Raw genomic sequence first — 288,358 nt, 5'->3', positions numbered from 1 at the left:
CATCACTCCTAAGTTTTAAGTCATCGCCTAAGATTGGGATTCTAGTGCAATACATGGGTGTTGAGGAGAATGTTCCCAAGAGGTCTAATATCCAAGTTGTTGAACAACATAAGTTTGCAAAATTTGCAAATGAAATCTCCTAAATTAAAAATTTGTGGGATAAATTCTTATATGTAGCAAACTAATCTATACAAAGAGGCAATCAATGTGTACTGCTATTTTTACCCATTATAATCAAGGACTGGTGGTATTTTTCTTATTAATCCTTTAACTTATCCAATGTACAATTACTCACTTTTAATTAAACTACAACACTAATTATACTTTTGTGCAATACTTTTACAAAAATTACTCCTGGCCCATTAGAAATACCCGGATGCATTCTAATTCTTTTCTATTTTCAAAAATATTTTGTGGAAGTATTTTGGAGTCATACCTGTCAGTTTTCAGGGCTTGCTCTTGTCTCTATGCTCGGGTGTCAATCCTGGCATTGCTTTAGGAGCTGTATGTAGTGCAGGGAATTGAACTGAAATCAGATTCATGCAAGGCAAACAGTAGACCCCTAATATCCAGGGTTTTATATTTTGACTACCTATTGAGTTACACAAGTAGGTTAATACAAATTATTTAAAATATTTGTCAGTGTTGAGTGTATTGAATAGTATGCATTAAATATTTTATATACATTATGTGGGCTAGAGTGATAGCACAACGGGTAGGACATTTGCCTTGCACGTGGTCAACCTGGGTTTGATTTCTCTGTCTCTCTCGGAGAGCCTGGCAAGCTACCGAGATTATCCCGCCTGCACAACAGAGCCTAGCAAGCTCCCCGTGGTGTATTAGATATACCAAAAACAGTAACAACAAATCTCACAATGGAGACGTTACTGGTGTCCGCTCGAGCAAATCGATGAATAATGGGATGACAGTGCTACAGTGCTATATGGATAATATAGTGGCATAAATATATAGACATAAAAGAAATCAGGTCTCTCATTTATATCCCACAATGTTGACTAAAGATGTAATTGGTAAGAAATTACCTGATAGAATGAAATAGTTTTTATAGTTATTTCTTTTCTTCAATAATTTACAGGATTATTGCTATATATTGTAAAATTTGCAATGTGTTGATAACAAAATGGTCACCTGGAAAATCTTTTTTTAACTTGGTGAAGAATGCATCTGTTCATGACATTCACATGGAAGCTTAAAGGAAATAATTGCATAGCTAGGTCAGTTAATTTTCTGAACTCTTACTTAGCTTTAGTATAATAAACCCAAAGCCAAAGGCTTTGAGATTCTGAATTTTTATATAAGATCATGAATTTTTTTATACATATACATCCCCTAGTCCAGGAAAATGTAGCTGGTGGAGAATTACTAAACCTTTTCCTGTGTCTGCCCATATTCAGTTATCAAAGTCAGGAAAACTAAATACAATCCAAACAATGCTGTGCAGTCTGGTTATTTGTGATTGGCTAATAATAGAAGATAGAATTAGTGAGGTGGGTGAGCCCCATGCCTGCCTGCCCAACAGAACCCCAGCAGCTGAAAAACTCCACACTCCATAATTACTGCCCTGCTCATGGCTGGACCCCACTGCTTTAACAAGTCTCATTCAGAAATTAATTTGTTGAAAAACTCAGGCATGTGGGTTTTGTGACTGAAATCTCAATCTTTCATGAGGTTGCAGATGGGCTACATTCAACCATCTCTTTGTACTTCCAGAAGCCCAGCAGTCACGCACATGCCCCAAAGTCACCAGTTAGTTAAGACTTTAACTCCAGCTGTATTACCACATTAAAAATATTTGTACACCCTAGTGCTCACAGGATTTCGGACACAATTTTTTGGCCATGTGATATCTCGAACTCTATAATATTGGTAAATCAGGAATAGCACAACAGATTTTATGGGATGTAATGTAGAAGGCAACCAATCTTGATTAACAAAATACAAACACAGAAGGCTTAACAACATCATAGTAATCTTTTATACAATGGTTTAACATGCTCCAGAGTGTGATACAATGTTTTTCACTAACTTTCTTCTAAGGACAGTTTTTTTTTTTTTCCCCTTTATTTTATTTTATTTTTTTTTTTAAAGTTGTAGATTTACAATTTTTTGTGCTTTGGTTTCAATTATACAATGATCAGATACCCATCCCTCCACCAGTGCCCATTTTCCACCACCATGGATAATATCCCTCCCACCCCCATCCCCCCATCCCCCCGTCTCTGTGGCAGGGCAATCCCCTGTGTTCTCTCTCTCCTTTTGGGTGTTGTGGTCTGCAAAAGAGGCATTGAGTGGCAAACATGTTCAGTCCATAGTCTACTTTCGACATGCATCTCCCCTCCTGGGAGGATCCTCCAAACATCCTTTATTTGGTGCTCCCTTCTCTATCTGAATAGCCCTTTCCTCTAGGATACCCGGCTGGCCTCTAAGTTATGGAGTAATCCTCCTGGTGCTGATCTCAGCTATTCTTGGGTATTAATCTCATACTTTGTTACTTTATATCCCCCAGATGAATGCAATCTTTCTATGTCTATCCCTCTCTTTCTGACTCATTTCGCTTAGCATGATACTTTCCATATTGTACCACTTGTATGTAAATTTCATGACTTCATCTTTTCTAAGAGCTACATAGTACTCCATTGTGTAGATGTACCAAAGTTTCTTTAACCAGTCATCTGTTCTTGGGCATTCAGGTTTCTTCCAGTTTCTGGCTATTGTAAAGAGGGCTGCAATGAACAAACAAGTGCAGATGTCACTTCGACTATACATTTTTGCCTCTCTGGGATATATTCCCAGGAGTGGTATTGCTGGGTCAAATGGGAGCTCAATTTCTAATTTTTTGAGAATCGTCCATACTGTTTTCCAGAAGGGCTGAACCAGTGGACATTCCCACCAACAGTGAAGGAGTGTCCCTTTCTCGCCACATCCACGCCAGCATCGGTTGCTTTTGTTCTTTTGAATGTGGGCCAGTCTCTGAGGTGTGAGATGGTATCTCATTGTGGTTTTGATCTGCATCTCCCTGATGATTAATGATGTAGAGCATTTTCTCATGTGCTTTTTTGCCATTCGGATTTCTTCTTTGAGAAAGTTTCTGTTCATTTCATTGCCCCATTTTTGGATGGGGTTGGATGTTTTCTTCTTGTGGAGTTTAACCAGTATTTTGTATATCCTGGATATCAACCCCTTGTCAGATGTGTATTCGGTGAATATCCTTTCCCATTCTATAGACTGTCTTTGTACTTTGGTCACTGTTTCTTTGGAGGTGCAGAAGCTTCTTAGTTTAAGATAGTCCCATTTATCTATCTCTGTTTTCACTTGCTCGGCCAGTGGCGTGGTATCTTTGAAGATACCATTAGCTTCAATGTCATGGAGGGTTTTGCCAACTTTATCTTCAATGTACCTTATGGTTTCTGGTCTGATGTTGAGGTCTTTAATCCATTTTGATCTTACTTTTGTACATGGTGTTAGGCAGAGTTCTGAGCCTATTTTTTTGCATGTAGCCGTCCAGTGATGCCAACACAATTTATTAAAGAGGCTTTCCTTACTCCACTTCACATTACTTGCACCTTTATCAAAGATTAGATGAGCATATGATTGAGGAGAGATGTCAGTGTATTCAACCCTGTTCCATTGGTCTGCAGTTCTGCCTTTGTTCCAGTACCATGCTGTTTTAATTATTACTGCTTTGTAGTACAGTTTGAAGTTCGGGAGGTTGATTCCTCCCATTTTCTTTTTCCCAAGAATTGCTTTAGCTATTCGTGGGGGCTTATTGTTCCATATAAATTTCAAGAGTGTTTGCTCCATTTCTTTGAAGAATGTCATGGGTATCCTTATAGGGATTGCATTGAATTTATACAATGCTTTCGGTAGTATTGCCATTTTGACAATGTTAAGTCTCCCGACCCATGAGCAGGGGATATCTTTCCATTTCCTCATGTCCTCTTTTATTTCCTGAAGTAGCGTTTTGTAGTTTTCTTTGTACAGGTCCTTTACTTCCTTAGTTAAGCTGATTCCTAGGTACTTGATTTTCTGGGGCACAATTGTGAATGGGATTGTTTTTTTCATGTTGCTTTCTTCTCTCTCACTGTTTGCGTATAGGAAAGCCCTGGACTTTTGGGTATTGATTTTATAACCTGCAACTTTACTATACGAGTCTATTGTTTCTAAGAGTTTTTTGGTGGAAGTTATTGGGTTCTCTAAGTAGAGTATCATATCATCTGCGAATAGTGAGAGCTTGATTTCTTCCTTTCCTACCTGAATGCCCTTAATATCTTTTTCCTGCCTAATCGCTATTGCAAGTACTTCCAGTACTATATTGAACAGCAGTGGAGAGAGTGGGCATCCCTGTCTCGTCCCTGATCTTAGAGGGAAGGCTCTCAGTTTTTCCCCATTGAGGATGATGCTTGCTGTAGGCTTGTGGTAGATGGCTTTAATTATGTTGAGGAAGGTCCCCTCTATACCCATTTTGGCTAGGGTTTTCATCATAAAGGGGTGCTGGATCTTATCAAATGCTTTCTCTGCATCTATTGATATGATCATATGCTTTTTATCTTTTCTTTTGTTGATATGATGGATTATGTTGATTGATTTCCGAATGTTGAACCATCCTTGCATCCCTGGGATGAATCCTACTTGGTCATGGTGTATGATCTTTTTGATGAGTAGTTGGATTCTATTTGCTAGTAGTTTGTTGAGGATCTTTGCATCTGTGTTCATCAGCGATATCGGCCTGTAATTCTCTTTCTTTGTGGTATCTCTGTCTGCTTTTGGTATCAGTGTGATATTTGCTTCGTAGAAACTGTTTGGAAGTGTTTTTGATATTTCAATTTCGTGGAAAAGCTTAAAGAGCATTGGGAGTAAGTCCGCTTTAAAGATTTGGAAGAATTCACTAGTGAATCCATCCGGGCCAGGACTTTTGTGCTTGGGGAGACTTTTTATTACCATTTCAATTTCCTTGATGGTGATAGGTCTGTTCAGGTATTCCAGGTCTTCTTGGTTCAGCCTTGGGAGTCTGTAGGAGTCTAGGAATTTATCCATTTCCTCGAGGTTTTGATGTTCCGTGGCATAAAGCTTCTCAAAGTACTCCCTGAGGATCCTCTGAATTTCTGTGGTTTCTGTTGTAATGACCCCCTTTTCATTTCTGATTCGGTTTATTAGGGTTTTCTCTCTCCCTTTCTTTGTGAGTTTTGCTAGAGGCTTATCGATCTTGTTAATTTTCTCAAAGAACCAGCTCTTGGTTTCATTGATCTTTCGGATTGTTTTTTGGGTTTCCATCTCGTTAATCTCTGCTCTGAGTTTTATTATTTCCTTTCTCCTGTTCGGGTTGTGCTCCTTTTTTTGGTCCTTCTCCAAGCTCTTAAGCTGTGAGGTTAGGTTACTTATGTGTGCTCGCTCCTCCTTCCTGAGGAATGCTTGTAGAGCTATAAACTTTCCTCTTAACACAGCCTTTGCTGTGTCCCATAAGTTTTGGTAACTCGTGTTCTCATTTTCATTCGTTTCTAGGAATCTTTTGATTTCCTCTTTGATTTCCTGTCTAATCCACTCGTTGTTCAATAGTGCACTGTTTAATTTCCAGGTGTTTGATTTAGTTTTCTGTTTTTGTGTGTGATTTACTTCTAATTTCAGCGCATTATGGTCTGAGAAGATTGTTGATACAATCTCTACCTTCTTAATTTTATGGAGGCATGTTTTGTGGCTCAGCATGTGGTCTATCTTGGAGAATGTTCCATGTACGCTTGAGAAGAATGTGTATTCAGCTTTTTGTGGATGAAGTGTCCTGTATATATCTACTAAGTCCCTTTCTTCCATTGTTTCCCTCAAATGAAGTATGTCCTTGCTAAGCTTGAGTCTGGTTGATCTATCAAGAGGTGACAAAGCAGTGTTGAAGTCTCCCACTAGTATTGTGTTGCTATTGATGTCTTTTTCCAAATCTATGAGTAGTTGTTTTAAGTACTTTGCTGGTCTCTCATTAGGTGCATATACATTTATTATTGTAAGTTCTTCCTGTTGTACAGATCCTCTGATCAATAAGTAATGGCCTTCACTGTCTCTTATGACCTTCCTCACTCTGAAATCAATGTGGTCTGATATAAGGATGGCTACCCCAGCTTTTTTATGGGAGCTGTTTGCCTGTAGGATTGTTTTCCAGCCTTTGACTCTGAGTCTGTGTTTGCTTTGACTATTGAGATGCGTTTCTTGCAGGCAGCAGAATGTTGGGTTCAATTTTCTAATCCATCCTGCCACTCTATGTCTTTTAATTGGTGCATTTAGCCCATTGACATTGAGAGAGATTATTGTTATGGGATTTTGTCCCATTGTTCTGTTAAAATTCGGTGTATTTGAGGGGCCTTTCTTGCCTTAAAGTAGCCCATTTAGTTGTTCTTGTAACCATGGTTTTGAGTCTATGAAGTTCCTGAGCTGTTGTTTGTCTGTGAAACTGTGTGTTGTTCCTTCTATTATGAATGAGAGTCTTGCTGGGAAAAGTATTTTGGGGGAGGCATTTATTTCATTGAGTTTTTTTACTATGTCCCACCACTGTTTTCGGGCCATGAGCGTTTCATCAGAAAAATCAGCTGTGAATTTTAAGGATGCTCCTTTGTAAGAGATTTCTTTCTTCGATCTTGCTGCTTTCAGAATTTTGTCTCTGTCTAAGGTTTTGGTCATTTTGATCAGAATGTGTCTTGGGGTATTTTTATTCGGATTTCTTCTAGCTGGTACCCTTCGGGCCTCCTGAATGTGGTCACAAGTTTTCTTCAGCTCTGGAAATGTTGTAGCAATGATGTCTTTGACAGTTTCTTCTTCATCAAGGTTTTCTTCCTGTCCCTCTGGGACTCCAATAATTCTTATGTTACCCCTCTTGGCTTCATCACGATCTTCTCTTGCCATCTGTTCCCGAATTGTGAGTCTCTTTTCCATTTTCTGCGCTTTTCGGGAGAGTCTCTGAACTTCATCCTCGAGCTCACTGATTCTGTTCTCAGCCGCTGTTACTCTGCTGCTGAGGCCTTCCACTGAGCTTTTCAATTCGCCTACGAGATTTTTCAGGTCTGACATTTCTGATTGCATTTTCCTCATTTCTGCCTTCAGATCCTCTTGTCTTCTATTGGCATTGGTTTCCATTGTTTCTTTTAATTCCCTAAGCATCCTAAGTAGCTCCCTTCTGAATTCCTTGTCAGAGAGGTTGTCTAACACTACAGTACTGTTGGTGTCATCTGGGCTAGACTCTTCAATATGAATGTTTGGTGGGCTTTTGCGTTGCTTTACCATTGTGAGAGGTGTGGTTTAGTCCTTCACGTTCAGTGTTACTATTCTGCTTGATATCCAGTGTGAGTTAAGATAGGCTTATGAGTTATTGGCAACTGTATTTCTAGTGGCTGAGCTAAAATAGAGAAGTTTCCATCTAAGAAGTTAGCTTATGGTTCCTATGGCATATGTAGTGGGAAAATATTTCGCGGCCGCGTTAGCGGCCGCGGCTCCGGAAAGAGTCCCTGGCACTGGGCGAGGAGTTGGAAATGTCTCCTGTTTGGAATTGGAGCCGTTCAGCTTTGTTGCCCAGAGCTGGGCCTCTGTGCCCGTCCCACGCGGATCAGGGGTTGAAAACCGGCTGTCTCGGGGCTGTTTCTAGCTGCGCGTGCCCAGAGAGGAACCCAGGCCCTTGGGGGCGGGCTGTACCTGTTGGAATTGGAGCCGTTCAGCTTTGTTGCCCAGAGCTGGGCCTCTGTGCCCGTCCCACGCGGATCAGGGGTTGAAAACCGGCTGTCTCGGGGCTGTTTCTAGCTGCGCGTGCCCAGAGAGGAACCCAGGCCCTTGGGGGCGGGCTGTACCTGTTGGAATTCAGGACAGTTTTTTTTATCATCCTTTTAGCATATAGGTAAAAAAGGTAAAGGCCCTCCCGTTGATCGTCGATTTGCTCGAGCGGGCCCAGTAACTGGAGACTTTGTTGTTACTGTGTCTGGCATATCGAATACTCTCGGTAGCTTGCCGGGCTCTCCGAGAGGGGCGGAGGAATCGAACTTGGGTCAGCCACGTTGGCCGCTTGTAAGGCGAACGCCCTATCGCTGTGCTATCCAAGCATAGCATATTATTTATAAAAAGCAATGTAAAATAAATTACTGAGGGTCTGCTTTGGGTAAGTCTCAAGGGGTGGTTGAGAAAGTTGGAAATAATGATGGTGGGAAGGGGCAATGTTGGTGGGATTAGTGTTGAAATATTGAATGTTTATAACCAAACTAATGATTTGATAAAGTTATTATTAAGGTAAAGGTAAGGTAAAGGCCCTCCCGTTGATTGTCGATTTGCTCGAGCGGGCCCAGTAACGTCTCCATTGGAGACTTTGTTGTTACTGTGTCTGGCATATCGAATACTCTCGGTAGCTTGCCGGGCTCTCCGAGAGGGGCGGAGGAATCGAACTCGGGTCGGCCATGTTGGCCGCGTGTAAGGCGAACGCCCTACCCGCTGTGCTATCGCTCCAGCCCTAAGTTATTATTAAAAATATAGAATTAAGTCATACAATAATTTGAATTCACAATCAAGAATTTATGGTCTTATCAGAACTGTAGAACCACCAGAGTTTACTGAGATGCATTACAGGTGACATTTTAGGGAATAATATATTTGGAACATGAGAGAACTAGGAATACATAGGTAGACTGATTGACAGTCACTATTAAAGTTCATTTAAAAATGGCTTATTTGTATAACTTATTATATATAATCCTGGATTAAAATATGTTATTATTATACTACAACAACTTTCCCTTTAAATTTCAATTTTAAATATTCTTTTATCACATACAATTATTTGAATGCATGGCTTCCTGAATGTCAAAACATACTCTCTTACTGTTAAGGAACAAGGAAAAACATGTTATAACAACATAATTACTCATTTTTAAAAAGAGCATGAGAGCAAAAGTGTGCCTCATTAATAACAGAACAGAGAAAAATCCCCTTGTGGTCTGATCTAAATTAAAACAACAACAAGAAGAATTTATCTATTAGAATAAATTAATTTTGTGCTGGCTATAGATCATCTAATTTATTTCCAGGATAAAAATGGATTTTTTACAATGCTCCCCTCAAATATTGGAAGTGCTGTTTTGAATTTATATTTAGTTTGAACCCAGGGTTTTTCGAATTTGACATTAGGAGGTCAGTGTTGTAAATCCAGTTCCAGTGGTAATCCATTTATATAATAATCACAAGAGTAAGTCACATGAACTCTAAACATCATATTAGCTATTTAGAAATAAAACACTATGGGATAAATTTTAATATTCCATATGACAGGGATAATTACTTATTTGGCTACTGTTTTGTTTGGGGGAAAGCACTAACATCTTGACCTAGCAGGAGTTAAATGAATGCACTTTTAGAACTTGAGGTAATATCAGTTTACAACACGATAATTGTAGGTATACAACTTTGTGAAAGAAAACAAAATGTAAACAACAACATAACTTAAGCCATATCGAATTTGTTAACTAATCAACCCTTAATGCCAAGCATACTGTTTGACACTTGGTTGTAAAAATTAATTAATTATAAATAACCGAAAAATGATTAATCTAGCACATTTTAAACAGTTAAATACAAGATAACATCTAATCTGTGGGGAAATAAAGTTGTATAATGGAATTAATTTTTTTAAAGCAAATTCTTCCTTTTACATCAGTAACCAAACTGAAATTACTGAGACAAATTAGCCACTGCATGGATTTAGTAGCAATCATATGTTATGCAGATGGGTCGCCATACCTGAGGAACACATACGAGATCTCTTGAAAGTAACAGGCTATCAGTTCCTATAGTAGATAGCTGTGAGTTCATCCCAGCAGTCCTGTTGAAAGACCTGGATTTGTTCTTGAGGACTGATGGATAATGGTAAATTCAGAGCTTAACAACTCCAATTCTTTTCTAAGATTACTTGTGTGAATATAAGATGGAATCCCTTGTAATATAGATAGGGTCTGGAAGAGTATTTGTTTCCTAACAAATCCAAAACTTAATATACAGGAAATTTAAAATATGTACTAGGCAATTTATTTATACGTTCACATCAACTGAAGAGAATTAAGTGGATATGACATCTACTTTGACGTGTTGTGAATGCAACATATTTGAAAGTTAAGAGACACTCAGCAGATAAATTGGCAGCTCTTCTGGTTATGGATTTACTTCACCATTAATAGACTTAGTTTACCACACCCTGGTAAATAAAATGATATTTCATATGGAAACAATAATAGTTTGATGGTGTGGGAATCCTTCACAAATGAAAGTGTAACTGCAAGAAAATAATGTGTATTAGGAAAAATACCCAACGACCTATGCTAAAATATAAATATTCATGATCATGATGATGGTCATGAACATAAGAATTTCATTAAGAATTTCAAATAAATTAGGAGCAGGAGCCAGAGTGATAGAGTGGATAGGGCCATTGCATTACACATGGGGTGCCAAATTCAATCCTTGGCAGCCTATATTATCTACTAAACACTGCCAAGGGTGATTTCTGAGTGAAGATCCAGGTGTAAGCCATGAGCACCACTGAACATGGCCCCCCAAAAAAACAAGTAAAAGAAAATTTTTGGAAAAGAATTAGAAAAAATAATAGTGGTAATAATAGTAGCAGTAGTTGTTGCAGTAGTTGTAGTAATAGTAGCAACTATTTCTGAACTTGTTATCTTCCCAATACTATTATGTTTCATGTGTAAACCATATGGTTGCCGGGAAGATGGTGACTACTATTATTTTTATTCTTTTTATATATTAAATGTATTAAACATGTATTAAGTATGTCAATGTTCATATAGGTATCAAGCAGAAGAGAGGAAATATAAAACCAGGCAGTCTGACTTTAAATTTTCGACTTTGTTTTAATTTTTTCCCAATAAGGTGAACTTCACACATAATTTTCTAAAATATAAAATATCTATAGTTTTGTATAGAAAACCCAACTCTTAAAGTTTATAGTTTTCTAAAGGTTTTATATCAGGGAACCACATTATTCTTAAAATTTTTCTTTTTTTTTCATAAAAATAGCAGTATAGTTGCTTAAACTACCATTTTATTCCTTGAGAACATTATTGGAAACATTGCTTTTGTAAAAAAGATCAGTATTTTCTTTTTTTCTGATAATATTTTATTGATTACTCCTAATTTCTGTAAGCTCCTATCAAGATTTCTCCTGGTTTAAGGATACTATATATGTTACGGTAAGTAATTTTATATTCTCAAAGAAGGTATTCTCAAAGCTGAAAAAATATTTCAATCTATATCTGAAAATAGAATATTCCTATTTGGGTAATTTTAAGGCTATTTGGAGGCTTCTATTGACAATTTTCCTATGCTTGGATATATAATGATTTAATAAATGTGAAATGAAGACATAAAAATAGCAGTAAATCCTTATCGTCTTTAATGACACAGTGACGAGGATGTTCAATGAGTTCAAAGAAATGATATCACAGGTAATAAGCAAAGGACAAGAAAGTGTGAGAGTTGAAATAAAAAACTTACCAACAGAAAATGAGCAAAGAATTGAGGAGCTCCAAGACAAGGAGAAAAGTAGAAGAAAATAGCAGAAAGTGGAAAATAGTCTGAAAGGTAATGAACAGTGTACTAGGGAACTATGGTATGAGTTCAAGAGGAATAGTACAAGAATAATTGGAGTCCCTGCAGGCAAATAAGAAGAAACAATAGCTGAAGAAATCATTGATAAGCACCTCTTAAAGTTGAGGATTAACAGGCACTGAGATCCAACAGACCTGAAGGGTCCCAGTGAAAGTAGAACCAATTAGGGAAACTCCAAGACAAATTATACTAAAACATGACAAAATCTAAAGATAGAAGTAGAATATTGAGAGCAATAGGATCCAAAAAGGAAACTTACATATAAGGGAAAACCCAGAAGATGTATAGCAGATCTATCCATTGAGACTCTAAAATCCAGATAAACAGGAAAGATAACAGTACAAAAACTCAATGAACTGAATGCCTCAATAGTGTTCTATTCATCTAGATTATCATTCAGATTTGGAAGAATTTTCAAGATCTTTATGGATAGGCAACAGCTCAGGGAATTGATAACTTTGAAAACAGTTTTGCAAGCATTAAAAGATTTCCTTTAAAGGACAGGAGAAATTTCCCATCATAGGGTATTGAATATGGCATTCACTAATGGTGTATATGATTGTCCTCTACTGGATTAAAACAAGTTAAAAGTATATAACAATTGGCCATCTTACAGCACACAGAGGCAAAGAAAACTGGCCGACGGGCTCCACAACTCCCGGAGAATTCTCCAATATTAGCCCCATATTGAGCCAATATCACCGGGAGGTCCCAGATGGGGTAGGTGCCGTCTCCCTGCCTTCTCCAGATGGAATCCTGGTGACCATGAGCCTCTACAAGCATGGCTCCAGTATGTGGGTACCAGGACTATTCTTCCGAACTGCATGAGGACGTCGGACAGAGCAGCTCCGCCCCAGTTTTCACTCAACCTGTGATCCCAGAAGTCACGCCCACAACCTACCCCCAGTGCCATCTTACAGCACACAGTGGCGAAGAAAACTGGCCGGTGGGCTCCACAACTCCCGGAGAATTCTCCAGGCCCCATACTGAGCTGATATCACAGGGAGGTCCCAGATGGGGTAGGTGCTGTCTCCCCGCCGTCTACAGATGGAATCCCAGCGACCATGAGCTTCTATAAGCATGGCTCCAGTATGCGGGTACCAGGACTATTGTTCCGAACAGCGCAGCTGCTTATGCAGCCAAACAACATTTCCTGATATGCAAAGTGAAGTGATCAATTGAAAGTAAGTGATCTAGCGTTTGTCCCTGAAAGACAGGCTTGAATGGTGGTGGGAAAATCTGATTATCTCTAATTATCTCTAATTATTTTCTTTAGACTGAGAGCTGTGTGCTCTGATATAGATATGACTGCCCCAGTTTTCTTCTGTTTACCTTTGGCTTGTGTGATTGTTTTCCATCCTTCTACTCCGAGCCTGTGTCAATCCTGTGGATTTATATATGTTTCTTGTTAAGTAACAAATGGGTGGATTTTGTTTTCTGAGTGGGTAGGGCATTTGTCTTGCACGCGGCTGACCTGGCAGACCTGAGTTTGATTCCTCTGCCCCTTTTGGAGAGCCTGGAAAGCTACCAAGAGTATCTCACCCACACGGCAAGCTATCCGTGACGTATTTGATATGCCAAACACAGTAACAACAAGTCTTACAATTGAGACGTTACTGGACCTGCTTGAGCAAACTGAAGAACAACAGGAGGACAGTGCAGTGCTACCGCCACCCTGTATCTTTTGATAGGAGATTTCATTCCACTGACATTTATGTAAATTGTTGATATAAAAAGACTTTATTGCCATTTTAGTGTCTGTGGTTGTTACTTCTACGATTGGCTGTTTAGTTAATATAAATGGTCTTTTAATATTTCATTAAGGGTTGATTTCGTTATAGTAAATGCTTCAGGCTATTGTTTGTCTGAGAATGTTTTCGTCCTTCCCTACCATCTAAATGTGAGTTTTGTAGTGTAGTGGACTCATTTCTTTTTCTTTCAGTGAGTACTTTGAATATGTCATTCTACTCTTTTCTCTTCTATACTGTTTCATTTGAGAGATCTTTTGTGATTTTTAGGTTGTTTCCCTGATGTTTAAGGTTTCTCTTCTCCCTAGAAGCTTGGAGAAGTTTGTTGTCTGTCTTTCTCTTTGCATTTTGCCATTTTGATTGCTATAAGTCTTGGCATTGTTCTGTTTGGGTTTATTTTGCTTGATGCTCTTTTAGCCTCTTGAATCTTTAAAGCAGCCTCCCTCAAGAGAGTGTGGAATTTCTCAGCTATGATCTCCCCCATCACTTGTTCTTCATCTTTCCCATTTTCCTATCCTTCTGGCAATCTTATAATTCCAAGACTGTTCCTCTTTTTTTTTTTCTATTTGCTTTTTTTTTTTATTTTTATTAGTGAAACACCACGAGGTTCAGTTGTAGACTTACAAATTTTTGTGCTTGGGTTTCAGTTATACAATGATCGAACACCCATCCCTTCACCAGTGCCCATTCTCTACCACCACTGATCCCAGTATCCCTCCCACCCCCACCCTCCCCTCCCACCCTGCCTCTGTGGCAGGGCATTCCCTCAAGCTAAGAGAAATGAGTCAGACAGACATAGAAAGATTGCATTCATCTGGGGAACATAAAGTAACAAAATAGAAGACTAACTGTGTAAACACACACAAAAAGGATGGGCAAAGGGACGGCAGCAGCCTATCTCTCCCACCTCCTGCGTTCCGTAGTCTCAGACCATTTCCCCACTCCAGGGAGGTCGATGGCGATGGTCAGGCGAAGGAAGGAAACGAGGGCTAGGCTGGTTGGTCTTAGTAGCAGTTTTTTATTTTTTTATTTTATTTTTTAATTTATTTATTGAAACACTGTGGGAAAGGTTACAAAGCTTTCAGGTTTAGGTCTCAGTCATGCAAATATCAAACACATTTCCATTTACCAATACTTATTTTTTACCATGAAGAAACCCAATAAAACCCCAGTCCCTGTGAGGCAGATGAATTCTAGTTAGCACCCTATCTGCTTTGATTAGATTCATTGTTTCAATAAAAGATTCACCACTATTATTTAGAGTTTACCCCCACCCCCCAAATCAGATATGCTGAAAAAGCATTGTGAAGTGATTTGCTTTCTACAGCTGGGTTCAAGAATTAAATGTTGGTTTTGGATTTCTGCTATTTTACTTATTGACCCTGGAAGTATTTCTACTGAAAGTCAGATAGTTAAGAAATTGGTTTCTGTGCTCTGGAGTCGTGGCCGTGCTGGAGAGCCACTCCTGGGGGGCAACTGGTGGCCTTGGTAGGGCGTGAAGGGCGGACCGAAACGCCACCCTTCCCATGAGGTTTTAGTCGCCCCACACCCGCGGCTCCTACCTGCTGTCCACAAGGCTCCCATGCGGCCGCCATCCTTCTGTCCAGAGAAGAGAGGGCGAATGGGGCAACACCCTTTCCTCTCTGGGCAGACTTGATGGCCTGGATTAACGCATAGTCCGTTCACTTTTCTGCTCCAAGCTTCTGGGTTCTCCATTAAGTCCTTGTGCTTCTGGGGCTGTGGCCATGCTAGAGAGCCGCTCGTGGGGGGGCAACTGGTGACCTCAGTAGGGCGTGAAAGACGGACCGGAATGCCCCCCTTCCCATGAGGTTTTAGTCGCCCCCACACCCCCGGCTCATAACTGCTGTCCACAAGGCTCCCATGTGGCCGCCATCCTTCTTTCCAGAGAAGAGAGGGCTAATGGGGCAACACCCTTTCCTCTCTGGGCAGACTTGATGGCCTGGATTAACGCATAGTCCGTTCACTTTTCTGCTCCAAGCTGCTGGGTTCTCCATTAAGTCCTTGTGCTTCTGGGGCTGTGGCCATGCTAGAGAGCCGCTCGTGGGGGGGCAACTGGTGACCTCAGTAGGGCGTGAAAGACGGACCGGAATGCCCCCCTTCCCATGAGGTTTTAGTCGCCCCCACACCCCCGGCTCATAACTGCTGTCCACAAGGCTCCCATGTGGCCGCCATCCTTCTTTCCAGAGAAGAGAGGGCGAATGGGGCAACACCCTTTCCCCTCTGGGCAGACATGATGGCCTGGATTAACGCATAGTCCGTTCACTTTTCTGCTCCAAGCTGCTGGGTTCTGCATTAAGTCCTTGTGTTTCTGGGGCTGTGGCCGTGCTCCAAACTTAACTCTGATTTTCAGGGAGAAATGTTGGGTGGTTTACTTCCCATTTATCACTTTGTATATAGAGAGATGTCTTACGCGGTCGCGGGGTTTTGAGGAAAAGTCCTAGTTCCCGCATACTCGAGCTGTGCTTGTAGAGGCTTCTGGTCACCGGGGTTCCATCTGGGGGAGGCGGGATGCGGTACCTACCCCATCTGAGACTTCCCGATGATCTCGGCTCTTTTTGGAACCTGTTTTTGTTTTTCCCTCTGGGAGCTGTGGATACCGCCCTCCATGTGGCCCTTCTCTTAGGCTGTATGCTGTAAAGATGGTGCTGGGGGATGGGCTGTGGGCATGACTTCCGGAATCAGAGGTTACCTGGGAGCTGTAGTCCCGGCAGATTTGAGGAAAAGTCCTAGTTCCTGCATACTCGAGCTGTGCTTGTAGAGGCTTCTGGTCACCGGGGATCCATCTGGGGGAGGCGGGATGTGGTACCTACCCCATCTGGGACTTCCCGATGATCTCGGCTCTTTTTGGAACCTGTTTTTTTTTTTTTTACTCCAGGAGCTGTGGATCCCGCCCTCCATGTGGCCCTTCTCTTTGGCTCTATCAGTAGCAGTTTTTTAGATAGAAGAAGTATATGTCATGGAGGCCCCGGGATCTCGGAAGCACATGCTCCCTGTTCTCTCAGCTTCTTTCCCTATTCTCTCAGACTTGTCTCTTCAGTTCTCTCAGCCCCATCTTTCCAGGTTCTCTAAAGCACGTGTTCCCCAGATTCTCTCAGCCTGTGTTCCCCATTCCCTCAGGCACGTGTTCCCCTGGAGAGCCCTGAAAATCTCCTTATATAGATCACAGTACCTCTAAAGGGTGCAATACAGTGATTTCATCAAAAGTAGTTACAGAAAGAACATTGAAGCAACATACATTGTTTCTTTACATCTGTAGGCCAGTAATCTTGGCCTCTGGAAAGAAGATACAAAACCAAGACTGAAACCTTTCACTAGCACTTTCACAAGCTATAAGCACTTGGATTTGCATCCCAAAGACCAGTTGGTTAGAGCTTGGAATCTACATCCCAAAGACAAGTATCTGAGCTTTGTATCCCAAAGACTAGCCTATCTGGAGCCTGGAATCTATATCCCAAAGATCAGGCCTGGCTAGCACCAGAGATTACTGAGAGAAAAGGGAAACTGCTTCTTACAATATACTGAAATTATTTACTGAAGGCAGTTGAAGGGAAGAAATGTTCAGTCTCGTCCAAACTAGTCAGGACACACTGGAAAAATGCTTCTAGGACAGATTCTCATTTAGCAGATCAACACACCAGAGAACAGAATTCCCTGGGTGTGTTTCTCCTCTCCTTGTCCAACCAACATATAAGCATAAGTAAATTAAGTAAAGTAAAGGCCCTCCCGTTGATCATCGATTTGCTCGAGCGGGCCCAGTAACGTCTCCATTGGAGACTTTGTTGTTACTGTGTTTGGCATATCGAATACGTCACGAGGAGCTTGCCAGGCTCTGCTGAACATATAAGCATACATAATATAAATTATTTTGTATGGACACAGTAAGAAATACTTTAAGCTTATAGAATTGCTCTCCTAGGGCCGTCTCGATCTCAGACTGCAGTGCTCAGGCCAGATATCTTTCCTATTCCTAGCAGGGTCCTAGTCTTGTCGTTACTTTTGGATCATAACAGCATTTGCCTATGATCAAACTCTTAACCTGTAGTTAAGAATTGTGGCACCTTGGCCTGGCCCAACTCGATGGCAGAGTAGCATATAACTTACCGGCTTGCCCTGGTTCCATCCAGTCCCTCGTCGGGACCCTGCTTTTGGGGGCGCTAGGAAGGAGGGCAACTGAGGCTTAAGTTGAGAAAGTAGATGCCCGGGAGTGAATAATATTCAAAGCCAATTAAATCCTAAATTACAAAGCATAATATTAATTGTCTTCCTGTATCTATACAAAAAGGACATTTTATTAAAGCAGACTATTCAAAAGACATAAGGAGAGGAGAAAGGCAATATTAACTTCCTGTACAAGTTCAGTGTCCAAGAAGGATGAGACCTTACAAATAAACAGATTCTGATTAGGGAAAAAGCTGATTAACTGGTTGAGGAAGAGAGCATAGAAGTGGTTACAGACAAACAAAGGAATGGGAACTCGGGAGTACTCTGATGGGTTTAACCTGAGAAACCTAAGCTCCTTGTACTCCAACAACTAACACCCAAGAATAGCCGAGAAGACTGTTCCTCTTGCTGTTATCCTTTTAGTACATTGCATTCTCTTCTGCTCTAGTGCTTCTCTTTTCTTTTTGCCAGTTCCCTATCAATTTTGGCTTGTATTTTGACTTCAAGTTCATCTATATGGGTCTCTAGCTATGCAACTCTGCTACTATGGCATGTGATCTTGTTCTTCAGTTTCTTCAGTTCACTTTGTATATAATATGTCATCGTTTGTATCAGTTCTTTGATTTTTTTCAAATTTCTCATCTAGTGATTACTTAATTTTATTGGTCAGTGTTTGCTTAATTTTGACTGCCCATGTACTGCGTGTTGATTTCAGGTCCACATCAACCAAGATTCAGAGTTTTAGTGGGCTTGAGAATTTGCTTAGGTTTCTATCTCTGTCTGACAAGGCAGTTGGGTTCCTTAGTTTCTCCATTGTTGAGTTTTATGTGAGTTAATGTTTGAAATTTAAATTCCCAGTTATTTATAGAACTTATATGTTCTGTTGTTTATCCCAGAGTAACTGGCAACATATCCACTGTTAAGATTATTTCCTTTACAATGTAGTGCTATTAGATAATGATATAGGGGCTTTGAGCTTGTCACTCCATTTAGTTGAATGAGATATATGACTATATAAGATCAGTGAAGTATATTTGTTGTATCCACTGGTTTTAAGATGAATTATATTCAGTAATAATCTCTGTGATATTTGGAGTTCAGAGAATCATAGCTGATGTCATATGGGGCAACTCCCTGATTTAGGGACTAGGGTTGACAAAAAAGGGTGCCATCAATGCCTGGGGTCTGAGCCTTTCCATCCAGAGCATGACTGTGGTGATTGGACTGGAATTTCTTTCTCTCTCTCTCTATTTTTTTTTCTTTTTGGGTCACACCTGGCGATGCACAGTGGTTACTCCTGACTTTGCACTCAGGAATTACTCCTGGCACTGCTCAGGGAACCATATGGAATGCTGGGAATAGAACCTGGTTCAGTTGCATGCAAGGCAAACACCCTACCCACTGTACTATCACTCCAGCCCCACGGACTGGAATTTCTTAATTATGAAATTTAGAACCATTTACTAAGGAAAGAAGGAAGAAGCATATAGTACCGATGGTGTGTATACCTTAAAGAACAAAAAGAAAATCATTCTTTTCTCTGGATGGGAATAAAGGGCTACTGATTTCTCCAGCCTTATTCTCACCTAATATCTTCAAGAGTGCTGTCACTAGATGACCTGGACTGATTTGCACTCTTCGTCATGTTATAAGTTGCTGTGAACTGGGTAAGGTTTGAGCATAAGTTCCAAACAGAGCCTGTTTCAGGCAGCATGATTGAATAGATCAAGTGTGTTTTCAGTGCTATACTACCTTTTCCCTTTTCCAATGCTTTCCTGGATATCTAAGAGAATTTATTTTAATTTTTCACTTCAGTATGTGGATTTGGCTGGTCGTTTCCCAGATGTAATTATCAAAAATTTTCTAGCTTATAGCTGTCATATAGGATGGAGCGATATCATAGCAGGTAGGGCATTGGCCTTACACACAGTCAACCCAGGTTCGATTCCTCCATTCCTCTTAGAAAGCCCAGTAATCTACAGAGAGTATCCCGCCCGCACCGCAGAGGCTGGCAAGCTCCCTGTGGTATATTCGATATGCCAAAACCAGTAACAAGTCTCACTATGGAGACGTGACTGGTACCCACTCGAGCAAGGGAGGACAGTGCTACAGTGCTTTTCACTTCACCATGTCACTTTTCACATCTGTATATAAGATTCATTCCTCTAGAGCACGTTTCCTCCTAAATATATTTAAGTAAAGATTGCTGATAGTCCATAATAGCTAATACAATAGACTTTCTAAAAGCTACACTTACATGAGTAAACTACTCTTTACTCATGGCACTGAGTCAAGAAGGCTTTCCAGTAACTATGGTAGAGCCAGTGAAAGAGAAACTTGAAGTCATCAATTCAATGGAAACAAATAGCAATAAAACACTAAGATCAAGCATTTAAAATTAAAGGTCATATAATTGGACCATTTTATAAAAATAAGATTTTCTCTGGCAGATAATATTTAAGTAGTTTTCTTTTTGGCATTTGAATATTAATATGAGTATTCCCAAATTAAACTCCATGTTTCTTAGTAGACATATCCAAATTTAAAAGTTGATTTTAGGGACCTGGGAAATATTACAGCTGGTAAGGCACTTGCACTGCATGTGATCAAGCTGAGTATGACTCACAACACTGCCAGAAATAATTCTCTGAGCACAAGGCTAAGAGCCCTGAGCACTGTTGGGCATGACCCCAAAGTCCCTCCCAAAAATCTTGATTTCAGGGTAATAGAGAGAAAGTTCAGTGGTGTGGAGCTTAATATAATGGGCATGCTGAGGCCCAGATTTAGTTCCTGGCATTGCAAGTTTCCCTGAACATTGCTGGGAGCAACTCCTGAGCACTGAGCCGGAGTATCCCCTGCGTACCACCATGTACTAGGCGAAGGTGTGGCCAAACACTTCCCTAAGTACATTTTATAAAATTTCTCATATTATTTAAGCTATGGTTTTACTACTGATCAATTCATTTTAATAGAGAAGAGACAATTTGGTGTTAGGAGATATGCTTTTCATTTATGTATTAATAATAACATGATGACTTACAACAAGTAGCTCCACTGGTTTGTCTTCTTGGCAACATAAACAAAAATTCTTTACTCTATTCCAAATATTATTTAATGATGAATGAAATTATAGGTAGTCTGTTATAAGGCAAGGACAGAAACAGTAGAGTACTTTTAGGGGATTACTATAGTAATAATTTGGAGAAGACATGATGACTTGACTAGGAGAGTAGAAAGGGAGACTGTAAAAATCACAGTTTTTGTATTTTCAAGGCGAAGTTGACAAGATTTTTCAATGAATTATAATGTGGGGTTGCATAGTAAGAGAGACCATATAAAATTTATTGGGGTAATTTTAATTAAAAATAATCCTATCAGGAAATAATGCATGCAAAATAATTAATTTTTCTCTTATAAGAAACTGAGTTTGTATCCAGAAAGATAAAAAATGTTTATTTGTTTGTTTGCTTGTGAGGCAGAGCCATATTAATACTCATTGATTTACATGCATGATACATATACACATATACATATAACTTATTGAGTTATCAATTGGATTTACAAGAATGAGAGCCTTATATATTTTAGTGGTGAAATGTTATTATACAATTCCCACCATCAACATGTTAATAGCCATCCACCATTGTTCATAGACCTGCTTTCCCATTAATTTCATCCTTTGCAACTTCACTTCTGTAGTCACGGTCTATGGGTGTAAAAAACTATGCACTATGAAGGTTGTTGTGTTCATGGGCTCTCTGGATGGCTCTATCTCACTGCCCAGTTCGGTGCTCCAAAGCCGCAGTGTGTGGCCTGGATTGGATCAGGCCAACTGTTGGCCAAGGGCAGGCAAAGGAAGGAAACAAGGGCCAGGGTTGGTCTTAGTTGCAGTTTATTCCAATCCTCTCTCCATTCACTCCTGTCTCTCCTCTGCCTCCCCCAGCCCACTCTTATACTCTCACTATGCCTTCCAGCATGAGGGGTTGGTGTTGTGTGAGTTCATTCATTGGGAGGCCCTTAAAGGACACCATGCAGTGATCCTATCAAAAGGAGTTTCAGAAAGAACATTGGGCAGCCAAACATACATTGTTTCTTTGCATCTGCAGGCCAGTAATTTTGGCCTCCAGAAAACCAAAGATACAAAACCAAAACTGAAATCTTCTTGGGCTACAGGCACTTGGGTTTGCATCCCAAAAACTAGTCTGCTAGAGCTTGGAATCTACATCACAAAGAGGAGTATCTGAACTTTGCATCCCAAAGATCAGGCCTGGCTAGCACCTGAGATCTGCATGCCAAAGACTAGCCAGGTATCTGTGAGAAAAGGAAAACTGCCTTTTACAATATACTGAAATTATTTACTGAAGGTCTGAAGTGATAGCACAGAGCATAGGGTATTTGCCTTGCACCCAGTCAACATGGCCGACTCGAGTTCAATTCCTCTCCCCCTTCCGGAGAACTCGGTAAGCTACCGAGAGTATCCTGCCCACACGGCAAAGCCTGGCAAGCTACCCGTGATGTATTCGATATGCCAAACCCAGTAACAAGTCTCACAATGTTACTGGGCCCACTCAAGCAAATGGATCAACAACGGGAGGACCGTGACCGTGATTTACTGATGGCAGTATGAAGGGGAAAAATATTCAGCCTCATCCAAACTAGGCAGGACACAAGAGAAAGTTTGCCCATTTTCATGGGTCCCCATGTTCCTGCCCCATTGTATAGCCTACATGGGCTCAACCTGAAAACTCAGTCCAGCCCCAACAGGTTGAGGTTACAATTACACATAGGTGTGGTCACAATAGGGGTAGAGTTCTTTTCCTTGGGAAAGCTGTTTCTAGGACAGATCTCATTTAGCAGATTGACCCACTCTAGAATGGAATCTCCTGGGTGTGTTTTTCCTCTCCTTGTCCAACACCTTACATGTGTAAGCATACATAATATAAATCATTTTGTATGGATACAGAAAGAAATACATTAAGCTTATAGAATTGCTCTCCTGGGGTCATCTTGATCTGAGACTACAGCGCTCAGGCCAGATTAGTCTTTCTTATCTATCCCTAGCAAGGCCATAGTCTCGTCGTTACTTTTGGATCATTACCAAGCTCTTAACTTATAGTTAGAATTGTGACGCATTGGCCAGGTCCATCTCGATGCTAGGGTAGCACATAGCTTACAGCTTGCCCTGGTTCCATCCAGTTCCTCATCGAGGTTCTAGGAAGTGAGGGCAACTGAGGCTGATGTTGAGAAAGCAGATGCCTGGGAATGAATAATATTCAAAGCCAATTAAATCCCACATTACAAAAGCATAATATTAATTTTCTTCTTGTGTCTATACAAAAGGATATTGATTTAAAATCAACTCTTCAGGGCTGAGTTATAGCACAGTGGGTAGGACATTTGCCTTGCACGCAGCCAACCCAGGTTCAATTCCCAGCATCCCATATAGTTCCCCGAGCACCACCAGGAGTAATTCCTGAGTGCAGAGCCAGGCGTAACCCCTGTGCATTGCTGGGTGTGACCCAAAAAGCAAAAAAAAAAAAACCCCAATAATAATAAACAAACAAAAAATAAGGTAAACTATTCAAAAGACATAAGGAGAGGAGAAAGGCAATATTAACTTACAATATAAGTTCAGTGTCCTAGAAAGATCTGATCTTACAAATTAACAGAAACAGGTTAGGGGAATAATCTGATTAACTGTTTAGGGAAGAGAGCATAGAGAAGTGGTTACAGATAAACAAAAGAATGGCAGTGACTCGGGAGCACTGGGATGGGTGTGACCCGATAAATCTAAGCACCTAGTTGTAAGGGAGAAAGGACAAAGCAATGTTATCCTACATAGGGGTTTGTTTTCATTGAACATTATCTCTTCTCTAACTTTTTTTAAACTTTCCTGTAAGTGACATCCTTTAGTATGTTTTAATGAAGTGAGATGGTTTTATTGAAAGAAACTTACTTAGAAAGATGTGGGTTTGGTCGGGGAAAAAAGAGGAAAGGGATATATGTTCAAGAGTGAATACAAGCTTAAAAGAGCAATCAAGCAAGCAGAGAGATACAAAGAGACAAGCAAGTGAGTTATGCGTTGAAGGGAGAATACAGGCTTGAAAAGCAAGCCAGGGTGTTTTTCTTTCTCCTTCTGACATTTTATTTAGCGTAAACCCTCTAGGTCTATCCTTATGCCAAAAGGCTAGTGTTTATCTTCTCTACATCTAAGTAGTATTTCACTGGATACATAAAACACATCTACTCTTCTGTTGGGCTGCTGGATTGTTTTTAGATATTGGCTATTAAAAATATCACTGCAATCAATTTTGAGATAATGTTTTTGTGTCTTGGAATAGCTCTAGAGGATTGGAATTGCTTTGAGTTTGCCTTTTTTTTTAATCTTAATAATTTTTCCATAGAGACTGAACCAGGTAACATCCCACCTACTGTGAATGAAGATACCTTTGTTTTCCACAGCCCAGCCAGCATTTATTCATTCTGGTCTTTTTGATATAGAACATTCTCACTGATTTGATGTTAGAGATCATTATCTTTTAGATTTGCATTTCCCTGATAATTAATGATGCTGAACTTTTTTTTTTTCATGTGCCTTTGTACATTTGTATGATGTTTTCTCAGACACAAAATTATTTTTCATTTATCTGTGTTCTTGTTTCTTAACAAAGTTGTTTTCTAAGATTAACAGCTAAACTCATTAGACTTCATGGAAATTTGAAATATTCTTAATCCAGAATAAGGATTCACTTCTGAAAATGTTTCATAAAATAATTTAAATTAGTTACATGATTTTTTTAGAAACAAAATGGTTTTTCCCCTCTTAGCTCTATGAATGTTCTATACTCAGTGACCTAGTAAATGTGCCTTTAAGGCTATTGGATTCTTGATGGCAAAATCAAGTAGATCTAATTCTTGCAGTTGTACTTCATTTTCTATAACATTTGTGTTGTTAAGCATTGTGTTATGGGGGAAATGTTTTTTTATCTTGACTTTTTATATATGTTCCAATTTCAATAATATTTCTATATTAAAAATAATTACTATTTACCTATGAGATGTTAAGTACTCTGCTAAAAAGAAAAGATTCAAGGAGAGGTGAGATTCTTGATTATTTTTATAAATATGCATTTTATTTTTGTGCATGATATAGTGTATTGGTAAAAGTGATATGGTTTTGGGGCTGGAGTGATAGCACAGCTGGTAGGGCATTTGCCTTGCATGCAGCCAACCCAGGTTCGATTCCCAGCATCTCATATGGTCCCCCAAGCACTGCCAGGAGTAATTCCTGAGTGCAGAGCCAGGAGTAATCCCTGAGCACCGCTGGGTGTGATCAAAAAAGCAAAGAAAAAAAAGTGAGATGGTTTTAATTGTTTAAAAACACATGTTTGGTTTGTCATGAAAACACAGAAGAAATAGTAAGACATCTGGATTTTATAAATCACCGTCACTGTCCTGTTGTTCATCGATTTTCTCAAGCAGGCCCAGTAATGTCTCCATCGTGAGACTTTATTGTTACTGTGTTTGGCATATTGAATATGTCACGGGTAGCTTGCCAGCCTTTGCCATGCGAGCAAGATACTCTCAGTAGCTTGCCAGGCTCTCCGAGAGTGGTGGAGGAATCGAACTCGGGTCGGCCATGCTGGCTGCTAGCAAGGCAAATGCCCTACCACTGTGCTAATAGTATTATTTATTTTTGTTTTTATTTTTTTTTATAAATTTATTTATTGAATCACCGTGAGAAGAGTTACAAAGCTTTCGGGTTTAAGTCTTGGTCATACAATGATGAAACACCTGTCCCTTCACAAGTGCACATTTTTCACCACCATAAACCCCAGTATCTCCCACATGCCAACCCCTCCCCCTACCTGTGTGGCAGATGATTTCCACATTACTCTCTCTCTACTTTGGTTACATTCAATATTTTGACACCAGACCCACCATTATTACTTGGGATTTTCCCCCAACACTCAGACCTGCGAAAAGGCAATTTTAGACAATTTGTTTTCTATTGCTGATTATGATTAGCATACAGTGTTGCATGGCCGCAATAGTGGCCATGCAATTTTGGAATTCTGAAATTTTAATAATTAAATCTAGACGGATTTCTGCCAAAAGATGCTGGGTTCCAAGTTTTGCTTGCATGTTTCTGGGATCACGGCCGTTAAGCAGCTTGAGGGATTGTTAGTGGGCGGCAACTCAGGGTCTCCTTGGGGTTGGGGAGGTCAAGGGCCAGCACCATCCCCATCCCATGAGGTCCCTCATGTTTCATCACTGCAGACCCATACCTGACTGTGCAATGAATGACCTCTGGAAGTTGGTGAGCCACCAGGAGGAATCGGTGGAGGGTTGGCACCTTTTCCCACTTGGGGTGGCCTGGCACCAGCAACCTAATGCAAAGTCCGGATGCATTTCTGCCAAAAGCCACTGGGTTCCGAGTTTCTCTTGTGTGTCTCTGAGATCATGGCCATTAAGCAGCTTGATAAGTAGCCAGAGGGACCATTCATGGGCAGTGATTCGGGCAATAGTATTATTTATTGAGGCTTACTATGTGCTAGTAAATTACTGTATATAATTTACTGTTAAATATTCTTGCAAAAACTTTATATGAGTTATCCAATTAATCATCACAACCACATAATACAATTTGTTTTTTTTTTTGTTTAGGGTACACACAGCTTTCCTCTTGTTCACTCCTGACAGTGCTCAGGGGTCCACATTTGCTTCCAGGAATCAAATTAGGGTCAACTATATACTAGGTAAGTGCATTACTCATTGTACTATCTCTCCAAACAGTACACAATACAATTTTATTAATAATATTTTATGAATGTAGAAGCTAAAACTCAGAGAGATAACAAAATTTCCCATTTCACTTAATGACAGACATGGGATTCAGTTTAGTCTAGAACTCTTGCTCTTCACCAGTATACTTTGTAGCAGCCATTTAACCTCAAAGCCAGGAAGATCCAATGGTACAATAAAGCAACTGTCAATTCTTTGATGCTCAGTAGGAGCACTGAGACGTATGATGTAAAACTTTTCCTCTTGAATCTCAATAGATTCTGTAACCATCTTTACCAAAAGAAGACTGAGTGGTGATATGCCAGTTTCCATACCTACATCAGGAAAAACTGATTTCCTCTTCCTCTCTCTTGAAATACTCTGCCTCAAAACCATGAGCTCTTTGTGACATTTTCTATTTACCCAGAGGTTGTCATACTATGGAATTTAAGAGTATATGCTTTGTTTGATTATCACAAGAAGATTTGGCTTTGATCCAGCTCAAATCACCAGTTGAATGAACGAAGTTATTTTACACCATCCAGAACAGTCTATCTATGTGATGAATATTTCTGAATGACCTTATTTGGGACGACTTTAGTTGAAGGAGAGGAACAGCTAAGTACAGATCGAGTGTTTGACTCAAAATATTGTTGCCAGGGTGTGACATGACTCACACCAGTGAATGTATATGGTTCCTCAGTTTCTGTGGGTAGCTTGTATTAAGTAGAAAGGGAAAGGCAGCAGACTTGAAAAGGGAATCTTCCACTTCTCAGCCTCCCCATCTTGCTCACCCAGGAAAGTGCCTGGGAAAATCTAGGGCTGATAAAAAGTCTTCTCTGAACACCTGCTCAGTACAGCCCTTATGTCTCCCCAGCCCCAGGAGGCAGTCATCAAGACACACCTGGGTTCACTTGTTCTGCCAGGCATGTGAAATTATCCCTGCCACCTGATTTCTTTGGCAGCTGTGTAACCCTGACTGGAAAGAAATTGCTCTTTGCAGTAAAGAGATGTCAGTCCTAAATCTCGCCAAAGTTTTCCAGATCTGTCGCCTTTCCCTTACAGAGAAGAGTTTCAGGAGAAGACTAATAGTGAAGTCAAACAAGTTTATTAATGAAATAAAGGAGAAAGAAAGATACTTGCTCAAAAGAGAACAAGGGCTTCTTCAGAGTGGAAAGCCCAGAGTTGCTTTTCCGGTAGGGTAAGTATAAATATTTTTCATAACTACCTTTGTCCCAAACTCTTTGCCCATATAGGAGTTAGTGGATTTTTTTTCTGGTGAAAAGTAAGTGGTTCAGTCCTGTGTTCTCAGAACATGCCTTGTCCCAATATTCCCCCCATGCCTCTCCTCCTAAGGATCCAGCCATTTCTTCTAGGGAGCTTAATGCTTGCACCTGGAATTGTGCATCTCAGGGGTTTTCCAAACTCAATGAGATGCATGTTCTGTGTCAGAGATCTTCATGGCACAAGGCTAGTTCAAGTTTCAATGTTTTACTACAGTATATATTACCAGCATACCTTCTATTTCCCTATTGGCAACAACATAATGAAATGTGATATAATGGTGCTTATTTTAAACTATAAAATAGTGACATAATTTAAGTACAATTTTTTGTAAAGTGATAGAACTCCCAGTGGATGATTCCACAACGAAATAGACCACATCATATTCAATCGACGGTTTTACCTGACTGATGTCGCTGTTGTCCCAAAATTTCGAACGGGATGTCAAAAGACTGCATGGCCACCCACCTACCAGATGGTCAGACTTCTTCGTCAAGATCATGAACAATCGGTTTGAGGCCCTTCATGTTCCCGGAGCGAACAGATGCCATTGGGCTACACTAGCACGCAACAGGGACAAATGAAGACGTTACTGGCGCCCGTTCGAGCAAATCGACGACTAACGGGAAGTTAAGTGATTAAGTGATTAAGTGATATATTAACAGCATACCCTCTATTTCCCTGTTGGCAACAACATAATGAAATGTGATATAATGGTGCTTATTTTAAACTGTAAAATATTGACATAATTTAAGTACAATTTTTTGTAAAGTGATAGAACTAAAGCACAAAAAGCAATTTAAGCAGACCAGATACAAATGGCAGTTACAAGATTATCACTTATTTGAAGGAAAAATAAACTATTCATGTAATATTAAATGTGGCTCATAGCATTCATTAAGTGCCTTAGTGAAGGTAATCTGTGTAATAGTAGTTTAGTAATTTACAATTGTGTGAGTGTTTGTGTATTGAAATTTGCTGGTGCCGAATAGTCCAAGAACACCTAATTTTCCAATATTCCTTGGAAATTTCCCTTTTCTTAGTGGTTAAATTTGCAGGAGACTTGGCAGGAAGAATCTAATTATTGAACCATTTTAGTCACCAGCATTTCACACTTAAGAGATCGAATTTCCACTTCCTTCCAATATTTGGCATATATTTCTTGGTGCATTATTCCCTTTCTACTTGTTTCTAGCTTTTGGAGAGAGCAAAGAGAATCAGGGAGTTGAGAAAAGTAAAGTATTTCCCTAAGTACAGAAGTCATTTTCAACAAAATATCAGTTTGAGCAGGTGGACTAAATTATGAAATGCAACATCCGACTATTTGGTGAGCATGTAAATCCCTAAAAGCCCATTGCAACTTGGAATATGAGTCATGAGGGCATACCTGGTTGGATAGCAATCATAATATTTTCCCCTCAAAAGAATCAAGAATACAGAGAATATAGATTTACACCCACTCTCAGAATATGCACTTAAAAAGACCCCAATACATATTAATGAACCACAAAATGTACTTTAAAATGTCAAGAGCCTAGTTTCAAAGTGCACAAAAATTAATTTGGAGTAAAATTCTGGAACTCCTAAATTTTAGAGGGAATATAAAAGTTCGAGTGATATATTTGGTGTCTGCTTGTATTGAAATTTCTAAAGTCCTGTTGTATTTACGAAATAGCTTTGACTTCTGGGAGAGAATTCACCCCTTCTTACCAAAAGGACAGCTACCCTGCTCCCTCTCTTTCTTTCTCCTCCCTTCCCTCTCTTCCTCCTTCCTTTCAAAAAGAATGAAAACCTTTTTGTTCTTTTGTCTCTGTCTCTCTCTGTATATTTCAATGACCTGTCTCAAAGGATGAAGATTCATACACTATATCAATCATTCACTTTTAACAAACTCAAAGGCACGTCTTTGCTGGAAGAGCTTTCATTCTTTGCCTAAGCTGAAATAAAGGGACGAATGTCACGTCACAGTGCTTTCTGTGATAAAAGTAAAGAAATATAACTGTTGTAGGCAGAGAGATGGGGTGGGAAGGGCACTGGTAATGTATACACTGGGAGATAAACATTGTCGGGAACCTAAATCAGTCCAAAGACATGAAGGTCTTTGAAAGACTGGATACATCCGAGGATACCCTGAATAGCTCTTAGAGGTAGAATTCTGAACATTGATCATGGGTTGATCCCCAGGAAGAAAAGGCTCCTTAGCTAGAACAAAGGCTACTCTAAGTATACCCAAAGAAGGTCATCAACAACTCCAAGTTCAACCTCTTGTCAACCACCCTAGCAACTAATTTTGTAAGGGTTGGCACTTTGATAAAACTGTATGTAAACTAACTTAGCAGGGGAAAGAGTGCTTTTTTTTGCTAGCATCCTTTTCTGTGATGTATACTTCCCTTAGTGTCTCATTTGTCCACATCTCTCCCTGAGGTGTGTGCACTTTTCCCCATTCTGGGAGAAATTGTCAGCATCCCTGCTTGTAATGTACAGTTGCTTTTACTCTTTGTGGAGCAGCCCCAAGTTCTCTCTTGAACAAGTATATCTCTGTCTCTCATTCTCCTTTGTTTCCCATATGGACTTGTTTTACTTCAACTTTCTGTCCTGAATTTTTTGGAGGGGAGGGGAGGGAAGATGACTAACCTGGAAGGCCTGGGTTACATTTAGGACCGATTTTGCTGCAATTATCAATTCCTCTTCGAGTCTGAGTTCCATGGCTCCTAGAGAAATCAGGGGGCAGGGATGATTTTTTCATACCACTGGTGGAACAAGTGGAACCTAGGTGAAATTTGTTGATAACATCATGGAGCTGATAAGTCATAAGGTGTATATAGTGGCAGGCACTTCTCTTGGCGACTAAGGTAAGAAAAGGGAAGCTGTTAGATGCTCTACTTAGGCCAGCTACCTCTCTTCTCTCTATTCTACATAAGCATCCTGAGGATCACTAAGTCTTTCTATGCTGGAAGTCACCACCACCACAAGCAAAATATCTAAAGCGCCAAGCAAAAATGGGCCCAAATGAACACAAAGTCGACTTTTGCTTAATTTTCCAGTCCAAGTAGTGGGGAAGGTCTAAGTGTCCTTTTCTTTAGAAAGAGAAAATTTTGTGGTGTTAGAGAGACAGTGCAAGGGCCTTGTATGAAGCTGACTGCAGTTTGATCCCTGGCATTTGTATGGTCCTCCAATGTTTAGTCTCCCGGTGACTAGAGAAGCCCCAACTGTGTCTAGGCAACTGAGGAAGGCCCCAGCAGCTCTGCCTCTTGCCTTATGGGTTCAGTGGTCTCAGGCCACTACCCCAGCCAGGGCCACCCGTGCCATGGGGCAGACAGAGCTGGGAACGAGGGCCACTCTGGTTGAATGATCAGCTGCCATTTGTTCTATTCTCCCAAGGTGCTTGTTCCAGTCTCTCTGAGCCCCCCATCTAGTCTCACACTGCCGCTCATTCCCCTCTCCTCCTGCCTCTTCCGCTCATCTCTTCGTGCTCCATCTTGCTGCCCTGCTTTCTCTGTCTCTTCTCTTCCAACTCTCCCATCTCTCTCCAACTCCCCACACTGGGGGTAGATGCTACACCCAGTCAGGTAGCAAAATTAACATAAGAAAGCCCTTCCTGACTGCCCATCAGGCCCAAGGGCTGGGAAACACATCTAGGGTGTGCCTCTTCTCCTTAGTCCAATAACTTAATTAACATCTTAATTCTACTTCTTAATATTAGTTATTTTTGAATGGACACAGTAAGAGATACACTGAGGCTTGTAGAGTAGCTCTCCTGGGAACATTTTGCCACAGACTCAGACTACAGTGATCAGGCCAGATTAATCTTTCCTAACACTAGCAGGGTCCGAATCTAGTTATTACTTTTTGGATCATGACAGAATTTGTCCATGGCCATGCTCTTAATTTATAGTTAAGCATTATGGCACTTTGGCCCGGCCCATTTTGATGCCAGGGTAGCATAAAGTTCACCACTTGCCCTGTGTCCATCCAGTCCCTCGTCGGGACCCTGCTTTTGGGGTGCTAGAAAGTAAGGGCGACTGAGGCTTAAGTTGAGAGAACAGATGTCCAGGAAGTAAATATAATTCAGAGTCAATGAACTCCCAAGTTACAAAAGCATAGCATTAACTGTCTTCTTGTGTCCATACAAAAAGGACATTGCTCTGAATTAACTATGCAAAGGACTTAAGGATAAGAGAAAAACAATATTTACAAGTTAACATAGCACAAAGAAAGAAGTTATAAGTAAACACAGAGGAATGGGAGCACTTCGATGGGAGCAACCCAATAAATGTAAGCTCCCTGCAGTAAGGTAAGCAAACCAATGTTATGCTACACTCCAACATGACAAGGAGTAATCTCACAGCCAAGAGTAAGCCCTGAGCACAGTTTGGTGTTGCCAAAAAATTTGTATCACTTGTCACTTGTCATCCCGTTGCTTATCAATTTGCTCGAGTGGGCACCAGTAATGTCTCCATGTGTCCCTGTTGCATGTTAGTGTAGCCAAATGGTGTCTGCTCACTCCAGGAACACAAAGAGCATCAAACTCTTCATTCAGGGTCTTGATGAAGAAGTCCGACCATCTTGAAGGAAGGTGGCCAGGCGTTCTTTTGACATCCTAGAGAATCTAGTCAGTAAAGGCTCTAGTCCAGTGGTTGTTTCCAAATCGCATTATGTATTCGGCCCATCTGATTTTCGACACCTTGGCAATAAGGAAGTGTCCCTGATCCTCAATCATCGATGGAGGTCGGAACTTTGGATTACTTCTCTCACTTGAGTGAAGCGTGATACTCCAAGCATAGCTCTTTCGATTCCTTTTTGAAAGACCCAAAAAGTGTTCTCATCCTATTTTCGTAGGGTCCAGGTCTCTGAGGCATGTGTTAGTGCAGGAAGAATGGCGGAGTCAAAGAGATGCGCCTGGAGCCGGAGGTTCTTCGTTTTCTTGACAACTTGTTCGATGCTCTTGAAGGCATTCCATGCTGCTCTCTTCCTCCTGTGCAATTCTGGCGCCAAGTCATTCGTCATATTGAGTTCTTGACCTAGGTACACATAACTGCTGCATGCGGAGATGTTTGTTCCATTGAGAGTGAATGGAACGTCAGGAACTAGTTTGTTTCTCATGAGCATTGCTTTTGTGAGATTCATCTGTAGTCCAACCTTTCCTCACTCATGGTTGAAGTCGGCCAGCATTAGTGCTGCTTGGTTTATGTTTGGTGTTATTAGAATGATGTCATAAGCAAATCGGAGGTGGTGTAGTTGCCGACCGTCTATCTTCACTACCATTCCTTCCAATTCAAGTCAACGCACAACGTTCTCCAGGGTGACACTGAAGAGTTTCAGTGAAATGGTATCACCCTGCCGAAGCCCTCTCTTTACGTCAATGATAATTTACTTGTAGTGCGGGGGGACCCGGTAACCACTCTCCGGCCCACGGAGGTGGCCCGAGAATTGATCTGATAGTGCAAGGAGGGACCAACCAAATGAACACGAGACACAAGAGACAGAGTACAGCTTAGAAACAGAGAGAAAAAGGGACAGGCTTTATTGAGGGATACAGTCTGTTTATATAGGGTCAGGGCAGCTCAGTCAGGAGCAGAAGCAGTATAACCATATATGGTAAGGTCAGCAACAGGAGCTTTACCTAACATTCAAGGTAGACATTTGTACATCAAAGGGTCTAATGGCAGTAGGTGCATCCTGAGCTTTACATTTGTATATCAGAGGGTTTTAGGACAGTAGGTGCATCCTGAGCTTTACATTTGTATATCAAAGGGCCTCATGGCAGTAGATGCATCCTGGAGGTTACTATAGATAAGGCCAGATAAGCTGTCAGCCTGATGTGTGGCTATAGATCAGGTATCTGCTGAGATCAGGAAGTCCTGGGAGACTGTCACCAATGTCTGTCCCAAGCAGTTCCTAACATGGGAACCATGGCCAGGGTCTATGAGAGGGGTCTTGGCTTCCCACATTGTAGAATGGTGAGATCCTGGTGGTGAATCCATAATACAGCTCGCAGAGGATCCCAATGTACTGAGTTTGAATGCCCTGGTTGGCTAGGGCTTCGAAGACCACTTCAGTCTCAACAGAATAAAAGGCCTTCTTTAAATCAATGAATGTTAGAAAGAGCGGCATCTTGAACTCCCAAGAAACCTTAATAAGCTTGGTCACCGTATGGATATGGTTGATCATGCTGAATCCTTTTTTGGAACCTGGCTTGCTTGCGTGGTTGTCCTGCATCTAGTGTTCTGCCAATCCTATTCAGGATGACTCGAGTGAACAACTTGTATACGATGGACAACAGGCAGATTGAGTGATAGTTGCTGATGTCATGGATGTCTCCCTTCTCGTACAACAGAATGGTCCTTTTGGTTTTCTATTGGGACAGAACCTTGCATTCAGACAGGTAGCGTGTGAAGAGCCAAGCCAGTGTATTGATGAGTACTGATGGCAGGTTCTTCAGGTGTTTAATTATGACCTTGTCTGGGCCAGGTGCTTTTTGCTTCTTTACCAATGAAATGGCGTGTTGGATTTCAGAAGAGAAAACACTGTGAACGACATATCCATCCTGCAGAATTTGGTATGTGGGCAGGTGGATGTGGCTATCAAAGAGATCCGAGTAGAAGTCATGGATAATCTTCTCCATTGCCCTTCTGGAAGATGTGATAGATCCATCAGGACGTCGGAGGGCAATCATCCTGATCTATAGTTGCAAAGGACATGCAGGCATTGTGAGTACTTTTCCTGGCTTCTGCCACATCGGTCAACACTGCTGCTCTTCTCTCTTTGAGGTCTTCATTTATAACTTCTCTGCATAGCTTTTCAAGCTCGGACATTACTTTGTGATTGCCTGAGGCTTGTGCCAAACCACGTTGGCGAATGAGCTTGAGAGTTTCCGAAGATAGGCATCTTTTTGTGGCTTTCTCACTCTTGGCATTCCTCACACAGTCATGGAGGTGCTGAACCAGTCAATGGTACTCCTCATCGATGTTGTCAATGACAGCATCTTTCTTTATTGCTGCAATAGTGCCAAAGAGCTCCTAGTGCCAAAAAAAAAAACCAAATTAAAAAAAGAAAAGGAAATATTTATATCCAAGAATAGAGATTTGGTAGTATGCGTATTTGATAATCTTACAGATCGTAAATGGCTGTAGTCAGTTTTTTTAACTTAACCTCCACCTCCACTTCAAGCTTATTTTTGTACATGTATATATCTAGGTCATAAAGCAGACAATGAACTATCTTTCTTTTTATTATTGCTTGTCAAGAAGAGATGTTCTTTTCTCTTAAATCTTCACATTCCTTTAATTACACTAAAATTCAATCCATCTTCTGGAGCTCATTGCTCTGTAACACCTTATAACATTTCTAACCCTTAGTTTTCTGTTTTCTTGTAAAATAGAAAAAATCAAAAATTAATATATGCATTGGAGGGATGAGCTGAATGAAAGAAGCAAAAATCTAGGACGGAGTCTGTACATAACATTTGTTGAGTAAAGTTTGTCTCTATTTCCTTTCATTGCTATCTCCTTTTGCTGTAGAAATTTGCTAGTCTTTCTTATCTATGTGTCCATCTCATAGTTAGAATGGGTCAACCACCACTCCAGCCTGGTTAAGGGACGGGTGCAGGAACATCGTATGATTCAAGTCCAGTCATGAACAACTCTGTAACTGTATAACTTATGGTGATTCAATGAAGAAATAATAAGTAAAAATAATTTTTTAGAAAAGAAAAATTCAAAAAATATTAAAAGAATGGCTCAACCAGGGCTGGAGAAATAGTATAGCTGGTAACACACCTTACAGGTGGCCAACCAGGGTTTGATCCCTGGATTCTGTGTGGTCCCCATAGCACTGCCAGGAGTTATTCTGAAATATAAAGACAGGAGTAACTCCAGAGCATCACCAGGTATGGCCCCATAACAAAAATAATGTAAACTACAAGAATGTACCAACCTGTAACACTATTTGAACTTTATATAACATAAACATAAGACATATGACCAGAGTCTGAGATGAACTTAGACTAGTTAATTTTGGAAAAGAAAAGTAGATATTAGATACATAGAAAACCAAATTAATGACCTTGGTTTTGTGATCACATTTTTATTAGTGTGAAGGAAAAGGTAGAATATCAGTGTTTTGAGTTTTGCTTGATGGTAGGGAAAAGTTTACCTTATTTCTTTATAAAGACATCCAGTTACTTGCATATTTTGCTTCCTTGGAGATTAATGTCAAATATTTCTGGAAAGAGAAATATAGCATCTTTGGTATGTACAGAGACTCTTTGAAAATGTCTTCAGGCCAAAGAAAAAGAAAAGAGAGTGCGACCAGGAATGGTCTTTCCTATGTCTAATTTTGTCCAAATCTTTAAAAATTCTTAAGGAAATTTTTGTCTTCAGAACAATTATTTCAGCACAACTAATATATGCTGCCAATATGTATGTGGGAAAGTTAAATGTACTGGCCATGCTAATGACTTTTGGATGCTTGTCCTAGGATATTTGGCATTCAGTGCTGGCTAAGCATCTGTCCTGCTATGAGGTTGCCAGTTCTTAAAATTTTTGTTTGTTTGGTTTTTGTTTTCAGCCCACACCTGGTCATTGCTCAGGGCTAACTCCTAGCTCTGCACTCAGCAATCACTTCTGGCAGGTTCAGGGACCATATGAAATGCCAGGGATTGAACCCAGGTTGGCTGCACTCAAGGCAAATACCCTACCACTTACTATTGTTCTGATCCTAAGGCTGCCAGTTTTATAGAAAAGTGCTTGGGGGCTGATTGAGGGAGGAAGGGAGGGAGAGAGGAAGAGGGAGGAAGGGAGAAAGGGAGAGAGAGAGGAAGAGGGAGGGAGGGAGAAAGGGAGAGAGAGAGGAAGAGGGAGGGAGGGAGAAAGGGAGAGAGAGGGAAATGGTAGGAGGGAGAAAGGGAGGGAGAGGGGAAGAGGGAGGGGGCAACAGAGTGGGAGAGAGGAAAGGAGGGAGGAGGGCAGGGCGGGAGGGAGAAGTAGAGAGAAAGAGAAGAAAGAGGAGGAAAGTGAGGGAGGAAGGGAGAAAGCTTTCAAAAGACCAGTCAGTAACCAAGTACCAAGATCCGCAAAGTCTAGGACTGTTTTTGAAGTGCAGTGGGAAGAGAATTATATTTGTGGTATTGGAGGAAATCAAATAAACTCCAGACATGTTGTCCAAACAGTCAGGATTTGTGATCTCTTTTTTTCATGCCCCCTCTTGATGCTATGTTGGGACAGAGAGAAAAGAGAAAAACATTTGCTTGTTTGCTAAAGGACACATGTGAGCACTTCACACTGCTTTAGTGAGAAGGTGAAAAAAATAACCTGAGGCTATTTTCTGAGCTCATTGGGATTCCAGATGGATTTAGAAACTAGTGTGATATGTTCCAGGAATATGTTAATATATAGATTTATAACTGTTTGTTGATATAGTCATCTTTGATCTTAGTATATAGTTTAATTTTCTGGCCCTTTTTTATATCCTATGCGTTGTAGTCCTTAATTATTATTGGTATGTTGTACACATTTCTTCATATGTACATTTTACATTTTTTTCTTTTATTCAACATGCATCTATTAAGCCTGGCAAGCTATCAAGAATATCCCACCTGCATGACAAAGCGTGGCAAGCTCCCTGTGATGTATTCAATATGCCAAAAACAGTAACAACAAGTTTCACAATGGAGACGTTACTGGTCCCACCCAAGCAAATCGATGAACAGTGGGAGGACAGTGCTACAGTGCTATAGTGCATCTATTAAGCATTTACTTTTTCCAATCTCCTATTTGCATGTCGAGGCTAAAGACCTAGTAGCAACACTCAAGGAACATACAGTCTAGTAATAGTTTAGTTATCCTCCCAGATACTCTAGCACAACAAACACGATTATATGTTTTAACTGGATATATGGTATGATTAAATCAGATTTTACTAGAGTAAATTTGATTTAATTCTGTCTGACAGAAATGTAGTTTTCTGTACTTTTTTGTTTATTTGTTTTGTGGTCACCACCTGGTAATGCTCAAGGGTCACTTTCAGCTTCTGCACTCAGGAATCACTCCAGGCTGTGCTCGGGGGAAAATGCAGTTTTCTAAGTTGACTCCCCAGTTGGCAAATATGATGCATGAGCAAATGCAAGCATCCTGAGATTACATAAAGTTTTATTGCTTGATGCAGCACATCTACAAACTTCAAATACATATGAATATAAAATGTATCTGTATCCTCTATCTATATATACACCATCTGTCAATATGTTTCCAACTATTATCTACTATCCTGTTGGTAGAAAATATTAACTAGATTTATAAACAAGATGTCCCCAAATGAACTTCAGCTTTACCAACATTTTTCTTCAGTTCATTATTCTTCTGTTTAAATGCTTTTATGCATACTTAACTTGTGTATACACATGCCTTACCTATTGTGTGAAATCTAAGAGAAACAAGACCCATTTTCCCAGTTAACTGCACTGTGAACTGAATTGTGTCGTTTCAAGAGAAGTATGGGTACTCACATAGGTACTGTAATTTCCTAGCCTATATCCACCAGTGACAAAATGACTAGTTTGTTACTATGGAATTCATAACCATCCTTTACAAAGTCTCCAAAGTATAATATAAAGAGCTAGAGTTTTAATTTATTGAGTTCCTGAACCTATCAAGACAACGTAGGTCAGTGCAATAATTTAGATTTTGTTATGTAAAGATAAAAATCTAGAGCAATCTGGGGATTCAGAAGAAATGTATTTTTAATAAAAATGATGTGTGTCACATAAGATAGACTATTTTGTATGCAACTGAAGTTTTCCACCAATTTTCCTACAAAAAACAATCCTGCCTGGTGGAGAGAAGATAACAGTGGTGGTAGGATTGGTGTTGGAATATTGACTGTAACAAATCATTGTGAACAACTTTGTAAAATAAATCATGGTGTTTAAGTAAAATCTCTGTATAGGGAAAATATTCCTGATACTGTTTGGAATAATAAATCTGATAGCTAAGAAACATTTCTTTCAAAAGTAGTTTACATAAACAGAATGAACTCTCTCATATGTTGTACTTAAAGATCCACAGCAAGGTAGCAACAAAGATCCAAAGGCATATAATAGGGGAGATTTACATACACAACTGGTTTGTGAGGCTGATGGGGAGGTGTGGGCTTGAGAGAGGGAGATGGTACACTGTTGATGGATGTGGTGTTGGAATTATGTCCTCGAGAAACCATTATTAATAGCATTGTAAGCTGAAACATTTTTTATTTTAAGTAAAGTAAAAGAAGCAGTATAGTTTTACCATTAATAAAGCCAATACCGCCTTAATATGTTTGATACCACTTATTTGTTTTTTTCTCAGGTGCCTGACTATATGGGTCATTTCAGTAATTTTGGAAAATTTTCAGAGTGCTTATTTTGAATTAATGAGCTTGAACAGTACTAATTTGTTATTTAGATACATCTTGCACACCTACATAGAGATAGTTCTTTGCAGAAATCTGTTCTTCTCCTCTAGTGAATTGCTCTTCTTTCAGTACTTTTTGCAGATGCCATGAAAGGAATGAACAAGTTAAGACTTGTTTGAAAACTAACATTTGGATTATAGATTAGATATGCAAGTATGCATGAATACACCAAAAGAATATTTCTAAGAAGTAATTATCTCTTTAATTAACATATTTTAATTTTTACTTACATAATAGACACATATATTAATATATATATCACTGGAGCGATAGCACAGCGGGTAGGGCGTCTGCCTTGCACGTAGCCAACATGGCTGACCCGAGTTCGATTCCTCCGCCCCTCTTGGAGAGCCCGGCAAGCTACCGAGAGTATTCGATATGCCAGACACAGTAACAACAAAAGTCTCCAATGGAGACGTTACTGGGCCCGCTCGAGCAAATCGACGATCAACGGGAGGGCCTTTACTTTACTTTACTTTATATTAATATATATATCTTTTGTAAAATAATTTTGTTCAGTTACCATACTAGAGAAATTTAACAATTGCTTAAACTGGTTTTGATTCCCAGGTAGCATTGCAAGAGACTTATAATTATGGATGTGAAAAACTATACTTAAATACACCTGCCAATACGTGTTTGTACATGCATATATCATATAAATTTTACTATATATAAACATTTAAACCCATTTATTAGATCTGTAAATAATAACCAAATATAAATTTTGAACATGAAATTAATATTAATGACAATTTATTGATAATATATTTCAGAATATTATCGTTTAGTATTATAAAAATTTTGAATGCAACTAAAATTTGTGGCTGGTACTGGCGGTCTTCGACTGCTGGGGCTCTGCTCGGGGTGGGGAGGGAAACTCAACCCGCCCCCCTCCAAGGGGCTCCGGTGAGGACAGCCAGGCATGGGAGCAGGAGATTCTGCAAATCTATTTAGACCACTCTCCACACGCATGAAGGTACCGGCAGAGGAACAAAGGCATGCGGGTCCCGGGGCTGAGATCTCCAAGCCTGCTTGGATCGGGGCTTAGCATTCTCCACCCAGATCCTCCATCCTCCAGTAGGTAGGGGTCACACCCACCAACTGCCCCTCCTCCCGCCCTCAGCACCGTGTAATCCCATCAACGGCCAAGACCCAGAGACTATAAAACCCAGCTCCCGGAAGAGAACAGTGCAGAATCTCCTGCCCCCATGCCTGGCTGTCCTCACCGGGACCCCTTGGAGGAAGGCGGGTTGAGGTTCCCTCCTCGCCCCCAGCAGAGTCCTGGCAGCCGAAGACCTCCAGAACCAGCCACAACCATGCTGAGACCACTCTCCACACGCATGAAGCTACCAGCAGAGGAACAAAGGCATGCGGGTCCCGGGGCTGAGATCTCCAAGCCTGCTCGGATCGGGGCAGAGCATACTTCACCCAGATCCTCCATCTTCCAGTAGGCAGGGGTCACACCCACCAACAGCCCTCCCTCCCCCCCCCCCCCCCCCGCACCGTGTAATCCCATCAAGGGCCCAGACCCAGAGACTATAAAACCCAGCTCCCGGAAGCTTATTATCTCATTCTTATTTGGACAACCTGGCAGGCTACTTAATGTAACCTGCCCACACGACAGAGCCTGGCAAACTCCCCTTGGTGTACCCAATATGACAAATACCAGTATCAATGATGGGTCTCATTCTCCTAACCCTGAAAGAGCCTTGAATACGGCACTTTTTAAAATCTCAGAGCTAGGGCGAAGGAGACGTTACTGGTGCCTGCTCGAGGCAATTGACGAAAAACAGGATGATCGCAATCATGAACTAAAATTTATACAAGTGTATAAATAGTTGTGTTCTGTTTTAACACCTTAGTACAGGAGTTAAAACACTTTCCTTGCATGTAGTCAACACCTGTTCATGCTCCAGAACTTTATATTCTGGGAGAGTTGCTGAGGGTGATCCCTGATCAGAGCCAGAAATAAGTACTTAGCATAGCTGGGTCCAGTCTACAAACAAAAACAAAATAATAATAACAACTTCATTATGAAACAAACCAAGTAAATTGCTTCTGTGAAGTAAAATTAAATAAAAGCAATAACAAAAATGATGCCAGTTAATCTGATATATAGATGTAGCAATTTAAGTCTTCAAGCATCACTGTATCACTGTCATCCTATTGTTCACCGATTGCCTCGGCAGGCCCCAGTAATGTCTCCTTTGTCCTAGCCCTGAGATTTTAAAAGTGACACATTTGAGACACTTTCAGGGTCAGGAGAATGAGACCCATCATTGTTACTTGTTTTTGGCATAATGAATACACCACGGGGAGTTAGCCAGACTCTGCCATGTGGGCAGGATACTTTTGGTAGCCTGCCAGGTTCTCCAGAGTAAGAACTAGATAATAAGACGTCCGGGAGCTGGGTTTTATAGCCTCTGGGTCTTGGCTGTTGATGGGATGTCACAGCAGGTACTGGGGGCAGTTGATGGGTGTAATGCCTACATACTGGAAGATGGGGGATCTGGGTGGAGGAGGCCCCAGTCCCAATCCGAGCAGGCTTGGAGATCTATGCCCCAAATTCTGCACACCTGGGTTCCTCTGCTGGTTCCTTCATGCATGAGGCTCGTCCAAACATGTGAATATTGGTCTTAAGCATGGCTGTGGCTGGAACCGGAGGTCTTCAGCTGCCGGGGCTCTGCTCAGGGTGTTGAGGAAAACTCAACCCACCCTCCTCCAAGGGGCCCCAGTGAGGACAGCCAGGCGCAAAGACAGGAGACTCTTAAGTCTTCAAGTCAGGGGAAAAAAGTATACTTCAATTTTAACTAAGCCTGTGGTTGTCGAAATCATTTTTAAAGTGATCATATCTGTTTAATCAACTTATGTAGTTGTGTAACGTGACTTGATTTGGAATGACTCAGTATCTGTCAGCCAACTAAAGAAGAAACTTATTTCTATCACAGAAGAATATTATTGTAACAATACCATATGGATCATCTCTCTAGGACACCTTAACCCCTAAATGAAAGTGAACCTAGCTTCACAATTAAGTTGTAATAACTTTGTGATGGTAGATTAGAGTCTACCGCTTATACTATAAAGTAAAAGTCATAATGACTGGACTCCAGAGAGAGCTGAAAGGACTAGAGTGCATGCTTTTTGCAATCCCTGAAACTATTTCATTCTCCCAGAACTGCAGTCAGATATGTTCCTAAAACAAAGTATTGTAATGACTACGTATATGCTTAAGTGTAGAGGATATTTCCGAATAAGTTGGCATTTCAGAATTCTTTTCACATTTCTGGAGGAAAGTTTTATTTTTTCCAATGTTATTGAACTATAACTTATATAATAAAATGTTAAGAAAATTTGAAGTATACAGCATAAAACTTGGCATATCTACATATGAAATAAGTATATAAATTTTGTTAGCCTCTATCATTTTATATAATTAAACATATTTTTAAGGAACACACAGAACATACAGGAATTAAAGCTTGTGCCTTGTATGTGGTCAACCATGTTTTAATCCCTGGTACCATGTATGGTTGCCAGATCAGAGGCATGAATATCCTCTTCACACTGTCAGGTTTGAGCTAAACTCCCTCAACCATGATATTAAAAAGTCAACATTTGTTTTACTGTGATGAGAACTTTTAGGAATTACTCTCTTAACTACTTTTTTTTTGTTTTTGTGCCACTCTCAACAGTGCTCAGGGTTTGCCCCTGGCAGGGTCAGGGGACCACATGGGTGGGGGGGGGGGGATGTCAGGGATTGTATTCAAGGCAAGTACCCAACCCAATGTACTAATTCTCTTATCCTTTTAGGCAACTTTCAAATATTACAAACAACATGGCCAACTAAAGAAATAATGTTGTATATTTATATCCTCAATACGTATCAATCTTCTAAGCAGAAATTTTGCCTATATCTGCCACACTCTGTTTCTTACAATCACAATTCTATCTCTTTGTGTTTGTTTTAAATTTGGTGCTCCTTTTGTTATTGAATTATCATGAAGTACAGAATTGTAAAGATATTTATGATTGAGTTTCAGGGGTATATTCCTGGGATTGGAATTGCTGGGTCATAAAGAAATGTGATTCCTAGCTCTTAAAGAATGTCCATTTTGTCTTCAAAGAAAGGCTGGACCCATTGACATTCCCACCAGCAGTGAATCAGGGTACCTTTCCCCCCAGTCCTTGTAAACACAGGTTATTGTTCTTTTTGATGCATGCCAGTCAAACTAACGTGAGTTGATATCTCACTGATGTTTAGTTTTCTATTTTGCTGATGGAGAGTGATATAAAGCATTTTTTCCATATGCCTTTGGTCATTTGTATTTCCTCTTTGAGAAAGTTTCTGTTTATTTCTTCTCCCCATTTTTGAGAGGGGTTGGATGATTTTCTCGAAAGTTGATACTAATTCATTATATTTGTATTGAATATTACCATTTATCAGATAAGTGATGGGCAACTCATTTCTCCTAGTCTCTGGAATTTCTTTGTATTTTGTTCATAATTTCCTTTCAGATCCAGAAGCTTTTTAATTTAATGTAGGTCTCATTTGTTTATTTTGCTTCTACATCCTTAGTAAATAGTATTTAATCCTGGTGAGTGATGCCTCTAGCTTCAATGCCATGGAGAGTTCTGTCCATATTCTCCTCTACATGATTTATGGATTCAGGTCCATTATTGAGATCTTTAATCCATTTTGATTTGATTTTGTGCATGGCATTAGAAAGATGTGGGAGTCCTCTCTCTCTCTCTCTCTCTCTCTCTCTCTCTCTCTCTCTCTCTCTCTCTCTCTGCATAGAACTGACCACTTGTCCCAAAACCACGTTGAAGAGACTTTCCTTGTTCCAATTCATAATTTTGGCTTCTTTATCAAAGGTTAAAAATCTTTTAATGCCAAGATAAGACCAAGAAGATCAGCTGAAGAACTCTACATCGGGACCCCTGGCCTAGAATGGAACGAAGAGTTATAGACTGTCTGATCTCATCATGTTGACCAAGACCATTCATGATAACTCACAGTTCCAGAAGACCTGTGTTGGACATGGGAATCTCCCAGAGGACAGTTCCACAATGAAATTGACCACATCATATTCAATCAACGGTTTTGCATGACTGATGTCACTGTTGTCCCAAAATTCCAAAGGGGATCAGACCGCCATCTCCTTCTGCAAAATTCTAATTCACAGAGCAGGGAGAAAGGGCTGCAATGTTTAAGAAGAGAAGTCCCAGAACGACCACCAACTAGGAGCTTTTTGGCACTATCGCTTCAACATGAGAAGATACCATCATTGACAACATTGACGAAGAATACGATCGAATGGATTGGCACCTCCATGATTGTGTGAGGAACACTGAGAGAAAGTCACAAAAAGACGCCTGTCTTCGAAAACTCTCGAGATCATTTCCAATGTGACTTGGTTTGAGCCTCAGGCAATCACAAGCGAACATCCAAGTTTGCAAATCAGTGCAGAGAAGGGATCAAGGAAGACCTCAAAGAGAAAAGAGCAGCAGTGCTGGCAGATGTGACAGAAGCTGGAAAAGCATTCGCAATGCCCGCCTGTCCTTTGCCAACTATAAGTCCAAGATGACTGCCCTCCAACGTTCTGATGGATCTATCACATCTTCCAGAAGGGCAATGGAGAAGATTATCCATGACTTCTACTAGGATCTCTTTGATAGCAACATCCACCTGTCCATATACCAAATTCCGCAGGATGGATATATCATTCTAAATGTTCTCCCTTCTGAAATATGACATGCCATTTCATTAGTAAAAAAGCAAACAACACGTGGCCCAGACAAGGTGAGAATTGAACACCTGAAGAATCTGTCATCAGTACTCATCAATACACTGACTTGGTTCTTCGCACGCAACCTGTCTGAATGCAAGGTTCTGTCACAATGGAAAACCAGCAGGACTGTTCTACAGTACAAGAAGGCGGACATCCACGACATTGGCAACTATCACCCGATTTGCTTGTTGTTCGTCATCTACAAGCTGTTCACTTGAATCTCCTGAATAGGATTGGCAGAATACTGGATGAAGGACAACTATGCGAGCAAACCAGGTTCTGAAAAGTATTCAGCACAATTGACCATATTCACACAATAACCAAGCTCACTAATTTTTCTCGGGAGTTCATGATGCCACACTGTCTAACGGTCTTTGATTTAAAGAAGGCCTCTGATTCTGTTGAGACTGAAGCGATCATCGAAGACCTAGCCAAAGAGGGTGTTCAAACTCAATACATCAGGATCCTCGGTGAGCTGTATTATGGATTCACTTCCAGACTCTCACCATTCTACAAGGAAGTGATCATCAACATAAAGAGATGGGTTCAGCAGGGTGATACCATTTCACCAAACTCTTCAGTGCCATACTCGAGAATGTCATGCAACAACTGGAATGGGAAGGAATGGGAGTGAAGATAGATGATCGGCAACTACACCACCTCCGATTTGCTGATGACATCGTTCTAATAACACCAAACATTAGCCAAGCAGCACAAATGCTGGCTGACTTCTACCGTGAGTGTGGAAATATCGGACTGCAGGTGAATCTCATGAAGACAATGTTTATGAGAAACAGACTCATTCATGACGTTATGTTTGCTCTCAAAGTAACATCTCCAAATGCAACAGTTATGTGTACCAAGCTTGAGAACTCAACATGATGCATGACCTGGTACCTGAGTTGCACAGGATGAAGAAAGTGGCTTGGAATGCCTTCAAGAGCATTGAAGAAATAGCTAAGAGGGTGTAGAACCTCTGGCTCCATGCACATCTACTCTACTCCACCATTCTTCCTCCATTAACATACACCTAGAGACCTGGGCCCTACGAAAACAGGATGAGAATGCTATTCGGGTCACTCAAAAAGTAATCGAAAGTGCTAAACTTGATGTATCATGCTTCACTCAAGTGAGCAAAAGAATTCGGAGTTCTGACCTCCATCGACAATCAAGAATCAGGGATGCTGACTCATTTGCCAAGGCATCGAAAATCAGATGAGCTGTATATGTAATGTGATTTGGAGATGACCCTGGACTAGAGCCATTACCAACTGGATTCCACAGGACGTCAAAAGATCTCGTGGCTGCTCATCTACTTGATGGTCAGACTTTTTTTGCCAAAACTCTGAATGATCGGTTTGAGGCTCTTTGTGTTCCTGGAGCTAGCAGAAGCCATTGGTCTACACTAGCACGTGACAGGGATAAATGGAGACGTTACTGGTGCCCGCTCAAGCAAATCGATGAGTAACAGGATGTCAAGTGATCAAGTGATCAAAGATTATTTTACTAATTTGGTCTTATACGAGGATCTGTGTTTTGATTTTCTATTGATCTGAAGGTTTGTCTTGGTTCATCCCCAACGCTGTGCCAGTCTTCTCCCTCCCCCAGGTCAGTTAGCCCATCAGAACTTGAACCCGGGACTTGTCTTTCTCCATGTAGATGCCCCAGGCATCCTCTAGAACCCTGGGACCCCCACCATCCCTGAGCTTCTTCCTGTTCTTTCTCAACTCTATGCCAGTCTTCTTCCTCCCCCAGGTTGTACTCCCCCTCACCCACCAGGTACCCATAGGGGGCATGGCCTCTTCAGAAGTGGGCGTGGTTTTATAGAAGTGGATATGGCCTAATTTTGGGAAGCCACAGGTAATCTGCTCATACCCAGCAATCTCAACTAACATCTCAGTCTCCATACCTCCACACCAACATGACGAAACAAGCAAATCCCCACCACGTGAGGAGGACAATGAAAAGAGTCCAGAAGCCTCAGTAGGTGCTACTCATCTAAGGGGCTTCTCTGAGAAAGAATTCAGATATGAACTAATCAAGATTTTCAATGAACTCAATGAAGCAGTGAGACAAATATCTAGTAAATTAAAGGACGACATGACAGAAACAATTGAGAAATTATGGGAAGAAATAAGAGCAGAAATTGGAAAGCTATGCACAGAAATGTCACGAATAAAAGATTCTGTAGATGAAATAAAAAAACTCAGTCTGTACCCTCAACAGTAAAATGGCCACAGCTGAAGACAGAATCAGTGAGCTGAAAGATCAGCTGCACCAAGCCAACAGGCAACAACAAGCAATGACAAGAGACCTCAAAATAGCTCTAGAGCGAATCAGAGTCCTAGGAGATGATTCCAAGAGGAACAACATTACATTCATTCATTAGAGTACCAGATGTTCAGGGAAACAATCCCAATGAAAAAGCCACAGTTAAACAAATCATTGCTGATAAATTCCCAGAGCTGGGCAATGCAGACATTCAGATTCATGGAGCCCGAAGGGTGCTAGCTAAAAGAGACCCTAACAAAAACACTCCAAGACATATCATAGTTAGAATGATGGATGCCACCGATAGAGACATAATACTGCAAGCAGCAAGGTCAAAGAAGGAAATCACATACAAAGGAGCACCCGTTAGATTCACAGCTGACCTATCAGAGGAAACCCTCCAAGCCCGAAGGCAATGGTGGGATATAGCAAAAAAAATCACTGAAATGAACGCTTCACCAAGAATACTCTAACCGGCTAAACTCTCACTCAAACTCGAAGGAACAGTACACTAGTTTCTGAAGGTTTGTCTTTAGCACCGCACCGTTTTAATCAATACCACTTTGTAATAGAGTTTAGTACAGTTTGAAACTGGAGAGAGTGATGCCTTCCATCTTATTTTTCCCAAGTATTGTTTTGTCTGGTGGAGGGGGGGTATTATTGCATATGAATTTCAGGTTTTGGTCTATTTCTTTGAAAACTGTTGTTGGTATTCTCATAAGGACTGTATTGACAAGGTTACTGACTCTTACAACCCATTCAATATAGTATTGGATGTACTTGTGATAGCATTCATCTTCTTTTTCTGATTAACTTTATTTAGTTAATGCCATCAAGCTTCATCCAAGTTGTTACAAATAGCAGGGATTCCTTGTTTTTAAGGCACAGGAGAATTCCATTTTTATGTATATAGATAGATAACATTTTTTTATCTATAAAATACCATTTTAATTTATTTTGTTGATGGGCACATAGATAGGAAACACCAGTTATTTCCGTGGCTGGCTGTCATGAATAATGCCTCAATGAACATGGAGATGCAGATATCTCTTCATAATAGTGCTGGGAGGCCCTAGAGAGAGAGTTCAACAAGTTGAATACATGCTTGCTGGCGATCTAAGTTGGATCCCTAGCACTGAATGGTCCCCCAAATACTCCTGGGAGTGATCCTCTAAGCATAGAGCAAAAATAAGCCCTTGAGCACTCCTGGGTCTGGCCCAAATACCAAACCAACCAAAGAAAAAACAAAACGCCACATATCTCACCTATGAATAAATATCCTTATGTGGAAATGCTCTATCATATATTAGTTCCATTTTTATTTACGCTAATTTTCTATTGAAGTGACATCAACTTACAAGAAAACAAACTTTCTAAGGTTTTAGGAGTACAATGTCACCATACCATATCCATCACCAAATTATCGGTATCATTTTATCCTGTTTATGAGATACCTTCATCCCATTTTACCTCCTGTGCTAATCCCAGTCCTATAATACAGATTCTAAATTTATTTGACATTGTCAATTTCTAACCTTATTTCTTTATATACCATTTTTGAGTATATAATCTTGTATCATCTACTAGTTCCATTTATGCTTGAGAAAAAAGTAAATCTTTCTTAAAAAATTATTATAACACCATAATTTTTGAAATTGTTTCAGGCATTAAACATTCCTACACCAATTTCACCACCAGTGTTCCCTCTGCCAATGTCACCAGTGTCCTACTCACCACTCCAGCCTGCTCCCTTGCAGGCACAAACTTACTTCTATTGTAAGTAACAAATGGAATTATCAAAATTTAGATCAATTAAAATTGATTTATAATAATTATTTTACTATACAGTGAAAATATATGGTAAATGTAACAGCCTTAGCGTCAGGCTGTTTTCACTCAGGCACCCCATAGGGGCGCAAATGAGAGCCCTCCCTGCCCCAAGGGACCCAACCCTGGCAGCCGACCTCCCCTACCCAACCGCTGCCACACTCCAAGCCACTTTCCAGACTGTGTGGCTGCTTTGTGGCCATGCTCCAGACTATAAAACACTTTCTACCAATTTTCCATAATTACCACACCATATTTGATGGGATTCAGGCAGTAGGCAACAAATAATAGAGAGAAATATATAAATATATGCCTCATGGAGAACCCGCCAAGCCACTGAGAGCATCTCGCTCACACAGGCAGAGTCTGGCAAGCCACCCGTGGTGTATTCGATATGCCAAAACCAGTAATGACTACAGGTCTCACTCCCCTGACCCAGAAAGAGCCTCCAATAGTTGGGAAAAGACAAGTAAGAAGAGGCTGCTAAAATCTCAGGGCTGGGAAGAATAGAGGCGTTACTGGTGCCTGCTTGAGTAAATCGGCGAACAACGGGATGACAGTGACAGTGATAATGACCATACAGTGATGTTACTAAAGTTATTGTTGAAGATTTACTGGGCTGGTTGATGCTAGTTGATCCTTCTGTATTATTGAGTTTATTATTAAGTTTGATGGTCTCTGGTATTATCGAGTTTGGTGGCCTCTGGTGTTATTGAATATGGTGGTCTATGATTCTGCTTGGCTGATAGAACTATGAAGCTCGGCTTTTCAGGAGATATAGCACTTGAACTATTTGGGGGCTTAGCAGTTTGATGAGGGTCAGTTGTGTATCTGGGCAGTTTCTATGTCAGATAGTATTGGATGTGACTAGGAGCTGCTGTGCCTCAGAGTGAAAGGGTAATCTTTCTGTCTCCATTCTGAGAAGGTCCCAGAGTTGTCATCCTAGACCAGTCTAAGTGTGATGATATTATGGCATCATATTCTTTATGAGATTAGTTATAGAGTTGGACTGTTTCTCTGCCAGAAGGACAGAGGTGCGAACAGGGACTGATGGGTTTTCCAATGACATAGTGGAGGGTTGGGGGGGGGGTCCTGAGGAATCTTCTCACTCCCATTCTGAGAAAAACCCAAAAATTTCAGTCCATAGACTGGTCCCATCTGGAAATATTCAGTGGCTCACCATTCTTTTTATTTTGAGATTAGTAGTGGAGATGGTCCATTTCTATGTTAGAGTTGTCTAGTGTTATACCTGAGTAGTGTTTCATTGTGTTTAAATATTTTTATGTTTTCATTTGATCACTTGATCACTTGACATCCCGTTACTCATCCATTTGCTCGAGCGGGCACTAGTAACATCTCCATTCGTATCTGTCACGTGCTAGTGTAGCCCAATGGCGTCTGCTCGCTCAAGGAACACAAACCTCAAACTGATCGTTCCAAGTCTTGATGAAGAAGTCTGACCATCTTGTAGGTAGGTGGCCACACAATCTTTTGGCATCCTGTGAAATCCAGTCAGTAATGGCTCTAGTCCAGCGGTCGTCTCCAAATCATATTACTTGTCCAGCCTATCTGATTTTCAATGCCTTGGCAAATGAGACAGCGTCCCTAATTCTTGATCGTCGATGAAGGGTGGAACTTTGGATTCTTTCTCTCACTTCAGTGAAGTGTGATCCTCCAAGCATAGCTCTTTCGATTATTCTTTGGTAGACCCGAATAACATTCTCATCCTGTTTTCATAGGGCCCAGGTCTCTGAGGCATATGTTAATGCAGGAAGAATGGTGGAGTAGAAGAGATGTGCCCAGAACCGGAGGTTCTTCATTCTCTTAGCTATTTCTTCAATGCTCTTGAAGGTGTTCCAAGCCACTCTCTTCCTCCTGCACAACTCAGGTGTCAGGTCATTCATCATGTTGAGTTCTCGACCTAGGTACACATAACTGTTGCATTCGGAGATGTTCATTCCGTTGAGAGCTAATGGAACATCAGGAATGAGACCGTTTCTCATAAACATGTTTTCACTAAATATTTTTATATTCTAGTCTTCTGTCATTGGACATCTGGTGGCCATCAGTGCTTATTCATGTCCTCTGTTCTCACTGATCACTATCGATGGTGTTATAGGGGACATATGGATGCCAAGGTTTGAAACCAGGCCTGCTACATGAAAGGCTCTGACCACTGTACTTTCTCTGGACCATTACCTTCCTTTTCATCCACTGTGCAATTTAATTTTTGTGAACCTCAGTGATTATTGAAAAATATGTACTGATGTAAGAAGGGTTTGCAGTTTAAAAAATGTTTTAATATCCTCTACGAAGTAAAAAATAGGACAGAGAACAAATAATCTCTTAGGAAGATTAAAGCAAAAATTTGCTTTTTTATGCTGATCTTTTGACCCTTTTGGTCTCTGTATTCCAGTCTTGCCTAATTGGTTAGCCATTTAACCTGCTTTCTGCTCTCCAATTTGTCAGACTCCCTTAATACAACACATTTATTGCTTGGGTGAATCTTTAATTTATCTAATGGAAAATATAATGCTAATACATCCTGACCAGTCACACCATTTCTCCAACCATTTTTCAAGTGGTAGAAACTAAAACATTCAACTGCATGTGTAAGATTAATCCATATACATAAAGATTATATGTCTTGGAATTATCAATGTAGACTGTGGGAATCTCATGTTTATAATGATTTTTAAAAGATTGATAAGAATATTAAAGTTGCAGCACCCTTCACAGGACCTTATAGTGATTATGATAATAAACACAAAAAACACACTGTATCATCTTTTGTATTTGTTCTGAATTCCAAATCTTTTATGTCTAGAATCAGAAATATTGTACGATGTTAGTCAACATCAATAAATGCATAAATGCACACATTGTGTGCATATGGGCAGCACACACATACACACACACACACACCACTTTGAATAGCCATTTCCTTCCCAATAAGTTGTGTAACTAAAAGCTGCTTCAATAATTAGAGCTAAAAGGTTAGTATCTTGTTCCATAAATATTAGTAGGCAAATGAAGGCATATTTTTTTTAATAAATCGCCTTATATTATTTAAGTGCTGTGTCCATTGGCTGACAATGTAGTTAGTTTTAACAAATGTAACTTTAAAACCATAATGATCAAGTGCAAGGTAGTTCATAGTTTTCTATTTTCATCAATTATTTAATGGAACTTCAGTCTTGGTAACAGAACAAATGAATGAAGTGCTCTTGAAACGGATGAGTTACAATATAACAAATCCTGTAGATCAGAGATGATGTTCCAAGAAGTCATTTCTGATATTAAGTAGTGATTTTTTATATTGAAAATTGAGGGAGAAAAGGAGCACAATGACTGGTCAAAGTAGAGCTTTCATCCATAACTTATGTCTATTGTCACCTAAATGGTCTATATATTACACTAACCTGTTACAAGCCCATGGCATCTAATGCAAAGAAGATGTCCTGCAAATAATTTATAGCCTATTCTACTGGTGATGAAGTGTCTTGCATGTACACTCTTTCGAACTTGCAGTTGAATCAGAGGCTTTCAGGATAGTTTCCATTTATTTAAGCCACTAATACAGGCCAATACTATTTTTGACTGAATTTCGTTGTCCCAACAGAACACTGGTTACTTAAAAAATTTGGCACCTTTTTTTTTGATTTTGCAATATTCCAACATTATTACTATATGTGTTAATCTTACTCTTTTTTTTAATCCGAAATTTAAATGTTAAAAAAATCTGATCTTCAAACACTTGTTCTTCCCCTTAAACACGTATCTTGCTTTCTGGTTTTCATGTCTCAGTGTTTCTTTGCTTGCTTATTTGCAAACTAGAGAAGCCTATATTGTCTCTTGAGCATATACTTCTTTTTTTCTCCTCTCACATCTATCTAAATAAGTTTTAATAAAAACTTTCTTGCTTAAAAAAAAACAACAAAATTGATGTGACCAATCCATCATGTTAAGATAGAAATTTCAGATTTGAAATACTGTGCAAAAATTATGTCTTTTTTATACAAAATAAACAATATCAGATATGCCTGCTTCCTATGAAATCTACATTATATTTCTGATAGAAATACGCAGGATAGCTTGGTTTTTAAAGTTTTATTATATTTTTATTTTTTAAATGAAAAATCATTTTTAAAGAGCCATGATTTATAAAATTTGTGATATTTGAATTTTAGGCATACAATACTTCAACACCAATACTTCCACCAGTGTTAACTTCCTCCACCAGTGTTCCCAGATTCCCTCCCATCCTAACCCCCACTCCCATCTGCCAACTTAACAAGCACATTATAAAGTTTCAGAGGTTGCCACTTAGATCTCATGTGTTTAGTTCTGTTGAATCTGTACTTTGTGTATATAGCTATGCCCCTCACTCATATCACCGGTATACCTAAAACCCTAATGCCTATTAATCCATTAGTTTTTGTTATCTTCTTTTCCCCTTGATTTCTTACCTTCTCTAACTCCCTTCTGAAAACAGAAATCAAGGATGATTTAAGCATCCACCTTTTACTACGATATATTTCTTAATCCAGATTCTATATTCCACAGAAAAGTGAGATCATCCTACACAGGACAGTTTTAAAGGAGAGTAAATTGGACATTCTCCTGTGATTTTCCAACTACTAAATATAAAGTAGTTGGGAAATCCTCTTAACTGCCTTATAACTCTTTTCAATTTGTAGCTTTACTGTCCAAAAAGTTTACCAAACATTCTGCAATCCAAATGTTTTAATTTATATTTTAAAAAAGCGACTTATTTTACCATAACTTGGTGATCCTGGAGATACTCCAGTAATAGCCAAGCTATATGGTAATTCTCAGGCCTGGTAGTTAAAGAGCCTACCAGGCTCACCATGGAGACCATCAGGTCTACACCCGGCAGTAAACAAGGTCCTATGTACTCTAAGGGGTTGAATTCAGGGCCTAATTCATGCAAGTGATACATTTCAGTCCCTTGATATATCTCCCTAATCCCATACTAATATTTTAATGTGGTTCACAAATTCACTTGCTGTTATAGAAAAAAATATTTTAAAAAAGGTATTATGGAGCTCTAGGACCCTGGGACGACAGCATCCCTGATCCTCTTCCCCTTTATCCCCAACACTGTGCCGGTCTTCTTTCCCTTCCAGGTCAGTTAACGTGCCAGTATTCGAACCTGGGACTTGGCTTTCTCCGTGCAAGCGCCCTAGGCGTCCTCTAGAACCCACGGACGACAGCATCCCTGAGCCTCTTCCCCTTCGTCCTCAGTGCTGTGCTGGTATTCTTCCCCTTCCAGGTCTATTAACCCGCAGGTATTAGAAACCAGGACTTGGCTTTCTCAGTGCAAGCACCCAGGCGTCCTCTAGGAACCTGGAACAACAGCATCCCTAAGCATCTACTCCTCTGTCCTCAATGCTGTGCCGGTCTTCTTCCTGTTCCAGGTAGTACCCCCCCCCCCCCCCACACACACACACACACACCAGGTACCCAGGAGTGTGTGGCCCTTTCAGAAGTGGGCGTGGCTTCTTAGAAATAAACGTGGCCTAATTTTAGGTGGGTGGACCCTCACGAGGCCGCAGGTAGTTTAGTCAAACCAAGAAATCTAGTGAAATCTCTCAGTCCACATACATCCACACAAAATGAAGAAACAACACAAATCCCCACCATGTAGGGAGGACGATGAAAAGAGTCCAGAAGCCTCAGTAGGTGCTACTCACCTAAAGGACCCCTATGAGAAAGAATTCAGATATGAACTAATGAAGATGTTCAATGAACTCAATGAAACAGTCAGACAGATTTCAAGTAACATGAGAGAAACAATCGAAAAATTATGGGAAATAATGAGAGCAGAAATTGGAAAACTACACACAGAAATGTCACGAATAAAAGGTTCTGTAGATGAAATAAAAAAAAAACCTCAGTCTGTTCCCTCAACAGTAGAATGACCACAGCTGAAGACAGAATCAGTGAGCTGAAAGATCAGCTGCAACAAGCCAATAGTCAACAACAAACAATGGCAAGAGACCTCAAAATAGCTCTAGAGCGAAGCGAGTTCTAGGAGATGATTCCAAGAGGAACAACATTACATTCATTGGAGTACCCGAAGGTCAGGGAAACAATCCCAATGAAAAAGCCACGGTTAAACAAATCATTGCTGAAAAATTCCCAGAGCTGGGCAGTGCAGACATTCAGATTCAAGGAGTCCGAAGGGTGCCAGCTAAAAGAGAACCTAACAAAAACACTCCAAGACATATCATAGTTAGAATGATGTATGCCGCTGATAGAGACACAATACTGCAAGCAGCAAGGTCAAAGAAGGAAATCACATACAAAGGAACACCCCTTAGATTCACAGCTGACCTATCAGAGTAAACCCTCCAAGCCCGAAGGCAATGGTGAGATATAGTGAAAAAAATCACTGAAATGAATGCTTCACCAAGAATACTCTATCCGGCTAAACCCTAACTGAAACTCAAAGAAACGATACACTACTTTCTAGATAAATAGCAGTTCAGGAACTTCATAGACTCAAAACAAACCTAAAAGAAGGGTTAAAGTGGCTACTATAAGACAAGACAATCCTTACAAGCACTACAGACCCCTACAGAAAGATGATACAAAACGCCATAACAATAATCTCTCTCAATGTCAATGGTGTAAATTCACCAATTAAGAGACACATAATGGCAAAATGAATTCAGAGACAGAACACAACATTCTGCTGCCTAGAAGAAACTCATCTGATCAGTCAGAGAAAACACAGACTCAAAGTTAAAGGATGGAAAACAATCCTGCAAGCAAACAGCTCACTAAAAAATCTGGGGTGGCCATACTAGTATCAGTCAACATCAATTTCAGGTCGAAAAGGATTAGAAGGGACAGCGAAGGCTATTTTCTATTCATCAAAGTTTACGTACAACAGGAAGAAATCACACTCTTAAATGTATATGCACCTAATGAGGGAACAGCTAACTATTTAAAACAACTGCTAACAGATTATAAGGAGGACATTGCTAGCAACACAATAGTAGCTGGAGACTTCAGCATCACCTTATCACCTCTGGATAGATCAACAAGAACAAAACTCAGCAAGGAAATATTAGCTTTGAAAGAAGGAATAGAGGAGAGAGGGCTTATAGATCTATACAGGCCTTTATACCCCATAAAGAAAGAATACACATTCTTCTCCAGTGCACACGGAACATTTTCTAAAATAGACCATGTGCTAGGACACAAAACATCCCTCAATAGAATCAGGAAGATAGAAATAGTATCAACAATCCTTTCAGACCACAATGCACTGAGAATAAAATGGATCACATACAAATATGAGAACTAAATCAAACACCTGGAAAGTAAACAACTCAATGTTTAACAACTAGTGGGTCAGGAAGGAAGTCAAGGACAAAATCAAAAGATACCTGAAGCAAATGGGAATGAAGACACGAGCTACGAGAGCCTATGGGATGCAGCTAAATCCATACTAAGGGGAAAATTTATAGCTCTGCAAGCATTTCTCAGAAAGTAAGAAAGGGCCCACATAAACAACTTGAATTCACAGCTCAAGACCTTAGAAAAGAATCAACAGAAGGAGCCCAAATCAGCAGAAGAAAAGAGACCATAAAACTTAGAGCAGAAGTCAATGTCTTGGAAAGCAATAAAAAGCAATCCAAAAGATCAAAGAAAGCAAGAGCTGGTTCTTTGAGAAAATAATTAAGATAGATAATCCACTAACAAGACTCACAAAGAAGGAGAGAGAGAGAGAGAAAGAGAGAGAGAGAGAACCCTAATAAACCGAATCAGAAATGAGAAGGGGGATATCACAACAGAAACCAAAGAAATTCAAAAGATCATCAGAGAGTACTTTGAAAGTCTATATGCCAAGAAACAAGAGAACCTAGAAGAAATAGATAAAATCCTGGATACCAAGAATTTCTATCTTGGTATCTCCCAAGGCTGAATCAAGAAGATCTAGAGTACCTGAATAGATCTATTAACATTAAGGAAATTGAAACTTTAATCAAAAGTCTTCCCAAAACAAAAGCCCAAGGCCAGTTGGATTCACTAGCGAATTTTTCCAAACATTTAAAGAGTACCTATTGCCAGTTCTTCTCAAGCTTTCCGGGAAATTGAAGAAACAGAATCTCTAACAAACAGTTTCTGTGAAGCCCATATCTCTCTAATAACAAAAGGAAACAAAGACACCACAAGAAAAGAAAACTACTGGCCGATATCCCAGATGAACATGGATGTGAAGATTCTCAACAAAATACTAGCAAATAGAATTCAACAACTCATCAGAAAGATCATACACCATGACCAAGTGGGATTTTCTCTAATAAACAGTTTCTGTGAAGCCCATATCTCTCTAATAACAAAAGGAAACAAGACACCACAATAAAAGAAAACTACTGGCCGATATCCCTGATGAACATGGATGTGAAGATTCTCAACGAAATACTAGCAGATAGAATTCAACAACTCATCAAAAAGATCATACACCATGACCAAGTGGATTCATCCCGGGGATGCAAGGATGGTTTAACATTCAGAAATCAATCAACATAATCCATCATAAAAACAAAAGAAAAAATAAAAATCATATGATCATATCAATAGATGCAGAGAAAGCATTTGACAAGATTCAAAACCCGTTTATGATGAAAACCTTTGCCAAAATGTGTAGAGAGGGCACTTTTCTCAATATAGTTAGTCACTACCACAAGCCTACAGCAAGAATCATCCTCAATGAGGAAAAACTGAGAGCCTTCCCTCTAAGATCAGGGACAAGACAACGATGCCCACTCTCTCCACTGCTGTTCAATATAGTACTGGAAGTACTTGCAATAGTGATTAGGCAAGAAAAAGAGGTTAAGGGCATTCTGGTAGGAAAGGAAGAAATCAAGCTCTCAGTATTCACAGATGATATGATACTATAATTAGAGAACCCTAAAACCTCTACCAAGAAACGCCTAGAAACAATAGACTTGTATAGTAAAGTTGCAGGCTATAAAATCAATACCGAAAAGTTCATGGATTTCCTATATGCAAATAGTGCGAGAGAAGAAAGTGACATGAAAAAAAAAATCCCATTCACCATCGTGTCCCAGAAAAAAAAGTACCTAGGAATCAGCTTAACTAAGGAAGTAAAGGACTTGTACGACCATCCTGTTGTTCATCGATTGCCTCGAGCAGGCACCAGCAACGTCTCCTTTGTTCTAGTAAGTAGAGCCTGGCAAGCTCCCTGTGACGTATTCGATATGCCAAACACAGTAACTCCTTCATCCTAGCCCTGAGAAATGCTCTTTCAGGGTTAGGAGAATGAAATGCTCTTTCAGGGTTACCCATCATTGCTACTGGTATTTGGCATATTGAGTATGCCACGGGAGCTTTGCCAGACTCTGCCGTGTGGGTAGGATACATTCAGGGTTGTCCAAAGTAAGAATGAGATAATAGGGTGTCGCGGCCACACGCTTCCGGGAGGTGAGTTTTATAGTCTCTGGTTTTGACGTCGATGGAATTACCTAGCACCGGGGGGGATTTGGTAGGTGTGACGCCTGCCTACTGGAAGATGGGGGATCTGGGTGGAGGATGCTCAGCCCTGATTTGAGCAGGCATGGAGACCTCAGCCCTGGGACCCGCGTGCCTGGGTTTCTCTGCCGGTTCCTTCATGCATGAGGCTTGTCTGGACGTGTGGAGAATGGTCTCAGCATGGCTGTGGCTGGTTCTGGAGGTCTTTGGCTGCCGGGGCTCTGCTCAGGGCAGGGAGGGAAACTCAACCCGCCCCCTTCAAGGAGCCTCTGTGAGGACAGCCAGGAGTGGGGGCAGGAGACTCTGCACTGTTCTCTTTCGGGAGCTGGGTTTTACAAAGAAAACTACAAAACGCTACTTCAGGAAATAAATAAGACACAAGAAAATGGAAATATATCCCCTGCGTATGGATTGGGAGAATTAACATTGTCAAAATGGCAATACTTTCCAAAGCACTGTAAAAATTCAATGCGATCCCTATGATGATACCCATGATATTCTAAAAAGAAATGGAGCAAACACTCCTGAAATTCATATGGAAAAATAAGCCCCCACAAATAGCTAAAGCAATGCTTGGGATAAAGAAAATGGGAGGAATCAACCTCCCTAACTTCAAACTCTACTACAAAGCAGTAATAATTAAAACAGCATGGTACTGGAACAAAGGCAGAGCTGCAGACAAATGGACAGGGTTGAATATACTGACATCTCCAACCAAACATATAATCATCTAATCTTTGATAAGAGAGCAAGAAATATGAGGTGGAGCAAGGAAAGTCTCTTTAACAAACTGCTGGCAAAACTGGACAGCTACTTGCAAAAAAAATGAGCTCAGATCTCTGCCTAACACCATGAACAATAACAAGATCAAAATGGATTAATGACCTCAACATCAGACTGGAATCCATAAGGTACATTGAAGACAAAGTTGGCAAAAACCCTCTATGGAATTGAAGCTAATGGTATCTTCAAAGATGTCACTCCACTGGTCAAGCAAGTGAAAATAGAGATAGACAAATGGGACTATCTTAAATTAAGAAGCTTCTGCACCTCAAAAGATACAGTGACCAAAATACAAAGACAGTATACAGAATGAGAAAGGATATTTGACCAATACCCATCTGACAAAGGGTTAATATCAAGGATATACAAAGTACTGGTAGAACTCCACAAGAAGAAAACATCTAACTCCATCAAAAAATGGGGTGACAAAATGAACAGAAACTTTCTCAAAGAATAAATCCAAATAGCTAAAAGGCTTATGAGAAAATGCTCTACATAATTAATCATCAGGGAGATGCAGATCAAAACCACAATGAGATATCATCTCACACCACAGAGACTGGCCCATATCCAAAAGAACAAAAGCAACCAGTGTTGGGACGGATGTGACGAGAAAGAGAACATCCTTCACTGCTGGTAGGAATGACAACTGGTTCAACCCTTTTGGAAAACGGTACGGACAATTCTCAAAAAATTAGAAATTGAGCTCCCATTTGACCCAGCAATACCACTCCTTGGAATATACCCCAGAGAGGCAAAAAAGTATAGTCGAAGTGACGTCTGCAATTATTTGTTCATTGAAGCACTGTTTACAATAGGTAGAATCTGGAAAAAACCTGAGTGCCCGAGAACTGATGAGTGGTTAAAGAAACTTTGGTACATCTACACAATGGAATACTATGTATCTGTTAGAGAAGATGAAGTCATGAAATTTACATACAAGTGGTACTACATGGAAAGTATCATGCTAAGCAAAATGAGTCAGAAAGAGAGGGACAGACATAGAAAGATCGCATTCATCTGGGGAACATAAAGTAACAAAATAGGAGACTAACACCCAAGAATAGCAGAGATATGTACCAGGAGATTTACTCCATGGCTTGGAGGCCAGCCGCACACACTTGGGGGAAAGCAGGTGAGATAGGGAAGGTAGCACCAAATTAAGGGTGTTGGGAGGATCCTCCCAGAATGGGAGACGCATGCTGAAAGTAGACTATAGACCAAACACGATTGCCACTCAATGCCTCTTTTGCAAACCACAGCACCCAAAAGGAGAGAGAGAACAAAAGGGAATGCTCTGCCACAGAGGCTGGGTGGGGTTGGGGGGGTCGGGGAGTGGGAGGGATACTGGGATCAATGGTGGTGGAGAATGGGCATTGGTGGAGGGAGGGGTACTCAATCATTTCATAACTGAAACCCAAGCACAAAAATCGGTAAGTGTACAACCGTACCTCATGGTATTTCACTAATAAAATTTTTTCAAAAAGATATTATGGAGATATAACAAACAGCTTTATAACTAGATCCTTAGGTATAATTTTTGACTCTGCAGTATAAAGAATGTTGACTTTCTATCAGCTATGACAATGTGGACTGCTGAATCTAATAGCTCATATAAATTTGGGTTGCCCTTTTTAGTTTGAGTAAAAGATGATTATTTATGGAAAAGGTTTACTGAATTTTAGCTCATCCTAAAGCTAGAATTTGCAACTTAACAGCAAGCAACAGAAGAACTGAGATTGAGTACCCACTGATTTTCTGGGGCACGTTTGTGAACGAAATTGCTTTTTACATGTCCCTTTCCTTTGTCTCATTATTTGTGTATAGGAAGGAAATGTTATTTTGGGTATTGATTTTATAGCCTGTGACGTCACTGCACAAGTCTATTATTTTAAAGAGTTTCTTAGTAGAGACTTTAGGATTATCTAGATATAGTATCATATCATCTGCGAATATATCATCTCACACCAAAAAGACTGCCCACATCCAAAAGAACAAAAGCAACTGGTGTTGGCGTGGATGTGGGGAATAAGGGACTCACTCTACTTCACTGCTGGTGGGAATACCGACTGGTTCAGCACTTTTGGAAAACATTATGGACGATTCTCAAAAAATTAGAAATTGAGCTCCCATTTGACCCAGCAATACCACTCCTGGGATTATATCTGAAAGAGGCAAAAAAGTACAGTCGAAATGACATCTGCACTTCTATGTTCATTGCTGCACTCTTCAGAATAAACAAAATCTGAAAAAAACCCTGAGTGCCTGAGAACAGATGACTGGTTAAAGAAACATGCAACGTCCCCAGAAAATCAAGTACCTCGGAATCAGCCTAACTAAGGAGGTAAAGGACCTCTGCAAAGAAAACTTCAAAATGCTACTACACGAAATAAAGGAGAATATGAGGAAATGGAAACATATATCCTGTCATGGATAGGAAGAATTAACATTATCAAAATGGCAATACTCCCCAAAGCACTATACAGATTCAATGTGATCCCTATAAGGATAACCATGAAATTCTTCAAAGAAATGGATCAAGCACTCCTAAAATTCATTTGGAACAACAAATGCACACGAATTCCTAAAGCAGTTCTTGGGAAAAAGATGATGGGAGCCATAACCCTCCCCAGCCTCAAACTATACTACAATGCAGTAACAATAAAAACATCATGGTACTAGAACAAACGCAGAGCCACAGACCAATGGAACAGGGTGGAATATTCCTACACATACACCCAAATATATGAACATCTAATCTTTAAGGGAGCAAGAAATGTGAAGTGCATCAAGGAAAGCCTCTTTAACAAATGGTTCTGGAATAAATGGACAACCACATGCAAAAATAAAATGGGCTTAGACCTTGACTTAACACCATGCATAAAAGTCAAACCAAAATGGATTAAAGACCTTAACATCAGACCAGAATCCATAAGGTACATTGAAGACAAGGTCGGCAAAAATCTCCACAACATTGAGGCTAATGGTATCTTCAAAGATGACATGCCACTGACCAACCAAGTGGAAACATATAAACACTATCAATATCACTATCATTATCACTATCACTATCACTATCACCCAATTGTTCATCGATTGGTTGAGCGGGTGCCAGTAACATCTCCATTCGTCCCTGTCACATGCTAGTGTGACCCGATGGCATATTGGGGGGCTCTTTTAGGGTCAGGGAAATGAGGACCAAATCATTGTTACTGTTTTTAGCATATCAAGTATGCCACAGGTAGTAGGCCAGGCTCTGTCATCCAGGCAGGATACTGTCGGTAGCTTGCCGGGCTCTCCGAAAGGGATGCAGGCTTTTGGGGTAGCCTCTAATCACCTTTACAGGTGTTCACAGTCAGGCATGTATGCGAGCAAGATATTCTCAGTAGCCTGCTGAGTTCTCTGAGAGCAAGAACTAGACAATAAGAGGTCATGTGGCCGCGAATGTGGCAGAGCACTTCTGGGAGCTTGATTTTAGAGTCTCTGAATCTTGTCCATTGATGGGGTTACACGGCAGTTGGTGGGTATAACTGTCTAGCTATTGGAAGATGGAGGATCTGGGTGGAGGAGGCTCAGTCCTGACTTAAGCAGGCTTGGAGATCTCAGACCTGGGTCCTACACACCTGGGTTCCTGTGCTGGTTCCTTTATGCATGAGACTCATCCTAGTATGTGATGAGTGGTCTCAGCATGGCTGTGGCTGGGTCCTGGAGGTCTTCAGCTGCCAGTGCTCTGCTCATGGCAGAAAGGAAAACTCAACCCGCCCCCCTCTATGGGGCCCTAGTGAGGACAGCGAGGCGCAGGGGCAGGAGACTGCGTTTTTCTCCAACGGGAGCTTGGTTTTATAGTCTCTGGATCTTGGACATTGATGGGGTTCCACAGGAGGCAGTGGGTGTAACTGTCTAGTTACTGTATAATGGGGTATCTGGGAGGAGGAGACTGTCCTCACCTGGGTCCCTTGGAGGGGGGCGGATTGAATTTCCCTCTGTGCCCTGAGCAGAGTGCCCTCAGTTGAAGACCTCCAGGACCTAGCCACAGCCATGCTGAGACCACTCTCCACATGCTAGGATGAGCCTCACACATGAAGGAACCGGCAGAGGAACCCAGGAATGTGGGACCCATGACTGAGATCTCCAAGCCTGCTCTGATCGGGACTGGGCCTGGTCAACCCAGATACAAACAAATGGGATTATATTAAACTGAGAAACTTCTGCACCACAAAAGATACAGTGACCAAAATACAAAGACAATCTACAGAATGGAAAGGATATTCACCCAATACCCATCCGATAGGGGGTTGATATCAAGAATATACAAAGCACTGGTTGAACTCCACAGGAAGAAAACATCCAACCCCATCAAAAAATGGGGTGATGAAATGAACGGAAACTTTGTCAAAGAAGAAATCCAAATGGCTAAAAGGCACATGAGAAAACGCTCTACATCACCAATCATCAGGGATATGCAGATCAAAATAAAATTTTCTTCAAGTAAAATTTTAAGCAAAACTACACAGATAAAAAAGTAGAAATTTTATGCTCCATGTTTCCTAAGTTTCATCAAAACTGTCCCAATCACAGCACAGTTTACAAATAACTGGTAATTCTGTACCTTTCAATTGGTGATTTCAGGACATTGATATTAGTTTATTAGTGTATTAGTTTATTGAAGTGAATAAATTTATCATGATCATTTCGTAGAAATTACCAGTGTTTGTGAAGTTTATTTTGCATTTTAAACAAGGTCTTTTAGTGATTTCATTGCTATGAACTTCATAGCTCTTAGTTATGAAGTTTTTAATCATTCCTTTGGATATGAAAGACTAATCTAGCTGGATAGAGTATTTTTCTTTATATGTTTATTTTATTCAACATTTTATTATGTCCAAATATTATTTTCTAGCCTGTAGAATTACATTTGGTAGCTTTGCTGTGATTCTTAAGTGGAATCTTTCATATAAATTCAATCTATGATCTTGCTCCTCCCAGAATTCTATATCTTTGGCTTTGAATTTATATATCAATTAATATGTTTCTTGAAGATTTTCCATTTAGTTTCATTTGGTTTGGAATCCTTTAATATTCTTTTTTCTAGGCATATGTCTCAATATTCAGGATCTGGAAATAGCTCAAGTGCCCAAGAACAGATGAGTGCATAAAGAAACTGTGACATATGTACATAATGGAATATTACTTATATATAAGAAAAAAGTTAAATCACTTATGTTACTCCTATGTGGATTGCACTAGAGTGATTATACTAAATAAAGTGAGTCATAGCAGAGGAATAACTACAAAAATATTTCTCCATATGTGGAATATAAATAAACATAGTAAGGGAATATAAGGGATCAATCAAAACAGGCTCAAGAATCTGTCTACAGAACAAAACCTACTAAAAGGCTTGTGGTGTGAGTTGATGTGGGAGGGATCCTAGTGACCTTGGTAAATGTCTGCTGACATTCTGTAAGTGGGTAAAACATTGCATGCTTGAAACTTTACACTTAGAATTTTATAATTCATCGTGCATAAATTCAAACTGAAGCAAACTATAAAGAATCACTAGTTAGAATCTATGGTTGCTCATCACTCAACCTGTTGAAGCAACAGATTCAAATCACTCAATGAAAGTGAATCTTGTCTTATTCACCAGACAGAATGTAAACATTGACTTACTCAGCAGTTCCTAATATAGGGAAATTTATCTGAAGCATTTATTGCACTTAGACACTCAGTCCAGAAGTGCTAATGTAATTGTTGCATTCCCATTTTAAAAACTTGAATTCATTGTTTAATCAGCTACGTAATGTGGTAAGAATGAATTTGTGCCATTAGTAAGGGATATCAAAAATAAATTTCATCACTGAAGAAAGAATCTGAAAAAGGGGTTAAATTACTAGTTTGTGTATAATATGTGGCAGTGGAGATATGTGATATTTTAGTTCAGTCATTTTTGGTATCCACATTACTTATAAATCACAGCACTAGGCATAATTTATCATGAGTTTCCCAAGTAAGTGGTAACAATTTTCATTTAAGTCAATTATTTTCTTTGAATTTTTGTCTGTATCCATGTCTATTTTTCCCTTCTTGCCTATATTACCCAGATATATATATATATATATATATATATATATATATATATATATAACAAAGGTTTACTGTGTGTGTATCACTGTATTACTGTCATCCCATTGATGGTTGAATTACTCAAGTGGGCACCAGTAACATCTCTATTCCTCCCAGCCATGAGATTTTATTTATTTTATTTTTTATTTTTATTTTTATTAGTGAGGAACCATGAGGTAAAGTTGTAGACTTACAAATTTTTGTGCTTCGGTTTCAATTATACAATGATCAAGTACCCATTCTCTCCACCAGTGCCCATTTCCTATCATCACGGATCCCAGGATCCATCCTACCCCCCATCCCCCCATCCCACCCTGCCTCTGGAACAGGGCATTCCCTTTTGTTCTCTCTCTCTCTCTCCTCTTGGGTGTTGTGATTTGCAAAAGAGGCATTGAGTGGCAATCATGTTTGGTCTATAGTCTACTTTCAGCAAGTTTCTCCCATCTTGGGAGGATCCTCCCAACATCCTTTATTTGATGCTCCCTTCTCTATCTGAGATCCCTTTTCCCCTAGCATATGTGGTTGGCCTCCAAGCCATGGAACAAACCTCCCGGTTCTAGTCCCGGCCACTCTTGGGTGTTAGTCTCCTATTTTGTTACTCTATGTTCCCCAGATGAATGCAATCTTTCTATGTCTGTCCCTGTCTTTCTGACTCATTTCGCTTAGCAAGATACTTTCCATGTAGTAGCACTTGTATGTAAATTTCATGACTTCATCTTCTCTAACAGCTACATAGTACTCCATTGTGTAAATGTACAAAAGTTTCTTTAACCAGTCATCTGTTCTTGGGCACTCAGGTTTTTTCCAGATTCTGGCTATTGTAAACAGTGCTGCAATGGACAAATAATTGCAGCTGTCACGTCGACCATATATTTTTGCCTCTCTGGGATATATTCCCAGGAGTCATATTGCTGGGTCAAATGGAAGCTCAGTTTTTAATTTTTTGAGAATCGTCCATACTGTTTTACAAAAGGGCTGAACCAGTCGTCATTCCCACCATCAATGAAGGAGGGTCCCTTTCTCAACACATCCGCACCAGCACAGGTTGCTTTTGTTCTTGTGGATGTGGGACAGTCTCTGTGGTGTGAGATGATATCTAATTGTGGTTTTGATCTGCATCTCCCTGATGATTAATGTGGAGCATTTTCTCATGTGCCTTAGAGCCATTCGGATTTCTTCTTTGAGAAAGTTTCTGTTCATTTCATAGCCCCATTTTTTGATGAGGTTGGATGTTTTCTTCTTGTGGAGTTTCAACCAGTACTATGTATATCCTTGATATCAACCCCTTGTCAGATGTGTATTCGGCGAATATCCTTTCCCATTCTGTAGACTGTCTTTGTATTTTGGTCACTGTTTCTTTTTTCTTTCTTTTTTTTTTAAGTCTCAGTCATTTTTTTTAATTAGTGAAACACCATGAGGTACAGTTGTAGATTAACAAATTTTTGTGCTTGGGTTTTCGTTGTACAATGATCGAGTGCCCATCCCTCCACCAGTGCCCATTCTCCACCTCCACTAGTCCCAGTATCCCTCCCACCCCCCTTATCCCCCCCATCCCATCCTGCCTCTGTGGAAGTGCATCCCCTTTTGTTCTCTCTCTCCTTTTGGGTGCTGTGGCCTGCAAAAGAGGCATCGAGTGGCAATCATGTTCAGTCTAAAGTCTACTTTCAGCATGCTTCTACCATCCTGGGGGATCCTCCCAACACCCTTAATGTGGTGCTACCTTCCCTATCTCACCTGCCTTTCCCCCAAGTGTGTGTGGCTGGCCTCCAAGCCATGGAGTAAATCTACTGGTACATATCTCTGCTATTCTTGGATGTTAGTCTCCTATTTTGTTACTTTATGTTCCCCAGATGAATGCAATCTTTCTATGTCTATCCCTCTCTTTCTGATGCATTTCGCTTAGCATGATACTTTCCATGTAGTACCACTTGTATGTAAATTTCATGACTTCATCTTTTCTGACAGCTACATAGTATTCCATTGTGTAGATGTACCAAAGTTTCCTTAAACAGTCATCTGTTCTCGGGCACTCAGTTTTCTGTTTTTTTTTTTTTTTTTTATAGATTCTAGCTATTGTAAACAGTGCTGCAATGAACAGACAAATGCAGATGTCACTTTGACTATACATTTTTGCCTCTCCGGGGTATATTCCAAGGAGTGGTATTGCTGGGTCAAATGGGAGCTTAATTTCTAATTTTTTGAGAATCGTCCATACTGTTTTCCAGAAGGGCTGAACCAGTCGTCATTCCCACCAGCAGTGAAGGAGGGTCCCTTTCTCGCCACATCCGCACCAGCATTGGTTGCTTTTGTTCTTTTGGATGTGGGTCAGTCTTTGTGGTGTAAGATGATATCTCATTTTGGTTTTGATCTGCATCTCCCTGATGATTCATTATGTAGAGTGTTTTCTCATATGCCTTTTTGCCATTCGGATTTCTTCTTTGAGAAAGTTTTTGTTCATTTTGTCGCCCCATTTTTTGATGAAGTTGGATGTTTTCTTCTTGTGGAGTTCTACCAGTACTTTGTATATCCTTGATATCAAACCCTTGTCAGATGGGTATTGGACGAATATCCTTTCTCATTCTGTACACTGTTTTTGTATTTTGGTCACTGTTTCTTTTGAGGTGCAGAAGCTTCTTAGTTTAAGAAAGTCCCATTTATCTATCGCTGTTTTCACTTGCTTGGCCAGTGGCGTGACATCTTTGAAGATACCATTAGCTTCAATGCCATGGAGGGTTTTGCCAACTTTGTCTTCAATGTACCTTATGGATTCCGGTCTGATGTTGAGGTCTTTAATCCACTTTGATCTTACTTTTGTACATCCAGCCCCAAGATTTTAGCAGCCTCTTCTTACTCGTCTTTTCACAATGATTGGAGGCTCTTTCAGGGTCAGGGGAATGGCACCTATTTTTGTTACTATATTTGACATATCGAATACACCATAGGGAGCTTGCCAGGCTCTGCCTGTGAGGGTGGGATACTCTTGGTAGCTTGCGAGGCTCTCTGAGAGGCATAAATGTATAGGAAGTGTCTTTTAATGTGTCGCAAGGCCAAGGTCTGGAGCGTGGTGATGGTTAGGCAGTGAAGGTCGGCTGCGGGACTGGGTCCCTTGGGATGGGGAGGGCTGTCACCCACCCCACAGACTGGTGTGGTGTACCAGTGTGTGTGTGTGTGTGTGTGTATGCACTGTATATATACAGCATATATATATACACTCTGTGTGTGTGTGTGTGTGTGTATGCACTGTAGCACTGTTCTCCCATTGTTCATCGATTTGCTCGAGTAGGCACCAGTAACATCTCCATTGTGAAACTTGTTATTGTTTTTGGCATATCAAGTATGCCATGGGAGCTTGCCAGGCTCTGCCGTGCGAGCAGGATACTCTCAGTAGCTTGTCAGACTCTCTGAGAGCGATGAAGGAATCAAACCTGGGTCGGCCACGTGCAAGGCAAGCTACCTACGCCATATATATATATATATATATATATATATACATATATATATATATATATACACACACACACACACACACACACACACAAATGTAGCACCGTAGCACTGTCTTTCCATTTTTCGTCAATTTGCTCAAGTGGGCCCAGTAGTGTCTCCATCGTGAGACTTGTTGTTACTGTGTTTGACATATTGAATACTTCATGGGTAGCTTGCCAGACTCTCCGAGAGGGGCGGAGGTATTGAACTCGGCTCAGCCAGGCTGGCTGTGCAAGGCAAACACTCTACCATGTGTTATCTCATATATATATATATATATGTATATATATATATATATATATCATTGGAGTGGATGAATTCAAGAGAATATAAAAGGCACTGACTGGGAATCTTTTTTGTGTTTTACTTTGAAACACTTCATGCTCCGTTTTTCTGCTCAATTAGCACCAACAATCTCAGTAAAACCTCGGACAATTACTTTAGTGACACCATTGTAACAATGTTCAATGAACTCAAAGAGACAATGGCACAGGAAGTCAGCAAAGAACAAGAAGATATGAGTGCTAAAATGAGAAAACTATAATCAGAAATGAAGAATATAGTAGGTGATATTAAAAGAAAATTTAATAGAACCTCTGAAGAGCATAAAAGTAGCATCTGAGCAGATCAAGGAGCTCCAGCTGAAAAGGAAGAAACAGAAAACAGTAGAAAGTGAAGATAGTCTGAATAGAAATGAAACAGATACTAGAGAACTATGAGATGAGTTCAAGAGGAAAATATAAGAATCATATGAATCCCTAAAGAACAGCCAGGTAAATTTGATAAAGAAACAATAGTTAAAAAAGTAATTTATAATATTTTTCAGAGTTGATGAATATAGGTACTGAGATGTAAGAGGCCCGAATGATCCCAGTGAAAATAGATTCAGCTACAAAAACTTCAAGAAACACTATATTCAAAATGACAAATTCCAAAGTTAGTGACAAATATTGAAAGCAGCAAGAACAAAAAAGGCACTTACATACAAAAGAAAGTCCTTCATACTCAGCAGATCTATCAAATGAAGATTTACGAGTCAGAAGAAAATGGAGGGATATAGTACAAAATCTGAATGAAATAAATACATCAACAAGAATATTCTGTCCATCTAGATTATCATTCAGATTTAAAAGAATGATGCCGAGCTTCTTGGATAGGTAAGAGCTCAAGGAATTCATAGCCTTGAAACTCGTTTTCCAAGAAGCATTAAAGGAGAGTCTTTAAAACACAGAACAAACTTACCAGAACATAACAGTGAGTCTGACACTCACTCATGGTGCTTCTGGCTGCCAGCTATTAGATTAAGAAAGATATGTTCAAATGCCCAAAAGACACATGAAAATTGTTCTACATCGCTAGGCATCAGGGAAATGAAAATCTAAACAATGGGATATCATCTCTCACCACAGAGACTGGCAAAAAGGATCACTCCTTCATTGTTGGTGGCAGTGTTGACTGGTTCATCCTTTCTTGGATAATATTATGGGAGGAAGGAAGGAAGGCCCTCCCGTTGTTCATCGATTTGCTCGAGCGGGCCCAGTAACATCTCCATTGGAGATTTTGTTGTTACTGTGTTTGGTATATCGAATACATCACGGGTGGCTTGCCAGGCTCTGCCGTGCGGGCGAGATACTCTCGGTAGCTTGCCGGGCTCTCCGAGAGGGGCGGAGGAATCGAACTCGGGTCGGCCATGTTGGCCGCTTGTAAGGCAAATGCCCTACCACTGTGCTATCGCTCCAGCAATATGGGAAATCCTCAAAAAATTAGGAATTGAACTTTCATATGACCCAGAAAAACCGATTTTGAGAATTACCTGGGGGCCCCAAAACACACAGCAGAAACACCATCTTCACTTATTTGTGGGTTATTAAAAAATAATAGCACTATTGTACAAGACTCATACCCAAGGACATTAAAAACAAGGACCAAGAGGACTTATTCACAATTGGAATCTTGTCACAAGTGGTTGTGTGTAGGGAAGTCAGACTAGAGAAGGGCTCACAGTGTCAGTGATAGAAACTGATCACCATGGACAAGAAGTGAGAGCTGAAAGTAGGTAAAGGGACAAACATAAAAACTTTTCAGTACCTGTATTGAAAACCATAATGTCCAAAAGAAAGGAGAGAGAGAAAGAAGTTCCTGTCCTATAGGTGGCTGGGCCGGGGTGTGGGGGAATGTGGGAGAGAGGAAAACAGGAGACATTGGTTATGAGAAATTTACATTGGTTAAAGGTATTGGAGCGATTTGTGACTGAGAAAAAAATCACAAACAACTTTGTAATTGTGTACTCACATTCAAAAAAAAATTTAAAAGAAAGCTATGTTTACTTCTAGCTTGCTAAGGTATTTTACATGTTTTTAATAATGAACTAACATCTCATTTATTTTGAATGCTCTAATTATCTAGATTTGATCATTTCTTACATCTAGTAAGTTTTACTGTAATCTACTATTTATTAATATAGACACATAAGCAGTAACTATAATATTTTTCTAATATAAAACCAATAATCCCTCTTGTTGGTTAAAACACTGTGCCTTTAGGCTAGTTCTTCAGTCCTATCTTCTCTCTTAAACTCATAGTGCGCTTGTTTGTCTCTATGTTTCATTGCTTGCCTAGTTACAGTCTGCAGAAGCTTATGTTCTATCTTGAACACTTCTCTCTCTCTATATCTCCCCTCACATCTTTGTAAATAGGTTTCAGTAAAAGCTATCTTGGGGCCGGAGCTGTAGTACAGTGGGTATGCTGTTTGATTTCATGCAGCTAACCGGGGTTCAATCCCCAGCATCCCACAGGGTCCCTCAAGAACTACCAGGAGTAATTCTTGAGTGTAGATCTAGGAGTGGCCGGAGTGATGGCATAGTGGGTAGGGCATTTGCCTTGCATGGGGCTGACCTGAGTTCGATTCTTCCGCCCCTCTCGGAGAGCCCGGCAAGCCACTGAGAGAGTATTCTGTCCACATGGCAAAGCCTGGAAAGCTACCCATGATGTACTTGATATACCAATTAAAAAAAAACAGTAACAACAAGTCTCACAATGGAGATGTTACTGGTGCCCGCTTGAGCAAATCGATGAACAATGGGAGGACAGTGCTACAATGCAGATCTTGGAGTAACCCTTGACGATTGTTGGGCGTGACACATAAAACACAAAACACAAAACAAAACAAAACTGTCTTGTTTCAGAAAAATAAGTCCACCATGATTTTATAGGCCTATCCTGATTTCCCCTTTAAATTTTCTTAATTCTCTTCACTCTTTCTAAATTTTCTGTTTGTGGGCTTTACTCTTACATGTAAAACTCCTATACATATATATGTAAGAATTAAAAATATATATAATACATATACATAAGCAAAGAATTCAAAATATATATAATATATATACATAAGCAAAGAATTCAAAATAAAGTTTTATTATAGACCGGGAATATGTGATGATTACCACAGTGAGATCCAAGCACAAAATAAAATCTACTGCAATATATTTTAGATGCCAGAGAGAAAACGTATTTAAGTAAATTAGAGTATACATTATATTATATGATTTGAATTCATTTATTTACATAAGCTAAAATCATACATAACCAATCCTCACAAATTGACTTTTGTTGATGTATTTTCTTATACATCTATTTGTCATTTTGTTGGAGCAAGCAATACAAAGTGATTTTTTGTTTTGTTTTGTTTTGTTCTGTTTTGGGGCCACACACGGTGAGGCTCAGGGTACCATACAGGATGCTGAGGATTGAACCAGGGTTGACCTTGTACAAGGCAAGCACCCTACTCAATGTACTATCACTCAGTCCCATGAAATAAATCTGTTATGTGAGTGTTAATGGGGCAAACCTGGGGGATGGGAGGGAAACTGCAAACATTGGTAGGAGGAAGGTCACAAGGGTGGTGGAATTCATGTTAGAATGTTTTATGCTGAAATAGCTGTATTATGAACAACTTTCTATGTCACAGTGATATGCAAAATTAAAAAAGAAAACACAAAATGTGGATATATGCTCTGTTTCAATGATAAAAGATAAGGAAGATCATAAGTTGAAAAAAAAGCTAAACTAACTGGGATTTAAAAAAAAAAAAAACGCTGTGCTGGTCTTCTTCCCCACCCAGGTCAGTTTATCCACCACTATTCGAACCCAGGACTTGGCTTTCTCTGTGCAAGTGCCCAAGGTGAGGTGTCATCTCGGACCCTGGGACAAAAGCAGCCCTGAGCCTCTGCCTCTTCCTCTTCATCCCCAAAGCTGTGCTGGTCTTCTTCCCCACCCAGGTCAGTTTATCTGCCAGTATTCGAACCCGGGAGTTGGCTTTCTCCATGCAAGTGCCCCAGATGTCCTCTCGGACCCTGGGACAAAAGCAGCCCTGAACCTCTGCCTCTTCCTTTTTGTCTCCAACACTGTGCCCGTATTCTTCCCCACCCAGGCTTAACACCCCCCCTCCACACACACACACACACACACACACACACACACACACACACACACATACACAGTTCCTGTGGGGACGTGGCTTCCTCAGAGGTGGGCGTGGCTCTGTTAGAAGTGGGCGTGGCCAATTTTAGGCAGGCCAACGCTCACGTGCCAACGCTCATGCAGCCGCAGGTAGTTTAGTCATACCAAGAAATCTAGTCCCCATACCTACACACCAACATGAAGAAACAACGCAAATCCCCACCACGTGGGGAGGACAATGAAGAGAGTCCAGAAGCCTCCATAGGTGCTATTCACCTAAGGAACCTCTCTGAAAAAGAATTTAGATATGAAGTCATGAAGATGTTCAATGAACTTAATTAAACAGTCAGACAGATATCCAGTAAATTGAAGGAGGACATGAAATAAACAATGGATCGGACAATCGCAAAAATCCAGGAAGAAATGAGAGCAGAAATTGGAAAGCTACACACAGAAATGTGACAAATTAAAGATTCCATAGATGAAATAAAAAACTTAGTCTGTGCCGTCAACAGTAGAATGACCACAGCTGAAGACAAAAAGAGTGAGCTGGAAGATCAGCTGCACCAAGCCAACAGGCAACACCAAACAATGGCAAGGGACCTCAAAATAGCTCGAGAGTGAATCAGAGTCCTAGGAGATGATTCGAAGAGGAACAACATTACATTCATTGGAGTACCAGAAGGTCAGGGAAACAATCCCAATGAAAAAGCCACGGTTAAACAAATCATTGCTGAAAAATTCCCAGAGCTCAACAATGCAGTCATTCAGATCCAAGTATCCTGAACGGTGCCAGCTAAAAGAGACCCTAACAAAAACACTCCAAGACATATCATAGTTGGAATGATTAATGCTGCTGATAGAGACACAATACTGCAAGCAGCAAGGTCAAAGAAGGAAATCACATACAAAGGAGCAACCCTTAGATTCACAGCAGACCTATCAGAGGAAACCCTCCAAGCCCGAAGGCAATAGCGGTATATAGTAAAAAAACTCACTGAAATGAATGCCTCATCAAGAATACTCTTTCCGGCTAAACTATCACTCAAACTCGAAGGAACGTACACTATTTCTAGATAAACAGCAGCTCAGAAACTTCATAGACTCAAAACCAAAACTAAAAAGAAGGGCTAAAGAGGTTACTATAAGACAAGACAAACCCTACAAGCACAACAGACCCTTACAAAAAGATGACACAAAACCCCATAAAAATAATCTCTCTCAACGTCAGTGGTCTAAATTCACCAATTAAGAGACACATAATGGCAAAATGGATTCAGAAACAGAACCCAAAATTCTGCTGCCTACAAGAAACTCATCTGATCAGTCAGAGCAAACACAGACTCAAAGTTAAAGGATGGAAAACAATCCTGCAAGCAAACAGCTCCCTCAGAAAAGCTGGGGTAGCCATACTAGTTTCTGTCAACATCAATTTCAGGTTGAAAAAGATTAGAAGGGACAGCGAAGGCTATTTTCTCTTCATCAAGGGATTTGTACAACAGGAAGAAATCACACTCTTACGTACAACAGGAAGAAATCATACAAACCTATGAGGGAAAAGCCAAATATTTAAAACAACTGCTAAAATATTGTAAGAAGGACATTGCTAGCAAAACAATAGTAGCAGGAGACTTCAAAATCGCCTTATCACCTCTGGATACATCAACAAGAATGAAACTCAGCAAGGAAACATTGGTTTTGAAAGAAGAAATAGAAGAGAAAGAGCTTATAGACCTATACAGGGCTTTACTCCCCATAAAGAAAGAATACACATTCTTCTCCAGTGCGCACAGAACATTTTCCAAAATACACCTTGTGCTAGGCCACAAAACATACCTCAGTAGAATCAGGATGATAGAAATAGTATCAACAATCTTTTCAAACCATGATTCACTGAGAATAGAAGTGAATCACAAACAGACACGGAGAACCAAATCGAACACCTGGAAATTAAACAACTCAATAATGAACAAAGAGTGGGTCAGGAAGTAAGTCAAGGATGAAATCAAAAGATACCTGGGAAAAATGAGAATGAAGACACGAGCTACCAGAACTTATGGGATGCAGCTAAAGCTGTATTAAAGGGAAAATTTATAGCTCTGCAAGCATCTCTCAGCAAGTAAGAAAGGATCCACATAAACAGCTTGACTTCACAGCTCAAGATTTTAGACCAGGATTAACAGAAGGAGCCCAAATCAGGCAGAGGGAAAGAGATCATAAAAATTAGAGAGGAAATCAACAACATGAAAACCAAAGAAACAACTGATAAATCAATGAAACCAAAAGCTGGTTCTTCAAGAAAATAAATAAGATAGAGAAACCACCAGCAACACTCACAAAGAAAGAGAGAACCCTAATAAACAGAATCAAAAATAAGAATGGAGGTATCACAACACAAACCAAAGAAATTCAAAAGATCATCAAAGACTACTTTGAAACTGTATGCCACGAAACAAGAGAACCTAGAAGAAATGGATAAATTCCTGGATTCTCCTATTCTCCGAAAGCTGAATCAAGAAGATCTAGAGTACCTGAACAGACCTATTAAAATCAAGGAAATTGAAACTGTAATCAAAAGTCTTCCCAAAAACAAAAGCCCAAGTCCAGATGGATTCACTAGCGAATTTTTCCAAACATTTAAAGAGGAACTATTGCCAGTTCTTCTCAAGCTTTTCCAGGAAATTGAAAAAACAGAAACTCTCCCAAAGAGTTTCTACAAAGCCCATACCTCTCTAATACCAAAAGAAAACAAAGACATCACAAGAAAAGAAAACTACAGGCCGATATCCCTGATGAACATGGACGTGAAAATTCTCAACAAAATATTAGCATATAGAATTCAACAATTCATCAAAAAGATCCTACACCATTACCAAGTGGAATTGATCCTGGGGATACAAGGATGGTTTAACATTCGGAAATCAATTAACATAATCCATCATATCAACAAAATAAAAGATATAAATCATATGATCATATCAATAGATGCAGAGAAAGCATTTGACAAGATCCAGCACCCGTTTATGATGAAAACCCTCGACAAAATGGGGATAGAGGGGACTTTCCTCAATATAGTTCAAGTCATATACCACAAGCCTAGGAGCAAGCATCATCGTCAATGAGGAAAAACTGAGAGGCTTCCCCCTAAGATCAGGGACAAGACAAGAATGTCCACTTTCTCCAATGCTGTTCAATATAGTACTGGAAGCACTTGCAATAGCGATTAGGCAAGAAAAAGATGTTAAGGGCATTCGGGTAGGAATGGAAGAAATCAAGCTCTCACTATTCGCAGATGATATGATACTATACTTAGAGAACCCTAAAAACCTCTACCAAGAAACTCCTAGAAACAATAGACTTGTATACTAAAGTTGCAGGCTATAAAATCAATACCAAAATGTTCATGGATTTCCTATATGCAAATAGTGCGAGAGAAGAAAGTGACATGAAGAATACAATCCCGTTCACAATTTTGCCCCAGAAAATCAACCACCTAGGAATTTGCTGAACTAAGGAATGAAAGCACCTGTAGAAAGAAAACTACAAAACGCTACTTCAGGAAGTAAAAGAGGACTCGAAGAAATGGAAAGATTTCCCCTGTTCATGGAGGGAGGATTAAGATTGTCAAAATTGCAATACTTTCAAAAGCACTGTACAAATTCAATGCGATACCCATGACATTCTTCAAAGAAATGGAGCAAACACTCCTGAAATTCATATGGAACAAAAGATCCTCACGAAAAACTAAAGCCATTCTTGGAAAAAGATAATGGGAGGAATCAACCTCCCTAATTTCAAACTCTACTACAAAGCAGTAATAATTAACAAAGGCAGATCTGCAGACCAATGGAACAGGGTTGAATATACTGACATCTCCAACCAAACATATAATCATCTAATCTTTGATAAGGGGGCAAGAAAAGTGAAGTAGAGCAAGGAAAGCCTCTTTAACAAATTGTGCTGGCAAAACTGGACTCCTACATGCAAAAAAGTGGACTCAGATCTATGCCTAACACCGTGTACAAAAGTAAGATCAAAATGGAATAAAGACCTCCTCATCAGACCGTAATCCATAAGGTACATTGAAGGCAAAGTTGGCAAAAACCCTCATTGACATTGACGCTAATGGTATCTTCAAAGATGTCATGCCACTGGCCAAGCAAGTGAAAACAGAGATAGGCAAATGGGGCCATCTTAAACTAAGAAGCTTCTGCACCTCAAATGAAACAGTGACCAAAATACAAAGACAGTCTACAGAATGGGAAGGAATATTCAAATATTCACCCAATACACATTTGACAAGTGGTTGATATTAAGAACATACAAAGTACTGGTTGAACTCCACAAGAAGAAAACATCCAACTGCATCAAAAATGGGGCGATGAAATGAACGGAAACTTTCTCAAAGAAGAAATCCGAATGGCTAAAAGGCACATGAGAAAATGCTCTACATCATTAAGCATCAGGGAGATGCAGATCAAAACAACAATGAGATATCATTTTATACCACAGAGATTGGCCCACATCCAAAAGAACAAAAGCAACTGATTTTGGCGTGGATGCGGCAAGAAAGGGACCCTTCTTCACTGCTGGCGGGAATGCCATCTGGTTCAGCCCTTTTGGAAAACAGTATGGACGATTCTCCAAAAATTAGAAATTTGACCCAGCAATACCACTCATGGTGATATACCCCGGAGAGGCAAAATAGTATAGTCGAAGTGACATCTGCACTTGTTTGTTCATTGCAGCACTGTTTACAATTGCTAGAACTGGAAAAAACCTGAGTGCCCGAGAACAGATGACTGGTTAAAGAAACTTTGGTACATCTACATAATGGAGTACTATGTAGCTGTTAGAGAAGATGAAGTCATGAAATTTACATACAAGTGATACTACATGGAAAGTATCATGCTAAGCAAAAGGAGTCAGAAAGAGAGGGACAGACATAGAAAGATTGCATTCATCTGGGGAAAATAAGTAACAAAATAGGAGACTAACAACCAAGAATAGCCAAGATAAATGCCAAGAGGTTTTCTCCATGGCTTGGAGGCCAGCCACACACTCTAGGGGTAAAGGCAGCTCACATAGAGAAGGGAACACCAAATAAAGGGTGTTGGGAAGATCCGCCCAGGATGGGAGATGCATGCTGAAAGTAGACTCTAGACCGAACATGATTGCCACTCAATGACTCTTTTGCAGGCCACAGCACACAAAAGGAAAGAGAGAACAAAAGTGTTGTTTTTTTCACAGAATCAGGGTGGGATGGGGGATGGGGGTCGGAGGGATACTGGGATCAGTGGTGATGGAGAATGGGCACTGGTGGAGGGATGGGTACTCGATCATTGTATAACTGAAACCCAAGCACAAAAATTTGTAAGTCTACAATTGTACCTCATGGTGTTTCATTAATAAAAATTAAAAAAAAAACAAGCAATGACACAAATTGCAAGCACTTTCTGTTTGTCATTAATAATGACTTTCTTTTTAAGCATTTATGAATGTTATGTTTGCTATATGCAGAGATCATATCTATGTAAAACAATGTCCCAAATTCCCTGGGAATTGAATTTTTACCATCTTGAACTTGTACATTCTGAGCTTCATCTGAATTTCTGATCGCAATCTGTTACTTTCTTTAAAGTTCAACTTTTGCACTTTTAATCTGCTCTACTAATTTTTTTGAAATTTCATTGTGTCAGCAGTAGGTATACTTCTTTCATTACTAGGCACTATAGTGATCGAAAAGAGACAAATCCCAACCATCGTAAGTCTGCAGTCTAGTCTCTTACATTCCTTTTTCTAGGAATGATGTATTTTCAAAGTGATGTCTTCAAGTAAAAATAATTTCTGCTTTGTCTTTGTTTTATCAAGGGGGTAACAGTCAGTGGTGCTCAAGACTTAATCCTGACTGCATTCAGGTATCATTCTGGTGTAGTTTAGGGGACCATCGTAGGTGCTAGGGATCAAATCTGGGTCAGCCATGTGTGATGCAAGTACCTGATAATTGATGTATTATTATCCCGGCCACTGAAAATACTTTCTTTTTGAGTTAGCTTTCCTTTGTGTTGTACAGTAGTGATCCAATTTCATTCTTCCCTATGTGGAAACTGAGTTTTCCCAACCTTGACTGTGAAATCCAGTAAGTTGTACTACTTATTAAGGAAACATTCCTTTCTTCATTTTCTGTTCTTAGATATTTTGTCTAAAATTATCTGTCTGTATTTGTGAGGATTTAAGTGATCTTCATGTCTATATGTATTCTAATGCCACACTGTTTTGATTACTAAAGTTCTATAATATAATTTGACTTTGACGCACATGATACCTCCACTCCTAGTTTGTTTGCACCCGCTCCCCCCCCCCCCCCCAACCCCGCCACCACCTTGGGCTGGCTTTGCCTCTTCAGGTTCCTTTGTGGTGATATGTAAATATCCATACTACTGTTTTTTTCTCCAAGAATGGAATTATAATTAGGATGGAAGTTGACATTAACTATGTATAATGCTTTGGTTTGTATGTTTGCTTTAATGTTCATTTTTCCCAGTCCATGAATATGGCATATTATTCCATTTAATTTTGTCTTTTCTCTTTTGTGTCAATATAATTTGCTGTGTAGAAGTCATTAACATAGTTTTATTCATGAGTGTACCAGAATTTTATTTTCTTGTTGATTTTCTTTTTTTTAATTCATTGTTTATTGATGCATGATTGGCTTACACTGTTATAGTTTCAAGAGTTAAGCTTCACAACTCTATGTATTTAGTTGACTGCACTTATACCACCAAATCTCTAGTGACAGCTCACTTCCTAAATAACCCTCTATCATTCCTCTCACATTCATCTCCTTTTCATCTGGCAACTTTCACAGATACCAGAGTCTCAGGTTTATTTTTGTTGTATTTTAACTGCTTGCTTTCATTAGTAAATCATGTGAGTCTCATGGGTAAATCCATACCATAGCTGTCTTTTTCTTTACTACATAGTCCACTTGGTATAATAGCTTCATGTTCCACCCATTTTGTCTCATTTCACCATGTTTAATGTATGGCTATTATCCGTTGATAATATTTAATATTATTTTTACAAGTATATAGTTTCTTTATAGTTTACAAGTTTATAGTTTCTTTACAAGACAGATATCTATCAGGTGTCTATTGATATTTAGGTAGATTTCATAGCTTGAACTTTGAAACAAATTCTACAATAAACACAGGTTGCAAATATCTTTTCAACATACTGTTTTCATATCCTTCAAAGAAATACCTAGATCTTTAATACTAAATCATATGAGATTTCCATTTTTATGTATAGTATGAAATCTCTATAGCATTTTTTCATTGATGGCACCGGTTTGAATCCTCACCAACAGTGTATCAGAGTTCATTTTTCTCCAAGTCATTGCCGACTTTCATTGTTTTCAGAATCTTTTATTTAGGCCATCCTCAGAGCTGTGACGTGGTAATTATTGTGGTTTTAAACTTCATTTCTCTAATAATAGGTTCTGTTAAGCACATTTCTTTTTGTTAGTTTTTTGGGGACACACTTGGCAATGCACAAGTTAATCTTGACTTAGCACTGAGGAATTACATCTGGCTATATTCAGGGAACCATGTGGGATGATAAGGATCAAATCCTGGTTGGCCATGTGCAAGACAAGAGCCTTATCTGCTGTACTATCTCTCCAGCCCCTTTGAGCACCTATTTAATGCATAAGTGGGACTGTTTGATACATGTCTTCTTGGGAAAATTGTCTGTTACTGTTTCTTTCCTATACCTTATTTTTTTTTAATTTTTAATTTTTTGTTTTAATGTAGGAGTACTGGTATTTATTCAGCCACTGATTAGACTGATTGAATTGGGTATGAACTTCACATTACTTTTTTATTTTTTATAATTTTATTTATTGAATCACCATCAAAGCAGTTACAAAGCTTTCGGGGTTAAGTCTTCGTCACACAATGAAACACCTGTCCTTCACCAGTGCTTATTCTCCACCACCAAAAACCCTAGTATAACCTCATCCCACACCCTCCCCCAACCTGTGGGGCAGATGATTTCCAAATTACTCTCTCTCTACTTTGATTACATTCAATATTTTGGCACCAGACCCACCATTATTATTTGGGATTTTACCCCAAGACTCAGAACTGCCGAAAAGGCAACAGTAAACAATTTGTTTTCTATTGCTGGTTATGAATAACACATGATGTCGCATGGCTGCAGTAGTGGCTGCAATTTTGAAATTCCGAAATTTTAACAATGAAATCTGAAGGGATTTCTTGCCAAAACCTGTTGGGTTCCGAGATTTGTTCCTGAGTCTCTGGGATCATGGCCATTAAACAGCTTGATCAGGAACCAGAGAGACCGTTAGTGGGTGGCAACTCAGGGTCTCGTTGGGATGGGGAGGAGATGGCCGGCTCCACTCCCATCCCATGAGGCCCTGTGTGTGTCTTCACTGAAGGCCCAAACTGACTGTCCAGTGGCCTCTGGAGGATGGCAGCCACTGTGCCGCCAGGGTGAACAGGCCAAGGCATGAAACATATTTCCACCTGGGGTGGCCTGGTGATGGTAACCTACTGCAGGGACTGGACACATTTCTGCCAAAAGCTGTTGGGTTTTGAGATTTTTTTTGATTCTCTGGGATCATGGCCATTAAGCAGCTTGATCAGGAGCCAGAGAGGCCATTCATTGGCACAACTCGGGGTCTCGTTGGGATGGGGAGAAAAAAGCTGGTTCCACCCCCATCCCATGAGTCCCCACATGTCTCATCACTGCGTGCCCAAACCTGATTGTTCAGTGGCCTCTGGAGAATGACTGCCACCGGGTCACCAGGAGGAACAGGCCAAGGCATAAAACCTATTCCCACCTTGAGTGGCCCGGCACTGGTAACCTACTGCAGGAATTGGACGCATTTCTGCCAAAAGCTGTTGGGTTTCCAGATTTATTTCTGAGTCTCTGGGATCATGGCTGTTAAGCAGTTCAATCAGGAACCAGAGAGGCCATGCCTCCAATTATATAGCTGAGCGGGAGGTGATTTGTGGGTGTGTCTCCCACATAACTAACTTTTTTTTGTTTTTTTTTTTATGTAGGATTCCTGCTATTTATTCAGCCACTGATTAGCTGATTGATTTGAGCATAAACTCCACCTTACTTTTTCTTTTTCATATTTTTATTTATTTATTTTTCTTCTTATATTTATTTCTTGAATCACTGTGGGAAAAGTTACTAAGCTTTCAGGTTTAAGTCTCGGTCACACAATGATCAAACACCTCTCCCTTTACCAGTACTCATTTTTAACCACCAAGAACCCCAATATACCTCCACCCCAACCCTCCCAATGCCTGTGAGGCAAATGATATCCACTTAACTCTTCTCTACATTGATTACATTCATTATTTTGATAAAAGATGCACCAATATTGTTTCGAATTCCCCCTCTCCTCCCCCCCCCCCCCCCCAGCAATCAGAATTGCTGAAAAGTCATTGTGAAATACTTTGTTTTCTATAGCTGGTTATGAGAATCATATAATGATTTTGGATTTCTGCAAAGAGCCAGATAATTACGAGATTGGTTTCTGTGAGTCTGGTGTTATGGCTGTACCGGAGAGCCGCTCATGAGGGGCAACTCGTGACCTCCGTAGGGTGTGAAGGATGAGCTGGTACCGCCCTCCTTCCCATGAGACTAAAGTTACCCTGTCACCACTGGCTCATACCTGGCTTTCCTATAAGCTCTGAGGCAGTGGCCACCTTGCTGCCGGGGAGGGCGGGAGCGGAGATAGTGGAAGGGAGCAACACTCTTTCCTTCCCGGGTCTGCAAGGTGCTGTAGTTTAACGCATGGTTCATTCACTTTTCTGCCGCAAACTGCCAGGCTCTAGATTAAGTCCTTTTGTCTCTGGAGCCATGGCCGTGCCAGAGAGCCACTTGTGGGGGTCAACTTGTAACCTCGGTAGGGCATGAAGGACGAGTCAGTACTGTCCCCCTTCCCATGAGACTGCAGTTGCCCCATGACTGCTAGCTCATACCCGGCTTTCCAATAAACTCTGAGGCGACGGCCACCTTTTATGCGGTCCAGATGCCTTTCTGCCAAAAGCTGCTGGATTTCAAGATTTGTTTCTGAGTCTCTGGGTTCATGCCATTAAGCAGATTGATCAGGAGCTAGAGAGGCCATTTGTAGGTGGCGACAATGGGTCTCGCTGGGATGGGGAGGAAAGGACCGGTTCCATCCCCATCTGCTGAGGTTCCGCAGTCTCATCACTGCAGGCCCAAACCTGACTCTCCAGTGGCCTCTGGAGAATGGCGGTCACCAGGCTGCCAAGGGGAACAGGCCTAGGCACGAAACCTATTCCCACCTGGAGAGTCCCAGCACTGTTAACCTACTGCAGGGACCAGACGCATTTCTGCCAAAATCCTTTGGGTTCCAAGATTAGTTTCTGAGTCTCTGGGATCATGGCCATTAAGCAGTTTGATCAGGAACCAGAGAGGCCATGCCTCCAATTATATGGCTGAGCTGGAGGTGGTTTGTGGGTGTGTCTCCCACATACCTAACTTTTGGCCGTTTACTTTCTTGGTAAACTTTGCCCCAAGTTTTTGGGGTCTGGCCAAAGGCACAGCAGCAATTTTGGAGTATCTGGAAGCCTGAAGGTGCCATGAGGCTGCTGATGCACTCGCCTCACAGGTACAGATTGACCTGCTGGCAGCACCATATCCTCTATACCTTAGTTTTTTTTAATTACAGTTATTTTTCTTCTCTTTTTAAGTCATTGAATTTTGAGTTATTTAAATATTCAGAATATTAAACTCTATTTGGACATGTGATGTGAAAATATCTTCTGACAACTACGAAGTTGACGTTTTAATTGAATCATCACGAGATACACTACAAAGCTTTTATGATTGAGTTTCAGTCATACAGTATTCCAACAATCATCTCTCTACCAGTGTACATTTCCCAGCATCAAAATACCCCATGTCCTTCCTGCCACCCCCTCCCCAGTCTCTATTACTGTGCAAAATCCTTTTAATCTTTTGTAGCATAGTGGGTTCTTCGGTGTGTTTTGCAGGCCAAACCTTGTGATGTTTAGGGGATAATTCACCAGATCACTTGTGGTGGTACTTAGGAGCCTTGAGATTCTAGAGTTAACCAGAGCTAGACACATGCAAGTAAAGCACATTAATCTCTGTACTATCTCTCTGCCATAATTTGATGTAGTTTGCTCTGTTTAAAACTCGCTTTTGGGGGGGCTGAAGCAATACCATAGCGGGTAGGGATTTACCTTGCACATGGCCGACCTGGGTTTGATTCCCAGCATCCCATATGGTCCCCCAAGCAGCGCCAGGAGTGACTCCTGTGTGCATGAGCCAGGAGTAACCCTGTAAATCGTGGGGTGTGACCCAAAAAGCAAAAGTAAATAAATAAATAAAACTCCTTTTGTTTTCTTTGCCATCGGAGTTGTGTCTCTGTATACATCTGTCATGTTGAAGTTCTGACGTGTTTTATATTTCACTCTATAAACCATATTTTATATATGGTTTCAAGTTTCATATGCACATCTTTAACATTTTAAAATAATTTTTCTGTATGATGTTAAATAGCCATAAATTTTCTTTCATTATATTTTGTCTAGGGCAGTCCATTTATGCCCAAGACCATTTGAAGATATTTCATTTTCTCTATATTATGGTTTTAAATCTATTATCAAAAACTATGCATATATATGTATGTGTTTATTTATGGGATATAACTCTATTCTATTTCATTTAACTGTGTTGAAGTTTTTGTTATAATATTCCTTCACTATTTCGAAATATTATTCCTTCATAATATAGTTTGAAGTCAGAAAGCATGGTGTCTTTTTTTAAAGCCATTTATAATTTGATAGGCACTGTATTGAATATTTTGATGGTTTTAGGTAAATTATCAAAGTTAATAATGTTTATTTTTTCCACTCTATGGGCATGGATTTATGTTTTCTACTTTTTTAGTAATAGATTGTTTTCTATAGTTGTATTCTATAGGTCTTTCAGTCATTTTGTTAAGTTTTCCTCCAAGTATTTTATCTTTTGATTTTATTTTTGTTTATTTTTATTTTATATTATAATACCATAATTTACCCAGATGTTCATAATACAGTTGTTTTAGGCACTCAGTGCTCCAACGCCAATCTCACCACTGGTGTAGCTTTCTTGTATTATTGTCTTCAGTTTCCAACCTACCACCCAACCCTGCCCCCTTAGTGGGCACAAACAGACTTACTTCATATTTCTTTTTACAACACAAAGTCAAACGGAATTATCAAAAAGTATACCAAGAAAAATAGATTTTTCTTCACTGTCATAATAGCACAGTGGTAGGTCATTTGCCCTTGTGCGCAGCCGGCCTGGCTGAGCCGGGTTCGATTCCTCCACCCCTCTCGGAGAGTCCGGCAAGCTACTGAGAGTATCTCGCCCGCACGGGAAAGCCTGGCAAGCTCCCTGTGATGTATTCAGTATGCCAAACACAGTAATAACAAGTCTCACAATGGAGACGTTACTGGACCCGCTTGATCAAATCGATGAACAACAGGAGGACAGTGACAGTGATAATATCTCACGATGGCTTCATTAAAGTCATTGTCTGAGGATTCATCTGGCTGATCAGTGCTTGTTGATCATTCTGTTAGTGTCTTCCTTTATTGACTTTGGTAATATTCTATGCAACTTTCCTACAAGATTTGTTGTTGTCCTACTGGATATATAGTATTATGAAACTTGGGGCTGTCGTGTGGCTGCATATACATCTGTATACTCCTGAAGCTGTGGAGTTGGAATCATTTGGTGGTTTGGTGGCTTGATGAGTCTCAATTGTGGAACTGAGCCATTTCTATCCTGTAGGATATTGGGCAATGCAGGGAGCAGCTGCAATTTCAGACAAAAAGGGTAATCTGTCGGCCTCAATTCTGAGAGGGTCCCAAAGTTTTCAGCCTGCACTGATCTACCAGAGATGATTCAATGCCATCATTTGATTTTCTAGATGAGTTGTGGAGCTGGGGATCCGTTTAGATACAATTTTAAATGAGGTAGATAAAAAACTTCCCCTTAATTCTGATATATTCTTAGAACAAGAAATATGACAGTAAAAGATAACACAAGAGGTGATTTCCTTGCATGCAGCGGGATCTTATTCAAGTCTCCTGTATCACATATGGTTCCCCCAGATTCAACTAGTTGTCAGTCCTGAGAACTAAGCTAGGATTATCCCCTAAATACCACAGGGTACACCTCCACCCCCACGCCAAGAACATAAAAGATACTTTAATAAATTGAACCTTTCTAATGCTTTTTCGGTATAACTATGATCAGGTATCAGCTCCACCAACTGGGAGATCTTTGGCACTATTGCAGCAACATGGGAAAATGTCGCCGTTGACAACATTGACAAGGAATATGATCGACTGGTTTAGCACCTCCATGATTGTGCGAGGAATGCCAAGAGAGAGATAGCCATAAAAAGATGTCAAAGAAATAGCCATACAAAGCATCCACAACTACAAAACCAAGACGACTGCCCTCTGACATCCTGATGGATCTATCACATCTTCCAGAAGGGCAATGGAGAAGATTATTCATGACTTATACTTGGATCTCTTTGATAGCAACGTCCACCTGCCCATGGACCAAATTCTGAAGAATGGATATGTCATTCTCAACGTTCTCCCTTCTGAAATCCGACTCACCATTTCATCGGTAAAGAAGTGAACAGCACCTGGCCCAGACAAGGTCAGACCTGAAAACCTGAAGAACCTGCCATCAGTTGTCATCAATACACTGGCTCGACTCTTCAACGCGACCTGTCTGAATGCAAGGTTTCATCCCAATAGAAAACCAGCAGGACTGTACTACTGTATAAGAAAAGAGACATTCACAACATTGGCAACTATCAACCGATCTGCCTGTTGTCTGTCATATACAAGCTGTTCACACGAGTCATCCTGAATAGAATTGGCAGAACACTAGATGAAGGAAAACCGTGCATGCAAGGCAGGATCCGAAAAGGATTCAGCACGATCAACCATATACACAACATAACCAAGCTCATTGAGATTTCTCGGGAGTTCAAGATGCCACTCTGTTGATTTAAAGAAGGCCTTTGATTCTGTTGAGTCTGAAGTGCTCATCGAAGCCCTAGCCAAACAGGGCATTCAAACTCAATATATCGGGATCCTCCGTGAGCTGTATTATGGATTCACTTCTAGGATCTCACCCTTCTACAAGAAAGTGATCATTGAAGAAAAGAGAGGAGTTTGACAGAGTGATACCATTTCACTGAAACTCTTCAGTGCTACCCTCGAGAATGTCATGTGATGACTGGAATGGAAAGGAATGGGAGTGAAAATAGACGGTCAGCAACTACACCACATCATTCTAATAACACCAAACATTAGCCAAGTGGCACAAAATGCTGGCCTACTTCAACTGTGTGTGTGGAAAGGTTGGACTACAGCTGAATCTCACTAAGACAATGTTTATGAAAAATAGTCTCGTTCCTGACTTTTCATTCACTCTCAACAGAACGAACATCTCCAAATGCAACAGCTATGTGTACTGAGGTTGAGAAGTCAACATGATGAATGTCCTGGCACCTCAGTTGTGCAGGAGGAAGAGAGCGGCTTGGAAGGCCTTCAAGAGCATCAAAGAAATAGCTAAGAGGATAAAGAACCTTTGGCACCATGTACATCTCTTCTATTCCACTGTTCTTCCTGCATTAACATATGCCTCAGAGACCTGGACCCTATGAAAACAGGATGAGAATGCTATTCGTGTCTCCCAAAGAGGATTCAAAAGACCTATGCTTGGAGTATAATTTTTCACTCAAGTGAGAGAAAGAATCCGGAGTTCTGACCTCCGTTGATGGTCAAGAATCATGGACGCTGTCTCGTTTGCCAAGACATCAAAAATCACATGGACTGGATACGTAATGTGATTCGGAGACGACCACTGGACTAGAGCCATTACTGACTGGATTCCATGGGACGTCAATAAATAGTGTGGCAGCCCACCTATGAGATGGTCAGACTTCTTCGTCAAGACCCTAAATGATCAGTTTGAGGATCTTTGTGTTCCTGGAGCGAGCAGATGTCATTGGGCTACACTAGCATGTGACAGAGACGAATGGAGACATTACTGGTACCTGCTCTAGCAAATCGTTGAGTAATGGGATGTCAAGTGATGAAGTGATCAGGTATTTTTAATTTTATGTTTTAAATTTAATTTTATTTTTATAAGTTTTTCACAAAAATTTATTACATTTAATATTCCAACACCAATCCCAGCACCATTACATGTTCCCACCACCTTACTTTGAATGTTTTTTTCAACCCCTTAAGCTGGCTCCCAAAGCAGGACCTAAACACTTTATTTTATATTGCTTGTCATGAAAAATCCACTAAAAATTATCAAAAAGGTTTCCTTAGAGGAAAGAGTATAAAGTTGGTTGTATATCACCCTGGGCCATTAAGTCTTTGTTTTGATACATTAGTGGTGTAGAGTATGGGATGTCCGTGGTCATGTGCTCCAAGAATTCTAAAATTTTAAATATGGTTATACAGCTGAGGTTAATTTAATTTTTTCTTTTGACTGCAGGTGACTTTGAGGTCTGGAGATATCTCTGTGGCATGTTGCTCTTGTGTTGCTCTCTTCTGAGAGATTTATTTCTGAGTCTCTGGATCATGGTCCAGCAGATATGTTGCCAGAGGCAGTTTGTGATCATGACTGCTAGAGTACAGGAAGCTCAGGGAGATGGGGGAGGTCTCCCATTTTCGACTCATTGTGAGCCACTGCGTGATTTATGTCAGAATCCCACATACCTGAGTTTTTCAGCAGATTCACTCATGGATGAGGCTTGTCCGAGCCTGTGGAATTCAACTGTGAGCATGATGGCAATGGAGTTCTGGAGGATTTTGGGTATCGGGACTCTATTGGGATGGGTGGGAGAATTCCCACCCCCCAATCCTGGTTGCTCTTCATGAGACAGTCTTGCATGGGATCCGGAAGCACCCATGTGGCATGTTGCTCATGTTGCTCTCTTCTGAGAGATTTATTTCTGAATCTCTGGATCATGGCCATTAATGAGCTTATATGGAACCAGACGGCCAGGTAATTTTAATATTCACTTTTATGGTATTGTATATCACATTCATTAAATTTTGAGAGAGGGTAATTGAGCCACACCTGGCTGAGCTCAACCCTACTCCTGGCTCTGTGTTCAGAGAGGTGCTTGGGAAACATACACAATTTTGAGATTGAAGCAGTGCTGCTAGCATGTAGGGCAAACACCTTAATCCTTGTTCTATTCTACTAGCCCTGGATTTCTTGAAACTCCTTGCATTTTTGTAGTTGATCACATTTGATTATGATATATTGTTCTCTTATTTAAATGGGGTCACATCTGGTAGTACTCAGGAGCTACCAGAATCAGCACTTGTCAGATTGTCAATCATTCCTGGCAGGGCAGTATGCAGTGACGTAGATTAAACCAGATATACAGCATGCTTGAAGCTCATTGAGCTATTTCTCCATTCCTGATCATGTTAAAGATATTTGGGATTTAATTTTCCAAAATTTCATTGAAGAATTTTTAGCATCAATGCTTATCATCAGCATGAAATTTTTGTTTTCTTTTTTGTGTGCTCTCGTTTAATTAGAGTTTTATTAGCATCATAAATGTTTTTGGATATGTTCCCTCTTCATTGATATTTTGGAAGAGTTTGAGCAGTTTCAGTATTAGTTCTTTGACTGTTTGGTAGAATACACTGGTGAAGCCATCTGGTCATCGGATTTTTTTCTTAGGGAGACCATTTTTCATTCCTGTTTTGATTTCTGTACTTGTCCTTTTTAAGCTTTCTATTTATTTCTGATATAGTCTTGAAAATAATCTGATTCTGAAAGTGTTTCCATTTTTCTAGGTTATCCAATTATTTGCATATGGATGATCATAGCAATCTATTGTGATCTTAGTAGCACTGCACTGCACTGTCCTCCCTTTGTTCATCAATTTGCTCGAGCGGGCACCAGTAATGTCAGCAAGCACCAGTAATGTCTCACAACAAATTGTGAGACTTGTTGTTACTGTTTTTGGCATATCTAATATGTCATGGGTAGCTTGCCAGGCTTTGCCATGTGGGCGAGATACTCTCGATAGCTTGCCAGGCTCTACGAGAGGAGAGGAGGAATCAATCCCAGGTCGGCCGTCTGCAAGACAAACACCCTACCCGCTGTGCTATCACTCAAGCCCATGATCTTAGTATTTGTTGTAATTTCATTTCATTTTTATCTTTTATTATCTTTATCTATTTTCTCTCTTCAGGTGAACCTATTGACACTTTTAGCAGTTAATTGATTCATTCAAAGAAACAGCACTTGGTTTCATTGATCTTTTATATCCACTTCTGGTTTTTATTTCATTTCATCTCTATTTTTAGTTCTGCTCTTAATTTTATTTTCCTATTTCGTAGGGAAGGTTTTCTAAGGTTACTCCCAGATCTGTATTTGGAGGTCACTCCAGCATTGCTCAGGGGACTATGCAGTGCCAGGGATCCACATGGAGGCCACATATATAAGGAAAATGCCTTAATCTATGTACTAATTCTCTAGCTCAGCCTTCATTCTTACTTCATTTTTCCTTCCTTTTCTAGTTACCTCAAGTGTAAAGTTAAATTGCTTATTTATTCATATTTATTGGCAGGGGTTCCTATAGCAATAAACTCCTTTCTTAATGATGCTTTTATTGTGTACCATAGGATCCATTAACTCATATCTTTATTTTTGTTCTTCTCCAGGTAATTATTTACTGTATTGTAGTTCAGGTAGTTACTGTGGTGTTAAAGTTTATGGAATCGATACACAAAATTATTACACTCCATTGCTTCCACAGAGTCATGACCATTAACTCTATATCTCTTTCAGTTTTGTCTTTTTCCATCTCTTTTCTATTCCCCCCACTGTTTTAGAGTTAGTTTTGTGTTCCAATGCCAAGGGCTATCATTGTTCTATACTGTTTACTGTTATTTTGTTATTTTGACTATCAACATTCCACAGAAGCATTAGATCACCTTGTATTTGTCCTTTTCCCTCTAATCTATATCACTTGACATGCTACATGATATCTTCGAATTGCATACACATTGTAGTGAGCTGCATGATTTCATTTTTTCTTAGAGATACATATCATTCCATTGTGTACATACATCACAGCATCTTTGTACATAGTACGGTATGAATGTTATTTTGCCAATATTATTTTTTCCAATCAATGAAAATGGAGTATTTACATAGTTTTTATTAAAACACTGTGATTTACAGCTATTCATTGTTGCATTTTAGACATACAGTATTTTAGCACGAATCCCACCATCAGTATAAACTTCTCTACAGAAATGTTCCCAGGTTCTCTCCCATGTCCACTACCCGCACCTCCAGCCTGCCCTCTTGATAGGCACCTTTCAAGTTTGGTTATTAAAATTTGGGACTCATGATTTCAGTTTTGTTGAGTTTATGATTTGGATAATTGGCTCTATCATTCCTGAACACCACCTTTGTCCCTGAGTCCCCTGATCTGCCCTTATTGATTCTCATTTGTCTCTTCATTACCTCCTCTCCATTCTTTCTTTCCTTCTCCTTCCTATACTCTAGGGTCAATGTTGATCCTTTAAGAACATTGCATTTTCTCATCCACTATTCTAAATGCCACATATAATTGATATCATCCTGTGTTTATTCTTTTTATGGATTACTTCATTTAGCATGATATTGTCCCATTCCATCCATGTTGCAGAAAATTGCATGCTTTCATCATTCCTTATAGCTGTGTAGTTTTCCTATATATATCTCACATCTTCAGGATCCACTTATCTGTTTCTGTTACTGGACATCTAGGTTGCTTGAAAATCTTAGCTATTGTACTGAGTGCTGCAATGGATGATGGTGTGCATACATCCTTTTGAATGACTGTTTTTCTGTCCTGAGGATATATACCAAAGAGTGGAAGGAACTGCTAGGTCATATGGGAGCTCAGTTCTGAGTTTACTGAGTACTCTCCATACTGTTTTTTCACAGGGGTTGAACCAGATAACATTTCCACCAACAGTGTATGAGGACTCCTTTGTCACCGTATTCCCACCAACAGAGATTGTTCCCAGTGTTTTTGGTATGTGCCATTGTCACTAGTATAAGAGGATATCTCATTGTACTGATTATGATTTCACTAATGGTAAGTGATTATGAAGATGTTTTTTAAAACATGAAAAAATTTTCCATTTTGTGGTGTCTTCTACTTCTTCAATAGTGACTGCAAGTTATATATATATATATATATATATATATATATATATATCCTTTTAAAATTCCTAGATTTTTGATCTTTTTGGTCACAACTGATAAAGGTTTTTATTTTTCAATTCATTATCATAGTTTACTGTATACATACAAAAATGCTACAGATGATTTTTTAGCTTGCTACCTTGATGTTGTATTGGTTTATTGTTCCAAAGAAGCCTTTTGCTCCTTTGGTGTAATTCTTAGGATTTTCTACATATTTTAGAATGTCATCTTTAAATAGTGATGATTTGTTTCTTCTTTTTTATTTTCAAATTTTCTCACTTGGATTTCTTTTTGTATATGATTTTAGTGGAAATGAGTTTTGAATTTTTATTGAGTAAAATGAAGAAAGTGAGCATTCTTGTATTTTGTCTGATCTTAGAAGAAGCACTGTCAGTTTTTCTCCATTGACTATGATTTTGGATATGGGTTTGTTTTAGTTGGTCAAAACAACCAAGGTATGTTCTTTCTATACCTTTTTTAAGAAAATCATGAGTGGATGTTGAACTTTTCAAAAGCCTTCTTGGATTAAGTTAATCAAATGTTCTGCCTTTCCTTTTATTGACAGGATCTATTAAAATCACTGATTTATATATCTTAAATAGTCCTTGCATTCCGGATATGAAATCCATTTTATCATGATATGTAGTATAATATTTGCTTATCCTTTCCCCTCCATCCTTCTCCCTCACCACAGGGAGCTTAGGTTTATTGAGTTGTGGCCATCAGAATGCTCCTTAGGCTCTCCTATTTCTCTGTGTTTATCTTTAACTTCTCCTTTGTGCTCTGTTTTCCTTATCTGTTAATTACTTATATCCTCAAGTAAGATCCTGTGACTTGTAAGGTCAGATCCTTCTAAGGACTCTGGATTTTGTATTTGTAAGTGAAATATTGCTTTTTTATTTCCTTTATGTCCTATCTATAGTTTACTCTAGAACAATGTCCTTTTGTGTAGACACAGGAAGACAGTTAATGCTATGCTTTTGTAACTTGGGAGTTAATTGACTCTGAACAATATTTACTCCTGGGCATCTGTCATATTTATTCAACTTAAGTCTCAGTTGTGCTTAGTTCCTATCACTCCCAAAGCAGGGTCCTGACAAGCTGTATGGACCCAGGGCAAGCTGTGAGCTACCCTGCTATCAAAAAGGAACAGGACAGGCACCATATAACTTATAATAAGTTAAGAACATGGTCATGAAAAAATTCTTTCATGACTTAAAGAAAAGTGACTGGACAAAGACCCTGCTAGGGTTAGGAAAGACTAATATGACCTAAAGACTGGAGTCTGGGATATATAGAGAGATATACCCAGGAGAGCCACAGTATAAGCTTAATATATCTATTTTGGTTTCTATGCAAAATGACTAGACGATTATTAACAAGTAAATTTGTGATGATTGTTTAAATGGACTAAGGAAAGGAGAAATATGCTCTTAGATGAAATTCTGCCCTTGAGAGGATCTCCTAGCAAAATGAGATCTTTGTCTTAGAAGATCTTCCCCAGAATGAAGGTTCTATATATGTTGATTGTGCTATCTCACTTACGTGCTACCCCCAACCTTGGTGGTTGTGCTCTTAACAAATTGTGGGAGACAGGAAGGGGGACAGAGAAAGGCTGAAATGGGACAAAGTGAAAATGGGTGGGTATAGGGAAACTGTATGGAGAGAGTGAACCTGGATGGGGTGTGTGAGACTAGGATAAGAGGAATGTGATTCTGGAATGGAGATGGAGACTGGAATAAATGGCAACTGATCATCAGTCAGCTTGGTGGCCTTGTTCCCTCCTTCATGAATTCATTGGTGGTGGCAGGCCAGGGTGGGAAAGCGGCTCCTGGCCACCATCGAACGCACATGGCCAATACCCACACATTTTAAATACTTTTTGAACACACAATGGTGTATAATCCTTTTGATATATAGTTGAATTAGTTTTGAAAAAATGTTTTGTATATCCTTGCATGGATGTTCATTATGGAGATATAATTTTCTTTTTCAGTAATATATACTTTGGCTTTTGTTATCAGGATAATGTTAGCTACATAGTAGCTGTTAGGAAGCATTCCTCTTTCTTTGATGTTTTAGAAGAGTTTGAGGAGTATATGCACTAAATACTAGCTTAAGTTTTGGTGGAACTCACTAGTGCAGCTGTCCGGACTGGGATTTTTGTTATGTTATTGAAGAAGATTAAATTATTGTTTCAATTTCCTTACTCATGATTGGTCTTTTTTTTTAACTTTTTATTGATTCATTTTTGGGATACTGCATGGTTCTTTTTAAAATTTATCCATATCTTTTAGATTATTTAGCTTAGTGGTGTAGAGTTGTTCATAATAACCTCATATGATAGTTTGTATTTCTGAAGTTTTTCTATAAATTTTCCCTTTCATCTCTGATATTATTCATTAGGCTTCTTTCTCTTTGTGAGTCTGGTTAGGGGGTTTCCAGTCTTATTAATTCTTAAAACAATCAACTTCTGTTTTCACTGACCCTCTGTATATTTGTGTATCTTTGATTTATACTCCTAATTTTATTATCTCCTTCCCTTAACTTACGTTGTTATTGATTTGTTGTTCCTTTTCTAGTTTTTCAAGCTGTGAGCTTAGGTAATTGGGTTGAGATTTTTCTCTTTTTTAATATAAGTCTGTATTGATATGCTACCCCCTTCCCCATAACGCTTTTTCTCTGATAGTTTGTGTTTTCATTATCATTCATTTTGAGGAATATTTTTATTTATTCTTTTATTGTATCTTTGACAAAACTGTCATTTGACCAAATGTTGTTCAGTTTCCAAATACTGGAACTTTCCCAACTTTCCCTATATGATTAATATTCACCTTTGTGGCTTTTTAGTTGATGTGGTTTCTACCTTTGTGACTTGTGATGTTAAGGGTGGGGTATTAAAGACTCCCTGCACTGTTTTGCTGCCATACATGAAAAAGTTTTAGTGATATTTGTATTATAAAGTTTTCTGTCCCCTTATTGGAAGCATATATGTTGATGAGAGTTCTCTTATTCATTGATTGGTTAATCTGCATGTGAGGACAGTCTTTAGTTTGAATGCTATTTGTTCTGATGCAAATTGTTCCTGCTTTTCCATAGTTTGGCATTATCCTCTAAAATTATTTTCCAGCTTTTCACTCTGAGCCAGTGCTTATTGTGAGACTGTGTATCTTTTTGTAAGTAACAGAAGACTGGATTCTTTTACAGATTCATCCAGCTATTCTGTGTTGTTTTGGGGGGCGGGTGGGGTGGGGGGTTAGTGTTCAATTCATTGACATTTAGAGAAATTATTGATATGACAAGATTTGTTGCTACATATCTGTGAGGATTTTGACTGCTTTTAGATATTTACTTTTTACACAAAGCCTTTTAATGTCCTTGCCAGAGCTAGTTGGATTCTAAATAGGTACTGAGTGGCTGTTTTTGTGAGAATATTTTTACCCTTCCTTCAACTCTCAGTGATAACCTAGGATGGTAGAAGATTCTTGGTTGGAGATTCTCTACATTTAATATTTTGTGTCTTCTTTTCTATTCTATTGTTGCTTGCAGGTTTGTTAGAAAATCTGTAAATATTACATACATATTTTTTTCTTGAATGTGAGATTTTGATTTTCTCTTTCTGCTCTAAGGAGTCTGTCTCCATCTTTGATTCTTGCCATTTTGATTACAACATAATCAATGTAATCATATATTAACACTCATATGCTTTTCTGTTTTGTCTTGGCAGTAGACAAGAAGTTAATTTGTTTTAGCGAGAATCCCTCATTCCAGGCATTATCTAGAAAGAGTTCTTCTTTGCTGTTCAGTGGTGCAAATCTAGTCACACAGTCCTGTTACTCCATTCTAATCTTCAGGGTCCTAACTAAAGTTACTGACGTGTTCTTCTCTGCACAGTTATTGTGTCATATCTGCTTCTTCAATCTGATTACTGCTAAAACATTTATCTGATCCCCTTTCTACTATATTATTTCACTAGACCTAAGTTATGTGTTGAAGCACTTCCATTCAGGCTTTACTACTCTCTGCATGAAAGATCAATGAGGGAAATCTTTATATTCTGTAGCACTGTAGCACTGTCCTCCCGTTGTTCATTGATATCAATTTTCTCAAGCAGGCACCAGTAATGTCTCCATTGTGAGACTTGTTGTTACTGTTTTTGGCATATCGAATATGCCACAGGGAGCTTGCCAGGCTTTACCATGTGGGCGGGATACTCTCGGTAGCCTTCCAGGCTCTCCAAGAGGGACAGAGGAATCGAACTCAGGTTGGCTATGTGCAAGGCAAAGCCCTACCCATTGTGCTATCGCTTAAGCCCTTATATTTTGTATAAAACCAAAATCAAATTTATATTCTAAAAATCCTTTGTCTAAAATTTTAAGTTGTTGTCAAATAAAAATGCATTTCTGCAAAAGCACATTTCTGAAAAAATGTCTTGTTCTGTTTGGGTTTACCTTTTTTGGTAGTCTTTCATCCTTTGAAATCATTTCTTTCACCCCCCTCTTCAGATTAGGTTGTTTTCACCTATTATTTCTTTACCTAGCCTTTCTTTTGTACTCCTTTTTCTTATTCTGGAATTCCTGTGATTCCAAATTTGTTCTTTATGGTGCTATCTATAGTATCCTTTACATTCTCATCTTTCTAATTCTCCTTTATATTACCTCTTCTTTTTTTTTGCGTAGTTGTTTGCTATCTTCGAGTGCAGTGGTTTTATTCTCAACTTCATTGTTGCTCATTCTGTTGCTTCTCTATTCTTTAACTCCTTCATTTTTATTTGACTAAGATATATTTTAATATTTTGTCAGTCTTTCTTCAAGTTTACTGATTCTCCTCTCATGTGTCATTTTCAGATCATTATCCATCAATCTGATTGTTCTACTAAAATTTCCTTCTTGCAGATTGCAAAGGTATGATATCATTCGGGAGATTTCCTGGAATTTTGTCAGTCTATGTTGACGCGACTGAGTTTCTTCATCTGTCAGTGGCTGTTGCTACGCTGTGCTGATGTCTGTTTGCATCTAGTCAGTGCTCTTTAAGTGGGCATGTGACACTAAACAGGGCTACATTACTCATTCTTCACTTATGGACAGGGCCTTGCCTAAAGTCTGGTCATGCCTGGGGCCTTATTCGCTGTACTGATGCATGAAGGTTTCTGAACTGGCCAGGGAAATTAACTTAGGGCTGGTGCTCGGCATGGAGAGATGTCTGTGTGTGGTGGGGGAGGTGGGGGTCTGTGTCTGTGTCTGGGTCTGGGTCTGTGTCTGTGTGTGTGTGTGGGGGGGGGGTGCGTATGTGTTACCTGGGGCCTAACTACAGCTGTGAGCTTGTGAACTGTGAGTGTGCCAAGTTCCTGCATTTGAATGGTCAAGATTTTTGCAGATAGGTTGTGTCTCAGCAACCTGTGAATTTACAGCATGGCTTAGATGTTGGTAGAACAGAGTTGTACACAGCTGTGTGGTTTGCTGTGGGTGGGTAGAGAATGTAAATTAGGGCCAGAAAATGCACATGTCCAGATACAAAATGGCACAGGGCCTACAACTAACCTTATTTCATGTACCATAACTGGGTAATGGGGAAGGACTGGGAATTCACCGAACTGTTAGCCTTTCTATGGATAGGATGGGGACTCACACTTGATCACTTGACATCCCATTACTCATCGATTTGCTCGAGCAGGCGCCAGTAACGTCTCCATTTGTCCCTGATGCATGCTACTGTAGCCCAATGGTGTCTGCTCGTTCTAGGAACACGAAGAGCCTCAAACCAATCATTCAGGGTCTTGACGAAGAAGTCTGACCATCTGGTAGGTGGGCGGCCATGCGATCTTTTGAGGTCCCATGGAATCCAGTTGGTAACGGCTCTAGTCCAGTGGTCATCTCCAAATCTCATTACATGTCCGGACCATCTGATTTTCGATTTCTTGGCAAATTAGAGAGCATCCCTGATTCTTGACTGTTGATGGAGGTCAGAACTCCAGATTCTTTCTCTCATTTGAGTGAAACGTGATACTCCAAGCATAGCTCTTTCAATTCCTCTTTCGGAGACTCAAATAGCATTCTCATCCTGTTTTCCTAGGGCCCAGGTCTCTGAGGCATATGTTAATGCAGGAAGAACAGTGGAATCAAAGAGATGTGCCCAGAGCCGGAGGTTCTTCATCCTCTTAGCTATTTCTTCGACGTTCTTGAAGGCATTCCAAGTCGCTCTCTTTCTCCTACGCAACTCAGGTGCCAGGTCACTCATCATGTTGACTTCTCGACCTAAGTACATATAACTGTTGCATTTGGAGATATTAGTTCTGTTGAGAGCAAATGGAACATCAGGAATGAGACTGTTTCTCATAAACAGTCTCACAAGTTAATATTTTTAATTTCTCTTTTGATTTCTTGGTTGACCCAAGAATTATTATTTAGATGCTTGTTTAATATTCACATCTTTGTTTTTGGGGGGGTCACACCCAGCAGTGCTCAGGGGTTACTCCTGACTCTGCACTCAGGAATTACTCCTGGCTTTTCTCGGGGGACCATATGGGATGCTGGGAATTGAACCCAGGTCGGCTGCGTGCAAGGCAAGCGCTCTACTTGCTGTGCTATCACTCCAGCCAACGTCTGTTTGCTGTATTCTGTTTTCTATTTGTTGTTGAATTCAAGTCTCAAACTAACATGTTTAGAAAAGGAGTTTCACATAATTTATATCTATTTATCTATCTGCCTATTTTGGCTATCTAATATCTCTAATATATTATCCAATATGTTGCAACTAATATAATATTTATATAACATATATTTAAATATAATTTTATATCCACATATCTAGTATATTAATATATAGGTTTGAGGGGATCACCCAGCTGTGTCCAGGGTTTACTTCTGGATCTGTTTTCAGAAATCACTCCTGATTGTGTCCAGATGACCATATATGGTGCCAGGAATCAAACCTGGGTCAGATATGCTGCATGCAAGGCAGGGACTTTACCACTGTATTCTCCCTTCAGTAAGTCAATCTTTTCATATTTTTCCAATACTTATTTTATATCCCAACGTTTCATCTTGCCTTGATGTTTTATGTGACTTGAAAAATTTGTATTCATTTCTTTTGGGGTGTAAGTGTAAGCATATATTTAAGTCTACCTCTTTGATCACATGATTTATTGACATTATTATTTTGTTTAATTTTAGGGGAATTCTGGATATCTTTCCATTACAGACTGAGTTGTTGTTGAGATTTCAGAAATTACTGTTGTGGTTTTTTTCAATGTAATCCTTGATGTTTGCTAATGATTACTTTACATATTTGATAATCCCCATATTTGTTGCATATATGTCAATGACTTTTGTATTTCTTGTTGTATATATACCTTGGTAAATATATAATTTCCATAATTTTCTCTTATTACCTGTTTTCATTTAAACTATTTTTAAAAAGTAATGAGAATTGGCCTGGACTTGATATTCAGTGGTATACCATCAATACCACTAACAATTTCTATTTGATATTGACATATACCTGCAAATTATGATAAGGATTGGTATCACATATGTATGTTTTCAATGATGAGAAATAAGCCACAAAAACATAACAGTCTGGGGACTGTTGCATATCCTGTTTCTATTTGCATATTCTATTTATATTTTCAATGATTTGTATATTTGCTAAAGCTTTATATAATTTATGTGGCTCAAAACATGTGGGAAAAATTTAGGTTTTTTTCCCCAGGAGGATAAAATATTACGTAATGAATAATATAGATCTTTAAATAAATACAATTCTTCAAGGAAATTTTTCTGTGCATTAAGTAGATATTTTCAAATTGTCTACATTAAAGTGTTGATTGCAGATATCACCTTTAATGTATGCTTTACTAGCATCTGGGGGCGAGGGAAAAATCATTACTAATTGATATACCTTAATGACCTGAGCACTTTCAGAAATGGTTGAACTCAAGAGAAATACTAAGAAGTAGATATTTGATTCTCATTATGCCTGGTACGTGCTGAAAGTAGATCCATTGTGACAGTTATATCATTGTCAAATTGCTAGAACTCAGGTTTTCTACTAATTTGACACTATTACCAAACACTGTCTCCTTGAAAGCACGTAAAGAAAAGTGAGATGAAGGATGAGGGTACAAAAGTATTGCTTAATTTTTTCTGCCTTCTATAAATATTACTATATTAAAATAAAAGGGATGACACTTTTCAAATCAGAACCAACTAGAGAAGACAAATATGATTTGGAAGAAAATTGAATGCTTGAAGTTACACTTTTGTTTCCAATGAGAAAAATGTTATTGCTTTCTACATATTCTGTGCACAATGCGAGAAGAGCATTCAACTTTCTCCAGATATAATTTTTTTCTAAAATTAGCACAGCGGTGATTTATGGTTAGTAACATGTGTCAGCTGAAGGCCTGAAGTCACATTAATGCCTCTAAAGGAGGTGTGTCACTTCTAGATCTTGTTCTCATTATCATTAAGGATGAGAACTCAAAGGGGTTCTACTTGACATTCTAATTAATCTTTCAATGAATGTACAAATAATAATCGAATCTATAATAGGCTAAATGGTCATGATTAAAATCAAAAATCATGATTATTTTAATTTTAATAATTCATATTAAAAGTGATAAAAGATCAAGGGATGATTTTAGTATTGGCTCATCAATATGCTCAAGGGACTAGAACTATCTGTACTAATTCCCAAAGCTGTAAGCTGAGGCCATATATCCAGACATCATACAATGTATCCCTAAATGCCAATTTTCATCAACCCCACTAGACTGTGTGTGTCTTGTGGAAAGTACTATTTCTAAAAACATTCAATACACATCAAGGATCTTTTGTGGGGCAAATTTTCTATACATTATTATCTCTTGGGATAAAAACCAGTTAAATTGTAAGAATGATTATCCCTATGTATATTTTCTTTCTGTAATAACCAAAGCAGATGCATTTTTAAAAGCACTATTCATATTTTTAAAAATATTTAAATCAACCTCTTATAGTTTATTCTGTTTTACTAATGAATAACCACTTACAATTATTTTGGAGATGTTTGATTTAAATATCTGTTAAATCTTTGTTTTGTGTAGGATTTTGGTTTGAGGACTACCTCCAGAAGTGCTCACATTTTATTCTTGATTAGATTCTCAGGAATAACTCCTGGAAATGTTCAGAGGATCATATGCAGTGCTGGAGATTTCTGTGAGCTGTTTAGTAGACAGTCACTTGTGCAATCTCTTTCTCTGACCCTCTGTTAAATCTTTGATTACAAACCAATACTAACTATTTTACAAGTAAGATGATACCTGAATTATAGAGAAATCTATTTAAAGAAATCTCATGTTTTTAAATATATTATTACATTGTAATAGATTCTTGAAGTTGGAAGGAATATTTACAATTATTGTTCCAAAGTTCCAGCATCCACTGAGTATATAAATAAGCACTATATAACAAGTAGGGAATGGTTATATCTTTGATAGGTAATGTTCAGACTGTTTGAACATTTTCAGAGAAAAATATGCTTAAGTTTGTACAAGAGATTCATTCTCTTCTGTTCATGTTGCTCTTTAAATTTAACTGGAACTTGTTTCCTAGAACTTCTAATTATACCTAATTCAATTCGAATCACAAAGTTCATATCTTATTCTCTTTGAATTCCTTGCTCAAATTCTGTTACCATTTCTTTGTTTGCTTTTCCTTCCAAAAATTTTCTGTTTCTCAGATATTTTTTCTATGTTATAGTGTTAGGATTACTTATCTCTATCATTTAAATTTGGGATTCACAGTTTCAGAGAGATGTTAATAACTAGGAGAAATATTTTATACAGGATTGGCATGACCTGATCATAGAGTAGAACGTCTACTAATCATTTCCTACTTTTTAGAAAAGTTAATAATTTCCCAAATACATAATTATTCTTTGTTAATCTACATGATTAGGTATATCATTTCGGTCTGTTGAGATGCCTTTGAATAATGATTTAGTCATATCAACTATTTGATTCTACTTTAGAAATTAGAAATGTGATAAATTTAGAGATGTGATAAATCATTAAAATTTGTGGTACAAATCTAAATTATTGGTGAAGTATAAAATAATTATGATGTAATATCTACATTTAAGATTTTAAAGAATTTGTGAGTAAAAGTTCATTCTCTGGCAATGGTCATACTATTTAATAAGCATTTACTTAACTGCATCCAATCAGAAACACTTTGTATAGTTGCCAAAATTATCATACCCTTTTCTGATATCTACATGATGTAATTGTACGATTCAGTTAATATGTCAGCTAAACAACACTATGGAAAGAACCACAAATTTATTTGCAAGTCCCATATTGGCTGCTTTCATAAATGCCTAAATGCCATCTGCTTAATAGTCCATTCTTGAAATTTGCTGGAACTCAACGTAATCTCTCTAGGTTGTTACTAGAAGAACATAAACATTTTCTAGTTTTGACCCACATGCAAGACAAGCACTTTATCCCCTGGACAATCATCCTGGATCCTGCATCAGAAACTTTTTAGTTCTCTGTTTTCTCAAAACTTAAAATGGACTAATGGTTTCCATATATTTCCTTTATATACCCAACTTACTCTACCTCACATCACAGATGAGACAGATACTCTTTTTTTCCAAGACACTCTGTTATTAACAGGCCTTTTCATTGGACTCCTTAATCATATTACTAGCCTAGATTTCTCTTACTGCTTCCTGATTTCCAAGGACCTAACATGGGTCCCACTAGAGCTATAGAAAGTTCATATATTGAACATTATTCTAGGTTAATTCTACTGCATAATTCATGCCCCATGGTTCTACTCCCAGTCACATTACATGTAAATTAGTTTTTCTACTATATTAGCTAGCAAGAATGTCATTGGTCTCATGTAATGTCTTAACCTTGGTGAAGCAAGATAACTTTTATTGAAACTTATTTCAAAAGAAGCGGGGGAGAGAAAGAGAGGTATATGTTTAAGAGATAACACAAGACTTCTCCAGAGTGGAAGTCGGCAAGCAAAGAAACATAAAGGCAAGGAAAATACATGATCAAGGGAGAATACCTTCTTGAAGAGCAAGCCAATGTCTTGATAAAATGTCCAAAGCTTAAAAAAGATTATGAAATCTTTGGATACTATCAGTTACTGGCACCAAGGCATCCTGGTCTAGAAAGAGTGATGGAATATTTGAACCTTGTATGTAGGTACACTTACTCTGTCATGACACCTTGGAGGTGGAAGTGTGGTTTGTGGTTTGAGCATTTTCTACTGACTTATGCCAGGCTTGTGACAAATTGGAGGATGAAAACAATATGACAGTAAATGTTTTTTTTTTGTTTTTTTGTTTTTTTACGCAGTAGATTGAATTTCAAACACCAGCCCCTTCTCTGGGCTCTCAAGGCTATGGTATGTTTCCTGAGTTACAATATTGGGCTTTAAAGTTGTAATCTTCTCTTTTTCTTGTCTGGATCCAGTAAATAGTCTTGTGTTACCTTTTAAATCCTGTCTTGTACATAAAGGCTGAGAAAATGCTATTCTCAGTTCTGGTGGTTTAAAAAGAGTTAATTATAGCAGACTGACTTTTTTTTCTCTTTCATGATTCTGGTCGGTTTAAGTGTGCTGCATTTGTCTATTCTGTATTGTCTTTTCTCATTTTTAATTTTACAGGGAGAGAAAAAATGGATACTATAGCCTCTTTTATTTGTTACATGGCTGAATCATTAGAAATTCTGAAAAATCTGTGGTTTTGGTATCTGTGGCATATAATTGACATAAATAGCCCATTTAGTCTTGTCACCTCCCACTTGATGACTATTAAGGAAAATCTTGAGAGTAAAATTATAGACATATGCTCTAATACATTCAATTATTCCCTGTAGAACATTTGCATCTCTCTCTCTCTCTCTCTCTCTCTCTCTCTCTCTCTCTCTCTCTGACACACACACACAATCTTAGACTCTACAAGAACATAAATAAATTGTTTTCTTTTATGTTTGGGGGCCACACCTGTTCCTTCTCATAAATTAGTCCTGGCTCTGTTTTCATTGGTCACTCCTGTTGGTGCTTGGGGGAGGGGGGGCGGGGGCATCTAACAAGGTTTGGTTGCATGGGAAGAAAATCTCTTAACCCCTGTACTATATCTCTGGACCCAGGAAATAAGCTTGAATTTTCCCTTCTGTTTTATAAACTTTACTCTCATTAATGTCGTATAATGTGTCGCGCGGCCGCTTTGTGGTCGCGTGGGTCCGGAAAGCATCCTGGAGTGTGGCGGCTGGGTAGTAGAGGTAGTGTAGGTAGTGGAGGTCTGCCAGTGAGGTATTTATCTGGTCCCGGTAGGGGTAGGGTGGGTCTTCTGTGCGCAATCCAATCCCTGGGTCTCTGGTGGTTGGTGGAAGCAGACAGGGCAGGGTAGGGTGGGACTCCTGATTGTAATCCCTTCGTCACCTGTGGTTGGTGGGAGCCAGCAGATAATCTCTGTCCCTGGGTCTGTTGAGCCTGGAGTCCAAGGTCTCGCGACACATTATACGACACTAAATACCCATCTTCCGGAATTGCCTCACCATATTTGATAGGGTTCAAATATGGTAACACCTACGAGGGCGATTAGAGGCCACACCAAAAGCCTCTATCCCTCTCGTAAAGCCTGGCAAGCTACTGAGAGTATTCCGCCCGCACAGCAGAGCCTCGCAAGCTATCTGTTGTGTATTTGATATGCCAAAACCAGTAATTACAATGGGTCTCATTCACCTGACCCTGAAGTCTTCACCGACATGGCAGCATTGAGAAGGATGAGAAAAGAGAGGCCGATAAAATCTCAAGGCCAAACTAGGCTGCCACAACGAAGGAATACAAAAATGATCGTCTGTACTTTCAATGCACGTATGCTAGCATCAGATGCATCCATTGAGGACCTGATGGTACAAGCGTGAAAGATCAAGTACGACATCATTGGTCTGACCGAAGCAAGAAGGCACCAATTTCATCACGCCAGTTTCGACACTGGAGAAGAATTGTTCCTCAGAACATGCGATAAAAGAGGTGTCGGAAGTGTCTGAGTCCTTGTCAACACAAACTTGGCCATGAGCATTGATTCATTCTAATGCCTAACAACCTGAATGGGACATTTACATTTGAATAGATATGGCTCACTGCTGGCAGTTTCTATCTTCATTGTCTACGCACCAACATCTAATTATGATGAAGGAGAAAGTGAGAAGTTCTACACGGAGCTGGAGAAGTTCTATAAAGAAGACCACACCTTCTACAAGATCATTGTGGGTGATTTTATTGTCAAGATAGGACCGAAAAGATCAGCTGAAGAACATCACATCGGCACCCATGGCCTAGAATGGAACGAACAGGGTGAGAGACTGTCTGAGTTCATCATGTCGACCAAGACCATCCATGGTAACTCACAGTTCTAGAAGGCCAAATCTAAACGTTGGACATGGGAGTCTCCCGGTGGATGACTCCACAATGACATAGACCACATCATATTCAATTGATGGTTTTGCCTGACTGATGTTGATGTTGTCCCAAAATTCCAAACGGGATTGGACCACCGTCTCCTTCGTGCAAAATTCTACTTCACAGAGCAGGGAGAAAGGGCTGCAAAGTTTAAAAAGAGAACTCCCAGAATGACCACCAACTGGGAGCTCTTTGGCACTATTGCGGCAACATGGGAAGATGCCATTGTTGACAACAATGACGAGGAATACGATTGACTGGTTCAGCACCTCTATGATTGGGCAAGGAACGCCAAGAGAAGGATAACCAAAAAAAATAAAACTCCTGTCTTCAAAAACTCTTGAGCTTATTCGCCAACGTGGTTTGGCACATGCCACAGGCAACCGCAAAGCAAAGCAGTGCAGAGATGCGATCAAGGAAGACCCCAAAGAGAGAAGAGCAGAAGTGCTGGTAGATGCGGCAGAAGCCAGGAAAGTATTCATAACGCCCGCCTGTCCTTCGCCAACTACAAGACCGAGATGACTGCCCTCCGACATCCGGATGGATCTATCACATCTTCCAGAACAGCAATGGAGGAGATTATCCATGACTTCTACTCAAATCTCTTTGATAGCCATGTCCACTTGCCAACGTACCAAATTCCACAGGATGAATATGTCGTTCTCAATGTTCTCCCTTCTGAATTCCGACGTGCCATTTCATCAGTAAAGAAACGAACAGCACCCGGTCCAGACAATGTCAGACCTGAACACCTGAAGAACCTGCCGTAAGTACTCATCAATACACTGGCTCCGCTCTTCACACGCTACCTGTCTGAATGCAAGGTTACGTCCCAATGGAAAACCAGCAGGACTGTACTACTGTACAAGAAGGGAGACATTCATGACATTGGCAATTATCGCCCGATCTGCCTGTTGTTCATCGTCTACAAGTTGTTCACTCGAGTCATCCTAAATAGGATTGGCAGAACACTAGATGAAGGACAACCATGCGAGCAAGCCGGGTTCCGCAAAGTATTCAGCAACATTGACCATATCCACACGGTAACCATGCTCATTGAGGTTTCTCAAGAGTTCAAGATGCCGCTCTGTCTAACATTCATTGATTTAAAGAAGGCCTTTGATTCTGTTGAGATGGAAGTGGTCATTGAAGCCCTAGCCAATCAGGGCATTCAAACTCAATACATCAAGATCCTCCATGAGCTGTATTATGGATTCACTACTAGGATCTCACTATTCTACAAAGAAGTAATCATTGATGTCAAGAGAGGGGTTTGGCAGGGTGATACCATTTCACCGAAGCTCTTCAGTGCCACCCTCGAGAACATCATGCGACGACTGGATTGGGAAGGAATGGGAGTGAAGTTAGATGGTCGGCAACTATACCACCTCTGCTTTGCTGATGACATTGTTTTAATAACACCAAACATCAGCCAAGTGGCACAAATGCTGGCTGACTTCGACCATGAGTGTGGAAATGTCGGACTACAGCTGAATCTTATGAAGACAATGTTTATGAGAAACAGCCTCATTCCTGATGCCCAATTTGCTCTCAACCGAACGACCATCTCCGAATGCAACAGCTCTGTGTACCTAGGTCGAGAAGTCAACATGACAAATGATCTGGCACCCGAGCTGCACAGGAGGAAGAGAGTGGCTTGGAACGCCTTCAAGAGCATGGAAGAAATAGCTAAGAGGATGAAGAACCTTCAGCTCCGGGCACATTTCTTTGATTCCACTGTTCTTCCTGCATTAACATATGCCTCAGAGACCTGGACCCTATGCAAACAGGATGAGAACACTATTTGGGTCTCCCAAATAGGAATTGAAAGATCTATGCTTGGAGTATCACATTTCACTCAAATGAGAGAAAGAATCCAGAGTTCCCACCTCCATCGACGATCAGGAATCAGGGACGCTGTCTCATTTGCCAAGGTGTCAAAAATCAGATGGGCTGGTCACGTAATGAGATTTGGAGACGACCACTGGACTAGAGCTGTTATCGACTGGATTCCATGGAACGTCAAAAGACCGCGTGGCCGCCCACCTACCAGATGGTCAGACTTCTTCATCAAGATCATGAACGATCGATTTGAGGCTCTTCGTGTTCCTAGAGCGAACAGACGCCATTGGACTACACTAGCACGCGATAGGGACATATGCAGACATTACTGGCGCCTGCTTGAGCAAATCGACGATTACCGGGAAGTCAAGTGATCAAGTGACCCTCTCTAAATTCAAAGTTGTAATAAAGAGAATGAAACAGTACATAGTTGACAATATAATAACGAGTTTCTGTAGTATTCTCCTGTTTCCTTTTTGTGTGTGTGTGTGTATTTAAGCATAGATTTCTTGGTGTCTTGCATGCTTGTACAACACAAGGCCACTTGACATACACTATGAACTCTGAATTTAGAGAGTTCATTTGTTGGGGATACTGGGAAATTGTTAGAAGACTAGTAAGATAAAACCATTTGCAATAAGTATTTATTTTGTGTATAGAATTGGGATCCAGCAGCTCTAAAAGGAATATATCATTTCATCTTAGAAACAATTGAACTTTTAGATAGTGTCCTAACTTTACTTCTCTGAGTGCCCACAAATTTTGTAAAATTTAAGAATATTTTGACTGTTAGATATAATACATGGAGTTTATTAATTCACACACAAAATAACTTGAGGCAAGATTATTTATTGATATTCTAAATAACATGGAAACAAGAGTCAGGGTAAGATGAATTATGTAGTTTTTGTCTATTCTCTCTACTAGATCATAAGCTTATTTTGCCTTTAAATGAATTGAATGACCAGAATTAATTCAATTTCGTTGCTGTGTTAGTAGTGCTCAGGGTTGGTGTCAAGTGTTTCCTGGGCTCCCACGTCCTCTCCAGATTTTCTTTGGGACCACCAGGGCCATCACAAGGTGGTGCTCAGTCAACACAGAGTCAGGGATCAAACCCATAGTCTCACAGATTCAAGAGATGTGCTCTACCAATTAAGCCACATACCTAGCCACAATCAGCTAGAGTTTCTAAAATCTAATTCTTTAAAGGTAGACTCTCTTTTTTTAAAAAAAAAAGTTTTAAAAATTATTAAATCACAGTGAAATACAGTTACAAATTTTTATGATTGAGTTTCAGTCAGACAATATTCCAGCAAATGTCCCTTCACGAGTGCATATTTCCTGCCACCAATGTCCCCAATTTTTCTCCCATTCCCCTCCCTGCCCCCAAACCATGCCTCATAAAAAGAAAGTGTATATCATATACACAGTGGTTTTCTTTTGGTTCTGTTTCAATTAATTTAATTTTAATCAGGAGTTGACTTACCACAGTCTTTGTATCACTGCAATAATTTACCCTATTCGTCTATATTTAATGGGGATTTATCCTTAGGTAAATTTTTTAAGATAAACTCGCTGTGCCAAGTTTTTCAAGATAAACTTGCTGAGGACAACTTCTCAAGGTATCATATATTTCAGTCTCTTTACTTCACACAGGATTGGGTAGACATTGATTTATATGTTTCTGGTGTTTAATGCTGTGTAGATTTCTGATATCAGTAAAATATTTTTCTTACAATATGCTTAATAAGTAATCTGCTTAATGCTTAAATTAATGAACATTTTATTGGCATTGAAAGTTAATGACTGAAAGAGACTGAAATAACTGCTGTGTAAATTTCTTTAGCATTTTATCTCTTAAACTTGGTTTGCCATTATATTTTGCAGAATCAGTTGTTTTCTTAAGATATTTTTGTAAATATATATATGTATAGAGAGAGACTAGATTGCCTTTCCCTAATGCATATACCCATAATCTTATCTCTAATTGCTTTATTCTTTATATATATTATTTTTGGATTTCCTGTGATTATCTCGGATACTTTCTCTTTTTCTATAATTAGATTTTAATCCCTATTCTATTTCATGAATTTTAATGTTTATTAGTTCTCTAATGATGTTGTTTTTGATAAAAGATTTGCTTTGTTATCCTAACAACTCACTTGCCATCTCAATGTGGTACTTTACTTTCTTGTTTCTAAGACCTTTCTTCACTTAAATCATGTTCTCATTAATTTATTCCATAGCAAGAAGTATTCATGGGGATTTTTTTTTACTTCATTCCTATATGTCATCTTTTCACATCGGATTACTCAGAGTTTTTTTTTCATACCTTGAATTGAGTTCATCAGAAATCGCCTCCAAGAGAAAGGATTCCTTAGTAATTAATTTATTAATGAAGGAAGTACTGCCAATAGGAAAACCCCAGAAAGCAAGAAACGGAGAGAGAAAATCATTGCAAATAGTTATCTTAAGCACAGCCAATAGAGCGTAATAGGTTCAGGTTTGGTTTTTTAAATATATATATATATATATATATATATATATATATATACAGGAATATTCTACAAGCCACACCTCAGGCTTTCCTCAAATAAATTTAAGAGAAACTCAATACATCTTAACCCATTAGCCATTAGTTAATCTACCGAATGGATTTAAAATATGGGTTGTTTATATTTCTGCTTGGCTATATGCAAAGTGTACTCCATTAGTTCAAGATCAGAACTCTGAAAAAGAACCTCAGATGCTGGTTATAAATGTATCAGGAAATCAAATAAGGGGCTGGGACTGGCAAGGAGTTTTCAGAAAGTAATAAATCCAAGTTGTGATTCAAAGAAGTTATTCTACCACTAGCCCTAAAGTAGCAAAAACAAAACAAAATAAAAAAAAAACACCCTTAAAGGTTGTGCCTACTTTGTGAACATAGGAAGGTAGGATAGTAAGACTCTAAGTGGCACTGACACTGACCCACAGAAGGCTGGAACCCTTCAGAGAGGAGAATCTGTAACCTCAAGATCATAAAGATACAATAGCAAAAGCTCAAAACTCTTATCCTTGGCAGTCCCCTAGTAGCATATTCTTATCTACATAGAAAGCCCTGAGTGGAGGCAGTTTGGGTGATATCCTACCTAAATAGTAGGCAGCATGCTTCCTAATTTTGGGTGTCACTTGCATTTCCACTTGATTATTTAATTTCTTTCTTTTACTTCATGGACTACCCTCCTACCTCCTCTCTGGAGGAGCTGATGATCTCTCCTGAATCCCTTACTCTCAGACTTTCCTTCCTCATAGTGTCCAAATAAAAGTGTTTTGCTTGACCATTTGTATCTTGAAATCTTTTCTGCAAGGTAAATGGTTGACCTGTAATGATCCTGAACAAAAAGGTTAGAACTACTTTTTCTTTTCCTACAGAGAGCAATTCCTCACTTCAGTCTTAGTTTCCAGACTCCCTGAGAAATCTGGTGGTAGGTAAAAATTCTAAAATCTACATAAATAAAGTGTCACTCATGTGGAATCTTAATTGCTTTACAATTACAATTGCTTTACAATTACATCACCAAAGAGTTGATGTAATAAAATGTTCATGCCCCGTAGGTGCTCCTGACATAAGTTTTCACTCCTGAGGCACCAAGAAACTCCCCTAGATGATAAAAGTAGATGGAAAAGAAAGTGGTAGGCTGCCTTCTTTTTTTTTAATCATCTTTTTTATTAGTGAAACACCATGAGGTACAGTTATAGACTTATAAATTTTTGTGCTTGGGTTTCAGTTATACAATGATCAAGTACCCATCCCTCCACCAGTGCCCATCCTCCCCCACCACGGGTTCCAGCATCCCTCCCACCCCCCACCCCCCCCGTCCCACCCTGCTGCTGTGGCAGGGCATTCCCCCTTGTTCTCTCTCTCTTCTTTTGGGTACTGTGTTTTGCAAGAGAGGCATTGAGTGGCAATCATGTTTGGTCTATAGACTACTTTTGGCATGTCTTTCCCACCCTGGGAGGGTCTTCACAACACCCTTTATTTGGTGCTCTCTTCTCTATCTGAGCTTCCTTTTCACCTAGCACATGTGGCTGGCAGCTGCCTTCTTGAGGTGACTTACCTTTCTTTTCTCCACTTCATCTATGTTGTCTGCTACAGAAACAAAAGTATACCTCAAAGAGAGATATAAAATGATATGCAAAGTATGGATTTGAAAGGATCTGTGAGGAGTACCAAAATTGTCTGTATTACATGCTGTCTCATTTTTGATTGTTGCTTAATTTTAGTTATTTGACTAAAATTTATTTATTTTGGAACAGTCATCCCTTCACCAGTGTAAATTTCCCACCACCAATGTCCCTATCTTCTCTCCCGCCCTCATCTCACTATGACAGGTACTTTTCTTCTCTCTCTCTCTCTCCCTCTCTGTCTCTCTCTCTCCTTTTAGGCATGTACTTATCCTTGTTTGGACTTCTTTTGTTCTAATTTTACTGAGAACTCCCTATACTTTTTCTACAAGGGTTGTACCAGTGAATATTTCCACCAGCAGTGGATAAGAGTTCATTTACACCACATTCCCACCAACACAGATTGTTCTTACTATTTTGATATGTGCTGTTCTTACTGGAGTCAGATGACATCTCAATGTTGTCTTTATTTGAATTTCTCCAGTGGTCATAATATTGAATGGCATTTCATTTGCATTTCTTTTCTTAAAATTCATTACTTGCTTACAAAAATGTCATATTATTATGTTGAAATTTTAACCATGCTGGGTTTGCTGTCAATGAATACTATTTCTCATGTACCATTTCATTTTTTTTTCATTTCATCATCCTGTTATTCATCGATTGCCTCGAGCAGGCCCCAGTAACGTCTCTTTCATCCTAGCCCTGAGATTATATTCACGGCTCTTTAGGAGAATGAGACCCATCATTGTTACTGGTATTTGGCATATTTGGTACGCCACAGGGAGTTTGCCAGACTCTGCCCTGTGGGCAGGCTACATTCGATAGCCTGCAAATTTGTCCAAAGTAGGAATGAGATAATAAGATGTCATAAAAAAAAGTTCTGATAATATGTCACGCGGCTGCAAATGCGGCCGCGCGGTTCCGGGATCTGAATTTTATAGTCTCTGAGTCTTGGCCATTGATGGGATTACACGGCGCCAGGGGGCCAGGTGGTGGGTGTGACCCCCGCCTACTGGAATTTGGAGGATCTGGGTGGAAGATGCTCGACTCCAATCCGGGTAGGCTTGGAGGTCTCGGCCCCGGAACCCGCGTGGCTTTGTCCCTCTGCCAGTACCTTCATGTGTGCGGAGAGTGGTCTCAGCATGGTGGTGGCTGGTCCTGGAGGTCTTCGGCTGCCAGAGCCCCGGTCGGGGCGGGGAGGAAAGCTCAACCCGCTCCCCTCCAAGGGGTCCTGGCGAGGAACACCCAGGCGTGGGGGCAGAAGACTGCACTGTTCTCGTCCGGGATCTGAATATTATAGTCTCTGAGTCTTGGCCGCTGATGGGATTACATGGCGCCAGGGGGCCAGGTGGTGGGTGTGACCCCCGCCTACTGGAATTTGGAGGATCTGGATGGAAGATGCTCGACTCCAATCCGGGTAGGCTTGGAGGTCTCGGCCCCGGAACCCGCGTGGCTTTGTCCCTCTGCCAGTACCTTCATGTGTGCGGAGAGTGGTCTCAGCATGGTGGTGGCTGGTCCTGGAGGTCTTCGGCTGCCAGAGCCCCGGTTGGGGCGGGGAGGAAAGCTCAACCCGCTCCCCTCCAAGCGGTCCTGGCGAGGAACACCCAGGCGCGGGGGCAGAAGACTGCACTGTTCTCGTCTGGGATCTGAATTTTTATAGTCTCTGAACAATATTCTTTCTTTTTTTGTTTGTTTGCTTTTTTATTTTGGGGTCACACCCAGCAACACTCAGGTTTTATTCCTAGCTTTTCACTTAACAATTACTCCTGGCATTTCTCAGAGGACCATATGGGATGCTGGGGATTGAACTTTGGTTGGCCATGTGCAAGGAAAACACCCTACCTGCTGTACTATTGCTTCAGCTCCAGACACTACATTCTTCTATCCTAATACATTAAGGATTTTTATGGTGAATGGATTCTGAATTTCGTCAAAAGCCTTCTGTTCAATATGTATAACCTTATACTCTTCATCTTTCTTTTTGTTGATATGGAAATTACGTGAACTGTTTTGTCTGATTGAATCATCCTTTCATCTCTGATATGAAACCCACTTGATCATGGTATAGGAACCTTTTTGTACATAGTTGGATATGGTTACCTAAGATCTTGTTAAGGATATTTACTTTTATGTTCATCAAGGATATCAGTCTATAATTTTCTTTTTGAGCAATTTACCTGTCTGCTTTTGGTATCAAGGTAATGTTTCTTCATAGAAACTCTTAAGAAATATTCCTATTTCTTTGATAATTTAAGAAAGCTTGAAGAGTATGAGAACTAAATTTTCTTTAAAGTTTTTGTAGAATTCACTAGTGAGTCTATCAGACTTGATTTTTCTTAGTGGAGATATTTTTGGTGACATATTCAGTTTCATTACCTGTGATTGTCACTTCAGGGTTTCTGCTTCCTTTTGATTGAATCTTAGGAGAGAGTATGATTCTGTGGATTTGCTCATTCATTTTAGGTTCTCTAACTTAGTAACATAGTTGTTCATAGTAACCAGTTGCAATCTTTTGTAGCATTATATCCTTCAGTTCCATTCATATGGCAGAAAATTGCATGATTTTACCATTCATTGCAGCTGAATAGCATTTCATTTTGTATATATGCCATACCTTCATTATCTTCTCTCCTGTCTTTGGGCACCTCGATTGATTCCATATCGAAGCTACTGTATTAAGTATTATAATGAATAATCATTTGTATATGTCCTTTTGAATAAATATTTTTACATATCTTGGAAGTATATGTCAAGAAATGGAACTGCTGGGTCTTGTGGCAGTTCTATATTTCCCTATTTTTTTTCTTTTTCAAATGTTATTGGATTTGATTTGCTAAGAGTTTATTCAGAATTTTTGTGTCAATGCTCATCAGGAAAATTAGTCTGAAGTTTTCTTTATAAGTTGTATCTCTATATTCTTTAGGTATTAGTAATGTTAGGTTTATAGAAGCTGTTAGAGAGGATCCTTATTATTTAAATATTTTGAAAGACCTTGAGAAGTAAATGTTATAAGTTTTTGAAGTTTTGATAGAAATCACCACTAAATGCATCTGGACCAAGGATTTTGTTTTTCGGAGTTTCTAAATTACTGTTTCAGTTTCCTTGCTTTTTGTTCATTTATTTAGTCTTTTAATTATCTCCTCACTTGTATTTGAGAGATTATACAATTCTAACGATCTTTCCATTTCTCTCAGGTTCTCCAGCTTAACCACTCAAAGTTGTCCATAATGAACATCTCATGATATCTTGAATTACTGTTGGGTCTGTTGTAATTTATTTATCCCTTCTTATTACTGATTCAATTTCTTTGGACATTTTCCTTCTTTTTCTCTCTTTTTTATTTTCTTTTTGGGTCACACCCTATGATGCACAGGGGTTACTCCTGGCTCATGCACTCAGGAATTACTCCTAGCAGTGCTCAGGGGACCATATGGAATGCTGGGAATCGAACCCTAGTTGGCTGCATGCAAGGCAAACGCCCTACCCACTGTGCTATCACTCCAGCCCCTTGTTCTCACAAGTTTTTCCAAAGGTCTGCCTATCTTATTAATTATTTCAAAGAACTAACTTCTGGTTTCATTGACTCCTTTTAATGCTTTATTGATTCTTATAGTATTGATTTTTGCCCCAGGTTTTAATTTTACTTCCTTCTAATAGTTTTGAGATTCAATCATTGATCTTTCTCCAGGTGTTTAAGACATGTGCTGAGATTATTAATCTGAGCATTTCCTTCTTTACTAATGTAGATCTGTGTTACTATGAGTTTCCTTCTTAGTACAGCTTTTGCTGTGTCCCATATATTTGGGGAGTTTGTTTTTTTTTCATTGTCATTAGTTTACAGGAAACTATTTCTTTTTTAGTTTCTGCTTTGGTTTAGTTGTTATTTATCAATGTTTTGTTTCAATTTCCAGATGTTAGAGTTTTTCTCCATTTTTTATGATTGCTTTCTACCCTCAGGCATTGTGGTCTGAGAGGATGCTTGCTATTTCAATATTCATCAATTCATCCCATACGCCTTAGTATGGGATCTTTCCTGAAGAAACTTACATGTACACTAGAGAAAAATATGTGTTTGACTCTTTGAAGATAGAGAGCCCTGTATATATACACTAATTCCAATCCTTTTAATACCACCTCATTTTGGGCTTTATTGATATACTCTCTGGTTGATATGTCTAATGGTTAAAGTGGAGTGTTGAAATCTCCCATTATTGTTGTGTTTTTGTCAGTTTCTTTCTTTAGTACTGTGAGTAGAAGCTTTATAAGCTTTTCTGCTCCTTCCTTTGCCACATATATAAGAGTTAGTACTTCATGACCTTTTGTTCCCTCAACCAATAAATAGTGTCTATCCCCGTTTCTAATTACTTTCTTTAGATTGGATGCTATTTGGTCTCACATAAGTAAGGCTCTCCCAGCACTTTTTCTTTTTGCTAATATTGGCATGTATGATTAATTTACATCATTTTACTGAGCCTGTATTTACCATGCATTTCCTATTTTGGGTGTGTATGTGTGCTCAGTTATTAGAGTTGGGGCACCGGCACTGAGCTAGGATGAATCCTAGCCTTTGGCAGGTCCAGAAGGCAGGGCTAACCTGGAGGTCCCTTTCATTACTATCTCTTCTTTCTTGTAAAGGTTCATTTGATAAATCTGTTATAATTTTTTTATTGTCTTACCCTTGTGTGTAAGATTTTGCTTACTCTTTGCTTCTTTAAGGAAACTGTCTCTGGTTTTTGCCATTTTTGATTGCACATAAGTTGAGATCATTCTGATTGGTTCTATTTTGTTTGATACTGTTTGTGCCTGTTTAGTCATTGCTCCCATCTCTGTCTTCAGTTGTTTTTATAGTGAGGAAATTTTCACCTACTGTTATTATTTTTTTTGTTTGGGGTTTTGGGAATTTTATTTGTTCGGTTTTTGGGCCACACCCAGTGGTGTCCAAGGCTAACTCCTGGCTCTGTGCTCAGGGATCAGTCCTGGCAAGATTTAGGGGAGCTTATGGGGTTCCAGGAATCAAACTCAGGTTGGTATTATGCAAACAAGCACTGTACCTGCTATACTATTGCTTCAGTCTCATCTTCTAATGTTTCTTAAAGTTTCTTCCCTTTCCCTTCTTCTGGAATTCCTATGACTGTGAGGTTGTTCTTTCAGGTATCATTAATGATATCTCTCAAGGTCTATTTTTTCCTTTATCTTTCTATTGCTTCTTTTTTTTATTGTTGGTGGTGTTTATTGTATCTTCATGTCTGCTGATTCTATTTTCAGTGTCATCTACTCTGCTTCTGGGAATTGCAACTGTATTCTTTAACACTTTTTATTTCATTTGAATGAGTGGTTTCATTTTTTCATCAGGCTCTTTTCAAATTGATTGGTTCTCTGTTCCTATGACATTTTGAGATCATTTATCTGATTTCTGTCCTTTCTTAGGCAGACTAAAATGGCCTGATCTCATTAGGGATCACTCTCTGAGGACAAAACTGAATCTCTTCATTTTCTCATTGCTCCTGGTGCTCCTTTAATCTAGGGCTCATTTGGGGCCAGAGTGGATGTTTAGTGGTGCCCTGGTCATGCTCCTCTTGGCATATATGCAAAGTTGATGGTCCAGTGGCAGGATCTTTATTACTTTATTACAGGACCTCTGTTACTACTTAATATGTTTTAGAAGGCTGTGTTTTTTCCTTCTTATTTCACCTATTTGCCATATAATAGGTGAACTTTTTCCAGATCATGCATTCATTTATTAAAAAATGTATTTATTTGTTTTACCATTCCCTTCCTGTTGTTGTAATTGTTGCAGTAATCAGGGATTGCACATGTAGTTGGCATGAATCACTCACACATTTTGCCATGATTCTCACCAAGGCCACCACACAGTTTGTTGTGATATTCATACACACTCTGGTTGTGATATTCACAGGGGGTTTTGTCACTTTGGTTACAATACTTGCAAGCATTGGTTATGGCTCATAGGAGGCTGTATACTTTGTTGTGGCAGTGGGAAATACAAATGACATTACTATTGGGATCACTCTTGGCATATGTGTTGGTGCCAGGTATTAAGTTTATGACCTTATGCCTGCAAGGCTGTTAATCTACCACTGTGCTATCTTCACACTATTTCATTTTGTTTTATAAAGTTGATGAAATTTCTTTCATTTACTTTCTATTGAATTGGAAAACACTTTTTCTTTATCTACCAAGTATAATTTCAAGACTTTGGCATAGAATGTTGGGGTAGGTAGGAACAGAGATTCACTGCTAATCGAAATAGTTTGACCTACAATTTGCTGTTTCTTTAAAATTATTTAGTAAAGTTTATATTTGTATTCAGTTCACAACTAGGGCAATGTATCATATTGCTTTACTGGGATATAGAGCAATTCTAAATTTTATCATGGAATTCTGAAAAGTGCCAAGGTTTTCTTCCTGTACTGAAATATTTTAAATTTATATAGGTACCCAGGCATAAAGATTTACCATAGCTTTTCTCTTAGATTTTCCAATCAAGTTCTATGGAGTTTGTATTAATTAATTAAAATATGGAGTTTTTATATATCACCTTTGATCACAATGATGTTTTTAAAATCACCACAGGACCCCTTTGTAATATTTTATTTATTTCTTTGGCTAACATGTTTCAAATTTTATAGAGTAAAGTTTTATTATTTTCTGTGTACAGATACTGCTGTGGAATCCCTTATTTCTCTTTACTTTTATATAGCAAAAGAGATTATGTTAGTTTTATTCTAGAAACTCTAGCAATTACAAATGAGATTGTCACTCTCTTCTAAATCAAAGTTTCCTGTTACTTTTTAAGCAAGTATTATAAAATTGTCTCATCAAATTGACTTCATATGTTTATCAGAATTTTACATGCATTTGAAAATATACAATAATCTTCTTTGCCTCAATTTATTGAACATATCTTATAACACTTGGTGTTATAATACATTGATTTGGAAAATAGTTTGTTAAAGTGTCCCATTTATTGTGTGCCTGCATCCTTCCAAATAATGTGCAAGCTGTCAAATGTCATGTAGATTGTTTGGACAATGATAGAGAGGAAGAGGAACTAGAAGAGGGTCATGAAATAGTTTCAGCATGGAAAAGCGGAATATGGTTAGAAAGGTTAGAAAGATAACTCAATGGGTTAGAAAAATGCTTTGCATGTGGGCTGTTTGTGTTCCATTCTGGCACCTTATAAGGTGCCTAAGGACAGCCAGAGAAGTGACCTATGATCAGTCAGGAATAGCCCCTGATCAGTGACGTGTGATCCCCAAACCAAAAAAAATAATAATACACCCACAGAAAAATGAAACAGCTCACATAAATTTCTGTGAATGTTCAGACTTTATAAACATAAAAGGTATGAAATACTCCCTTGTATACTTCTGCAGTGCTAGCAGGCATCACATGTTCAGAAAATTTTCCTGATTACATAACATGGCTGGCTTCTGTGCTTCCTGTGATACTCTGCTCACCGCATTGTTACTCCAGGAGGACAATTCATAACTACAACATTTTGGAGAGGCTGCTATTCTTTTGAACTGTTTTGAAAGCAAGACTGTAGCACTGTAGCACTGTCCTCCCGTTGTTCATCGATTTGCATGAGACCAGTAACATCTCCATTGTGAGACTTATTATTGTATTGACATATCGAATATACCATGGGTAACTTGCCAGGCTCTGCTGTGTGGGTGGGATACTCTCGGTAGCTTGCTGGGCTCTCCGAGAGGGACAGAGGAATCGAACCTGGGTTGGCCTCGTGCAAGGCAAACGCCCTACCAACTGTGCTATCATTCCATCAGCCTCTGGAAGCAGGACATCTAACTAAATTTTAAGATGTTTAAGAAGGTGAAATTGGGGAACCAGAGAGATAGTAGAGTAGGCTGGGCACTTACATAACACGTGAACAACAGGGTTGTGATCCACAGCAACTTATATGGTTCCCTGAGGTTACCGGAAGTGCTCTCTGAGCACAAAGTCAGGAATAAGCCCTGAGTACCACCAGTTGTGGTCACCCCCCCAAAAAAGTTGGGGGGAATTAGATCATAGATAATAATGAGAATTGGGTGGTGGCCTTTGGTATGATCATCCCAGGGTTGATCTCTGGTACTACATATGATGCCAGGACTGATCCCTGAGCACTGAGAAAGAGGGAAGCAATGAATACTGCTGAGAGTGGTCCCCAAAACAATGAAATAAATAAAAGTAAAATATGTGAAATTTACAGTTGTTTTTACCTACATCAATGAGATGATTATACATGTAAAACGATCTTACACTATTTTCCCCTTTCCTATTTATTGCTTGTCTGCTTGAATGCTAAAGTCAGAGACTGAGAAATCTGGTCTGTGACAGACTGCATAAACAAACAGTGAACCAAAATGAAGACACTCTGCCCTTTTGGGGTTCCTTTTTTTCAGACGAAACATTTTAACAATACTTTGGGTAATATTTCTCATTGAGATTAGAATCTGTTTTAATTATTAATACCTGTAGTTTGGTGATGGTGTGTAATGGTAGTTTGTTTTCAGTGGACAGATGTGAACGATTCTTTCCTGTCAGTTTGCCCATTCTCCAAAAACTAGATTTGTCATTTTACTGCTGGGGTCACAGTCACTCAGTCATCAGCTGCAGATTGACTATCTGCTTTGACAGGGAAGGAAGTTTAGGCTGTTAGTAGAGGTTATTTAGGGTCACTCATATAGTATACTGAAAATAAACCAGAAGAAATGTTTTCACAGATTTGAATTTATAAAATTAGAGTAAACAGAAAAACAGTAAAATTTTGTTGAGTTTTTTTTTAAATAAAAGTATTGCCTTTTAAAATTTCCTTTTAAAATCATAACTTTTTTGTATTGCCTTTCCCACCGAACAGAATAAAGTATTAAATTATAGAATTTTCTAATTGGTATTTAAGCTTTCCCAACTCTATTATTATGTTGTAATTGTGATGAGACATGCGTATACAGGCTTTCATATGTGTTTGTTATATGGAACCATATAAAATTGCCTTTGTTGTATGTCAAAAATTGGTAATATCATATGGTTTATCTGCAGCTGATTAAAACATTGCCAGGCAATATTTTTCATGAAATATAGCTTTTACTGATTTGTAAAATTTTGGTATGTAATAATTTAAATGTACTATAAGGCAAGCATATGTGGCAGTTTTAATGAATGCCATACTTTCTGGTATTAATTAAATTTTACAAAAAATGACATTAAGTGGGAGAAAGTGTCCAGCTATTGCTCTAGATACATGGAAAAAATAAGCTCTTTATAATTGAATACTATAATTTGATGGTAAATTGAGCATTGAAATCAGTGGTAGTTAAATTTGTCATGTGAATAATTTATCCTATGAGTTCAAGTGGAACTTAGAAATTTTCAGTTATGGAATTATATCAGATAGTGTGCCAACAAATGAAAAAAATCCTCATCAAGAAAAATAAAAATTACTGACTATAGAAAAAATTGAACATCATTTCATGCTTTCTGTTTTTGGTATCTAGAATTGAACTCACTTTCATATAAACTGGATTTCCTTTGGAAACTATCTACTATCAAGATCTCCCAATTTGAATCCATGTGATTTATATAAGATTGAGTTTAGTTTACATCTGGCTTAAGGTAGAATTATATTTACATAAGTCAATGAGTGAATCATGTGTACCTATTATTTTAGTCTTGAGTAGGGACTTGAGGTAATCTGGTGCATTATAAACTGTATGAGTTCTTCTAAGAATAAAAAGAGAAAGACTTTCTATTCATCATTGGATTATTTGATCACTTGATCACTTGACTTCCCGTTAATCATCGATTTGCTCAAGCGGGCACCAGTAACGTCTCCATTTATCCCTGTTGTGTGCTAGTGTAGCCCAATGGCATCTGTTCTTTCCAGGAACATGAAGAGCCTCAGACCGATCATTCAGAATCTTGATGAAGAAGTCTGACCATCTGGTAGGTGGGCATCCACACAGTCTTTTGACATCCCGTGGAATCCAGTTGGTAACGGCTCTAGTCCCATGGTCATCTCCAAATCTCATTACGTGTCCAGCCCATCTGATTTTTGACGCCTTGGCAAACGAAAGAGCATCCCTGATTCTCGATCATCTCAACATAGGTTGGAACTCCGGATTCTTTCTCTCATTTGAGTGAAACATGATACTCCAAGCATAGCTCTTTCGATTCCTCTTTGAGAGACCCGAATAGCGTTCTCATCCTGTTTGCATAGGGCCCAGGTTTCTGAGGCATATGTTAATGCAGGAAGAACAGTAGAATCAAAGAGATGTGCCTAGAGCCAGAGGTTCTTTGTCCTCTTAGCTATTTCTTCGATGCTCTTGAAGGTGTTCCAAGCCACTGTCTTCCTCCTGCGCAACTCAGGTGCCAGGTCATTCATGATATTGACTTCTCGACCTAGGTACACATAAGTGTTGCATTTGGAGATGGTCATTTTGTTGAGAGCGAATGGAGCATCAGGTACCTCCACTACCCAGCCGCTGCCATGCTCCAGGACTCTTTCTGGACCCTCGGGCCAAGACTCATGCACTACTGAAGCCCCACAGAACAAGATAAGTGGAACTCTGAGACCTTGGACTCCAGGCTCAATGGACCCAGGGACAGAGATTCTCTGCTTGCTCCCACCAACCAAAGGTGATGAAGGGATTAAAATCAGGAGCCCCACCCTACCCTGCCCTGTCTGCTTCCACCAACCTCACATCTCTTCAAATGTGTGTTACTAGACTACAACAACCATCAATGTAAATATAACCTTCCATCAAAGTCAACAAGGTTGCCTCCACCTTTTACTTATTCTGCCCCTTCCTCCGCAACACCCGGCACACACACACACACACACACACACACACACACACACACACACACACACTATCCAATTGATAACCCCAGATCAGCAGTGAAAAGTTTGTTTTGATTTAACTTTATCTGTTGCTTCCATTTGGTTCTTTAGATTTCTTGTATGAATGAAATTATTGGTATTTATCATACTTTGAATATATTGTGCTTAATATATGCCCTGTAGTTCTAGTCATTATTACAAAGAGCCGTATTTAATAATCTTATATTTGAATAATATTCCATTTGTGTGTACAGTGTATACACACACTATACATGTATATGTATGTATATACGTGGGCTGGAGTGATAGTACAGCAGGTAGGGCATTTGCCTTGCAAGCGGCCAACATGGCTGACCCGAGTTTGATTTCTACGTCCCTCTCAGAGATCCTGGAAAGCTACTGAGAGTATCTCACCCACATGGCAAAGCCTGGCAAGCTACCCATGACGTATTCGATATGCCAAACACAGTAACAATTGTCACAATGGAGACATTACTGAGCCCTCTCAAGCAAATCGATGAACAATGGGAGGACAGTGACAGTGATGTATATACACATATATATCATTTTCTTTTATAAGCCTATTCTTACTTGGGTAATGAGGTTATTTACATATCTTAACTATTGTAAATAGTGATGAAACAAATGTAGGGGTGATATAGATTTTTAAAAATTAGTGCTTTATATACTTCATATAGATATCTAGGAGGAAAATTTCTGAGTCATTTTATAGATCTAATTTTATTTTATTTTTGTTTTGTTTTCGCTTCATTCCTGACAGTGTCAGGGCTTACTCATGGTTCTGTGCTCAGGGATCACACCTGTTGGTCTCAGAGGATCATGTGGAGTGCCAGGAATTGAACTCTGGTTGGCTGCATGTAAGACAAATGTCCTACCCTCTGTAATATTACTCTAATCCCACAGGTCTAATTTTAATAACTTGATGAAATAGCAAACTATTTTCACAGCAACTACCTACTAGTTTACATTCACACCAATGGTGTATGCATACAATTTTTCTACATCCTGTAACATTTATGATTTATTATTTTGTTTAAATAGTCCACTCTCATAGATGTCAGGTCTTATTGATTATATCACTTATAATAAGTAAGAATTTTTATCTTGTGTCTTTTGGTCATGTGTATCTTGTTTGGAGATTTGTTTATTCAAATCATTTATACTCTTTTGATTTGATTATTTTTGTTGTTGAATTTTATGATATTTTCATATAACTTAGATATGAACCCCTTGATATATGTATGATGAGCAAACATTTTCTCACATTCACTTTAGTATTCATTTTTCATGATAATTTCTTTCTCTATGCAAAGCAATTTTGATTTGTAGTCCCACTTATTTATTCTTTAGTATGTGTGTTGTTAGGAGTCACACCCAACAGTGCTCAGGATTCTTTCCTGGAAGTACTTCAAGGACCATATGGGGTGCTGGAGATTGAACTTGGGTCAGTTGGATGTAACAGAAACACCCTACACACTGTATTATTTCTCCAACCCATCCACTGTTTATTCTTGTTTTTGTTTCCCTTACAACAGGGTTCAAGTCCCCAAATGCATCACACTAATGCCAATACTGTTGAGTGCATTTTCTGTTTTTTCTATGTGTAATATCATTTTGGTCTAAGACTTAAGTCTTTGAATATTATTTTAAATTTAATTTTGATATATGGTGTGAGACCCATGTACCCTTAGTTTTGCATATACCCCTACATTTCCCAACACATTTATTTAAGGCTTTTTTTAAATTGAAGGCTTTTGGTTACATTGTTGCAAAATAACTGTACATGTTTGTATGGATTTATATAATCTCATTTGTATTTCATTGATTTATTTATAACTGTTTTTGTGCCAATTCATAATGTTATCTTTATTACTTTAGCTTTGTGACATTGAAGTTAGGAAGTATGAAAGAAAAATTTGCCATTTTCTTATTATTTCTTTGGCTTCTTAAGAGCTTTTACAATTCATGATGAGTTTCAGTAAATATTTGTTCTATTTCATTTAAGAATGTCATTGGAGGGGGTATGGTGCCGCCAGCAGGTCAATCTGTACCTGTGACACGAATGCATCAGCAGCCTGATGGCGCCTTCAGACTTCCAGATACCCCAAAATTGCTGCTATGCCTTTGGCCAGATCCCAAAAACTTGGGGCAAAGTTTACCAAGAAAGTAAACAGCCAAGAGTTAGCTATGTGGGAGACACACCCACAAACCACCTCCAGCTCAGCTATATAATTGGAGGCATGGCCTCTCTGGTTCCTGATTGACCAGCTTAATGGCCATGATCCCAGAGACTCAGAAACAAATCAGGAAACCCAAAGGTTTTTGGCAGAAATGCGTCCAGTACCTGCAGTAGATTACCGGCGCTGGGCCACCTGGGGTGGGAATAGGTTTCGTGCCTTGGCCTGTTCCTCCTGGCAGCCCAGTGGCTGCCATCCTCCAGAGACCACTGGATAGTCAGGTTTGGGCCTGTGGTGATGAGACACAAGGGGCCTCGTGGGATGGGGATGGAGCTGGCCTTTTCCTCCCCATCCTAACGAGATTCTGAGTCGCCGCCCACGAATGGCCTCTCTGGCTCTTGATCAAGCTGCTTAATGACCATGATCCCAGAGACTCAGAAACAAATCTTGGAACCCAGCAGCTTTGGGCACTCAGTGACGAGACATGCAGGGCCTTACGGGATGGGGGTGGAGCCAGCCCTTTTCCTCCCCATCCCAATGAGACCCAGAGTCTCCACCCACGAATGGCCTTTCTGGCTCCTGATCAAGCAGCTTAATGGCCATAATTCAAGAGACTCAGGAACAAATCTCGGAACCAAACAGGTTTTGGCAAGAAATCCCTCCAGATTTAATTATTAAAATTTCGGAATTTAAAAATCTAGCAGCCACTACTGCAGCCATGAAACATCATATGTTATTCATAACCAGTAATAGAAAACAAATTGTCTACGGTTGCCTTTTCAGCAGAACTGAGTGTTGGGGTAAAATTCCAAATAATAATGGTGGGTCTGATGTCAAAATATTGAATGTAATCAAAGTATAGAGAGTAGTGTGGAAATCATCTGCCCCACAGGTAGGGGGAAGGTAGGGGATGGGGGCATACTGGGGCTTTTTGGGGTGGAGAATGGGCACTGGTGTGGTATGGGTGTTTCACTGTATGGCCGAGACTTAAACCTGAAAGCTTTGTAACTGCTCTCACAGTGATTCAATAAATAAAATTATATTAAAAAAGAATGTCATTGGAATTATGATTGGGATTTAATAAATTTTGTATAATTCTCTAGGTAAAATGGCCATTTCTGATAATATTGAATGTTCCTTTTAACAAAGAAAATGAAATATATTTCTATTTTCTTCTATTGCCTTTTCTTGTGGTTGTTTTGGGACCATTGCATTACTTCAAGTGTTGTATTTTGGGAATCACTGGAGCTGTGAATTGAACCTGCGACTTCTGCATGCAAAGCATGTGCTCAAGTCCTTTGAGCTAATTTTCTGGTCTTTCTGTTTCTATTTGCAATGTCTTATAGTTTTTAATTGTACACACTTTTTGCTTCTTCATTATATTTTTATATTTTTAATATTTTATGTGATTGTAAATGTGTTTATTTCTTTTCTAGTTTGTTATTTGTGTATTTATAATATAAGAAAATTTTGTGTATTGATATTTTATTCTTCCCCTTTACTGCACTAACTTTAATGTTTCTTATTTTCCTTTAGTGGGATATTTTGTTTATATATATATATTATGTACTATATAGTAATAATTTTACTTATTTTGCAGTTTGAATTAATTTTTTTTGCTTTAATTTCCAAATTGCTTTGTCTAGGACTTCCAATCATATGTTGACTAATAGTGATATGAATAAGGAATGGTAATACCCATTCTTTTCATGCATCTAACTATAAACATGTCTTTCAAATTTCACTAGTGATGTGCTATTAAGTGTGAATTTTTCATATGTGGCCTTATTAGGTTGAAAAATACTCTCTTCCCCAATTTTATTGAGTTATTATCATGTGTGGATATTGAATCCTTTCATGCTTTCTTGATACCAATTGTTATAAACATGTCATATTTATGTTTCCTTTTGTTGATGTATTGCATTGCATTAATGTGTTATGGTTCATGAATTGAAATGCATATGTTAAGCCAACCTTGCATCCCTGAGATAAATTCAATTTAATCACAATTTGAAATTTTAAATGTTGTGTTGAAGAAAATTATTGCATCCATGTTCATCATGAATTTTCATTGTAGTTTTTTTCCAACTGTTCTTTTACCTTTAGGTATCTGAATAAATTTAACCTCATAAAATATGTTTGCAAGCATTGTTTTTTCTTCAATTTTTAGAAAAATTTGAAAAATATAGATAAATTAGTTTTCAATGAACCTGGTCCTAAAGTTTTGGTTTTTGTCAAATTTTTATTAGCTGCAAGTTTTTGCTTGTAATTGATCTGTTCAGTTTTTTTTTTTTTATCCCCATTCATCAGCTGGAGTGATAGAACAGTGTGTAGGGCTTTTGCCTTACATGCGGCCAACCAGGTCAACCCAAGTTCGATTCCTCCGCACCCTCTCAGAGAGCCTGGCAAGCTACTGAGAGTATCTCGTCCTCACGGCAAAGGCTGGCAAGCTCCCCATGATGTATTCGATATGCCAAACACAGTAACAACAAGTCTCACAATGGAGACGTTACTGGGCCCACTCGAGCAAATTGATGAACAAAGGGAGAACAGCGCTACAGTACTTTATCCCAATTCACTTTGAGAGGTTAAATTATTATAAATTATGTTTGTTTTATACATATTATCTAATTTATAGGTGTCAGTACATTGTCTTTACATAACGTAGAGGTAGTTTTCATAGATAACTCAACATTATTTGTATATTAATGTTATCTTTGTAAATTCTTATATTTTATTTTTCTTCTATTATTTGATATACGTGAGGTATCTTGATTTTTTTTAGTAAGAAATGTAAGCATTCATTTTAATAGGTTTTATAAGAAACTCAGTTTTTGTATTTCACATAGTCTTTTAGATTATACTCTAATTTTTTATCATTACTTTTATTCTACTAAGTTTTTGTTTCATTAGATTCCATTCGGTTCCCTAAAATCTAAAGTTAATATTGTTTGTCTTCTTTATTGTTTTTTCAAAGTCTTATATAGCTACAATCTTCATTCTTAATGCTTCTTTTGTAGCATCCCATAGGTTCTAATACTTCATATCTTCATTTTCATTTTTTTCTGGGCATTTTCTTTCAATTTTTCTTTGAATTACTCATTGACCCAGTAGCTATTTAACAACATCTTATTCAATATATAAGATTTTTCTTGCTTGATTTTTTTGTAGCTAATATGTACTGTCTTGTCAATATGACTATAAAATATGTTTAGGGCTGTATTACTATGTCTTCAGAATGAAGAAATTTCTTAATCATTGTATGTATGTCTCTGTATCTTATAAAATTTTAGTGGAAAAGATACTGAATCCTTTATGAGCACAGTGGGTCCTATATTTTATAGGTTAACATTTGTTTCTCAGATTGTTTTCTAACTTTTTAACTTTGAACTTTTGTCTTTGGAGTTCAGATTGGTTTTCTAGAGTCAATAGAAAGTTAGGTTATGTTTTATAATATATTTATCCATTTTGTGAGATTTGATTACAAGATTAGGTTATTGATATTTAGGAAAATAATTGATACATAAACGTTTAATAAATTTAGCTACTTGTTTTCTTACTTTTTCTCTTATTCTTTTACTCTTTTGAACAATGACAGCTATATTTTATGTTTAGTTTGGTTTTCAATTTCACCTTTATTTGTTTATTCTAATTATTTTTGTTTTGAGTTTACCATATGTTTCAAGTTTATATGCTTATAGCATAGAAAATTGAAAGCTTGATCAGTCTCAACTCTTTCTAATTGTTCACATTTTTATTCTCTTCCCTATTACCATGTATAAATTTTATACTTTCCTTATATAAGTTTTATTTACTATTATAAGCTTCTTTAGTTTTAAGTAAATAATTAACTTCTTATTTTAAACATGGCGGCTTGTTCTTAATAGAGTTGTAATAGACATAACAATATTCCAACATTAAGTCCTCCACCAGAGTGATCTTCTCTCCACCATTTCCCTTTTTTTCTCAACCATCCTCCAAGCTTACTCTCTTAACTGGCACAAAATAACACTGCAACACTGTCCTTCCACTAATCGATTTGCTCGAGCGGGCACCAGTAATGTCTCACAACAAATAGTGAGACTTGTTGTTACTGTTTTTGGCATATCGAATACATCACAAGGAACTTGCCAGGCTTTGCCATGCAGGTGAGATACTCTCGATAGCTTGCCGGGCTCTCCCAGAGGGGCAGAGGAATTGAACCCGGGTCGGCCACATGCAAGGCAAATGCCCGACCCACAGTGCTACAGTTCCAGCCCTTATATTGCTTATTACAACTAAATGGCTAATGAAATTACAAAAAAGTACTTAAGAGGAAAATTGTGAGAATTGTTATATCTCACCATGGTGTCATTAAGTTCATGTCCGAGGATTGACTAAACTGTTTGCTGCTAGTTGAGCCTTCTGTGTTATTGCTTTTGTTTGTTGGACTTTAATTAGCTTCTAAGTTACCTTCCCATCTAATTTGGTGTGCTCCTACTGAAGTCCCTTTGTTTTTTAAAAACTGTTTTAGTGGAGCTGAATTTCTTTGTTTTCTTTCCTTCAGTTCTGAGTATTAGTCTGCTTGCAGAATATTCTTGGATTGAGGACGTTTCCTTTTAATTCATTCTATTGAACTGAATCAAGACAGTTTCAGTAACAATTCTATAGAACCAATTTCATGAATGATTCTACCATTCCCTTATATAATATCATAGTCTTAGGGAGATTCTTTTATGGTTCATTGCTTTTCTATAGCTCTTTAAGAGTCTATATTTATCTCTAATGTTTTTACCAGTTTGGTGATAATATATCTTAATGTATACCAGCTTGGATATATATTCTTCAGGACTTACTGGATCTTGGTGTCTGTTACCTTTCTGAATTTGTTAAATTCTTGGTTATTGTTTCTTCAAGATTCCTGACCCACAGATCGTTGGAACTCCTACAGCATAAAAGATTTTATTCATGTTTATCCATAAGTCTTTTGTTATACTCATTTATTATATTTTTCTTTATGCTGTTTTTTTCTGATCCTTCCCACTACCTACAACTTATTTTTTCCTTTCTTCACTGAGTTTACTGTTCATTGCTTATCTTGCATTTCTTTATTTTTTTTTTGCTTCCACTGCTTTTTCTTTAACTGTATGGTTTTTCTTTAACTGTTCCCATAGTCCCCTTGTCCTTGATGTTCATCCACTGTAACTAGTACACCTGAAGTTCTGTTCTCTTGTATTTGCCTGTATTTTCTTGTATTAGGCTTTTTCTCCTTAGTATTTTGTCTTGATTTATACATTGAGGTGAATTCCTCTAGGTCCTTTTGAATTTTGTATTGTTTTTCTTTCTATATGATAAAACATACAGCTTCCTTTCCTAGCCCTGATAGAATCCCCTTGATTACGAATGGAAAGGTTTGACCTGTCAGTGTGACTGGAGTCTAAGACCAGTGTGAAGTGGTGAAGCAAAAGCCCAGCATACAGGGTGACGATTGTAAGGTGGAGAGCAAAGTGTTCCAAAGGCACAAGCCCTGAGGTAAGGGAAGTCAGCCTTAAAGTATGGGAAGTATCTGAATTTTTTTTCAGAAGCTTTAGGAATGCTCAGCTAAGGTCTAGATCTGATCTCAGTAGGTTATGGAAGTTGAATCCTGACCCCACCCCCAAGGTACCAGCACCCTAGGTATAGGTGAGAGCGAAGTTGCCAGGGGCCTTTGAGTCCAGGAAGTAGGCAGGAACTTCAGATGATTGGCATTTTCATAGCATGTAAGCTACTACCAGAAACCTGCCTAGTCCAATCTGGGAGGGGTCTGGCATTTTGTGGGACTGTGGGTTCTAACTCAAAACAACCTCCTTACCACACTATCTCTGTAGCCCACTAACAGCAAGTTTCAAATACAAACCTTTCCTTGCAGGTGTGTATTCCTACTGTTACTTTGGACACATTAGTGCTGGGAAGCTTGTAGCGCTAAGGAAGGGAGTGCTGTGGTTTTTACGGGGTCACAAAAGCTGGCTGAGAGAAAACTGCCAGACAATAACCACTGTCAACTCCTAGCACGTCCCATACACAACTGTTTTTGCTGGAGATTTAAATGTCTCCTGTTTCCATGGAGTCTGGTCTGACCAGATAGAAAGAGGAATTGCTGGACGGCTCCAAATCCCCTGCTGTTGGAAGGATGGGAAACTTAACCAACAGAAACAGGCTTCTTATTTGACTCTAACCAGTATGGTTATTTGCTGGTTCCAGTGCTGCAGTCAGAAGAGAGTCTAGAGAATGTTTTGAGCATGATCTTTGTTTAAAGGGACTAAAGACACACAAATGAATCTTGATGCAGAGATGGCCCTGGACTTTGCAATAGTCCATTTTCACTGGACTGCTCCAGACGGGGGCAGGTGTGGTCCCTCCACCTGCCCTCTAGTAGCAATGGCAGCCGCCATTTTCTAGAAGTCAGCGACAAGCTCCAGGTACAAGTGGCGGTAGCAACAAATGCCAAGCCTCACAGGACAGGGAAGGAGTGGGTCCTTCTCCTTCACCCCCACTCCCCGCCCTGATGGGACTCTGAGATGACACCACATCTGGCCAGCATCTACTTAAGCTCCCACATGGCCATGATCCAGAGACACACAAATGAATCTTGGACCCGAGAAACTTGCTGAAGCAATCTCTTTAGACTCTAATTATTAAAATTTTAGAATTCCTAGAGTCTGCAAGAGCAGCCACATGACATTATATTGTATCCCATAAAAAGCAACACAAAACACATTGTCTAGCATTGCCTTTGCGGCAAGTATGAGTGGTGGTGGAACTGGTCTCGAAATATTGAAGGTAACTAAAGTAGAGAAGAGATTATTGTGCAAATTGTCTGCCACACAGGCAGGGGGAGGTGTGCAATGAGGTGTGGAGATACTGGGGATTTTGGTGGTGGAAAACGTGCACTGGTGAAGGGAGGGGTGTTTGATGACTGTATGATTGAAGCTCAAACCTGAAAGCTTTGTTACTGTACCTCACGGTGAATCAATTAAAAAAATGGGAGACTACATATGCCGCTTTTAAAAATTTTAGTCACAGTGATTTGCAATACAGTCAATGGTAGGGTTTCAGACATACATAATTTCATATAGATTTCTACCACTGATATTCTTGTTCAACAACTGTAAGTGCTTTAGGTAGCTCTGCGCCCCCTTCCAACAATCTCAGCTATCTAGTCCTGCTGTCCTCCAAAGGGGAACTCATATAATTTCCATACCTAGAAGTGTTCACTCTTCTCTCCTGTGAAGTTTCCAAGTGAGGGAGCATCCAAGGAGAAAAGAAGCCCTTTGGTCTCCAGAATTTTGGTGTGTATTAATGTTCCATGTGACCTTGGAACCCAGCGCCCCTTTATCACTTCTGGAAGATCTGAATCTGAGGCACTTCTATATTTTTTCAATGGATTCTGGCTCTTTTCTTGTTGTGACATTGGTCTTCAAATTTTCCATTCATTTCTGAAGGTATGTCCAGGATAAATATAGGTTTGTTGTGCCTGTGTCTGGAAGATGTGATTCTAGTATCTTGCTATTCTGCCATATTTCTGCTTCTTCCTTTCCACTGTATTTATTGCTCTGGGAGTAGGTGGTTTGGAAATACTGCAGTCACTTTTACGAAAGGAAGATAAACAGATTTAGGTCAAAGTTTGAGCAAAGGACAGAATGAGATACTTGATCACAGAGCTTTACCTTCACTATGACCACAAAGCTATACTTTCTATGACTGCAGAGCTAAACTTTCATTATTTCTGTTCTGTGAGATAACGAGTACCTTATTTTGTCGAGTCACTTTTGTTTTGATTATTTCCCACAAGAAATCAACACCATCTGCACAGATATAGGTGATTAATTTGAGGTTTGAGAATTTGAATGGGAAATATGTGATTCTCAGTAGAAATGTGATTTGAGTTAAAGCAAAGGAACTGTTTGAACATGTCTGATTCAACTTTTGAGGAAAGACTAATGTGTATTCTTGTACAAATCTTCATCACAAATAAGCTATAGATGAAGATTTAAAATGTTTCATTAAGTATCTTCCAGATTATCTAAGTGTACCTGATGAAAAAATTAAAATAGGTACATTTAAAGCAGGAAATCAAGTAGCCTATAACTCCATGACCCAGAGGAAAATGATATCATTATTTTAGCATATTTATATGTGTCCTTCTTTCTATCAATTTTCATGCAGTAATAAAAACACTGTACATACAAATTTTGCCCTGATTTTTTATTCAACACCAAATAATAAGCATTTTCCCACATCATTAACAACTCGTCATGAAGAACTGATTTTCTACCCAAGGAAATTATGCTATATTTGGGGATGCAATACAAACACATACAAAACAGAAATGTGTAGTAAAAATTGTGTAAAATAATCAACTTGGGAATATGAATAGTCTAACTATAATAATATGATTATTATTTAAATTATCAATTTTAAATTGAGTTCCAGAATAGTAGAAGCTTTTGCATAGCAAAGTTGGAATTTGTAGGGAACTAGCATATAATTTAGCATCAGGGAAGAGATTAGATAGTCTAGACCTGAAGAATTTTATTATATATATATTAAGATCTAGTTGAGGGAATGAACTATATAAAAGGAACAAAGACTAAGATAAATATTCAGTAATGGTGAACAGCAGATACTAAGTATATAAAACATTTTTATTTAGCTATGTAAAAAGGTTGTAAGCAGGTAGGACCCTTATCCTGCATGCAGCCTGCTCGGGTTTCATCTTCTTCACAGAAAACAGTCCCTTCAGTACTGCTAGAAGTGATCCCTGGGCACAAAGCCACGAGTAATCGTGAGCACCACCATTCTGTCCCTAGAAACATTTTTTGGAGGATTTTGTAAGTCAGACAGGTAAAGGTAAAGGCCCTCCCGTTGATCGTCGATTTGCTCGAGTGGGCCCAGTAACGTCTCCATTGGAGACTTTGTTGTTACTGTGTCTGGCATATCGAATACTCTCGGTAGCTTGCCAGGCTCTCCGAGAGGGGTAGAGGAATCGAACTCGAGTCGGCCATGTTGGCCGCTTGTAAGGCGAACACCCTACCGCTGTGCTATGGCTCCAGCCCTCCAAACAAGCTCAAGTCAGACAGAAAAACACTATTTAAGTAGAAGAATTAATGTCATAAAACTGCTTTAATAAACCCTGGATTTCTTATTTTAAACAGTATAAAGAAGAGTTTGTAGAGGCTGGAGTGATAGTATAATCAGTAGGGTGTTTGCCTTTCACATAGATCAAGGCACCCCGTATGGTCGTTTGAAACCCTCCAAAAGTGATCCCTGAGCGCAGAGCCACAGTAAGCCCTGAGCTCTCTTGGAGGGGGGTCGGTGAGGGACCAAAACCAAAAACAACAATAAAGGGGAGGAATTTGTAGTGACGTTTTGTTTTAGCTAAGAATCATGGAGAAAAATAGGAAATAAATGGCATTGATAAGACTTTTCCATGAAATCACAGTGTAAATTACAATGTTGCTTATGCTACAGGTTCTGGAAATAAATATTTTGGCTGAACTCTGACATATCCTTAAGATGGTATTATTTTCCTATATGCTACAGTATTTGTTTTTCTCACCATAAGCCTCTGATATAAATATTATTTTTTGTGATATTTGTTTTTAAAGTATCTTAGAGCTTATAGAAATTCCAAGAACAGCAACCCAGTTTAAACTTCTTAGGCAACTTTTATTTTTACCTATTTTGTTTTGGGCCCATACACAGTAGTGCTCAGAACTTACTCAAGGATAACTCCTGGCCAGCCTGGGAAACATATGGGATGCTAAGGATCAAATCTGGATTGGCCATGTGTAAGACAAATGCCTACTTGCTGTACTATCACTTCAGCTGCTGCTTAAGTTTAATATCAATGAAAGCTTGGCTACAGATATAAATATATTTTGAGTAAAATACCTAACAATTATTTTTATATAATTTCTTGTATATTTGTGAATCAATATTTGTCTATACTTTGAATAGTAGTCATATAGTCCAGGTATTTATTTTTTAAGGGATTATATATGGTAGTGCATTTGAATCTTTGTATTATCAGGAGTCTTTACTTACATGATATCGTCTTCTAAGTATTATTTATTTAAATACTTGTCTATTTTTATTTTTTCAACTACAAATAATCATGACTTTAATTGTTTTTTCTAATATCTTTCTCAGTAACTTCTATAACTCTTGATTTGTATTTCTATTCTCTGCTCTGTCATTTTTTCCCTTCATATTTTTATGTAAGATTTCACTTCTAGGAATTGACTAATTTATGTGAGTTTAAATTTCTGTATATAGGTGAAAAATTGTGTGTGAATAAATATAAAACTCTTTCTAGTTGATTCCAAAAGATGTATATATATACCAGCTAGTCAGTACTTGCATTTCTGAGTTATGGGAAAATTGTAACAATAAAGTAGGTGTGTTTTTCTCCCTAATTTCGGGGAACCAAGGCCTCACCTAGCTATGCCCAGGACTTACTCCTGACTTTGTGCTCAAGGATCACTCTTGGCAGTGCTCAGCGGACTATATGTGGTGGTAGGTATCAAACCAGATTCTGTGGCATGCAATACAAGCTCTTTACCCCTGTATTATCGATCCTGCCTCTTGTTCTCTAATTTTGAGTGGGATATCTGATTTTAAATGATCTGGAATACTTGGGCTATTACTTGTATTTCCTGCACTCTCACAGGGATCCCTAGTAACCATGAGCCTTATTTCCTCATCATCTTTGGCTGAGATTTAAAGGTCTGATTAATTCTCAATTAAGACTGAGAAAGAGTAGCATTTACCTTAGTGGACAAATTTATATTTGTTGTTTTAGAAGTGATTGTGACCCTGTTATCATACTGTATTGAAAAATATTCTTTGTAATATTTTAAGAGAGAAATGATATAATGTAAACATTTAAAAACTTATTTGAAAAAACTCATGACACATAACTGAAGAATATCAAAATTTCACTACATATGTTTATTTTAATCTGGAAATTTACACATATATGTGTAATTATAGTTAATACTGAATAAATCATTGCTGTGCAGTGTTTGACTTTTTTTAGAAGCAATTTATCTATGTTAAGCCATCTCATCAATAAAACCACATGAGAAAAGTATTATAACTTTTCTCCATTTTAAAGACAAGAAAAACAAGGTACAGTGTTGTCAAATGACTTAATAAGGCTACATGACTAGGATATTTTGCAGTATGGATGGGAACCTATATAATCCGGCCCAAGAACCCCCATGCTAAGCCAGTATGTAGTTCTCATATGTGTGTATGTGTGGAAAATAAGTCTTAAATAGTTATCAAAAGCAATCTCCACATTTAAAAAAATATTCAGTTTAAGTGAGTAGATTCCATTCTCCAATTACTGAGTCTGTTGTTCTCCAAAATCAGTTTCCTGTAATATCTATGCTTCCAATTACACTAATAATTTTGCCACTTGTAGTTCCACTTCCACTTGTACATTGCCAGTTGTACTTTCACTAGTTATAAGCATGATTTCTCATCTGTTTGAGTTTCTTACTTATGAAACTTGATTTTCCCTTATATTTTTAGGGACCTGATTTATAAATCATGAATCTATTTATATACATTCTGAAAAATCACTAAATGCTTCATAATGGTTCTTTTAGTTTGCACCTGGAAGTGCTCTGGGCTTACTCCTTGCTCGGTGCTCAGGGTTCACCCATGGCTGGATTTGAAAGACTATATTGGATGCTAGAGATTGAACGTGGGTCAGCCATTTTTAAAATGTCATATGACTGGGCCCTATGTGCTTCATTATGAAAGAAATAGATCATTTTCTTGTTCCTGTATATATTTAATACTTCCTCATTTGGTTTAATATGTAAACTCTGGTTTACCTTTTTTAAGCCTAAAAGAATACTAATAAAAAGAATACTAATACCACCTGGTAAGGTTGCCATGTAGATTAAATGAGAATTTATGAGGAGCACAGTAACTGGCACATCAGGACTATATTACTGAAATTATGTGAAAAATTATTGTCATGGTTTAAAATGTAGCCCACTAAATGATGACCTAATGTCTGAGAATGTGAGCTTATTTGAAAATAAGTCTTTTGTCAATGATCAAGTAATGATGAGGTCATCACCCCATGCCCTCATCAGATGTGAATATATATATATATATATTATTTATACAGAAAAATATTCACAAAATGACATGTGACTATGGAGAAAGAGATTGGTGGAATTCATCTACAAGGTTCACTGTATCACTGTCATCCTGTTGCTCATCGATTTCCTGGAGCAGGCACCAGTAACATCTCCTTCGTCCTAGCCCTGAGATTTTAGAAAGTGCCACATTCGAGGCTCTTTCAGAGTCAGAAGAATGAGACCCATCATTGTTACTTGTTTCTGGCATATTGAATATGCTACGGAGAGTTTGCCAGACTGCCATGTGGGCAGGATACTTTTGGTAGCCTTCCAGGTTCTCCAGAGTAAGAACTAGATAATAAGATGTCACACGGTCGCAAATGTGGAAACGCACTTTCGGGAGCTGGGTTTTATAGTCTCTGGGTCTTGGCTGTTGATGAAATAACCAGGGGCAGTTGGTGGGTGAAATGCCTACATACTGGAAGTTGGGGGATCTGGGTGGAGGAGGTCCAGGTCCAATCCGAGCAGACTTGGAGATCTACGCCCCAGGTCCCGCACACCTGGGTTCCTCTGCTGGTTCCTTCATGTGTGAGGCTCATCCGAACGTGTGGAGAGTAGTCTTAAGCATGGCTTTGGCTGGAACCGGAAGTGTTCAGCTGCCAGGGCTCTGCTTGGAGTGGGAAGGGAAACTCAACCCACCCTCCTCCAAGGGTCCAAAGTGAGGACAATTGGGCACAGAGGCAGGAGACTCTGTGCTGTTCTCTTCCAGAAACTGGGTTTCATAGTCTCTGGGTCTTGGTCTACAAGCTTAAAATAAGAAAATATATATATATATAGTCCATCAGCAATTGACATTAAGCTTATAGCTTTACCACTGAAAGGTAAAGCAGGAGAAAATTTCTTCTTCCCAACCCTCAGAAAGAACCAACTTTGAAAACATTTTTATCTTGGATTTTTAACTTTCAGTAATATCAGACAATGAAATTTACATTATTGAAACTACTCTTCTGAAATTTTGCTATATCAGTCCAAACAGATCAATAGTTACTAAACATCTCACATTGGCTCTGACACTATTTACACAGAAAAACATGAGAAAATAGTAAAGATCTATGATTAACTTTATATTCCATAATAAATCCTATTCATGATGGTAAAATTAGATGTTCTATATTTAGATTTAAAGAAATAAGTTTTGGGTGAGGCTGGAGAAATAGTACAGCATGTAAGTCCTTGCACACTGCATATATGGATTTAGTATCTGGAATCACATATGGTCTCCAGAATACCCAGGAGTAAGCGTAGGATAATATTGATTTGTCCTTTCTCCCTTCCTGCAGGGAGCTTAGGTTTATTAGGTTACACCCATCACAGTGCTCCAGAAGCACTCCTATTCCTCTGTGTTTATCTTTAACCTCTTCTATGTGCTCTGCTTCCCCTGTCTATCACTTATATCCTGAAATCAAAACCTGTGACTTAAAAAGTCAAGTTCTTTAGAGATCTCTGCATTTATATTTGCAATTGAAATATTGCTTTTCTCTTTTTCTTATGTCCTTTGTGTAGTTTACTGTGTAAACACAAAAAGACAGTTGCAGCTCTATCTCTCCCTGCCGCCCGCATTCAGTAGTCTCAGACCATTTCCCCCACCCCAGGGAGATCGATGGAAATGGGCAGGTGAAGGAAGGAACGAAGGCCAGGCTGGTTGGTGTCAGTTGCAGTTTATTCCATCCCCATCTCCATTCTCCTCTGATTCTCCTCCTGCTTCTTGTTCTCCCATGATCATTCATTCTCCTCCTCGATCCATTTTCATTCTCCTTCTGCCTCTGGAATCTGGAACTCCCAACCCACTCTTACAGTCTAGTTAAATCCCCAAACCATGAGGGGTTGGGTCTTACACATAGGTGTGGTCACAATCAATAAGGGTAAACTTCTTTTCCTCAGGGGATGCTTCTAGGACAGATACTCTCTCAGCAGGACAACCCACCCTAGAGCAGAATCCCATGGGTGCGTTTCTCCTCTCCTTGTCCAAAAAACATATTAGCATTCATAATATTAATCATTTTATATGGATATAATAAGATATACATTAAGCTTATAGAATTGCTTTCCTGGTCATCTTGATATCAGACTACAGTGCTCAGTCCAGAGTAGTCTTTCCTATCCCTAGCAGGGTCCTAGTCACATTGTTACTTTTGGATCATGACAGAATTTTTCCATAATCAAGCTCTTAACTTATAGTTAAGAATCTTGGCACTTTGGCCTGCGCCATTTCAATGCTAGGGTAGCTCACAGCTTGCCCTGGGTCTATTCAGTTCCTTGTCAGGTATAAGATAACATTGGTTTGTTCTTTTTCCCTTTCCACATAGAGCTTAGGTTTATAGGGTTACACCCATTACAGTGCTCTCTAGTCACTCCCATTCCTCTGTATTTATCTGTAAAATCTTCTCTGTGCTCCCCTCCCCAATCGGCTAATCACCTTTTCTCCCTAATCAGATTCTATTAGCTTGAAAGATCAGATCCTTCTAAGGACACTCAACTTGCATTGTAAGTTATGTCTTTTGCATAGTTTACCTTAAAGCAATGTCATTTTTGTATGGACACATAAAGACAGTTAATATTATGCTTTGTAACTTGGGAGTTGATTGAATCCAAATAATGTTTACTCCTGGGCATCTGCTTTCTTGAATCAGTTGTCCTTAGTTCCTAGCACCCCAAAAGCAGGGTCCCAACAAGGGACTGAATGCATCCAGGACAAGCTGTGAGTTACCCTCGCATCAAAATGGGCCAGGCCAAAGTGCCACAATACTCAACTATAAGTTGAAGGAATGATCTTGGACAAATGCTGCCATGATCCAAAAGTAAGTAACGACAAGACTAGGAACCTGCTGAGACTAGGAAGACTAATCTGGAACCTGGGCTGAGGACTTGTGATATATATATATATATATATATATATATATATATATATATATATATATCTGAGCTGGAGCGATAGCACAGTGGGTAGGGCATTTGCCTTGCATGTAACCAACATGGGCGATCTGAGTTCAATTCCTCCGCCCCTCTCGGAGAGCCTGGCAAGCTACTGAGAGAAGCTTGCCCTCACGACAGAGCCTGGCAAGCTACCCATGATGTATTTGATATGCCAAACACGATAACAACAGGTCTCATGATGGAGACGTTATTGGGTCTGCTCGAGCAAATCAATAAACAACAGGAGGACAGTGGTGGCGGGAGAGATAAAGTGCTGCCGGACTTTTGAAAACACACAGTCAGGACCCTGTTTCTGGGGTGCTAGGAACTAAGGGCAACTGAGGCTTAAGTTGAGAAAGAAGATGCCCCGAGTGAATAATATTTAAAGCCAATTGAATCTGAAAGTTACAAAAGCATAATACTGTCTTCCTGTATCTATACTAAAAGGACATTGCTTTAAAGCAAACTATTCAAAAGACATAAGGAGAGGAGAAAGGCAATACTAACTTACAATACAAGTTCAGTGTCCTAGAAGGATCTGACCTTACAAAGGATCTGATTGGGGGGGGGGGGGGGGGAGCTGTTTAACTGGTTGGGGAAGAGAGCGTAGAGAAGTGGTTACAGATAAACAAAGGAATGGGAGTGACTCAGGAGGACTGTGATGGCTATAACCTGATAAACTTAAACTCCTTGTGGCAAGGCAGAAAGGACAAATCAATTGTTATCCTACAGTTTACTTTAGAGCAATGTTCATTTTGTAGAGACCCAAGAAGACAGTTACTGCTATGATTTTATAACTTGGGAATTAATTAACTCCCAATAATATTTACTCCTGGGCATTTGTCATATTTACTCAACTTAGGCCTCAGTTGCCCTTAGTTCCTAGCACCCCCAAAGCAGGGTCCTGATGAAGGGAATGGATGGGCCCAAGGCAAGTAGTAAGCTACCCTGGCATCAAAACAGAACAGGCCAAGCACCATAAAACTTATAATAAGTTAAAAGCATGGTTGGGACAAGTCATGACCCAAAGAGAAGTGACTAAACAAGGACACTACTAGGATTAGGAAGGACTAATCTGGCCTGAGTGAGGTCTGTATTCTGGAATCAATAGTGAGATGTTCCCAGTAATATATTTCTGAATGTGTCCATACAAAATGACTAGAAAAATTATTAAGAAGTAAATTTAAGGTGACTGTTTAAATGGTCTTGGACAAAGGAAAGGAGAAGTATGTCCTTAGATGAGAAACAAGCCCTTAGCAGATCTGCTCACAGAAGGAGATCTTTGTCTTAGAAGAACTTCTCCATAAAGAAGTGCTTTCATATGTTGATTGTGTTATCTCATCTGGGTGTAGTTGCTACCCCCAGAGTTGGAGGTTGGTCTCTTGACTAAGGCAGTGAGACTGAGCACAGGGAGAGTAGCATGGGTGAAAGTAGGAGACGAGAACGAGGGGCAGTGTGAGACTGGAATAGGGTGCTCAGTGAGATTGGAATAGGTGCGTGGGGGAGAATAGACTAAACGGCGGGGCAGAGACTGGAATAAACTCCAACTGATCGCCCACAAGATTGGCAGCCCTGTTCCCTCCTTCGTGAGTCTGTTGGCGGGGGGCTGCAGGCCAGGATGGGGAAGCAGCTCATTGCCACCCAATGGATGTGGCAGAAGAGAGCCCACATTCATATTTTGTGAATACACAGTAAGAATTTTTTTTTTTCTTTTTGGGTCACACCCAGCAATGCACAGGGGTCACTCCTGGCTCCGCACTCAGGAATTACCCCTTGCAGTGCTCAGGGGACCATATGGGATGCTGGGAATCGAACCCGGGTCGGCTGAATGCAAGGCAAACGCCCTACCTGCTGTGCTATAACTCCAGCCCCTCAGTAAGAATTCTTAAGAGATCAGTTCTCCTCCCTGAGCACAGAGCAATCCTTGAGCACTACCAGGTGTGGCCTAAAACAACAACAAGAGTCCAATAAGTATATAGGGATATCTGTTTACGTTAAATCTTATTCAGGTCTGTTGAACTCTGTCCCTTTTGTAGAACAGTAAGTGGAAAGAATTAAAATTAAAATATGAAAGGTAGATTTTCAAGAACATTCCAGTGATTTGGGTGGATATTTTGGATATTGGATGGATATGAATACAGGGGATATTTTAAATATTTTCACATCTGTCAACTTGCTTCAAGCATTTCAATTTTTAATTTTTCTTTATCCTGTTTTCCTAAATCAAAGAAAGAAAGCTTCACTAATTCACTCAGAGTAACTAATATAATCATACCAGAAGAATTTTCATTTGAACTGCTCTCATGAGAAAGCAATACCAATGATAACTTCTGCATTTTCTAGTCCATGGCCTTCGTTTATTATGTACCTAAATTTGAGCATTGACCTCATTTCTGGCTCCCTAATTTTGATCATTAACTGCACTCTTTGCAATAATTATACATATCTTCATTCTTAGCTACAACACTTTATTTATTTACTTACTTTCTTATCCACTTATTTAGTTATTTATGTTTCCCATTTCTGTAATATACCATTTTAATTTTTTAAATTAAATGAGATATATTTTATACATGAGATACAGTTACAAAGCTTTCATGACTGAGTTTCAGTCATACAATGATAGAACATCCGTCCCTCCACCAGTGCACATTTTCTAACACCAATGTCCCCAGTATACTTCTCAACACCCCCACCCCACCCCACCCCATCTCCTCCCTCTATGGCAGGCATTTTCCTTCTTACTCTCTCTCTACTGTGGGGCATTATGGTTTGCAATACAAATGCTGAGAGACTATCATATTTGGTCTTTTTTCTACTTTCAGCACACATCTCCCATCCTGAGCAATCCCTCCAATCATCATTAACTTAGTGGTTCCTTCTCTATCAGTTTTTATTTATTATTATTAATTTTTCAATTGAATTAGTGTGAGATGCAGAATTTCAAAGCTATTCACTGTTGTATTTCAGTCTTATGGTGTTCCAACACCTATTCCTCCACCAGTGTATATTTCTCATCACCAATGTCCCCAGTTTTCCTCACCAGCCTCACTCCCCTATCCCTCAGCCTGATTCTATAGCAGACATATCTCTTCTTTAGAGTAATTCTTCTAAACCTAACAGCTATTGTCCCACAGTAAACCCTTCAGTAACTACCCATGCATAAATTTTTTAAATCTGAGATTTCTTTTTTAAAGAAAAAGTTTTTAGGCACCAGAGAGATGGTACAGCAGATAGGGCACTTTTCTTGCATGCATCCAAACTGCTTTCAACTCCCAGAACCTGATATTATTTCTCTCATTCACTAAGAGTGACCCCTGAGTTCAGGCAAGAGTATGTATGTCCTGAGTAACATGACGAACTTTTCCCCCAAACAAACAAAAAAAAAGAATTGGTTTCTTAGACTGTCCTACTCTGATTCTGACTGCTTTCTGGTTGCATATCTTGCTTAAGATGAAAGAAAAGAGGAGTTTGGTGGTGGGGAATGTGCACTGGTGGAGGGATGGGTGTTTGATCATTGTGTGATTGTAACCCAAACATGAAAGCTTGTAACTTTCTCATGGTGATTCAATAAAATTAAAAAAAAAGCAAGTATCCAAATAAATCCCCTGCTTCCTCCTTCAAGTGGCAAATAATGGGTCAAACCTGAGTTTACCCCATAGTCATCACATAATAGACATTTTTTGAACTAATTCAATTAAACAGAGGCGTGTTGGTCTCTAACCATTGCCTAATATCAAAGTGGGGCACCAGAGTAGACTAACAGAAGCAAATTAAAGTGCCATGCCATGCTAGCAGGGCATGAAAAAAAGAAAAAGAAATTCAGGCAAACTGTAGAGAAACTGCCTACTTTCCCCTTCTGGGTTGCTCAGAAGACTTCTATCTCATATGCCAAATAAAGAACGCACCTGAGAAAGAGACCAGCTAGGGTAGATTGCTTTGAAGATCTATTATTTAAAGCCTGCCATGCCAGTGAATAAAAGGATTTTTGGCTAATCTGTGCACACCATCTTTTTGGACATCAAGACCTGGAACCATACAGTGTCCTGCTAAGGCCTTAGACTATAGTCTTTGTGCATCTGCAAAGTCAAAATGAAAGACTAATCCATACTTGGTTATTCTGTGTGAACTAAAATGCAGTAATTCATTTTCATTATAGATTGGACAGACCGAGGAGAGGAACTGATCCATTACTGAAATCTGTTGCCTGTTCTCCATTAAGCCTGCTGAGGTTAGGGCCTGCCTGACAGCTCACTATGAAAAGTGAGTGGGGCAGGGGTCATCCCCAGGAGTGTGCAGTTGGCCGGGGTAGTTTGCCTTTCATTTTTGGCAGCTGCAAGTGCACTTTAACTAAATGGCTTCTGTCAAAGCTTTTTCTGTGTTACAGAGTTTAGCAGTCAATGTGTGGGATGATGACCGAGGAAGCTGCATGAAAGCTGACAGAAGTGGAAAACTTATCTTGATTGCTCATAGAAGCCAAGACTTAGATACATCTTTGATGTTCCTTGTAAATGAATCCCTAGGGGCTAAAAACAGATTCTAGCATTAAAAAGGGTGCTGTTAGCTTTTGCTTTTACTATTCTTAAATGTTCTTCAAAAAAAATTTAGCAGCGTTAATGCAAGAATAGAGGTGGTCATCTGTCAAATCTTCTTGATTCTAAAATTTTTGAAAGTGTTCTTCAGCCCTTATAATTGCATTGCTCTACAGCTTTTGAAGCTTTTGTCCCTTGCCTTATTATTAGTGTTTTTTGGGGGGCCGGACCCAGTAGTGCTCAGAACTTAGTCCTGGTTCTTTGCTCAGTAATCATACCTAGGAGGGCTCAGGGACCACATGGGCTGCTGTGGATTAAACCCAGATCAGCAAATGCCCTACCCACTGTACTATCTCTATGACCCCAATCTTATTATTTTTAAGTTGAATGTGCATGTGTTTATGATTGTATGTTCACATGCACATATTTGTATGCATTTATTCTTTGTTTAGAGTACAAGCTTTTAACATGAAGATATTTAGTTCCTTTCCTTTCTTTTGCATCCACACTGTGCTTTTGGATATTTATAGAACGGAGTTTTTATATAACTATCTTTCCCACAAGAACTGTATTGGAAAAGCTAATGCAGAAAAGCTCTTGAAATTATATCAGAACTGAAAAATTCTCCCAGAGTTATAGATAGAAAAAATATTATATTACAGAAGCAAATTTGAATTTTAAAGAGTTATAATATCTTAATTTTTAACTCTGAAAATACCACGTTTTCCCATAATGACTTGAGACCATTTTTTTCTATCTCTCCACCTCTAATACCCAAAAGAAAAATGAGAGAATTGGAAATCACAATTTCTAAAGGCCTCTCCCAGTTCAATCTTCTGGAATATTTCATGACTATTCTTTGTTAGAGGAAATAAGGAATTGAGCTGGGAAAGATAGCTGCATTAATAAATCAAATTTTTAGCCTTGGAATTTTTTTAGTCCAGCTCTCCCCCCCCCCCTTTTTTTTTGAGAACTTACTACAAACAAAGTGGCATTACTTAAATCTCAGAACAACCACATGAGGGAGACACTATTATTTTCTCCATTTTCAGAGAACAGTTTCATTTGTCCACTGTTACATTGCTAGAATATTCTGAAACCAAAACACAAATCCAATCCATGAGCCTTGTGTTAAACAAAGCTCATGTTCTTAACAACTTTGCTATACCCCTTTAATATACCACCTTAATCCTTCTTGTGGAGAATTCAGGACAGATTCATATATGTGGATAAGTGAATCTGATGGTTGGTTTTCTTTGAGTGAGTAAACTTTAATGTATTCTGAAAAGGTTGACCTGTGATCTAGGTATACACGAGTTTCATATCAAAGTGGTCCCAACACTTGAGCATGGCTGAGAAGGGATGAGGAGCAGCCATATGTGAAATAGAGATTCATCTAAGAGCATGAGAATAGTACTGCAGAAAATCCTGCAAAATAGCAGGTAGAAGCATAAGGAATGTGAGATTAGAATGGGGAAAACAACACAGGAAAGATAGTCAGCATAGTTACCGCCAAATCTCTGTCTAGGCTGTCTCTGTGTGCTCCTTCACTACTTGTATCTTTAGGTTTTCAGTTCCAATTACTTTCACCTTGACACAATAGACATTTACATCTTATTAATTAGCTAATCTTAAACAAAATACAGAAAATTAAACTTAAAAAATTCCCGTGTCTGATCCACTGGCTTAAAATAGTGGCTATTTATAAAGTATAAAAGCATGGTCTTTTACAATTTAATGCTGTTCCATCCAGTTGGATGGAGGATTTCCCAACAGTTAGTCAAAATGAGGACTCCGTCATGAACACCAAGAACAAATTCTACAGAATTACCTTTCCCCTACTCCTCACTTCTTTGTTGGAAGAATTAACCTCTTTTAGCCTATTTATTTATTTTGGAATGTGAGAGATCCAATAGTTCATGTGGTTTAGGGGATAAAAGGAATGAATACTGGGAGGAGGAATGTATTGAAGCAGAAAAGAAATCTTATGCTTCAATCAAGCTATGCTGTAAGGCAAGCAATTAATGAAGTTGATTAGTACTTAGTTGAAGGATTTCCAGGGGCATAAAGTAAAGACCTGGGGCAGATCAAAGGTTATGTCTTTTATCTGGGTACCATGAAGGAAGGGCTTAAAGGATTGGTGTTTTTGGAAGGGATCCCTATAGCAAATTAGAGTGAGAAAGGGACAAAAATCTGTTCTCCATGGGAGCCTGTACCTAGAAGCATTTCTCTGACTGGCTGGAGTACAGTCATTGTATGAAGTTGTCATTAAGTCCTCATTTCATATGGCTTCAGGTTTACTGTGTCCTATATTATTCAGCTACTCTCTTAACAAAGCACAGCACTTTCTGAGGTCATTTGTCTCACATGGATGGGCCAGTTGAATTAAACTGTTACCAGGAAGAAGTAAGTCAAGAAGAAACTTTCATAAAAGGAAATGAAAGACCAGAATGCTTGCTGGTCCCCAGTTCCAGAAAGAGGGAAAGAATAATTTTAGAAAAATAATAATATCTAAATAAGCCTCTTTGAGAAACCCAACATGGGGGATAAAAACGTATTCTCAAAAGATGGAAGGCTTATTATCCATACCCCCTCTTGTGAATAGTGTTACCTTTGAAGTGTTTCCATGTGTGTTGTTCACTATGGATTAACTGCTGCCAATTCAAAATCTTCCAAATCCAATATCCCTGAATACATTAATCCCATATTTCTCATTGTAAAATATACACATTTTGTAATTAAACCAAACAAAATCCTAGCAGTTAAAACTGCAGCAAGGAAAAAAAAATCTATGAATGAATTTATAAAATCATCTCTTTTAAGCTTTTTTCCCTGACATTCCTCCAATACTGTGAAAAATCCAGGGTTGTCTGGCATGTTTTCTTTGCCTCATAAGAAAAACAGGAAAGCATTGATCTGCATTGCAAAGAGCTGAGCCTTTGAATAATGTGGTGAACTTTAATGTAAATAAGGTATGCTCTCCCATTAGCTTCTGAAAAACATCCAAGCATTCCTAGTTATTACATCTGAATCCGAGGGGAATCTTCAATTTTTCCCTCCTGAAACCACAGCAAAATGAGAATTGTGTGTGTGTGTGTGTGTGTGTGTGTGTGTGTGTGTGTGCGTGTGTGCGTGTGTCTTGAAGGGAATAAAAGGTAGTTTGACCTTGTGGTCCTACAAGAGACCTGAGAAGTGGGTTTGTTTGTTTGTTTGTTTGTTTTTTGAAATTACACAGTTTCTATTTGGAGGTTTTCAAGGGAAGGAGGGAGATAAAGTGGGAGAGAGTAACGTGCTCAAGAGAGAAAGAGAGAGCCCGGGCTTCTCCAAGGGTGGAGAGAGCCACTACACACATCCCAGCATTAGATGTGAAAACATGAAAGTACACATCTCAAGAGAGGAGATACGGGCGACACGTGTGCTCAGGCAGCATCTGTGCGCTCCTAAGAAGTGTTTTTAAAAGCACTGTTTTGTTTATATGTTTTGATTGTGGTGCTCAGGGCTTACTTCTGGCTCTGTGCTCAGGGATCACTTCTGGCAGGACTCAAGGTACCTTGTGTGTGCGCAGGAAGGGGATTGGATATCAAATCCAATCAGTTGCATTCAAGGCAAGTGCCCAACCCTGTACTATCCCTCTGGCCCCATATGTTTTATGTTATATTAAAGGTACAAAACTGTTGTACAACCATGAGGACCTGGGTGACATCTCTTTGAGATTCTGTTTCGAACATGGTACATTCCTGAACAGTGGTAAATAAAAAGATAGAAATGATGAAATTGCCAGGCACAACCAAAATCTTGGTAGTTATAATTAGTTCTCTAAATTCTTGTGAGTGTTTATGATACAGTTAAAAACCATTATAGAGTCTAGACAAGGCATGCCACAAATGAACATGATATTGCCTTAATTTCAGTTATAAATGTAAGCAACCAGAGAATGTGCATCTCATTTCATTTTTGCAGGTTATATCTGTGACCTCTGAGTTTAATTCTGACCTGGACTGGAAATAAACTCACTTTGCCACTGCTATTTCTTGGAAAGAAATTATTTTAGAATGTCAGGATCTCTAATTGATATTGGGATCATAGTAGTAGCATGTTTTAGTAACTGAGAAGAAAAAGAAGAGAACAAAAAAAGACAAGTGGAACCAGCCTGTACCTTGATGCCAACAAGAAGGAGAAAAAGTCATATTTAATCATGTCCAGTTTTTAGTACAGGTTTATTATGTATTTAAGGACAGTGTATAAGGTGGGTGCCTCCAAAAATTTTAAAATAATAATATAATGTTGAGTCAGTTACATGAATTTGAGTGAAAAGAAAGCTATTCTGCAAAAAAAAATGGAAAGTTTCTCAGTAGTTCTATTTTATTTGGTTAAAGGGTTGGATCATTAGTCACATTTCCAAAGTGCTTTTATTTTACCATGTGATGGTTGAAGGTACAAAAAAACCCTGTTATACATATAATTTTAAGGCTATATCTTAACATTTTAATTTGTTTTGATTGCCAGACATGCAAGATTTAAACAAAGCAAAAAGTTGTGAATGGTTAAAATCAGAATATATTGTAAGATTTTTTTTTGTTTAATAATCAGTTTTTTTATGCTGTTTTACAAACTAAAAATCTACAAATCAGTTGCTGCTTTTATTTGTTACAGGAAGTAGAAAACTACAGCAAAGTGTCCAATTTGCTCATTTTTTCTTATTTAAACAGTTCTACATTATTCTTTACAAAAATATTCCTGCTAATAAGAGCAATAAAACACTAACTCCTGAAGTAAACTGCAAGTCTCCTAGTGAGGAAGGGACAGAGTCAAAACTAATAGAATATGAGCCAAGGTACTTGTTTTGTCTTGAAATTTTTATATAGCATTTTTTTTATCAGAGATTGTTTCTTTCATAAATTTTTAGTATATTTTATGACATAAATGCTGCCAAAAGCATTTTAAGTCAGAAAGGAGCTATATAGGGAACTTATGTGGAAGGGAAGGCCTTACTTCCAGTTATAAATCTACAGTAATTATCACTTTGATATTTTAGTTAGAAAATGATACACTTTCCTCCAAATCTAAAATTCTAAGAATTGCCTCTGTTGCTTTGCTTTATATTATTTAATCCAGAAGATTAGATAATAGATTTCACCCCCTTTGTTTGCTTTTTAAAAAATCAAACTGTGGTTGTTGCTTTTAGAAATCTTTGACTATTTTGTCAATCTTCATAGGTTGAGTCTTACCGAAATCTTTCTTTGTGTAATGTGAAATAAACATCTGTCATGGCTTTTTTGGTTATGTGTAAAAATTTAGGCTTTCTTTTTTTTTTAAGTTGTAAGTTGAATTTTTCCAGAGATTCAGTAAGACACTTGTCTTGCGTGCATCCAGCCTGGTTTCAACCCTTGGCACAGCATATGGTCCCCTAATCCCCATCAGAAGTGACCCCAGAATACAGGAGTAAGCCCTGATCACAATCAGGGTGGCCCCCCAAACACTCCCTGTTCCCACCCCTAGAAAGAGTTGAATTTTGATCTCTAAAAGAAAGAAAAAAAGTTCTAAATTATCCAGATATTTTAAAAAATGTTTATCATGTTAAAACTGGGGCTGGAGCAATAACACAGCAGGTAGAGTGTTTGCCTTGCACACGGCCCACCCGGGTTCGATTCCCAGCATCCCATATGGTCTCCTGAGCACCGCCAGGGGTAATTCCTAAGTGCATGAGCCAGGAGTAACCCCTGTGCATTGCTGGGTGTGACCCAAAAAGCAAAAATTGGGCTGGAGTGATAGCACAGTAGGTAGGGTGTTTGCTTTGCACATGGCCGACTCAGGTTCAATTTCTCGGTCCCTCTCGGAGAAACTGGCAAGCTACCGAGAGTATCCCACCTGCATGGCAGAGCCTAGCAAGTTCCCTGTGGTGTATTCAATATGCCAAAAACAGTAACAAGTTTCAAAATGGAGACATTACTGGTACCTGCTCGAGCAAATTGATGAACAACAGGAGGACAGTGCTACAGTGCATGTTAAAACAGATTTTTTTTTTCTCTTCTGAGGCCTCTGCCCAGTGGTGACTGGAGGTTATAGAGGAATGTTATCTTTGTGCTAGGGACTGAACTCGGGCCCTTATGCTGCATGTATGGTATGTTTGCTCTCTCTCTTTGGGCCAGATCTCACGCCTAGAGTTGGGTAATTTAAGAAGGATTTCAGTGTAATTCTTATTCTAACTTATTTACCATAGCAATTTCTTGGTATGATATCTAGATTTCTTTGCAACAAAAATGTGTTTTAAGTGTTTTGGTTGCCTATTTTTGAGAAAATACAGAAAATTGTCAGAGATTTAACTACTTAAAGATTTTTTTTTGCTAGTGGTTGGATATAACAAGGATTTAATATTTCACAGAGCAAAGAATTTTTTATCCATTTTAGTAGGAATTAACTCATTTTTGAAAATTATAAAGTTTATGAAAAAATGGTAAACCTGAAAATACGTATGATTATTTTTTCAAAGAGCTTTATTAGATTTGTATATTCTGTTTCTATTCAAAGAAAAAGGGAACATTGCTAAAAGTATTTTTGTCTGTGTTCGTTGTCTTATAGACTTGCTACACAACCCTCACCTGGGATATATTTTTGTTTACTTTGGATTTCCTTTTTCTTGCAAATTTTATCATTTCTAGGGTTCAGTGTTTTTTTTGTAATTTAATTTTAAATTTTTATTTTAAGCACTGTGATTTACAATATTGATTAATGGCAGAGTTCCTGACATAAATATTCCAGCACCATACCCTCCACCAAAGTCTCAGCTTTTCTCCACTGTTGTCCCAGTGTCTGTCTACCCTTCACCCTGCTTGCCCAATAATATGCTTTTTATTAAAGATCAGTTCATCAGTTTCTGTCACCTTTTGGCATTTTTGTTTCCTTACTCTGTTATTTTATATCCCAGTTAAGAGGGAGGTCATTTTATATCAGTTCCTCTTCTGACCAGCCTCACTTGTATGATACTGGTCAGACACATTTATGTAGCAACAAATTGCATAGTTTGATTTTTCTATATCTTGGATGAGTTACCATATTCCACTGTGCATGTGTACCTTTTTTCTTTATCCAGTCATCTGTTCTTGGACACTTGGATTGTTTCCAGATTTTCGCCATTTGAATAGTGCTGCAATTTACAGATGTGTTTCTGCATAGTTTTTTTTGATCCTTGGTGTAGGATACCAAGAAGTGGAATTGCTGAATATATGGAAGGTCAGTTCTTTGTCATTGAGGTGTGTCCATGTTGTTTTCCAAAAAGGTTGAGCCAGTTGACATTACTACCAGCAGTGAATGCAGTTGCTTTTCCCCTACATCCATGCTAACACTGATAATTTTTGTTCTTTATTAATATGTTTCAGTCTCACTGTTGTGGCAGTCAGTGATTTTCTTTGTTTGTTTGTTTTTACTATCCAGTGCTGGGGATTGTTTTTGTCCCTACTTGTTCAAATATTTTGGTGGAATTTTCTGTCCAAGTGGAATTTACTGGTTTTAAGCATTGCATTTTCTGTATTCCCATTTGATTGGCTCTAGGTTGGATATAAAATTCTAAGGCTGGAGTGATATCACAGCGGGTGGGGCATTTACCATGCACGCTGCAGACCCGGATTCAATTCCTCCATCCTTCTCAGAGAGGCCGGCAAACTACTGAGAGTCTCCGGCCCTCATGACAGAGCCTGGCATAATATCTACTATATACAGTAAATATATATCATAACCTTGAATAGATTATGTTGGAGCAATAGAACAGCGGGTAGGGCATTTGCCTTGCACGTGGTCGACCCAGGTTTGATTCCTCTGTCCCCCTCAGAGAGCCCAGCAATCGACCGAGAGTATCCTGTCTGCATGGCAGAGCCTGCCAAGCTCTCCATGGCGTATTCGATATACCAAAAACAGTAACAACAAGTCTCACAATGGAGATGTTACTGGTGCCTGCTCAAGCAAATTGATGAACAATGGGGGGACAGTGCTACAGTTCTAATATAAAGATGAATCATGAAGGACCATGAAGCTCCAGGATGACTTATAAAGCACAAATAAGGAGATTGTATAACTTTGACAGTGATTATTATAGTAGTGATTTCCAAACTATAGGGGATTAATTAAAGTACTTATTTGATACCAGTCTTGAAAAGATGAGTTAAGGTTTTCAGAGGCATTCAGAAGAAGCAATCTATAATCTAACTTTCATTTATATTCACAGGATAAGATAGGTTGGTTTTTTACTTTGGTTTTGTTTTGTTTGAGTTTGGTTTTTAGTTCAGGGGCTAAGCCTGGCAGTGCTCAGGGTTTACTCCTGTTTGTGCACTCAGGGATCACTCTGGACAATGCTTGGCAAACTATACGAATTGCCAGGAACTGAACCCATGACAGGGGTGTGCAAAGCAAGTGCCTTCCCCTCTGCTTATCCCTGCAGCCCAATTTAGTTTTTTGTATGTGGCTAAAATGATTTTGTCTTCTCAGCAAATTCTTTTTAATTTTTTTTCTTTCATTATTGGGCTATTCCTGGCAGTCCTAAGGATTTACTCCTGTCTCTGCACCCAGGGATCACTTCTAGTAAGCTCAGGGGACCATATATGGTGCTGGAGACCAAACACATGCAAGGCAAGTACCCTCCTCCTGTACTATCACTCAGGTCCTGTAATTTTATTTTTTAATCTTATTTAGGTACCATAGCACTGTCCTCTCGTTGTTCATTGATTTGCTCGAGCAGGCACCAGTAACATCGCACAACAAATTGTAAGACTTATTGTTACTGTTTTTGGCTGGAGCAATAGCACAGCGGGTAGGGCATTTACCTTGCATGTGGCTGACCTGGGTTCGATTCCTCCACCCCTCTTGGAGAGCCTAGCAAGCTACCAAGAGTATCTTGCCTGCATGGCAAAGTCTGGCAAGCTACACCTGACGTATTCGATATGCCAAAAACAGTAACAAGTCTCACAATTTGTTGTGAGATGTCACTGGTGCCCGCTTGAGCAAATCAATGAACAACGGAAGGACAGTGCTATTTAGGTACCATGATTGTGATAGCATAGTGGTTGGGCATTTGCCTTGCGCACAGACAGCCCGGCCAAGCCAGGTTTGATTCCTCCACCCGTCTCGGAGAGCCTGGCAAGCTACCAAGAGTATTTCAGCCACACGGCAAAGCCTGGCAAGCTACCCGTGACGTATTCGATACGCCAAACACAGTAACAATGAGTCTCAAAATGGAGACGTTATTGGGCCCACTCGATGAACAACAGGAGGACAGTGTGGACAGTGTGGACATGATAGGAGCAGTTTTGCGATCAGTGTTATAACACCAAACCCTCCATCATAGTGTTCATTTTTCTCCGCCTTTATCTCAGTGCAACCCTTCCCCCACACCCCCATCCCCCTCCACACACACACACACACACACACACACATTCATTCCTGTCCCCCACAGTGTACACTCAGTTCTATAGCCCTGCTCTAATGTTTTGTTGCCTTAGGTCATTTGTTGTTCCCTTATTAAGTTCTAAGAGAATTCTTATGGCCATTCTCCACTTTGTATTTAATTTTAACAGGACCAATGAATCCTGATGCAGTTCTCTGAGTTAATTATTACTACGTCCCCTTTCACCAGTCTTCACTCAATATGTTGTTATACTAAGACAATTCCTTTACTGAATCTCCAAACACAGGCTTATTCATGAATTAATTTTCCTGGCTTCCTTTGGTTTGACATTTATGAGTGACTAAAATGCTGAGCATGAAAACTATCCCTCTAGAATCTGCATCTCAAGGCTTTACTGCCTTTGAACATTTCACACTTCTTTGAATATCACGTCGTTATATTATACTAAATTCAAAATAAATCAGCCTTAACCTGAGGATAGCAGGCCTTGATCAAATTTTAGTATAAATTTAGTCTTAGGCTAAGTTTCTACTCTCATCACAGCTAGCCTGTTTCATGCCTGTCATACAGTAATATGCTGAACAAGGGTCATGCCACATCCTTTCTAAGTTCTGGTGGACCTTGGTACATAAACATTTCTGTAAACTAAGTGTATAAATCACAAGAATGTCAGGATATTGATCATTGTATAATCGAAACCCAAGCACAAACAATTGTAAATCTACAACTGTACCTCATGGTGTTTCACTAAAAATAAAAATAAAGAAATAAATAAATAAAAAATTTTTAAAAAAAGAATGTCAGGATATACTTTAAAAAGTTAAAATTAGTGGTTGGAGTGACAGTACAGTGGGTAGTGTGTTTGCCTTGCATGTAGCCGACCTGGTTTTGATTCCCAGCATCCCATGTGGTCCCCTGAGCACCGCCAGGAGTAATTCTTGAGTGCAGAGCCAGAAGTATTCCCTGTGCATCACCGGGTGTGACCCAAATGCAAAAAAAATGTTAAAATTAATTGATTATGTTTTTTTTTGGTCTTTGTAACCATGACACTTTGATAATTATAGAAGAAATCTTGCAAAAGAGCAAAGCTTTAAAATTCCAATTAAGATAATCTTATGTTTATGAAGTCAGACTAAATTGAGGTTCTAGATTTCATCCTGGATGTTTAAAAATGTTAAGAAATCAGAAGTAATCTATGTAGAACATAGTACAAAAGCTCAAATGATGTTGGAACATATATTACCAAAAATATATATGTATACTTTTCTAGCCTTTCTATTCTTCTCTATAAAATGGGGTTTAGACCTTTTTTCCTGGGAATGTTTAATTTAGCTCCTACTTATATTATATTTATAAATAATAAATTATACACAACCATCTATTTATTGAGCTGTGAATCCTAGCAAAGACTGAACTATAAGATATTTTGTGGCCACATTCATCAGAGACCTCCAAGGATTTTATATTCTTCCTGAGTTAATGAAATGAAAATCCTGAAATCACTGAGGAATGAACCAGCATGATTCTTTAACAAGGTAAAAAACTGATTAAAAATAAAACTCTATCTATCTCCTCTTTTCCCATGTGTCCTAAAGAACCCAACTGGCAAACATAAAGTTATCAGGTTTTTAAAGTACAGAACGTGATGATCTGACCACTGAGCAGTAATTCCCCCCCAAAAAAAAAAAAAAAAAAAAAACGACTGAATATAAAGGAAGAGAAACTCCCCTCTCACTCTCTGATTAGTATTCTTCTGCCTAACAGACAACAACTGTTTAGGTGAGTAGGAAAGTCATCTGCTTTTGCAATTTGATCGTACCTTTAGATTATCAGGTGATAAATTTGTTATAAGGAATGATAAAAATTTCAATTCTTCCCACTCACACAAATGTGTAAAACCAATTTCCCTGTTCAAGTTCCTGAGAAATAAACACAGCCAACAGAGAAAGACTATTTATCATGGCTGTCATAATTAGGTACAATTGGTGAAGTCAGTTCCCTTTCACAAATGACAAACTTCAAGTTCCAACTCACAAGAATCGTTTTGCAGAACACGTCTAATAACCTCCAGTCATTTATCACTATTCCCAAATGCCAGCCTCATCAGAGGCAAGGCAGGTGTTAACTCATTCCAGTTCACTAACCAAAAATTATTACTATCATTTTACCGGTATGAAGATATTGTCTGGCTTCTGATATAAACACGTTTTGAATAGGGATTTTTTTCAGCTTTCTTTAAATGTAGAGATTAAAGTCCCTAAAATATTACGGTAGTTTTTCTCTCTAATTTTACAAATAAGGCAGTCCGCAGCTAACTTTAACTAGGACATACACACTATGAAATAGATATTAGAAGACAAAGGAATCAAATGATCCCCAGTTATTGCCATCCTATTCTCTACTAGTGTACTAGTGTAGTAAAAGAAAAAGGACAATACATGACAGGAACAACTGTCTGCTAAACCACTGGCTAACAAGTTTTATGCATTGTATGGACATACAGACCAAACATAGGACTGCAAGTTCTGCCTAAAAAAATAAAGATCATACTAAATATATTACCATATAATTAACAGGAAGGATCAGGGATTATTTGTGATAGGAGAGAATGAGTTTGATGGAGAAACTTTATTTAAGATTTTCTCATGGACTGAAAAATCCCTTTTGTAATATCTTTTTATACTGAAAAAAAATCTTCCTAAAATTATTCCTACTTCCTTAATAAAAAAAATAATGTAGTGATCTTTATGGGTTGGATGGGGACAAAAGACAGGAAAAAGGCAGTGGAATGGGTATCAGCCAACCTGTCAAAAACTGAACAGACTTAGGTAATTTTTCTTAATTTCACTCAATTTCACCAGACTGTCATTTCTTTTTTATAAAGCAAATATAAATACTAATACTACTACCTTTGTGAGAAATGAGAAAGAAAGTGGTTGTGAAGTAAGTACTTCTAGATGTATAATATGAACAAAGAAAGCAAAGTTCAGAAACAATGGAGAGCTTGGAGAAACCCCAAACCACAGCTTTGTTCACACAGTTAATACATATTTGAGTCAGATCTTTAACTCACAGTAGTTCCCATAACAGGCAATGTCCATTTGTCTAGAATACATCAATCACCTGTTTTCCAAAAATTGAAGTTCAGTCAAATGTCTTTGGTAGTTCAGCGAGGAAACTTTTTCTAAAAAGAAAAATACCACCTTCTATGAAATGCCACAGGCCCACAGGCCAACTGTCAGTATCCTTGTTAGATTGTGAGCTACTCAAGGGCAAGGTTGACACGTTATATATAATTTTTGAGTCTGGCAACAAATAAATAAATTTGGCGATATCCATCTCTTTTATTCATATCCTACTGATTAAATCAAAATGCATCTAGTCATTTCTTAATACAGAGAAAGTTCAGTGATGTTTTGTTTTAATTTATTTTTTTAAATAAAATTAGATAGTACTGTCATTGAGGTAACATGGTAACATGGTAAGCATTTAATTGTTTTTGATTTGACATGCTATTTCCAGAACTTAGTGCTGCATTCTTCAACATACAAAGCATTCAGTTAATGACTGCTGTAAGAAAAGAAGGAAGAAAGAATAGGTAGTTATTTAGAAGGCACTTTGAACTCCTGCCTTGCTGTAACTACTTTTGTGCAACAACCTGAAAAGAATTCTGACTCTTTGAACTTTCTGGGGGGTTGAGCTTGGATAAATGGCAGTTTACAAGGATACCTAACTAATCTGAACTTATTGAAGGCTTTAGTGATAAAGCAATCAGCCCAGCCAACTCTTATGCCATGTATCAGTTAATCAATAGGAATGTTCAGGCTAAACCAACATTTTCTAACAGCTGTCAAGGCTGACTAATCAGTGATTGTTCAAAAATCACAAAGAAGAAAAAACCTTTCTCTTCTTGGAATTTGCTGTAAGAAAAGACCTTGGGTACATATTGGACTATCCAAGTCTCTAATGATCTAATTATTATTAATAATTATCTAAGATGAATAAGCAGGAATGGAGAAAGGGGAACACAGGGAATTAATTATGCTCATCATTTTACTCATATGGACAGATATAAAAATATATTGGCCCCATGACTTTCTAGATTTTCTCAAAGGACTGCAGGAGGTGAGGAAAAAGAAAGGTAAATATGACTAGAAAATTATAACATAAAAGGGAGATGAAAGATAGAATAATACTATTAGTGTATAATTCTAATCCTGCAGCAAGTGAAAAAGATGTTTCCCAGCATTATACGCATTTTAAAAACATCTCATCATAGTATTAATTTAAAACACTGTTCACTGTTTACTTTTGTCCCTAAACACATTCAAACTTGAACGTTCTAGTTATTTCTTTACCACTTACCATTTTCATACTCCTCCAGCTTAGTTCTACTGGTAGTGCACACATTTCCCATATGAATTAGACTTTATTTTAGGTGTGCTAGTTCAACTATATTAAATCTCATAAGGCTCAGGTCAACAAATATCAGAGAACATTAAATGTTGGTACTTTTTAAGAATCATGAATAATCAAAATATAATAAGATATTGTTAATTTAGAGGTGAGAAATACAGTCTGACTCAGGGTTATTTCTAATCTCTTCATTAAAGATATCTATTTAAAAATAATATTAGGGACTTTTATTTTTCTTGGGGAAAGAATGAGTCCACCATGAACCTTAGGCACAGTCTATCAAGCAGTGAGAAAGGGAGAAAGATGGTGAACTAAAAAATATGGTGATATTTAAATGCATATTGTAAAATGTTGTTCTTGAGAATTTGGAGAGATTTTTTTCTCATCTCTCAATTCAGGGAAGTCGACTCTACTTCTTTCCAAAATGATGAATTCGACATCATCCCTGTGGATTCTAGATTCTAAATAGATTCCACTGGAATGATGAATTGCAAATGCTATCAGGATTCTATTTATTTTTAAGAGCAAGTATATATATATGTATATATATATTCATATATATATATATGAATACTATATGACTCTAAGATGAACTGATTCGTTTCACTGCAATTTGGACAGAACTGGAGGGAACCATGTAAACTGAAATAAGCCAGAGTGAGGACAATACTGGTGATATCACTTATTTGTTGTATATAGTGAAATGAAACAGGTGAAAAGACAATAGCAGTTGGTAATAAACACTGGGTCCTGAATTACAAAAGTTATAGAACCAAGCAAGGTGTAGTGATTGGGGGAAAATGATGAGGTTGACTGGAAATAATAGAACATAGAAAGGAAGTAACAAAAACTGGACTAGAAATACTAAAAGGACATTGGTGGAGGTTTTTGGGCATTTTGGTGGTAGTGAGGTATGAATTCACAAAGTGTGTGGGTGCTACACAACGTGTGTTCCATGGCCTGGCCACCTCTCTTCCTTACCAGTTTTCCCCAGCAGAGACAGAGAGAAGGGGGACCATAGACCTGGTGAACATGGCCATTTAATGCAAAGATGCTAGCATATCATAGAACACCTGAGGGAGATTTAGGTATAGGACATAGGTGTCATTGATAATTTATAGAGATTAAACATTTGGCAAAGGCAATTCTCTTGGGGAGATAGATTAACTCAAGAAGACACTCTGTCTCCCAGGGACATCTACATTGCTTTTGTCTTTCCTTCTAGTTGTGTATGTTAAACAATAAAGTTTACTTTTTATCAATACTTGCAGTTGTTTGGATAAACACAGTAAGAGTCAAAGATCCCAAAACTTAGTTCTCTGGGCTCTGAGAACAGCAAGTCTTTTTTTAAAAATTTTTATTAGTGAAACACCATGAGGTACAGTTGTAGACTTACAAATTTTTGTGCTTGGGTTTCAATTATACAATAATCAAATGCCCATGCCTCCACCAGTGCCCATTTCCCACCACCACGGATCCCAGTATCCCGCCCACCCCCTATCCTCCCCATCCCACCCTGTCTCTGTGACAGGGCATTCCCTTTTGTTCTCTCTCTCCTTTTGGGTGTTGTGGTATCCAAAAGAGTCATTGAGTGGCAATCAAGCAAGTCTTTTACTGTAAGTCCCAGACTAAGTCTCAGGCCAGTTCAGCTTGTCCTTCCCCATGAGGGTCCTGTCTCTAAAGTCATAAAAGCTTCCATCAAAATCGTGCATTTGTGCTTTCTAGACTGTCCCATTTTGATGCCAGGGTAGCTTTGCCACTCCCCTGGGTCCATCCCAGTCCCATAGAGAAACCTCTTTTTTGGGGTATTAGGAACTACAGCAACTGAACCCTGAGTCAGGCAATTATGGCCAATGCCCGGGAGTAGATATATTTCAGAGCCAATCAACTTCCAAATATTAAGAGCATTGCATTAATGATCTTTCTGTGTTTAACCAAAGATTATTGCTCTATAGTAAAATATAAAAAGGCTATAGGGAAATAAAAAAGCAGGTACAAATACACAGCATTTCAAATACAAAGCACTACAAATACAAAGTCCAGAATTACCAGAAAGTTCGGCCTATAAGTAATCAAGACTGACTTGGGGAACTGAGACAATGAGAGATATAACACAAAGGAAAGGTTAAAGATAAACTTTAACTAAGTTATGGATGCTAACAAGAGCACAGTAAGCTTCTCTGGGAGGAGGAAAAGGGACAATTCACTGATGAAGCCTAAAACACTTAGGGTTAATATCTAACAGTGAGGTATGATGACTGTGTGTTAAAAACATAAACACCATTGGAAAAAAATTATCAAGGACAACTTACCTAGGTAATCAAACATTTTCCATGCATAGAATTAATTTAAAGCTTTATAAACTCAGTTTATGAATAGATGGAAATATATATGATAATTTTATCAATATCTTAGACATTATAACAGACTGAAACTTATTACTAGAATGTGTAAATATAACTTAATATATGGCTCCCAACTTTTCCACATTGGTTTGTTTTGGTCATGTGATTGTATTGTTATCAGATTGACATAAGTAGAAGTATTATGTTCCACTGCCTAATTCTTTCCCTGAGAATGAATGCTCTGTGCTCCCCTCACCATTCCTATTGTTTTTTTTTTTGTAGGGGGTGAGGAAAATAATGGTAACTAGAGCAGTTGTCTTGGTTACAATAACTAAACTAGTACTGGGGATGTGTGTTAATAGTTGAAACCTATTTTACATATATGGGACCATGATTTTGACCCTTCTTACCAATGGATATAATTCCTGGAAAGCAAAACTGTATATTGGCAGTAAAGTGCTCTTGGACTATCCTTGGACTGCTTACCTAAGAAAAACATTCCTATAAAAACAATGCTGTGATGATTACCTTTGTATTTGTGAACTTCTGTTTATTTCTTTTGAATGTTTCCAATAGCATAATTTTTTATTCAAACTTCAGATAAAATTGAGGAATTAGTTACATATTTGATATGTCATCAACAATATATCAGAGTTTCAATTTTAGTATGCTCAACTAATTCTAGGTACTGTTCTTGTTTTATCTTTGTCAATCATTACGATAAGTGTATTTTGATTTTTATTTACTTCAATACTTATAAGGCTAACTATTTTTTTCTTCAGTTCACTATTCATCTTCTTGAAACATGTAAATTATTTGACATCATTTAAGCCATTTAAAATGCTTTTAAATTTAAGTATATTGACCCTATTTTTATAAGTATATTTCTACTTTTTCTTTTCTTTGATGTTTAAGATTTTTAGCTTTTTAAAAATAATGTAGGATTACTGCTATTTGTTCAGCATTGAATAAGCTGATTGAATTGGGCATAAACTCCACTAGGATTTTTAGTTTTAATACCAAATAATTATCATAGGTTGTCTTTATAATTAGACTTACAATTGGTCTTGATATCAAAGACAAAGATCAATAAAGATTAAAATTTTAATTAATATTTTTGGTTGTTTTATATTTAAGATTTTAGAAATAATATACCTTATTAGTTATAATTCCTTTATAGTAAAGGAAAGAAATGAAAAATATGCAGCAAGAAAGAATAATAAATTCTCATGTCTCTGCAACTTGGATAAAAATAGAGGTTACCATGTTAAGCAAAATAAATCAGAGAAGGACTCATGAAGCAAAACAAATCAGACAAGTCAAAATTAAGCAACATAAATCAGAGAATAATAAATACCAAATAAATTCTCACATCCATATTATATAGAGAAAGAAGACAAAAGAATAGACTGTGTGATGACAAATCCTTGGTCTTGGATTACCAAATTTGTGAAGTAGGGGGAGAAAGTGTATGGTGAGGAATGAAGAGGCACATTTATAAGTAGTAAGCACTTTAGTGGAGTATATTGGGTATTTTTGTAGTAGTGAGGTATTGTACATTACAATAATAAGTGACACAAAGTGCGTGCATACATACATAAAATAAGTAGATGACTTGAATAGACAGTTCTAGGAAGAGAAAGTAGTATATAGTAGGCAGATCATTATAATCAAAATTGACACGCATATTTTAAATTAGATGTTCTATTAGTTTGGTGAAGTTTAAAATGCAATATTGGATGCACTCACAATTGGTGATTCATATATTTTTGAATATATGAATATTCACAGCCATGCTGAGACCACTCTCCACACGCTTGGACAAGCCTCACTCATGAAGGAACCGGCAGAGGAACCCAGATGTGTGGGAGCCGGGGCTGAGATCTCCAAGCCTGCTCGGTTCGGGACTGGGCCTCCTCCACCCAGATCCCCCATCTTCCAGTAGCTAGACAGTTATACCCACCAAATTCTGTGTAACCCCATCAATGGCTAGGATCCAGAGCATTTACCCACGCGACCTCTTATTCTCTAGTTCTCGCTCTCAGAGAACCCAGAAAGCTACTGAGGAAATGATGCCCACATATATGCCTGACTGGGAATACCTGTAATGGTGATTAAAGGCTGCCCCAAAAGTCTCCATCCCTCTCGGAGAGCCCGGCAAGCTACTGTGAGTATCTCACCTGCCTGGCAAGCTACCCATGGAGTGCTCAATATGCCAAAAATAGTAACAATGATTGTTTTCATTCCCCTGACCCTGAAAGAGCCCCCTATATGTCATCGGGCTACACTAGCATGTGACAAGGAGGAATGGAGATGTTACTGGCACCCACTCGAACAAACTGATGAACAACAGGGTGATAGTGATAGTGATATCTTTGAAAGATTGTTAATAATATCTAGCAATATAAATGTACATGCTTTGCCTCGTTCATATCTATAATTCTGTTTCCCACTAATAGCCAAGCTAAATATTCTTTAACCAATGAAGAAATTGTCACTGTAGCACTGTCACACTGTCCTCCCATTGTTCATCGATTTGCTCGAGCGGGCCCAGTAACATCTTCATTGTGAGACTTCTTGTTACTGTGTTTGGCATATCAAATATGTCACTGCAGGCGAGATACTCTTGGTAGCTTGCCGGGCTCTCTGAGAGGGGCAGAGGAATTGAACCCGGCTTCGCCGGGCAGGCCACACGCAAGGGAAACACCCTACCATTGTTCTATGGCTCTAACTTATGAGAAATACAAAGACACTTTTATATTTCTTCTAGCATAGCCCATAGGATTTTTTGGATTTGTGTAAATCTTAAAAACTATATGGTCACATGCATTTTTAAAATTGAGGTCAAATTTTTGAAAACTTGCATCAATTTTCTTATGTGACCCATAGAACTTGTATGAATTTTTTATAAACTAACTTCTAGGCCCATGAATTTCAAACCTAGCTTTTTCTGAACTGCTCACATAATTTTGATGTTGGAAGGCAAAGGCATATTTCCATTTTCAAGCAGCATGCCTTCTTTCATGCCATGACAATCAAAAATAACTGACACAATACCATGTCATGAATACCCCTGAAAGCTAACTTTGCACTAGTTTGTCTACTAATACCTATTCATGGAAATATCTCAAAATTTATGTTCTAATAGGTAATATTTATAAGTAATATAATTTCAAATAAAATGTATCTCACATTTCCTTTAAGTGAGCATCTAAAATACCTATAGCTGCTCAAGTGCTTCAGATTCAAAAGAAAGTTTTCAAAAATAAATGTTACCCTTTTATCTTTATGTGTGTATGTGATATCACAATATAATACATAAATTCCTACAGACTAGGCAAGTGTTCTACAGTTGAGATGGGTACCTGATGGAGCTAGAGATAAATACAGACAGACAGACAGACAGACTGATAGACAGAGACAGAGAGAGACAGAGAAAGAGGATAAAGTGAAAATGATTTGTATCTAAAATACCATATTTTTAAAATTTTGCTTTTTGGGAAGAGGCTTGGGATAACACCCCATTGGTATTCAAAAGTTACTCCTGATTCTTTATTTTTGCTTCATTTTATCAAAACCAGAACCTTGTAAATACATTGCTAAGTCTATTTCCTTCCAGGTACTTGGATAGGGACAAAGAAAACTGGAATTCTTAAGGCTCAAATTTCATGAGCTTCATTGTAAATTGGCTTCTGATAATCAGAAATAAATTCAACATTATAAAAATGGTTCTGGTCAAAATTATTTACAGTGTTTAGTTTTCTTAGCTCTTACAATTTTTTTACATTATTGCACACTTTTCCTATTTCAGATCACTGTGATTCAGTTTAATTGTATTTCTTTTTACTTTTCATATTTTGTATTTGTTTTGGCAGAGCACCCTGTTGAGCTCAGGATTTCTGGCTCTGCACTCTGGATTCACTACTGCAGGGGTTCATAGGATCCATATATGGTGCCTGGATTTGTGCAAGGCAAGCACCCTATCCTCTGTACTATCTCTTTTAGAATTATATCTCTTTTCTAAATAGAATTATTAGTAAAGAAATGCTATCATCCTTCAATATCTTAAAATTCATTTATGCTATCCTCATTGGAATCTAATAACATCTTTAGGCATACATATTTGTTCCCACTTTCTTTCTCCTCAAACTCCAAAGTCATTTTTATTATTTCCTAATCTCACTATTAGGAAAAGATGGCAAAGGGCAAAGCTATACATGTTTTCTTTTTCTAAGGCAAACTTTCTGATTTGTTTTCCTCTCATTTGTTTATATGGATATATCAGATATCACTACCTGGGATGATCGTTGAGTTCAAAATAAGGAAGAAGCCCTGAGAACAGTAGATATGCCCCAAAAAGATCAAGGAAGGAAGGAATGGGAAAATAAGAGAAAGGAAAGAAGGAAGGAAAAGGAAGAAAGAGAAAAAAGAGAAAGAAAGAGAAAGAAAATTAAGAAGTTATGTATAGATTTACTCGGCAAATTTGTACCTTCTTGTTTTTTATTAATTATGATAAATATTATATGCTATAACTGCTATATGCTAGAACTATTTTTGTGGAATTACAAATAAATAATATATACGTAATACATACACAAATCCTACCAACAATATCCCCATTCCCTTCACCTGTGTTCCCAGGTTCCCTCCAAATTTATTTCATATTACTTGCTTCAACAAAATTTACAGGAATGGCAAATGGAATTATTAGAAAATAAGAAAAGTCAATTTTTGACGTTTGTTTAATATATTGTAGACATTTCTTAATCTAGTAGAGGACAACCATAGACATGGCACTATAAGTGAGTAGTGCCTATGAGACATGTGCCAGTGAGACATGGCGCTATTAGCCACACTATTATCACATGTGGGGAAGTTGATACTGTCCTTTATTCATTTTTTTTATTATTTTTTTATTTTTTTATTTATTTTTTTAAAAATATTTTATTTCTTTATTGAATCACTGTGGGAAAAGTTACAGAGCTTTTGGGTTTAGGTCTCAGTCATGTAAGTATCAAACACATTTCCCTTTACCAATACTTATTTTTAACCGTGAACCCCAATAGAACCCCACCTCCCACCCCTCCCAATTCCTGTGAGGCAGATGAGTTCTAGTTAATACTCTATCTACTTTGACTAGATACATTGTTTCGATAGAAGACACACAATTACTGTTTAGAGTTTACAACCCCCCCCCCCCCCCAATCAGATATGCTGAAACAGTGTTGTGAAATGATTTGCTTTCTACAGCTTGGTTTAAGAATAAAATGATGTCGCGCGGCCGCGCGGTTTTGGATTTCTGCTGTTTCACTTATTAACCCTGGAAGTATTTCTATTAAAAGTTAGATAGTTAAGAGATTGGTTTCTGTGCTCTGGAGTCGGGACAACACCCTTTCCCCTCCGGGCAGGCTTGGTGGCGCGGTTTAACACATAGTCCATTTGCTTTTCTGCTCCAAGCGGCTGGTTCTCTGTGCTAAGTCCTTGTGCTTCCGGGGCCGTGGCCGTGCCGGAGAGCCGCTCGTGGGGGGCAGCTGGTGACCTCGGTCGGGCGTGAAGGACGGCCCAGAACGCCCCCCTTCCCATGAGGCCCCCGCTGCCCCCCGCCCCCGGCTCAAACCTGCTGTCCACAAGGCTCCCGTGCGACCGCCATCTTTCTTTCCAGAGAGGAGTGGGCGAGCGGGACAACACCCTTTCCCCTCCGGGCAGGCTTGGTGGCGCGGTTTAACACATAGTCCATTTGCTTTTCTACTCCAAGAGGCTGGTTCTCTGTGCTAAGTCCTTGTGCTTCCGGGGCCGTGGCCGTGATACTGTCCTTTAAAGGAGCTCTTTAAATGCTTCTTGCAAAACTGGTTTCAAAGCTATGACTTCCCAAAGCTGTTGCCTATCATGAAGTTTTGTGTTGTTCCTTCAAATATGAATGATAATCTAATTGGATAGAATAATATCCTTCCATATTATATCCTATCATGGGCTGGAGCGATAGCACAGCGTATAGGGCATTTGCCTTGCACGCGGCTGACCCGTGTTCAATTCCTCTGTCCCTCTCAGAGAGTCCGGCATGCTGGCAGAGCCTAGCAAGCTCCCCGTGGTGTATTCGATATGCCAGAAACAGTAACAACAAGTCTCACAATAGAGACATTACTGGTGCCAGCTGGAGCAAATCAATGAACAACGGGAGGACAGTGCTACAGTGCTACAATGCATACTATATATTTCATTGATTTTAATGTAGCAGAATTGCTTGATTTAGCTTTAAATAGGAATATCTGATTTTGAGAGTCAGCTCTGCTGTTTACTAGCTATATTACACTGGGAAAAATACAGAGATCAGAGTGATAGTACAACAGGTAGGAAATTTGCCTAGCATGTGGCTAATCCAATTCCATCCTCAGTATCCCATATGTTCCCAGCAGTGATACTTCAGTGTAGAGCCAGGAGTAAGCCCTGAAGATTATTGGTTGTAAACCAAACAAAACCAAAACAGAGTACATAAATTCACTGTATTTGTATTTTCTAAATAGTAGAACAGGAATAATATTCAACTAACAACACTGATAGTCATAAATGAGCAATAAAATATACCATGTTTATATTAGTGTCTAGCATATAATAAGCTCTCATTAAATTAAATATTTTGAGTCATTTTCTTTATTATATATTTAAATTAAGCAAATATTTTACTAACTTCAGTGAAAAGTTTCATAATTTTGCTTTGTTCCTTTTTTAAACTTTGTACCATAAACATATTTAAGTGATACACTAGACTATAATTCATTATTAAAATGCAACACTATATTACAGATTTTCAAATATTTTTCCTAGCCCTAACCCTAATATTTTTCTTATATTTGCTTGTTTCTACATTATTTGCTTTTTCAGTGTCTCCATTTCATTTAATTTCCAGAGGAATATTTTTCAGGGTAAAGAAATAGATAAATTTTTGATAAATTATTCTTTACTCTCTTTTTTTGATTATTAAAATCAATTCAAAGATATCAACCTAAATTTATTCTCTGGTGCCGAGACAAAGGATGACCTTCGAAAATTCTATTGATGAGTTCACCATAGCAAAGAGTTCTCCTTGACTCATTGAATATTTCTATGTGAAAACTGATTTTATGAAATGATAGGCAGTTTCTAATATTGGTGACAATATATCTTCATGGAGCCAGACTGAATTATATTCTTTTACCAGTGTTGTATTTAAAATCATTTAAATGTCTTTAGACACTACACATACTTGTTTCTCTACAGTACCAAAGGCTACAAGTGTATTTTACATTAGAGAAGCTTTTCTTATCTCTACATCTTTCTCTTCAGATATTTAAGATTGTGAGTTCTAATCTGGTGTCACGTTTGTGCAAGTTTACCTCCGTGTAAAGATCAATGTTAGAAAGAGGTCATAAAGCTGTACATAAATCTTCCAGCTAGCACACTCACTGACTGGTGCGTTCACCAACTATTCAACGAGCACTGAGATAAGCACTGATAAAAGAGTAGTAAACAACTTTTACATAGTTCCCTGTGCTCTTGGAGCTCAGAGTCTAATTTTTAAAAGGAGAATATTAATAAATTACTTGCATAAATTAAAAATTGTAATGTGAATGTACATTTCTGGCAGAAGGTAGGAAACTAAAAGACAGACAGAGAGGACATGTGTGGAGGGAATGATGAGGAAAGAGGAAAGGGAGGGCTAACAGAGAATATTCAGCTCTAGACCAAGGAAATCTTTAAATTTGTGGAAACACTTAATAATCAAGCAATGTCTAAGTACTTTGTGACTATAGAAATATATAAAGTTGAAGTCAATATGATCCTCTGCTTAAAAACAAACCAAACCATCTAATAATCTATATGAGGTTCTCAGCTATCAACTCTGTAAATAGTCATTATGTTTATTTGATTTTAAAACTGAATATTTTTTCTGAAGATAAAACTTCTGTATAATATGTTGAGAATATTATTATGTGAAATAACAGAGTGGATAATGTGACTTTTAGATAAATATTAAAGATAAATATTAATAGCACGCATAAATTTTGCTTTTCTACCCTCTTTTTTTTATTACGATATGTGCAGGATCAGAGTGAAGATTTACATTCCTTATGACTTACTTCTCAACTAGATATCAAAGTAGCATTCTTTCTAATACTTGTTCCCAAAGGGAAAAGAAAAGAAAAAAACTTATTTTATACCCCTGTGCAAACACAATACAAACACAAATGTATTCCTGGTGTGTGCTGTAATATCTGAAAAGAGAAAATATACGTGGGAACTTGAAAAACCATGTGATGAACACCTACCTATTCAAAATTTTATACAGAATTATTCAGATGAACTTTGGTTTTTTACACCTAGTCTAAATGCTGAGAAAAAGCTAATTATAACTAAAACATGAACTGGCCAAACCTTGACTTAAAATATGAGAAGGCATTTTCTGCTGCCATCATAACAGTCTTTGGTCTGTTCTCTCTCACCTTTCTCTCTCTCTTTCTCTTTCTCTCTGTCTCTCTCTCTCTTTCTCACTGTCTTTATCTCCTGCCTTCCCTCATAATGTTTTTCTGAACAAAAAACAACAAACACTGTCCTCCTGTTGTTCATCGATTCGCTCGAGCGGGCCCAGTAACGTCTCCATTGTGAGACTTCTTGTTGCTGTGTTTGATATATTGAATACTCTCGGTAGCTTTGCTTCCATTAGCTTGGCTAATGTCACCGAGTCATTAAAGATACCTTGAGATTCAGTAATATGAAGTGTTCTGCCTATGTTCCCCTCAATATAATTTATGTACACAGGTTTGATTTCAAGACCTTTAATCCATTTTTATTTGACTTTTGGGCATGGTGTTAGAAAGGGGTCTGAACTCATTATTTTTGCATGTGACTGACCAGAGACCCCAACACCATTTGTTGAAAAGGCTTTCTTTGATCTACTTCATACTTTTTCACCCTTTTATAAAAGACTAGCTGCCAATATACCTGAGAATCTGTCTCTGGACTCTATTCTATTACTGCACTGAGAGCTTGTCTTTATTTCAGTTACATGATATTTTGATTTCTGTGGATTTATAGTATAGTTTAAAATTGGGGAGAGAGAGACCTACTATATTATTTTTTCTTAGTATTGCTTTGAATATTTGGATGGGTGGTTATTACACCATACAAGTTTCAGCAGAGTTTAATCTATGTACTTAAAATATTCCATAAGTGTTTTTATAGGGACTGCTTCGAATCTGTATAATGCTTTTGTCTGGATTGCCATTTTGATAATACTGATGCTTTCAATTCATGAAAAGGGAATATATTTCTATTTCCTATGTTCTACTTTGTTTCTTTTAAGAGAGTTTTATAGTTTTCTTTATATTGGTTTTTCACATCTTTTGTTAAGTTGATAACACATATGTAATTAATTTTCTGAGCCACAACTATAACCAGGAATTCTTTTTCCTTTTTCTCCATCTTCTAATCAACTATTTTTATAAAGAGAAGCTATAAATTTATTTGTATTGATTTTGTAACCTGCCACTTTTCTGGTCAAGTTTATTGTTTGGGGGAGATTTTGCTTTCTGGGGAGCCACACTCAGCAGTGTTCAGGGCTTACTCCTTACTCTGTGCTCAGGGATCACACCTGATAGGGCTCAGGGTATCAGGGTACCATGTATGATTCTGAGTATCAACCAAGGTCATCTGCCATACTATCCCTCTGGCTCCCTTTAGGAGATATTTTATGGTATCTTGAGAATTTTCTAAGTATATTATATCATTTGCAAATAATAAAAGTATGACTTCTTCCTTTCCAATCTAGATACACTTAATATTTCTTTCTTATTGAATCACTATTTGGTAAGGGACTTCCAATTCCATATTGAGTAGTAGTGGTGAAAGTGGGAAAACTTGTCTTGTACCTGATCTTAGAGGACTTTCACTGCTTTATGATTTTTAATAATTTTATCAAAATATCCCTCAAATTTATTTTTAAATTTCTATGTTTAAATTTTTATCAGTTAGCAGCCTGCTTTCACAAATTAAAATTCTTTCTGTACATGTTTATGACCATGCAATCTGATTTGCTAATCTAATGGCAGTCTAGTTAATCCTCTCTGCTCCAATCCCTCCCATTGGATCAACCCAAGTTTTCTCAACCACAAATTCATTAAAGCAGTTTGTAAAATTAATCTCTCATTTTCTAGCTGTATGGTTCAAATGATATATGGGAGTCTGTGGCTTCAGACGTATTGGGTTTAGTTGTCCAATAAGTCAATGCTGCAGAATACTGCTTTGTTGGTGATTATTATTATTATAATTTAAGAAATAGTGTTTATGTCTACGGTTTTGATGGACACAAATACTGCACTTCACCACCATCGCAGGATCCCAGACCCTCTATCATGGTCCTTATATTATTTTTAGCACATTACTTCGTTAATTCTATCAATCCCTGCCACACACACCTATACGCACACACACACATACATCCATACCACACACAAAGTTTGATTATCTCAGTCTTCTAATAAAAAGCCAATAATTTTTCATTAATTGATATTTTATATTTCCTTATTGTGGTGTTCTACATAGCACAGATGAGTGACTTCATCTGCACTTGTCCTTCTGATTTATTTTGCTTAAAATGATTCTCTCCATTTCCACTCAATAAAGACTGGAAGCAACCACTATGTGGCAGGAGGCAGTGAGAAAGCAACCCTAATTCATTGTTTTAGAAATGTTTAGTTTAACCCTACTTATTTTTTATAGTGATCTAGCTAATAGTCACTCCAATGGAAATGTGATGAGAATTTACCATGGCCATGAAATATTGGAGTCTTGATATGAATTTGTATGAACTACTATAGACACTCTCTTATTTCTTATTCCTGGTGCCCTCTCACAATTCTATCTATATAAATACATTTTAACTCATACTCAACAATGTACTCTTCCCAGCAGAACTGAATCTATACTGTAAGTTTTCACGGATCAGGAATTTATATCAGTGCTGTGAAAAACTAGAGTTTAATATTATAATAAATATAAATAATATATATTATGTGGGCTGGAGTTATAGCACAGCGGTAGGGCGTTTGCCTTGCTCACAGCCAGCCCAGCCGAGCCAGGTTCTATTCCTCCTCCCCTCTTCGAGAGCCCGGCAAGCTACCGAGAGTATCTCGCCTGCATGGCAAAGCCTGGCTAGGGACCCATGACTTATTCAATATGCCAAAGATAGTAACAACAAGTCTCATGATGGAGACATTACTGGGCCCAATAGAGCAAATTGATGAACAAATGGGAGGACAGTGTTTGTTTGTTTGTTTATGTGACTCTTAAGTGACTGTCAAACACTACAAAATTGATTTTAATGGTTCTTCACAACACCCCTATAGAATGGAACTATTATCATATCCCTATTTTACAGATAGGAAGATTATAATTATATACGATACATTATGGAAAGGACTATATCTGCTGATTTTGAGAATCAAAATTAGCCTTTTATTCCTAGCGCACACTTTTAAAAAATCCAGGATAAGTATTTTAGCATATTAGAAATAGAAATTTTGTTTGGTAGGGAATTTAAGATTGAGCTCTCCAAACATTTTATTTTAGAGAGTATGGTCAGAACCAAAATATGTGTTGTTCTTAGAAGTAAGTGTAAAATTTAATGCCACCATCACTCTTCTGTTGAAAATATTAAACAAGTTCATCTCCATGCATAGAATATTGTAAAGGCATAGGAATTGCAAATGTATTCTACAACATTTTAGAAATAGTTGTTTGTAATATAGTCATATTTGATGAGTAGCAATTTGCTGTGCTGTATAAGTAAACCCAACTTGAGTAACACCGAACTGATGTAAGCCCTCTGTATGAACTAATGGAGCAGGGTGTAAATATTATAAATGTATCTATACTTGAAATAAGTATCCCAGAAGTCAAGGAATAAACCTGATGGGGAAAATTACTAATTACCTAATTTCTATTGTATATGCATATGTTTGTCATTCACCATTTGCGTATTCATTCATTCACCCAAAGAACATATAATTTGTATTTCAATATATGCCAGGTGTCATGATAGTGATTCAGTGATATTTAAAATATGGCTCTTATCCTCACAGAATTCTTACAATCCAATTAATTGCATGTAGACCATGATACATTTTAATCATTTACATGTCAGAGTATTTTTAAGCACAGTTTTATTTCTTTCTCATCCAGTATATCCACAGATGTATGCGTGTACATTTTAAGATCTTTGTAAAAGTCCACACTGAAAGTCCAAATGTTCTGTGTGCCCATTATAAGCCTTTGATACCCATTATTAAATTTAGTCTTCAGAATTATCCCTGAAACTCTCAGTAATCTATCTTGATAATGTGTGGACCTTTTTGTACCTTGGAGGGAGATCACTCTAAGTGCATTTTAATGTGTGCTGGAAAAGGGGCAGCACAGCTGATGCCCAATTGAAAATCTGATCTTCCTAATGTCACAAGAACATCATTCTGAGAGGGTGACTGAAAATCTATGTACCAGTACCTAGCTGGATCCTTAATACTTACATTGATAGATGCATTATCAGCAGAGACATTGATTTAGAGTGAATTAAGTAACCAGTTTCCATTTGCAAGTCTCCGATTCTATTTTAGCACCAGGAGAGGTTAACCAGTATTCTTGCAGGTAGAATCTGATTATGTTAAGAATGGTGTCTGGACAATTGGAGGAAGCCAGGATATGAAATTAGAGTTCTGAATTTTGTTCCCATAACTAGCATACTGGGTCACCTTGAGAAACTTACATCATGACCGAGTTTCAGTTTCTAAAAATCAAATCTTACTTGCTGTAATCATAAAAGATAGTTTGGGGATTACGAACTTGCTATGTATTACTCTTTGAAAGTAAGTGCATGCAAGGAATTGCTATAAATGCAAGGTTTTGCAAATTGTTGAAATGAAACACTGGGTTGGCTTTGAAATATAAGACTTTTCATTTGTATAGCCAGAAAACTAAAAAGAAAAGTGAAGCACTTAAATGTTCTCATTTCCAGCGTGATTCCAGCAGATTGATCGAGCTTGGCAAAGGAGGAAGGGAGGAAGTGAAGAAATCATATTTACAATGTCATTGTAAAGCATAACATTAATATACTATAATAACTCTTCTGGGTATAATTGTGCTACTTTAAATATTTTAAAGATATATTGGTGCTATTTTTCATAAACAATGATTTTAAACAACAAAGATATAACCATAGTTTTCTTTTGCCCTCGCCATCCCCCTTTCTAAAGCACATACTTATACCAATAACATAATTATATAGCAATTTGCAATTCACATATAACTCAATTTATTTTAGCGAGTACTATACTCTTTATTTCATAGTTGAAGAAATTGAATCGCAGGGAGATTGTTACTTCCTAATATTTCTTGGCTAGGAAATGAACTTTGATATTCTATATCCACTGATAGTGTGATCTTACAAAAGAAGATGTTGTGTATACTAAATTTTGGTACAGATAAAGAAGTTTCTGACACTTAAGAAATTAAAAAGAATCATTAGTGTCAATGCAAATAAATGCCAATAAAGGCCCTCCCGTTGATCGTCAATTTGCTCGAGCGGGCCCAGTAACGTCTCCATTGGAGACTTTGTTGTTACTGTGTCTGGCATATCGAATACTCTCGGTAGCTTGCCGGGCTCTCCGAGAGGGGCTGGAGGAATCGAACTCGGGTCGGCCATGTTGGCTGCGTGTGTAAGGCAAACGCCCTACCCGCTGTGCTATCGCTCCAGCCCAATAACCTTAGTTAAGATTTCATTACTGAGCTATGATATTAAAGTATTGTAGCACTGCACTGTCCTGTAGCACTGTCTTCCCATTGTTCATCAATTTGCTCAAGCGGGCACCGGTAGCACTTCCATTGTGAGACTTGTTACTGTTTTTGGCATATCAAATATGCCATGGGGAGCTTGCAGGCTCTGCCTTGCGGGCGGGATACTCTTGGTAGCTTGCCGAGCTCTCCAAGAGCGATGGTGGAATCGAACCCAGGTCAGCCACGAGCAAGGCAAACACCATACCCGCTATGCTATTTAGTATTAGAACACAAAAAGTCATGGTACACTATTTTGTTAATTATTTTATTTTATTTTATTTTTTGCTTTTTGAGTCACACCCTGCAATGCACAGGGATTACTCCTGGCTTTACAGTTAGGAATTACTCCTGGCGGTGCTCAGGAGACCACATGGGATACTGGGAATCAAAACCGGGTCGACCAAGTGCAAAGCAAATGTCCTACCTGCTGTGCTATCGCTCCAACCCCCATTATTTTATTTTTAACCCCATGGTGACATGCATAGTTTCCAAAAACAAGTGATTTCTGATATTTTATCACCTGTCTATATTTGAGGAAGTTGTATAAAGAGAAGTATAAATGTCTTGGTAAATGGTATAGATCTGATATGGTAAGTTTATGGTATCCTTTCCTTGTCGAATCATAGTGTATACCAGTAGATAAAAGGTTTCCTGAAATCCTCTAAAATTTTTTCAAGTATGTTTAACTTGATTTTTAACATTTGACATTCTTTTAACTCTATCATCTTGTAAAATTTCTCGTGGAACACTAATATTTATGTGCAATGTAATTTGGAAAGTCAAAGGAACCATTCTATTTTTCCTATTAAGTACACCATTTCTTTTTCTTCTGTAGTTATTCTTCAAGCAATAACTAGAAGAATTCAAGATAAGTCAATATGGAATATGGCTGTCCTCTGTGTCAGTAAAAAAGACTTATAGATTACAAGATCTATTTCCCCTAAACACATTATGATTCTCACATATCAAAGCCATTCAATGATGCTTCTAGTCAATTGGCCTGTAAATTTTCTCTTCATATTTAATCCATAAAATAATTTTTTTAGGATTTTAAAGAAAATGTAAGTATCTATTCATACATTCAATATCTTTCCAAGAGTTAAGTATGTAACAGTTGGTAATTTTATATTTTCTCTAGTTTAAATACCAGGGTTTATTTAAAATTTTTTTATTGAATCACCATGAGATACAGTTTTAAAGTTTTTATGTTTGAGTATCATTCATTCAATGATTGAACACCCATCACTCCACCAGTGCACGTTCTCCACCACCAATATCCACAGTATCCCCCCTTCCCAATCTAACACTCTCCCTGTATATATAGCAGATAATTTCCCCCATACTCTATACTTTGGGGCATTATGGTTTACAATATAGGTACTAAGAGGCTATCACATTTGTTTCTTTATCTACTTTCAACAAACATCTCCCATACTGAACGATCCCTCCAACCATCGTTGACTTAGTGATCCCTTCTCTATTCGGGCTGCCTTCTCCTTCAGCTCATGAGGCAGGCTTCCAACTATGGAGCAATATTCCTGCCCTTGTGTCTACTGTCTTTGAATGTCAGTCTCGTATTATGTTGATTCATATTCCACAAATGAGTGCAGTCATTCTATGTCTGTCTCTCTCTTTCTGACTCATTTCACTTAAGATGATACTCTTCATGACCATACACTTATAAGCTTAATTTCATGACTTCATCTTTCCTAACACCTGCATAGTATTACATTGTGTAGATATAGCAGAGTTTCTTTAACCAGTAGTCTGTTTTTGGGCACTTGGGTTGTTTCCAGATTCTGGCTACTGTGAACATACAGGTGCAGATGTCATTTCTACAGTGCATTTTTGCATGCACAGATATATTTCAGAAGTGGTATTGTGGGGTCATATGAAAGCTCAATTTCTAGTTTTTGAAGGAATGCCCGTATTTTTTTTCCAAAAAGGCTGAACCATTCAGCATTCCCACCAACAATGAAAGGCAGTCCCTTTCTCTCCACATCTGCGCCAGTCCTGGTTGTTCTTGTTCTTGTTGGTGTGTTTCAGTCAACAGAGGTTATTTTTATGATGACTGAACTTTGCACTTATTCAACTCTTTGGGTTTTTCTTATTCTGTATCTTAATCACATACTGATTGTAAGAACAGAATATTTTTCCTTACCCTGTCAGTTGCACTTACCTGCCTGGAGTTATTTGTGCATCTAATTATTGTCCCTTAATAATTGTCCCTGATACAAAGGACAAAACAGTCAGATTAAGTAGTTGACATGTAGGGTCAATTTATTTTATCTACATTTGGTTACCTGACTGAGTTAAGGGAGCTTTATTTTCTATTTTTCTTTTTATTCATAATAAATTTTTTTCAAAATAATACTAGCTTTCTTAGATTGGTCAAAACAATCCCCAATGCTACCCTATGTGCAACATGATAATACCTCTGTAGTTTTGTAATATTTCTGCCAAAATATTCATTCCTGTTGCTGTTGAAAAAAATGATGCAGTTCTGGGTTGGGGGGGATCAGCTGCTGCTGATTCCCCTGGGGAATTCGTTTGTCTCATACATTTGGTCTTTTCTGATGTGTACTGAAAATAAAGAGCTGTAGCACTGAGAAAAAGAAAAATGATTCAGATCTCTGAGAAACTGAATTTTAATATGATTCTCTGATTGTGGAAGGCAAGAAAGAAACTATTTCAGTGACATTTTTCTGGAATGGTGAGACTGCACTCCTATTTTCCCTTCTAAATTTCAGCTTTGCATAGGGTAAAAGCACCTTGGACTGTTTAGTATATTATGGAAAATGATTAATCATCAGAACCATTAAGGAAGTGTTATGAATCTCCTATATTCAGACTATATTTGATGTTACCAAATACTCAACAAATTTAAACTCTGTATTTATACACTTCAGGATTGCTTATAGTCTTGCAACAGAAAAAAGAAATCTGTATTCGAAATATTATATAATTTCATCAATTATGAATGACAAAATACAGTAATGTAAGTTCAAGGAAACTAGAAATTGTTGTAGGCTTCAGAAATCAATGAAATCAGACAAAAATTCTCTAGAAAATGTATATTCACTCTGGGCCTAGTGTTTTTGTTAGGTAGTTTTTTAATTAGATATTGAATACACACTTCCCAGTTGCTTAAGAATTGTTGTTCAGCTGTCCTTTTAAATTGCTGGAAGAAAAAGAGATGAGCAGAGACATAAAGGACGACAAAACATATTCTCTGAGTTAGAAGAGATCAATCTATAAAGGAGCTGGCCTGTTATTTTCACAAAATCTGACAACTGCCAGAATTAAAGAATAGGCTTACCTAGGGTCTCCTTTTGGTGCCCATTACTTATGTAATACTGGACATATTTTAAACTGTAGTTTAGAATAATAGTCAAGACATAATAGTACTTGCTAAATATCAAGGCTTTCTTTAAACACTTTACAACTTGTCTATTTCCAATCATATTGGTACCTTTAACCTCCATCCATTTTGTGATCTCCATGGTCACAGAAAATGAGATAAACACATGAGACAAAAATGCACAGGCACTGTCCAAGGCTTAGGGTCGCCTTGGCAGCCACCAGTGGTCTCATAGGTAGGTCTCATAGGCCATTTATTCAATACAGTATTTTCCACAACCCACCCAAGATCCCATCATATGAGCCTTGTCTAAGTTGATGGAAAAATTAAGGATAGTTAGTTAGCACATTAATGTTCAATAGGTATTGAAGAGTAGAAACTGGGATGCTTCACATAGCAAATCAGCAGGTACCTTAAAGTATAAAGTCCTGACAGTCTCTTATTATTTTTTTGCCCATGTTGTTCTCTACATCTAAAAGACCCTGTCACTGTCACTGTCCTCCCTTTGTTCATCGATTTTCTTGAGTAGTCTCAGTAACGTCTCCAGTGTGAGACTTTGTTGTTACTGTGTTTGGCATATTGAATATGTCACAGCGAGCTTACCAGGCTTTGTCTTGCGGGCAAGATACTCTCGGTAGCTTGCCGGGCTCTCCGAGAGGGGTGGAGGAATCGAACTCGGGTCGGCCATGTTGGCTGCGTGCAAGGCAAACACCCTACCCGCTGTGCTATTGCTCTAGCCCTAAAAGATCCCAAATTGTATTATTCTATACTTTCCTGGGTGTATATTTGCAGCCATCAGGTAGTTGCTATCTATTCTATTATTTTCTTCTATACTATTCCTTCTTTTGTGCATGTTTGCAACCCATTTATATTCTAAGACTCAAAACCCTGTTTTACTTAGGGAAATAACCCAACTTTGTATTTTTGGGAGAGGGGAGGTTATTATGGTCACAATTGACAACTACAGTTATTAATTTATTTGAGGATCATAACTGTATAAAATTTCGCAGGTGAGAAAAATAAGACACAGAGAGGTAAAATAACTTGTCCAAGATCACATGATTAAAAATTAGTAGAAGAAAGATTTGAGTCTAGGCAACTTGGTTGCAGTTTTTAAATACTTGTCATTGAAGATCAGAAGGAGAATGAGGGGTAAGCAAGAAGGAGAATGAAGGAGAGAGAGAGAGAGAGAGAGAGAGAGAGAGAGAGAGAGAGAGAGAGAGAGACATAACGGGAATCAGGAAGAATGGATAAGAGATTAGAATCAATTGAGACGAACCCTCATTCCTGGCCCTCATTCCTCCCTTGGCCTACCCATCGACATCGGCCTCCCTGGGGTGGGGGAAGCAGAGACCACCGAACTTGGGCAGCGAGAGAGATAGAGCATCGTGGCCCTTTAGAAAATACACAACCCTGCCGTCTACTGCCTGCTCCTTCTCATCACTCACTCTTGAAATGACACTTGTTCAGCAAAGCTTTCCTCAGACAGCACCCACCTGCCAGGTCTCTGCACATCTGCTAATTTTGCTTTTTCCTAGTACGTATTCACACTAGCACTGCACTGCACTGTCCTCCTGTTGTTCATCGATTTGCTAGAGTGGGCACCAGTAACGTCTCACAACAAATTTTGGGACTTGTTGTCACTGTTTTTGGCATATCGAATACTACATGGGTAGTTTACCAGGCTTTGCCTTGCGGGCAAGCTACTCTCGGTAGCTTGCCGGGCTCTCTGAGAGGGGCAGAGAAATCGAACCTGGGTCCAAACCTGGGTCAGCAACATGTGCAAGACAAACACCCTACCTGTTGTGCTATCTCTCCAGCTCACTTATCCACACTATCAAGTTAATTTTCATAAGTATTAATAAATATGGGCCGGAGCCATAACACAGCAGGTAGGGCGTTTGCCTTGCACACAGCTGATCTGGGCTCGAGTTCTCCGTCCCTCTCAGAGAGCCTGGTAAGCTACAGAGAGTATCCCGCCTGCACAACAGAGCCTGAAAATCTGCCCATGGCGTTTCTGATATGCCAAAAACAGTAACAACAAGTCGCACAATGGAGGCATTATGGTTGCCTAGTTGAGCAAATCGATGAACAACGAGAGGACAGTGCTAGCTACAGTGCTACATGCTTTATTGGGGCTTAGGCTATGTTTTTGTATAAGCAAGATCTTAGATAATTTCTAGGAGTGTGTATAAAATTTAATTGGTTTTGTTGCCATTTCCTTTGATTTTTCTTGAACTTGTATTTATTTTTATTTATATTATATATATTCTGAGGTTTCATGGTGCAATGTTGAACCAGAAAATGAGGAGGTAGGTTATTTATTGTATCAAAAGTAGAACATTTCAGCATCTTCAAAACTAATACATATTATTGGCTACTCAGTTGTATTGGCAAGGATTTTATGTAATAGTGGATTGAAGACTGAAATAATTTTCTAACCAACTGTGCAGCAACAAAGTGGAAAGTTTACACTTTTATTAGAGCAGATGAGAATCTAGGGCTAGAAGTTGTCTAGTGTAGCTTTCATACTATGAAAAGATGAGGTACAAATACATTCCCACTTGTCTCTATCACGCCATTTGTTACAGTGGGAGTGAAAGGATAGAATGAAGGTGAACAAGCCAATTTAGTAACTTTAAATCTTTCCTGTTGAAAAGGTAGCCAATCAAAACAGATAATGATATGGCTGGGGTAGATGATGGGCAACAGATAAAGTGAACCCCCCCCCCCAGTTTCTCTCTTTGTATATGCCCAGGCAGACTTCAGCATAACGTAGAGCTCATTTGCTCTGACAGATGGCATATTCAGAGAGAGAGTTTGAAAGTCCAGGCAGTGATAGGTATACTGAATGTATGAGTCTTATTCACAAGCATGTAGCTAATAGCTTGAAAAGCTGTAGTGACAGGATACCACTATGGTACAGTCCAAGAGAGGTCCAGGGACACAAATTCAGACTAGAAATATGTATACTGGAGAGAGAACTGCATTGGGACAAGACCAGATCATTGCATACTAGAGCCAAGACGATGGCAAGGGATAGGAGCAGGCAGTCATACAAGAGACCTGTGCAGGACAGGACAGGATGGACACTGTACATGACTAAAAGGAGAGGCCTCAATACTTAGGAAGAGAATTAATACCCATCTACTTGAAATTTACAATAAACTTCAATTGATCAATCTTATGAGTTTTATATGCAAATCCATCATAGAGTTCTCAAGAAACCACAGCTCAGAAAAATCCACTTTTGCACTAACACATTTGTTTGATTATTGCTCATGGACTCTTTCTAACAAAGTTTACATTTGTGAGCTTATTGCTTTTACATCAACTTATTGCCTTTAACACTTAAAAATTCCAAACCAACTGATAGAAAAATGCTTGAGAGAAAAGACTTCAGCATAGTACGCTTATTTGTACCTAGCAAGAATATAAATTGTCTTACATTGCTTTTGTTCTTGATATTATTCAATGACTGATTGAATAATTGCTTTTGTTCTTGATATTATTCAATGACTGATTGGGCTGGAGCAATAGCACAGCGGGTAGGGCGTCTGCCTTGCACGCAGCCAACATGGCTGACCCGAGTTCGATTCCTCCGCCCCTCTCGGAGAGCCCGGCAAGCTACCGAGAGTATTGGATATGCCAGACACAGTAACAACAAAGTCTCCAATGGAGACGTTACTGGGCCCGCTCGAGCAAATCGACGATCAACGGGAGGGCCTTTACTTTACTTTACTTTACTTACTTTATTATTCAATGACTGATGCTTAATTTTTTTTAAGTTTATATTCGAATGATTTTCTAAAGTAACATGTGGAAGTAACAGTCAATCACATCTACTAAAGGCATTTATATACAGCATAAAGCAAAAGGTCTTTGCTCTTTCACCTTCCGAATTGGCTCATACTACTACCCAGCCTAACATTGCTATCACTACCTACACTGCAAAGAAATAGCATTGCAGTTCACACACCCCCAAATTGAAAACAGATTTCTAGGTGTATTGTCAATAGAAAATAATTCATCTTCACTGAAATAAATGCTCAGGTTCAACATGAAACTATTATTTTATTTATTTGGATTTTGTTTGGTAAGGGAGAAGAAGGGAATTCCAGTATGTCTGTCACAGTGATTGACAGAAATGAAGCATGAATGACTGCAACTGTGTTTATGAGCCAGGGAGGTGAAAACTAGACAAGACCTGGATCATATATTTTTAACAACTCAATAAATTTCTTTCACCCATTCCCAAAATCTTCATGTTCCAGCAAAAAAGAGTGATACCAAGTTTTGGCTAGAAATGAATTTTTGTTTGTGAAGAGTGGAAAGTTATAAGACTATAAAACATATTTTTAATGAAATTGCAATATCCTTCAGAGCCTCACAGAAACCTAGTCCTTGAGGCCATCCATGCTATTCTTATATGAAAGAAAATCTTATTGCTGCTTCAGCAACTGAAGTTTACTAGTTGGGTTTAAAACCGTTTCTTTTTATCCAGAGTTCTATTTTGTTCTCTCATTGCATTAGAGGAAAATCTCATTCACTTTACTGTTCTAAGCTCTTGACATTCAGAGTAGAATCAGGATAGAATAAGTTATAATTAAAAAAGTATGGTGGCAGATGAACAGAAAGTTAGGAGCAAGCAATAGGTTAACTGTATCAGTATATACAGGTGATGCATATGTCCCATTTTTGGGAGATCATAAAAAAAATTTATTTGTTTTACATTATATATTTCCTCCATTTTAATATATCTTGTTATCCCACGCTGAGGCAATATAATACTGTAGAAATAATGATCACGACAATCACGACCATTCATCGATTGCCTCGAGCAGGCCCCAGTAACGTCTCCTTTGTCCTAGCCCTGAGATTTTTTAAAGAGTGCCATATTCAAGGCTCTTTCAGAGTTAGGAGAGTGAGACCCATCATTGTTACTGGTATTTGGCATATTGGGTACGCCATGGGGAGTTTGCCAGACTCTGCCATGTGGGCAGGTTACATTCAGTAGCCTGCCAGTTTGTTCAAAGTAGGAATGAGATAATAAGATGTCACGTGGCCACAAATTTGGCCGCGCACTTCTGGGAGTTTTATAGATCACAGCCCCGGGACCCGCATGCCTCTGTTCCTCTGCCGGTACCTTCATGAGTGTAGAGAGTGGTCTCGGCATGGTGGTGGCTGGTTCTGGAGGTCGTCAGCTGCCGGAGCCCTGGTCAGGGCGGGGAGGGAAACTCAACCCACTCCCTCCAAGGGGCCCCAGCGAGAACAGCCAGGTGCGGGGGCAGGAGACTCTGCAGTGTTCTCTTCCAGGAGTTGGGTTTTATAGTTTCTGGGTCTTGGCTGTTGATGGGATTACACGGCGCCAGGGTGCCAGTTGGTGGGTGTGACCCCTGCCTACTGGAATTTGGAGGATCTGGGTAGAGGATGCTCAGCCCCGATCCGAGCAGGCCTGAAGATCTCAGGCCTGGGACCTGCGTGCCTTTGTTCCTATGCCAGTACCTTCATGCTTGTGGAGAGTGGTCTCAGCATGATGATGGCTGGTTCTGGAGGTCATCGGCTGCTGGAGTCCTGGTGGGGGTGGGGAGGGAAACTCAACCTGCTCCCTCCAAGGGGCCCCGGCAAGGACAGCCAGGCACAGGGGCAGGAGACTCTGCTCTGTTCTCTTCCGGGAGTTGGGTTTTATAGTCTTTGGGTCTTGGCTGTTGATGGGATTACATGTAGAAATAACACAGACTAAAAAACTTTGAAATCCCTCCTATATCCATGTCCTGTTGATTTTTCATCATTCACAATTAATGCTCAATTGTGAATGATGCATTATAAAATATAAGAAATGTCTGTGTGGTATTTTCCCATGTTTTCTCATGTTCTTTGCTTTTTACTGAGGCAAGTACATTTTGGATGGTACTCCTAAACACACGTTGAATGTATTAGGCTGAAAGAATAAACATAATGGTCTATTTTCATAAGCATATTGAACAATTTTTAATTATAAAATTATTGGCTTATAAAAAATGAGCATGATCCAATGCAAGAGTGAACAGTATACTAGATTCTAGGCACACTCATCTACTTGATATAATTTCAGCGTATTTTTATGAAAGAACATAATAATTCCTGATACCTACACTGCTCTCCTCACAAGCACCTATTTATTTATATATGTATATGCTTGAACACAAACACACATACACACACATACCATAGAGGGAAGGAGAATTAATGCAGTAAATTTGTAACAATAGGAAATATCTCTGTGAAGGGCATTTTTCCAATGTGAATTGTAGTAACCTTTAAACTTTGAGTGTTTGAATTTGATTTGTCTTTATATTTAGTCACTAGTTTACAGTTAGTCAATACAAGAGTAGAGCTTAACAGTTGTATATCTGTATAACACTCACTACTCCTACCACCAATGCTTCAGTGTCATCCTAACACCGAAAATAGCCACTTGGTTTATTCTTCCCAACCCTTTCTCCTTTTTATCTGTTAACTACCATAGTTTTCACCTAAGTCTAAAAATCTTTGACAGTTTGTTTGCTTGAGAATTTCTTTACTCTCATAATTCATATTCATGAAACAACACAATAATTGTTTTTCCTTATTTGTTTCACTTCAGAAATCACCATAAGTTCCATCTATTTTGTCCCTTCATACAATTTTATCCTTCTTACTAGGAAAATAGTATTTACTTGAGCATATATACGACATATTCTTTATCTAGTAATCTCAGGGTAGCACTGTATCACTGTCCTCCCATTGTTCAATGATTTGCTCAATGTGCACCAGTAACATCTCCATTGTGAGACTTGTTGTTACTGTTTTTGGCATATTGGATATGCCATGGGGAACTTTCCAGACTCTGCCATGCAGGCTGGATTCTCTTGGTAGCTTGCCAGGCTCTCAGAGAGAGATGGAGGAATCAAACCTGGCTTGGCGGTGTGCAAGGCAAATGCCCTACCAACTGCATAATTGCTCTAGCCCAATCTCAGGATTAGGTTAAATTTAAAAATAAATAAGGTAAAGGTAAAGGTAAAGGCCCTCCCGTTGATCGTCGATTTGCTCGAGCGGGCCCAGTAACGTCTCCATTGGAGACTTTGTTGTTACTGTGTCTGGCATATCGAATACTCTCGGTAGCTTGCCGGGCTCTCCGATGCTCGCTTCGGCAGCACATATACTAAAAAAATAAATAAATAAATAATATATCGTAAAAATGAATTCTCACAAATAGACAATTGTAGGATAACACTGTTCTGTCCTTCCTGCATAACCTCAGGAATAGTTGATAGTTTATTGGACTGAGGAAAAGAAAAAAACACCTTAAGAGGTATTTTGCCCTTGGGCAGTCAGGAAGGGCTTTCTTATGTTGATTTGGCTATCTGACTGAGTGGAGTGTCAGCCCAGACTAGAAGGGAGCTGGAGAATGAGAGAGCAGGGCTGAAAGATGGACCACGGAGAGACTAGCAAAGGGGAACGTGTGCTTGAGAGAACCTAGGCCCTCCATAACATAAAGTTCTTCTATGGGATAAACTTCCTTGTAATAAACTGCCACTAAGATCAACCGGCCTGACCCTCGTCTCTTCCTTCGTCTGCCCTTGGCCAACAGCCGCCCCGATCCAGGCCACACACAGCTGCTCAAGGGCACCCAACGCGGGCGGCGAGATAGAGCAGTCCGGAGAGCCCGAGAACACACAACCTTCAGCGTGCATAGTTTTTTACAGACAATGATGTGTAATATAAGAAATCCAGGACCATCTAAAATTGGCAAGGCAAGTAGTATGTATTAATATAATCTGTCAGTAGGTACTATTCAGTAAGTTTCTTCATAAGTAGTTGTGGTAGATAGAAACCTAAAACAACCTCCAATGTTATCTTGAACCATAGAACACATAATTTAAGGAAAACTTACTTAGCCAGTGTGATAGTCCAGCTGGGAGGGCATTTGCCGTGCACGCCCCCGACCGGATTTGATCCTTGGCATCCCATACAGTCCCCTCAGCACCACCATGAGTAATTCCTGAATGCAGGACCAGGAGTAACCCTGAACATCCCCGGGTATGACCTAAAAAGAAAAAACAAGAAGAAAGAAAGAAAAGAAAAAAATCTTGCCTTATATGTGGGTGAGACCTGTGACTTGACTCTAGTAAACGAAATATAGCACTTGTGACAGGGCAATCATTCCTTGATTATATTAATATATAATTAATTATATAATGTTTGAGGTTCTCTTGTAGATGAAAGTGGAAGACTTGCTGTATCCTGAAGTAAGCAGCCATGTTGAAGTATCCCAGGTGACGAGAAGCTGGTTTTTAAAATATATGAGAAGTTCTGTTGGGCGGGGAACGGTGTGGGCTAGCCACACCCAGTGATGCTCCGGGGTTACTCCTGACTAGTACTCAAGAATTACTTCTGGCAGGCTTGGGGGACCATTTGTTATGAGGGGGGTCAAAACCAGGTCAGCCACAAGTGAGACAAGTGCCCTAAACACTATATTATCACAGCAGCCCTGGAAGTTCTTTTCATAACCTGCGAGCAACCTCCAGCTGAGACAAATATAGTCAGAAAAAACTAAGGTTCTGTTGGAGAAATAGTACAAGTGTTTAGGCACTTGCCTTGATGGTGGCCATCTTAGGTTCTATCCAATACTACATACAGTCCCTGAACATTGCCAAGTGGTTCCTGAGTACAATGGGCTGTAGCCCAAAGCCCTCCTCACAAAAGAAATATAGGACTGTCAATACTACAAAGACAAAGAAACAAATCTTACCAACATCCTAATTGACCTCCAGACAAGAACACAGACTGACTAATAACTTGATCATAGCCTTGTAAGATCAATAGCCAAGAAACCAGATAAACTGTGACTTACTTCCTGACTCATTGAATTGATAAGAGAATAATGTGCACTGTTTTTAGTTTCTAAGTTTGTGGTAATTTGCTACACTGTAATAGATATTATATAATTGAAGAACAGTATACTAGTTGCTAGGTGAGGAAGGTCTAGGAAGTGCAAGAAGTTACGGTCTATTGGGGAAAAGGCCTGGAGAGGTTTTGTATCAAAGACTGTAACAAAGATTTTGCCTCTAAATCATAAACAAACCAAGGTCTCAGTAAGAAAATAGAACACTGAAATTATGAAGGGAGTATGAAGTCTGGTGGGATTATCACCAAGTGAACTTCAGTTATAAGTGTAACAAGTAATAGAGAGTCATGATTATGTTATCATAATTAAAGTGCTGGAACTTCAAGTCCAGGCTAACTTGCTTAAGAGCTTTTGCTTGCACCCTTAGACATTCTGCTATAGTTCTGTTTGTTAATAGTTGCATATAATTTCTTTTTGCTGATATTCAACAATTTATTTGACAATTCCAATACCAGTGGCATGCATTTCAGTTTCTATTACTATATCTAATTCTAATATGAATATATATTTGTCAAATTACATTTGTAAGACTTTTATTATTTTGTCAGGATATCTTTATTTCTTTTAATTTTCATTGCAATATTGTGATTTACAAAGTTGTTCATAATAAAGATGTTTCAGGTATACAATATTCTAACACCAATCCTATTGCCAGTGTCTCTTCTTCCACCAATGTCACCAGATTTCTCTCATCCCTCCCAGCCTGGCCCTAACTTAGCTGGCAAACAACAAATTTATTTTATATTACTTTCTCCAACAACCAAAGGAATGACAAATGGAATTATAAAAAATAGGTCAATAAAAGTCAGTTTCAATGATTTATTTCTAAGTGACTTGGCCAATATAAATAACATGTTCATTCATTATTGAGAATGTATATAATTTTTTTAACAAGGGGCTGGAGCAATAGCACAGTGGGTAGGGCATTAGCCTTGCATGCTGCCGACCGAGTGCACCCGGTTCAATTCCTCCACCCCTCTTGGAGAGCCCGGGAAGCTACAGTCAGTATCTTGCCTGCACGGCAAAGCCTGGCAAGCTCCTAGTGACGTATTCGATATGCCAAACACAGTAACAAGTCTCACAGTGGAGACATTACTGGGCCCGCTTGAGCAAATCGATGAACAACTGGAGGATAGTGACAGTAACAGTGAACAAGGTAGGAGTATCTATACCTTTATATTTTTTAATTTTTAATTTTATTTTTTAACTGAATCATTGTGACATACACATTTTCAAAGTTGTTAACGATTGGGTTTCAGTCATACAATATTCCATCACCCATCCCTTCACCAGTGTAAATTTCCTACCAGCAATTTCCCCAATTTCCCTGCTGGTCCACTCCCCTCAGTCTGTCTCTATGACAAGCACTTTTCTTTTTCTCTCTGTTCTGCACTCTCTCTCTCCCTCATTCCCTCCTTCTCTCTCTCTCTGTCTGTCTTTTCTTTGAGGCATTATGGTTTGCAATACAGTACTGAAAGTTTTTCATGTTTGTCCCTTTACCTACTTTAAGCACTCAGTTCTTGTCTAGAGTGATCATTTCCAAGTATGTTTGCCATAGTGGTCCCTTCTTTATCCTATCTGCCTTCCCAGCCTCACCCCCATCACCATTTGTGGCAAGCTTCCAACCATGTACCAGTCTTCCTGGTCCTTCTTTCTACTGTCCTGAGGTATTAGACTCCATACTGCTTTACAAAAGGGCTGAACCAGTTGGCATTCCCACCAGCAGTGAAGGAGAGTCCCTTTCTCGCCACATCCGTGCCAGCATTGGTTGCTTTTGTTCTTTTGGATGTGGACCAGTCTCTGAGGTGTGAGATGGTGTCTCATTGTGATTATGATCTGCATCTCCCTGATGATTAATGATGTAGAGCATTTTCTCATGTGCCTTTTTGCCATTCAGATTTCTTCTTTGAGAAAGTTTCTGTTCATTTCATTGCCCCACTTTTTGATGGGGTTGGATGTTTTCTTCTTGTGGAAGTCAACCAGAATTTTATATATCCTTGATACAAACCCCTTGTCAGATGTGTATTCGGTGAATATCCTTTCCCATTCTGTAGACTGTTTTTGTATTTTGGTCACTGTTTCTTTTGAGGTGCAGAAGCTTCTTAGTTTAAGAAAGTCCCATTTGTCTATCACTGTTTTCACTTGCTTGGCCAGTGGCATGACATCTTTGAAGATACCATTAGCTTCAATGTCAATGAGGGTTTTGCCAACTTTGTCTTCAATGTACCTTATGGATTCCGGTCTGATGTTGAGGTCTTTAATCCATTTTGATCGTACTTTTGTACATGGTGTTAGTCAGAGTTCTGAACCCATTTTTTTGCATGTCGCCGTCCAGTTTTGCCAGCACAATTTGTTCTAGAAGCATTCCTTACTCCACTTCACATTTTTTGTACCTTTATCAAAGATTAGATGATCATGTGATTGAGGGGAGATGTCAGTATATTAAACCCTGTTCCATTGGTCTGCAGCTCTGCCTTTGTTCCAGTACCATGCTGTTTTAATTATTACTGCTTTGTAGTAGAGTTTGAAGTTAGGGAGGTTGATTCCTCCCATTTTCTTTTTCCCAAGAATTGCTTTAGCTATTCGTGGGGGATTATTGTTCCATATGAATTTCAGGAGTGTTTGCTTCATTTCTTTTAAGAATGTCATGGGTATACTTATAGGGATTGCATTGAATTTGTACAATGTTTTGGGAAGTATTGCCATTTTGACAATGTTAATTCTCCCGACCCATTAGCAGGGGATATCTTTCCATTTCCTCATGTCCTCTTTCATTTCCTAAAGTAGCATTTTGTTGTTTTCTTTCTACAGGTCCTTTACTTCCTTAGTTAAGCTGATTCCTAGATACTTGATTTTCTGGGGCACAATTGTGAATGGGATTGTTTTCTTCGTGTCACTTTCTTCTCTCTCACTGTTTGCATATAGGAAAGTCATGGACTTTTGGGTATTGATTTTATATCCTGCAACTTTACTGTACACGTCTATTTTTTCTAGTAGTGTCTTAGTGGATGTTATAGGGTTCTCTAAGTATAGTATCATATCATCTGCGAATAGTGAGAGCTTGATTTCTTCTTTTCTTACCTGAATGCCCTTAATATCTTTTTCTCGCCTAATCACTATTGTGAGCACTTCCAGTACTATACTGAACAGCAGTGAAGAGAGTGGGCATTCTTGTCTCGTCCCTGATCTTAGAGGGAAGGCTCTCAATTTTAACCCATTGAGGATGATGCTTGCTATAGGCTTGTGGTAGATGGCTTTAAGTATATTGAGGAAAGTCCCCTCTATACCCATTTTGGCTAGGGTTTTCATCATAAAGGGGTGCTGGATCTTGTCAAATGCTTTCTCTGCATCTATTGATATATCATATGTTTTTTGTCTTTTGTTTTGTTGATATGATGGATTATGTTGATTGATTTCCGAACGTTAAACCATCCTTGCATCCCTGGGATGAATCCTACTTGGTCATGGTATATGACTTTTTGATGAGTCGTTGGATTCTGTTTGCTAGTAGTTTGTTGAGGGTCTTTGCATCTGTGTTCATCAGGGATATAGGCCTGTAGTTCTCTTTCTTTGTGGTATCTTTTGTCTTCTTTTGGTATCAGGGTAATATTTGCTTCATAGAAACTGTTCGGAAGTGTTTTTGATATTTCAGTTTCGTGGAAAAGTTTACAGAGGATTGGCAGTAAGTCCTCTTTAAAGATTTGGAAGAATTCACTAGTGAATCCATCTGGGTCGGGACTTTTGTGCTTGGGGAGACTTTTTATTACCATTTCAATTTTTTTGATGTTGATTGGTCTGTTCAGGCATCCCAGGTCTTCTTGCTTCAGCAGTGGGAGTCTATAGGAGTCTAGGAATTTATCCATTTCCTTGAGGTTTTGATGTTCCGTGGCATAAAGCTTCTCAAAGTACTCCCTGAGGATCCTTTGAACTTCTGTAGTTTCTGTTGTAATGACCCCCCCTTTCATTTCTGATTCTTTTTATTAGGGTTTTCTCTCTCCCTTTCTTTGTGAGTTTTTCTAGAGGCTTATTGATCTTGTTAATATTCTCAAAGAACCAGCTCTTGGTTTCATTGATCTTTCGGAATGTTTTTTGGGGTTTCCATCTAGTGAATTTCTGCTCTGAGTTTTATGATTTCCTTCCTCCTGTTCGGATTTTGCTCCTTTTGTTGGTCCTTCTCCAAGCTCTTAAGCTGTGAGGTTAGGTTATTTATGTGGGTTCGCTCCTCCTTCCTGAGGAATGCTTGTAGAGCTATAAACTTTCCTCTTAACACAGCTTTTGCTGTGTCCCATAAGTTTTGGTAACTCGTGTCCTCATTTTCATTTGTTTCTAGGAATCTTTTGATTTCCTCTTTGATTTCCTTTCTAAACCACTTGTGATTAATAATGCACTGTTTAATTTCCAGGTGTTTGATTTAGTTTTCTGTTTTTGTTGTGATTTACTTCTAATTTCAGCACATTATGATCTGAGAAGATTGTTGATACAAGCACTATCTTCTTAATTTTATGGTGGTATATTTTGTGGCTCAGCATGTGGTCTATCTTGGAGAATGTTCCATGTATGCTGGAGAAGAATGTGGTTTCAGTTTTTTGATGATAAAGTGTCCCGTATATATCTACTAAGTTTCTTTCTTCCATTGTTTCCCTCAGATGAAGTATGTCCTTCCTAAGCTTGAGTCTGGTTGATCTATCAAGAGGTGATAAAGTGGTGTTGAAGTCTCCCACTAGTATTGTCTTGCTATTGATGTCTTTTTCCAAATATATGAGTAGTTGTTTTACGTACTTTGCTGGTCCCTCATTAGGTGCATATACACTTAGTATTGTAAGTTCTTTCTGTTGTACAGATTCTTTGATCAATAAGAAATGGCCTTCACTGTCTTTTGAGACCTTCTTTACTCTGAAATCGATGTGGTCTGATATTAGGATGGCTACCCCAGCTTTTTTTATGGGAGCTCTTTGCCTGTAAGATTTTTTTACAGCCTTTGACTCTGAGCCTGTGTTTGCTTTGACTATTGAGATGTGTTTCTTGCAGGCAGCAGAATGTTGGGTTCAATTTTCTAATGCATCCTGCCACTCTGTGTCTTTTAATTGGTGCGTTTAGCCCATTGACATTGAGAGAGATTATTGTTATGGGGTTTTGTTCCATTGTTCTGTTGAAATTTGGTGTATTTGAGGGGCCTGTCTTGTCTTAAAGTAGCCCATTTAGTTGTTCTTGTAACCATGGTTTTGAATCCATGAAGTTCCTGAGCTGTTGTTTGTCTGTGAAACTATGTGTTGTTCCTTATGTTATGAATGAGAGTCTTGCTGGTAAAGTATTTTTGGGGAGGCATTTATTTCATTGAGTTTTTTTCACTATATTCCACCACTGTTTTTGGGTCATGAAGGTTTCATCAGATAAATCAGCTGTGAATTTTAAGGATGCTCCTTTGTAGGAAATTTCTTTCTTTGATCTTGCAGCTTTCAGAATTTTGTCTCTATCTAAGGTTTTGGTCATTTTGATCAGGATGTGGCTTGGGGTATTTTTATTCGGATTTCTTCTAGCTGGTACCCATCGGGCCTCCTGAATGTGGTCACATATTTTCTTCAGCTCTGGAAATGTTGTAGCAATGATGTCTTTGACAGTTTCTTCTTCATCAGGATTTTCTTCCTGTCCCTCTGGCACTCCAATAATTCTTATGTTACCCCTCTTGGCTTCATCACGATCTTCTCTTGCCATCTGTTCCCTAATTGTGAGTCTCCTTTCCACTTTCTGCTCTTTTCTGGAGAGTCTCTGAATTTCATCTTCGAGCTCACTGATTCTGTTCTCAGCAGCTATTACTCTGCTGCTGAGGCCTTCCACCGGGGTTTTCAATTCACCTACCAGGTTTTTCAGGTCTGACATTTCCATTTGCGTTTTCCTCATTTCTGCCTTCAAATCCTCTTGTCTTTTATTGGCATTGCTTTCCATTGTTTCTTTTAGCTCCCTAACCATCCTAAGTAGCTCCCTTCTGAATTCCTTTTCAGAGAGGTTGTCTAACACTACAGTACTGTTGGTGTCTTCTGGGCTAGCCTCTTCAATAAGAAAGTTTCGTGGGCTTTTGCGTTGCTTTACCATGGTGACCAGTGTGGTTTAGACCTTCACCTTCACTGTTACTATTCTGCTTGATATGCAGAGTGAATTGAGATAGGCTTAACGAATTATTGGCTAATGTGTTTCTAGTGGTTGAGTTAACCTAGAGAAGGTTCCATCTAAGAGGTTAGCTTATGGTTACTATGGGATATGTAGTGGGAGAATAATTCACGGCCGCATTAGTGGCTTTGGCTCCAGAAAGGTTCCCTGGCACTGGGCGCCAGGCGGTACCTGTTTGAATGAGGAGAGAATGCAGGAAGCCATTCAGCTTTGTTTCTGTGAGATGTGCCTCAGTTCCCGTCCCCCGCAGATCAAGGGTGAAAACCGGCTGTTCTAGGGGATCAAGCTAGTTGCACATGCCCAGAAAGAGTCCCTGGCGCTGGGCGCTGGCCGGTACCTGTTTGAACGAGGCTCTTGATTTTCTTGGTGTGTTCCAGTCTCTGTGGTATGATGTGATGTCTCATTGTTTTGATTTGCATCTCTCTGGTGATTAGTGATGTAGAGAATTTTTTTTATGTCTTTTGGTCATTTGTATTTCTTTTCTGAGGAAGTTTCTATTCATTTCTTCTCCACATATTTTGATGGGGTTGTATGCTCTGTTCTTGTAAAGTTCTAACAGTGACTCATATATCTTATATAATAGCCTCTTATCAGATAGGTATTGGGTAAATCATTTTTTCCTACCCCTGGACTGTCTTTATATCTTGGTCACTATTTGTTTTTTCTTTTTTTTTTTCAATTTTTTAATTGAATCATTGTGAAATAAACTCTTACAAAGCTGTTCATTATTAGGTTTCAATCATATAGTGTGCCAACACCAATCCCTCCACCAGTGTATATTTCCCAGCACCAGTGTCCCCAGTTTTCCTCCCTTACCCCACAACTTGCCTTTATAGCAGGTGCTTTTCTTTTTCTTTTTAAATTGTATTTTTATAAAATAGTTCACAATATTTGATTACATTTAATATTTGAAAACCAATCCAAACACTATTACACATCCCCACCACCATATTTCAGATGTTTTCAGCCCGAACCCCAAACCCTGCCCCCAAAGCAGAACAGAAATATGTTTTGTATTTTTATGAATAATCCACTAAAATGATCCAAAAAAGGTTTATTAGAGGAAAATGTGTGAATATTGTTGTATTTACCCAAGTGCCATTAAACCCTTCTATAAGAGATACTAACATTTTGTTAAAGGTCGAGTCTTGTGGGTGTATATGTCTATAAAAATATATTTTCCCTGAAGATTGGTTGCCTTCTACTCTAAACCCGATCAAATGTGGTATGCTACTCTTGGAATATTAGTTTTGTGAAGTGTAAGGTGTCCAGGGACTGGAGCTATAGCATAGTGGGTAGGGCATTTGCCTTGCATGCAACCCACCCGGGTTCGATTCCTCTGTCCCTCTCGGAGATCCTGGCAAGCTACCAAGAGCATCCTGCTCACATGGCAAAGCCTGGAAAACAACCCATGATGTATTCAAAATGCCAAAAACAGTAACAAGTCTCACAATGGAGACGTTACTGGTGCCTGCTAGAGCAAATTGATGAACACCGGGAGGATGGTGCTATAGTGCTATGAGATATCCTCACTCATGATGATGATCGATGCGTGCTTGTGGTGAGCAGCTGTGAGCATGGTGGAAGTTGAGTTCTGGAGGTTTTTGGCTACCAGGGATGGGTCCCTTTGGGTGGGAAGGGAGGGTCTCACCACCCCCCTCTAGGTTGCCCCGAATGAAACAGGGCAGGGCAGGTAATTTTCTCTCTCTCTGTCTCTCTCTGTATCTCTAGGTTTCTCTCTGTCTCTGTCTCTCTCTCCCTTTTGGGCATTGTGGTTTTCAATACAGATATTGAAAGATTATCAGGAATATTGCTTCACTTACTTTTAACACTGAATTCTTGTCCAGCTATTATTGTCAAACTGTCCCCTACTCTAACTTACCTACACTCCACCCCACAAACACTTGTGATTGAGTCCAACCATTAAACAGTCCTCCTAGGCCCTGTTTTTCCTGGCCATGGATATTAGCAAATGAATGCAGTGATTCTATGTTTGTCCCTCTCCTTCTGACTCATTTCACTCAGCATGATACTCTTCTGAGTATCAAAAATCTTCATTTTTTCTAACAGCTGTATAGTATTCCGCTGTGTAGACATGCCATAGTTTCTTTAATTAGTCGTCTATTCTTGGGCATTCAGGTTGTTTCCAGATTCTGGCTATTGTGAACAGTGCTACGATGAACATAGGATGCAGATGGTGTTTCTGCTGTTTAGGGACCCCCAGGCTATATTCACAGAAGTGTTATTGCTGGGTCAAATGGGAGCTTTATATCTAGTTTTATTAGGAATTTCCATATTCTTTTCCAAAATTACCTAACCGGTCAGCATTTCAATGAACAATGAGAGACAGAATCTTGTAGTTTATTGTATTGCTATTTGTCTATCTATCTTTGCTTCCACTTGCCTGGATGTTTCATTTTAAATATATATTTTAGCTTCAATATAATGGAGGGTTTTGCCCACATTTTCCTCCATGTACATTATCAATTTAGGTGTGATACTGAGGTCTTTACTCCTTTTTTTTTTTTTTTTTGCTTTTTGGGTCATACCCAGCAATGCACAGGGGTTACTCCTGGCTCTGCACTCAGGAATTACTCTTAGCGGTGCTCAGGGGACCATATGGGATGCTGGGAATCGAACCCGGGTCGGCCACATGCAAGGCAAACGCCCTACCCGCTGTGCTATCGCTCCAGCCCCTTTACTCCTTTTTGATCTGACTTTTGTGCCGGGCATTAGAAAGAGTTCTGAGTTCTTTTTTTCCCCACATATAGATATCAGGTTTTCCTAACACCACCTGTTGAAGAGGCATTCCTTGCTTCATTTCATATTTCTTGCTCCTTTATCAAAAATTAGTTGATCATGTATTTGATGGCAATGTCAGGGTATTTAGCTCTCTTCCATTGTTCTGTGTGCCTGTCATTATTTTAATGCTGTGTTGTTTTAATTACTACTGCTTTATAGTACAGTTTGAAGCTGGAGAAGTTGATGCCGCCCATCTACTTTTTTTTGAAGGACTGCTTTAACTATTCTTGAAGGTTTATAGTTCCATACGAATTTCAGAAGCATTCGATCTATTTCTTTGAAAAATATCATGGATATTCTTATAGGGACTGCACTGAATATGTATAATGCTTTGGGGAATATTATCGTTTTGACAATTTTAATCCTTCCAATCCATGCACAGGTGATGTGTTTTGATTTTCTCATGTCCCTTTTTATTTTTTGAAGTAGTGTTTTGTAGTTTTCTTGGTATACATCCTTCACCTCTGATATTGAGGTACTTGATTTTCTGAGGTGCAATTGTGAATGGGGTTGTTTTTAAAATATCACTCTCTTTCATTGTTTGCATATTATTTGCATATAGAAGAAGGCCATGGACTTTGAGTATTGATTTTATAATCTGCCTGCCACTTTGCGATTCTTTTGTTTATGTGAGCTTTTTGTAGATTTTTTGAGTTTGTCTAAGTATATTATCATGTCACCTTCAAATAGTGAAAGTTTGCCTTCTTCCTTTCCAATAGGGATGCACTTGATATACTTTTTCTTGCCTAACTACTATGGCAAGAAACTTTCATTATTTTGAATACGAGTGGTGAGAGTGCGCAAACTTATCTCATGCCCGATCTTAGAGGAAAAGCCTTTAGTTTCTCCACAATGAGAAAAATGTTTGCACCGTGCTTGTGATACATTATCCAAGTAACCTCTGATGATCCTTTGCATTTCTGTAATTTCTGTTGTGACGTTCCCTTTTATTTCTGATTCAGATTATTAATGTTTTCTCTATTTCTTTATGAATCTTGATAGTTGTTTATTGGATCTTATTTATTTTCTCAAAGAATCAGTTCTTTATTTTTTGTTGTTGGTATTTTGGATTGTTCTTTGGAATTCTAGCTCATTGAGTTTCTGCTCTAAGTTTTATTATTTCCTTCCATCTGCCTAGTTTGGGCCCCTTCTTTTTGGTCATTTGTCATGATCTTAACCTATGATGTTAAGTTATGTATATGGCTCCTTCCTTCTTTCCTAAAGAACGCTTATAAAGCTATAAAATTTCCTCTTAATTCTGCTTTTGCTTTGTCCCACAAAATCTTGTAGCTTCTTAGATCATTCTCATTTCTTTACAGGAATCTTTTGATTTCCTCTTTAAGCCAATAATTTTCACTAGTAAGCTGTTTAATTTCCAGGTGTTTTATTTGATTCTCTGTTTATGATTCACTTCTACTTTCAGTGCATCCTGGTCTTAAAGGATAATTGATACAATTTCTATCCTCTAAATTTTATGTAGGTATATTTTGTGGCCCAGCATATATGTGGGAGAATGTCCCATGTACATTGGAGAAGTACATGTACGTGTATTCACCTTTCCGGGGATTAAAAGTCATATATATGTATATATATATGTGTGTGCATATATATATACATATATATATTAAGCTACTGTCTTCCATTAGTTTTATTCTGTGAATCTATGGAGAGGTGACAAAGTGGTGTCAAAATCTCCAACTACTAATGTATTGCTGTCATTGTCTTTCTTCACGTCTATTAGCAATTGTCTTAAATATTTTGCTTTTCCCTCATTGGGTGTATAAACATTTAAGAGTGTGAATTCTTCCTGATGTACAGATTCCTTGATCATTAAGAGAAGACTTTCATTCTCTCTTATAACCTTCATCTGTCTGAAGTCTACGTCGTCTAATAATAATAATGCTTTTTTAAGGGAGTTGTTTGCTTGAAAAATTGTTTTCCAGCCGTTGACTTTGAGTTTGTGTTTGCTTTGACTGTTCAAATGTATTTCTTGCAGGCAGCAGTGTTGGGTTCAATTTTTTAATCCATCTTGCCACTTCATGTCTCTTGATTGGCATACTTAGTCCATTAACATTGACAGATTATTATGATGGAGGGTTTGTGCCATCTTTCTGTGAGAATTTGGTGTACTTGTTTTAATGTAGACTGTTTTGTTCTTTTTGTAACAATGATTTTGAGTCAATGAAATTCATGAGTAGTTATTTATCTGTGAAGTTGTGTATTGTTCCTTCAAATCTGAATAAAATTCGGCTGGGTAAATGTTCTTGGTAAAGTATTCATTCCATTGAGTTTTTTAAATATATCTCACTCCTGTCTTCAGGTCAGAGGGTTTCCTTTGATAAGTCTGCTGTGAATCTTAAAGATGATCCATTATAAGCAATTTCCTTCTTTAATCTTGCTGCTTTCAGGGTTTTATCTTCATCTATCATTTTTGTCATTCAATTAGGACGTTTCTTCTAGTAATTTTATTCACATTTATTTTAGCTAATATCCTTACATTTCCCTGGATCTGGTTGTGTGCACTCTTTAGTTCTGAGACCTTCTCAGCAATGATGGCTTTTACAATTGCTTCTTCATCTGGGTTTTCTTCCTGGCACTCTAACACCCCAATATTTATTATGTTGTTGTTCTTGAATTCTTCCTGATATTTTCTTGTTTTATGAGACCCTATTCCATCTGTCTGGAGATTTTCTGTACTTCATCTTGGAGTTCAGTGATTCTGTCCTCAGCAGCTATTACTCTGCTACTGAGACCTTCCTGTGAGTTTTTTATTTCAAGTACAAGGTTTTCAGACCTTTCATTTCAGCTTGTATTTTCACTCTATTTTTCTTATTTCTGCTCTCATGTCCTCTTGCATTGCATTGATGCCATATTCTATTGTTTCTTTAGCTCCTAATTCATCTTCTTAATGGTTCTATTATAAACTTTGTATCAGAGAGATTTTATAGCTCATTATTACTGGTTGGGCCAAATGGGCTGACATCTTCATTCATTAAGCTTGGTGGGTTTCTGCGTTGCTTTACCATTGTGACCTTTTCAGTTTGGATTTGTTTCTTTCATGTTCCTCTGTGGTTAGGAGCCTATGTCAGGATGCCTTTATATGTTTATGGTGAGTTATGTAGAGCTGAAAAAATGCACAATCATGGTTCAGTGGTAACTGTGGAGGAAAATGACCCTCCTGGGACCAAAAGCAGCCCCCCACCACTTTCGAGTGCCATAACTGTCTGTCTTTTGAGTATTCTGGTCCTATAGATGGCGTGTCTAATGCATAATGGATCGCTGCCCCTTTTCTTCACAAGTGGAGTTCACTGTTTACTGTGGAGGAGAATGGTCCTTATGGGTCTCCAAAGATGGCCCCAATACCACTAACCATACTTTTCTTAAACTAGTCGAGGTAAGCCATATGCACTATTAGTGAGTGACATACTCAAGGCCACATGTTGAGGAGTTTGTTCTATCCTTTAGAGAAGCTCTTCTAATGTTTCTTGCAAAACTGTTTTCAAAGCTATGAATTATCTAAGGTTTTGCCTGTCCATGAAGCTATTTTTTTCAAATCTGAATGATAAACTGATTTGAGTATTATAGCTGAGGTGTTCATTAAGTTGAGTTTTTGTACTAAATTCTAAATTTTTGACTTAAAACCTCCATAATCTACTGGCTTCCAGAATTTCATTTGATAGGTCCACTGTACTTCTTATTGGTCTTTCTTTGTATGTAAGTTTCTTTTTGGATGTTGGTGCTTTAAGTATACTGTCTCTATCTCTGGATTTTGTTATTTTGAGTGAAATTTGTCTTGGAGTTTCCCTAATTGTGTCTACTTTTCCTGGGATTGTTTGAGGCTCTTGAATCCTCAACTCTGAGAAATTCTTTTTTTGTTTTGTTTTGTTTTTTTAAGATATTTTTATTAGTGAAACATCATGAGGTACAGTTGCAGACTTACAAACTTTCGTGCTTGGGTTTCAGTTATACAATGATCAAATACCCATCCCTCCACCAGTGCCTATTCTCCACCACCAACGAACCCAGTAGCCCTCCCACAACACTATCGCCCCAACCCCCCCCCCCCCCAATCTCTGTGAAAGGACATTCCCATTTGCTCTCTATTTCCTTTAGGGTGTTGAGGTTTGCAATAGAGGTATTGAGTGGTCATTGTGTTTGGTCTATAGTCTACGTTCAGCATGCATCTCACATCCCGAGTGAGTCATTCAAACACCATTTACTTGGTCTTCCCTTCTCTATCTAAGCTGCCTTTTTGCCCAGCATGTGCTGCTGGCTTCAAAGCCATGGAGCAGACCTCCTGGTACTTATCTTAACTATTATTGGGTGTTCGTCTCCCCATCTGTTACTTTATATTCTCCAGATGAGTGAAGTCTATCTATGTTTATCCCTCTCTTTCTGACTTATCTCACTTAGCATGATACTTTCCATGTAGAACCACTTGTTTGTAAGTTTTGTGACTTCATCATATCTAAGAGCTGCATAGTATTCCATTGTGTAGATGTACCAAGTTTCTTTAACCAGTCATCTGTTCTCGGGCACTTGGGTTTTTCCCAGATTTTGGCTACTGTGAACACTGCAGCAATGAACATAGAATTGCAGATGTCACATCAACTATACTCTTTTGCCTCTCTGGGATATATTCCCAGGAGTGGTATTGCTGGGTCAAATAAGAGCTCATATTCTAATTTTTTGAGAATTGTCCATACTGTTTTCCAAAAGGTCTGAAACAGTTGGTATTCCCACCAGCAGGGAAGGTGAGTCCTTTTCTCCCTGCATCCACGCCAACACCGGGTGTTTTTGTTCTTTTGAATGTGAGCCAGTCTCGGTGGTATGAGATGATATCTCATTGTTGTTTTGATCTGCATCTCCCTGATGATTAGTGATGTGAGCATTTTCTAATGTTCCTTTTAGCCATTTAGACTTCTTCTCTGAGAAATTTTCTGTTCATTTCATCACCCCATTTTTTGATGGGGTTGGATGTTTTCTTCTTGTGGAGTTCAACCAAAGCTTTGTATATCCTTGATATCAACCACTTATCAGATGGGTATTAGGTGAATATCCTTTCCCATTCTGTAAACTGTCTTTGTATTTAGTCATTGCATCTTTTGAGGTGCAGAAGCTTCTAGTTTAATATAGTTCCATTTGTTTTTCTCTGTTTTCACTTGGTTGGTCAGTGGCATGTCGTCTTTAAAGATAAAATTAGCCTCAATATCCTGGAGAGTTTCACCAACCTTGTCTTCAATGTACCTTATGGATTCTGGTCTGATGTTGAGGTCACTAATCCATTTTAATATGACTTTTGTGCATGGTGTTAATTCGAGGTCTAAGCCCATTCTTTTCCATGTAGTTGTTGGCACCATTTGTTAAGGAGGTTTTCCTAGCTCCATTTCACATTTCTTGCTCCCTTATTAAAGATTAGATGTTCATATATTTGGGCTTGTGTGTAGGGATATTCCACCTTTGCTCTTTGTTCCAGTACCATGTTGTTTTAATTGTTACCACTTTGTAGTAGAGTTTGAGGTTGTGAAGGGTGCTGTCTCCCATCATCTTTTTCCCAAGAATTGCTTTAGCTATTCATGAGTGTTTGTTTTCCCAAATGAATTTTAGGAGTGCTTGATCTATTTGTTTGAAGAATTTCATGGGTATCCTTATAGGGATCACACTGAATCTGTATAGTGCCTTGGGAAGTATTGCAATTTTGACAATGTTAATTCTTCCTATCCATGAGCAGGGGATATATTTCTATTTCCTCTTGTCCTCTTCTATTTCATGGAGTAGTGCTTTGTAGTTTTCATTGTAGAGTTCCATTATCTCCTTAGTTAAGCTGATGCTGAGGTACTTGATTTCCTGGGGCACAATTGTGAACAGAATTGCTTTTTTCGTGTCTCTTTCCTCTGTCTCATTATTTGCGTATAGCAGGGCCATAGATTTTTGGGTATTGATTTTATAGCCTGCAACTTTACTATACAAAGTCTATTGTTCTTGGTAGAGGTTTTAGGATTCTCTAGATATAGTATCATATCATTTGTGAATAGTGAGAGGTTGATTTCTTCCTTTCCTATCTGGATGCCCTTAATATCTTTTTCTTGTGTAACTGCTATTGCAAGTACTTCCAGTACTATGGTGAACAGAAGTGGCAAGAGTGGGCATCCTTGTTTTGTCCCTGATCTTAGAGGAAAAGCCCTTAGTTTTCCCCATTGAGGACAATGCTTTTCATAAGTTTGTTGTAGATGGCTTTGACTATCTTGAGGAAAGTTCCTTCTACACCCATTTTGGCGAGAGTTTTCATCATAATCCGGTGTTGGATCTTGTCAAATGCTTTCGCCGCATCTATTGAAATGATCATATGGGTTTTAATCTTTATTTTTGTTGATATTATGGATTATATTGATTGATTTTGAATGTTCAACCATCCTTGAATCTCTGGGCTGAATCCCACTTGGTCATGGTGTATGATATTTTTGATAAGTTGTTGGATTCTATTTGCTAATATTTTCTTGAGGATCTTCTCATCTGTGTTCACCAGGGATCACTTAATCACTTAACTTCCCGTTAGTCATCAATTTGCTCGAGCGGGCGCCAGTAACGTCTCCATTTGTCCCTGTCGCATGCTAGTGTAGACAAATGGCATCTGTTCACTCTGGGAACATGAAGAGCCTCAAAGAGATCGTTCATGATCTTGATGAACAAGTATGACCATCTGGTAGGTGGGCAGCCACTCAGTCTTTTGACATCCCTTGGGATCCATTCGGTAACAGCTCTAGTCCAGCGGTCATCTTTAAATCTCATTACGTGACCAGCCCATCTAATTTTTGACACCTTGGCAAACAAGACAGCGTCCCTGATTCTTGATCGTCAACAGATGTCGGAACTCCAGATTCTTTCTCTTATTTGAGTGAAACGTGATACTCCAAGCATAGCTCTTTCAATTCCTCTTTGGGAGACCTGAATAGCGTTCTCATCCTGTTTACATATGGGCCCAGGTCTCTGAGGCATATGTTAAAGCAGGAAGAACAGTGGAATCAAAGAGATGTGCCTGGAGCCAGAGGTTCTTTGTCCTCTTAACTATTTCTTCAATGCTCTTGAAGGTGTTCCAAGCTGCTCTCTTCCTCCTGTGCAGCTCGGGTGCCAGGTCATTTGTCATGTTAACTTCTTGACCTAGGTACACATAGCTGTTGCATTCGGAGATGGTCATTCCGTTGAGAGCGAATGGGGCGTCAGGAACGAGGCTGTTTCTCATAAACATTGTCTTCGTAAGATTCAGCTGTAGTCCTACCTTTCCACACTGACGGTCAAAGTCGGCCAGCATTTGTGCCACTTGGCTGATGTTTGGTGTTATTAAAACAATGTCATCAGCAAAGCGGAGGTAGTGTAGTTGCCGACCATCTATCTTCACTCCTATTCCTTCCCATTCCAGTCGTCGCATGATGTTCTCAAGGGTGGCACTGAAGAGCTGTGTATTCGATATGCCAAAACCAGTAATTACAACTGGTCTCATTAACCTGACCCTGAAGGCTTCACCGACATGGCAGCACTGAGAAGAATGAGAAAGGAGAGGCCGATAAAATCTCAAGGCCGAACTAGGCTGCCACAACGAAGGAAGACAAAAATGTTTGTCTGTACTTTCAATGCACGTATGCTAGCATCAAATGCATCCATCGAAGACCTGATGGTACAAGCGTGAATGATCAAGTACAACATCATTGGTCTGACCGAGACAAGAAGGCACGAATCTCACCATGCCGTTTTCGACACTGGAGAATAATTGTTCCTCAGAACATGCGATAAAAGAGGTGTCGGAGGCGTCCGTATCCTTGTCAACACAAACTTGGCCATGAGCATTGATTCATTCGAATGCCTAACAACCCGAATCGGATGTTTACATTTCAATAGATGTGGCTCACTGCCGGCAGTTTCTACGTTGTCTACGCACCAACATCTCATTATGATGAAAGAGAAATTGAGAAGTTCTACATGGAGCTGGAGAAGTTCTATAAAGAAGACCACACCTTCTACAAGATCATCAGGGATATTGACCTGTAATTTTCTGTGTTAGTGGTGTCTTTGTTTGCTTTTGCTATCAGGGATATATGTCCCTAATAGAAACTGTTTGGGAGAGTTCTTGTTTTTTCAATTTCCTGGAAAAGCTCGAGGGGAACTGCCACAGGTCTTCTTTAAATGTTTGGAAGAGGTTCAGTCTAAGAGAAGGACCACATGGAGGGTGCGGGAACCACAGATCCCGGAGGGGGAAAAAAAAAAAACAGGTTCCAAAAAGAGCCGAGATCACCGGCAAGTTCCAGATGGAGTAGGTGCCGCATCCCGCCTCCCCCAGATGGAACCCCGGTGACCAGAAGCCTCTACAAACACAGCTCGAGTATGCGGGAACGAGGACTTTTTCTCAAATCTGCCGGACTACACCTCCCAGGTAACCTCTGATTCCGGAAGTCACGCCCACAGCCCGCCCCCCAGCGCCATCTTTGAAGCGTTCAGTCTAAGAGAAGGACCACATGGAGGGTGCGGAAACCACAGATCCCGGAGGAAAAAAAAAAAAAACAGGTTCCAAAAAGAGCCGAGATCACCGGCAAGTTCCAGATGGAGTAGGTGCCGCATCCCGCCTCCCCCAGATGGAACCCCGATGACCAGAAGCCTCTACAAACACAGCTCGAGTATGCGGGAACGAGAACTTTTTCTCAAAATCTCTCTATATACAAAGTGATCAATGAGAAGTAAACCACCCAATCTTTCTCCCTGAAAATCAGAGTTAAGTTTGGAGCACGGCCACAGCCCCAGAAACACAAGGACTTAATGCAGAACCCAGCAGCTTAGAGCAGAAAAGTGAACGGACGATGCGTTAACCCAGGCCATCATTTCTGCCCAGAGGGGAAGGGGTGTTGCCCCATTCGCCCTCTCTTCTCTGGAAAGAAGGATGGCGGCCACATGGGAGCCTTGTGGACAGCAGGTATGAGCCGGGGGTGTGGGGGCGACTAAAACCTCACGAGAAGGGGGGCGTTCCGGTCCATCCTTCACGCCCTACCGAGGTCAACAGTTGCCCCCCACGAGCGGCTCCCCAGCACGGCCACAGTCCCAGAAGCACAAGGACTTAATGCAGAACCCAGCAGCTTGGAGCAGAAAAGTGAAAGGACTATGCGTTAATCCAGGCCATCAAGTCTGCTGGAGGGGAAAGGGTGTTGCCCCATTCGCCCTCTCTTCTCTGGAAAGAAGGATGGCGGCCACATGGGAGCCTTGTGGACAGCAGGTATGAGCCGGGGGTGTGGGGGCAACTAAAACCTCATGGGAGGGGGGGCGTTCCGGTCCGTCCTTCACGCCCTACCGAGGTCACCAGTTGCCCGACACGAGTGGCTCTCCAGCACAGCCACAGCCCCAGAAGCACAAGGACTTAATGGAGAACCCAGCAGCTTGGAGCAGAAAAGTGAAAGGACTATGCGTTAATCCAGGCCATCATGTCTGCCCGGAGGGGAAAGGGTGTTGCTCCCTTCCGCCCTCCTCCCTCTGGAAAGAAAGATGGCGGCCACATGGGAGCCTTGTGGACAGCAGGTATGAGCCGGGGGTGTGGGGGCGACTAAAACCTCATGGGAAGGGGGGCGTTCCGGTCTGTCCTTCACGCCCTACCGAGGTCACCAGTCGCCCCCCACGAGCGGCTCTCCAGCACAGCCACAGCCCCAGAAGCACAAGTACTTAATGCAGAACCCAGCAGCTTGGAGCAGAAAAGTGAATGGACTATGCGTTGATCCAGGCCATCAAGTCTGCCGGAGGGGAAAGGGTGTTGCCCCATTCGCCCTCTCCTCTCTGGAAAGAAAGATGGCGGCCACATGGGAGCCTTGTGGACAGCAAGTATGAGCCGGGAATGTGGGGGCGACTAAAACCTCATGGGAAGGGGGGCATTTCGGTCCGCCCTTCACGCCCTACCGAGGCCACCAGTTGCCCTCACGAGCGGCTCTCCAGCATGGCCACAGCCCCAGAAGCACAATTACCTGATGCAGAACCCAGCAGCTTGGAGCAGAAAAGTGAAAGGACTATGAGTTAATCCAGGCAATCATTTCTGCCCAGAGGGGAAAGGGTGTTGCTCCCTTCCGCCCTCCTCCCTCTGGAAAGAAAGATGGCGGCCACATGGGAGCCCTGAGGACAGCAGGTATGAGCCGGGGGAGTGGGGGCGACTAAAACCTCATGGGTCGGGGGGCGTTCCGGTCCGTCCTTCACGCCCTACCGAGGTCACCAGTCGCCCCCCACGAGCGGCTCTCCAGCACGGCCATGGCCCCAGAAGCACAAGGACTTAATGCAGAACCCAGCAGCTTGGAGCAGAAAAGTGAATGGACTATGCGTTGATCCAGGCCATCAAGTCTGCCCGGAGGGGAAAGGGTGTTGCCCCATTCGCCCTCTCCTCTCTGGAAAGAAAGATGGCGGCCACATGGGAGCCTTGTGGACAGCAGATATGAGCCGGGAGTGTGGGGGCGACTAAAACCTCATGGGAAGGGGGGCGTTTCGCTCCGCCCTTCACGCCCTACGGAGGCCACCGGTCCCCCCACGAGCGGCTCTCCAGCACGGCCACGACTCCAGAACACAGAAACCAATTTCTTAACTATCTGACTTTCAGTAGAAATACTTCCAGGGTCAATAGGTAAAATAGCAGAAATCCAAAACCAACATTTAATTCTTGAATCCAGCTGTAGAAAGCAAATCACTTCACAATGCTTTTTCAGCATGTCTGATTTGGGGGGGGGGGGAAACTCTAAATAATAGTGGTGAATCTTTTATTGAAACAATGAATCTAATCAAAGCAGATAGAGTGTTAACTAGAATTCATCTGCCTCACAGGGACGGGGAGGGGTGGGGGGTGAGGTTTTATTGGGGTTCTTCATGGTAAAAAATAAGTATTGGTAAAGGGAAATGTGCTTGATATTTGCATGACTGAGACATAAACCTGAACGTTTTGTAACCTTTCCCACAGTGATTCAATAAATAAATAAATTAAAAAAAAATGTTTGGAAGAATTCGCCAGTGAATAAATCTGGGCATGGGCTTTTGTTTTGGGGAAGACTTTTGATTACGGTTTTGATTTCCTTTATATGAATGGGTTTATTCAGGTATTCCAAGTCTTCTTGGCTCAGTCTTGGGAGATTGTAGGAATTCAGGAATTTATCCATTTCTTCCAGGTGCTCTTGTTTCGTGGCATACAAAATCTCAAAGTAGTATCTGATGATCTTTTGAATTTCATTGGTTTCTGTTGTGATGTCCCTTTTTAAATTTCTAATTCGGTTTATTAGGGTTTTCTCTCCCTCTTTGTGTGTTTTGCTAATGGTTCATCAATCTTGTTTACTTTCTCAAAGAACCAACTCTTACTTTCATTGACCTTTCAGATTGTTTTTTGGGTTTCCATGTCATTAATTTCTGCTCTAAGTTTTATTATTTCTTTCCTTCGACCGGGTTTGGGTTCCTTATGTTGGTCTTTTTATAAGATCTTGAGCTGTGAAGTCAAGTTATCTATGCAGACCCTTTCTTCCTTCCTGAGCAATGCTTGCAAAACTATAAATTTTCTTCTTAACACAGCGTTAGCTGCATCCCATAGGTTCTGGTAGCTCGTGTCTTCATTCTCATTTGTTTCCAGGTATGTTTTGACTTCTTCCTTGACTTCCTTCCTGACCCACTCATTATTCAACATTGGGTTGTTTAATTTCCAAGTGTTTTATTTGGTTCTCTGCATCTGTGTGTGATTCACTTCTATCTTCAGCACATTGTGGTCTGAAAAGATAGTTGATACAATTTTTATCTTCCTGATTCTCTTTAGTAATGTTCTGTGACCCAGCATTGTATTCTATTATAGAAAATGTTCCACGTGCACTGGAAAAGAATGTGTATCTTTTCTTTTTGGGTTGCAACGCCCTGTGTAGGTCTGTTAGCCCTCTTTGTTCTCTTTCTTCCTTCAAAGCCAGTCTTTCCTTGATGAGTTTTGTTTCTGTTCTATCCAGAGGTGATAAAGCGATGTTGAAGTCTCCGACTACTATTTTATTGCTTGTAATGTCCTCCTTAAAATATGTTAGCAGTTGTTTTATATATTTAGCTGGTCCTTCATTAGGTGCATATACATTTACAAGTGTGATTTCTTCCTGTTGTACATATCCCTTAATAAATAGAAAATGGCCTTTGCTGTCCCTTCTAGTCCTTTTCAACCTGAAATCTATGTTTTTCGGATACTAGTATGGCCACCCCAGCTTTTGTGAGGGAGCTGTTTGCTTGAAGAATTGTTTACCGTCCTTTAACTTTGAGTCTATGTTTGCTCTGACTGTTCAGATGAGTTTCTTGTAGGCAGCAGAATGTTGGTTTCAGTTTCTGGATCCATTTTGCCACTCTGTGTCTTTTGGTTGGTGCATTTAGACCATTGACATTGAGAGAGATTATTGTCATCAGGTTTTGTGCCATCTTTCTGCCATCATTTTATCTCAGAATTCTCTATGGGAGCGATCTTATCTGTGGGTAACCCCTGGTGAGGATCCAGGGCTCTTTTCTTCATCCTTTCCTCGTAATGGAGATTTGTGCTGTTTCCTCATGCTATTGTGGTTGTATAGAGGTAAAACCTTCAAGTTCACTAGCACTGTTCCCTCTTATTGTCAGAAAGGATTCTGAATAAGGGCGGCAGATAGTGGTCACCCTTCTCCACTTCTAGAATATGTCCTTCCTCTCAGACATTATTCTGTGGTTTATGATAGGCGTCTAGTGAAGCGTTGAAGGAGATGCTCTTTTATATTGGACTTTACAGCTTCTTGCATACAATGGTCTTTTGTTGGAATTGAAGTAGTCTGGTGGATTATTGTCGAATTGTGTTTGAGGCAGTCAGGGCTTTTTTTACAGAATTAGATGATAAATGTTGGGATGTGAGTCGAGAGTGCTGGGAGTGGGAAATATAACTGCAGCCATGTGGCCTCACAGAAGGCCATACCCACTTTTGACAAGGCCACGCCCCCTACAGTGGAGGACACTCCCCTCCCCCAGCATGTCCGCGTGCTAGTCCACAGACCTGAACCCAAGGGCCTGTGCACAGGAAAGGCAGGGGCTGGGTGGGCACATGGTGGAACTCCAGCTGGTGCCCTCAGGGAGCTGTCCAGGTGGCAGGCGATAGAGAGCATTGGGAAGGACCCGAGGGGGCACTCTGGGAAATTCTTGTCTATGATTTTTCAAACCATTGTTTATTCATAACCTTTGTTTCCTGTTCTTCAGGGACTTTGATTGCATCTCTTTTTATTTTTTTTAAATCTTTCATTTGAAATGGGGAACAATAAACCTTAATTTTCTTTTTTTTTTCTTTTATGGGGGCCGGGCAGATTCGGTGGAGCTCAGGACTTACTCCTGGCTCTGCTCTCATGGTATTCTCCTAGGAGACTCAGGACACCATATGGGATACTCTGTCAAGGATAAAAACCCAGGTTGGCTATGTATAAGGCAACACCTTAAACCCCAAGCATGCACCCAAATTTACATTTTTCTATTTCTTTAAAAAATATTTTATTAATGCACCAAGACTGACAAGCTATCCCTGACGTATTAGATATGTCAAACACAGTAACAACAAGTCTCACAATGGAGACATTACTGGACCCGTGCAAGCAAATCGATGAACAACGGGAGGACAGTGCTACAGTGCAGTTTTATACATACAATGTTCCATCACCAATCCAACAATCAGTTTCAACATCCCTCCACCAGTGATCCCAGGATCCCTCCCTTTACATCCCACAGCCTATCCTCTTGACAGAAACCTTTTTAAATTTGTTTGTTAAAATTTGGTCTCATGATATCAGTGTCATTGACTTTGTGGTTTGGATATTTAGCTGTATAATTCCTTAACATCACTAGTGTACCTGAATCCCCTTGACCTTTGCCCCCTCCCCCCATTGCTTTTCATTTGTTTAATCTCTCAGTCTTCACTTGATTTCTTTCCCTGTACTCCTGGGCCAAGGATGATCTAGACATTCCCCTCTTTAACCATTTTACATTATATCATCCATTTATTCTAAATACCACATATACTTTGGTATACGCTTTTATCAGATTTGAGGTTGGTGGGCCCCAATGGGTGGTTTATGTGAGGCTGGGAGAGGAAAGATAGCCACTTTTTCCTGATCTGACTCTGCCACCTCAGGACAAACTTGGAAGACTAGGACTAATAAGTCTCTGATGAGTCCCTGCTCAGCATGGGCCATCCCCACTAGGTGTCCATCAAGCTACACCTGACGTCATAGATATTGATCCCTACCACTCAATTTCTTGGAGAGTCATGACTCAGGTTGGAGCAAGTATTTGCTCTTTGCAAGAAAGGAAAGTCAGTCCTAGGCCTTACCCAGGGTTTGGGTGTCTTGCCTTGCCTCGCAGAAAAGAATTTCAGGAGTATATGAGCAGTGAAATAGAAACAGATTTTATTTGGAGGTTTATAGGAAGGGGAAGGAGGGAGAGAAATTGAGAGAGAGTCACGTGCTCAAGAGAGAATGCAGTGCTCGCTTCGGCAGCACATATACTAAAATTGGAACGATACAGAGAAGATTAGCATGGCCCCTGCGCAAGGATGACATGCAAATTCGTGAAGCGTTCCATATTTTTGAAACCCTCATGGCCCGAAAACAGTGGTGGGACATAGTAAAAAAACTCAATGAAATAAATGCCTCCCCCAAAATACTTTTCCCCGCAAGACTCTCATTCATAATAGAAGGAACAACACACAGTTTCACAGACAAACAACAGCTCAGGAACTTCATAGACTCAAAACCATGGTTACAAGAACAACTAAATGGGCTACTTTAAGGCAAGAAAGGCCCCTCAAATACACCAAATTTTAACATAACAATGGGACAAAATCCCATAACAATAATCTCTCTCAATGTCAATGGGCTAAACGCACCAATTAAAAGACACAGAGTGGCAGGATGCATTAGAAAATTGAACCCAACATTCTGCTGCCTGCAAGAAACGCATCTCAATAGTCAAAGCAAACACAGACTCAGAGTCAAAGGCTGGAAAACAATCCTACAGGCAAACAGCTCCCATAAAAAAGCTGGGGTAGCCATCCTTATATCAGACCACATCGATTTCAGAGTGAGGAAGGTCATAAGAGACAGTGAAGGCCATTTCTTATTGATCAGAGGATCTGTACAACAGGAAGAACTTACAATAATAAATGTATATGCACCTAATGAGAGACCAGCAAAGTACTTAAAACAACTACTCATAGATTTGGAAAAAGACATCAATAGCAACACAATACTAGTGGGAGACTTCAACACTGCTTTGTCACCTCTTGATAGATCAACCAGACTCAAGCTTAGCAAGGACATACTTCATTTGAGGGAAACAATGGAAGAAAGGGACTTAGTAGATATATACAGGACACTTCATCCACAAAAAGCTGAATACACATTCTTCTCAAGCGTACATGGAACATTCTCCAAGATAGAACACATGCTGAGCCACAAAACATGCCTCCATAAAATTAAGAAGGTAGAGATTGTATCAACAATCTTCTCAGACCATAATGCGCTGAAATTAGAAGTAAATCACACACAAAAACAGAAAACTAAATCAAACACCTGGAAATTAAACAGTGCACTATTGAACAACGAGTGGATTAGACAGGAAATCAAAGAGGAAATCAAAAGATTCCTAGAAACGAATGAAAATGAGAACACGAGTTACCAAAACTTATGGGACACAGCAAAGGCTGTGTTAAGAGGAAAGTTTATAGCTCTACAAGCATTCCTCAGGAAGGAGGAGCGAGCACACATAAGTAACCTAACCTCACAGCTTAAGAGCTTGGAGAAGGACCAAAAAAAGGAGCACAACCCGAACAGGAGAAAGGAAATAATAAAACTCAGAGCAGAGATTAACGAGATGGAAACCCAAAAAACAATCCGAAAGATCAATGAAACCAAGAGCTGGTTCTTCGAGAAAATTAACAAGATCGATAAGCCTCTAGCAAAACTCACAAAGAAAGGGAGAGAGAAAACCCTAATAAACCGAATCAGAAATGAAAAGGGGGTCATTACAACAGAAACCACAGAAATTCAGAGGATCCTCAGGGAGTACTTTGAGAAGCTTTATGCCACGGAACATCAAAACCTCGAGGAAATGGATAAATTCCTAGACTCCTACAGACTCCCAAGGCTGAACCAAGAAGACCTGGAATACCTGAACAGACCTATCACCATCAAGGAAATTGAAATGGTAATAAAAAGTCTCCCCAAGCACAAAAGTCCTGGCCCGGATGGATTCACTAGTGAATTCTTCCAAATCTTTAAAGAGGACTTACTCCCAATGCTCTTTAAGCTTTTCCACCAAATTGAAATATCAAAAACACTTCCAAACAGTTTCTACGAAGCAAATATCACACTGATACCAAAAGCAGACAGAGATACCACAAAGAAAGAGAATTACAGGCCGATATCCCTGATGAACACAGATGCAAAGATCCTCAACAAACTACTAGCAAATAGAAACCAACTACTCATTAAAAAGATCATACACCATGACCAAGTAGGATTCATCCCAGGGATGCAAGGATGGTTTAACATTCGGAAATAAATCAACATAATCCACCATATCAACAAAAGAAAAGATAAAAAGCATATGATCATATCAATAGATGCAGAGAAAGCATTTGATAAGATCCAGCACCCCTTTATGATGAAAACCCTAGCCAAAATGGGTATAGAGGGGACCTTCCTCAACATAATTAAAGCCATCTACCACAAGCCTACAGCAAGCATCATCCTCAATGGGGAAAAACTGAGAGCCTTCCCTCTAAGATCAGGGACGAGACAGGGATGCCCACTCTCTCCACTGCTGTTCAATATAGTACTGGAAGTACTTGCAATAGCGATTAGGCAGGAAAAAGATATTAAGGGCATTCAGGTAGGAAAGGAAGAAATCAAGCTCTCACTATTCGCAGATGATATGATACTCTACTTAGAGAACCCAATAACTTCCACCAAAAAACTCCTAGAAACAATAGACTCGTATAGTAAAGTTGCAGGTTATAAAATCAATACCCAAAAGTCCATGGCTTTCCTATATGCAAACAGTGAGAGAGAAGAAAGCAACATGAAAAAAACAATCCCATTCACAATTGTGCCCCAGAAAATCAAGTACCTAGGAATCAGCTTAACTAAGGAAGTAAAGGACCTGTACAAAGAAAACTACAAAACGCTACTTCAGGAAATAAAAGAGGACATGAGGAAATGGAAAGATATCCCCTGCTCATGGGTCGGGAGACTTAACATTGTCAAAATGGCAATACTACCGAAAGCATTGTATAAATTCAATGCAATCCCTATAAGGATACCCATGACATTCTTCAAAGAAATGGAGCAAACACTCTTGAAATTTATATGGAACAATAAGCCCCCACGAATAGCTAAAGCAATTCTTGGGAAAAAGAAAATGGGAGGAATCAACCTCCCGAACTTCAAACTGTACTACAAAGCAGTAATAATTAAAACAGCATGGTACTGGAACAAAGGCAGAACTGCAGACCAATGGAACAGGGTTGAATACACTGACATCTCTCCTCAATCATATGCTCATCTAATCTTTGATAAAGGTGCAAGTAATGTGAAGTGGAGTAAGGAAAGCCTCTTTAATAAATTGTGTTGGCATCACTGGACGGCTACATGCAAAAAAATAGGCTCAGAACTCTGCCTAACACCATGTACAAAAGTAAGATCAAAATGGATTAAAGACCTCAACATCAGACCAGAAACCATAAGGTACATTGAAGATAAAGTTGGCAAAACCCTCCATGACATTGAAGCTAATGGTATCTTCAAAGATGCCACGCCACTGGCCGAGCAAGTGAAAACAGAGATAGATAAATGGGACTATCTTAAACTAAGAAGCTTCTGCACCTCCAAAGAAACAGTGACCAAAATACAAAGACAGTCTACAGAATGGAAAAGGATATTCGCCGAATACACATCTGACAAGGGGTTGATATCCAGGATATACAAAATACTGGTTAAACTCCACAAGAAGAAAACATCCAACCCCATCCAAAAATGGGGCAATGAAATGAACAGAAACTTTCTCAAAGAAGAAATCCGAATGGCAAAAAAGCACATGAGAAAATGCTCTACATCATTAATCATCAGGGAGATGCAGATCAAAACCACAATGAGATACCATCTCACACCTCAGAGACTGGCCCACATTCAAAAGAACAAAAGCAACCGATGCTGGCGTGGATGTGGCGAGAAAGGGACACTCCTTCACTGTTGGTGGGAATGTCCACTGGTTCAGCCCTTCTGGAAAACAGTATGGACGATTCTCAAAAAATTAGAAATTGAGCTCCCATTTGACCCAGCAATACCACTCCTGGGAATATATCCCAGAGAGGCAAAAATGTATAGTCGAAGTGACATCTGCACTTGTTTGTTCATTGCAGCACTCTTTACAATAGCCAGAAACTGGAAGAAACCTGAATGCCCAAGAACAGATGACTGGTTAAAGAAACTTTGGTACATCTACACAATGGAGTACTATGTAGCTCTTAGAAAAGATGAATTCATGAAATTTACATACAAGTGGTACAATATGGAAAGTATCATGCTAAGCGAAATGAGTCAGAAAGAGAGGGATAGACATAGAAAGATTGCATTCATCTGGGGGATATAAAGTAACAAAGTATGAGATTAATACCCAAGAATAGCTGAGATCAGCACCAGGAGGATTACTCCATAACTTAGAGGCCAGCCGGGTATCCTAGAGGAAAGGGCTGTTCAGATAGAGAAGGGAGCACCAAATAAAGGATGTTTGGAGGATCCTCCCAGGAGGGGAGATGCATGTAGAAAGTAGACTATGGACTGAACATGTTTGCCACTCAATGCCTCTTTTGCAGACCACAATACCCAAAAGGAGAGAGAGAACACAGGGGATTGCTCTGCCACAGAGACAGGGGGGATGGGGGGATGGGGGTGGGAGGGATATTATCCATGGTGGTAGAAAATGGGCACTGGTGGAGGGATGGGTATCTGATCATTGTATAATTGAAACCAAAGCACAAAAAATTGTAAATCTACAACTTTAAAAAAAATAAAATAAAATAAAGGGGAAAAAAAAAAAGAGAGAATGCAGGCATCTTCAAAGGCGGAAAACGCCCCTACACACATCCTGTCATTATTTATGAAAGCATGAAAGTACACATCTCAAGAGGGGGAGATGTAGGCGACACATGTGCTTGAACCACATGTGTTTGTCCACGTGGGCAAAAGCAGTAAATGGGCTCGGTCAACATATGAATTCGTTTCCTTTGTTCAAGGTGGCTTTTATAGGGTTTTTCCAACCTGCTTCTTTTCCAACATGGGCTTCTACCTAGGTCAAAGTTCGATGCTATGGCGGTTGCCTGGAGTGGGGGTGGTGGGACGTTAGTAGTTCTTAGTCTTCTTCGAAGTTCCTTTTCTGACCTTTCATTCCTACTGGAGCTTCTCTAAGAGAGGGTTGGCTCCAGTCTTCTCTAGTTCTGTTGCTGGTGCCAGATGAGTCTTATCAGGGCTGTTGGTTTTATTACATCCTAGGAATTCAATTGCTATGGGGGCCTTTTCCTGTCTACTCGCCTACCTCAGTATAATGCTGTGTTTATCCTTCTTCTCCTGAATTGTTAATTTAACATGTTATCTTACAGTTCCATCCATGTTTCAGCGAATTGCTTAATTTCATCATTCCTTACGGTTTCACATATATATGTATATATGAAATCATAATATATATATATGTATATATAGTATATAGCATACATCACATACCACATCTTCCATCTTCATTATTTGAGATTAGATAGACATACAAAAAGGGCAATTTTTGAATCCTTTAAATCTGGACCATTGAAATCTAAAGATAGAATGCTTCCTTGGAAATCTTTCCCCAGTGGGTGTCCTGTACCTGTTTTCTGCCTGTTCCTCAAAGAACATTCTGTTGTGAAAGTTCTTTACAAAGGCCATGATTACCATAACTTAAGGCCCTCAGATATGTAAAATTCTAAACCATTTGACTAAAGAATGTTGTTATCCTTTTTGTGTTTACTGGTTTTAAGCAATAAATACTGTACTTGGAGGAGAGTTGGGGCTGTTAGTCAGCAAGTCTGTTAGCCCCCAGATGCCATACCTTTTCTCTCTTATTTATGTACTTTTCTCTAATCCTTGTGGCATCCCTATCAGGCCTGTTCACCTAGGATTGGTCCCTAGCGCTTCATAATCCACTCATTTGACATCCAGTTTGATTCTAGATCTAAGCTATTGTACTAATGAAAGAATCCATATTAGGGCATCAAATTTTTGTGTACTTTAGCTAACTTGCAACATTGCTTTCTGTAAAACTGCTTGGCTGCTTTGCACCTGGGGGAGAGGGGACTTGGAAAGTGAACAGGGCATAACTTCTTTCTAAACCAAGTGTGACAGGATTCAGGTGTATTTACTGTCCCTGAAATGTATTGTCTCAGTAAAGCACCCTGCAGATTTGGGTAAAGGATAACTCAGGATGCGGGTGGTTGGGGGAAATTGCCCTTTCCTGGAATGTATTGTCTCACTAAAGCACCCTGCAGACTTGGGTAACTAAAAAACTAGGATGGTCAAGGGAGATTACCTAAGGCTTAATGATTCCGGCTATAACCTTGCTTGTGCTGACAATCATGTACGTAAATGCTGATCTTTGATTCTATAGGCTAAGGAGTGAGGTACTTTTAAATGGATTGGTTAAGAAAGTATATGTTGTTACAAATCTATTGGCTATGAAATGCGCGGGCTTTGCTGTAATGGCCAGTGAAGGCCTATATAAGAGCCCCTTTGAAGAAGTTCAGGGCTCTCAGCCACTGCCCATTTTTGGGGTATGCTGCAGAGCCCCAGCATGCTGGTCTAAATAAACCCCGTTTTTACTCCTGCAGGAATTGTGTCTATCTGGTCTCTCCGCGCCTCCCAGGGCTAGGGAACTCCCGATCCCAACACTAAGTGCTGCAATGAATAATGGTGTCCATACGTACCAGACACCATTCCCAGTAGCAGTGGTCAAGAGTTCTTTCATCACATACCTATTAACACAAACTGTGCCCAGTATTTTTGATATGTGGCATTCTCACTGGTGTAAGGTCCTATCTCATCATCGTATTTATTTGAATTTCCTTAATATCAAGTTATGATGAGTATTTTCCTTTTCATGTGCCTTTTGACTATTCATTGGTCATTCTCAGAGCACTTTCTCTTCACGTCCTCTTTCCACTTTTTGATGGGGTTTTAAGATATCTTAAAATTGTTTTGAGTACTTGATGAATCCTGGATATCAGACTTTTATCTGATGTATTGAATGTAAAAATTTTCTATCACTTAATTAGCTGTCTTTTGGTTTTAACCCATGTTTCTTTCACCATACAGAAACTTTTGAATTTGATGTACACGATTTGTTTACTTTTGAATCTGTAGAGTTTATCAATGGCATATATTATCAAAAACTTTAAGGATCAGGTCTTTTAACCTTCTGCCTATATTTTATTCCCAATACATTATATAGATTCCAGTGTGATCTCAAGGTCTTTGGTCCACTTTGAGTTGTGAGGTATGGATCCAGCTTTAATGTAGTTATACAATATTTCCATCACCATTTGTTGAACAGACTTTCTTTATTCATTTTCAAGATTCAGTTCCTTGTTAAAAATTAGCTGACCATATCTTTGGGGGTTTTCCCACCCCTGGGACGCCAGATGTGTATTCAAAAAAATGAATAAGAAACCATGGTGCTCTCTCACTGCCTATGTTAGGTGGATTTGCTCTGCTTCTCCCACCTGGGATGGACAAAGGCAATGGGCAGATGAAGGATGAAATGAGGGCCAGGATGGTTGGTATCAGTTGTCGTTTATTCCAATCTTGTCTCCATTCTCGTCTGATTTTCCTCTTCCTGATTCTCCTTGATTCTCCCCGATTCTTCTCGATTCCCCACTTAGATTCTGCCCCTGCCAACTCTCACAATCTTTATTATATTCCCCAACCATGAGTAGGTTGGAGAAGCAATTACACATAAGTGTTATCATGCAATCAACTGATGTAAAGTCTTTCCCTCAGGAAAAGATTCTCCTAGGATAAATTCTCATCCAGCAAGATGACCTACCTAAGGGAGAAATACAATATAGGGATGCATTTCTCCTTTCCTTAGTCTACCAACCATTTAAATATTCATCATCATTGTACTCTTAATTATATTAGTCATTTTGTATGGATACAGTAAATAAAGTAAGTAAAGGCCCTCCCGTTGATCATCGATTTGCTCGAGCGGGTCCAGTAACGTCTCCATTGGAGACTTTGTTGTTACTGTGTTTGGCATATCGAATACGTCCTGGGAAGCTTGCCAGGCTCTGCCGTGCGGGCGAGATACTCTCGGTAGCTTGCCGGGCTCTCCGAGAGGGGCGGAGGAATCGAACGCGGGTCGGCCATGTTGGCTGCGTGCAAGGCAGACGCCCTACCTGCTGTGCTATCGCTCCAGCAGTAAGAGATACATTAAGCTTATAGGGTGGCTCTCCTGAGGACATCTTGCTAAAGATCTCATACTACAGTGCTAAGACCAGATTAGTCTTTCGGAACCCTAGCAGGGTCCTAATCCAGTTGTTCCTCTTTGGTAACAACTCTAAGTTAAGAGCATGGCAACTTATACTTAAGTATTATCTCTTAACTTATAGTTAAGTAATATGGCACTTGACCTGGCCCACTTTGATGCCATAGTAACTCACAGCTTGCCCTGGGTCCATCTAGTCCCTTGTTAGGACCCTGCTTTTGGGGTGCTAGGAACTAAGGGCAACTGAAGCCTAAGTCGAGAAAACAGATTCACAGCTGTTAATATTATTCAGAGTCAATTAACTACTAAGTTACAAAAGCATAGCATTAGTTGTCTTCCTGTGTCTATACATAAAGGACATTGTTGTAAAATAACTATGCAAATGACATAAGGAGAAGAGAAAAGCAATATTCCACTTACGGATACAAATCCATAAGTCCTAGAAGGAGCTGATTTTACAAATCAACAGAGTCTGGTTTGGGGATGAAGGTGATTGACTGGTTGGAGAAGCAAAGCACAAAGGAGAGATTACAGATAAACACAGATGAATAGGAGTGCCTTGGAGTACTGTGATGGGTGTAACCCAATAAACCTAAGCTCCCTGTAGCAAGAGAGAAAAGACATACCAGTGTGAAACCTAAAATGTTTAGAGGAATATTCCAATAAACAGGGAGAAATGGGAGTGTCTCAGGAGCACTGTGATAGGTGTAACCAAATAAACTTAAGCTTCCTGAAGCCAGGGAGAAAGGATAAACCAAAACAGATATTCTTTATCTCAGCAGGAATGCTTTCAGTTTTGTACTATTAAGAATTTTATTGGTCACGGGCTCTTTATAGATAGCTATACCATCAACACCATCTAAGATATAACATTCATATTCTTGGACCCATATCTGAAGTACTGAATAAACAACTCCGAGTTTATCTGTTTGTGTTGAGGGAATTCTGATCATTAACATTTTAGTGGACTATAGTTAGAGTAGTGGAAAAATAGTGATTTTTAAAGGATATAAAAAATTAGTATTGAATGCTTCTCATAATTGATGCACAGTTGACAGGAAAAGTAGTGGTTATAAAGAAGAAAAGAGAAAAAGTAACTTCAATTAATTAGGTTAAGCAACTTTCAACAGGTACATTCTGTTTTTTTGTTTGGTTGGTTTCTGGTCACACCCAGCAATGTCCAAAGGTTATTCCTGGCTCTATACTCAGGAATTGTTCCTGGTTGTGTTCAGGGGAACACATAGGATGCTAGGGATCTAATCTGGGTCGACCTGCTTGCAAGGCAAATGTCAAACCCTCTGTACAATCACTCTGGTCCCTCAATTGGTGACTGGTCACTGTCCTCCTGTTGTTCATCGATTTGCTCGAGCGGGCCCAGTAATGTCTCCATTGGAGACTTTGTTGTTACTGTCTGGCATATCGAATACATCATGGGTAGCTTGCCAGACTCTGCCATGTGGGCAAGATACTCTCGGTAGCTTGCCGGGCTCTCTGAGAGGGGTGGAGGAATCGAACTCGGGTGGGCCATGTTGGCTGCATGCAAGGCAAACACCCTACTGCTGTGCTATCCCTCAGTGGGTACATTCTGGAAACACAAAAATAACTTAGCAGTAATTGCTAAGTTATTTTCATTTCTTCCTCCTTAACTATACTACTAGTTAACAAAAAGTATAAAGATGAATGGGTTTTTCTGCACTGTGTTAAGGAGGAGGTGGTAGTGACAGTGGAAACCACATAACTCTATTTAAATATAAAAGAAAAAAATGTTAGGTTCCTCTGAAAATTAAAGGATTGTAAAATGAAAGTTAGTTTTAAACACATACACATGTGGTTGGTATGATAGCATAAGTCAAGAAGATGACTATATTATATATATTATATTATATTTTATAGCAAAGAGAGAGAACCAAACGCTGCAGCATTAACTGGGCTACATCAGAAGTCCTGCTTTTCCAAGATTCTTGCCTTTTAAACCTTATTGGAAGTTACAATCAATCTTGTGAACAAACCTGTTTCATTTGAAAGAACAACAGATGACCCCATCTCACTCAAATTAATCGTATTTATAATTCACATTATTATATATCCAGTCTGATAGGCAAATCAGGTATCTTTTTTGTGATTTGTATTTTTTATATTTTATAACTAGATTAGCCATTTTAATTACTATTCTGAAATTTTTGTATCTATTTTTTTCAGTGCTTGAGGGGGAAGTAACACATACAAGGGAAGTTATCTAATACTGAGTTATATCCTCAACCTCCTTTAGTCATCTTTTAGTTCATGCCCTGAACAAACTTGTTTTAAAGGACCAGATAGTCATCATTTTAAGCTGGACAGTACAGTCTCCGTCATAACTGCTCTGTGATTATAGTGCAAAAGCAAGCATAAGATCTGCATCTATGAGTAGACATGGCCTGTGTTTCAATAAATCTTTACAACAATAGGCCTGGGCCAAAATTGAATTGTTACCTTTAAGTTTAGTTCATCGTGTTACTAAAGGTATTTGTCTCTTTCATTTTTAAAAGCTCTGCAATCTAAGGACAACCAACCCTCTGTAAACTGTATGAGAAATGTCTCCTAAATTGTTTTTAAATGCTATATATTTAAATAAATTAGAATTTTCCTTTACTTTTTGCCTTTCCACATATACATATGTACATATATATTTATGTGTGTGTTTGTGTGTGTGTAGTCCCATTATGATTTAACTTTATAATTCTTTCATAAATACATCTAGAAATAATTTTTATTTGAGATTTGAAGTAGAAATCTGCCTTCGTATTTTCTAACAAACTATCAACAGGTTGTACCAGCACCTTTCACTTAATAAACCTTCTTTGTTCACTGTGCCTTATTTTAAAGCTGTCTTCTGAGCTGGATGCATCTGTACTGTTCTTCATGTACCCTTTGAGCACTGCATCTAAAACTAATGGCTTTAGAAGTATGTTCACTCTACAGTGCTTCTTTAGCTCCCATTATACTTACTTTAGTCCAATTTATATCTCTCAAGAATTTTGCTTTAACTATAGCTATTGCTATCATTGTAGCTGATACTGTCATTATACTTTAATCTTTTTCTCTGTCTCTTTGCATTTATGTATAGTGTTCTATTACCCAGTAGAAAGCCTGCCTTTCTACAAAGCGAGAAAAATTGTGATTCCTCTTTCTATTGTAATTTAGCCTTAATGCACTATTCTTTTTTGTGATAATTTTCATTTCCTCATGATATAAAATTACTTGTCTATACTACACCAATGCCCTTTCTTCACAATTCTCTCTTAATTTATTCCTAAAAACTGTATTTTCTTCTCTATTACCTGACTATAACATTAGGTTTTCTATACTCCAAAGAAAACTTACTCTCATTTACTTATTAGAGTAACCAACTTTTCTTTTTTCTAATTCTACTTTCCATTATGACATAAAAATACTCACAATATAATAATATATTTACTTTGAGCCATTTATATATTTTTATGACACTATTATTATAGTAGAACTTCTAGTCTCTTTCTGATAATTGTCACTATTTTCTTGGTTCTTTGATGGCATGATTTTTCCTCTTGGTTTTAGAAGCAATGGGAAGTCTTCCACATAGAAAACTATTAGGAATATTAACTACACTATCCCCACAACAGTTTCTTCTAAATCTTTACTTTTCAGTTCTAAAGTCAGTGTCCTAGGCTAGGACTATTGCTCAGTGACTGAATTCATTGAATACAATTTCTGAAAACACAAAATGTAAATAAATAAAATGAATCATAAGAATAAATAGAATATATGGTATATATTCACGCTTGTACTCTCTTAAGGTCATTTTGTCAACATCTTTCTGATTATACCATGTAAATTGTTCACATGGTGGAAACAGAACAATATTTAAAATACCACATATAGAAGCTAGAGTTAAAATTCATCTTTATAAAGGTCTTAAAAGTATAAAGTCTTCTTTTAGTAAAAACTATATGAGACTTTGTACTAGTATGAATAAATCAATCAAAAATGATTGTAAACTTTGCAGATGAAAAACAACAATATGCTACACTGATATTTTGGAATTAAGAGTTGACGAACATGTTGATGCCAGCACAGAAATTTTTGCTTCTCACCATCTGGCAGTTTCATTAATAGAGCTCTGCATTGCCAGACAGCACCAAACTAAAGTGTAATATGACATTTTGGCAAAACTAGCAATTTCTCTTGGTAGAGTCTATCCGATGTGACATCCAAGTTTGAGCCACTGATGGTATAATCCAGCATTAGTGTGCTCATAAAAAGTTTCTAAAAGACAGTTGCTTCTTTGTGATTAGTGTGTTTCAGTAATTCAATGCAACTATTTTTTTATTAGTAAGACACTCTGACTTACACAGCTGCTCTTAAGAGAGCTGTTTCAGCTATACAATGTTCCAATACCAATCCCACCATCACCCCTTCCGTCCATCAAAGTCCCCAGGTTCCTGCCTGTCCCCTTGGCAGGCAAAAAACAAATTTATTTCATATTATTTGCTCCAATAAAACTTAAAAGAATACCAAATATAATTCTCAGAAAATAAATCAATAAAAATCTATTTGTGATGATTGATTTCTATATGTTTTAATCTTTCTAGTAGAGGACGACCGTATGCATGATAAGTGCTACATACTAACATGTTGGGACATTTCACCTGTCTTTTAAAGGAGCTCTTTTAATGCTTCTTGAAAAACTGATTTCAAGGCTATGGATTCCCTAATTTGTTGCCTGTCCATGAAGCTCTATATCATTGCTTTAAATATCAATCATAATCTAGCTGCTTGATGGGCTATTCTTGAAGTGTTAATTTTGTTGCGTTTTTTATAGTAAGTATAAACTTCCATACTCTTCTGGCTCACAGAATTTCAATTGTTAAATCTGCAGGACAACATATGGGCCGTCGTTTTTCATGTAAGTTCTTTTTTTTTTTAACTCTTGCTTCTTTCACTGTTCTGTCTTTGACTTTGGATTTTGTCATTTTGAGTACAATGAGTCATGAAATTTTTCTAATTGTGTCTATTTTTGCTGGGACCCATTGCACCTCTTGGATCTCAGTGCCTGTAATCCTCAACTCTGGGACATTATTATCTATGATTTCTTTAACTCTTGTGTCTTCATCACACGTGCCTCTTGTTCTTCAGGGACTCTGATTACTCTTACATTTTCATCTTAAATTCATTCCATAGCGCTCTGAAATGCTGTTTGTTTCTTTTCATATTATTTTCCACCTTGTACCGTTCCCTCCTTCTCAGATATTCTTGAGCTTTTGCTCAGCCACTGTTATTCGGCTATTCAGAGCATCTCTTGGCATCACTGGGCTTATTCTGAAATGGCAAGCAGAGCCTCACCCTACTGGGTAGGTACAAGCCACCTCCGCAGCTGGCCTGTACCATGTTAAGACCCCACATCACAGCTTCTTCATGTTGGGGTCTTAGCAGCCAGCCTGAGACTTTGGCCAACCCCTCTGCCCCTGATGCAAGAGCCGGCCCTGTTTACAGGAGCACAGGGGCTTGCTCCAGCATTCTACACATGTAGGCACTCTGGTTGAGAAAACAATTGGATGAGGGGCGTGACAGTTAACATTTGCATGAGTTGATAAACCTGGCCCTGAGATTGGGGAATACAGATCATTAACTAGTATCTGTACTGAGCTCGATGAGATAAGCGTGATACATGTATGGAATGCCCCCCGATTGTGGGCATAAAAACCCCTGTGTAAGAGTCAATAAACAGAGAACTGCTTGACCACCAGACTCTCCCCCTCTGTGATGTTCTTTCTCAGTTTCTTTCTCGGTGGCAGCAAGACAGAAATCCCGCAGTTAGCAGAGAGCCAGGGCAGAGACTTCTCCCCTTCTCACTCCCTCTTCCATAGGGAGTAAGTCCAGCAACTTCGGGGGATCATACTCCAGTGTGCTGGGGTCGACTGGCCAGGACCCTGACATTCCCTGTCCTTCTGCACACTGCTACACCATCCCAGGTGAAGTTTGCTTGCTCTGACTGACAACACTGGGCCTATTACAGAATGGGAGGCAGAGCACCCCACTCTCTCCAGCCCCGTGGGTACATTCTAGCAACCTCCACTTCTGAGTGCATCAAATTAAGGGCCTGCACCGCAGCTCCTGAAGGGACATATCTACTCAACAAATGACACACTGCTCACAGTTTTGTGTCCAGTCATTCAATGAGGACATATAGAGAAGAAATAGAGCAATGTTTAGCCTAATCCCACACATCTTAAAGTGGGACTCACCCCCAACTCACCCCCAACTATACAAAGTACTAAAAAATGGGGACAACACATACAAGCCCACCAATTTCAGTGAGCAAGAACAATATAACCAAAGACATAAGCAATATCAACCTATACAGTAATTACTCAGACAGTATCTTTAGTGACACTGTGATGAGGGTAATCAATGAGCTCAAATAAACAATATCTACAGGTAGTCAGCAAAGCCCGAACAAGTATGAGTTGATAAAAAAAACAAACTACCATAATCAGAAATGACAAAAGTAAAGAGCATGATAGTTGATATTGGATGCAACTTTAATGTAATTCCAAGTACTTTGCCGGGCTGGAATAATAGTAGACCAGGTAAAGCATTTTCATTGTTCACTGCTAACCCAGTTTTCAGTCAGCACCCCATATGTTTCCCTGAACCCTGCCATAAATGACCTCTCAGCACAGAGCCAGGAGTAAGCTCTGAGCACTCCTATGTATGTCCCCCCCGCCCCCCAAAAAAACCATAAATACCTTGAAAACTTTTACTTATAATTCTTACAGTGACCATGTATGACTCATTGAATACTATGAACTTGTTATGAACTACAAAGAAAACAAGAAATTTAGGTAAAACTAACTTGTTCTTGTCATGTGTACCCTTTAAAGAATCAATAGGGCACTCAATATCTCACTAAAACTTTAAGTCTAACACTACATTTCTGGAAGTGACTTTGAGTGTGGCAAATTCTTTCTATCACCAAGTACAAAGGGTAGGTATGACAGATATCTCTGCTAGGAAGATTTCCTTCTTCTGATTTTTCTCTGACTGAACATTCTTCTATGTTCTCTCTGAGTTTGTGGTTGCAACATACCTTATATAGACTTTCTTTATTTGGGACCTTTAAAAAATCAAAATATGAGGACTTTATTACAAATTTCTAAATTTTGTGTTTGTTTTTAAGATTTTAATTTTACTTTTTATTTCTTATACTTCGAGGTAACACGTTAATGTTTAATAGTAGCACGTAGCACTGTCCTCTCGTTGTTCATCAATTTGTTCAAGCAGGCACCAGTAACGTCTCCATTTTGAGACTTGTTGTTACTGTTTTTGGCATATCAAATACTCCATGGGGAGCTTGCCAGGCTCTGCTGTGCGGGCGAGATACTCGTGGTAGCTTGCCGGGCTCTCCGAGAGGGGTGAAGCAAATTTTAAAAATTATCTTCAGTTCCAAGGAGAAGGCTCCACACTTCGTAAGGGGGAGAGATAGATCAACGTTACTGTAAAACCTTCCAGAACAGGAAATTTGACCTCCCCTGGCGGTCAGGATGTGATGACCCCAAGCACAACTCTGGGAGGGCCGGGAAGGAGACAAGCCACCTATTAATTAATTACATTAATTAATAATATAAATAATTATTTTGTTTATGCACACAGTTACTGTACAACATCACTATCAAATTGTTCAAGACCCTCCATGTATCACCTTTAGTTTCTATGTCACCTTTAGTCTGCTCTTCATTTGTCACCTCCACTCTTCCCCCAATATCTTAGTAATCTGAGTTTTATAATCCAAAACTAAGTCATTTTTATAATTTCATATAGTGTCTTTGGTTGTTTTGTCTCTATAGCACAGATGAGTGAGATCATCCAGTGTTTGTCCTCTTACTTATTTTCATTTAACATGATACTCTCCTGTTATTTGATGTTGCACCAAATTGCACCATTTTATCTTTTCTTAAAGATACATATCATTCTTTATTCATTCATATGTCATTAACATTTGTATTGCTTCCATGTCTTGGCTATTGTACTAAGCACTATAATAAAAATGAATTTGCTTATATATGTTCAAAATAATGAATTTGTGTTATTGGGTGAATGTGAAGAAGTAGGGCTGTTGTATTTACAGAAGTGCTGGTCTTACTTTTAGAGGAATATCCATACTGTTTTCCACAGAGGCTGAACCTGATGACATTACCACCAACAGTGTTCCTTTTCTGTTCCTTTTCCATTTCCTTTTCCACCACATTCCACCAACACTGGTTGTGTCCAGTCTTTTCACTATATAACATTCTCGCTAGTACAATATAATAGTTTATTGTTGTTTTGATTCGCATTTCCCTGATGAAAAAAGACAATAGCTATTTTTTTCATATGCCTACTGGTCATCTATATCACTTCTTTGGGGAAGTGTCTGTTCATCTCCTCTCCTCATTATTTTTCTGTTGTTGTTTTGGAGACACACATAGCAGTGCTCAGAGCTTACGTATCTCTGCTCAGAGACTACTTAATATACTCAGGGGAGAGTATGCAGTTCAGTACAGTAGATTAAACTGGGTTTGGCCACAAGTAAGTCAAGTACTTTAACCTCTGCGCTGTTTTCCAGCTACATCTCGCTCCTTTTTTTGGTATGACACATCTTACTCCTGACTCTATGCTCAGGGATCACTCCTGGTGGTGTTAAGTGGACTATATGCAGTGCTGGGTTTCAAACCTGTGTCAGTCTCTTGCAAGGCAAGCACCTTAGTCACTGTACTATCTCTCCAGCCTTCTGATTTTGGGGGGCGGTGGGCAAGGGGTGTTGGTATTTTTGTGAGTTCTTTGTATATAGGAATATGAGTCCTTTATTTGATGCATCCTTTGCAAATATTTCTTCCCTATTAATAGGGTGTCTTTTTATTTTAGACTAACTTATTTTGCCTTGCAGAAGCTTTCTAATTTGATGAGTTCCTTTTATTTATTTCTATTTTTATTATCTTTGCCAAGAGGGTCAAATAATTGAAAATACCTCTAAGGTACATATTCTGGAGTGCTTTGCCTATATTTTCCTGATAAATTTTATTTATGCTGATGTAGTCTCAAGGTCTTTAACCCACTTTCAATTAGCTTTCATAAACAGTGTGAGATATAGGTCCAGTTATTTTTGTGAATTTTTGTTTGTTTTTGCATAGGAGCTACCCAGTTTCCCCAGAACCATCTGTTGAAGAGGCTCCCTTTGCTCCATGTCAAACTTCATCGTTCCAAGTTCTATTTCAATCTTTTGAAAATAGAAATCAATACATTGGCTTCTTGTCTCTCCTTTAATTCCTTTCAATTAAATGTGGTGCAGTAAATATGCTGTCTCTAAGTTTACTTCCAGATTTAGAATTCTATGATCCTTGGACTTTATAACAGTTTTTATGTATATGGATTATGAACTCAGAAAGATTTAGGTTAGAGGAATAATTCTATCATTCCACGGTTACATTATCCTGAACATGTCCCTGAGCCTCTCTGAACTACTGTTTTCTTCATGGGTAAAATGGACACTGATGTGTAGTGCATGCATATAGTTTTGTAATAAATAGTATGTAGAAATAATTGGACAAATGCTAATGCTAATAAACGATATTTTGAGTTTTTTTTAGTTAAAACTCTGATAAGCAGTTGGATTTTGACACTTCTCTTTGCCCTGTTTCAAGCACTTCACTTCTGTTGCTTTCTCTGTGGTCAGTCATTTACCAATGACGTTCAGATAGGAGATTTTGGAGGTACTGAGGGAGGACCTCATCATTGGGAGTTCAGTGATTGTACAATATAGCAGTGACCTATATCTGAAGTAGCCATGCAATACAATATTAATCTTTTTAGATCTTTTATAGTGTAATTTTCCATTTCCTGATTAGGAAAATATTCTTGGTGATAAATATTGAGTGTCTAATTCCAGGAATCAAGAGAGCTTTACTGCATTCAGTGTGTATTAGTTATTAGGAACTGCCTAGCACTCATTTGTAAAGAATTATAAAACATTTTGTGTTTTCTATCACAAAATGTTCATAATAACTGCATGATTTCAGGCAAATTATGTTTCCCCATAAAACTATAATTTTCAGAGAAAGACATCTTAAGTCTCTGTTACATGTCAGCTCACATGCTTAGACCCATCACATTTTTTTTAGTGTAGCTTATTTTCAGCCTTGTGAGTTATAAATACTGACAAAAAATTCCAACAAAGAAAAAAGAGACAATTAAAAGGCATGCATCACCCATCTTTCCACAAATTCTGATTCGTTAACAGAAGTGAGATCTCAGATCAGAGCTATATTCTCCTTCCCATTCCAAGAAGCAGTACTTTTATGCTGTTCTTTAAAAAATCGTGACTATATTTATAACTCCTCATTATACTCTCTGTGTCCCTCTATGTGTGTGAGTTTCTCTCACAAACTTACCGTTTCTGTCAAACACACACTACACTTCTACATTATAAATATAATGAGTATTATAGATAACCCTTAGGGTCAAGACAACGTGATCCATTTGGATGTGTTTTGGTTGTTCTGTTTGCATTAGACACTAATTTTAACTCAGGCTGGGGCTATCTGTAAAGTGGGGTTTGTGAGACTCTACTACAAGGCTGTCTTTGGAGTTTCTCCACTTCAGCGTTACTGACTTTATGGGCTGATTCTGAGCAGCATCCCGAAATCTACCACTAGATGCCAGTAGCACCCCTCACCTCCCACAATGTAGCAAACAAAAATACTCCACATATTGTTGGAGTTGTAATCGGAAAAACAATGCCCCCATTTCACATCCACTGATCTAAGCCTTTTTCTTCTCCCTTCCTTCCTACCCATTACATTACCATAGATGTAATAAAAATTTACTCTGAGAGCTTTAATTTTGTTTCTTTACCGAACAAATAGCCACAGTTCAAAGTTGCAGGTTTTCCTTGGTAAAGGACTAAGACTATGCTTGTCAACCTTCTCTATACACACCTGGACCACTAGAAGATCTTTGAAACACACTGTTGTCTAGGTTGTATTGCCAGAAGTTCTGATGATTTGGGTATGGCATGAGTTTAAGAACGCCTCACGGGATTCTCACAGCAACTTGCATAATCATCTTATTATTTCCCTTTAGAAAATAGATATTAAAAAGCGTTTTTTTTTCCTATATATAATTCAGAGGCTCTTGATTCATGTGCTTGGCTGTGAACTCTTCCTTGAAAAGTAATAGTAGAAATAAACTGAATGGGGACTAATGGGAAATTAATAGGAAATAGAAACTGAATGGGAACTAAAATTTTTAGCAGATTAGTGATAATTTTGACTAGAACTATTTTGTACCAACTGTAGTTTAGACTATAAGCTGAAAAAGAGCGAACATTGCTAGTAGAATAGGGAGAGTTTTGGTTAGAAGTTACTTTGTATTAACCTGTGTCATTTAGAAAGCACCTCACTCTCCCACTTGCACTAGGCATAACTAAACACATAAAATGGTATTTTGGACAAGGAGTAACTATATTTTAGATTAACTTTGTTGGTGGGGAAACTAATTTCGTTCACAGGAAGATTGTTTGAAGGGAAATAAAACAACAAAAAGACAAGCTCCTCTGGAGTCGGTCATAATGTAGAGAAGAAAATGGATGACTTTTCTTAGTCCAAGAGGTCGTAGACTGATGTCTACTTAAGTCTCAAATATGTATAGGTTATTATACAGACAAGTAACAGATGACGAAGCAGACAAAGCATCTGTCTTCATTTGGTCACCCGTGAGTCACAATTCACGCACTCTATGAGTCATAATCCAACAGTTAAGTCACGATTCAACAAAATTGGATTCCTGGGAAGTCTGACTCAGTACCTTATAAGAATGGGAGAGAGAGAGAGAGAGAGAGAGAGAGAGAGAGAGAGAGAGAGAGAGAGGCAGACAGGCAGATAAACAGGCAGGCAGGAAGACAGACAGGGACAGAGACAGAGACAAAGGCATAGACAGAGACACAAAGAGAGCTCTGTTGTGCACTCAAAGGAATCAATGCAAATGAACAGTCACAAAACTAGTTATCATTATTAACTTAGATCTGTACCATCCCCTGCCACAAGTATTTTTTCTAAACTCAAAGTGTTTAAGTAGTTGCAGAAAGTCTTAGTTTATCATAATAGACTGTGATAGGTCAATCTTATTCTTTATATGAATTTGTCTAATTTTCTTTTGGATTTGTTCTTTTTTGTTGAGGGATAATGTAACAATTCCAATCATTTTCATTTTTCCTAAATATGTTTGATAGAATGGTCAAACACAAGAATTGAAAAGGAACTAACTACATACCAACAGCTTGATCATTCTCAGTCTTCAATGTGCACACGAACAACCTAGTTTCTTACTAAATGTTAGACCAACTGTTATGTGCAAGGGAAGGTTAACCATATTACCAACTTTGGGAACCTTATTAGAGCTTCCAAATCAAAAGTTCTTTTCAAAAACTTACTGATGGTTATATGCATTTTAAAGAAGATCCCAAGTGGGGGCCGGAGAGATAGTACAGCGAGCAGGGCATTTACCTTGCACACGGCTGACCTGGGTTCAATCCTCAGCATCTCATATGGTTCCCTGAGCACCACCAGGAGTAATTCCTGAGTGCAGAGCCAGGAGTAACCGTGAATAACGCTTGGTCGGACACAAAAAGCAAAATAAATAAATAAATGAATAAAAGAAAAGAAAAGAAAGAAAACAAAAGATCCCAGAAGGTGATTCTTTATCCAGGTAAGTGATTAGGAAACACATCAGTAAATCAATTTCTTTCAAGATTTAGTGTGGAATGAAGAATTTTCCTAAACTTTATATTTCAATCTGGTATACAACCATGTATTTACATTTTCTGACTTTATTGAATTTAACTTGCTTCTCTAAGCAAGAACTTAGGTAGATATTTATTTAATATGAATATTGAAACTTAATTCACTTAATGCCTCAATTGTGTTTAATGTGACCTAAGCACCTCAAATATAGTAGATGATAAAACATTCTTTTTCTTTAAACTTATTATCTTTCTCACCCATGTTCAGTAGTAATAGAGTCCCCCTTTATTGAGCTTCTTCCCAATTCTAAGATAAGAATCACAAATGTTTAACTCACACCTTATTTTATTTTTTTAAATTTTTTTAAGTGAAAGTAAGAAAAATTCTTAAGTTGGGTTGTAGGAATATTTTCTGTTTGTTTGTCCCAATGTTAAACTTGTTCCTTCCAATCATTGGTCTGTACATCTGTTATCCCTTAAAATCTTTTGACACCTTTCACCATTCCCTCACCTTTATTTCTATGATATAATTATAATTATAATGACATTTTAGTTACTAAAGAAACAAAAGCTCTATTGTACTGTAATAACCTTCACATAAGCTTTCCTCATCATCATCTGATTAATCTTCATTAATTCTTCAAGTCTTAGGGGCTACAGCAATAGCACAGTGTGTTGGGCTTTTGCCTTGCACATGACTGGCCCCTGGGTTTGATTCCCAGCATCCTATATGGTCCCCTGACCACCGTCAAAAGTAATTCCCAAGTGCGTGAGCCAGGAGTCACCCCCCTGTGCAATGCCAGGTGTGACCCAAAAAGAAAAAAAATCTTCAGGACTTACCATAAGCAGGTCTTTTTCAAGGAAGCATTTTATGATCATTACCTTTTCATCTGGGCAACAGGAGGACAGTGTTATGCTGCTACAGTGCTTCCTTTTCATCTAAAACATCTTCTCTTGCTATTCATCATTCCTGGTGGTGTTCGAGGGACCATATATAGGCTAATGAGGATTAAACCCCAATCAGTTGGGTACACAAATCTCCTGCCTGCCCTACTATCTCTCTGGCCCCTCATCCCACTCACTGTAGCATTGTCCTCCCATTGGTCATCGATTTACTCTAGCTGGCACCAGTAACGTCTCCATTGTGAGACTTGTTACTGTTTTTGGCATATCAAATACGCCACTGGGAGCTTGCCGGGCTCTGCCATGCGGGTGGGATACTCTCGGTAGTTTGCCGGACTCTCTTAGAGGCAGGGAGGAATCAAACCCAGGTCGGCCGTGTGCAAGGCAAACACCCTACACGTTGTGCTATTTCTCCAGGCCCATATCCCACTCAAACAACAGAAGTGTTTCATTTCTGACATTTATAAGATAAAATTAATTCTAAGTGTACCTTATTTGTGGGACCTGATTAACTTTTCTCTATTAAAATCTAAGCTCTATAGGAAAGAAAATTTGTTTGGTCTTCACCACCCAGGCCTACATTTTAGAGCAGCATTTGACATATTTTGCAGACTGCTCAATAAATATTTGGTGAATGTTGTGCATATCTTCTCCACAAATTTAATACTACTCTTGCCATTTTTTTACTCTTTATCCTGTTTTATTTTCTTTATAAAAATTATTGTTAGCTGAAATTGTCTTGCTGATTAATGCCTTTATGTGTTATTGTCTGTCTCTACCAACTAGACTATAAATTTTATGAGTATAGTCTCTGAAAGTAGTCTGCTTGACTTTCAGCCTTGGCTTTATTACTGTTTATATACCTGTGAGAAAGTCACTTCAGCCAGTTTGGAAATAACTTTAATAAAATTGCAATAATAATTTTTCTCATTTTATAAGCCAACTCTGAGAATTAAATAAAATATTATATATAAACCACCTATTAGAATCACAGCATGTAGTATTATATGAGTTGCTGCTATTATGATAGTAGGGGTTATCATTATTATTAATATATGATGTATTTATTACTTACCAACAACAATAATATAGTAGGTACTCTCCATAAATATATTTTTAATATATTCAGGAAAGTATTGTATATCTTTGTCCACTAAGGTGCTATTTTATTTGCCTTTACTTGCTTTTTTTGTTTTTTTTTTTTGTACGCACTGTGATTTACAAAACTATTAATAAGAGTTTCAGGCACACAGCACTCCAATTCCAATCCCAATACCAGTGTCATTGTCCCTCTACCTGGACCCAATGTCCCCTCCCACCCTACAGCCTGCCCTCTTAAGAAACACTTCCAAAGTTTCATAAAGTTATTTATTTTTCTGTCATACTGCACTATAAAATTTCCCATTATGACTATAGATAATTAGCTTTTGCTACTACTGATTTGGGAGAAAAGAAGTGACACTTCCCAACATCTAGATACAATTTCAGTTTCTTAATCAGTGTGATTCTTGAGAGTCTGCTCTTAGAACAGATGTTCAATTAAATTCTTCGGTACACACCCCACCACCATCCCCACTTGCCTATGGAGAATATTAATTTCAAACTGATTTTAGGGTTACTGTGAAGAGAATTTCTGCCCGAGCAAGAAATGATTTCTAAGGGTAGAATGTGATACTAATTTAAATTCCTTTTTTCACTTTTCTACAAATGTTGTAACATTGAGACAAGTTTGAGCAGGGAGCTTCGAGCACTTAATTCAACCCTCTCTCCACATATATGAAATGGAGAAGCTTAGTGATTTATCATATTCTGTATTTTATTATACTGTCATTTTTTGTATATTTTAGCTTGGTTAATACAATTTTGACAGCGGCATAGAATGTAATTTAAATTTTAATATTTTCAGCTACAGAATAGCAGCGCATTATTTGTGCATATGGAAAGATGCCAATTCACTGACTGATGAGGCTGAGGGGACAAATATATATCCTTGTGCTGCTTTTTAAAAATAGAAGTGTAAAACAAGCTCACCATGTCACTGATGTCGTGACATAGTAGACACTTTTAATTATTCACTAAATTTCTTGATACTAACCCCCCTGACAAGTTTGGGGTTATATATTTTAAACATTGCAAAAGACATCAAAGAGAATTATTTAATTTTCAAAATTAATCTTTCAACATTAGAACACCATTATAAGAAAATCAGTGAGTAGTGTTGAGTAAGTTAAATCATGTTTCTTGAATGGCAAACTCCTAAATATAAATAGCTGATAAGACTAAACAGTTTATGAAAACCCATCTTTTTAAAGCGTCATAGTATATTGGTTTTGTTTTTGTCAAGATACAAATTTCACAGCATAAGTTAGAACTAAGTGAACTTCAGTGAATCAGAGACTTTTTGACTTGAAAACAAACTATACATAGTTGAAGGTATAGTTTTGACCTACTTTCAGACCTATAAATTAGACATTTAACTAACTAAAGTTTGAGTAGGAATGTGCCCTTGGTTCATCCATGATCTAAGTGAAAAGGTATATCTGTTCTATTAGAACTTTGTGGGAATAAGTATTTTGACTGCTTTATAATTCTGTGTTCTCCATTAAACATATTTCTCACTTGCTTGTCTCTTTGCCAATTTCTATTCGGGAGAAGCCCTCTCTTCAACTCATTTATTCTCTTTGTCTCCTCTCACATCGTTAAAGCAAGATTTGTTTAATAAAAACTATCTTGCTTCACTATTAAAACATACAAAAATAAATATTTTTTACTTTGAAATTATTGTTATGTATATATGTACTAGATATAGTTTTAAAAATTGTCTGCACAATTATGCTGGGTGCATAGTAAGTTCACAATATGTGTTATTGAATTAATAAACACATTTATGTTATTTAAAAATTTAAGCCAATGTGCCCCATTTCTGGTATTACTTGTAACTCCAAGATTCTTCCTTATAGCTGGATTATCTTTAGAACAAACTTGGAGAAACACTGGTGCAATTAATGGTAAGAATTGAAATGGAATTATCAAAATATTTAGAAACTGGTGTCTGGAGCAACTGTATAGTTTTATTCTTCCTCAGTTACTCTGGATCATATCACATTTCTTATTTCTGCTTAATATTTTTGCCTCTACTATCTTAGTGATATATCCTAGAGGTATTCTTTAAGCAACAATAGCGAAAAACACAAATGAAAGAAGAGAATGGGGTAAAATGTTGACATATCATATAATTTATGATGAATTAAGTGGCACATTCATAAGAAAGTGAAATTTCACGTAAAGAAAAATAGAAAAACTCCCTTACTTACCCATGTTTAATTCCATAAATGACTTTTACTGACATAATATTTTCCAGAATACAGTTTATCATGGGCTGGAGTGATAGCACAGCGGGTAAGGCGTTTGCCTTGCACACAGCCAACATGGCCGACCCGAGTTCGATTCCTCCGCCCCTCTCGGAGAGCCCGGCAAGCTACCAAGAGCATCTCGCCTGCATGGCAAAGCCTGGCAAGCTACCCTTGACATATTCGATATGCCAAACACAGTAACAACAAAGTGTCACGATGGAGACGTTACTGGGCCCGCTTGAGAAAATCGATGAACAACGGGAGGACAGTGACAGTGACAGTTTATCATCTTAAATAAACTAAGTAACAGATCGGTTTGATAAAGGAGAAAGGATGGCAAAGAAACAAGTATTGAATATGACAACCACAACTTCCAACTTACCTGAAATAGCCTTTTAGGTAACAAAAAGAAAACTGGCATGTATTTTAAAGCGTTTTCTAAATGTGAATACAGTTCTGTTATCTAACTTTTTAGAATAGCCAGAGGCTAATGTATGACAGCATCAGACTACAAAGCTTCCTCAACAATCTGAATTTAAGCATGTAGCTCTGCTCAGGAAAACAATATGGCATAAGAGTTTCCCATGTAATCTAAATCCAAGAAACTGGATGCACTATTTGTTTAAGGCATAGTTTTAGGTTTTCCCATGAGGCCAGCCTGAGGCAAAATTGAGAATAAAGGTAGTTTTTCTAATGTTATCACTATTTTTTAATCTCAGGTGACCCACTATAGTAGCCCCACAGTCTCTGTCATGTAATTCAAAGTTTGACTTCTTTCTCCCTGAGGCAATTCTGCAGGATGTTCTTCTAAAACCCTATGCCTGGAATGTGCTATCCATCTAGGGGGGCATTCTGTGTACCTTGAAAATAGAAAAGTATACTTAAAAACTCAGTGAGGAAATAAGTCAGATTCCATTTCCTTCAATGAAAGAAGAGGAGAGACTTAGAAATAAGTACTTTAAAATGTGATCATGTGGCCGAGATTAGTATCAGGAATTTTACTCCATGGCTTGGAGGCCAGCCACACATGCTAGGGGTAAAGGGAGCTCAGATAGAGAAGGGAGCACCAAATAAAGGGTGTTGGGAGGATCCTTACAGGATGGGAGAATCATGCTGAAAGTAGACTATAGAACAAACATGATTGTCACCCATTGCCTCCTTTGCAAACCACAACACCCAATAAGAGAGAGAGAACAAAAGGGAATGCCCTGCCACAGAGGCAGGGTGGGATGGGGGGATGGGGTGTGGGAGGGATACTGGGATCCGTGATGGTGGGAAATGGGCACTGGTAGAGGGATGGGTATTTGATTATTGTATAATTGAAACCCAAGCACAAAAATTTGTAAGTCTACAACTGTACCTCATGATGTCTCCTAATAAAAATTTAAAAAATAAATAAATAAAATGTGATTATGAAGATTAGAATTATTCAAAGGAAGATGGCAAAGATAAAGAAACAAAGAGTAGCATGAGGATGAGTCAGAAGAGAGGGACAGATAGAATGATTGCATTATTTTGTGAGATATATATTAAAAAGAAAACATACTATGAGACAAGTATGAGGTCTAGGAGATTGGTCCACTATTGGAAGCCTGTCTTAAGTGTTGGGGGAGAAGGCAACTGGGATAAAAAGGGACCACTAAGACAATGATAGTTTTATTTATTTGTTTATATATTTATTTTGTATCACACCTGGCGATGCACAGGGGTTACTCCTGGCTCTGTACTCAGGAATTACTCCTGGCAGTGCTCAGGGGATCATAAGGAATGCTAGAAATCGAACCCGGGTCGGCAAATGCCCTACCCACTGTACCTACCCACTGTGCTGTCACTCCAGCCCCACAATGAGTTTTAAACAATCATTCTGTATAAGAACTTTGTGCTGAAAGAGAGGAAGGAAGAAAGGAAGGAAGGAAGGAAGGAAGGGAGGGAGGGAGGGAGGGAGGGAGGGAGGGAGGGAGGGAGGGAGGGAGGAAGGAAGATGAGTATAACTATTAAAAAGGAGTATCATGAGATACTCAATAGCAGAACATCTCAGATTTCAAGTGAATGCTGACTTACACTAATGATTGATATCAATACAATGGATTTAAAAGGGATATACTAAATAATAGAAGAGCAGGAAGATATGGCATTGTATTCTCATGCATAAAACAGATGAAGAAAATGTGGAAATGATGGAATGCCTTGTTTTGTTTCTGCTTTGTATCTCTGATAGTCAAATATCAGAATGTTTATCAGGCCCAAGTTAACAGTTAAATTTGACATACGTTCAAAGAAATCACTTAGATAGACAGTGTCCACTGCAAACAAAACCTTGGAGTGACAACAGAACTGAGGTTACCAAGTAGGAAAATGCAGAGGGTGTATTAGGAGTAAGGGAGGGATTAAGGAATGGGAGGAACCAAAGGAATCTATGGACCTAGAGGTAAGTCTTGGGCACTCTCGTATAGTTATTGTGCAATAGCACTCTACGCTAAATGCATGAACAACACTATCTCAGTAAAAAATAATATTATTTTGGGGATTTGTTTTGGAGGTCACACCTGGCAGTACTCAGGGATTACCCCTGACTCAGCACTCAGGAATCAGTCCTGCAGGGGATTGTGGACCATATGTTGTGCACAGGACAAAACTTGGGTCAGTGGTGTGCAAATTATCCTATCCTATTCCTAAAATTTCATTTAAAAACTCACCTTGCTGATTTAATAAATTACATTGAAGTTTATGAAATACATGACATATATTAATTTTAATCTTCTATAGATTGCCTTTTATTAATTTGTCAAGGATAGGTATAAGGTTTACTGAACCTTAAGGTTAAAATTCTTCTGATGGTATGAGAGATTATACAGGCATTAAGACAAATGCTTTGAATGCAGCTGGCTCTGATTTGATCACCAGCACCAAGTATTTCCCCAGTATATCCAGGTGCACTCTGGAACTACCCAAGTATTGTAGGGTGTTTCCAGTATCTGTGGAACTGCATGGACTGAACAACACCATATACTCACACTCTCACAGTAAACCATTAGCCCGCTTGGCCACAATGAACAGAAAGTGGGCCCCAGACTGTCTGAGCACTTCTTCAGAGTATAAAAATTACCAAATGAAAGTAAATTCTTTATCACTGACCTGCAGTTTGATATAATTTCTGAGTAAAATAAAAACTAAACAATTAAAAGAGTAACTTACAGATTTTTACCAAATTATGTGGTTACTAATCATGGAATTACTCAGTCACTGACCTTAAAAATAAATAGAGAAGTATACCGCGTACTTGTACAGAAATACTCCACAGTATGACATGTTGAGTGTTGAGAAATCACTTAGAGATGCAATAACATCCCAAACAAAAGTGCTAAAAGAATTTTCAGAAACCCAAGAAATACCCTATGAAACATATATAGAAGAACAAGAATAAGAAGAGTAACCAAGACATTTACTTTTTATATTTGCAATTGAAATATGCTTTATAGAATTTCATAAATATAGCTTAACACATTTATTTTTGTATAATATTCTGCTATACAATCATCATTGCACCAACAGCAAAAAACCTTCTCTACTAGTTCCTTCTACCAATTTTTCCCATTGCTTATAGTAAACACCATAATTTTCACCAAGTCTAGGAGTATTAGTTTCATTGTTTTTTTGCCAGGTTATTTGCTTTTTTCATATTCCATGTAGAAATAAAACATCTAGTAATTTCACTCTGTTTCATTTTCATAATCACCTCAAGGGGCGATTTGGTCTCTAAGGATACAGAATATCCTTCCAATGCCAATGGGCTATTTCTTTGAATATATATACCACAGCTTCTTTATTCATTTGTGAATGGGTATTTTTGGTGCCTCCATGTTCTGGCTATTAGAAATACTGTATCTATGGATATGAAGATGCAAATATCCTTTAAAATTAGTATTTTGGAGGTCACAGAGATATTAGAGTTGGCAAAATTAATTTTTTAATTAAAAGAATTAAAAGCAAATGATAATTTTAAAGTTGCATGCTTTGCATGCAAACAACCCGGGTTTTATCCCCAGCACCCCATAAGGTCCCCAAAAGTCTGCCATGTGTGATCCCTGAGTACAGAGTCAAGAGTTGAGTTCAGAATCTTAGCACTACTGGACGTAACCCCAAACAAATAAAATTTAAAAATAAAATCAAATCAGCGTTTTGATATCTTTTCAATAAATGTTTGGAGTTAACCAAGACATTGTTAAAAAGAAAAATATCAAACAGTGGATAGCACAGTTGGTACTATTTTCCTTGCACTCGGCATACTTGGGTTCAATCTCAAGCATCACAGATAGTCCCCTGAGCTCCACAAGGAATGATCCTTAAGTAGAGTCAGGACTGGTCAAATGAGCACAGAGTAAGGAATTATCTCTGAGCACAGTCCAGTGTGACCCCAAAGCAAAATGAAAAATTGAAGAAACATAAAATATCAAAATATATTATAAAAGTGATTTGGAGAATAGTATAGTATTTTCCTTGTGACAAAATTATGGAACAGAAAAGACAATGTGTTACAAAGATTATACCACACATGAGCAAAAAAAAAGAATTTTGGACATCTATGTGGTTTTAAAATATAAAAAGCAAAACTGAAAATATTTTGTGAATATAGAAGAGAAGAGAATAGTTCGCAGATTCAAAGTTTCATAGAAGAATTAAAAGCAAATGATAAACCTTGATCCATAAAGGAAACTACATACAATTTTCACTATTATAAAATATTTTAAAATAAATATTTATTATAAAATAAAGAACCTCTTATGAAAATAAAAAGTAGTTATATATATTTTTTAAAAGAAAATGTTGGGACATAATTCTGAAGAAGATAAAAGTGTAAAGCAGTGGCTGAGATTAGATAACGAATTCCAGAAGATTATTAGCAGAAGTGATGTTATGTCCTTAATTGATTAAAAAACACAGGTATTTCAGGAAAAGGAAGTAAAGAGAATTTAGAAACATATGAAAAGACTATCAGCCTTTTTGGTAATATATAATTGCTATTTATTTATTTATTTATTTATTTGCTCTTTGGGTCACAGCTGGGGATGCACAGGGGTTACTCCTGACTCTGCACTCAGAAATTACTCCTGGCGGTGCTCAGGGAACCATAAGGGATGCTGGGAATCAAACTCAGGTCAGCCACATGCAAAGCAAACACCCTACCTGCTGTGTTATCGCTTCAGCCCCTATAATTGCAACTTAAAGTATAAGATAACATTTAATACCCTCTCCAATTGCATTGGATGAAATATCAGGCAACTCAAAGTGTTGATCAAAATAAGGATGATGAGAAAATGAATCCTCTGTTTATGTGATTAAATAGAACAACTATGCAAAAACTGTTTTTTTTAATTTCCTAGAAATCTAGTAAATATGGAAGAGACATTTATGGTTGTCCAAATATTCATGTGTTCTTCCACATTTCCAAAACCTTATCTGTTAGACGATGCTATGAAACCAGTTTTGGATATCAGAATATGTGTGTAATATACTTCTGAGCTGAGGCATTTAGAAATAAGAAATTCTCCAAATTCCTTTTCCTGCTACAGTGACCAGACACCGTGTGTTGCTGTGTTGATACCACTTTGGTCATTGATTCTGTAAATGGAGTAAAGGTTCTGACTTGCAGTGAAAAATGAACTTTGGGTACTTTAAGTCACTAAGAATTTGAGCTTTCTCTGTTATCAGTTCAGCATGTATCCTATCTTGAATATCCTATACCTAACAACTCAGAAATTCCACTCTTGTATATATACTCCAGAAAACCGTTTAATTCTATACAGAGACATGTATAAGTGTGTTTATAAAAATATTGTTCTTAATAAAAAATAGAACTCATCCACCAGAGGTTGAAAGAGAAATTAGAAAAAAGTAAAAATAGGTGACTCATTATGTATGAGAAAAGGTTATCTGAAAACTCACTCATGTAGAAAGAACAAACAATACTAATGGTATGCCTCAATTTTTAGAAAGTTAACAACCTTCAAATCTAAACTATGTATCTTCAGAGACACATATATAGGCGAGAAACTATCTGAAATGATAATATATGCGTTATTAGCAAAAGCATGACATTGATAAACTTTCAGTTTTAAGGATACTGAGGATGATAATATTAATAAAAATAGTAATAGCTCATACTGTACCAGTAATTGCCTAGATATTTTCTACTTAATAACATTTAACAGTGAAAAGAAATCTGTATGTATGTACCATATAATTCCCATCTTGTAAGATGAAAAGTGAAGCATAGAGGGGATATTCTGAGTTCAGAAGCTAGTAGTTAGTAGTAGTAATAGTAGTAGTAGTAGTAGTAGTAGTAGTAGTAGTAGTAGTAGTTCTAGAAATGTGCAGTCATTGAGCCCAGGTTTTTGAGGTATGAACCTGCATTCTTAACCACTACACTGCCATATTAAAGAGATATATTATGCTTTAACAAAGGCTAGTTCTTAACCTCTGTAGTAGACAAATAAAAGCAACTTATTCTCTAGATTTTGTATAGTGACAATATCAATCCTATTTTACATTTTTTGAAGGAAATCTCAAGTGGAATTGATTAGGCCTAGAGAGGCCATTCCTGGAAACTCTTAGCCAAATGGGTTAGTAGTTGGATGTGAAGGCCTGAGTATACAGTGAGGCTTAGGCCATGGGTGTCAAGGCTACCAGGCCAGTTCTACATTGCTCAAGGACTTTCAGGATTACTTGCAGAGGTGTCCTGGAACCTCGAGAGCTGCACCCCATAAAGCTCGGGGAGGACATGATGCCACTTTTCAAAGCAGGATTGGCTGCATGCAAGCATGCCCCTTAATACTTATACAATTTCTTTATCCACTCCACATAGTATTTCAGCCTTTATGAAAAAGAAAAGAAAATGATATTTGATTTATGAAAATGATTGAGAAGTTACCAAAAATACCCCGTTGTTCTTGCTTTTCTACAGTAACCTTCCTCATTCTAGAATGCTAGAAGTAATAGAGCTCTGAGTATAGACAAACAATAGAAGCAAAGAATGAGGCTGGACTTGGTGTTATGAACCTAAAATATGTAGAAAATACTTGGGAAGACTAAAAGCAAGAATGTGTTTGTGTGTGTATAAAACAGTGTATGTATTGGGAAACACAGGGGGAAATAAAACAGTGAAGAAATTGTGTGCTTTTGTATCCTCTTTCATGTACAATTACACTAAATAATCATTGCAAGTACTATTGCTAGAGAAATTGGCAATAGCAAACTAGACATCCTGGTGCCAGTGCGAAAAAGACAGTGTCTGGAAAAGTCTGCTGGTGTTTTAAGAAGCTGGTGTTAACATTGCAAACTGACCAGCTGTTCTATGGCAATCATTCCTTCATCCGGTTTCCCTCAAACTTCAATAGAAATATAAACTAACAAGATTGCCACTTTTAGTGCTGTTTACTCCCAGAACTATTGTTATATAGTGAAACAACAGCAAATAGGTATTTAATAGTAGCTCTGCGGTGCCTTGGGAAGAGAGTATCTCTTGATGCATATCTTAATGCAACAGATGGGATACAAACTGACATGGAGCTTGGCTCTTTCCCAATACATACAAACTTAGAGGAAAGATGATATCTCTGTGGAGTCAGACAAACAAAAATCAAAATAAGTAGACACCTGAGGAATAAACGTACCATAAAAGGAGGGCAATTAGCTGAATAAAACATACCAGAAAATTAATAGTTATTAAAACTGAGGGACCATGAATTTAAAATAGTAATGAATATTCTCAATATAACGACAAGTATTAATATGATGAAGCAGAAATATAGACCATTAAAAAAGCAAGTATTTAGTATGAAAGTAATACTAAACATCATAGTATGTATGAAGGAAAATATAACACTGTAAATAGAAAATAGGAAAAAGTAGAAAAATTGCTCTCTCTAATGGTATTCACTATAAATATAGGTAGACTAATCTCACTATTATAAAGATAGATTTTAAAATATACTTTGAAAAGACAAAAATATATTAACTGCAAAAGATGTACTTAAAATAATTCACAAAAGTGGAAAATAAATAGAGAGAATAAGGGGCCAGGACACATAGTATAGTAGGTAAGGTGTGTGCCTTGTATGTGCTAGACATGGGTTCGAATTCTGACACCCCATATGGTTCCCTGAGCCTGCCAGAAGTGATCTCTGAGCACAGAGACAGGAGTAAGCTCTGAGCATTGCCAGAATAAGCCCCCAAACCTATATATATATATATTTATATTTATATATACATATATGTGTGTATATGTGTGTATACATGTGTGTAAATAGAAAATAGGAAAAAGTAGAAAAATTGCTCTCTCTAATGGTATTCACTATACATATCACGATCACGATCACGACCACCCTGTTGTTCGTCGATTGCCTTGAGCAGGTGCCAGTAACGTCTTCTTCGTCCTAGTCCTGAGATTTTTTTTTTTAAAGTGCCATATTCAAGGCTTTTTCAGGGTTAGGAGAATGAGACCCATCATTGTTACTAGTATTTGGCATATTGGGTATACCACGGGGAGTTTGCCAGACTCTGCCGTGTGGGCATGTTACATTTGGTAGCCTGCCAGTTTGACCGAATTAGGAATGAGATGATAAGATGTCGCGCGGCCGCAAATGCGGCCGCGCGCTTCCAGGAGCTGAGTGTGATGATCTCTGGATCCTGGCCGTTGTTGGAGTTACACGGCAGTTGGTGGGTGTAACTGTCTAGTTACTGGCAGGTCCAGTCCCAAACTGTACAGGCTTGGAGATCTCAGCCCCGGGTCCCACACACCTGGGTTCCTCTATCAGTTCTTTTATGCGTGAGGCTCATCCAAGTGTGTGGATATACATATACTATACATATAGGTAGACTAATCTCACTATTATAAAGATAGATTTTAAAATATACTATATGTGTATACACACATATATGTATATTATATTTATATGTATGTATATATGCATATATGAAAAATAAGAGATTAAAATAAGGTTAAGTAGTAGATTAATCTCCAAAGAATCAGAAGTAATATTGTGTGTATGTATACGGATACATATGAGAGGAGAAGACAGAGAAATGGAGAAAGATAACAAAACTAAAATCTTTTGTTTCTCTGACATATACCTCAATTATGTGATTACTTGTGGTCCATAGGCTAAGAATAAAATTGTGTATATTTTAATTTAATTCAGGAATGGTTCAATCGAAGCAAGCATATATTTTCCAACTATACTCAATTATCTGTTGTCATGGCATTCAAAATGTGTCTGCATATTCTAGGTTTTGTTCACTGAAACTCCAGGGTTCATCTCTCTTTGCTTGCTATAATTTAATCATTTTCCTAGTTCTTGATTCGAGAAACAATTAGTTATTTTAATTTTTTTTCTTCAAGGAAGTTCCTTATGCCGTATCAGATCTCATTGTATTCAAACTCTGAATTCTTCCCCAGAAAGCAAAAAAAAGTAAGCCAAGCAGATGTTTTACTATCAAGAATTCATAGTAATCCTATTGGTCCTATATTAACATATTCTGTTAACTGTCTCACGGACAGAGGCTAATCACATAAATTCTTTGAAAAGAATTTTAAAAACAATAGTTTTTGGAGAAGAAACATACTTCAAAATAACTATTTTCTTAACACTCTCCTTTATCTGTAGAAATGAATAGATACAAAATCTGAGTTAGTGTTATTCCTTGAATACTTTACTTAATCTCAGTTCCAGTACTGATTACTAGTAGGAACAGTCACATAAGTTTGAGCCCATGTAGGGAATGTACTAGGAGTAGGGAGGGGACATTGTCCTATTCTGTGTCTACCTTTAACATTGCACATATTGTTTTTACCAGAACACTCATGCTGAACGCTTTATGCAGGTTTGATTATTAATTTATCTTAGAAGCCTGTGTATCTACTGTCCTTAGGTGTCAGCCTCATGTTATGTTGTTTTATACTCCACAAATGAGTGGAGTCCTTCTATGTTGGTCCCTTTCTTTCTGACTCATTTCACTTACTATGATACTATCCATGTCTATCCATTTATAAGCAAATTTTATGACTTCATCTCTCCTAATAGCTGTATAATATTACATTGTTTAGATGCACCAAAGTTTCCTTAATCAGTTTTCTGTTCTAGGGCACTTGGGTTATTTCCAGATTTTGGCTATTGTGAAATTGCTGCAATGAAATATAGGTACAGATGTCTCCATAGCTGGAAGCTTGCCTCATGAGCGAAGGGCAGAAGGCAGCTGGAATAGAGAGGAGATCACTAAGAAAATGATGGCTGCAGGAACCGGTTGAGAGGGGAGATATGTGCTGAAAGTAGATAATGGACCAAACATGATAACCTCTCAATATCTGTATTGCAAATCATGATGACCAACAGCAGAGAGAGAGCATGGGGAATATTGTCTGCCATGAAGCAGGGGGAGAGTGGGAAAGGGCGGGTATACTGGGGATATTGGTGGTGGGTAATGTGCACTGGTGGAGGGGTGGGTATTTGATCATTGTGTGATTGTAACCCAAGCATGAAAGCTTGTTACTATCTCATGGTGATTCAATAAATTTTTTTAAAAAATGGACATGTCTGTCCTATCACAATATCTGACCCTTTAACTGCTACCTGAGTAGCCCAGTTTTCTTACCAAATCAAAGATGATTTATTAATAAAACTTTAATTGCATATTAAATTCATAGCACATACTAGTGTTGTCCTCATCATTATATCGTATCTCCTCTCTCTTATGAAATGAATCTTAATCCTAAGTAGAAGCTTTTTAGCAGTTGCTCCCTAGAGTTTTTAACTTTGATCAAAACAATGTTTTTCTTTTATTTATTTTCAATGTGCTTCCAATGATTTAAATTGAAATATTTAATACATATAAAATTAATGATAAAAAATTTATCTTATAAGCTTATGCTATGCTATTAGCTCTTCTTCACTTTACAGAGGAAAACTTTGGAACGTAAAAAATTCATAAACAAGTCTAACTGGCATCTCTAGTAAACAATTGAGATATAACTAGAGATTAGTCTTATGCGACTTTACATCCAAACTCCCTGATTATGTAAGTAATGTATACGTGAACAGAACTGAAGTCAGTGAGGTCCCATGGTTGGGTTATGTGAAGAGGAGAGGAGCAAGTAACTGTCTCCCGATCTGCGTCTGCCACCCTTGGACTAGCTAGAAAAGATAGGACCAATAAAGTCTGTGGATGTGTTCTTGTGCGACATGGGCAAGAACTCCACCAGCTCTACCAGGAGACAAGCCACCCCTGATATCAGCTTAGTCTTCTTGGCATGGGAGTTAATTCCCACCACCCAATCTCTTGGGCAGCTGCAGACTCAGGCTGGAGTGAGGAACTGATCTTTTTTCAGGAAAGGAATGTCAGTCCTAGGCCTTACCCAGGACTTCCAGATCTTTGTCCTATCTCACAGAAAAGACTTTCAGCAGGAGATGAGCAGTGAAGTTAAAAACAGATTTTATTTGGAGGTTTTTGTAGAAGGGAAAGAGGACAGAAAAGGAGCAGAGAAACTTGCTTGAGAGAAAGATCTCAGGCTTCTCCAAAAGACAGATCCCTGAAAGGTCTTTAAGAGTAGCTTTTATATGAATATTTCCCTGGTTGCCTTGGTCTGGAGTTATCTGCCAGATGTGGGGCTCATTCAGGTATGGTCACAAAGGAAGGGCTTTGAAGTTACAGAAATTCTCTTTCAAGTCCTTCTTGCAGTCTGTCTCTGCTAAAGTTTGTCTTCTCTGTAGGGGGTCCAGACTCTTCAGGGTCTGTTACTAGCTCTGGGAAGGTCTTATTAGTCCTTACTTCAAATGCTCACAGGTGGGCTTTTTGCAGCCTCTGGGACAACTGTTTCCCAGGAAATCCATTACTATGGTGGGGGAGGGGGGGCTTGGAGGCCTTCCCTATCCACTTGCCTGCCTACATCAGAACTAACACATCTCCTGGCATATAGCAGGTACTGAATGAATAACCTCCTATATAATGATTAAAATTAACACTGTTAAAACTAAGACTGGATGCATTGAAAGCATTCTTAGCAAGCACACTTTTATTTATTTATTGTATGGTTTGGGGCCAATACCAGCAATGATTAGGGTTTACTCCTGGCTCCGTATTCAGGAATTATTACTGACAGTGCTAGGGGACCATTTGTGATGCCAGGAATTGAATCCAGGAGGGTTGCACTCAAGGTAAGTGTCCTATCTACCCTTGGTACTATCTCGAGTGCCACAGCTTTATTTTTGAGCATCTGAGTTCATATCCATGTGTCTAAAGGTACCAAGTAGCAGGTGTTATTATTTTTAATTGAATTGAATTAAAATAAATTTTTATTTCAATATTTTAATAGGAATTTCATAGCACTCATGATAATATCCAGACTTTGGTAGTTTTCATTTTCCAAAAATAATTCTTTAATTTTTAATATTTGTCTTGTTATCTTTCCTCCCCCATACTAGATGAATTCAAATCTATGGGTTTTCTATTCTAGTTGATACAAAATATCATTCATTTATTTTGGGAATCCTCAATACCACTGCCGTTGAACTTTATACACATGAACATAGGTGTACACACACACACATAGACACACAAACATATACACACACTCCACCTTTTTTAAAATTTTCTTTATTGCTACTAGTCCTATTTGTTCATCACCAAGGCTGATGAAAAATTCTAAGTCAGTTATTCAGCATATAGGAGTACCTTCTCCATTTACATGATTATATTAGTGTTCCAGGGACATTTATGGGTTTCCCTAAGAATCATTATTGCTTATTGCTTTCTCTTTATAGTCACCTAGTGCTGTTTCAAAATTGGTTCTCTATCATCTATGTTATGCCATGGATAAAGTATTTTGTAAGTTATAGGGGTCATGCTTTGTTGAATATAGTCCACTGAAACTCAAGCCAGTTTTACAAGAAATACTAATGGTCTTCTATAAAAAAAATTATATATATAAGAAATTCCAGTTGCAAGTAGCAAGTTACCTAAAAAGGTATATGGCAGAGCAGAGTAAAATTAGCATCTTTATAGAATGAAATGAAAATGCACTTGTTTCCATTTAAATTGGCATGTGACCTAAGAAACTAAGGTATAAATTTCATGGTAACATCAAATAAGAAATATTTTGTATAAATAAACAAGATAAGGCAAATGAATGAACCCAATTACTACATAAATGCAGCTATTAAATGACAATGGAGAGAGAATGAGATAATAAAAAATAGTAAAAACAGTAATGACACTATATATATGATCCATATAGAAAAAGCACCCAAAAAATATGTCTGTAGTTTCACCAAATGTTAGTGACCTGAATTCACCTATCAAATATTATAGAATGGACAGATGGATCAGAAAGCAAAAATTAACCTTCCTTTTAAATATCTACTTGTCTATCCAAAGATAGATATAGGCTTAAGGAAAAATATTTTTTAAAGGGATATTATTGCCTTTTAAGAAAAGTAGGAATTCATATCACTTATGTCAGGCAAAAATATTTCAAACTAAAAATGAAAGCATGAAAATATTTTATAGTGATTAATGTGTACCTAAATCAAGCATACTTAACACTCATTAACATGTAAACACAAGGACCATTAAAATATGTAAATTATCCATTAACAGGCCTGAAAAGAGATATCAATAGGAAGATAATAGTAGCAGGTGCTTTAACCGCCATTCTCACCAACAGAAAAATCAATCAGACAGAAAATGAATAAGGAAACAGCAGGCTTAAGTGAGAAATTGGAAGAAGTGGGCTTTATACACATGCACAGGGCTCTCTACAACAAGAAAAGATGAAAACACATTCTTTTCTAATGCACATGATATATTTTTTGAGGATAGACTGCATCTGTAACACCAAAAAGATTTCAGTGATTTAATGATGATAGTAATCATATCAAGCATTATTTTCACATCACAATGAAATAATGCCGAAGTTAACTATTAAAGCCTAAAAAAAATTTTTAAATCCTGGAAACAAATGAGAATAAACACATGAGCTTCAGAACATCTGAGACATAGAAAAGAGAATAGCACAAAAATGTTCATAGTAATATTGTTTTCAGAATAGTATATATAGCATCATACATCACAAGACAAGGGAAAGCTCAAATAAACAATCAAGTTTCAGATATCAATAAACTAGAAAAAGAACTTGTTTTCAAATCCAAATTCAGTAGATGAGAGGAAATTAAAATTACAATAGAAACAAAATAGAAGTAAAAAGGATAACACAAATATTAAAAAATTAAGAATTGATTCAGTGTAAGAATAAGCAAACTCGGTAAACTTTTAGGTATACTTCACTGTCACTGTCACTGTCACTGTCATCCTGTTGATCTTCCATTTACTTGAGCAGGTTCCAGTAACATCTCTATTCCTCCCAGCCCTGAGATTTTAGCTGCCTCTTCTTACTCATCTTTTCCCAACAATTGGAGGCTCTTTAAGGGTCAGGGGAATGAGAGCTATTGTCGGTACTGTGGGCTAGAGCGATAGCACAGAGGGGAGGGCGTTTGCCTTGTATGCGGTCAACCTGGCCAGCCCAAGTTTGATTTCTCCGCCCCCTCAGGCATTGTGAGACTTGTTACACAGTAACAATGTTACTGGGCTCAATGTTACTGAGCCCACTCATCGATGAACAACGGGAGGACAGTGACGGTCATTACTGTATTTGGCATATTGAATACAGCAAGGGGGAACTTGCCAGGCTGTGCCCGTGTGGGCAGGATACTCTCAGTAGCTTGCCGGGCTCTCCTGAGAGGCATAAACGGGTAGGAAGTGTCTTATAAATTGTAGAGCAGCTGCGAAGCAGCCGAGCGGTCCAGAACGTGACCTGGAATGTGGCGGTGATTGGGCAGTGGAGGCCAGCTGCCGGGACTGGGTCCTTTGGGGTGGGGAGCGCTCTCACCTGCTCCATAGCTTGGTGCGGGGTCTGCCAGCCTATGGTGTATACTTACAATGTAAAAAAAATGAGAGAAAACTTTACCTTAATAAATAGGATCATAAATGAAAGGGGAGGAGCCAGAGAAATGTACTGTGGGAAAGGTGCTTATCTTTTATGTAACTGACCAGGACTGAAACATTTAACCATCTCTTACAAGAAGATGTCTCAAAGCTATATTTAAGAAGAAAAATAAAACTCAAGCAAAAAATAAAATGTTCTGTGCATGACTCCTGGCACTATATAAAAGGGAACACCATTTGTATCTGCAGAATAATGTGCATGCATGAAAGGTTAGTACTGTATAATTCATTCCCAGTTGATTGTCAACCTTCAGATAAATAAGTGAGGTCTTTACAGATTCTTCAGCTTTTATTTGATTAGAAACTGCAAATATATAAGTGAGGCCAATCAAAGTTAATTAACATAGCACAAAAGAATTATTTAGTAAAAGCATGAGCTAATTAATATCCAATATTTTACTGTATTGGTTTTTCTATGGCTTGTAAAGCAAAATAGGAGATTTAAAGATTAGAAACATATTGTTTTTTGTGAACGTGAAAATATGTTCATTCATTTCTTTTAACAGCGGGTATGGCGTTGGCCTTGCACATAGGCAACCCAGGTTTGATTCCTCTGTCCCTCACGGAGAACCTGGCTAGCTACTAAGAGTATTCCGCCCACAAGGCAGAGCCTGGCAAGCTCCCCATGGCGTATTCGATATACCAAAAACAGTAACAAGTCTCACAATGGAGACTACTGGTGCCCACTAGAGCAAATAGATGAACAATGAGAGGAAAGGGCTACTTTTTATTTAGTGGACAGAATTCTGGTTTTCTTTTTCTTTTAATTTTATTTTCATAAGGTCATCCACATTAATTGATGACATTCAATATTTCAACACCAATCCCACCACCATTATACCTTCCCACCACCATTATTTCAAATTTTCCCACCACCATTCAAACCTGCCTGCTAGGGGCAGATGCTAGATAATTTATTTTCTATTGCTTATTATGAATATCATTAGAGGTCGTGTGGGTGCAAAAGCAGCCACATGTTTCTGGAATTCTAAAATTGTAAATGGTTGGTATCCAGAAAACTCTCTGCAGGGAGCTAATCCGTTTTGAGATTCGTTTGGGAGTCTTCTGATCAAGGCTGTTCATGCACTGAGATGGTACCCGGAGGCAGATTATGGGTATTACAGCCAGGACCCCAAAGGAGCAGGAGATGACAGTGACGGCCCACCTCTGCTGCCACCATGTGGCCTGGAGTCTTAGTCCATGAACCCGTGTACCTGAGTTTTTTCTTCTGGAAGCGTGTGGCACCAGGGTTTCATCTGGAGTGGGTGGAGAGGGCACACCCACTCCTTCTGAGGTTCTCCAGTGAAATTGGCTTTGTACGGGGTCCAGAGAGATCTCCGACGAGCTGCTGTTTTTGGGGGTTCACTGCTGTTGTCCTGAAATGTATTTTTTCTAATGGACCTAGAGGCTAACAGTCTCAGAGAAAGGTGTCAGCAGGATTGTTTCTTTGGAACTTTCTAGTTTTAATTTGGAGATTGTCACCACTGTTTTCTCATGATTTTACATGTGTTCAGTCTCTGTTCTAATAGTCACTTCTTTTAAAGGTACTAGACATATTGGTTTAGGATCCACCCTGTCACTGTCACTGTCCTCCCATTGTTCATCAATTTACTCGAGCAGTTCCAGTAACATCTCCATTGTGACACTTGTTACTGTGTTTGGCATATCGAATATGTCACGGGGAGCTTTCCAGGCTTTGCTGTGCGGGCAAGATACTCTCGGTAGCTTGCCTGGCTCTCCGAGAGGGGTGGAGGAATCAAACTTGGGTCAGCCATGTTGGCTGCATGCAAGGTAAATGCCCTACCTGCTGTGCTATCACTCCAGCCCAGGATCCATCCTAATGGCATTAAATTAACTGAATTATGTTTTTAAAATGTGAGCTCCAAATAAAGTCATATTCTGAAGCATACTGGGTATTAGGATTAAACATACAACTGTCTGAAGGACAGAGAAGGGCATTTTAGTTCCTAATAGTAAATACCTTGCAACAAATACCTAAAGTTCAAGGTGTCAGCTTTCCACTTGCTCTAAAGTATAAAATTTTTCTTTCTCATTTAGGAGCTAGGTCTTGAAGTTCAGAAAACCCTAGATCTCTAAGGCAGTCTTTCTCTTTTGCTCAGTTTGTATAGTAAACACAAAAAAACTTTTCATTTAACTATAAAATCAATGAAATTAATAAATTATTGTATGAACTACTGACCTCCCTGACAAGTACTTTGCTTAACTATACCAACTTGAATGACCACTTTTCTGAATTTCTATAGCACTGGCATATTGTTACTGTGTTTAGCATATCGAATCTCTACTTAACAGCCTAATAATTGAGTATTTACTCTCCTTAAACTTGATGGCAATTCCAGGGCTTAAATATATCATTTCATCAAATTGACAATGAACTTTTGGAGGCTAGAATGTTTTCATACAGTTTTACTTCCAATATAAAGTTGGTCAAGGAAATTAGGCACTCTGGACCCACTTAGCTTAGTCATAGTATTACATGTAATCAGTAACTCCAGGAGTACCCATTTTCCTTTAATTTGTGTATGGTCTTACATTCATGCTTTCATTTGCAAATTGTAAGTATACTATATTTTGCTCCTTTATCATCATATAAATGGTGCTGAGTTTTAAATGTTTACAATGAGTTTCATAAAGGAGCTATAGAACACCATGTTTAATGATATTACTTCCTATTTTGAACTTTACAAATACCACACAAACAGCAGAGATAGTTATTGTAAATATATTTAACCTTAACATTTAAGACCATTAAACAAATTGCCACAGTGCATATTACATATAAAGCTAAACGTGAAACATCTATTTTTTCACATTTATGGGTACATAGGAAAAAGGCAATCTTCAACCTCACAGGGTTTATGGCAGTTATTTGTTGCACACCAGACAGACTCCAATAAATATGTGAGATAGAAAATCATTTTTTTATATCCTACTTAGAAAGAAAGCATGTGCTATTATAGCAGTAGACTGCAAGATGCAGTATCACTAAGCTAATTGAAACTAGAAATCGTGAGTACCTTGCAAGCTGCTGCAAATTGGCATGCTCTATACTACACACAATTCTGATATATCCAAAGAATCTGGACATTCAGTGGGCCACTACCTATCCTGATAGTTAATGGTGTACCCAAATATAGCCACTCAGGTTCTTCCCACATTACTTGTCTGGGCCCTACCAGTTTCTAATGTCTCCTTCCTCTTTTCCTTCACTAATATTGTTACAGTTTCTAAGAGTTGGTGCAGAAATTACCTTCTCAGATAAATTAAAATTAATAAGCATTTACTAGGTCAAATATCATTCTAAATATTTGTCTATTAAGTCACTTAAACCTTTTCATACAATTTTTCCTTTTTAAAACTTTTAAACATAAAATTTTAATTTTGTTTTTAATTATTCCCTGAAAGTTATAAGAATGCTCTGAAAAATGATATCTATTCTTACATATCTGGAAATACTGCTTCAATTTAAAAAATCAAACTATAGTAAACTATAGTTGTACCTGAACCATAATTCATATAGCAGGAAATATAAGGTATTTACAAGTACTAAGAGCATTACAATTGAAATTGTACAAAGAAAATTCTCTTAAGCTATCCCTTTGACCACAGAGAGAAAGATCAATTTGTAGTATATATACCTTGCACATGTGAGCTCCTCAGTTCAATCCACAGTACAGCATCTCCTCCAACTCCATACCCCTTCTAGAATCTTATTGCTGGCCAGAGCACTAAATTTCGAGGCCTACATTTTCAGGAGTAGCCTTGGACCCTCTGATCACCATTAGTACTACTGACTGTAGCCTATGAAAAAACATAGTAAGGCTTTGCAACTAAAAATAAGTTTATGTTAGCTGGAGATATAGTACACAGGGTAACGTACTTGCCTTGTATGTAACAAAACCCGGTTCAATTGCTGACGGCTTATATGTTTCCCTGAGACTCATCATATGTAATTCCTGAACACTGCCAGGTGTGGACCAAAAATCAGAACCTAAAAGAAAAACAAAGCAAAATCATGGAATTACTATTCAGTTTTAGTATAACTATTCTTATTGATGCATAAAGGAATTTAACAAATTAGTAGCAAAGAGTAATATTATTATTATTTTTTTATGTAGGAGTACTGCTACTGATTAGCTGATTACTGATTAGCTGATTGAATTGGGCATGAACTCCACCTTACTTTTTTTTTCATAATTTTATTTATTTATTTATTTATTTATTTTTCTCTTATATTTATTTATTGAATCACTGTGGGAAAAGTTACAAAGCTTTTAGGTTTAAGTCTTGGTCATACAATGATCAAACACCTTTCCCTTACCAGTACTCATTTTTCACCACCAAGAACTCCAATATGCCCCCCTCCCACCCCTCCCAATGCCTGTGAGGCAGATGATTTCTACTTAACTCTTCTCTACATTGATTACATTCATTATTTCGATAAAAGACACACCATTATTGTTTAGAATTCCCCCCCCCAACAGTCTGAACTGCTGAAAAGGCATTGTGAAATACTGTTTTCTATAGCTGTTTATGAGAATCATATAATGTCACACGGACGCGATTTTGGATTTCTGCAAAGAGCCAGATAATTATGAGATTGGTTTCTGTGTGTCAGGTGTTATGGCTGTGCCAGAGAGCTGCTTGGGGGGGGCAACTCGTGACCTTGGTAGGGCGTGAAGGACGAGCCCGTACTGCCCCCCTTTCCATGAGACTGCAGTTGCCCCATCACCGCCAGCTCATACCTGGATTTCCAATAAGCTCTGAGGCGGGGGCCACCTTGCTGCTTTGGGGGAGGAGGGGAAGGCGGAAGGGAGAAACACCCTTTCCCTCCCGGGGAGGCATGGTGCCATAGTTTAACGCATGGTCCATTCACTTTTCTGCCACAAGCTGCTGGGCTCTGGATTAAGTCATTTTGCCTCTGGAGCCATAGCCATGCCAGAGAGCTGCTTGTGGGGGGCAACTCGTAACCTCGGTAGGGCGTGAAGGATGAGCCAGTACGATCCCCCTTCCTATGAGACTGCAGTTGCCCCATCACCACTGGCTCATACCTGGCTTTCCAATAAGCTCTGAGGCGGCAGCCACCTTGTATGCGGTTCAGATGCATTTCTGCCAAAAGCTGCTGGGTTTCAAGATTTGTTTCTGAGTCTCTGGGATCATGGCCATTAATCAGTTTGATCAGGAGCCAGATAGGCCGTTTGTAGGCAGCGACTTGGGGTCTCGTTGGGATGGGGAGGAAAGGGCCGGTTCCACCTCCATCTGGTGAGGCCCTGTGTGTCTCATCACTGCAGGCCCAAACCTGACTGTCCAACAGCCTCTGGAGGATGGCAGTCACCAGGCCGCCAGGGGGAACAGGCCAAGGCACGAAACCTATTCCCACCTGGAGTGGCCCAGCGCCAGTAATCTACTGCAGGAACAGGACACATTTCTGCCAAAATCCTTTGGGTTCCCAGATTTGTTTCTGAGTCACCGGGATCATGGCCATTAAGCAGTTCAATCAGAAACCAGAGAGGCCATGCCTCCAATTATATGGCTGAGCTGGAGGTGGTTTGTGGGTGTGTCTCCCACATACCTAACTTTTGGCCGTTTACTTTCTTGGTAAACTTTGCTTCAAGCTTTTGGGGTTTGGCCAAAGGCACAGCAGCAATTTTGGGGTATCTGAAAGTCTGACGCTGCCATCAGACTGCTGATGTACTTGCCTTACAGGTACAAATTGACCTGCTGGCGGCACTATACCCCGCAAAAAGTAATATAATCCTAATACTAGGTAGTGCTTTGTATAAAGTTAGAAGCACACATCCATGTAGTCAAAACTTTGAATATAACTACTTCAAAATTCCAGAGGTTTGTGTTTTAGTTATTTAAATTAAATGATGCTCTATGATAATGTTAGTGTTTATATCTCTGGAGAAAAAAAAATTGCTCCACCTCCATCATCATCAAAGTGCCAAAAAACCTCAAACACATTCCTTAAGTTGCTTTTAGTTTGCTATATCCTTTACATAGCCATTTTCTCCCCCTTATAAATCTCAGTTCTGTATTTAGATCAAAGCTTTTTTTACATTCTCATTGTCAGAGGGCACATAGGTCTGAGATGATACAGAGTTTGTCCTTCTTCCTTTGACTAAGTTCACTTAACATGACATCTGTTAATTCCATCCAAGTTGTAGCAAAAGGCAGGATTTTGTCTTTTCTCATAACTAAGTGATTATACCTAGTAGTTTCTTAGCTATATTATGTAAGTAGTTATAGCTAAATAATTTCTTTATCCACTATTTCATTTCCAGGTCCTGCCTCATATTCTCTCTGGAAGCAATTCCTGCTCAGGGACTGAAATTCTGTATCTTTATGGCTTTCCAGGTCACTGAGACGGATCTTTTGTCTCAGAGACCACCATGCCTTGGGTTGGTTTAGGTTTCTGAGAGTTTATCCCAATATGCATTACCAGGTTCTCTATTTCTTGGAGTTCAGCATCTCCATCAATGACCCCAGGTTTCCTCCACAGCCCCATCCTGCTTCCTTAACAGCTACATTTTAAGTTTAATTATTGTCCTCTCATACAGGTGTGGTATATCTATTTAGTTTCTTTTCTATATGATAATTACTTAAAATAGCATAATAATACAGATCATGTAGATGTTAGATTGTTAAAATTAGCTTCTTGGCTATATGAAAAAACATTTATTTATTTGAGCAGCACATCTGGCAGTTTTTAGGGCTTACTCCTGACTCTGTGCTCTTGGCAGTGCTTGGGGGAATATATGTGGTTTTCAGGGGTCAAACCATATTGAGCCACCTGCAAGGTAATGTTCCTTTTATTCTCTCTCTCTCCAGCCCTATACATACACAAGGTTTAAATGATGCCACACTATAATGTTTTTACCCTCATTTTACAGATGAAAAAACTTTAATGCTTAGAGACTAGGTAACGTTTTCAAGATCTCACTGCTCAGAAGTGATCTAAGTTTGCTCCAGTCTGATTCTAAAACACATTCTATTACTATGTTAATAGGCTTCTCAGAAAGAATTGTACCCTATTGATCAAGAGCTCTAACTCCAAATCTAGATGGCCTGGATTGAAGCCTAGTCAGACTTCAAATCTGATAAAAATGGATTAATTATGAGAAAATTAAATTTTGTGCTTCACTTTCCTCATCTGGAGAAGGTAGTGCGGAAAATGGTAATATGATAAGTATACTTTAAACTATTTTGAGAATGAAATTGAAAAGAAAATGTACATAAAGATAAAAAAAATGCATGGCACACTGTAAGTGCTCAGTGCCTCCTAGATACCTACTGTAAGGTTTTCTCAAGACCCAGTGGTGGCCAGCTGATGACATAGAACACCATGCCCCATGCTCCCTCCATACCACTCCCGTGCCCCCCACCCAACACGCACACACACAGAAGATAGAACTTAAGGTTTATCCCGCACCAGGAAGACGCCAGGCTGCATTCCATGCTTCCTTACTCCCACTCCCTATAGATAACAGGTCAGCCAAGAGTACCTGTCCCACGGATCTCTACTCCCTTCTCCCACCCAACAACTTAACGCCCCCAGGGCATGGCTCTACCCTAGCCTCACCAGAGCTAGTAGGGTCTGCCCAGGGGTGCACCCCAATAAACTTGTATTTCTTCACTTGATTCATCTCTGTCCCTCTGCCTACACTAGGTGAGGTCTCCATCCTATCACCTACTATATACTTTATGCTCAAAGAGCCAATTTTAGCAGGATATGCAAAGAAATAAGAAATTTTATACTGATTGCATATTATGAGCTTTCTGTGTTTTTCCACCGTCAGTTGTAGAAATGATGAGAAAACAGAACTTTACAATAAGCCTCCTATGCAATAATGTTCAAATCTGCTGTGTTCTTAGTTGAAGAGCTCTGATAGATGCATCAACTTTAGGGAAAGCTTTTCCAATACGTGAGTACAGATGCACATGTTATATAAATAACATACCTGAAAAAAAATCAGGGTAGGAAACAGATGGAGATGTACATAACAGTGCTAACATTTATATTGCAATGTACTCTCCAGAGTCAACATTACAAGATTCTTGGGGGGTTTCTTTCTCTCTCTTTGGAAGCCTGTAATTCCCACCAATGGTGACACAAATTATAAATTTGCATCAAGAGATGCATAAACTTCAAACAAACTGTCAGAGTGAGTATGCTTGGACTGTAGTTTGATAAACAAAAGAATTACAATGAACCCTGAGTAAAGACCCCCTCTTACTTTCTCACAGGATGATCAAAACACTTGTACATTGTAAACAATGTTGATCTTTAAATTTGCATCCCTGCATATTATATTTTCCCTGGGGTCATAGGATATAGTTATGATATCTGGGGATCCCGAGGCCTTGTGAAAATTGGATATTGTTAAAATTTTGAAAAGAACTTTTGGATTTATTTTTCCAAAGAAAGTGTGTATGGGCAGTATAAACAAGAGTGTGGAGAATGTTATTGTTTGCATGGTCAGTAGCTTTCCTTAATGAAGAACGTCTAATGGATTTATCATTACATATATAAACTTAGGCTGGAGTAATAGCATAGCGGGTAGGGCGTTTGCCTTGCATGTGGCCGACCCAGGTTCGATTCCTTTGTCCCTCATGGAGAGCCTGGCAATCTACACATGGCATATTCGATATGCCAAAAACAGTGACAACAAGTCTCAGAATGGAGACGTTACTGGTACCTGCTTGAACAAATCGATGAACAACGGGAGGACAGTGCTACAGTGCTACATACATAAACTTATTTATGTGGCAGGGTTTTACCTGGGAAGGGTCCCCCATGGTAATGAATTCCTGGGAATATTAAAATCAAAAGCCCCAAGATTACAAAAGCCCACCTTGTGGACATAAGAAGAAAGGTCTGATAAGACCTTTAATTGGCACCAGCACAGATCCAGAGAAGGTTAGACACTCCAACCCCCCAGAATCTCCAGCAGAAAGAAAAACCAGGAAAGGAATTTCAAAAAAGACCATCAGCTACTCCCAACTCTGCCCCTTTGGCAATCACCCTAGCAATGGACTCTTACCTAGGTAGAAAGTCCCATGTGAGACAGCTTGGGAGAAACCCTATAAAAATCAACTGGAATAAAGGAAGTGAGCACATATGCTGCCCGGGCTCATGTGCTGCTTATGCCTATGTGTTGTTGCTGAATGCATGTGGTGCCCGAGAACATGTTTTTTTCCACATTTCCCCTCTTGAAATATTTACTTTCACACTTTCATAGCTAATGATGGGATATATCTCCACCTAGGGAGAAGCCTGCATTCTCTCCTGTGTGTGTTTCTCTCTCTCTCTCTCTCTCTCTCTCTCTCTCTCTCTCTCTCTCTCTCTCTCTCTCTCTCTCTTTCCCTCACTTTCTTTCCTCAAAACTTCCAATTCACTTATCCTCTCCTGAAATTCTTTTCTGAAAAAGGCAGAGGACGCAAAAGGCCTCAGAAAGGTCTAGGACTGACTTTCCTTTCCTGCAAAGAGCAATTTCTTGCTCAAGCATGAGTTCCCGGCTCCCTGGAAATCAGGTAGTGGGGATTAACTCACAAGCTATGCAGAACAACAGGATGTAGGCTGCCTATTGGGGCTGGAGGGATACGAGGTACGTGCCGGGTCATGTAGGGGCTCATGACAACTTTTATCAGTCCTAGATTTCCCAGCGGTTCCTGTGGTGGCAGAGGTAGATCCAGAGAAAGCTGCAAATCCCCTTCCCAAGGCTGCCATCTCTCTCCTCTCTGTCATGTGGGGGCTCCATCAGTATCATTTATATAAAAAATATTTTAGGAGATGCTACAAAATAAAATCCGGAATTTTTATCACAGAGCTACTGAATCAGATTTTTTGGGTCAAGAGCAAAAATTCAAAAGCTTTTTTGAAAACGTGCTTTTTTCTGTACCCCTGATTTACAGCCACCTAAAAGAGTTCTATTTACTTTAGGATGCATACATGTTAACAAAGAAGTGTGTTTTCTGTTATATCTGTGACTATAGTTATATCCATAGACAAAAAACCAGTCTTGTATGTGACATTCTTTGCACTTGGGAATAGTGATAGAAATATGAGTCTCATATAGGACAATTTTCCTATGCTTTTTAGAGGCATTTTGCCCACAGAAATCAATAAAGACAAACTAGCTTAAGGAAAAGTGGCTGGTGGTTATGGTGGATCAAGGGGATGTAACTCAATATGACCTTTTCATTAGCTCTCTTGACTCCTTCACCATAACCAAAATATTTCTATCTCAACCCCCTTAATTTATAGCTGGATCTCTGAGCAGAGCAAACTTCTGTAAGCAATTTACTCTGAGAGAAATGAGTTGACTTTTGGAGTCAAGCTTCCTCATTTCCTTCCCTCTCCAGGTTGTCATCCCTTTCACTCAAGTAAAGACCTTGGTTCTTATCTGCCCCCAAAGAGGTGTAAATTGCTCTCCCTAGAATGCTTGTATGTATTTATCAGTCAAAGAAAGGAACAACACCTCTCACTTCAGATCTGTAATTGTGCCATGCAGGAGGGAAGGGACATTGTTGTTCTCTCACTTATCTTGCCCAAATATAATGTCTATGCTCTTTTCAATTATTGCCTGAAGCTAAGGCACTTTATCCCTTAGGGTAATTCCATCTTGTCATACGAGTTCCACTCTGCATTTACCTCATTTTACCAGTGTTTTTGAACATTGATGCTATGATATAAAAACCACTATTACTGCTAAAACCCAATAATTTTGTGTGTGTGTGTGTGTGTGTGTGTGTGTGTGTGTGTGTGTGTGTGAAATCAACTGCTAGTTGGGTTTTTTCATTTTGAGTTACATGTCACAATGGAAAACTACTTTGGATTTTCCTTCTGGCTCAAAGATACAGTTAGTTTCCATAGACGTTATCTCAAACTACTTTCCTTTCCTATAGTCTATCTTTATTTCTAAAATCTGACTTATTTTTAAATTCTGACTTTCTAGAAAAAGCCTTCAGAGGAAAGCTTTCTGGAAATCAGAGTGCTTTGTTTTTCTCAGATATTTTGGCATCTATATTTCTATGGAGTTTTCACAATACTCAGATAAAGGTCAAGTGAAGACATTTATTGCTGGCATACAGATTAGGAAATTAAAGTTGATATCCCACTTTAAATCCCACTTTAAATAAGGACACTTTAGATGAGAATCTAGATTGTCTTCTGATTAATTTTTATACAATTTTTTCTGCAAGCTCTCTACAAGGTGAACTAGCAAGTTTATTTAGGAAATTAAAAACTATAATATATATATATATATATATATATTTGTGTGTGTGTGTGTGTGAGAGAGAGAGACACACAGATATAAAGGTAAGGAGACCTAGGCTGCTTTTTACTATCTTAAATCTACTCTGCCTATCTTCTTTGCCAATAAAACTCTTATATTACTCTGCATCATTGTACATTATAAAATGAGATATTTCATCAAAAACATATTCTGTTCCTAGGCACACACAACTGAACTGCATTTTTCAGGTTTCTCTGGTATTAGTTTTAGGTGAAGGAAGAAACCTTAGTGTGCCCTTGCCAGCTGCTGACTCTTTTCACTGACAGGCCCTGGCCTTATGACTTTCTTGTCAGATTTGTTTCCTCTAGGCTTAAGGCCATCAAAGTACAGATGGCGGTTAATGTGGAGCCATGGATACAGACAACTGAGGCATAGTATTGTGGACCTCCAGACAACTGTCTTCCCAAGACACATTGACCAAACTGAGGCCTATTCAACACTCTAGTTGTCAGCAGGAAATAGCCTGATTGATTTGAAGTCTCATTTCCTGACTGTACTCAAGGTTTCCACTTCGAGTAGGTGAAAGAAATTCTCAGTTTTTCATTGCAAGCTGCTGTGAGTAATTCCATTTTAGTTGTGTCCATCACACACTTTAAATATTTCTGCAAAATCTTGGGCTTATCTTGAGAAAGGTAAGTTATTAGTTTCTCCAGACTTGTAAATCCTGCCCCAGAGCTGACAGTCTCCTGAGACTAAGAGATAATGAGCAATAATTTAAAATATTAAAGCCCCACAAAATGAGTCACGCTTAACTTAGTTCTCCTACTACGTTCAGCATGTATGGTGAGTTTCTTCTCCCTTCCTCTTCTATCAATCAAATTTTCTATTTGTTTTAGCTCGAGTCTGAGCAACTTTATTAGTAAGTAATTAATTCTTGAAATTTTTGAAGAACCCAGGGAACCATATTTGTACACAAATACACCTGACAATGGCTTCTACATCGGTGGCATCTCCAAAGAAATGTGAATGGAAGGCAGGTCTACCCATTCTGAAACCAAGTTTGTAATAAAATGATTTCTCCATATATGTTCTCAAAAATAAAAAAGCAAAACTGTTTTTAAAATTAAAGCACCATGATTTATAATATTCTTGCTGATAGGTTACAGGATCTGACTGTCCAATACCACACCCTCCACAAGAATGCCCATTTTGGGGGCTGGAGCTATAGCACAGAGGGTAGGGCATTTGCCTTGCACGTGGCCGAGCCAAGTTCAATTCCCAGCATCCCACATGGTCCCCAGAGCAGTGCCAGGAGTAATTCCTGAGTGCATGAGCCAGGAGTAACCCTTGTGCATCACCGGGTATAACACACACACATACACACACACACACACACACACACACACACACACACACATGCCCACTTTTCTCCCTGGCCATTATTCCAGCCTCCCTCTCATGTGACCAACCCTCCACCACTATGGTAAACTCAGTCCTGTAGATCAGTTCTCAGGTTCTATTGCCTTTAGAAGATTTTTATGTCTTTATTATGTTTCTTTATAGACTGCATATGAAAATGAACATTCTTTATTTGTCCCTCTCCTTCTCTAACTTTACTCCCTATGATATTCTGTAATTCCAGCCACGTAGCGACAAATTGCATGATTTTGTCTTTTCTTATAGCTGCATATTATTCCATATAAATATGTAGTATAGTTTCCTTATCTAGTCATCTGTTCTTAGGCACTTGGGTCATTTTCAGATTTTGGATTTTGTGAATAGCATTTCACTGACAAAAGAATACAGATGTCTTCTGAGAATAGTGTCTCTGGGAGATGCCAAGAAGCAGATTGCTGAGTCATGTGGAAGTTCAATTCTCAGTTTCTTGAGGAGTGACCATTTTGCATAACTAGTTGACATTCAATGAGTGTCCTAGAAACATGGATATTATTTTTTATCAGATGTATAATGACAAATGTGGTTTTGTCATGCATTCAGTAGAGTGAATCTTAGTCAGTTTTATTTTTTTTGGTTCAAAAATTTTACATATTCTCATTGATTTCTGTTTTTGTTTCTTGGTCTATAAAGTCAAATCACAAAGGACAACATATAAAATTTAATATCTTAAAGATTTTTTGGATATTTTGTTTGATGTGCTTTATGTTATAGGTTCTAACATCTAAGTCTATGAAACAATTGAAGTTACTTTCTGTATATGATGTGAAGCAGCAGTATTAGAAGTCCAAATTCATTCATTTGCATGTTTTAACTACCAAGTTTTGCAAAATATATGTTGAAGAGACTTTTTATTCAGTATACTTTCGGCTCTTGGCTCCTATATGTGATGGTTTGTTTCTGAACTCACAATTCGGTTCCATTGACCAAGATATCTGGTTTTAGTCCAGTACAGAACTATTTTGACAATTATAGCTTTATAGCATAATTTTTTTTAAAAAGGTAACACAGTACCTCCCATCTTATTTTTTTCAATCCAGGTGAGGTGCTCGCATTTGAAGCAGCTGATCCAGATTTGATCTCCGGCACTGCAAATAGTCCCCTTAGCTCTATTAGATGTGATCTCTGAACATAGATCCACGAGTAAGCCCTCAGCATCATCAGTGTGTCCCCAAAGCAAAAACCAATAATCATATTAATCCTTCTGTTCCAAATGCATACAGTATTTTTTTCTATTTCCTTGTATTGTTCAATGTTTATAGTGATTTAAATATTTTGATGTGTAAGTCCTTTATTTCCTTTGTTAAACTTATATTTATTTTATCTTTCTTGGGGGAGGGCACACCCAACTGTGCTCAGGGATTACTACTTGTTCTGTACTCAGGGGACCATATGTGATGCTGTAGATTGAAACTGGGTCAGGCACATGTAAGGCAAGCACTGTACTCCCTGTACTATTTCAGTGTGATTGCAAATCAGATTTTTTATTTCTTTTTTGATTTCTTTTTTTGCATATAGAAATACAACAGATTTTTATATATTGAGTTTGTATCCTGTCATATTACTATTTATAGTTTTTAACAGTTTATAACAGATTTTATAAAATGTGGAATCTTTAGACTTTCTCGTTCTCTGTATGTATATGTGTGTATGATTATTTGCCATCTGCAAATAGTGATATTTTAACCTTCTTTTCAAACTTGATTCCCTTTATTTATTTTATTATATAATTGCTTTTACTAAAATTTCCAATGCTATGTTTACAACAATTGTGAGAATGAGCTTCCTTTTCTTGTGCCTGAGTTTAGATTAAAATATTTTGCTATTGAGTATGAAATTAGTTGTGGATTTGAATATGATCTTTACAATATTGAAATAAATTACTCCCATTCCCATATCAATGAGACTTTTATAATAAACAAATATCAAGTATTTTTCAATGATTTCTCCATATCTACTAACTTTATCATATAATTTTTATATTTCCTTTTATTGATATGATACATTATACAATTTGAATTCCATATATTGATCTATCCTTTGATTATTGTATTATGTCTCACTTTGTTATGATTTATAATACTTTCTTGGGGTAAGAGGTTGGTGTTTGCAGTGTTCAGGACTATCTCCTAACTCTGTGCTCTAAAATCACTTTTGGTGGTGCTCAGTGTACTGGAAATTGAGCTAGGGATAGCTGCATGCAAGGCCAGTGCATTAACCTTGGTACTATTTCTGAAGCCCTTGATGTATAATACTGTTGATGTACTCTTGAATTTGGTTCTGTACCAAATTTGTACCAATTTGTACCAAATTCAAGAGTACATTAACATTATTGTACATTAGGGGCTTCAGAAATAGTACCAAGGTTAAGATATTCATATGGATATTTGTGTCTACGTTCATTGTGAATATCTGTTAGTAATTTAGTTTTAGTGATGACTCTGCATTTGTGTACTAGTAAGATTGATCTCATAGATACAGTTTGGAAGAATTCTTCATTTTTTGTTTGGTTTATTTATTTATTTTTTAAATTATCTTGGAAGAGCTTGAGAAGGTTAGTTGACAAGTCATCCTTGAAGGTTTGATAGGAATTACTAAGTAAACCTGCTTATTTGGCATGCAGTTCACCTGGGTTTGACCCCCAGCACCACCTATGGTCTCCTAGGGCCTTTTAGGAGCCTGCCCCAGAGCATAGAGCCAAGTGTGTGCTCTGAGTACTGCAAGGTGTGACCAAAAACCAAAATAAAGAAAAAGACACTTTTGTGAAAAAAGATACTTGATATGATCTGAATCTTCATGAGTTTGTTGACATATATTTTGTATGTGTATATGCACAACCCTGTGTTCTATACTGAACTAATGTGTGCTGAAAAAGAATCTACATTCAGAATTTGGGATAAGAGGAGCCCTTTAAATATATAAGCTCTTCCAACTCCTCACTTAAAATTGTAGGTTTTTTTTATTGATTTTCTGTCTGAATTACCTGTTAGTGATGAAAGTGGACTAAGTTTGCTACAACAGTTGTGTTGCTGTAGATATCTGTCTTCAGCTCTCTTAGCAGTTGTTCTGTAAACTTTGATGCCCCTTAAAAAGGTATACATGTGTTAATAGTTGTTAAATCTTGTCTTATGAATTTTTAATAAATATGTAATGTCTGGTCCAGTATCATTACCCTTTTTAGTTTGAAATATATTTTATCTGACACAATCTTTTTAATTTATTCTTTATCATCATTTGCCTTTGTTATTGTTTTCAAAGATTTTATTTGGGTCTATATATATCATTGAAGTTCAAGGGAGTCTCCTGCATAAAATACAAGTTTTAGTTTTATCTTCTAATCTATCTAGCCACTCTGTTTTTTGATTGGGAAGTTTAGGTCATTGAAATTTAGAGAAATAATTGATAAAAGGGAATTTACTAATGATTTTTACATGGATTTGGGGTGTTGTAGAGTTTCTCTTTCTTTCCTTTTTAAAACTACTTTTACAAGAGAACAAGTGGTTAGAGTTATAGGACAGTGTTGCATAATTCAAAATACTCTGTAAAATATACATTTTAAATTATTGATATCTATTTATGTAGATTTCTTACCTGTAAAACTTTATTTTCTATACTTCATTGTCTATGAAGTTCTTCTGAGCCATACATTGAAAAAGAAAATTCATAACCCAGCAATCAGACTATAATATTCTTAATACCAAAAGAGACCATAAGAAACAATTTGCTATGATTTTTTTATTCACAGTTAGAACCCAACTTTATATTTATAACCATTTTTACATACAGAATATAAATCTCCTCAGAAAGATAAATAACTTCATTTAGTCAGTGATAAAGGCTTTATCGTATATAAATAAAACCTAACTACCAGTTATTTAAACAGAAATACACAATTTAATTAAAAATTTGTGAACGTAGATTAGAAATTTATTTTTACTTGACCAGTTACATGAATGAGTTTTAATTCTCTTTACCAACATCTCACTGTATCCACAGTGCAACTATTACATTAATTAATGATAGTAAAAATTAAAACAAAATATACAGCAAAAAGGGGAAATATCTTCATTACAAAACAGATTAACAAGTTTCTCAGATTCTAAGGTGCTTTATGAGGCATATCAAAACCTCTACATTAAAAGCTGCAATCATTTATGAGGTTTCGATACAGTTTTTGTGCTGAGACTGCTTCTTTCACTTATAGTATGCACAAAGCAGATACGAAGCATTACACAAGGTTTCTAAATTTGAAAACATTATATACTATATTTGGATTGGTTAGTGAAGGGTAGAAGAAAACTAATGGAATTGAAATTTTCTATTATTGAAATTTCATTAGTCAACTCCATGAACATTCCCTTGATTTTGAAAAGACCTCCCACAATCCCAAATAGAGGAGAAGAGGAGAATATTTACTTGCCATGATTGTGGTGTTCAGCTACTTAAATTCAGGTAGTGACACACTGAAATAAAAATCGATTTCCTGTTACTTATATATACCAAAGCAACAACAAATAGGTAGGGTCTGCAGATGAAACTTCTTAACTTTACTGTATTTAGGAGCCTTCCTGCAGCTGGGCAAGGTTCCATGGTATGAAGTATCTGAATTCTAAAATATTCTATTATTGTAGCACTGTAGCACTGTCCTCCCGTTGTTCATCGATTTGTTTGAGCAGCACCAGTAACATCTCACAACAAATTGTGAGACTTGTTGTTACTGTTTTTGGCATATCGAATACTTTACGGGTAGCTTGCCAGGCTTTTCCATGTGGGCGAGATACTCTCGGTAGCTTGCCGCGCTCTCCAAGAGGGGTGGAGGTATCGAACCCAGGTCAGAGGCATGCAAGGCAAACGCCCTACCCGCTGTGCTATTGTTCCAGCCCATGCTATTATTAAATGGAAAAAGAGATGTGGCATTTTTCCATTTTCTACAGTGAATATCCAATTTCTTATTCAATTCCTGAATTAAAAATAATTGCCATTAAGTTAATGCTATGTTGAATGGGAAATAATGGCATGAAACTTAAATTTGCCATATTTTAAGAGAAATTCTATTTTGAGGTCACATCCAGCAGTGCTCACATGTTGCTTTCTCTACTGTGGACTGTGCTTAACAGTGCTCAGGTAACCATACAATGCCTGGAAAAGAACCTTCTGCTCTTGCATCAAAGTGTAGTCTCCAGAACGTTGAACTATATTCATACCCCTCACCATAATTTTTTTAACCACAAATGTTTCTTTTTTTCTTGGTCTGAAGAGGGGTAAAGTGTTGGGCTGTACCCAGCAGTGCTTGCGGGTTACTCTTGACTTTGTGCTAAGTGTCACTGATGGGGTACCCAGTGGATCATATGGTCTCCGGAAATGAACTGGATTTGGTCATATGCATGGCAAGCAGATTAACCCCTACACTACTCTGGACTACATAATTATGCTTCTATCATTTCTTCCTAGCCACAAAAGCACAACTATTCCTAAATTAATACACATGCTTTTTTGGTTAAATTGTTTAGATACTGGACTTACATTTATAGTAGTAGCAAAAACAAATTTGAATATATTCTCAAGTCCATATCTTTTCATGGTCTCCAGGCCCTATTACTCTGCTCTCTTACATTTAGGTCTAATGGCAAATATGTGGTATTAGATATATTTGTTGTAGACTTCATAAATTTAATGTTATGTAACAGACATTACTTTAGGCATGTCTTATTTTGATCAACAAATTACTTTTTACTTTTATGTATGACACATTTCCCTATTATTGTTACATTCTGGCTGTACTACTGCACAATCCCCACCTCCAGCAATAGCCCACTATTGTTGTCCTGAGGTCCTTAGTCTCCCCCTGCCCCCCACCACACACACATTTATGTAGATTCAGTTGGCTGTTCTGTTGAAAATATCTCAGGGTTTACTTTCATTGGGGATTAATCTCTAACATTGTTTTTTTATACTCCATGAATGAGTGAGATCATCTGGTATTTGCTTTATTTTTTCTTCCTTCTGACTCACTTCATTTAATATGAGACACCAATTACATCCAGGTTGTGGCAAACTACCTGACTTCATCTTTCATCATAGTAGTAATCCATGATATATTTATACCATGATTCCATTGTCCATTCATCTATTATTAGACATTGAAGTTGTTTCCAGACTTATGCTTTTTTTGTGAATAAGCAAAGGTTTAGTAATATCTTTGCAGATTAATGTTTGATAGGTTTCTGGGTCAGATGGAAATTTTATTCTTAATTTTCTCAGGAATCTCAACACCAGTTTTCTAACAGTAGCAGCCCAACCAACAGTGAATGGGGGTATTTTACTGTTTCTGTTTACCTAGCATCTTCTTATCTTCTCCCTTTATAGTTTGATATTTGCCTGCTATGGAGAGATGAGCTTCTATTTGTCTCTTCTTGTTTATTCTCTAAATATTGTCACATTACTGTGAAGTTTATATCTAAAACTTTAAGCTTATATCTTACATTAACTTTAAAGTTTTGAATTCGTTCTAGAAGACTTGACTCTTATCCTCTTTCCTACAAATAATCTATTTTATATTCTTTATTTCTTCTGATTGGTATTTCCTTGTCTTTTTTTGAAGATCATTCAGTATTACTCAACAATATCTTATTGTGACCATGAATTTACTTAACTGATCCTGTTTGAAAACTTTTATCACACATTTGAATCTGTGACAACCTTCTGCATAGAGTTTTACTGGATGGAATATCCATGAGAAACTGTTGTACGAAAAAGACCTTTCTTGAATTTACTGGGTGATTTCTATTTGCCAAGTCCTAGGACAAACTCTAGTGCCAAAGCATAGCATACCTGAGTTGTATCCTTTAGCAACATTGAAATTATTTGAGGTTTGTAATACCAAGTTTGAGTGGTCATTGACTTCCATCAAGTAAATTCTAGTATATCTGTGTTAAATAGTAATAACCTCCAGATGATTACCAGGGTTGTGTAGTATGAATTTTTCAATCAGAAAGCTCTGTGAAATTTGTACAAGCTTGTTGTGTGACCTAAGATACAAGAATTTGAGTGTCTGGAAGAACTCTTTGTGCCAAATTACAAAGGCCTAGGCAGCAGTGACTAAAGCTATGGGTTTCTGAGTGCCAGAAGGCATTCATGTCATATTTATTCTACTTTAAGGTTTGACTCAAGCTTCAAAATAATGAGTTTCTCAAAAACCTTGAGCACAATATTAAGAAGACCTGAAGGAAAATAGAGTTCAATATCAGTATAATTTCTAAATTTCCTCACTGTTTTGCTAGTCATGCTGGACTATGTGTAGGTGTGCAGGCTTATGGTCTAAAGAGGCAGATGGTGCTTCAATCATAGAACAAATCCTCCTGTTGCAGGCAGAAAAATAGGGGTTCCGTTGGGTCCTGTTAATGGGACCCAACTGAACCCCTGGGAAAAACATCATCTGGAACCTAAACTCTTCCCAAACCATGAAGGTTTTTGAGCCCATACACCAAGTCATCAATGTAAAACCATTGAGATACAAATTCCAGGATGGTGCCCTGAGATAAGAGACCACTGGATCCCTGGAAGGAGAAGTGCTTGAAATGCAGGAACAAAGGCTAAAGTAGGATCTCAAAAATGGATCGAGATAAGATAGATAAGATATATAGATATTGCCACTATGACAATAAAAGCTGGGAATGATCAAGTTGGACAAAATCTGAGGGTTAAAATTAGGTAAAGGGATATTCTTTATAATCTTTCCGTATCAGTATTGCAAGATAACCTTTCAGTATCAATATTGAAAAACACAATACTCAAAAGGAAAGAGAGAGAGAAGCAGAAGCAGAAGCAGAAGCAGAAGCAGCAGAAGAAGCAGAAGCAGAAGCAGAAGAAGCAGAAGCAGAAGCAGAAGCAGAAGCAGAAGCAGAAGCAGAAGCAGAAGCAGAAGCAGAAGCAGAAGAAGAAGAAGAAGAAGAAGAAGAAGAAGAAGAAGAAGAAGAAGAAGAAGAAGAAGGAGGAGGAGGAGGAGGAGGAGGAGGAGGAGGAGGAGGAAGAGGAGGAGGAGGAGGAGGAGGAGGAAAAGAAGAAAAAAGCCTGCTATAGAGGCAAGCAGGGGGTGGGGGGATGGGAGGGAACCTGGGGATACTGGTACTAGAAAATGTACACTGGTGGAGGGATTGGGTGTTGGAATACTGTAGGACTGAAATCAAATCATAAACAGCTTTGTAAGGGTCTATCTCACAGTGATTTGATAATAAAGTTTAAAAGAAAGAACAGGCCAAGAAAAGTTCAATTATTTTTTTCTTCAGGAAATTTTCACTAATTCCTCCTTGTTTTAAAAAAAATTGGGACAAAGTCTTTATGGAAGATGTTCACACTTAAACTTCCCCCCAAAGAATCTTTGCACTGTTTTCCATTCTTGAGAAACCCATTGTTCTTCTTTGAACACATCTTTCTCTCTCTCAAAGAAAATTTATTTCTATAAAAAAAAAACTTCATTTAACTATTTTGTCTTCTCCTAAAATTCTTTACTGTAAGGGAGGGTGATTTTAGTTGAACAATTCTGCTAAGGTTAGGACTGACTTGTTTTTCCTGCAAAGAAAAATTCCTCCTCCCTGAGAAATGACTCTTTGCAGAACAAGTGGGTTTCAAGCACAGCTTGATATGTGCCCTATGGGGCTGCCTGTGAGTGTCCAAACTGCATTAGGTGCTTGTTGCTGACTTTGCTATTACTAACCATGCCAGGCATTTCCCTGAGTGACCTAGATGGGTCTACCAGGTGGAGGGACTGTTTGTTTACTTGAGGCTACCTCCCTGGCTTCCCACTTCCCTGAATCACCTGCAACACTCCCAAGTTGAATGTGAGCACAGTAAATAAGGGTTCCTCTTACTAACTGACTTTGCTTTAGAAGACATGGCCTGCTTGCTAGCAGTCAGTTGTAGATTGGGTGTAGCTGGCTCTGTCTGGCTAATCTAAACAAGTATATGCAGTCTATTGGTTACACTGCTAATATTTGGGGAGTAAAAATTAGGGATTTGATCTAAGCATGTGATTCTAAGTAGATGCTTCTCACAGCAGGTTGGAGAAGCTACTGAAATGATATATGCTGCAGATTCACACTCATATATCTTACAGCCTCCCATTCTAGTGTTGTAGGAATAGGATTGCAGTTTCATATGCTAGAAGTTCAGTGTATCTGCCCCCATTTCCCAGGGCATTGTTCAGCACCTTAGAAGTCTCTTTCAACTGTGACTTATTTTCCAGGGCATGATTCTAATGCCTGAGGCTTAACAATGGGTTTGTGAGTTGGTTCTTGATTCCCAAGTTTTTTTTTAATATTTTCAAGAATGAAACCATTGAGTAATACATATGCTCATACTCAGAGTTATAAAATAGAAAATTTGTGGTAAAGTTGAAATGAAAAAACCTTCCCAACTAGGGAGGAAGTTAATGCCAGACTAAGTTAAACGCAGTTCATTTTGTGAGTTGATTTTTTTTTTTCAGAAAAGTTGAGTCTCTGTGTTAATTCTCAAATGACAAGAATGGGACAGACAGTACAAGAATTTTATAGAATGATCTGCCAACTTTGGAGCCTCTTATGTTATCCATTTTACCATTTACCTATGTGTTCCCTTTCTCTGTCAGTTACCTTTGATCATAAGGTCTAGGGCAAAATCTATGATTTGGTAAATTGTTAGCTTTCTAGTCTCAGAAAGATCCCAGAAATTTGTAGGAATGTTTAAAGTGTGGAATGGAGATAGCTAAAAAGGAGCTGCTCACAGAAGAACCTGGCAAGGAAAAAATGAGGTTTTCTCTTTCAATTCCACACTTCACAGCTCCTTTAGAGGAAGCAGTTTGTTGCTATATAAGTTTCACATCTGATAAGGGACTCTGATTTACCCTGAAGCAGAGTGTCGGGTTGGAAGTGTGGGAGGAGGGATACTGGGGGCATTGGTGGTGGAAAATGTGCACTGGTGGAGGGATGGGTGTTTGATCATTTTGTGACTGAAATTCAATCATGAAAGCTTTGTAACTGTATCTCATTAATTCAATAATAAATGATTCAATAATAAATAAATAAATAAAATTTTAAAAATACTAACTGAAACTGGACCAGAAGTCTGTAGTGAATAACACAACTACCCTTGCCCCAAAGACTGTTAAAAAAAATTTATACACAGTTTCCTCTTGCCCCCAAAGCCTGACCCTTTATGAACAAACATGGTAACCTCTCAGTACCTGTACCACAAACCATAGTGTCCCAAAGGGGAAAAAGACAGAGAGAACGACACACAGACGGAGAGAGAGAGAGAGACAGAGACAGAGACATAGAAATACAGAGAGAGACAGAGACAGAGACAAGGAAAACATCTGTCATAGAGACAGGCTAGGTGAGGAGGGTGGCGAGGGGGAAACTGTGGACATCTGTGGAGAGAAATGTACACTGGTGGAAGGATGGGTTTTTGAACACTATGACTAAAAGCTGACCATGATCAGCTTTGTAACTTGGTTCTGGAGGTCATTGGCTGCCAGAGGTCTGGTCGGGTCGGGGAGGGAAACTCAACCCCCCCCCCCCCTCCTTCAATGGGTCCCAGCGAGGACAGCCAGGCGAGGGGGCAGGAGACTCTGCGCTGTTCTCTTCCAGGAGCTGGGTTTTATAGTCTCTGGGTCTTGGCGGTTGATGGGATTACATGGTGCCAGGGGGCCAGTTGGTGGGTGTGGCCCCTGCCTACTGGAAGATGGAGGATCTGTGTGGAGGATGTTCAGCCCCGAACCGAGCAGGCTTGGAGATCTCAGCCCCGGGACCCGCATGCCTTTGTTCCTCTGCCGATACCTTCATGCATGTGGAGAGTGGTCTCAGCATGGTTGTGGCTGGTTCTATTTTTTCAATCAATGTGTTTTTCAGTTAGATGAACCAAGATGACTATTGAACTCAATAGAGCAAGAAGATAATCTCGCTATTTTTTTAAAAAGCTTTTAAAAGCTGTATATGACAATTGTTTTTGTATTACTATAGCTGGAACACAGTCACATAGCCACATCAAATTTGGAGAGAAACTGAAATTCATAGTCTTCATTCTTAAAGTCACATTTTTAGATAAATTCAGTAGACAAATATGTAAAAGGAACAGGAGTAGAACATAAATTAGGCAAACTAGGGGTCTCTAACTTCTCCAACACCATCTCACAAAATTGAGATTTTTCTTGTATAATATAAATTAAAATACAAATAATATAATATTATTAACTGTTCTTTTTGTCATATGCAATTACTAATAGCAAAATATCACCGAAAATGAATAAAGTTATTTTCAATCCACATTGAAGGAAAACTGAAAAAAACAAACTGCAAGGCAGAAGGCGATAAGTATTCTAAAAGGTCTTATTAAAATCTCATGCATTCCACCAGACAGAAATATTGACTATCCAGAGCATTAAGGGGAAAAAACATTGAAGACCAGGGACAGACAAATAATGGCTCTGGGGACCAAACATGCCTCACTGCTGCTTTTTCCTTCATTAGTAAGTTTTCATTAAAATACGATCATGCTTATTTATTTCCACAATAGTAGATTTAATGTTAGAACAGGAGAATTTAGTACTCGTGCCAGTGATCATATGACTCCCAAAGTCTGAAATTTAATATATGATACTTGAATGAAAAAATCGTAATTGAGACTGGTATGAAAGAATTCTAATAGGATGGGCATTAAAATTATGAATGATCTGAGTAAAGGTGGGCTGGAGCGATAGCACAGCAGTAGGGCGTTTGCTTTGCAAGCCACCTGCCAGGCCAACCTGGGTTCGATTTCTCTGCCCCTCTCGGAGAGCCCGGAAAGCTACCGAGAGTATTTCACCTGCCAAACACAGTAACAACAAGTCTCACAATGGAGACGTTACTGGGCCCCGCTTGAGCAAATCAATGAACAACGGGAGGGCAGTGCTACAGTGCTGAGTAAAGGTAACAATGTGAAAAGAATTTTGGTGGGTTCATTCAGAGAAAAAAATACAGTAAAGTCTGTAATGCATAATAAGTGATATCCACATAAATCTTAATTGTATAAATTGCAGAGTAAATTTTTGAGGCATTATTCAAAAACTAATACCGTCCTGCTCGGTTAGCTGGTGGTACAATTCATATTTGTCCTAGTTCTTACTAAATTTAGGGCTGGAGCGATAGCACAGCGGGTAGGGCGTTCGCCTTACAAGCGGCCAACATGGCTGACCTGAGTTCGATTCCTCCGCCCCTCTCGGAGAGCCCGGCAAGCTACCGAGAGTATTCGATATGCCAGACACAGTAACAACAAAGTCTCCAATGGAGACGTTACTGGGCCCGCTCGAGCAAATCGACGATCAACGGGAGGGCCTTTACCTTTACCTTACTAAATTTAGTAACATTTAATTAGAGAATGCAAGACTCTTTCAGGACAGGACAAGTAACTCTAAGAATATCCCATTGCTTGTTATAATTTCACTAGAGATATTGAGGGATATTAAATGAAGTTGATGACATGGGATATGGTCAGCAGTTCTCTGCTTCCCAAAGTTTTTTTGTTTATTTCCCAAATAGATCCAAGCTCTTCTGTAAATCTGTATTGTCTCTTATATACTTTGTCCAAGGAAAGCATTTAAACCTCACTCCGTTTTCAACAGAGCATGAACAGAAGTCAGTCAATGAAGTTTAGACCCATGTTCACTTTATTACAAACCATATCATCACAAAATTTTATATTAGTTTCGTTTGGTTGGAGAATAAGGTACTGTAAGAATAGCTGATAAAGTAAACCCAAAAACAACATTGAGGAAAGTGATTAAAGTGATTAATGCTAAGTGGTTTGGACTTTAATCTGTACATAATAGGGAACAATTAGACACCTTTATATATATATATTTTAAAAAAAAAAAACTAGGGGTTGACTTGCACACTTACAGACAAAATATTACCCAAACTATTGATATTCATTGATAAAGAACTTTATTTTTAGCAAATAAAAGTATTATTTATATATTAGGTTTTGAATAGATGGCAAATCTTGGGAAAATAACAATCTTGTACCCACATTTGATAAAAATAGAAAATTATGTCCTATCTATTTATTTGGTGCAGGGGAATATCCTATCTTCCTCTGAATCTGAGTTTTTTTCTTTTTTTTTTTTTTAATTAGTGAAACACCATGAGGTACACTTGTAGACTTACAAGTTGTTGTGCTTGGGTTTCAGTTATACAATGATCGAGTACCCATCCCACCACCAGTGCCCATTCTCCACCCCCACCAATCCCAGTATCCCTCCCACCCCCCCATCTGCCATCCCACCCTGCCTTCGTGGCAGGGCACTCCCTTTTGTTCTCTCTCTCCTTTTGGGCGCTGTGTTCTGCAGAAGAAACATTGGGTGGCAATCATGTTCGGTCTATAGTCTAATTTCAGCATGCATCTCCCATCCTGGGCGGATCTTCCCAGAGTCTGAGGTTCTTTATTTAACCATAAGTTTGATAAAAATAGCATCATACAATTTAGCAAATCAAACCTCAATAAAATCCATATGAAGACACAGAGAAAAATAACACAGAGCTTGAATATTGATCATATATTAAGGGATCTGTGATATCAGAAGAGTTGGGGCTTTCATAAAACAGGTAGTTGTCTCATTTTATCTTGACTTTATAATATAGAGAGGACATGTTAACTTGCAGACTTCTAGCACTGTAACACTGTCCTTCTTTTGTTCATTGATTTGCTCTAGTGGGCACCAGTAATGTCTCCATTGTGAGACTTGTAGTTACTGTTTTTGGAATATCGAATACGACATGGGAAGCTTGCCAGGCTCTGCCATGTGGACAGGATACTCTCTGTAGCTTGCCGGGCTGTCCGAGAGGGATGGTGGACTTATAATGATTAAATAATATTTTCCAAATCTCATTCTCCTATGTCATAGAACAGGTGTGTGTATTGGAGAAGAAGGTGGGCAGTGGTTGCTTATGTGATTAGGAAAAGAACAAATTGCTAACATGGGGCAAGAGCTTCTTTTCAGTTTCTTCTTTTCAGTTTCAGTTTCTTTTCCTTTAATTACTCTCAAAATAAAATAATCTGCATTTATAAGTAATGATAACAGCTTTGTTTTAGTCCTATAATAGTTCAATTGAGATTTAGTTCCCCATTTCAAGGTTACACTTATTAATGGAAGCTTATTCTGGACATGTCCATTTTGGGAAGACTGATCCCATTCTTTGTTTTATTTTACACAGTGGTAGGGTATTTTCCTTGTGACCAGCCGGCCTGGCTGAACCAGGTTCGATTCCTCCGCCCCTCTCGAAGAGCCTGGCAAGCTCCGGCAAGCTACCAAGAGTATCTCAACTGCACAGCAAAGCCTGGAAAGCTACCCGTGACGTATTCAATATGCTAAACACAGTTACAAGAAATCTCACAATGGAGATGTTACTGGGCCTGCTCGAGCAAATCGATGAACAATGGGATGACAGTGACAGTGACAGATTTTTAATTGAGATTCTATGGTTTTTCCATGATATTACTAATGATTTCTCACATACACAATCACATCATACTCATCACAGTATATTCATCTCCCTCCCAACTCCTCTGTCTTTCATCCCCATACATGCCAACTCTGTTGTATGGATCAGTTCTCCCAATATTTTTGCCTTTGACTCTTTGTTACTACTTTTCTGTGTATCTTTAGGTCCCACATATGAGAGAGATTATTATGTATTTGTTCATCTCCTTATGACCAACATCACTATGCGTGATAACATCTAGTCCCATCAATTTGACTGCAAGTAGTAGGATTTTGCTCTTAGAGCTGCATCTGAATATAATTATCTGGCTTGTGGGGAACATGATAGAAACATTGATCAGCGTGAATAAGGAAAATGAAATAACCAGATCCTCCATATACTAGAGTGTGAACTACTTTAAGACAGATATTGTCTTTCAGCTCTGAAGCCTCTGCACCAAGAAAAATGCTCAGCATATTTTGTTAATATACAAGGGGATAGAAAGGCAGATAGTTGCTTAAATTCCAACTTATCTTCTGAGAAGCATCAAGATGATAACATATGTCATCCCTTCTCCAGACTCTGCAACAAAACAAAAATGAACCACAAGATATAATTTCTGGAGTATAGGGGGTGAGGGTAACATCCTTCTATAACTTATTAGCAAAACATAATGTATTAGAAGGGTAAGAGAAGTGATTTGACATCAATAATATTATCCCTTTCAATGGCCAGGGTAGTAGCACATGAAGAGGCTTCCCTTGAGTTGCCCAAAGGGGAAGGAGAATCCAAGGAAATACCTGCCCCTGAGCACTGTTTGCCATTTTGTGGAAGCCTGTATTAAAACCTCTCAGCACAGAAGTTAATGGAGAATCCAAATTGATTGAAATTTATATTTCGAAATTATTTTTAGTTTTTTAAATATAATTAAAGGATGGTGATTTACAAAGTTATTTGTGGTCAAGTTTTAGGCATAAGATATTTCAATACCAATCCTACCACCACTGTCAAATTTTCTCCACCAGTGTTCTAAATTCTAGGTGATTGAAATAGAACAACCACTGAGAATCTGATTGTTTATAGTGAAAGGAAAATGTATTTACAACAACCAGCACACAGTTCTTTTTTAAAATTTTTTATTAATGAATCAACATGAGGTACAGTTACAGACTTACAAACTTTTGTGTTTTAGTCATACAATGATCGAGTACCCACCCCTCCACCAATGCCCATTTTTCACAGCCAATGGTCCCAGCATCCCTCCTACCACCCCCACTCTTTCCTCTCCACCCCACCCCACCTCTGTGGCAGGACATTCCCTTTTGCTCTCTCTCCCCTTTTGGGTCTTGTGGTTTGCAATAGAGGTATTAAGTGGCCATCATGTTCGGTCTAAAGTCTACTTTCAGTCTGCATCTCCCATCCCAAGCGGGCCCTCCTAGCACCCTTTACTTGGTGATCCCTTCTCTATCTGAGCTGCCTTTTCCCCCAGCATGTTAGACGGGCTTTGGAGTAAACCTCCTGGTACTTATCTCTACTATTATTGAATGTTAGTCTCCCATTATGTTATTTTACATTCCACAGATGAGTGCAATCTTCCTATGTCCCTCTCTTTCTTACTCATTTTACTTAACATGATACTTTCCATGTAGATCCACCTATATGCAAATTTCATGACTTCATCTTTTCTAACAGCGGCATAGTATTCCATTGTGTAGATGTACCAGAGTTTCTTTAACCAGTCATCTGTTCTTGGACTCTCGGATTTTTTCCAGATTTTGGCTATTGTAAACAGAGCTGCAATGAACATTTAAGAGCAGATGTCATTTCTACTATACTTTTTGCATCTCCAGGATATATTCCCAGAAGTGGTATTGCTGGCCAAATGGGAGCTCAATTTCTAATTTTTTGAGAAGCATCCATACTGTTATCCAAAAGGTCTGAATGAGTCAGCATTCTCACCATCAGTGAAGGTGAGTCACTTTCTCCCCACATTCTTGCCAACACTGGTTGCTTTTGTTCTTTTTGATGTGGGCCAGCACACAGTTCTTAACAGAATATTTATAGCTGCAGTATCCAAGCAGTTCTCATAATCAATAGCATTCTCATCTTCAAAACCAAGTAGAGGTATACTCACTAGAGAATTTGGACATATAAATATTTATCTTATTGGCATCGTCAAACAAGGAGTTTTTCAAGTCTTAGAGTCATGTTTTCCCATGCCTATCCAAGGTACTGAGTCATACCATACTTGCTCTAGAGAGCCTTGCAGAACCACATCATCAGGAAGGCTGGTTATGACAACTAGGAGCTGTTCAGCTAGAGCTGAGAGCCACCAGAATAAATCCAGTATTCAGTTTCCAGTTTGGAAACTTCCCTAAATTCTCTTGTGCAGTGAGAGAGATTAAATCATAAACAAAGCTGAAGCTATCTGCAATAAAAGAAAACTGGGAATTGTTTGGGGTTCTTTCTTTCTGCTGAGGCAAGAGGGCTAAGACCTAGCTCTCTATATTGTGAGGTATACTTTTTGATTCCAGCAAACCTGAAGGCTGATGGCAACTCCTAGAAGCCGTGATCATCCGGGGCACTGCAGCTGAGCTAGTTTGCAGAGAAAAGCTAAACAGTGGCACTATTTTGTCAGTAGACTTGACTAGAATGTCAGCTAGAGCTAAGGGCACAAAGAGGTTAACAGGTTTTAGAGCTATTTCTTCTGTTGGAAAGAAAAATTAATCTGTAATCTCACGCATGTTAAATATAACCTTCAGTTTATTCAACCAGGGACTTACAAGAGCACATGGTAGTTTCATAGCCCATTCAGCAATTACATATATATTGGAGAATGAACAGAGAGGATAATGAGACTTCCTCTATTTGCATAGCAAAACCAGTGACCTCACCTGATGAGGGAATCAGGGCACACTTAAGCCTGACCAGGGTTTGAAAACCAAGGTAACTAAACAATAAGCTGTACGGGCCATAGGTACTGACCTGCTGACCTGCCAAGATAGGAAAATAATTCAAAGCCCCATTTAATAATGAATAAAAATACACTTATTAATGAATACATTTACTAATGAATACAAACACCTAGAAAGTGGAACCAGAGATTCCAGACCACCAGAGTCTATACTACAGAATAACGTGGGTGGGAGTCAAGCTAGTAGTCTTATCCAACTATTTTCAGATAATAAAAAAAATCAAAACAAACAAACAAAACCATCCTCAGCATCATAGTTTAAACAGATGCCTTGCCCCCAGATGGATCATAATAGCTGGTCCTACTTGCCCAAATAAATAAGCAACAATCAGTTGAAAAATACAAACTGAACTGATGAGTAAAGTATTTTCTGTCTCAGCAAACATGTAGATTCTGGGAAAGTTGCAGTATTCCTGAAATATGTCGATAAGGACAAAAGGAATCAGAATTATTTTTAAAACCATGAAAATGTGACATCACCAAGGAAAATCAATAAAACTCCAAAGATTAACCATAAAAATGCAGATGTATTAACTTTCAGAGAAAGAATTTGGAAGAATCCACTTAATTACATTTAGTGAGCTATAAGAAAACACAGGCAATATTTTATAAGAGAAATTATTTTAAAATATGTGAAAAATGAACAAAAACTCAGGAACTTCAGCAAAGAAATAAAAAGCATTTAAAACAAAACAAAACAAAAAGATCCATTATCCAAATTGGGGCTTGTCACAATCTTGACCTGTGTATGATTGTTCAGCCATTTCCCTCTGAATAACTCAGTGTTCTCACTTGAATATGTTGAATATCTATATAAATGTGCATATATATATACAGGTTTCTCCAAATTAAGCAATTTTACCTCTCAAAAAAATAACTCTGGAGAAACATAAAGCTTTAAAATACAATAACTGAATTGAAAAGTTCACTAGAACATTTGAAAAACACCATTGACTATTTCAAAGGAAAGATCAGTGACCTGGAACATAGGATATTTGAAATTACCCAGTTATAAAAGGGAAGCACACACACACACACATAAACACAAAAGGGAAAAAGTACAAATTAAGAAATAGAACAAAAATAAATTATTCACATTCTGAGAATCCTGAGAATTTCAGAAGTGTAAGATTAAAATATAAGAACAGAAAAGATATTTCATTATGTTAAAGTGTATTAAAAGCAGTAATGACTGAAAACTTTTCAAACATGGAAAAAGACAGAAAATCCAGATCCATGAAATAAACTGTCACTGTCACTGTCCTCCTGTTGTTCACTGTCCTCCCGTTGCTCGAGTGGGCCCAGTAATATTGTGAGACTTGTTACTGTGTTTGGCATATCAAATATGTCACGGGTAGCTTGCCAAGCTTTGCTGTAAGGGCGAGATACTCTCGGTAGCTTGCCAGGCTCTCTGAGAGGGGCGGAGGAATCGAACTCGGGTCGGCCATGTCAGCCACATGCAAGGCTAACGCCTACCTGCTGTGCTATCACTCCAACCCATGAAATACAAAAGAATTCTAATTGTTTGAATTAAATCACGTTATATTAAGACACATTAAAACTAATTTGCCATCAAAAACAAATATATTTCAGATATAAAGAGAAGAGAGAAGATGCATACAAGGGAACCCCATAAGACCATTAGTGGGTTTCTAAAAAAAAAAAATTCAGAATAAAGGGGCCAGAAAGCAAGAGTGATAAAGCAGTTAGATGCTTGCCTTTCATAAAGCCAAGTCAGTTTGATCTCCTGCATACCATACATCCATACATTCCTTGAGTCTGCCAGGAGTGATCCCTGAGTGCAGATCCTGGACTAACCCCTGAGCACTGCCTAGTATAGCCCCAAATCCAAAAAAAAAAAAAATACTGTCTTCAGGATTGTAGACAATAATAAGATAACACATTTAAAAAATTAAAATGAAATTGCTTTCACCAAGAAACTCAATACTGAGGAAATGTTTCCTTGGAAATCACTATCACTATCACCATCACCCCGTTGTTCATTGATTAGCTCTAGCGGGCACCAGTAACGTCTCCATTCATCCTGTCACATGCTAGTGTAGCCTGATGGCATATTGGGAGCTATTTCAGGGTCAGGAGAATGAGGACCGTCATTGTTACTATTTTTTGCATAGCGAGTATGCCACGGGTACCTTGCCAGGCTCTTCTGTGAGGGTGGGATACTCTTGGTACTTTGCCGGGCTCTCCAAGAGGGATGGAGGCTTTGGGGGCAGCCTCTAATCACCTTTACAGGTGTTCCCAGTCAGGCATATATGTGGGCAGGATACTCTCAAAAGCCTGCTGGGTTCTCTGAGAGTGAGAGTTAGAGAATAAGAGTTTCTGGGAGCTTGATTTTATAGTCTCTGGATCCTGGCTGTTGATGGGGTTACACTGCAGTTGGTGAGTGTAACTGTCTAACTACTGGAAGATCAAGGGGTCTGGGTGGAGGAGGCCCAGTCCTGAACCGAGCAGGCTTGGAGATCTCAGCCCCGGGTCCCACACACCTTGGAAATTAGGAAGAATAAAAAAAAAGAAAGAAATTGAAGGTGTTTATTACCTTCAAGCAATCCTACAGAGAACTCTTTGAGTGGAAGTTGAGGCACTGATTAATGTCATAAAAACATGGGAAGGTAGTACAAATCCCAAATATAAAAAGGCAGTAGAAATCCCATTAAGAACGACCCTATCTTGTTACCCTCAACATAAATCAAGAGTATATTAACATGTATGATTAATGAAGCCGTCCACTTTTGCAAAGTTTAGGTACTGAACCTAAAATATCCCATGGATATTTGAATTGTATAATTCTAATCCCTTGGTAACAAATATTCAAATATTGTGTGCACACATGTGCGCATGTGTGTGTGCACATGTGTCTCAGAGAGAGAGAGAGAGAGAAACAGACAGACACACAGATAAGCAGACAGACACAGAGACAGACAGGAACAGAATGAAAGGCAGAAAGATAGAAAGACAGAGACAGAGACAGAGAATTGGTAAGAATGTTTATATTTTCTCATGGAATTTTAATTGTCTTCATTTAAAAGAAATGAGTAGCAATCAATGGTCACCAATTGACTTATTGTTTTGTTTTCTGAAAATTCCATCTCCCATACCTTTAAGTTTTGTTGAACAAGCAAAATGAATTCATTTGTATGTTCCTACCAACAGGACAGGTTGGAGGGTGGGAGGCAACCAAGGATACTGTTGGAGGGAAGATCACACTGGCAGTAGGATTGGTGTCACAAAATTTATGCCAGAAACAATTGTATCATTAATAACTTTGTAATTCATCGTGTTTTAATAAAAATAAACTTAAAAAATATAGGATCACATCAGCTAAACAAAAGTCCATTTGAAAAGTTTCTCCAAGTGAGTATGCGGGTCATGGTCACGGTCCTCCCATTGCTCATCGATTTGCTCAAGCGGGTCCAGTAACATCTCCATCTTGAGGCTTGTTGTTACTGTGTTTGGCATATTGAATACATCACGGGTAGCTTTACCAGGCTTTGCAGTGAGGGCGATATACTCTCGGTAGCTTGCCGGGCTCTCCGAGAGGGGCAGAGGAATTGAACCCGGCTCTGCCAGGCCGGCTGCTTGCAAGGCAAACACCCTACCGCTGTGCTATCGCTCCAGCCCTAGTATGTGGGAATATATGAATATATGAAATTCTGTTTTGTTGCCCTACATGTAAAAAAAAGTAAAAGTTAATGTTGAGATATGAAAGAGGCCTTTGGCACATTGTTTTCAAAACTATATGATGGCTGCATACCTGGTGGTCCCAAGGGGGCTACTCCTGTTTCTGTGTTCTGGGCACCTTCCAGGGATCAAACTGGTATAAGCCACTTGCAAAGCAGCTACCTTAACCCCTGAATTATTGTTCTGATCCTCGAAAAAGCATGTGCATTATTTAATTCCAGTTTAGCACAGTGAGTAGGGTGTTTGCCTTGCACACAGCCGACCCGCGTTTGATTCCTCCATCCCTCTCGGAGAGCCCAGCTAGCTACTGAGAGTATCCTGCCTGCACGACAGAGCCTGACATGCTTAATGATTTAATATGATTCATGATTTCTCATCTTTAGGACCTAACTGTTAATATCTGGTCTAAGATTAATTTCTCCTCGTGTATTCGATATGCCAAAAACAAAAACAATAACAAGAAGTCTCATGATGGAGACATTACTGGTGCCCATGCAAGCAAACTGATGAACAATGGGAGGAGAGTGCTACAGTGCTACATTATTTAAACCCAGTCAGCAATCATCCCAGCCTCCTCTAGATTCCAAAGGGAGCCTGAACTTTTTCTGGGCTTTAAATATTTATGTGTCCCTGAAAATAAAAGCAAAGTAATTGGAATAGGTTTTGATTTCTAATTTTATTAGTACTATATATGATTTTTTACAAAACCACAAAAACATGAAATTTAACTCCAACAACTATTCAATGAGAGTGTTTCCTGTCTCCACTTGCTTTTAGTTTCAGGTAGTCTCATTTTGACACTAGTTTGTATGGACAACTGGAAATATTTTTTCCTCTGAAGGATCTTGGCTTACACAACAACCATTTACTGTAGTTTTGAGAACCACATCAATATAATTTCTTTTTTTCATTAATTTTTATTAGTGAAACACCATGAGGTACAGTTGTAGACTTACAAATTTTTGTGCTTGGGTTTCAATTATACAATGATCAAATACCCATCCCTTCACCAGTGCCCATTTTCCACCACCATGGACCCTCCTTCACTGCTGGTGGGAATGCTGATTGGTTCAGCCCTTTCGGAAAACAGTATGAATGATTCTCAAAAAATTAGAAATTGAGCTCCCATTTGACCCAGCAATACTGGGAATATTTCCCAGAGAGGCAAAACAGTATAGTCAAAGTGGCATCTGCACTTGTTTGTTCATTGCAGCACCCTTTACAATAGCCAGAATCTGGAAAAAACCTGAGTGCCCAAGAACAGATGACTGGTTAAAGAAACTTTGGTACATCTACACAGTGGAGTACTATGTAGCTGTTAGAAAAGATGAAGTCAAGAAATTTACATACAAGTGGTACGACATGCAAATTATCACAGTGGAGTACTATGTAGCTGTTAGAAAAGATGAAGTCAAGAAATTTACATACAAGTGGTACGACATGCAAATTATCATGCTAAGCGAAATGAGTCAGAAAGAGAGGGATAGACATAAAAAGATTGCATTCATCTGGGGGGCATAAAATAACAAAATAGGAGATTAATACCCATATCAATATAATTTCAAGAAAGAGTTCATGATGTCACTGAAGAGTTTAACTACTGCCAGTTATAATCATAGCGAACTAGATACAGTTTACTCCTAGAGTGTTTAGTGAAAAAAAATTGCCTATTTATTAAACAAATGATTTCAGAGTTTCGGCTATGTGCAGATGACAGCTGGGACAAATGGCAGATTTTGTGCCTCAATCACAATCAATCAATCACAACCATCCTGGTATTCGTCGATTTCCTCGAGCAGGTCCCAGTAACGTCTCCTTCGTCCTAGCCCTGAGATTTTTTTTAAAAAGTGCCATATTCAAGGCTCTTTCAGAGTTAGGAGAATGAGACCCTTCATTGTTACTGGTATTTGGCATATTGGGTACGCCATGGGGAGTTTGCCAGACTCTGCCGTGTGAGCAGGTTACATTCGGTAGCCTGCCAGTTTGTCTAAAGTAGGAATGAGATAGTAAGATGTTGCGCAGCCGCGAATGCTTTTGTGCCTACAGTGTAAAAATTTTAAGTATCGTAGTTACAGTCATGGCATAGTCTACGATATAAAATGAGCGCCCCCCCTCCAAAAACAGTGGTTGACCAGTTTTACCGATTAGCATCTGAAATCACCTTGGTGAAGAAAATATCAGTCCCATAACCAAATGGATATAGCATAATATTTTTAAATACATGATTAGATTATGATGAACATGTTTAAAGTATTATCACTTGTGGCATGTGACCTTATATCAACATCAAGAGGATTTTGAGGTTTAAAATAGCTGAATGGAACTGGAGATATAGTGTAGTGGATTTGAGTCTTGTTTTGCAAGTGATTGACCTGGATTCGATCCCTGAAACTATATAGTTTTCCCAAAGCACCATCAGGAAAAATTTGTATGCACAGAGCCAAGAGTTAATGCTGAGCACAACTAGGATCCAAAACCAAAAAAAAAAAAAGAAGGAAAGAAAGAAAGAAAGAAAGAAAGAAAGAAAGAAAGAAAGAAAGAAAATTAGTGAATAGTCCTGCTGGTGACTTAGACACACATTAATGTTTTCAAGGCAGAATGATCATATACTTTTTCTGAAATCTAATTATATTCCATAATATACTTTATGATTTCTCATCTTTAGGGTCTAACTGCTAACTTCTGATCTGAGAAAATTTCTCCAACATATCAGTCACAGAAGTAAAGCACCAGATTATTTCCTGAGACCAGATATTGAAGATTTCTTTGGTTCAGAAGAATTAATTTTGAAGAGTTCTAATATAATCTGGAATTTATTTTAAATTGTCATTCAATGAATAGTAAGTAAATATCTAAACACTGTACAACTAAGACTGAAAGAAAGCACACTTAAAAATGAACAAACGGAAAATGAAGCATGATTACTGATTTTACTTGCCAGTTATTGTCACTGATCTTTAGCTTTTATATGCTTTGTTCATATGATTCTCTCATCCCCCGCTGTCATAAATATTTCATAAGATATTCAAAGCCAGTCTACAGTCAGGCAATAACAAATGTCAGATGACACATTAAGAAGATGTATGGAGATTATAAACATAAATTCTATAGCAAAGCTTAATTCACGTCTTATGGTCACTCTGAAGAAATAGTATTTGCAGATAAATTTGAATATGCAGTTAACATACATACCTGGTAGCCATTCTCCCAGGAAAATGTTATTTTTCAGGTTTTTTTTTTGTATACTCTCCATTCTCTTTCAGTATCAACATGTAATTACAAATGCTACAAAGAAAATTGTGGATATAATTATTCTCTTATAGTTAACAAATATTATGTTCTTTATTTTTTAGGGAGTATACATAGAATTGCATAGGGATTGCTCTTGAATCTGTGCTCAAAGACCACTTCTGGCAGTATTTGGAGTATCATGCGTAGTGCTGGGGATTGCAACAAGGTTGGTCAATTACAAAGAAAACATTTTAATCCCTGCACTATCTTTCTGTCCCATGCATTGTGTTCCTTTTTATTTTCTTTAGTTGAACAACCATGAGATACATTTACAAAGCTTTCATGATCAGGTTTCAGTCATACAATGTTCCTACACCCACTCCTGACCATTG

General features: G+C 38.6%; 1 non-coding gene across 1 annotated transcript; it reads left to right on the top strand.

Annotated features, from left to right (window-relative positions):
- The first annotated feature begins 210,670 nt into the window (after nucleotides 1-210,670).
- On the top strand, nucleotides 210,671-210,777 carry LOC130017056 (U6 spliceosomal RNA). The gene has a single exon (XR_008791317.1). It is a non-coding gene; the product is annotated as a U6 spliceosomal RNA (small nuclear RNA).
- The last annotated feature ends 77,581 nt before the right edge of the window (nucleotides 210,778-288,358 follow it).

This window comes from Sorex fumeus, unplaced genomic scaffold, assembly GCF_029834395.1.
Source record: "Sorex fumeus unplaced genomic scaffold, SorFum_2.1 ptg000171l, whole genome shotgun sequence".
In the NCBI taxonomy this organism is placed as follows: Eukaryota; Metazoa; Chordata; class Mammalia; order Eulipotyphla; family Soricidae; genus Sorex; species Sorex fumeus.
This window is presented reverse-complemented; position numbering and strand designations above follow the sequence as displayed.